This window comes from Strix aluco, chromosome 2 (genome assembly GCF_031877795.1).
Source record: "Strix aluco isolate bStrAlu1 chromosome 2, bStrAlu1.hap1, whole genome shotgun sequence".
Taxonomy (NCBI): Eukaryota; Metazoa; Chordata; class Aves; order Strigiformes; family Strigidae; genus Strix; species Strix aluco.
In genome coordinates this window covers 121,855,343-122,143,700 of record NC_133932.1, presented here as the reverse complement: position 1 = coordinate 122,143,700, position 288,358 = coordinate 121,855,343, and the positions used below count along the sequence as shown (strand labels likewise).

The 288,358-nt window shown below is 40.2% G+C and overlaps 1 protein-coding gene across 5 annotated transcripts; it reads right to left on the bottom strand.

Annotated features, from left to right (window-relative positions):
* Nucleotides 1-62,238: 62,238 nt before the first annotated feature.
* On the bottom strand, nt 62,239-208,888 carry PDGFD (platelet derived growth factor D). Of its 5 annotated transcripts, XM_074816178.1 has the most exons (8): nt 208,271-208,888; nt 124,350-124,554; nt 120,130-120,310; nt 95,582-95,641; nt 90,843-91,044; nt 78,915-79,129; nt 76,072-76,120; nt 65,782-65,838 (listed from the first exon to the last, which is right to left on the bottom strand). In XM_074816178.1, exons 1-7 carry the CDS (start codon nt 208,398-208,400, stop codon nt 76,076-76,078), a joined length of 1,038 nt encoding a protein of 345 aa, XP_074672279.1. In that variant the 5' UTR covers nt 208,401-208,888; the 3' UTR covers nt 65,782-65,838; nt 76,072-76,075. The 5 variants fall into 5 exon arrangements, with proteins under 5 accessions (XP_074672274.1, XP_074672275.1, XP_074672278.1 ...); XM_074816173.1 differs by lacking the exon at nt 76,072-76,120 and having other exon boundaries at nt 62,239-65,838; XM_074816174.1 differs by lacking the exon at nt 76,072-76,120 and having other exon boundaries at nt 62,239-65,838; nt 124,350-124,536.
* Between the last annotated feature and the right edge of the window lie 79,470 nt (nt 208,889-288,358).

The following is a 288,358-nucleotide window of genomic DNA, read 5'->3' as shown; positions in this document are numbered from 1 at the left end:
TGTGCTGTTCTGCATGTTTACTTGTATGCAGATTTTGTTATACCAAAGTCCCTTCCAAAGTCCTTCTGGAGCACTGTCAAGGTTTCAGTTCAGAACTACTTACACAGGCAAAATTTGACTTCACCAAGAGATCTCCTTGAGTAAGATGCACTCAGAGTACTTGATTTGCCTCTATTTCTTTCAAGACAAGCAACTCTAAACCAATGTGATTAAGAAGTGCTTACAGAATACATTTAACACTGTAATACAATGTTTTTACACGAAGATATATCTGTGTCTGTGAACAAATACTAGCTGACAACTTGTTCTTCTTCCAGATCTGTGTGCTGAATTTGTACTTCTGATCTGTTAATTTTGCTTCCGCTGTGAGTCACAGAAATACAGTTCATGTTGTAGAAGCCTTAATAGTCACTTGATACTGAGAATAGAGGCCTTCTGCCTTTTCTTCAATCTTCTTGAGCTTTGGCTATAATTTCAGGTTAGTATGTGCCTTGTTTGCTTCTACCGAAACTGTCTATAAAACTCACTTTATGTTAAGTTATATATATATTTATATCAGAAACTGAAAGAGGCAGCCTAAAATCTGAAAGAAGAAACTTTGAAGCCAACATGAGATAAGAGCAGGTTAGACAAAGAGGATCTTTTCATTTTGATGCCTATAACCTGAGAAACTGCAAGGAAATTACAAACCCATATTTCCAAGTCCACACTTACGTGTTCAGCACATTCAGTACTGGCAATGGACTGGAAATAGCAGGTTTTCCAGAGACATGTCTAGAAATCTTTAGCAGAGGGAAACAAGATGAGTAGCATAAAGGATGAGGTCTTGTTCTAGCCTCTGATATTTGGAAGCTCATGTGTCCCACTAAATGTCCTGATAACTCAGTGTTCTTCATAAGTGGCTGATTCCCGGTTGTAGAAACTCCTTATACTAATAAATTCCATACATACGTATTTTATGGGAAACAAAATAACCTTTTTTACCAGCTCTGAATTTCTCACTCTATAAATAGAAGCTGCCTTGTGTCACAAGACAGGGTGAAGAAGCACCTGAAGCTCCTTCGGTATTCCATATAAATCCACTGCCTTTATACATAGGTCCCTGCTGTTGGTGAAGAAGTGAACAGTTTTGGTAAATAGATGCAGGAAATGCTAACTGCAAAGCCAAAGACTCTCCCAAAGTGACTTTCCTTGTTACTAAAATATAACCAAAGCGAATTTTATTCTGATGTGTTTTGTTTACAGTTTTTCTTCTCAACATATCTATCCTGCTGGTAAACATGAATAAAACTATCAAACTGAATTTTCCTTTGTCTCAGTGGGCACAGGTGATGTCTGAAGACTGCAGGTCATCCAGCCAGAGGAGATGTGTACCCTGAAGGTTTTGCATTGCAGACGGACAGTATCACTTTCCTTTCCTTCCCAGGGAAACAGCATAGTATTTCCTCCCCTTGCACAGAGAACAAACAAATGTTCTTTTGCACCTTTTATTCTTATTCATATATTAATTAAAAATTAGTTGAACTTGTTTTACTGGCAGTAACTTCAAGACAGAACATTTTGCTGCCGATAAAACAGCATGGGGAGCACTGGTGGAAATCCCTCCACCCTGCTGTGAGCCTGAGAACTTTCCTTGGCTGGTTCTCTGTGTTAAGACTGACAACTAGTTTTCCAATAAAGGCTAGTTTTAGTCGTAGCGTCTGTAAAGTGAAGCCACAGGACTCCTTTCAGTGAGCCGCTGAGCAGCTTTTACGCATCTTTTCAGATCTGCCACTGCCAACAGGAACTGAGACTAGTAATGACCAAACTTGCTGTCATTCAGACATTACCAGTCCTGTCCCTCCCAGGCACTCTTAATGGTTACTTAGGTGTCATTCAGTTCCAAAGGAACCTATGGCTCATCTATCACTTTAAAATTGCTCAGCTGTTACAATTACACATCTGACTCAGCAGGGACTGTAGCAAAGTCTACAAAGAAAGTTAATGAGCACCAGTAAGGACTAAACAAAATTGACTGCTGGCCACTCAGTGGAAGAGTTTCGCTTTGTGGGGTTAGACACTGGATTCTGGCTACTTCCTATACTAGGGGTGAAAGGCTATGTATGCAACCAGAACAGACCAATGCACTAGGATTGGAATGGATTTTAGTTCCTGAAATCCAGAACTGGATTCCAAGAAAACTTTGCTCATGATCTGCCTAGACTTGCTAAATTTCTTCCTTTGAATCTGCTCCCTAAGCTTTGTAATCACTACACATTTACAAACAGGCAGCCATCATAAGTCCTACCTCCTGCCAGCTATGTTTAGAAAACTGAGGGAACCATTACACCATTCAAATACAATGTGCAAGTGCTTAATATAGGAATGAGTTTGGGCTACTGGACCCTATCTGAAGATATACCTGTCTAGGAGCCCCAAAGAAATAGGGAAATTCAGATACATTCCTGTGTGAAGCAATTTCTATTGCTTAGTATGCGGCTTCTGCTGACTAGCTGGGTTTTGCAGATTATTTTTCTCAGGTATTCTGTATCAACAGCAACCTTTGGATTTCCCATTGATGCCAGTCATCTAAAAGACTTGTTCTTTGATATCCAACTTAGAGGCAAGTAAATCCATGCTGAGGCATGCTCTGAAGTCTATTTCTCTTCCTAAACCAAGTGAGCCAGTACAGCAACAAGAAATGGGCTGGAACCCCTCTTCTTCAGTGGACGAGAAACAGTGGTGTGTAGAATTATGGCAGAATCTCTACTACCTCTGAACCCCTGCACAATTAAAAATATTAGTTAGTCTAATTAAGTGCTTACCTGTGAGACAGCCTATCACTTTGTCTTCCATTCATGTGATGACTTTACTTCAGGAGGATTCTTAAGGTCAGAAAGCCTGAAGAGATAATACTGGAATGGCTGTCTGGCTCACTCATCAGTGGATCTTTCAGGATGACTGAATGAAGGCTTGGAAAATTAAACTTTTCAACAGCTCTTGTTATTAGAAAATGTGAGGATAAAATTAAAACTGAGACTGAAAAAAATGCCTCTTAACTAACTGGAGGTGCACCAAATTAAATTTTATCCATATTGCATGTTGGAAAGTGTCCAAAGTGTTAATGTACATTTTTCAAAATAACTATTGCAGGCAACATTTTAACACTTTTTTCTCATTCATTCTGCTAAGATATTCACCTGGAACTTATTCTTCCAGCCAGTTATAGCACCCTGCCTTGCAGATTGTCAGTACATTTTTTTCTCTGCTAATTTTGTATTGTCCGTCTTTGCTGAAATGTGAAAGAGACCTATCAGCAGAAATAATTATTGTAGCTTTCCTCTCCAACTTCAGAACATAATTATTATTCTTTTGTTTTGTTTGGATGCTATGGAAACTCTTAATTGACTTTTAATTAATAGCCAAGCTAGCTACAACTGAATATTCTTTAACTGGCATATATACCTTTAGGATTTACACACCACCATTAACCCACTTTAAACTGTGCTTGAGCATACTAAGATTATGCAGAGTTATTCACAGAAAGGAAAGCTAAGAAGGGCAAAAGTTGCAGCCATACATTTCCTGGGAACTTATCAAACAGAAACAAAGTCTATTAAAAAAATACCAAGGTTATTCCTTTTCCCGGGCTAATCTGTTGTGCTCTGACAGCTCAAAACTTGAAGGTACGAACACAATTTTGGAACAGAGAACTGCCGTAAGCCATGAATTTGCAAAAGTGGAGCTGGCAGAACAGAGAAGGTGAGCAGACTGGGCTTAGCTTTAGATTCATGTTTTTAGACTACCTTCCTCACTTTCAGTTTCTTATTTAAAAACATATTTGTAGCCATGGAATTTTTGCATGAAAGAACATTACTTTAAAGCTTTGAATAATTTGCATTCTTCTCCCTCTGATCTTTCTGTTGGCTGCTTACAAAGAAAAACATAATAAATTATCACTGGACAAACCAGAAAAAGGCAAGAATGCCAATGCTATATTTTGACATTTATATTATCTCTCTTATATATTTCATCCTTATAACCAGTGATCTCAAATAATTTCAAACATTTTCATATAGACAACCCACAGAACTGTACCCACAAAGCCATTGTTGAAATAGTGCATACAGGAGCTGTCAACCTCTGTTCAGGATAATGGATGCAGCCTTCAGAAAAATTCCTCTGCATATGCCTGTTCCTTCATGCCCTTTTTCTTCAGAAACCCTCAGACATGGGTAAAGCATGGGATGTTTTGTCCATGTGATGAACACTCAACCTGCTATGTGATGGGTTTGGGCTGAAGTACCCGACAAGCTTGATAGAAACAGCTTAGTCACCATGATGTAAAGACCCTGCTTATGGTTAATGGTAATGAAAAGTTTGTGCACCAATAACACGGAGTTACACAACCCCATGCTATTTGTTTTTAAGCTGCAAAATTCAATGCTTTTGAATAGTGTTTGTCACATGCAAACGTTCTCCATTTGTACAGCTACTCAGCCAAAGCAATCTGAATTTTCAAGAGATATTCATGAGAGCTCTACTTATATTAAAAGAAGCTCAACGAATGACTAGCCATTCTTTGTGTTTGTGAACCTCTCCAAGTTGCTCAATGGTCATACAGTGGCTCAGCAGCATGATATAAGACCATGAACTCCACTGCACACACTCCCTATATCCTCTTTTCCTTATCCATACAGCTTCTCTATCACCTATAATTCCTCTGCAACTTCATCGGGGATGATTCCCTTCTGTAGCTTTTCTAAAAAATGAGACTGTATTTTATACATATATATGTATAAAAAATTATATATAAATATAAATACATTACTGTAGCCCAGAATCTCAAATGTGTTTTGGCTCATAAAACTCTTAGGAACTTAATAGAGTCTGGGCAATAATTGTAGAGTGCAATGTAGTATATATAAAACAGATGAGGGAGTTGATCATGCCTTGAAAAGTCTTTCTTCTGACTTTAGAAGTATCTTTTGAACCTTCATGGAAAGGAGACTCAGATGTATTAGCTTTTATGAAATGATCAGAGTTTCTTTGATGGCAACACTTCAGAAATGTTTGTTATTATCAAAAGCGCCTGAATAGCCAGCCTATGCCCGTTATTTTCTACACTATTTTAATTGTTTTCAGCGCATAGGTCAGTTTAATCTGCCAATGAATGATCATTAATATATCTAGATGTGGTGGTTTGACCTTGGCTAAATGCCAGGTACCCACCAAGTCGCTCTATCACTTCCCCCCCCTTCCCCTTTTTTTCTCAACAGGGCAAAGAGGGGAAAGAAAATAAGATAGGAAAAAAAGACCAACCCTTGTGGGTAAAACAAAAGCAGTTTTAATATAAGAAAAGCGAAGCAAAGGTCTGTGCGCGGAAGCAAAAAAGAAACCAGATTTATTCTCTGCTTCCCATGAACAGGCGATGTCGGCCCTTCTCAGGAAGCAGGGCTCCGATACGCGTAGTGGTGGCCTCGGAGGACCAAGGGTGACCCCACCCCCTTCCTCCTTTCTCCCAGCTTTATACTGAGCAGACGTCATATGGTATGGAATATCCCTTTGGTCAGTTCGGGTCAGCTGTCCTGGTTGTGTCCCCTCCCAAGATCTTGCCCACCCCGTCCCACTGTGGGGGGGAAATGTCGGAAAGAGCCTTGGTGCTGTGTAAGCACCACTCAGCAGTAGCCACAACAGCAGTGTGCTATCAACACCCTGCCAGCTCCCAACATAAAACACAGCACCATGAGGGCTGCTACAGGGGAAAACCAATTCTGGTCAGCCAGACCCAGTACACTAGACATGGTCTTTTGGGGTGTGAATTTTGATTTAATGATGTGCTGATTTCACCGGAATTACTCTCAATTTAAACTGGTAAAAAAGGAAATCAGAATGAGCCCAAAGTTCGTATGAAGCAGAGATTCTCTTTTATTTTGATGGGACATGCTTATATATTCATAGGCAAAATTTGCTGTGCAGCAATCATCTGGCATTTTGCAGCTCTCACACTACCTGAATACAGAAAATGAAAAAGAAGTTTCTGCAACTCAAATAGGTCTCATTACTAAGCGATGCATGAATGCTCTCATGTGCACAGTCTGCAGCACCTAAGAGATATAAAAAATTAAGAATGGCATAAAATTAACACAGAGCTTGCTGTTCCTGTATCTCTTAGGATGTAATTTAATGATTAATTCTCCTGAGAATAGATTGTGTCAACTGATCAATGCAAATGAAAACTGTTGACTGGCTAATACCTGCAGTGATGGTTTGAAAGGAGGCTGTGGCTGGAAAGTCTTAAGCATCAGAAGTAAAACTCCTTCACTCAAAGGAAGTTTAGTGTGCCTGTGGAAACTAGGAAACACACTCAGTGCTCACAGGCATCCTCTGCAACCTAGGTTAAGTCAATAGGTTTTGATGGGACATCAACCTGTGTTGAGTGACCTTATATATTCTGTAAACTCTTTCAACCATTATCTCTCATGTGAGAATATAATTTTCTGTACCTGTCCCAATATATCCTCTCTCTACCTTGTTTCTGAGAGGCTGGAAGTGCCACATTAGACTTAAAGCAGGAAATCATAAGGATTTTGGTATGTAAATGTCTTTCACCAATGTGTTGAAAAACATGTAGCAAGTAATTAATTTTTCCTGTCTGAAAATATCTGCATGTTGTTTTCTGTTTGTATTGCACAGTGATGTTTTAAGAATTTCTTCATCAGAAAACTTTCATATACAATGTCATCATTATGCATATTGACTTGAAATCCTTAAAAATGAAACATAGTATTATTTTAAAAAGCCAAAACCAAAACCATAATGCAGCAAAATAAGGAGAGGTTCAGACTTCACATTAGAAAGCATTTCTCCACAGAGAGGGTGGTTAGACACTGGAACAGGCTTCCTAGAGAGATGGTAAATGCCCCAGGCCTGACAGTGTTTAAGAGGCATTCGGATGATGCCTTTAGTAACATGTTTTAATTTTTGGTCAGCCCTGAAGTGGTCAAGCAATTGGACTAGATGATTGTTGTAGGTCTCTTCCAACTGAAATATCTATTCTATTCTATTCTATTCTATTCTATTCTATTCTATTCTATTCTATTCTATTCTATTCTATTCTATTCTATTCTATTCTAAAAATGTCACGCTACTGACCTTGTGCCTCCCACTAATGATTTTATGTAGATCTGAGAGCTCTTGGTGAATCTTCATTAGGAAATTTTCTTGATTAACATTGCATGATTGGTCACTACTGCTCTTGCCCTTTATTAGTTTGTCTCTATCAGCTGGTGCTATTCTGAATCTCCAGCTGATTATCTCTCACTCCATTGTTTTCTATTTCTCTTCTGTGATCTTTACAGTCTTAACTTTCACTCATACCCATTTTGCAATTTTCCTTTTCTTTCACTACATTTATTTCATGGACTGTTACTTGCAGAAATTTTCACATGACTGCATGGATAAAATCTCTCTTGGTTGAAGGTTGCAGTAAGCCATACTCATTCAGAAAGTCTTGTCAGATATCATCAACTTATATATGTCCCATTTTTTCTGAAAACTCTTCCTTGCTTTTAGAACTTTAATAGAACAATGCATTCCTTATTTTTTGCTTAGGAGAATGAGGGATAATTTAAAATTAATTGTAAAGATGGAAGAGAATTGAGACCACAAAATGTAAAAGAGTTTTTGATTGTATATATTCAAAAGGGCAGAAATTAGAGTACAATATGGTATAGTGTAGTGTGGTATACAACTATCTCATGAAAAATCTGTTCTGCTGAGAAATGACATTCAGTTGATGTTAACTTTGTCATAAATATTGAGAATCCTGCTAAATTGGGCAACCTACTGAGAAGCAGAAATAATTGCCTGATGCATACGTTTCCTTTTTTCTACAAGAATATTGTACAAGAATATTTCTACAAGAATATTGCATCATAAGCATTTAGATGTCATCTATGATGGGCTTCTCAGAGGAAATCAAAAGCTACTGCCCTGAGCTCAGTGACCTCTTTAACTGTATCCTGAAAGCTTACTAGACTTTTATATTTGGATACACATAGAAGTCAAGATACAGCTCCCTGAACTCATGGGATAGACAGTACCAACAGCAACACTCTATGGTCCTTTGTGAACTTGGTTGTGTTTTCCAACAGCTGAACACCAGAATGGGATCTTAAATGCCTCTAAGTTTTTCTCAAAGTTACCTCAGCAATATAAACTATGTTGGAATAACCTCTGCCATGTGTGATTATTACTGTTGGATGGGTCACTGCAGGACTTAACACAAAGCTGCATCCAAAAGTCAACCCAAATATTGCCTAACAGCTGCAAAGCAAATGTTGAGGCTAGTTTTGGAAAAAAAAGTTACATGGCAGGAAATCATAAAGAGCTCGTCTGAAGCTGACAGCTGCTGCATCTGCTTCTGAAAATCTTTCCAATAATGATTATATTGAAAAGAACAACAAACTTTATATGATGCTCTCCTCTTGCCCTGATCAAATTCCTAGTTTAAGTGATACAAAAGTTGTTTTGGTTAACAGATGCTTAAATAAGTATAGGTTTTGTTAGGTATTGCAGATGCAATCAGTGGCAAGATGGCTCTTACAGAAATTTCTTGTGAAGTCCAAACCAGTTACTTTGTATAAAAAGTCCATAGTTTTGTGTCCAGGCTGATGAACTGCATGTATAGCCTGACAATAACCATATATGCACAGGTGGAGGCAGCTTCTGGAAAAGCACCGGTTATAGGGAACTGTTGAAGGCCACAAATCAGACTGTGAAGACATATCTCAGTTCTTAGATTTACATGTTCAGTATCTTTGTGTTGATGTGATTGTTAATCAGGTGTGTGATTTGAGAAGCCTGTTGCCATTTTAGACAAGCTAGGACAAATGGGGTTCAGTGTCTTCCTAATAACCTGGAAAGATGGTTAGATATTTGATCCAGGTAGCAACCTCCCAACTACATGACTGCATTACTTCTCTATCTGATTGATGTTGATGAATGTTGTGTCTCTGGACTTTATAAGCTGTAAGTCACATCAAAGACTTTAAGGGAAAGGAGAAACTGACAGTGGCTGGCTTGATCTTCTCTTAGATGTCCTGAGCTGAGTGGTGCTCTTGTGGAAAAGAGAATTCTGGAATCATAATGTCACAGTGGATAAAGTGCAGAAAAACAAGCACCATTTTTACAGCTTGAAAACACCTGGAAGTACACCCCAGACAATATCTAAAGATCTGAGCATTTTTATGAATTTGATGATAACATGTGACATGGTGAGCCAACCTGGATTTCAGAGCATCATGGTAAGACTGTCCTAGCCAAGAAATTTTATTCAGTCTTGAGATCAACAGCTCGGTGGTGGTATATATGGAACAGACCTTTAATAATAACCCACAACAGTTAAAATACAAATTCAGCTCATTATGTGAAGATGCAGAAACTATTATGGAAACTACTTAGTATTATTTTCTAGTACTAAAATCCAGTTTGAGAGTGTTCAAAATCCTTTCTATATTTTCTTGTCTTTCATTAAAACTGTTTTGAGTCCACATTGGCTCTTACACAACACTGACAAGGTTTCCTGAATCTCCAGCTCAGCAGATAGTTTTGATTGTTTCAGCAAGCCACATCAGGCACTCTAAGTAAAACCTGTAAACCTCACTCAGCTTTGAAATTCTTTGTTTCAGTCACTACTAGTAAGTAAAATCATCTGAGGAATTTTTTCAAGAAACGCCTACTTAAAATATATACAGATTATGTGTTTCGGAATCAATTGTGTAAGCTTCATACACATGAATGGATAGCATATTCCCAACCGTTCCCTCCAGCATAGATATTGGCAAGACCTAACCAGTTTATTATATAAGAAAAGTTTCATTTGTGTGTACACATTTGCATTAAGTTTTCTTGCATCATATTGCTAAATATGTTAAGATCCTGCTGTAGTCATAACAAGGTAAAGGTTAGTTTTTGAGAAGCCTTCAAGGTCCATGGAATGTTCTCATATTGCCATTGGTTGTTACTTCACTGACTGTTTCCCGTCAGCTTCAAAATAAACAAAACAAGTTCTCATATTGCACAGACAGGTTGTGGCCACCAAAAAATAATGTTTATATGAATATAGTAAAAAGGTTCATGCCAAAATTTTCTTTTACACTTCCTGACGTGACTGCTCTCTGACAGTGTTGGATGTGTTACATTTATGATCTTATAGCATCCAAAAGCATATTAGATGCTTTCCATGCCCGAGTTCATGGTCTTTCTGATTCCAAGACAAAAAAAGTGGTTCAGCTATCTAAACCTGAGGATTTGAAATAATTCTGCATTGTTGTAAAAAGAACTAGCTGAGGTAATCATCTGATTGCATATGAATTTAGTTTTTCATATAAAACTTTTCTTAGATTTTATTATTGCAAAGATATAACCTCAAGAGTCAAATGTAGTCTAAAATACTCAAGAGATATATTTGTTTCTTCAAAGAATTCCCTCAGAATATGTAAGCTTAAGTCATGCTTTTTAAACACCAGTGTGTTTGAAACTGTTAAGAGAGGATCATACAAAACATTTAGCCTGACTTGCATTTGCCAGAGTGCAGAGGCTTCTGTGTTGTAGGAGAGTTGCCTGAGTTTTCCTACATCATTCATCAGAAGCACAGGAGGGATTCAATTTGCCTAGATGTAGACATCTATACTATTAACAGCTATAGCTGACTTGGTGTCTCTAGTGTGCTCATAATGACTGGAGGGAAATGGTAATCTGTGGTGTGCATCAGCTGGTCCATTCTAGACACCCACACAGGATAAAATCCATCACAGAAATACTAGAGATGTTAATTTTTTCACTGATATGAGAAGAGTCTAAGGCCACTCCATACCTGAATTCAAGATATTGGCATTTACTCAGATGAGTTATTAGTCCCTCCATGTATGTTGTCAGCAGAGAATTTGCTCTACTGCTTAGGGGAGAGCAAAGTGGTACTCAGTATGAGTGTCTCCAGGAGACAGACAAGCCTCCTGCACAGCATATAACAGTGGTCTTTCAGAGTGAGAGATGGATTGGATTTGACTGACGAAGAAGGCTGTGAGAAGGGTTTAGGTTTGAAGAGTGGTTAAGGAAAAGATGAAAATGTCATTTTTAGCTATATGTATGAGAAAACTGTCAGTTAGCCATACTTTTTGCTTGACTTTGAATATTTTTTGTAACCCAAAATAAGGGTAACCATTTTTCAGAGTGCTGTGAGTTGCAATTATCTAATCTGAAATATCTAATTAGTATTTAAGTAAAAGCAGCCTGACATTTTGAAATATGTCAAGCACCTAAGCTCCTTTACAATTCAATGGAACTTGTTAGCTGGAGTCTCTAATAGCCAGGCAAAGGAGAAGTTTTAAGAACTAATTTTAGTCACTGAAGACAGCCTGGGCCACAAGAATCTGTAGCATTTCTAAACTAATGTAGCTATCTGGCATGAGAGATATTAAGTGGCTACAATCAGAACTGATGCAGAAATCTAGGGTTTTCAAAGAGACAGCTTACTGACCTTTTGGCCATGGAAACTATTATTCAGCTATTTCATCATGTATGTGTCTAAGAGCAGAACTAGCAATCCATAAGAACTGTAACCAGGATACAGTGCCTGCAGTATCGTACAGTAACATACTTTAGAAAAAAATCTGATAAATATCAACATTAACCTGAAACATGACAAAAATAATTTAAGAACTTTCCTGGACTAATGCAAAACTTAAAAAATGCAAATGATTTACATCTGTCTTTCATCTGCATTTTGCAGACCCATTGTCTTGCAAGAATCTAGAATAGAATCTTGCACACATCTAGAATGCAGGTTTACTTAATAGATTAGAAGTGTCTCAATGCATCCCTCATAAGCATTTCCACAATAAAGACTGAATCATAAACATGCATTTTATGAGGTTCTTTTTATGAGCTTATATGAGAATTTTTGAATCCCATATGACCAGTGTCCCATTCACAATGAGTACAACGTGTTTTAACATGCCCTCAGGGAGGTGTCTATTTATGGTTCATTAATAAGGGCTATTCTCCAAAGAGCTATCCATTATATAATTATAAAGAACACTAAAAAATGACCTCCCAATTTCTGTGATGGGGTTGTTCAATGTTTTCTGATGGCATGCGAACAGATGAAAACATCTGCGCAGCCCTAGCTTCTTGCCTAATTAGACAGCTCTTGTATATTTGCTTTTTCTTAAACCATGAAAACACATTTTTAAATTACATTATCTTCTTTGTAGTCTGTTGGGTGTAGGGGGGAAATGTAAATTACAGTAGTTAACTGCTTATCTGCAGACATCTAGCATTTGTTCCTCTTTTGCGTGGCTGTGAGTGGCATGCTGGGTGTTGTCTGGGGACCTCAGGATGTAACTGTGCCTGACATATCATTAAGGGGAATAATATGCAGCAGAAACAGCAGCTGAGAGATATAACTGCTTTCTTTTGACATCTGCATCACATCTGAGAAAAGAAGGAGGCATGACAGTCCTGAGGGTGGGCAGGAGCCTGCTTGGGAGGCTCAGCAAGTGGGGCTGCATCTTACCAATCTTCACCAGCAAGAAACACATTTGGCATCTGAAGCATCTACTGAAGCTTTGCTCTGAATCATTGTTTAAAATACCTAGGGCAGCCCTCCTGTCTCAACTGTCTGTGTGACTTTGAGCAAGGTGCTGGTTTTCTTTGCCAGTCTTTGAAATAGTAATGCCAATACATAATTAGCCATCCTACTGTGAAAGGGTGGTTCAGTCTGTAATGGGCTTTGAGCTTCTGGAATAAAAGCTGCCTAGCAAACACAAAATATTATGATGACTCTAAAGTTGAATGGTGTATCAAAACATGTAAGGGAAAGCATGGTGGAGACTGCATAATACCTCCAAATACACATTTCTATTTATGTTTTCCAGAGGTACATATTGCTTTAAAGTTCCTCATACAGGTGGGAGAAACAATGGGATGACCAGATCTTGTGTTATTTCTGCTAGTAGGTGATAGAATTACCCATAAAGGAGAAAGTCTCTCATTTCTTTTTCCTAGTTTTCCTCTGATTTCACAGTGTAGTTCTTAACAATGAAAAATCAACATGAATACCACCATATTGTGTTTTCCTTCTCAGGTCTGCTAAACAAATTCTTAATATTATATCCTTTTCAGATCATCTCATAACATGTGCTACATTGCTCCATAGTAAATGTTATTAAATAGCATTGCAAGCTATGTTCCGAGTCACTGCTGGATAAGGAGGCATTTTTTCATGCTTTTTATTAAACCTTCATATATAAATTAATGTTTAAGGGCTTAATGGATGATTTATAGATATTTCAATAAATAAAAAAATATTATGGACTTCATCAGGTCAATAGTTTGCCACTTATCATGGTACTTATGTACATGATGTACTTAAAACTATCTGGTACATGTACAGCTAGACCTGTAGCATGCTCTTAACATCTATTAATAATTTTAAATCATTTATAAATGTAATAGTTGAATGATGTATTTTTTTAGCACATGAAAAATAGAGATTTCAGTTTTCTTAAAAGGAAAGAACCATTTAGTTCTTGGTTGTGTGTTCAATATGCTCGGCATCTAATTTGATTTGTAGCATCTCTTGGTTTATGATGTGATATTTCCCTGACAGTTTTCTGTTGACAGTGCCAATACTTGCAGTTGCTTGTTCATGTGTGAATACTATTTGATAAGTCTCTATATTTGTATGCTGTCTTTTTGCAGCAGTAAAATAAACCACCATCTTTTTCAGACATGGGTAGAATCAGATCAGAGCTTTTCTTTTCACAGGAAGATAAAGTAAAACACTGAAGGATACTATTGCTGTGTTTTTGGAGCATTGTGAACTGAGCTGATGAGGAAGTAATTAAAGACAGGAAAAACCAATCCCACTGAATCAATCTCATAGAAATTACAGGAATCAGAAAAGCTTTTCATATGTAGAAGTCTGATTTAAAAGCTCTGAGGGGAGAAGGGTAAAAAGAGGCTTTATTTGTGAGCAATGCACAAAATCAATGTATTAGTCTGAACAGGCATTAGCTCCTGGAGCCTGGAAATGGTGATTCACCTCTATTGTGTAGCAAGTGTTTTGGGGAGTTAGATCCTCAAGTCCTTCCAGATTTGTTCACAGAATCTGAACAATAAAGAAGAATTCTATTATGATTGCAAAATATTAAATATTTCCTACTTACATTTCTGTCAGGGTTTAAAGGCCAGCACTGCACCCTTCCAGACTGAAATAGAAGGCAAAAAAAGTGGGACTGACACAGGTTAAAAAAAGAAGTTTCATTCCCTGAACGCTGGAAGTAAATAGAAATGGATAGTGCTACTTATTAAGGATTATGTATAATTCTTCCCTTCAGCATGACTTTTAGGGCCACACACATGATTTGCTGTGAGTCAAAATCAGGCAGCTGCCTCTGAAAGGGAATATTGCCCAACTTGTTCCTAGGCTCAGACAGATTCACACAACCAGAGCTTACTGCTGCTGAGAAAGCCACGTGTCTCATACGTGGGTCTGCAGAGTCCTCTGCAGACACAGGGAGGACAAATGCAGCACTGGCTAACACACAGGGTACGACTGAACTCAGAAGACTGAGAGAGAGAGGAGTTGGGGATGGAAATGGTTTTCAGCGTTTTTCAGTGTATCTAAGCTACGTGTAGGAGTCCACTTCTCCCTAACAGCTTCCGCAGGGAAATAACTGTTACAAAGACACTGCAAGGCTTGCTGCTTCCAGGGTAAAGGTAGAGGAAACTCTGGTATAACAGGAAGCGCAAAAATGTAGCAGATGTCTCTCCCCCTACCTTCTTCCACCACAAGATGACTGTGGATTAAACAGTGATGAAAAAATATTTGTGGGCACAGGAGCTTCATTGACCTGTTAGTACAGTCCCTGATATACTTTTTGTTCATGCCAGTTTATCCTCACCCACACTGTTGTTCAATATGGCACAAGGACAGTTTCCAAAGGGACTGCCTGGATACAGCTACCTAATGTTGGAAACTCTGAGAGTTTTCCCTATAGACACAAGCTAGTCCAGGTCTGTTGGTCTCAGGGCCAAAGAAAGGCCTTGGGCAAATTTAATTCACTGATACCTGTGCACACTCTGTGCTCACCAGGTACATTAATGAGTCAGGTCCTTCCATAACCTCTCAAAGTGGGGAAGATGGAGCAAACTGTCACCTCAGCTCTCCCAGCTTCATGTGGCTTTGGTGATGAGGAGTGTTCTGCACAGCTGCATAACCGGGATCCTCACATGCCTCTTCACGCTATCATTAGGTGTTGCGTTGAGTGAGAGATAAATTTAGTAAAAGATTAATCCCCTTGCATTCTAGCCAGTCCTCAGAGATTAGAGGGGCTAGGGGCAGATGGATTTATCTCTGAATAAGCCAATTACTGCCGTGACTATGCACCAGATGCACGAACAGCCTGTGTGCTGTAGGTCCAGTCACATTCAAAAGGAGCAGTCAGGTTCATGAATAGAACGGTTTATTCTTAGCAACATCTACAGATTCTTTGAGATTGCCAACGATAAATGCACTATACTGCAGAATGGTTATATAGCTCTACAAAAAAACCCCAACTGCAATCACAAGCTCAATTTCCTGGGTAGGCACTTGGCGTAGCCAAGGTCACAAATATTATCAAAAAGCCTCCCTTCTGGTGGCAGTGGGGCGAGAGGAACAAACCCATCGATCTGTCCCTCTGATTTGGTATCGAATTCTCATCCCTCTGAGTTAGGTATGAACTTGGGGTAGTATTTATCCACTATTGTGTCAAGTGTGTATATGTGTGTTGGTGGGACTGTGGTCAAGCCACTGTTCTTCGACCTGTAGCACAAAGCATTTCTTGGCATAACTTCCGAGGAGTTGTGCAAAACATTTATTTTGAAAAGTGGAAGAACGGGACAATGTGGCTTCCACCTCACTTCACATTCCTTCTTGGTGTCATGGCAACACAAACCACCAGATCTTCACCCCGTCCTGTGTCTGCTTTGGGCACCAGGTGTTCAGCAACTGTGGGTTTTGCAGTTTTTCACTGTTTTGTGCTTTCAACACTTCCAACATTTCCACCCTGTGACTACGGTCACACCCACACACTTAAATGCGGTCTCAAATTAAGGTCTCAGGAGCAGGGATGTTGACTGGGACATCCCCTTGTCTAATGGGATATAATTACTAAGCTGAATCATTTTTATGCCAACAGCTTTCATTATAGCTGATTTTACACAAGATATTGCTATGCCTAGGGCAACTATAATCACAACAAACATCAACACATATTGTATGAAACATTGGACCCAACTAGTAACACCAAATCCAAACCAACTAAACACCCTTCAAAGTCAGCTATTACTCATGGCTTCTCGGAGTTTGTGGGTGTCTTTCACCACCTGTCGTATCTCCTCTGGTTGGGTGTTGAGATCCTGCATAACATTAGGGATGTAAACACAACAGTCAGTACTGCAGAGGTTTAGATAGCCACAAAGTCCATTTTGGTGTAACAGCATTAAGTTCAGCTTGTAATTGAGTAGCTTGTAATTGATTAATAAGAAACTGCAGACTAACACTGGTAACATTAGCTAATTTCTCTACTTGATAATTTGCTTAACTGTAATCGCATTTGTGTGGTAGCAGACCCAAATCCCCAAAATCCTTCCATTGTCCAGGCTGTGTGGGTGACTACTCCCGGGTCTTGCCACCCCTCTACATCTTCCCTCAGTCTTATTCTCACCTGTGTCGTGCGAGCCACCCAGTAGGGTTGGATGGGAGTCCTTTTCCATGTGGGGCACAATGCTGGGAGGCCCAAGATGCATTGGAGTTCAGGCAACCCTGTCCATAAAGAGATTTACATATTGCCATGATTACAGGCCCAGATGAAACCGGCCAGAGTGTCACCAGAGGCAACACGGCAATCATTACAAGGTGCAAAATCTGCACTTACTGCTTCATAGACTATGGTATGATTCTGGCACAGACAGCCCATTTTTAGGGTGATGTAAACTGGCCAATAGTATTTAACCCAACCATGTTGTTTCCAAATGGAACAATTTATAATATTTTTGCAAGACCACAATGCTGATTTGTTTGATACTGAGACAAAAGAGAATCTCTGGCCAAATGGTGTAAAACCCTGGAGGCCATCGTCAAACCCAAATCAGGAACAGTAATAGCTATGGTCATTTATTTTGGAGTAATCTTGCCCTTTATTGCACTGTATGCATCAGAAAGTATTTACAGGTTGATTATATTGCAGAATGTTGGTTGCTCATCCCCAAGGTCACAAATTTTGGTTCCAAGTAGAGTTTTCCAACATCTGGGGTACTGGCAACCTGGGAAAACATAAAAGAGGATTGCTCAGTTTCTGTCTAACAGGTGCACATTGGGTTAGAAAGAGAGCATTACCCATCTAGTATTAATTCAATGGATTTTTCCAGAACAATCTTTTGCTTCCCAAGTATAAAGATGTTTTGCAGTTGTTAATACCATTGCTACCATTCCAGTCTGTGGTAGCTTGACTAACACAGGTTGTCCTGTGTAGAAACCCATAGGGTATTCTCCAGGTTTCTTAAGAATTTATGGTGCTACAGTTGTAGCAGTAACACAGAAGGCTTTAATTTTGGGACAGCCATTTCCACTCCATCTATTGTTTAATTGATAGATGGCATTGGAGAGTCGTAAATGCCATCCAGTCTCATGGGTTTTAGCAAATCACTTGACCAGGCCATTTGTTCACTCAGCGATACTGTTGGCCTGGGGATAATATGGATTATGAAATATCCAGTGAATACCTTCTTCTTTTGGCCATTAGGGACTGTTGTTCTTGTCAGTCTCACTGTTAAAACATGAGTCTGTAAGAATCATGAAAGCAAACGAGAGAACAAAGCTCTTGACCATCACCAAACTAACACAATCAATGAAAAGCTGGTGAACAAAATATTTTGTGAAAGATGATATTGAGTGCATTAATTTTGTGAAAGGGGCAATAAAATACAAATTTTTGGAAAGCAGTTCAAAGCCAAGCATACCTGAGGTGGTTCCAGCTGAGGGAAATCAAGGGGAAAAATGCCACACTGTCATGCAAAAATACTGATATAACATTGAAATTACGTAGCTGGGGAAGTGCAGAAGTGAATGCAGCTGTGACATTGATGGGGAACTGTGTGAGAGCACAGTGTTGCAGCAGACATAGAGGATGGAGGTGGACAACACTGTAGCCACTGTTGTCCCCTCCAGCAGAGCCAGAGAGTGGGTAGCAGAGGCAGCTCTCCATGGGAGGACCAGATTACTTCAGTTCACAGATTCATGAGGGCCTTCGTGCATGGACAGGCCTCTAGGCATCTCCAGTTTTGAGATTTGTAAAAACACAAAGGTATAAAGTAAATTTATGTCTAAGGGTGAACAGCACTAAGTGTTCTTACAGTGATTAGTGGGAGGATCTCAATACCAGGGAAACTTGTCACCATTCAGAAGGATCAAGATGGTATTTTTATGCTTAGATTTTCTCTTGATCGACCAGATAGCAAAATCTAACACCCATTAACCCAGTACATGTGTTGGGTTTGTGTGTGATGGGGTTTTGGTAGAGGGGAAGAGGGCTACAGATGTGGCCCTTGTGAGAAGGTTCTCGAAGCTTCCCCGACTCCAAGTTGGACCCACCTCTGGCCAAAGCTGAGCCAATTAGTGATGGTGGCTGCACCTCTGCAATAGCATATTTAAGAAGGGGAACCTGAGAGGAGGAAGAGGAGTTGTGAGGGAAATACCTATGCAAACACTGAGGTCAGCTGAAGAAAGGAGGAGGGGAGGAGGTGTGCCAGAGCAGAGACTCCCCTGCAGCCCATGGTGAGAGGGCAGGCTGTCCCTCTGCAACACATGGATGTCACCCGTGGAGCAGATACCCACCTGTAGCCCATGGAGGATTCCATGCTGGAGCAAGTGTCTGCGCCCAAAGAAGGCCAGGACTCTGAGGAAGCCTGATCTGGAGCAGTCTGTTGCTGGGAAGACTGCAGCCTGTGGGAGGGACCCACCCTGTAGCAGTTCATGATGAGCTGCAGCCCATGGGAAGGACTCATGTCAGAGAAGTTCATGGAGGGCTATTTCTCATGAGAGGGACCCCACGCTGGAGCAGGGGAAGAGTGTGAGGAATCCTCCACCTGAGGAGGAAGGAACAACAGAAAGAACAGGTGATGAATTGACTGCAACCCCCATCCCCAACCCCCTTGAGCTGCTCGAGGGGAGGAGGTAGAGAAATCAGGAGCAAAGATGAGCCCGGAAAAAAGGTAGGGGTGTGGGGATGGTGTTTTTAAGATGTGGTTGTATTTCTCACTGTCCTATTCTGTTTGATTGGTGAATTAGTGATAATGGTGGTGGTGTTCAAATTAAATTGATGTTCTTTTTTCTTCCCAAATCAAGTTTGTCGTTTGCCCATGACCATAATTGATGAGTCACCCCTCCCTGTTCTTGTCTCCATCCAGGAACCTTTTGTTTTATTTTTTCTTCCCCATTCCTGAGGGAGAAGGAGTGAGTGAGCATCTGCGTGGTGCTCAGTTGCCCTCTGGGCTTAAACCATGACATTACAACATGATAAATAAATACCAGTGTACAGGCGTAGTCTAACAAGTAATTTTCCTGCTTGTTTTAAAGTTTCCGTTCTGCTTGTAGATGTGATATTTGGCAAATAAACTTGATAGGATAATCTCATGAAATCAAGTCTATTTAACACAGGATACGTTATAAATGCTAAATAATATTACAAATTATCCGTACTTTACAAGATCATCTACAAGCATGATTTTCCATTGCAATTTGTGCATTTGGACTCCCATAGATCCTTGATCTGGGGATGATCTGGGAACCTTGTAGTATCGTAGCATGACCCATTAAGTAAGTCAAGATCAAGGCCTGTGATAGTTCATTTAAAGGATGCAGTTCTTTTTATCTCTTACAGGGGCCCTAGGTAATTAACTTACATTAGATTCTAAACTCACAGATATCCAGAAACAAGTGATGTGACTCTCAGTACATGTGAAAAAAACAGAGGGTCTCTTCCTAATCAAGGTTATATATAGCTACAACATTTCTTGTTACTTTTGCTGTAAACAGGAATAAAAGCAGACAGTAGTTATTCCCTTCTGTCCTGCAACAAGAGAAGGAGAAAGTATGTGGTAAAAGGGTTTATTTATATAGTCCATGCAAAAAAGACTGACTTGTAGTCTACCACCACTGCCTGAGGTGAGCACTGAGAAAGTCCATAAAATCTAACATAACATTGCTATTGTAATTGCTGTTACTGCAGTAACTTCAAAGAATACCTGCCATTCACCAACATCATACAGTGTCAGGCTCTGTACTAACACAGGCCAAAGGACGATCTTTCCATCATTTTACCATTCAAAAGCAGAATAAAATATTCGTTGTTCTAACACTTGCTGATCCATGCTGATCTGAATTGTGATATGTGAGTGCATCTGAGACAAGCCATCTCTTCACCAATGTGAATACTAGCTGATTCTTAATTTTTAATTTGTCTTTGCTCACTCCTTTCCAGCTCATCTGGCTGTCAATGAGCTGCAAGGCCATTTCTACATGCTGCTGCTGGACCTCTCCATACTCAATCATCTGCACTTTCTTCCATTTTGTTCGTCTTTTTAATGTGTCCTCCTGATCACTCCCCATTCTTCCCAGATAAGTTCCATTCTCTCCACTGAAACAGTTTCTCCAGCATCTGGATGTTTCTGGCATCTGGAAACTGGCAAAAAAAGAGTGCTTTTGCAAATGTCATGTAGTTGCCTCTTATATTATAAAGAATTGCCAACTCTGAAGGCCTTTTGTCAAGATAATCAGTGTTGAGGGAATTTATACTACATGTAATTAGCTGGGTATGTTTTATGGAACTAAGGCTGGGCGCCTGGAACAAGTGCACTAGCAGTGATTCTGCTTCCACTGGAATGGGCACATCTAGTGCTCAAAATTTTATTTACCTAGGAAAAGAACAGGTGTGTAGAAGGATTGAAATTCCAGTGATGTAAAATATGGACAAAAACATTCTGAGTTTGGTTAAGGGGTAACATAACAGTAAACAAAAACAGGTAAACAGAATAGTTTGTGCACACAAAATGTATTGCTTCAAATTAATAACATAGTGCAGACACAGCTGACAATGAGCAGAGCCATGTATTTGTCTTTGTCATAACTGTGCACTGAATACTAAATTAACTCAAAAAACAAAACAAGTTGAGGATGTAGAAAGCTTGTGTCTAGCCATCAGCACAGGACTGCTGGTCTAGAGCCAGAGTAACACAGTAAGAACCTCGAGCTGTGATTCAATCCATTGTCCTGAGCTGCTGCAGTTCTCAGAGAGAAAAATATTACTTTTGTGTGGATCTCTGTGTAAAGACAAAGAAATGCAGTGGAGCGGTAAGTGAAGAAGCTTTGATGCAACAAAATTGTAGCCTGATCCTGCAGTGTTAATTAGAAAAAAGAATTATAAACTCTCCCAAGTATAGATAGATACTAAAAGAAACAATGTCTGATTGCCCTATTTGTTTTCCCTGTTCAGTTCTCACTCTATTCATATTTACATTTAAACAGAGATAAGGTCAAGATAGTTTGCTCACAGACAGTCCTGCCTTACTTCCATTTATGTAAGCAGAATCTGGACCTCTGATGGCAGCAAGGAAGAAACTGTCTGGGGACGAATGATAAAACACAAAGAAAGACTGTGATTTTCCCAAGGTGCAACTAGACTTCATTGGTGAAGAGCTGTGCTCTTGACATAGTGTGGTCAGCTGCTTTCATCTGTGGATTAATCTAACTAGAGGTCAGGGCACAGAGATCAGGTTTCAAAATGCTAACAGTGAAATAAATTAATTTTCTCCCTCATCCTTCAGAAATGAACTGCAACACCCTCAAAAACCTGACCAGATTGGGCAGGATCCTGCCTGGCTCAAGTGCAGTAAACAAGCTTCAGCATGGGTGGTTGTGGGGCAATGAACCAAACATAGCACAGGAATCAAGTGCCTTCCTGTTGTTCAGAAATACTTGAAGTTTTGAGGGTTTTGTTTGGAAAAAAATGAAATAAGCTGAGAAATGTAAGGAGCTTTCTCAGCCTGGTAACAAGCAAAGAATTGGGCAGGTATGAACAAACTGTGTTGGCAGTCAGCTAGGTGCATGGAAGTCAGTTCCTTCAACTCCAGGTGTCCAAAGCATCTTGTTTCAGGTAATTTCAGTTTCCTTTGGCATCATTGTAGAGACAGAGAGGGAGGACCATTCAAAATTGCTCTCTGGATGCACTTGTCTTTTTCCACTGACTATAAAGGAGCTCAGACAACCAGCTTGAACTAGAGACCCAACTCAAGATGCATCAAATTAGGTAAATCTTATCTTTAGTAACACAAAGCATAACATAAGCTTGCTAGTCAAAGTGGTATTATAATTTGTCATCAAAACACAAGTATGGGCAGAACAGGCTTTTTTGATTTGCTGTATTGTTTGTAGAAATGATTCCATCCATATTTACACAGGGATGTATCCCAGAATGAGCCAGTCAGGTAAACAGAAAGGTAGTTTGCAGTATACAGGGAGTGTTCAGTACTTTAACCCTGACTAGTCTAAACTGATTATGCAAGAGATTTAACTAAAAAAAAAAAGAAACCTGAATTTGAGGTAGATCTTGGAGCTCAACAAAAAGAACAATATTAGGCACTATGTCCGAAGATGAAATGTGGTGTATTTATTCACTAAAGAGTAAGGTCCAATTTAGAAACCGTACTTTGAGAAGTGCATTAGCGTGACCCAGGCAGAACTGTTCACGCTTACAAGCCACGCACTGCTCAAACTCTTTGCAGTTGCCTTTATACTTGCACTCTTCTGGGGGCATGCTGCAGGCTCCTTAGGTGTACCCTTTACTGAATTGTCCTGCTTTGAATTATAAAAGCTTTCACAAGCCCTAAGCAGGAGTGTTCTCAAACTACTCAAAGACACAAATGTTTTTTCACCAGTTTCCATCACAATGAACAACACATCCAGTTATTGGCAGCAAGGCAAACTGTAGCTAGCAGAATTTAAATTCAGGGTTTATAATGAAGTGAAGGGAGTCTTAACAGCAGCTCATGGTCCTCAAATTTTGCAGTGTATTCAGCTACATGCAACATACCATCTTTATGTATGAGGTGCCTGACTGAAGCTATGACGGTTGTGGATTCCCCTGTGCTCACCAGAGGGTCGGGGTCACAGAGCAGTGGGGCCACACCAGGCTTGTAGATATCATCAGGACCTCCAGGACTTCTATGTGAGAGTGGATGCATGATAAGCTATCTCTCAATGTCAGCCTGCAATGAGACAGGTCTACCAGTTCAGAAGCAGATTTCCACAGCCACCTGAAGGTTGATCAGCCCAGGCTCCTACAAGCTGCTTAGTGCTCAAAATTAGTGAGTCAGTGCTGTCCTGAGTGGGGATGCTAAAGCCATTGTGCTTATAGTTTACCAGAGATGGTGGAAACTGCTAATTTCTGGAAAAGGAGATCTGAAAAATATATCCTAAATATGAAATCTGTTTTCACATCAGCAACTTTTCCAAAGGGGCCCACAGTACACCCTCTTCACATCCCCTGCACATCACAGAATAGTCTCTCTTTTGTTTCTCCATTTTAAATTCTGAGCTTCTGATACCTATTTTGTAAACCACTTTAAACTCTATCAACAAAATATGCTAGTTAAGATCCAGGTATGATTATTCTCACTGTTATTTTTTAATCCCCCAAGAGGTTTGTTGAAATGACTCTGTAGATTACTTTTGAATGCTTCTGACTTAATTTTCTGGTGTGCACATGTGAATAGAGAGGTGCCAGACATTAACTACAATATTTGTATGATCAAAATTAGCAATCATTGTGCATTAGTTTGTCCCCCCCCTTGAATGTATAAATCAGAAGTTGAGTGGTGAGCACTGGCTGCCATGATGCCAGACATGGGAAGAACAAGTGTAACAAAGATTTACTTAGCATTCCAATACCTAATTAAACGAGGGGTTGGAGAGAATAATGTAACAGCTATGGGGGTGAAAATAAAGTGTTTTACAAGTTTGCCATATTCCAGGGAATAACTCTAGTTCAAAACATTAAAGAGATGCTTTGACTTACAAGCATATGGCATGCTTGTTCAACTTAGAGGTATTAAATCTGCAAAAACTAAGTAAATACTCTGACAGTTTTCTGCTTCCTCTAGAAAGGTGTATCCAGGATTGGACTCAGTTCACAGACAGGTTCTCAGGCTTTACCGAAGACAGAAAATGCAGCAATCAAAGTACCCAATTGATGGAGCTGCCATCACTTCCCTTGGGAGGCTTTTCACAGTCTGGTAGACCTCACTACAAGGAAAATCACACTAAAACATCAGATTGAGATTCATTCTATTTTTCCCTTTTTTTTTTTTCCTCTTTCTCCCCCTCCAAATTAATGCAAAATATTCTTACAATCGTCAACATTGAGGTATAGACACTCGCACTTCTGACACTTAGTTGTCTTTTTCTTGATTTTTGAGCCTTTCAGGTTAAATTATATTCATTTCTAGTGCATTTCGTTTGACAGAATCAATCAGGACCTTAGCTGCTGCAGTGACCAGCTATTACTGCCAACCAGGAAAACCCTTTACCTTCAGTGTAGCATGTGGACTCCTCTGTACAATGCAAGGAGACATATAGGCATGTAAGGAGGGAATTTTCAGAGAAAACAATGAGTTAAACATGATATGGCTAATAGGAAAGGACCCTTCATGAATCCCTACCATTTAAAAGTAGTGGATACCCAGCTGCACTTGACATTCCCAGTCAGTGCATCCTATTTGGCTGCTAGAACTTGATGCAGGTCAACCATTTACCGTGAAGGACCTCAAAGGCTATTGTTAATGTGACGCATAGATGTGGTCTGTGCCCTCCCTCCTTTCCTATCATCTCTGCTGGGGCATACTTGAATACTCTATGGCTCACTCTCTTGCCTATGCTCCCATGTTTCCCTCCAGAGAGAAGGAAAGCAGAGTGTACTTCCCTACTAATCATTGCCTCAAGTCACTGAGCTCTTGGATTGAACCTGCTCCAAGAGATCTACTTGGTTGTGTTTTGTGAGGACAGGAAGGGTACTGACAATGTTTAGCCTCAAATGGGGTCAGTAGTGGGGCACTGAGCCTGTGATGTGAGCTCTGAGCAGCTCAGCAGGGACACATCATTGGTGGGTTGGAACAACTGCATAGACATGAACATAAGCACCTAATGGGTGTTGCTGTCTGTTTAGGCTCTAGGCTACTGTAAAGTTAGGCTGTATCTGAGCAGAGGGCTTGAGGACTGAAATGATGTTTAGACAGTCCAACATGTCTTCAGAGAGACCTGAAACCTATATCTGCTATGGCATGGGTGTTTGGTTCCCAGAACTGAGACAGACTTTCCTAGAGCAGAAAGACAAATATGTCATTTGAGGAAGAAGGGGGATTTATATTGATGCAAGAAATTGAAACGACCTCATTTCATTTTCAAAAGTACTGAAACACAATAGCCAAGTAGGTCCTACAAAGAACTTTGTTGATAGTGTGAAGATTGAATGGCTCTATATGTTTCAGGTTTATTTTTGGACCTGAAGTGGGTTCTGCAGCAAAGCAGCACTGTCTGTGGTCTGTGGTGACACCTGGGCACTGTGAAGCTAGTGGGAAAACTCCAATGACTCCAGAGGGTGAGCAGCCTTGAACGTGGGAGCCAGTGAGGGGCATCAGGTCTGCTGGCTGTCCTGTCTGCTCCTGAATCTATGGCAGTGCTGAGTTACAGGTACTTTGGAAGAATGTGCTAAGCGTAAAACACTCAATTCCTAGGGCAGTATCTTGTAGCCAAGATATCAAGTCATTACTTTTGTCCTTAACCATGGCTTTAGATTCTTTAGATATGTTTATCTCATTATATTGGATATTACATGGATTCTTCAGACACAGAAAAGCCACATCCTCAGCCTTGGACACAAAACAATTTCACATTTCAACCTCTTTTTCACTAGGATTCAGGCAATAATTTGTGTTCTCTTTGGAGGGGAATACATTTTTTCATGGTCCAGAGTACAGTTTTGTCATATGCCTTCTGAGATAAAGAATTTTTGCCTTCCAAACCCCAATGACTCATTACCAAAACCCACAGGAGTGCTATGAAGTTTGCTTCTTTCCATTTAGCATTTAGCATCTGAGTTGGAATGGGAAATACAGAGGATGCGGGGCCCCAGGCCAGCCTGGCACAGTTACTGAAATGCATGTCAAGTACATCAATGCATGTCAACCTGTGCCAGGTTTTGCACAGGTCACGATGCAGTTTGGGAAGTAACACAGCCTTGGTCCTGGTCACCACCTCTCCCAGCATAATTCAATGCATGCTTGTGAAATACCACGGAGTGGATGTCGCTGGCTGGGAGGGAGTGAGAACATGGCAATGGACACAGCTGTTTTCCTCATTCCATGTGCAGAATTTTTTCATTTCTTGTTTACAGCGCCACAAATTGTTCTGTAGTTGGGCCTTTGTTCAGGGTGCAGCTCAGCCTTGAGCTAGGTTTGCTTGTTTGCTTCCGTTCCTGCTCCATTTCCTCCGCCTGCCTCCCAGTGTGACTAACACTGTCTGTGCCGCTTCCCTTGTCTCTGCAGCTTCCCCTCCGTGCTCTGCCACAGACGCAAGCAACTGCTGTACTGTTCCTCTGTGTGCTGCCATGGAGTGACCTGCTCAGCGTGGAGCAGCATGGGAAAGTGTGCTAACAGCTTCATGCTAAAGGTGATCGCTTCATGGTATAGATGCAACAGACCTTTAGTTAAGCAAATTAAAGCTTTGCTGGGCTTTCCTTTTTTTCTCTCACATATATGAGCAAAGCAAGATGCATGTGTGATGAAGAGAAAGAGATCTTGTCAACTGCATTACTGATGTTGTGGTTTAACCATAGCCAGCAAATAAGCCCCACACAGCAGCTCGATCTGTGTCAGGATGGGGAAGAGAATCGGAAGAGCATAAGTGAGAAAACTCGTAGGTTGAAACAAAGGCAGATTAACAGGTAAAGCAAAAACTGCTCATGCCAGTAAAGCAAAACAAGGAATTCATTCACCACATCCCATCAGCAGACAGGTGTCCAGCTATCCCCAGGAAAGCAGGGCTCCATCACGCATAATGGTTACTTGGAAAGACAAACAACATCAGTCCAAACATCCTCCCTTTCCTCCTTCTTCCCCCAGCTTTATATGATAAGCATGATGTCATACAGTATGGGATATCCTTTGGTCAGTTGGGGTCAGCTGTCCCAGCTCTGTCCCCTCCCAGCTTCTTGTGCACACCCAGCCTATTCACTGGTGGGGTGGTATGAGAAGCAGAAAAGGCCTTGACTCTGTGTAAGCATCCCTGTATTTTCAACACTGCTTTCAGGACAAATCCAAAACATAGGCCCATACTAGCTGCTATGAAGAAGATAACTCTATCCCAGCCGAAACTAGAACACCTGAGGTAATTTCTGATGGATTATATGAGTCTGGGAAATGTAAAGTGGCAGCTGTATTCGTTTGATCATTCATATTCCTTTGAAACAGATACGCATTTTCCTTCTTTTACTTTGTCTTATATTTTGCTAGTCTGGGCCAAGCTTTTTGCTCTGCTATAATTGATACGATACATTTTCTTAAATGACAGCTCACTTTGTCATTTCAAGCCTGTTAAGCCTTCTTGCAGCCCAGCTCGGCGCACAGACCTCCACCACAGTGCTCCAGACTCTGCAGCACCTTTGCTGCCTCTGCAGCTGGTGGCAGTCCCTGAGCTTAACTTTGGGTTCATGTGTTTTCACTGCTTCTCAGGAATTGCAGACACCCCCCTTAACACAGGAATGACTTTATGTGCTAATGGATGTCCATGCACTGCAAACATGGACCTTCTGAGCTGACTGGCTTGAGCAAAAAGGCTTGGATTATTTCCCTTGTTTACTACTGCTTGTATTTCATGTCTTTTGCAAGTTAAAGTGAAAACAAACTTGAACTGAATCCCACTGTGGTCAGTGAACAGATTGACGCCTATTTCAGCGGATGTTGGAGGGTGGCCCTGAAACGTACAGCTCCTCAGAGTACTCACCTTGACCAGCTTTGCACGTCAAGTTATTTCACTGACTTCAGGCAAGTATTTAAAAGCTTTGCTGAATATATTCCTGGTTCACAGAGACATGGTTCAAAGATTGTGTGGCAGCAGAGCGATGACAGTTCAAAATTCAGGCAAGCAGTGGGAAAAGCAAGAGTTTTGTTCTTTAACAGCAGTGGATTTAATACAAGTTTTGCCAAGCCTAGTGCATGTTTTGCCATGTGCATGTTTTGCCACGTGCATGTTTTGCCAAAAGAGCATTGTTCAAGAAATCTCTCCCTGTTTTTCTTATTGCTCTGATGTAAATCAAGATGTTGATAGCAATAATTTTCACTCTAGACTGTTCCCTGTATTCTCACAAAGGTGAGCAACACAGTGCTGGTGGAGTGAGGGTTCCCAGGGCCTGGGACTCCAGCTGGGACTCAGAGGACCTGGATCATTTTACAGCTTCATCATGGACATCCTAAGTGGCCTGTGTCAGCTACCACACTCATTTCCTCATTCATAAAATATGGATAGCAATGACTCTCTGTTTTAGAGAATGCTGTCAGGATAAAGCCTTTCAATGATTATGAGACACCATAGGCATGATAGTGACTGGAAGCACATACATAGATAGATGTAACCTGTTGAGAGACTCTGACTGGGAATTGGTCTTGACAAAAATAAATGGGAAGGATCTAATACAGAGAATGGTTTTCTACTGAATTACACTGTAACAAATCTGCTATTATACATATCACCTCAACACACAGCTACATATGTTGTGTAGATCTTTATAGGAATCTTTCTGAATGTACACATTTTCACAATAAACAAGGGAGAGTAATTCAGGATATTGTCCCTGCACAACCTCAGTCATTACTCATTGGAGGAAAGTGAGCAAGGTGAGCATTTCCCCAACTTGTCAGCTTTCTGGGAAGCTGAAGCCATACTACATCTCTGGACAGGGCTGACAGAGGCAGGCTGCTGCCCAGGACAGCTTTTGCACAATACCAGTTGTAACATGCTCCTGCAGTGCTTCTGCTCTGGGAACCCATATGCAGCCATGTCTTGCATGAAAGATGGTGGGAGGAAAGCAGAAGTAATATTGCCATACTGGAAATGTGTGAGAGACAGACGAGGAGCATGAAAAGGCAGGTGTGTGTGTGAGTCTGACCTGAATGTACTTAATAGCAATACATTTATTCTTCTGTGGATCAGAATCATGAAACAAGGTTTTCAACTATGTTAAGTGGTTAGGGACTGCTATTTATTTAGATAAAAGAGGGATCCAACTCTGGCTGTCTCTGTGCTACTGAATGAAATGAGCCAGGGACTGTTCTTTGGCCAGAGGACAGGGGACATGGCATGGTTCATCTCTGCATGGTTAAACTCTCTCCACTGTCAGTATAGGGTGGTCTCACCCATCCATCATTCAATCCATCCATCCATCCATCCATCCATCCATCCATCCACCCACCCACCCATCCTTTCATTGTGAAACGCTTCCTAGCCCTTGCCCTCTCCAAACTGTGCCTGAACATGGTCAGGGAGAGGACTAGCAGGTCTGAGTCAAAACTACTCCAGGGAACGTGCTTGTGACCAAACCCTGGATGGTTGCAGAGCATAGCTTAGGCCTGCACCTCTTTTTTTATTAGTATAGATATATTGGGTAGGTAATTGGTAGAGATGGTTGGTTCTGTATTTGTAGCATGACTCATATAGAAAGGTTGTGGTCACTACATAACTGTAGTGACAAATCTTCATCTCAGTGTAAAATAATAAGTAACAAGAAAGATGGCAGGTGTTTGCCCCCTCCATGGTGTTATTATCTCCTCATATTCCTGTCTGAGATGCAAGATGGATAAAATTCAGTCTTATGATAACAAGCAGTGTATAAAAAATCGTAATGTACAGGTCCTGCAGTTCCTATTTTTATGGAACTGAAACCAGAAACTTCATGAAATTGTAGGAGTATTCCCACTTTTCTATAAGATATACACATTCTTCATTTCTAGCCTAAGTACCAGAGCACTAAGAGATGACATTTTGTGGAACCAAAAGGTATTTCATATCATTTACAGAAAGTTTTATGGCTCCCTCTGAGTCTGGCTTTATTGAACTTGTGATGAGGACACATGACTTTAATACCAAAAAGATGTGAAGGCAAGTTGAAATAATTTTTAAACATCCCTAAACTTTCATAACATAAATATCTGCAGCCTCCTTGGCATGTGCAAAATTAATGAAATGAGCCTATACCAGATGATGCTATGTACTTTACAGCCATGTAATGTTAGTTAGTCAGGAATCGAGTTTCCACTCTATAGACACTATGTAAAACAGACCCTGATAAGACACCTTCTAGTTTAGGCAAGACTGTGCAGACTGCTGACCATATATAACAGATTTCTTATTACTTATTTTATTCCTGTATAGGTCTGTTAAAATGCTCTAGCATGGAGGCACAGGAGCTTAAATAAATACTAGAATGCAAATGAAAATCTGGTTAAAAACTACTTGTATTTTAAACAATGAGGGCACTGTGCTGTAGGAATCTTTTATGTATCCCTCAACAACAGGGATAAGGAACATTTATCCTTATTGATTTTAAATCAGCTGCCACTTTAAATTTAAAAATAAAATTAAAATTCAAATAGTCTTAAAAGTAATGTCTGCCACCCTTTCTGGCCTAAGCCCAATATCTTGCTTGTATGAAGTATGGTTGCCAATTACAAACTGTATAGTGCAATGCAAATTCCTAGTACTGGAACATTACATTGTCCAAGTGTTTTATTCAGGGTGTCAAACAACATGTTAATAATTTACTTAAATGCTAGTACATCCAGTAGTTTTATGATATTATCGTTTAATTTATTCCTTAATTAAATTAAGAAGGTGGGAGAAGAAAAGGGAAAAGGGCAAAGAAGGTGAGATTGGAACATAAATCTAACTAACTCTGCAATGATTTGGGGCTGGAAAGAAAGCATACATCTCACAGTCTACGCTCTTTTTCACAAAGGTAAGTATAAAGATGTATGGTTTACCTAAAAAAAGTAGCATCTAGACAACTCATATGGACAACATGGAGTGAGGGAAAACTTCTGGCTTGCTCTAAAGATCTTCTTCAGGAAAAACTAGTTTTTGAGGTCACAAAGAGAACAGAAAAAACCTGAATAACTTGGAATTAATTAAGAGAAAAGGATAAGAAAATATATAAAAATAACCCCATGTGGACCTCAAGAAAATCAAGATAACCATCCAGACTCTCCTGGAGAAGAGGAGGAAGATACCTCTGCTCCCAGCCCTTCTCAACAGAGCCTCCAGGATGCTGATCCCCCAGATAATGACTGTCAGTGTTATCACCCAGAATAGCACTGTCAGGGGGAGCATAGCACCAAAGAAAAGGAGAAGATACTAAGAAGGTTTTTCTATATATAATATTTAGCAGATATTGAGGCTTTTTTTCATATTAATTTGGGTTGTTAGTGCACAGTGTTCTTACTAAGCTAATAAATGGGGTTTTTAACCTGTGACAACATTACTAATTATAAAATTCTTGTCTTCACATGTGTGGTGTTCTCTCCTCTCTGCCCATAGTAAAATTTTTAGCATAACAGAAATTAAGAGGATAGTCTTCCCATAAGCCGCACGGACTAATTTCAGAAACGGTAAGAAGGGTGAAAAAAAAATACGATGGTGCCAGGAAAAGTTCAATGCACAGAGCGGAATAGAGGATATAGAACTTTAAAACTGAGGGTCTTCTTTGAGCTTGTAACAGTTCTCTACCTAAATATTACAACAAATTAAATTTGTGTAATTATAGAAACTGCCAGGATCAAAGTATAAGGTAAAAGAACTTCCAATGAAAAACAAAAACAACCCCCCCAAAAAAGAGAAGAGGTGAAGTATGTGAAAGTAATTTTATTTTTTATACCTGTGCTATGGACATTTCATTATCTAAACAAGCTCCTAAGACCAAGTGTTTTTTAAAGTCATACTGCCTTATCAAATTGTGGCTTCTCATCTATGACTTAGATTTGTCTTGGATCAATAACTTTTCAGAATTATTCCTTACATTAAAAAGAACATATCTTAGTTCCTAAAAATAGCCTAGCTCTTCAGCAAAGCAACTTAAGACCATAGGGAGCCTATCACTTTTTATATGACCAATTCACACATTGTAATCATTCTGCTTTGCAAGGCTAAGATGTGTTTTATTTCACTCTGGTGGCATTACGTGCTATGATATAAGCTTTAGAGTACAACATTTGAGTTTAAGTAAAAAGCTTTCTTCACTGGATCATTGTAATAAAGTTTTTCTGTAGCTAAATTATGATTCTTCTAGAAGCTTCCTGTTCTATTTTATTACAATAAAAGAATTACTTTCTATTAAAATGAGCTTCAGATAATATGAAAATATGGTTTATTTAGGAGTTCAGCTACAACAGAATGGATTCATTTTCACCAACTTGGTCCCAAACAGTTGGTTTGGCTCTTTAGAAGGCTTATGCATAGGTGAGGTTTGCAGGTACTTCATATCAGTCCTGTAGGTAGAAACACGATATCACAGGAAGTACACTTCCTCTGGAGTAGCATTTTTTACAAAGAATCCTACTTAAACACAAAAGCACATTTTAGGAAATGAATACTTAAGTTACTTTCTTGAGAAGAGTATTTTCAAATCCAGATTTTTTAAAATCAGGATTTCAGTAATGAAAAATAGGGTAAGTTTTCAAAAACACTTAAACACCAGAAAGCTTCCAGTGAAGAATTGATCCACTGTAAATATGTAGCCTTAGGCAAATCATTTAATAGTTTTTGTGTTAAGTTATGTGGTAAGAACCTGGTCCCCATGCACAGAGGAGCCCCCAGGATCACTGGGGGGACCCCAGTTACACCCCAACCAGCTGCTCCTGGGGCATCAAAGGAGAGCAACCAGCCCCCAGAGGCTCATCCCCCATCGTGAAGGACCCCGAGAAACAAGGACAGGAAGGCCCCCAATGACCGTGTCACAGACACAAGCCCCAGCTCGCCCCCCTGGACTGCCCTGAGGAACCTCAGTCACCACGAGCCAGTGGGAGATGGTCCCCATCACCCCACAGACTGAGGGGTCACTGCCACGAGGGTGGGGATCACTATGGCGGGCAGGGGAAGCGTATTTTGGGATTGCATAGGACTTATTATGGGTTGTTTGGGGGGGGGGGGAATGGAGAAAGGGAGGATCAGGGTAGTTTGGGGAGAAGCAAGTGGGAATACAGCAGGATAAGGGGACAAAAGGGGACAGCTGTGTGCAGGATGGGGCTGGTCAGTGCACCTGCCTGGCCTTGCCCTGTGTGTGACCAGCACAGTCTGTCCTGGCCTCTCACTAAACCCCATTTCTAGCCATGTGAGGGGCCCAGTCCTGTGTGCAGGGATGTGTGTGGGGGGGTCTCAGTGAGAGCCCCTAGAGTGGGACCAGGGAGTAGGGGCCCATGTGTCCATGGTGCCAGTGACTGGAGAGACTGAGCTGGCTGCTGGAGGGACCAGAGGGTCCAGATCTGAGAGACTATGGGGTCTGGGGGTCAACGGAGACCACCCTGCATATATGTGTGTGTGTGTGCATGTGTTTGCACAACAGAGACATCTGTACCAGCAGCTGGAGCAGGGCTGCAGTCTTGAGGGCTCATACGTCCAGGTGCCAGCAGCTGGGAAGACTGGGATTCCAGGGCAGCTACTGGACAAACTGAGTGTTTGAGCCCAGCTGCTGGAGGGATCCACCTTGCATGATTGTTTTTCCAAGTAAGGGATCTTCAACCTGAACTGCCAGACAGGAGGACAGGATGAGGCTGTTGATGTTGTTTGTGTTGCTTGGAGTGCTGTGTTTTCTGTCTGTGCTGATCTGTGTGGCCAGCTAGGTATATACATATATATGTATATATGAATATATGTGGTGTATATGTGTGCTCTGTGTGTGTATGCCTTCTGGGAACACTGGTTCAGCCTCACTGCTGACTGGACCTGAGGTATGGAGATGTGTCAAAGACGCTTTTGTTGAGTTGCAGGATTTAGCAACACCCTAACATCACATGTGGCTTCACCTGCCTGTAAACACCAATAACAATGCAGTACTCTGCTCCCGTCACATAAAATCAAAGTTTAAATTAAAGAAGTTGTCCTTAAAAATTTTTTTACTGAGAGCAGAAATCTGGTATTCAGAGGACTCAAACTGGTCTATGATCTGAGCTGAGATGTGAGGCCAGGCAGCTTAGGTGAATAAGGAAATTGCCTGGTTTCCAGGAGCAGGAGCACAGAGCCATTCTCAGTGAAGTCACTGGGAACACCACGTAGATGAGGTGCATCTGCAGGAGGCTGCGCTAGCCATCCTCACACTGAATCATGAGAAAGCTATGGCTATTTGATTCTAGTCTTTTGTATACAAATAGAAAACCCAAGTCATGGTAATTTCCTTATCTGTGTTCTGCTTTTGTTTCATGAGTCAGTGCAAATAATTGTCTTGAGAATGACAGTAATTACTGGAAAACAAAGCTGAAATTCTAGAGGGTGACTGTTGGGTCAAGCACTTTATGCAGCTTTGACATTTATCAAAGACTTTTTTCTATCCTGTACCTTATCTGTACAGATGTGACAACTTCCTCTGCACCAGACAATAGGGAATGATTCCTGGGACTGAAAACACCAGACTTACACAATGACCAGTTTTCAGTTTCTTTTTTCCTTCAGAGAAGAGGGTCATTTTATGTTTCATATTTCTACCCATGTCTTGCAGCCTGAATGGCAACAACATTAATGACATGCGAGATGGATATCTGTGATGGATTACTTCAGCAACAGAGTCACTGTGGGGAGAATACAAACAATCTTCACAGAGAGAGAAAACAAATAGAGCAGGAACCAGTGGACGGCTGGGATGCACCTCTGTAAGAAACCTTTGTCAAGCACCAAAGAGGAGTTCAAGGGGGTCATTTTATACGCACATTTTATGCATTGTTTGGTGCCTGTTCAATGACTTGCCACATCTCTTTTCCAGCAAGGTCAGATTGCAGAAAAAGCTAGCAAAAAGTTACATGTGATATTTGGCGCATGGATTCTGGTTTAATTTAGTAATTTGTGTCTAGCTGGCAGTGGACATTTAGTAATGTGAGAATACGTGTTAAAAATAAAGGTTAGGTGGTTTCCTGTTTCTCTGGGGCTCACAGTGCTGTGGGTATATTGCCCTATCTTTGCATTCCTCAGGTTTCCCGTAGAACACAATGACAATTTTTGTCCCCCACAAAAAGAAAATCCTGACCCTACAGCATCTCTTTGACATTCCATATTCACAGTTACTGCTCCATATCTTTCCCGGCCACTATTTTTCACAGTTGTAACAATATGCTTAGACATGCTGTTTGATTATTCTCTTGTGGTTTGCCTTATTTAATTACAGAGCCTGGAGAAATCCAGGCCCATGTCTTGAAAATTTTGTTCTTCAATCTAAACTATGAACTGAAGCAAGCTGAAGGGGCTGATTGATAGATCCTCCTGAAGACAAATGCTGCAAGGGTCAAGTAAGCAATATATTCAGCTTACTTACAATATCACACATGGGAAAGGCACTCCAACTTTCCATGCAGCACTGAAAAAATGGGACTGTCTTTCCTGCCTCAGGAAGATGCTACATGCTGCTTGAACAAGCAAAGAGATAGAAAAGGTGTGGGGGTGCAGGTCTTCTATGTACTTGGTGACCTTACCATATCATGGTGCAATACTGCAGTGTTCAGACAGTTTTATGCATAGGCAAGGGAGTGCTCAGGAGCCAAGTATCCTCATGTATTCATCACACTTTATATGATGGACTTCAACATTTAGAAGTTAGAGTAATTTACTACCACCCTGCAGGTTTTTGATGCAACATCTTTAAGAATGAAGGCTTTGCTGCAGAACACAGTCCTGTTCACAGTCCTTGCCCTGACTTCCCAGGATCTGCACAACTCATGGGAGAGGGTCACTAAAGCTTCCTCTGCTCTGGCAGCATGGTGTCTGCCTTCTCTCCTGGCATCAGCTACTCAAGCCTAAGAACAATATGCAGATTACACCACCTAGAGTAAAGGTATTTGCATTCACACAAAACAGTGTTACAGGATAAAGGTTTGGGTCCAAAATATCACTCACAAAAAATATGATAGAATACATCAGTGTCAGTCTTTGGGCATTTTTTTTTTTTTTTTCTTTTTCAAAGGGGAATGTGAACTAAATTTCAGCAGTTTCTTTCCTCATGATGACTGCTCATGTCTGCCAGATTTTTGAGAGTTTGGAAGGTTAAAATGGATTAGAGAAAGTGGCATAAGGTTAAACTCCCAATCCTCATCCTGCAGTAGAGTAATGGGGACTAACTGTGCTGAGTACTGCTGACTGTTGCAACTTGAGTAGCTCCATGCGCAGGACTGCATTTTTTAATGCATGCGTGTGCAGTTTGGCAATGGCATGGTGATTTGTTAATTCTGCAGTTTTTTTAGTTGGGGAGTTTCCATGATGATCTCTGTATTTCAGATTAGGAGGGCTCCCCTTTGTGGCCCCTGGCCCACCCCTCCAGCCCCTGCTGCGCTGCCTCCAGCCCCACTCTTTGGTCACACGCACCCTGCAGCCGGGGCAGTGCACACTGCCGGCACAGACGAGGCCTCAGCTACTGAGCTTGCACCGGCACAGCCCGACTCACAGCTGGTTAAGAGCAGGGCAAGCTGAGCAAATGGAAACTGTGATATTCTTGGGTTTTGCTCATCTTTTATGGAGAGGCAGGGGCTGCTTCGCACCAGTGGCTGACAGGGAGGAAGCTTATGTAGTCACAAAATCTTAGCTCATCGTACTGACGTTACAGTGATGGGCACAATCAGATTCATTATTAGATGGTGGTATACGACATTTAGAGACAGAGAGAATATATAGTGACAGTGATTTAGTATCTTGGTGTCCAGATGCATAGTGCTCATTGAAATCAATACCTGTTAGTTATCTCAGCACCTCTGAAGATCCGGGCCAGTGTACTCTAATGCTTCATCAGCTCAGCAAGTGGAGCTTTTACTCTGAAAAACAAGGACAGAGACTCCTGCTGAGTGTCTAATAACGCCTCATTATGCCTGCTGATTTTACATAAAAGGTGCTCAGACCATCTGCAGGTGGACAGCAGCACAAATCTTACAGGAGCTGCCTGGAAAATGCAGTGTTGGTTTTCAGTCCATTGGATGCTGCTGTTTTACATTGACACTGCTTTCATTTCGTCTTATTACAGCAGTGATAAACTGTCAGGCTTATCAGCAAGCTCTCCTCAAAGGTGTGACTTGCATGTGCACTTAAAAATCTCTGTTTTCAATCCTACCCTAAAGTTATCTATCAATCAGCATAAATTTTAATCATTGTTATCTCAAGAGGAAATGCTATACTCCAATTAATTGCTCAAATAATTGTGCTTGGTATGCAATTTGGCTGCTAGTCACAGCTTTTCTTAACTATATGATCGCTGTTGTGGCTCATACTGGAAAATCATGTCATTACCATTTCAAGATAATCAGCATTTACTCAGTGAATTCAGAAGCTGAGCAGGGCAGAGTCGCATACACTGGAGTAACTCTGTGTAACATACTGCATTGCAGCAAGACAGCTAATAACAGTGCAGCAAAGCACATTAGCTGTCAGGCAATACGCTGTGTTGTGGTGAATAGACGAATACAATGTCATATTTTGTAATCATGCATACACTGGGGGATTTTTTAAGAGCTGAGGCATGTTTCTAACAGGGATGCTAATATAATGAGCCGTCAAATGCATTTCTTTCACTGTGGTTATTTGTAAAATATGATCACTGTTATTTGTAGATGTTGGTGAGACAATTCTCTCTCTTAGAGAGCACTGTTTGTCTGATGGCACATCCCATAGGGGACAGAGAATAATGTGACAAGCCTGTTGCAGTAACTATACCCTGGTTTAAAACAAAATCCAGCAGCAAGTGTTATAGAGCCACAATATTTTAGGATAATACCTTTTCTGTGAGGATATTTTCAGTCACACAAACCAGAGTTGGACATATGTTTTCCCAGTGAATTTAAGAAGTTTGGCACTTAAATATCAACAGTGCTTTTGGAATACATGATAATTTCACTGGATAGTTGTCATTGCTGTAATGGTTGTCACTGTTTTGCCTCATAATTGAGGATGCAAGCAGCATAGGAAGTATCAGAGCTAGACCTACTCCTATGAATAAAAAAACTGAAGACACACTACACTTTCCCATCTCTTTGCAGGTGATTCAGAAACTCCCTGTGAACTCGGCTTCCCTTGAGCTGTTCTGGACTTTCCTACTGGCCAGTGCAGAATAACGAGAGTGGCGTAAAGTAAGGTAATGATGGATGCTGAAGTACCCGTGCAGACCTATACACAGTAATTGCAGTTTGCAGCACTCTCCAGACTGAGCTGATCTGCACCTGCACCTTTTGTTTTGCACCATTTCCTCACCCAGCGATGTGTGCCAATCCCAAGAAGTGAAGGTTTTCCCTCCCTAGGGCACGTCATTGCTGCCTTTTAGTAGCTGCAAGTACAAAAGGACTGGTTAATAAATTGCTTTCAGTCAAAAAAACCCTTAGCCTGTCCTTAAAAATCTGTCCTGAACAACTGTCCTTTTACTTTCTACACATGAGCTTCCCAAAGCATCACATACAGTTCATCCAAATCATCTAGGAATGTTCTGCTAGATAAGATTAAATAAAGGATGAACATTGCTTGACTATATAGCTGTACAGTAACACGTGCTTGGTATTACTTGGAAGAAAAATCTGCTAGTTTTCTATGAATACATGGAGAAAAATGATCAAAATACCTTCAGAAATATTAATAAAAGATGCCATTTTTTAAATGAGAAGGGAATTATGTTGCAGATTTTTGGAGATTTTATATTATTGTGGCAAATAGATAAAACAGCTTTCAGAATTTGCACTGAAATTCTGAAACTGCTTTTAAAGAGCTCACATAAACTACACCATGATCCAAAGGAAGAAAATGAGAAAATTTTATCAGGAACAGTGCAGCCAAGGATTAGCAAATTCACAAGGACATAGATAACAAAACCACCCTCATTTATTGTATACAAGAATAACTAACCAAGAAAACCAAGACAGGAAGGTATCTTGCTGTATTATATATACCAATATATTGTTACGTTATATATACAAATTATGTATATATACCAATATTATTACATTTATAATGTATATACAAATTATATTATACAAATTATGTATACCAAATTTCAATGGAAACATACAAAAGAGACAATATTTCCCTGATGGGCTTCGGAATTTACTGCTGACTTAAAAAGGTATTATCATGGAGGGGAATTTCACTGGTCTATAGCTTTTAAACTTTATAATGAAACAAATGAAGCATCAGGCATAGACAGTTTGATCTATTTAAAAGTGGTCTATATGAATGGAAAATGTTAATATTTAATAAAACACAGAGTGACAGCAAACCACAAAGATTTTATTCTATCATTTAATGTTTTTGTCAGAGATAAACACAGGAAACTCCATGTTAAAAGACAGCTTTTTGAGAAAAATAAGGAGTATATGATATCATTTGCCCAAGTTCATAACTTTAAATATAGTGGTTTTTTTTCGCAAGAAATTGGGAATTTTTTATTTCAGGAATACAGATTTGACCTTGCATTCATAACTTGTATGAACATAATGATAGTTTTATTAAGGTGTTTCCATAAGTCAGTTAGGTTTTTTTCAAGCAGATTTTAGGTTATGGGTCATTTGGAAGTGGTTGTCTTCACTATTTCTTCAACTGTGGGACAGTTACAAGCCAACATGATGCTTGTTTCTCTACTGAGAAGAGAGAAGGAGAAATTAATTCCATACAAAGAGCCAGTGCAAATTATTTATACCTGCCATGAATAAATTTAGCATGATTTCCCCAGCAGTATATCTCAAAGTATGATCAGGGAGAAGTTTAAATTTGCTTTTTATTCTATTGCTGCTGTGTGAATTTTTGTAATGGGCTTCTGTAGCATCTTTAAATATTTTGCCTCTAATGCTTTCATTTTGTTAACATGTGAACATATTAATCAAAATATATTCTGTTCCATGTTCAGAAAGTTAATCTTCAGGATTCTAATTGCTGACCAGTTCAAAAATCTGCTGTGAAGTATATGTGTGAGGAAATACTAAGGTAACTAAAATATCTGGAGGTGAACAAACTACCCTTTAATGTTATGGATTTCCTTCAGTGTTGAGCTGTTAAGATCTGTACTCCTTATTTTAGCCTCATAGCATTTTTTTTTTAATTAATCTTTAGGTTTGGAGAGAAAACAATATAGCTCAGCTAGGAAACACCACTTTTCCACCAGTAGTCTTGAACAGTTTTTCACCAAGTAGGTAAAAAAATGAAAAATACTGAGACAACGTTATCTTTCTTCAAAGCCACTCAGACAGCAGAATGGCATCGAAGAAACATTTTTTTGCAGAGGGTGATGGGTTACTGGGATGGCTAGCAGAGATTTTTGTGCTTTTTTGGGGGTCAGTTCTGGCTCAGGTTTAAGCAGCTAATGTTTATCTGGAGCAGAGAATAGTGTGGCTCTATCTTCTCTGTAACCTCACATCAGATAACTGTAGACAGCAATAATGCCTCCTGCTCTCCATTCTCTTCTCCAGGATAAACAGTCCTAGTTCACTCAGCTTCTCCTTCAAGACATAGATCAGCTTTTGGCTCTTTGTTGGACTCACCCCAGTATGTCCATTTCTCTCTTGTGCTGGGGAAAACTCTTCTTACACTAGTAATTCTTAATATCCTTCCCTTCCCTTCCCTTCCCTTCCCTTCCCTTCCCTTCCCTTCCCTTCCCTTCCCTTCCCTTCCCTTCCCTTCCCTTCCCTTCCCTTCCCTTCCCTTCCCTTCCCTTCCCTTCCCTTCCCTTCCCTTCCCTTCCCTTCCCTTCCCTTCCCTTCCCTTCCCTTCCCTTCCCTTCCCTTCCCTTCCCTTCCCTTCCCTTCCCCATAGGCTGAGGCCGCTTGTGATCTGTGGGAACAAAAATCAGCAGAGAACTTATACTTTTTTGCATTTCCCCTCACTTTCAAGAGTTGCAGTCTACAAAACTTAGTCAAAACTATCACACCAATAGATCACAACTAAACATTGGCCGAAGAAGTGAAGGATTTGTGTGTTCAACATCAGTTGATCTCTGATGTCATTGGCCTGAACAGTGAGATTTTCAGCAAATTCAAAATAATCAGCATCGCTGGTTTAAAAAACAAACAAACAAACACCACCACCCCCCCCCCCCCCAAAACAACAACAAATCTCATGCAATTATTTTTGGAAATGGTCCTGGCTTTTACTCTTTTGGTCACAGAGAAAGTAAGTGTGGTTTTGAGTCACTTGGCCATTCTTGTGAATGATGAATTTCTTGTGGTCTTTACACAGAGCCTTGACATGGTTCACTTTCCACCTGCTCTATTTTGAAACAGATGCTGAATCTTACAACAGAAACAATGCATGTCCCCTACCTACTTGTACAAGTTGCTTTTCTGGGCACAGGTATAACAAAGCATCCACAGATTAATGTTCTGTGCTCAGTAAAAGAGTGTTAATCATGATGAACTAATGTGATTTTAATGGGAATGTCATAAGTACCCCTATGCAAATTCTATTTTAATGTAGCAATTAATTGTACTGTGATTTCATCAAATGTGCAACATTACAGCTGGTGCACTGAAATATTGTGACCTTCGATGCAGACCTGTGCTATTGATAGGATCTTCCTACATAAGCCCTGGAAAAAGAGTGGGGGCCAGGTGACTGGGAGGAGGGATGTACAGACCAAATTTGATTCTTTACTCTTGTTGTTTACATAGTAATTAATCCACCTGAAGGAGTCAAAACCAGGTGAGTGGAGTATGACTGGCCAATATTTGTGGTGGAGAAACCTAGTTCATAAACCATTCAAGACAAGAATTCCTCTTTCCTGCAAGGAAAAGGACCTCTGACTCCACTGACCAGCATGACTTACTCCTTTGCATGCACTTATTTCTACTTGCACTTTTTTCCCGTTACTTGTCATATTTCCAAAAGGCAGAGACAGAAGAATAGACCCTGCCATTTTACCAAAAAGAAAATTTCCCTCTGTAGTACTGATGAAACAACTGGCTGCCTTCCCAGAGAGCTAGGACAGTAACAAGGGTACCCCTTGGTATTTGAATGAACAGCAGAGAATTATGTGTTTGGAGAGGTGTTTTGAGGCTGACGTGCTCTTCTGCACACTGCTACTCACAAACCTCTGCTGAAGTGCTCTTCTCACACCTCCCCAACACATGGGTGTGAGAGACAACTTACAAATCTGAGTCACTTGTCTCCCTCGTCTGAGTGGGACGTGGCAATGGGACATCAGTCATAGCACTGCACTGGCCTTCAAAGAAAAGAGAGAGGGCAGAGAGATACTCTTCATAGCTACCGTTAAACACAGACAGTTGTCCTGACTTTGTGCAGAAGTCTCCTCTGTCAAGGGGGAATGGAAAGGCTGGTGCACAAGCAGCAGTCAGGCTACCTCCTGGACATCTTCTGTCCTGTCAGCAGGAATCTGACTTGCCTTCTTGTGGGATACCCCCAGTTATGCTAGGGCTGTGACTTTTTTTGTGAACTTAGGTCTCATTCTGGGGAAGGGAAGGGAAGGGAAGGGAAGGGAAGGGAAGGGAAGGGAAGGGAAGGGAAGGGAAGGGAAGGGAAGGGAAGGGAAGGGAAGGGAAGGGAAGGGAAGGGAAGGGAAGGGAAGGGAAGGGAAGGGAAGGGAAGGGAAGGGAAGGGAAGGGAAGGGAAGGGAAGGGAAGGGAAGGGAAGGGAAGGGAAGGGGAATCAAGAACTAGGGATTCAAACCCACAAAGCCTGAGGAGAAGGAAAAAAAAAAGCTCTCTTCCTCGGCAGCAACCTGAATGACAAGTAGCCTTCCAAAGCAGACCTCTTCTGAGGGGATTTTCAGTGGTCAAAGGTGCTGCTGTGCTGCCTGGGATCAGTTGCACACTTAGACATCGGTTTTCTGGACAGACAGCTCTTCAGCCAGCAGGCAGCTTTGGTTTACCTCTAGAGTAACCATTGCTCATGATTCAGATTGTTCTTTGAAACGTTAATATTTCTGCGGCATCTGTTTTGGGCTGTAGGAACCAGAACTGCACCTAGCAATCTAGGTATGATTGAAAGAGTTTTATTCAAAGACATAGCTTGTTTTGTATTGCTTTCTGAGTAATTCTTAACATTTTTGTCTGCATTTTTAATGTGCAGATTCCCACTTATTAATGTATGTTAGGACAAACTCAAAAGAATTTCGAGTCTCAGGACAGATTCCAAAACAGTTCAGTCTCTGGCATGTCTGAGCTTTAACCTGATTATAGAGTCCCATTGTACCCATTGAACACAATTATCAACAAATGCTTTATTCTGACTTTTATCACAAGGCTTATACATAGATTTTTGTTTGTTTGTTTGTTATGTACGATTTGTGAGCTCAGGCCATGAAGTGTCTTGGAAATATGCAGAGAGCTTGAAAGTGCTTTGAAATTTGGTGGGAAACCAGAATGCAGACTACAGAGCCAGACAGATGTAGCTGCATTAGCATGCATGGCTAAGACACACTACCTGGTTTTGTACTAGCTAGAAGTTCCTACATGCTGAAAGTTCATGCTCATCTTTTGTTATTGTCTAGCAAGGAAGTAACATGGGAATAACTAATGAAAGCGAACTCACTGCTTATCTGAGTGAGACAAAGTTTTCAGGTGAACTCTAGACAGGTAAAACTATAGATGCAATGATGAAATGATGGGGAGTTAAAGAGAACTTCTCCCCTTGGCCAACTTGCTCCATTGGTATTATGGGATTTTTGGTGCAGATGTCTTCATTCATAAGTTAGACTTATCCAAGTACAGGGGCCATAAACATTTGACTGTACTCGATGAAGGATGGGAAGTGTGAGTCATCTGCATATTTCTAGCATCTAACATATTTAATCAGTCTAGTACATTATTTCATCACTAATCACCAAAAGATTTTTTTCTAGTTTCTGAAAAGGATAAGCTCTTATGACTTTGGATATCCATAAGGAGCAGGCTCACCTCAAGGGCAGGCCATTTTCTCTCACTATAACCTGTCTCAGCCATGCTAAGCACTGTGGATAGGTAGAGGAAGAGCATAATAAACATGTCTTCTCTATTACTGATGACTGGTAGAGCCACTGAAGGTTTCTTCATGTCCCCCGCCTTCCTGAATACAGATTGTCATACTTAAAGTATTAGATTCAGTAAGAAAACTGACAGTTGCCTTACTTGGAAATGAGATTAACAGGAGAAATATATTCAGAAGATATCCAGAAAAGACTCCTTTGTTAAGGGTTGGGACTTTGAAGGAGGATATAACGAATCTTTCTACAGTTGTTTTAGTGGTGTGTGCAGAGTATAGAAAAGCAATCACTGTTTGTGAAAAACTTTAAGTCAGAATAATGTTTAAAGGTAGGTTGCAAACAAACGGGACTGATGTTGGCTCATTGTAAAAACACGGGGTGATATTTCTCCAAGGTGGGTAAGAGTTATTTGAACTCTAAGACTTTTCTGGCAGGAAAACAAATTGGTATAAATCAGTTTTATTAATAAAAGTAGGTCAGAATTTACAAGAAATTTTCTAAACATCTAAAGATTGAAGCTTTAGTAGAGGTTTCCAAAGCTCCTCCAACTGGGGAGAGAAACCCAACTCTGTTTAAGGTAGAGTTTGTAAAAGATAATGAGAAGAAACTTATAACATGGGTGAATGTAACATCAAGAGACTAGGCTGAGTGATTCAGGAAGGCCTTATTTGGTTTATATTCTTATAGTCATCATCTTAGCCAGTGCCTTTGGGGCAAGATTTGGCAGCCTACATGGAAAGATTATGAGGAAATTGCTATTTTTCATCCAGTCTATCTTACCTCTTGTTTCTGCTGTTTCATTTCCACTTCTCATCCAAAGTGATACCTGTGACCAGGTTTTGTTGTTCTTGTTTTCAATCAGGATGAACACAGGCAATAAACACCTGAGATAATCCCACAGCTGTTAGCAATTGGATTTCTTATTTTCTTCAGGAAAGCCTTACAGCTACTGAATTGGAATCAGAAATGCATTTGGAAGTCAAGCAGTTTCCTGACTGATGCACATTCCTGTTTTCTAGATGAGACTCCCTTCCCCCAGACAAATGAGATCTGCATGCAACTCATACAAAACTTGAGCTTTCACTTGTGGCTGTTTCCTGCATAATGTTTTCAGAGCAAATTCACTCTGCAGCATAGATCTCGATTACACATTTATTCCAATTGTTAGATGCATTGTCAGGAGGATAATAAGGATAGTGGGGATGGAGAAGATTTATCTGGCTAGGAAAATCACATTGTGTTCAGCCTCCCTGTAGAGCTTTTATTGACTCTGCTGCCAGCAGAGATTAGCGCAATGCAAAACCGTTAAATTCGCAGCCCAGCACTTCCCACTATTTAAGTGGTTCAAATAATTAGCACTTCTCAGCCTCTCCATTTACATCTTTCTTCCAGCTGGCAGACTCATTTTAAAAAATATATCTACATGGATTTGTGTGCCACTTTAACACTTTTGAATTCAAAAGCTTCTACTGGGCAGTGGATCACTTTGGATAAACATCTTACCCAGTGCAACATTTTCAGGAGACTACTAAAGGCATTAAGTTAGAGCTTCTTCACAAAATTACAGAAGCCGCATTTTATACGTAAATTAATTTGCTCATTTATATTCAGTCACATAACTGCTGCATCTACAGTGGTTTACATCATAGGGTAGCATGAGTACAATAAATTGTTTTCCAATTCTCTTTCAATAGAATTTCTTTCTGCTGACAACAGAGACCCTCAAGATATTTAGTCCTATCTTTACTTCAGCACCTGAAAGTATGTACCAATGTCTCAATGTTTGCTATCATCTGTGAGGCAATGCACCCCTTCAGATAGCCTGGTACATAGTACAGGATGGAAAGCACGTGAAGGAAAGATGGGGCTAAATTTCCAAAGTATATTACAGTAATCACGTTCTTGGCTTTATATTGAATGCAAAGGGTTATGTTTCAAGACAGGGGTGTTACTGGAGTAAAGTGCTTCTGTGTGTTCTTGTGTGTTTCATATTGTGTATGAGCAGCACTTCCTCTGCATTCATTTCTACATTGCAATATAAGATTTTTTTTTTGCTATCTTCTTCTTGTCTGACTGAATGACTAGTTTTACAGTAGAACAGGCTCAGAATTTCAAAGGTATGTGGGAAAAATGGTGGTGGAAGGAGTTACACGGTATGTTTAAACTCTCTACCGAAGAGCAAGAATAGCTTTAGACAGTGTGGGACCCTGAGAAAAAATGAGAAATGGGACCCTAAATTATTCTTAAAAATGGAAATACAGCCAGGCCCCCTCTGAAAGCCCATCCATCAGCCAGTTCAACTTCTTTTCCTCCTTTGCATAAGCCCACTTTCCCCAAAAAGCATCAGTATCAAGAACAAAGAGAACAGCACATACTTTGGCTGTATCTTGCAAAGACTTCAGATCCAACACTAAATGCACTGCTAATTCATTATTAGCTTTGATTTATGTATTGCCTCCTGCCAGAATCTTTTGAATCTGATACTTCACTTTAGAGAATTGCCCCCACGAGCTCGAGGGGACAACTTTGCTTAATCTGTTTTGAAACTGCAGGTGACTCCGGGGCGTAAAATGGCAGACATTAATTGGTAGTTATAAACACCACATAGCTGAAGACTAACCCTGTAAAAGTTGCTGTCTTCAAATCCTCTAACCTTGGTATCGTTGTATGCTCCCAGGCAAAAGGTCTTTACACTGGTAGCTGGGGAAAATCAATCTCAATTCCCTAAAGATGGGAGTGCTGTCGCTAAAGGTCACCGAAAGTTAGCAGCTGCTTTGCACTGGGAGTTCTGAAGAGAAGTTTTAAAAAGCAAACATTGGTTTGGTGACTGTATGCAGGTTCAAGTGTTTGTGTTGCTGTTTCAGCTGCGATTAATTTTGGTATCCCCATCTGAGGAGATCTCTCTTTGTATGCTGTCAACTTTACCTTTCCTGAGCTTTTTAATGCCTTTGGGAGTCATTCATAGAGTTGTGCATTTTGTGGGCTCTCATTCTGGAATCTAGGCAATGAAATTGAGGGGGATTGATGTTTGCACTATTTTGGTCCAATAAATTACTGTGTGAAGACTTGGTTAAACTGAAGACTTGAATTTAGTGAGAATTTCTTCTTTTTTTTTTTTTTTTTTTTTTTTTAATTTCAATTGAACCAAATCAGAACAGCCTGGGAAAAAAACCAAGAATAAATAAGCACAACTGACAACTAGGTAGTGCATATGTGTACCACTGTATCTGCATTTGTGCTTCCTGCTGGGTATAATAAGCAGTGATTGAGCTAAATCTTTATGTCTTTGTTGGTCTCTGGATGATTCATATTTTAGAAAAATAAAAAAAAGAAACAACCAAAGGAAGAAAAAACAGTACAGGTGTTTAAACATGGAATTAATGATGAAAAATTCCAGCAGTCCTTACATCTTCGCTAAATCCCTGTATTTCCTTAGTGTCTTTGGCAACTCTTGAAACAGTTTTCCCTCTAGAGTGTGGGCATAATATCAGCTATTTGTCTAATTCATTGTGAATTTGAGGGTTTCATAATAAATATTTGCTTTACATCTTAACTGTTGCAACTCCAGTGTTTTTAACACTCCAAACTGCTCAAGCATACTGTCAACACAATATCTTGAAAACAAAATCTATGCTTGTCTTCTGTTTTTCTTTGGCTGTTTAATTTCTCCTTCAAATTCTGTGAGTTGCACACTAGCAAATTATAACACTGCCCAGATAATCCTGTATCTTCCTCTTCTTCCCAAATTTGTAGTATTACAATTATTAATTTGGATGATGGTTATTTATAATCACTGGTGTCAGTCTTGAATACACAGATTACAGGGTTAAAGGAAAATAGTGGTTAAAATGCAGTAGTGCTCTCCAGGATATTCATAAATCCTTTTCAATATGTGTTTGATGACAAATACTTGAAGGAAGTGTCCTAAGCCCTGCAAATGGTTTTAAATGAGATATTACAGTTTTATGTTTTAATCAGCAGTACCTAATTATTGCTAGCACTAAATGTTTGTCACGACAGACACATTTAAACAAAAAAGCTTGACCGAAATGTTTTTCTAGCCATGCTGGCACTGTGCTTTCTCAGATTTACAATAAATTGTTTGACTAATAGGGTGGGATGTAGTCTTCCAAATATAGGTTTCAAGCTGCCTCCCCAGTAGGGCTTGGGACTCTGTAGAACTTGTTTCACATCTGCTGGTCCCAGCTGGGTGTCTCGGATACTGCAGAGCATCTGAGAAAAGTGCTCCTGAACACCAGTGTTCAGGCAACTGAACTATTCTTGTTATGTGTCTTATCTATCAGTTGATCTGTCCTGGGGGAAGGAAGGTAGAAAAAGAGGAAGAGGATAGGAATCAGTTACCATTTTCATAACTGGTGCAATTTTAAAAGGTTTTGAAATTAGATAACTAACTTCTGAAAATTAAGTTCTTACTCATTCCTACTTTTCCAATGCATTAGAACTACGTGGAAGTCTTAGAGTCACTTAAATGGTTGGGAGGAAGTTCTGGGGTCCTCTTGTCCAACATCTTGCTCAAAGTAAGAGTGCTGCTGACACTAGATGATGGCTGCATAGCTTTACTGAGCTGAGTCCTGAAAGCCTCCGAGGATGGAGATCTGAGAGCCTCTCTGGGCAGTCTGTGCCAGGGCCGCACTGCTCTATTAGTGAAACAGATTTTCCTCCTGTCTAGGCAGAATGTTGCAAACCAGGAGCTGTGATTGTTGCTCCTTGTTACACAACCTATTGTTACCAAGAAGTTTCACTTTACTGCTTCTGTAAGTCTCCTTCAAGCAGATGCTGCCAATGATTAGATTTTCCCTGAGTCTTCTCTTCACCAGACTAAACAAGCTCATCTTCCTCAGCCTTTCCCTATGGGCCGTGAGCTCTAAGTCCCTCACCACCTTGGTAGTTCTTGACTGGACTCTCTCCAGTTCCTCAATATTTTTCTTGAACTAAGGGGGGGCTAAAACTGTACACAGGATTCCTGGTATTGCCTCACCAGTGGTAAATATGAGGGGACCCCACCTTCTTCTCTGCTGATGACAGTCACCCTAAGGTATCCAACAAAGCAATTTGCACTGTTTGCACTGAGAGCACATAGTTGGCTGATGCTCAGACTGGTGACAACAGTAACTCCCTGTCCTTTTAGGCATGGCTGCTACTCAGCCAGTCATTTCCCAGCTTGTACTGGTGGATGGTGTTAGTCCACCTGGGCACAGAGATTTGCACTTCCCATTACTGAACTCCATGTGATTTCTGTTGACCCAGTTCTTAAACCTGTTAGAGTCCTTCTGCACTGAGACTCTATAATGCATTGTCTTACACAGTCCCTTCCTTTTTTCCACCTCCAGTTTAGTGTCATTCACAGATTTGTTACGGTTTTACTTTTTCTCCGCATACAGGTCAATGATGAAGACTCTAAACAAGACTGCCTTAGTACTGACCTCTGGGTAAGGTACCATGTTTACAGTCTTGCAGAGAATTCACCACTGTATCCAGTTTACATTATTTCCCTTTCAATAGTTTGCTTCTTGTTCACAAGTATCAGATTACATTGGTGCTGCGTATTCTTAACCTCAATAGACCTCCTTAAAACAAAATAAAGACAGTTTAGGTATAAGTGCTGGGAACATATGCTTTCCACAGAAAACAGACAGCTGAGTGAACTCAGTAACTTTGAAAGAATAGAGAACACAATAATTTAAATATGGACTTAGCTACTAAATTTTTATAATTAAATGTCATATTATTTATGAAATTTGTGGCTTGCACAGTCTCCAGATAATGCACTCATATCAAGTAAACTTCATCTGTTGCTGTCAAACTTCTCATCTTAATGCCTTGCAGCCATTTAGAAGATCCATTTTTTCTGTACTCATCTCTGTTCTTCATTCTGGTCATTGAAAGAATAAGAGCATCTGCAGACATCAGAGCTACCCCTCCTCCTGTACAGCCATGATGAGAGGACACCTCAGGAGATTATGAAAATGCAGCCTAGAAAGACATGCAGTGCTGTTATCCAAACTATAAAATAAAGAGAGAGCTAATAGTAGTTGAAAGTGCAGATGACAAAAAGAAAAATCTTTACTAAAATCAGAGAAGAAAGGAGTCAGGAGGAATCTTTAGAGGGATGACAAAATTCAGTAAAATACAGCATCCCTATCGAAAATTAAATTAACTTAGCTTCTACTCATATGGGCAAGACTGACTCCATCACAATAAATAAGCCACTTATATAGCTGTCATTTTAGTATCAGAACATGTACACAGCATTTTAATTTCTCATAATTCTTCAGAACAGAATAGAGAGCGTGAATCATTGATATTAACAGGATTTAGGTAGATACCTACTGGTGTTGCATAAAATATACCATATGGGAAGAATAATGGGGTGCATATAAAAACAATACAGCGCAATGACATCAGTAGCATTAACTAACTATAGTGTCTTACTTTTTTTTCAGGGAGTATAAGCAGAAAAGATGTTTCCTATTACTTGAGATCTACTACCCTGAAAACTCCCCTTCTGATCAACATACTTTTGTAATCCTCAGCATCGTTCTGGGGTGGAAGAGCCCTGAGACACTCCTGAGAGCACTCAGATGCCTTTTGGGGCTATGGAACCATGACTTTGGACTTCAGCAGGGAAACAGGATCCTTCACAAGGCAATGCCAGACACTAGCTAAAAATCATAATTTGTTTGAAATACTACTATTTTGTGCAGTTTCCTATTCTGTTTATTACAGAGAATCCCTAGTCTGGGAATTGGACAATTGCCCAATTGATCTCAATGGGAATTTGTGCAGTGAAAAAAAGATAGTTTATGTAATATTGCATATGATGAAGCTCCTTAATGAAATCATGTTTTTACTGGCAATAAAACACATCCCTCCTGTGTGTAGTAAAGTTCTGTAGATTCTATGGAGGGCTCTGGTGTGGGTTGCTCAGATAGTATTTCTTCTCTGGCAAGCTGTTCAGGATCCTGCCTCTAAATCCAAAGTGGTAATGTATACTTTTGGCAACTAATAAGGTGGTTAAAGTTTCTACCTCTTTTAAAGACTGTGTAAAACTCACAGCATATTTCTTCTGACTGCGGAGCTTTATGAATAGTTTTCTGACTGCAGCACAGCTTTACTCAAAGAAAATTTGTTGAGAAATTAACACTATTTACAGTGCAGCCAGCAGGGGTGGCAGGTAACATTTAATTACATATTTAAATGCCTACATGTTTTGCTATGAACACTCAAACAAGAAAAAATATCACATTTTATTAATAACACTAGTGCCCATTCTGGATCTTGTTCTTCCTTGTAGGCGGTATTACTCGGATCACAAAGCTGTAATCAAAAACATATTAAAGCCAGATTGATCATTTTCTGAACAGTTACCTTTTTCAACTAGCTGGATTTTTACAGTTGTTCAAAGTTGTCTCACTATGCTATTTCAATTCCATGCAGTTGCAGAATTTCATGCAGTTGCAGCTCTTTTCTTAGGCACTGGCTTTTTTTTTTTTTTTTTTTTGATACATGTGTCCCTCTCCTTCTAGCCACCTTTCTTCTTTCCCTCCCTTACTTTCTTCCATCCCTCCCTTATTACTTCCTTCCTCCCTCCCTCCCTTTCTTCCTTCTGTAAACAGTAAACAGTAACTTTGAGTTTAGTTAGCTAAAATAATTAATTATTAACATTAACAAATTTGTGATAAAGAATTTACTTTCAAATGCAAGAATATAAAGTTGAACAAGCTCAGTGTTATCCTGTCAGGGAACAGGGTAGTCCTGCCTTCTCCCAGACAGCTTTTCCTACCAGCTCAGAGAGCTGTTTCTGATTTTCTTTTCTTCTTGGTTAATTTTTATCCACATACTTCCATGGTCTAGCTCACTGCATGACTATGAAATGTTAAAAACAGCGGAGGTGAAGCAGAAGAAACTAGTGTCCACTAGAGTGATATCAAAGATACTGGAATTTAGCATTCTGAAGGAAGCACAGTCTGTTCTAAATCAAAGTGACAACATTACCAAACATCATTACCTTGAAGAAATTAACTTAAGCATGCACACACAAACTTTGCTGAATTTCAGTCATAAACAAATCTTTCTGAGATTCAGAGATTGAAGCTGTAGCATCTAGACATGCTCAGTTCCATGAAACCAAATCAGAATGAGCAGCACCCAAATTAACTTGTTTTCCAGCTTATGAGGAATTTTCTTCTCAGCTTCTGGTTTTTGGACCCTTCTATTGCTCTAGCACTTCTCTTTTTCTTTAAATCTATACCTTAAATCTAAAATCTTTTTTACTGCAGAACCTTGATGCTTTATATATTCTGTATATAAATAGAGTATTGTTATTTCTACCTCACTGAGGAACAGTTCTTGCAAGTGGTCTTTCTGGATAATGTTGTTTTCTGTCTCAGAAATTGCACAGGTAATATTATTAAGCTCAATTATGATACTTAATGTATATAATTTAAAAAAAAAGTTTTGAGAAATAAACTATAGCACAAACTGGTTTTAGGGTTTAGAAACAGTCTCTGTTTACTAGATCAAAATAAAATTAATCCAGCGTTTTTCTACAGTTTGAAAGCAGCACTAAATTAAATGCTATCTTCTCTATCATGCTGCCAGTGCTGCTAAGAAATACAGCATTAGAAATAAGATGCCACTGTAACTCTCTTGCACCTTAATTCCTGCAAGGCTTCTAGCATTTGTTTCTCTGCAATCTAGGATATCTTTAGCACAGTAAGAAGCACAGAGAAGATTTTTGAGAGGGCAAAAGCATAATTTACAACATGCTACTTGACCCATTCTTCAACTAATAAGATCAATTCTACCCTCTGTGATACCTGAATGTCATGGGGAGTTAATCATTGCAGCTTTCGGTCTTTACACAGTTCCCATCAGGCTTACTGCACCATGGGTTCCCCCAACCTAATATCTCTTCTCAAATTCATATTGCTCATTCTCTCCATGTTATCCTGCTGAATTATTTCCTTGGGCTTTGTAGTGATTCATCACACACTCCAGTGGGTCCAACACTGAGAAAATTAACATATTATAGGAGTCCACAAAAATTCAAATTTTCAAAGGTGATTTTCAATATCCATTTTGTCCATTAATATGACTGGAAAATTGTAATCAGCTAGGCAGCCTCCAGATAAATAATTTTTTTTTTTTTTCCAATTTTCTGAAACCAGAATCAGAAGTTCTATGTCATTTAAAAAAAAAAAGAAAAAAAATAAATCTTGTGAGTGCTAGCTTTCTGTCATGACATCTGCAATGTCTACAGTTTCCCTGAGTGCTCCGCAGATGAGCCTTTCCCAGCAGTTTTTATTGGCACCCATTGCTCATGAGTGAGCACTGGCCAATGCCAATGAGGTTTGACTGAGCAGGGTCACTGCAGGGACAGTAGGTGTGATCAGGGCTTGAAAATCACCTGCTGTACACAGGTTGGAAATGAATGTGTTTAAAATTCAGCTGGTTTTCTCAGACAAATGGTTTAGGGTGAAATTTTATCTTCATCCTCTCAGGAAAACCTCTACAGAATATAAATATTTGTGGAGAGGGTTTCACAACAGTTTCTAAGTTTCACTATTTCTCCAACTAATATCACACATCAGGAAAGCTGGGGAAACTGAAATCCTGATTTGTAATCATTTTTGAATGCGGGCGCTTAGAATGTTTTTCTAGCTTGTGGTGATATCACATTGAGTCATGTAAATAAATACTCAGTACAAGCTGAAACTTTGGCTTAGGTGAAGCATGGCTGTTCTGAATTGCACAGAGAGGTTTGCCCTGTCATTTCACCAAAGTATCTTTCTTTCATTCAAGATATAATGAAAAATAATGAACAGGACTACAGAAGAAAGAATAACTGTTTCTTTGTGGACCAGAATCAGTTAACTTGTGAATCCAATGAGAAAAATGGAGGTAAAATGAAATCTTGTTTCTGAACACTGCCTGATATGGAGGGACCTGAAAAAAAGTGGAGCAAAACAGTTGTGTTGGATTAGAAGTATTAGAAATAACAATCTGTGAGTTTTGAGCAAGTACCCAGACTACATTTGGGAGCCAGAGTTTTGTTATAGAATGATCTCTAGAAACAATTGTAATGATCCATGCCACGAATGACATGATATACGACATTGTATGCCTGAAAAGAATTAGTACTCTACAAGCATGATAAATCCATCTGCCATCCATCCCAAAGGAAAGAAGAATTCGTGTAGTTTCCTCTCCATTACTTCATCCATTTCAGCTGAATTCCAAACAACGTTCAGGCATGGTAGGTTTCCCGGCCTCTTGTACATTCTCTTGTAATAGTTCTTTTATGGGAACACAGTCTTCCTGTTATTAGTTGGAATGTACTTTATAACTGCCCATTGCTTCAGCCTGTCCTAACACTTCAGAATGAATAGACGGGAAGTTTACATTTTCTGCAGTTTTCATGACTTTTTTGTTATAATACATCCTTCCATTCAGTTGTCACTGGGAAGTGAACGGAGAGTACTGTTTGCCAATAGACACAGGAGAGGTTTTGCAGGGATCTATCATTTATTCTTAGTTTCACCAGATTTTAGCATGAAGTAACAGATGATGTAATCATAGTAGTCAGTATAGTTGGCAAACACTGCCTTGGAATAGGCAGTGTGAATAAACAGCATTGTATCACTCATTTTCTGCAATGAGGAAAATGATTTATTTGCAATGCAATAGTGTGCTTGTGCTTAAATTTACCTTATCATCTACAAAGCAAGCCCGTATCTCTGCATTCTTATAAATGCTATATCAACACCATATTTAACTTACATAGCTGTATTTATCATATTTAAGTTCAAACCTGTGTAACTATATCACGTTAAAACACTGTGTTAGAAGGAAAAGGTGGGGAGTCTTTATATAATCAAGTAGGAACAATAAATCTAGATGACCTTTCTTCAAAGCCCAGGGAGTGGTATGTTTAGTTACCAGTGACTGCTCAGCCCAATTATTCAGCTTTCCATCTACAAATGTGTCTACTGGGACCAGCCTTCAACTTTCAACAAAAGCAAGCCTTAAACTAATCATTCTGTATTACCTTGTATGAGCTGCTCTCCCTGTGAGTCACCAGTCCCTACTCCTTGTGGTACCACTTGATAATTACCTGTATGTATCCGGAACTGAACCTGGGACAGGTCAGCCATAGCACCTGCACTGAACTGGGCTGTTGGACAATCTTGTCAAGGGAGACCTTGTTCCTGTCTGCTCTCCTTCCCTGACCTGGTTTAGATGCTTGTGTTACAGTCAGGGAAGCTGCCCTGCGTGGACCTGTTTCTCCACTGTGACTCTAAGGGGATATAGGCTGGGTCAGAGATGTGCATTTAGTCAGAGGAATCTCCTGCCTTATCAGACATCTCAACATGCTAGGTTTCCAGGCCAAAGACCCAGTTAATTTTCCAGTGCCAATAACTGATAAGTAATGCATAATTGCAATATCAAACTGAAGCAAAAATTTTTGAGGCCAGACTAACCTTCTTGCTGCTTTTAGAGGGAAGAAAGCTCATATTCATCATCTGTGTGTCTTTTCCCATTCTGTCAAGTGAAGGCTGATGTAGTATATATTGGATAACTGGTTTAAGTCTTCCTCTCTGCATAGGTTGTGGCCCAATGAACCCAAGACTAGCTATCACCTTAGATGAAAATGATAGTACTAGAAGGTTTTAAAGGAGTTACAGATCAAGGTGTTGCCCCTTGCGAGTGAAATAAGGTAAGGAGGATGTTCAGACTTTCATGCAGTTCACCATTTCCCTAAGATCTTCAGGCTTTGCTAGTATCTTCAGACAGTAAGACCTCTGGGTCTTCTAACAGATGTCTGAGGTTGACAGCAATGCCTAATTCAAAGACCTTGGCAGAGGTATATGTACCATTTCCTCTTTTCTTATGCACTGAATTTCTGCATCAAAGATATGTTTCTTTGATGTCTGTAGATTTAAACACCCAAAAGACAAAGCATGGCAGTTAGCAATCTTTCAAGACTTGTGCAGAAGAAGCAAAACTGCAAAATTCATGAAAAGAAATTCAGCTGAAGAGTTTCAACTATGACTAACAACCTTCAGCAACTGCGTTAACACTGAGCAGAGATCTTAAAATTTCCTGTGTGAGCAATGGAAGCCTGGAAGAGGAAGACTGGGACAAAAATGAGACGGTCTTGCATAGTACTTGATTTAAAAGCCTTCAGTGATCTTCAAAGAAAGAAAATTTAACTGTAGTGTAAGAATAATCTTTCTTTTTGCCTGCTGAAGAATTTTATCTTGATGGAGTAGGATTTAAATTTTTTCCTGATGTTTTTCAACTTGGAGTTATGAAAAAGCTTGTATACATATATATGAGAAAAAATTATATGTAATATATATTTTATTTATATATATGCATGCATGGCCATATTTATACATACACAGATATATTAGCAAGATGCATTTGATCAGAGAATTGTTTCCAGTTTGGATTAAATAGAGGAGGAGCAACTGCTTGGAACCAAATGCAGCTAAAGAAATTACACAGAAAACTTTCTGAGACTAGAAAAAAACCCGACAACTTCAGTGTAATATATCATACACTATTTTACAGCAAGTTTCTCAGTTATTCAGTACCATATGAGGTGGTCTACACTCAGGAAAGTTCATAAAGTCCTTGGCAGTTTTCAAGGACCACCCAGATAATTTGGTTTTCCTGGAATGTGCAGTCTTCATGAGTTTTCTCCAAGTTAAAGGCCTTAGCGTGTTCTTTTTAAATTTCCAGCATTTATAATTTATTTTATGCTGCACCCACATAATCATATAGTTTACATAGTTTTTAATAGAGAGAAAATAACAATATTGTGTGTCAGCCTTCACTTTGATAAGCTAAACAAATGTCAGGTTGTTTCTTTGGTCAAACCTATTGTAGAGTGTCTATTTGTATGCCCCTGAAGACCATTGTCACCGTGTATCAAACGCTGTAGTTTAGAGGATCATAATGCAGTGGAAAAGGAAGAAGGTATCAATGGGAGTAACAGTTCACTTAGCAGATGCCTCACATAGTTTATAGGTTATCACTTTGCCAACTTATAGCCACTGTTGATCGTTCAGCAGGGTCTTACATGAATATACAACATTGTATTTTGGAGTCTAAAAATAATTTTTTTTCTTTAAACACATGCCAGGAACAAGAAAACTCCCTCAGCACATATACAAGTCATTCTAAATATGGTTTGGTTTTGTTGTTTGTTTTGGGTATTTTTTTGTTTTCTCTTTTTTTTTTAATGCAGACATTTGCATGTCCATGTAAGCTCTTCTCTGTGTAAGGAGTACTCTTTGGTCTTTGGTTTTTCAATAAGCACTGCTGTGAAGGGCAAAGAACAACAATTTGGTATTTGATGAAAGTTGCATATCTTGTTAAAATGTTTGTCAGAAAAAAGAACTTAAATACTCAGATAAACCAAAAACCACTCGGTGCTGTCCAGAGCTCAGTGCAATCAGCTAGTGGTATACAATGCAAGGACTAGTTTTCATTTTTTCCTTGAATTAGCTCTATGTAGAAGGACTTTTTTAAGGGATACTTCCATTCTGATTATTAAAATCGTTGACTTAACCTGCATTGTTCAATCCTGAAGATTTTAGGTATGCAGTAGCTGCATTTCTCAGTGAAACTAATTTGCTTACTTTTTCTTGTTGGGGTCTTAATTTGGACCAAGTGTCTTCATTTTAATTGAAAAAACCAATTAGTCTTCTTCATGGAAGCCTACATGACTTATCTTCATTTAATAATCAGTTGTGTAATTGGTGTTCAGATACAGTTTAACTGGAAAAATTGCAGCATTTTGCCTATGTGGGGTTATTTGAATACTGAAACTTCAGCTTCCTATAAAGCAATCGATTCCTTGAGGGCACACAAATCCTTGCCTGACCTTTTGAAATAAATTAGCAACAGAATCCAAGGGTTGGTATTTTGATGTAAAGGTTGCAATGAATGCCATCTGTCGGGTAACAGAATGGTTTAATGAAGGCCTCTTTTACATCAGGTGCTCTCTGAGTTCAGGAGGAAGCTCTGGGGGCTGTGCTGCAGCCCAGCCTGTATATTCCAGTAAAGCTGGACAATTTGCCTTCCTATGACTTAATGAGAAAATCTATCTGGATGATCCAAAATACTGCAGTCTCCAATCTTTTCACAATTTATGAAAAATTCCCCTGTGATGGCTTGCTAAATGGTGTTAGGAGCTGCAGAGTCTGATGGAGGTGAGGCTGCTGTAGCTCCTTGCACCCACGTCCAGCCAGCAGTAGGGCTGAGCACATGTTCCCACAGACACGTGCAGGTGGGTCTTAGTCAACCCCCAGACCCCACAGTCTCTTGGGCAGTTGGCCTGGACCATCTGATCCCTCCAGCAGCCAACTCAGTCTTTCCAGTCACTGACACCATGGACACATGGGCCTCCAGCGCCTGGTCCCATCCCAGGGGCTCTCACTGAATCCCCCACACATACACATCTCTGCACACAGGAAAGAGCCCCTCACCTGGGAAAATGGCTAGAAATGGGGTTTAGTGAGAGGCCAGGACAGACTGAGCTGGTCACACACAGGGCAAGGCCAGGCAGGTGCATTGACCAGCCCCATCCTGCACACAGCTGTCCCCTTTTGTTCCCTTATCCTGTTGTTTTCTCACTCGCTTCTCCCCAAACTACTTTGATCCTCCCTTTCCCTATCCCTTCTGGAACATCTCGTAAGTCCTGTGCAACCTTGAAATAACCTTTCCTTGCCCTCCCATGGTGGTCCCCATGCCCCATCAGTGACCATCCCTCAGTCTGTGGGGTGATGGGGATCCTATCCTGTTGGTTCATGATGATGAGTGTCCCCCAGCTTATGGGCTGAGGGTCCCCAGGGCAGGCCAGGGCTGAGGGGGTTGAGGGCTCCATTGGTCTGCTGAGACGACTGGGGCTCCCTCCCATGCTGGTGTGGCCTTCTGCTCCTTCTTGTGTGTGTGGACAAGCCATTAGTCATGTAAGCTAACAAGCTTTGTCTGTGTTATTAATGAACCAGACAGTTACTACACCTTGGGGGAAAAATCATCCTGTAGGGATAGTTTGGTCCTTCTCCTCACACCATCTAAGATACATGGCTCTGTCTGGTCCTTGAATTATCGTACCACTGATACTGTTAGGTAAGTGTAGGACTAGGAGCCGGAAATCCTGCCTGACATGGCAGGGAGAAGATCCTAGTCACCAAGGACTGAAGAGTCTTCCCTGACCCAGAGCCCTCAGTGGAGGTCCAAGTCTTTGCTGGACTTTTCTCTGTCTCTTGTTTTTACACATTTTGTCAAAACAGATGGCTCCTCCTTGCTCTACATAAAGTCTAGCAATAGAGTGGAGACTCCATCCTTGGAGAAACTCAAAACCCAACTGGACGTGACAGAGCAACCTGCCACAGGTGACTCTGCTTTGAGCAGAGGGTTGGACAAGACAATCTCCAGAGGTCCCTTCCCACCTCAGCAAGTCTGTGATTCCTCAATGCATAATAGTTTTTCATTTTTGGGCAGGGACTCCTCTTTCTTCATATACTAGGTACAAGTGGAAATACCGTATTAACAAACCAAATTGATTTGTTTATTTGTTGTTTGGTAAAAGTCTATGACTATGACAGTGGATAGAAAGATTTAACAGAATTGTATTGATACCATCTTCATCTTGGAGAGGCTAAATTGATTTCACACTGATCTGAGAGAGCGCATCTCAGTGCACCCACTACTTGAGATGATATTCTCCAAACTCAAACACAGAACAAAAAGGTTAAGATGTCTGCTCTCATTACTTATCCAATAAAATGCAGTGAGTAAAAGTTAAGGGTTTTTTCTTATGTCATCACCATTTCTTTAAAAATATTGGAAAGGTACCCAGTTCTTTTTATCCTTTTCTCTTCATACTGGCTCTGAAACTGAAATTCTTTCAACTGAAGCAGAAATCCTTTGTCAGCTTGAAATTGGAGCATTTAATACAGTAACTGTTATTACATAACTAATTTCATTTTTGTTAAAGCAAGTCTCTGCCACAGCAACTTTCTATATGTAATACATAAATGACATTTTGAAACTCAGTTTCAAAAATCAGGTTTTAAAAATTCAGTTTTGAAATGTTATTTTTGCTACCTATAAAGGAATTTCAGATCAATTAAGTCAAATCAATTTTAGAAGATAGTCTAAAACCTAAAATACTTCCTTCTTACTATTCATGGCAGAATATTTGCTGTTTTGGAAATCCCATTTCTTGAAGAAGTCTTTGAAAAGAAATTAAAAATTGAATTTATACTTTAAACACTTAAGGCAAATTTTAAAGGCCCATCAATGAACAGCCAAACAAATTATGAATATTATGTATTTCAGCATATTTGACCAAAACTATCAATAAACAAAGTTAAAGTTCCTAGAATGAGAGACAAGAATACTAATTTATGCATTTTCATTAGCTGCTGCACTGGAGTCCCTAGGAGAATAAGTACAAATTAGACATCTGTTGAATTTGCATTACAGCAGTGTGACTGGGCAATGTGCTGCAGAAAAGAGCAAGGTAAGTTTTAAATGAATTTTCCGGGAAGTATTTTTACCGCTGTTGCAGATCTTAAAATCAGCTAGGAGAAGATTCTGCATTCTTGAAAAATGAGAAGAATGTTTAAAAAATACATTATTTTTTTAAAAAAGGTAATGGTGAGTTCCTGAATGACCTCAGGAACCATATATTTTTTTCAGCTGAAGAGACACAGAGTACTTTTCATGTTGCAGATTTATAAAAGCTTTCACTCATGTGAGCACAAGGACAAACTGATAATGTTAGCTAGCCATTATTATATAAGTACATACCAATGCCAGATGGGAGGAGTTTATGCCATCCTTGAACACTTAGCAATTGCTGAGCTTTTGTCTACACAGTGTATTCAGTGTATTTCTGAAGGGCAAAAAATGTCTTCCCCACCCATTAAATACATTCTTGTTCAATGTGCACAAGAGAACTGCTTCCTTTGTTAGGAAATGTCTCTTCTGACTGTCATTTTTTTTTTTTTTTTTTTTTAAAAAGAAGTAACAGGGACCAAACTAAAGGGGATAAATATGCTCACCTGAATGGCTGAATGTTCCAGGTCGGTGGTATTGCCGTACAGAACAAGGCACACATGCATGAGGACAGGCTGCAAAGTTGGGTCCCCAGACTGTATGCTATCTGTATTTCCCTTATCAGACAGGGCATCTAGTTAGTGAGGAATTAATTTGGCAAAAACTTCATGTCCTTATTCAAAGTTCCAATGAAGGCCTAAGGCAGCTTTAGCTTAACACAAGAACCTTAAATTGAAATTTAGTTATCAAAGCTATGAAAGTTATGTTCCAGATGCAACACAACAAAATTTACTTCTGCCAAAGCTGGGGGCAATGCCCAAACTCACAAGGGTAGATTAAATTTCCTCATCTCAAGAGGCTTTAGGTTCCTCCAGCTGCCCTGCACTCAGCAATTGGATGCTTAACTCTGCCCTGGTTCAGGTGAGATAAAGAGCTTCAGCAGGAGCTTCCTTTGACAGTAAGAAGCAGCTTCAGTAGGACAAGTGAGGACATATCTGCTGGAACCAAGCCAAGACCGCGGGGGCCAAGACCAGCATCGAGTCTGGGAGAGTGCCCTAATACATCTATCAGAAATGCTGTGCTGCTGCCATGCTGCTGCTGCTTTGCAAGGAAGCTGTCAGCTCTTCCAGCTCAGGGGTTCAAACTCAATTATCCCAAAATTGCACTTTGGTACTTCCCTGATACTCCTGGGAGTGACTGCTAAAATTCACAAGGACACCTAGCATGTACGCTGTCATGCTGTGGAAATGATTTCCAGTGGAAATGACTTCCAGAAATCACGGGTTCATCTGAATTCTGAATAATCACTCAGAGTATCTTCTTTCAAAAGCAGTATTTATTTTTTCATCAAGATAAGACACATTACATACTGCATAAAGTAAAAAATACTGCTAGGAAAGCGGCATTTAAATGAGATAACAAAAAAATATATATAGATTGCACTTGAGAAAGTAGACTCTATCCCAGAAGAATACAGTAAATACAAAGCTAGCGAGTGGCTTGAAATTAGAAATCTTCTTGAATTTCCTTTGAAAATGTATTTATTTTGGGGGGTTCCAATTCCACCAATAAAAATGAACCAGATTAGGTTTTTTTATAGCTTTTCTTTTTAAGTTAAAGTAATATGTAAACAACATAACAATTATTACATAGACAAAAGAGAAAATAAAGGTATGGCAAAACGTCACTGCAAATTCTGCTAATAAATAAAAAGGAAAAGTTTTGCTGGTATTTGGTTTCACCAGGGTCATTGCAGCTTGGGGCTTGGGTCTTGGGGAGTTTTACTTAGTTTACATGTATGTTATCATCCCCACACTGCAACATAAGGCCCATCCTTGGCTTTCCTGCACTGGCCAGGAGCATGCTGTCTGTGTGGCAAATGGCAGCACGAAGCAGTGAATGGTTCCATTCATCACTAAGTGTCCCATGACTAATACTTTAAATTTTGTGACACATTTAGCCTATATTTAAGAAAGTAAACCCAACATTAAGCAGGAGAATAAACCTTATTATACCAATCTCTTTTTATTTTACAGCTGAATTTTTCTGCTGTACCCTAGCATCCACTGCTGCCTGTATGTAATTCAGTTAGGTAAACTATTAACTGCTCAGTCTTATTTTTAAAATGAGTATTCATATCATCTACCTTTGTGCATCTCACTTAGAGGACCAAATCAAATTTCTGATCTTTCTACATACTCAAGAGAAAGAAAAGCTCCCAAATTGGGTGGTTTCAACCTGCGGGATAAGGCACACTGTGGAAGATCCTCTCTCTTCCATTTGCCTGTAGCAGCAACTCAGGCTCCCAGACAAGGCTGGATCCCCCAAATTAGGAGTCGCAAATATCCCTCCCAACACATGGCTATTGGGGTGGAGACTGGGCGAGCAGGTAGAGGTGCATGGGAGATGCCAGGCACAGTGGATGGCTGGTGCACATTTTCCCCTGGGGGATGGGAATTGAAGGACCACTCAAAGCGCAAAGCCACACGAAACTGATGTTTCCTACAACAAATACTACCTACAGGGCCAGAGTGCTTAGGCATAATTTGGATATAATTCAGTCAGGAATATACATTGGAGTGCACTGTCTCAAAAACAACCAGTACTGCCAAGGTCTCACATGCACATTTCTTCCAAAATTAGATATAAATTATGAAAGGGATGGGTCAATCTTGTTATTAAGCTAGACACAGAAAAAGAATGAAGTCGTCTTTAAACAGTCCTGAACTACGAAGAAGTTGGCAAGCTTTGGTTACAGTGTTGTTCTTTTAATGTGAATTGCTTTGAAAAATGATGAATCACTTCCCAAGTCAACATTCAGGAGCATTTTTAAATAGACATCTGGGAGCCAGAGAGGAAAAATTAATATAAATAACAAAAACCCCACACTTTTTGAATCTCAAAGGTTAAAGTACAGGAAAGAAAGTAACAGAACATTTCTAAGGGATGTTTCAGTAAGGTTTAGCTAAAATTATAAAAGAGCACTTATAAAATACTTGAGCTGATAAAGAGGATAAATCAGAATATTAGGGCACTTTTGTAACAAAACTGTAGATTGCTAAAACATACTGGCTTGAAGGCTCCCAATATTATATTATAGCACATGCCAGTTTCCACTAATTATAATGCACTATTGTCAAACTACCTCACTCTTTCGGGAAGACAGAAACACAAGAGGCAACACAAACACAATGAATCGATGCAGCCTATGTCTGCTATTAAATATAAAAACTCAGCCATTAAATGTGCCGCCCCATTCCCTCTGTTACATTCATGATCAAAACTCCAATTCTTTGCCAGACTTAAATCTGCCTGTATCTTACACTTTTGGAGCAGCATTAAAAAAACCTTAAAGCTAGTTTGGAAGGAAATTTTTTTCCTTTTTTAGCTAGAGCACTTTTATAATATTTTAAAAGGCACAGGAAGCTATGCTGTAGCTTTTAAAGTGCTTATTTTATTATGAGATGGTGCTTAATAATATTCTTCTGGAAGTTAACAAATGATGCACATTTTCTATGACAGACAGACATTGCTTGATGAGTTAATATGTCTCAGCAAAATGCAATCAAAAAGAAATTCACTGTCAACAGTTTAACCATGGCAATACACAGAGCTGAAATGAGACAACTAACCTCAGATAACTAAGATTAATGCATATATGACGAAGTTATAATAATCCATATTTAAATCAACCAAACAAACAAACCCCAAACCAAATAATGATAATTAAACCTCAAGCACAGTTTTGTTTCCCAGTAACAAAACTGCAAAACAAATCAGTATTTTCAACAAACAAGTGCCCTATCTTCATTGCCTGCATGGGGAAACACAGTAGTCCTCGAACTGCAGCGAGGAGGATACAAGGTGAGGGTTGTCTTTCCCTTTTTGTGTAGAGGGGGCTCCTCCTGGGCAACTGTGGGCAGCTCTGGGCAAGGGGCAAGAGTCCAGTCCAGGTCTGTAAAGACCAGAATCGGTCCCAGCCCACAGCAATTTACCTGGGGACCTGGCAGCAGCCCCCTCTTGCAGAAGTGCCTGGGCAATGGCTCCTGTGGAGTCACCATGGCAAAAGTACCAGCCTCCGCAACCTCCTACTGCCACCAGTGTCCCAGCTTATGCAAAGCATCTACTAATTTCAGCACATGATTTGCTCAAGTACAAACAGTGAGATTTGATTTTACTGGTGCAATATTTCATGTGGTGATGGATTTTACTCATTGTATCTCACTCTGTTGGGCTGGAACACTGGGAAGTTCCCTCTCAGAGCGGGAGAAATTATTTTACACTCAATACAAGCTCAAATTCTCTCTTTATTTATACCCACAAAACCCTCCTGACCGTCAGGAGAGCTAAGCAGGTAGAAATGGCAGCAGAATTTGAGTGTAGGAATTGGTGAGTGAGAAACAGAAACACAATGCTATTTTATTGCCAGCTACCACAAATACATACACAACTGGTGTTTAATTTCAGTGGGCATTGTGTGCCTAAGGACTATAAGTGAGCTTTGAAAATCTCAACCCTCAGAATCTAGCTACAGATAACCATAATCCTATATTCTTGGATGCTGATACATAAATCTATGATATACCTGTTTAGCTGCCGTGGCACTAATCAGCACAGCTATGCTGAAACACAGCAATCATTTTTTGCTAATTGCAAAGGCAGGCTAGTAGCAAAGTTCAAATGATTAGTGAGTAAAGGTCCTCAGAGCAATCCTGCTTAAAAGTAAATGTCCGGTAAACTGCAATTAGTGTGTCTTGTTTTTTTCCTTTTATTTATTTATTTTTTATCGGGGAGGTCTTGAACTGCAGACACAATCACAACGCTCATGATGATCCAGCTGTATATCTACTAAGGCCATGTTGTTTCTGGTTCTGCCTTTTCTTCTGGGATGCCCAGCCTCAGGGACAAATTTCAGCACCTGGGAAAATCAACAGAAATGCATGGGTTAGAAAACACTGTTAGAGAATTGAGGATGAGAGTGTTGGGGCCCTGAGGACCCTTAATGGCCCAAACCAGCATTAATTTGGACACATTTTTGCTTTACTTTCAGTTTTTTCTTTCCACTCTGTGACATCCTGCTGTACTGTTTGTGCTGGAGCTTTGACAGATTGGATTATTTCCTTCATCAGGTATCTTTATATTGTGCAGTTTTCTAACCATGTTGAGTTGCTCCTTTGCATGTCAATTATCAAGCATGTTTCCTTTGGCTCATCTTTGCAGTCCCATACATATTTGAATTGCTCTGCCCCTTCTCTGACTTGCATAATATTTCTGCTCTAAAGAACAAGAACATTTTTTTACTCAATGTGAAATTTCTGAAGCACATATCATTAGAACTGGTCCAAAAACTAAATGCCTGTGAGAGGCAGAAGGAGATGAATGGCGTTTGTGCAAAATATGTGCCAGATTCCATTGACTTTCTCTGGAATCTGGCTTTTGTTGGCTTATCTTAAAAATCTCTGCCTCAATTTAAATAATTTCTTAAGAATTTACTGTGAATAATGCGAAAAAAACAAACAAACAAAAGATTATTTCCTAGGGAAGTATACGTCATATAAGAGGCTTCTGAAAAAATTCTATCTCCGCAAGAAAACCCTAAGACCACTAAAAAAGAGGGTTGTACATTATAAAGAAGATGAAAAAGAGGCGATGAATGCAAGTTGTTAACAAAAGAAATCCTATTTGGGCATAAGGAAGGAAATAGAGAATGGTTAAACCCTGGAGCAGGTTGCCCAGAGTGGCTGCAGAAACCTTGAAGACAGTCAGAATTAAGAGGACAAGGCCCTGAGCAACTTAATCTAACTTCAAAATTCTCCCTGCTTTGAATGGGAGATTGGGTTACATGACCCCAGAGTGGCCTTCCAACCCATGTTATTATATGAATTTATGGTTCCCTGAAAATGGTCTGTGGATATGTGGAAAACAGCTATCACATTGCATCCTATCTAATTATCTCTGATAGTGTAAGCATGTAAACCATGGACTCAAAAAAGCTGAGGAAGATGCCTGTTTGCGGAGGCATGCTTTGCAAGCCCACCACTGGAGGCTGAGCTGCTGTGTAAGAGCTTATACCCCCCACTAGCATGGTGGCGCAGGTTGAGGGGAGGAAATCTGTTTTATTTCATTAGTTTGCTGTTGATGGGCCTACAGTAGTTTAAAAAAAGAGATATTAATTTCCAATTCTTGCCCTCAAGCTCAAATACTAGTTTGGATTAGGTACAACAAATGAGTTAAGACAAGAACACTTTGACCCTTCCACAGCATTTTTCTTCCCAAATCTCACAGCACATTGCACAGAAAGATATGCATCATTGTCAAACTTGTATACATTGAGAATCTGAAACTGATTTGGTCAAGGCTCTGCAACACATCAGTAGAAAAACTACCAGTGGCATTACATGGCCCTTTCTCTTTTGAAATCACTTATTTACTGATGGGGATCCAGACACAGATAAAGCAAGGCTGTAGCTCCATAGCTGGCGGGAGGCAGGTGGACCAGTTCTGCTCACTGTGGCCTCAAGCACTTGAGTGCAGAAATCATGCACTGATAAGGTACTAGACCTAACACAGCTCACCTCTTGGCGGGCTGTTGTGACTCAAGCTAGCTTGGTCAAGTGACTGACGGATCAGCTAGATTTATCTTACTTGTTCAAAAAATGGTGAGAAGTCTGCAACTAGCCAAAGCCACTGGTCAAATGGCAAGTGGGACCCAAACACCTTTAGGGTCTCAGCCACAGAAACACCCACACTTCTGCCCTGAATAACAGGTCCCCTAACTAACAGATCATACTGTTACTCAATTAATAATCCTCTTTTTTTTACAAAGTACTTTCTGTACTTTGACGTACCAACACCATATAAGAATTGACATGGTCTCGTGAAGGCGAGGGAATAAGGGGCTGCATACCAGGTCAAGGAAGTACTAGCAGTTTCAAGAGCTAGAAAGTCCCCCAAAGTAAGTGTGAATGACTCACCAAAGGTTAACCATGGATGCTGTGCAGAGCGGGTGGGGAAGGGCAGGCAGATAAGCAGCCTTCAGGATGAGACCATTTGTTCTCTACCATTAATACTTGGAAGGTACAAAGGCCATGGGATGTAACAAAAGTGATAAGCACTGAACACAGTCTATTATTTTGTCCTCCCTTTCAAAATAAAATTTATGTTTAAGCTATGTAATACTAAGAGGAAGAACTGCGCCTAAGCAAGGTACAGACATGCTGCTTTAACATGTTGGGAAAATATAATTACTTTTCCCTGGTAGAAATGCAGAGACATGTCCTTTTTTTCCCTTTTTCTTTTAAAGCAACAAAATTATAATGGATTTGAATTGATTTCAAATGTTGACTGCCTCAATATATGCAATAAATCCTGATGGACACCAAGACAAATCCCTGTCCTGCATTGTCATCTAAAACACAGAGGAACTGAACCCAATCAGGTTGTTGCAATTATCACAGAGCTGAAAATAGACTATATCTTCAAAGATGCTTTTTAAAAGAAAACATACTTTTAAAATCAAGTACAGCTGCTCATGCTGAGCCCATGATAAAATTCTTTATTTAGAGAAGCCTTTCATCAAAATCTGACAAATTCAGATGATTGGCAATTTGCAAGATCATGGGTAGGTAGATCTGCTTTTTTCAATTGAGAGCAAATGAAAGTATGCAACAGGATGAGAGCAAAGATGTGGACTGCATGCAAGCTAACAGACCTCCTGACAGCTTGGGGATTTTCTTTGTGTTTTATATTAAGAAACAGGAGCACAGTATATGGGCTTAGCTGATAACAGTAGAAAAATGAATTGGCAAGCAATTCCCCAGACAAGACAGGAAAGCAGTGTTGAACACAGCTGAAATTACAGAATCATAGAAACATAGAATTGTTTAGGTTGGAAAAGACCTTTAAGATCATTGAGTCCAACCATTAACCTAACACTGCCAAGTCCACCACTAAACCATGTCCCTAAGCACCACATCTACACCTCTTTTAAATACCTCCAGGGATGGTGACTCCACCACTTCCCTGGGCAGCCTATTCCAATGCTTGACAACCCTTTCAGTGAAGAACTTCTTCTTAATATCAAATCTAAACCTCCCCTGGCACAACTTGAGGCCGTTTCCTCTTGTCCTATCACTTCTTACTTGAGAAAAGAGACTGACATCCACCTGGCTACAACCTCCTTTCAGGTAGTTGTAGAGAGTGATAAGGTCTCCCCTCAGACTCCTTTTCTCCAGGCTAAACAACCCCAGTTCCCTCAGCTGCTCCTCATAAGACTTGTGCTCTAGACCCTTCACCAGCTTTGTTGCCCTTCTCTGGACACGCTCCAGCCCCTCAATGTCTTTCTTGTAGTGAGGGGCCCAAAACTGAACACAGTATTTGAGGTGCAGCCTCACCAGTGCTGAACAGAACAGAACAGAATCATCTAGGTTGGAAAAGACCTTGAAGATCATCTAGTCCAACCGTTAATCTAGCACTGACAGTTCCCAATTACACCATATCCCTCAGCGCTATGTCAACCCACCTTTTAAACACCTCCAGGGATGGGGACTCCACCACCTCCCTGGGCAGCCCATTCCAACACTTAACAACCCGTTCTGGAAAGAAATACTTCCTAATATCCAGTCTAAACCTTCCCCGGTGCAACTTGAGGCCATTACCTCTTGCCCTATCGCTTATTACTTGGTTAAAGAGACTCATCCCCAGCTCTCTGCAACCTCCTTTCAGGTAGTTGTAGAGGGCGATGAGGTCTCCCCTCAGCCTCCTCTTCTCCAGACTAAACAACCCCAGTTCCCTCAGCCGCTCCTCGTACGACATGTGCTCCAGACCCTTCACCAGCTTCATTGCTCTTCTCTGGACACACTCGAGTCATTCAATATCTTTTTTGTAGTGAGGGGCCCAAAACTGAACACAGTAATCGAGGTGCGGCCTCACCAGTGCCGAGTACAGGGGTAAGATCACTTCCCTGTCCCTGCTGGCCACACTATTTCTGATGCAAGCCAGGATGCCATTGGCCTTCTTGGCCACCTGGGCACACTGCTGGCTCATGTTCAGTCAGCTGTCAATCAACACCCCCAGATCCCTCTCTGACTGGCAGCTCTCCAGCCACTCCTCCCCAAGCCTGAGTACAGGGGAATGATCACTTCCCTGTCCCTGCTGGCCACACTATTTCTGATACAACCCAGGATGGTATTGGCTTTCTTGGCCACCTGGGCACACTGCTGACTCATATTCAGCTGGCTGTTGACCAACACTCCCAGGTCCTTTTCCACTGGGCAGCTTTCCAGGCACTCTTCCCCAAGCCTGTAGTGTTGCATGGGGTTGTTGCGACCCAAGTGCAGGACCTGGTACTGAGCCTTGTTGAACTTCATACATTTGGCCTTGGCCCATCAATCCAGCCTGCTCAGATCCCTCTGTAGGACTGCTTTAATAGCTGATCATGGAACTGATGTTCAAAGCTCTCTGTCTAGCTTCTATCTAGTAGTTTTTGTTTCAGCTAAATACAAGGAAATTGAAAAGAATCAGGAAGTAAGGCCATTTCCAGTGATCACAGTAGTTGAAAGAAAACTCTTTATTCTGAAAATAGCTGCTGTTTATTCATTACATGGGCAGGTCCTTAAAGGTGAGGAACTACTGAATTAATGAAAACAGTTCAAAGAAATTTTGTTCAGGACACTTTATTGCTCCTTTTTTGATGGGATCAGTAGCTTTAAGAAAATATGGATGTGAGGAAGGTCTGGAATGCTCAAAAGGTTTGTTTTGTGTGGGTAAAATAGAATAACCTTGCAGCTTTCAAATTAAAGGAGCAATGTCTGTCACTACTAATCAAAATGTGGTGCCTCAGCTGTCCAGATCATTGCCTCACAATGAGTACATAACTAGAGCCATATCCCCTGCATCAAATATTGAGTTAATTATCGTCATAAAACTATTAAAGCAATAAAAAAAAATCAAGACAGAGGACTTAGCTTCTGAGCTGGATTTGGTGTTTATAGGTAATACAAAAAAGGGTATCACGGCCTTGTAGCATTTCTTGTGCAGACAGCTCCATAGGAGCACACCAATATGCTGCATGGCATTTTATTTTGTAGATATGCCTGAGCATCTAAGAGGTTTCAAGGTGAGGTGACTGTGGCTACTGCATAATTTGCCTTGGGTGTGGTAGTGAAGGAAATATAAAGAAAATGTTTACATGTGATTCCCTGCCAGGAATCTTGCTCATTGATCATGCACTGACTTTGGATGCCAGCTTCTGAAGGACTCTTTAAATGAGAGAGCAAAGCCATCACAAAAAACAGTATCTGGAAGCTGAAGTCAGAAAAGCTCAAGCTGGAATTAGGGTAGACTTGTTCTAGTCAGGCCAACTCACGACCTAGAGAGCCCTCCAAGGAACTGTGGGGTTTCCAGCCTGTTTAAGGACATCAGAAAACAGCTGCCTTTCCAGAAGGTATACAGTACTAGTCTGGGTCTTGCTTTGGGGGCAATAGGGTGCTCTTCAGTGGCCTGTGGAGCACAGGAGGTCAGGGCTGACAGCGTGGCAGCCCCTCTAATCTCAGCAGATCTGTAAGAGCACTTCATGACCAGGGAATGAGGAGAGCAGAGTGGTGATGACTGCTAGGGAAAGGACCCAGCTGGAGATAACCTGTTCACCCTGACCCATACCCCACATTTCTCCAGTAGAAGCAGCAACAAAGAGGTGACTCCAGAGAACAATTCACCTGAAACACCCACCTCTGGTGGGGCGAGCTCTGATAACTAGGAAAGGAGCCCAAAGGCTGGACTTGCAGCTTTAGATGGGTAGAGCCAGATGAGGTGAACCAGTCCCTCCAGCATTCGCTGATGGTCCTAGCCATGTATAATTTACCTTTGAAGTCAGGCCACATTTAGCCATGACAGTCCATGATGGCTGATTTTAATAAAAAGCAAAGAGTAACAGGAAACCCAGTCAACACTTCCTAAAAATAATTAAAAAAAGGGCTATCCAGTTGCTGATAGTCATTTTTTACTTATTATCATTCACTTTATTTATTAGGAACAATAGTAACATTCTTTGTAAAATTCTTGACCAGTAGTTTAACACCAATAGAAATCTGAAGCTTCACTCAAAAATCAAATCAGGTCTCTTTTTTTTTTTTTTTTTTTTGTTAGTTTTGTTTTGTTATGATTAGCTTAAGAAGACCACAGATAATCAATAACATGACTATGGCTTACCAAATATCTGGTTAGCTTCATATTCCAGTGACAGAAGATGGAGGGTAACTCTGGATGCTATTTTAGATAGTGAAATTTGTACTTTGCAGAACTTATTTTAAAATCCTGCTATGCAGCATTATCTAATCTCCTTCTGCTCATCTAAAAATACCATCATTCTATCACGCAAACCAAATTATATTTGTCTGAGATTCATGAAAGAGGAAGCATCAAAAGTGCAAAACATTCAACACAGATCCAAGTTCTGATACAGACGAAAAATCTTACTCCGCAATTTTTGAAAGTTATCTAATCCAAAGGTCACACACATTTTAGCTGTGCTCTGAGCATAAGAAATCAAGCATTATGGGAATGTGGTTCATAATTTAGCATAAGGACCTTTATTCTAGTAGGAACATAGCCTAAAATAACAACACAGATCCAAAGCTGTATTCTTTCTTACCAGAGATAATAATAGGCTATCAGGAACAAGAAAAAAAGAGTCCGTTTGCTGACCAGTGATAGCATTCAAACTAAGGGATTATTAAATGCAGATGGGATTATTGACTTTATTTTTTTATTTGTATAAATAAGAAACACCTGGTTTTAACACAGCAAACATGGGAAAAAAATTTAATTGGCTTAAAACTCAGGCATCTGAAACAGTCACTAAAGCTATGATGTTTTTGACATACACGACATCAACAAGACCCTCACTTTTGGTGATTTTTTCATGCATTATGGCTCCAGCTACTGCTTTTTTACTACCAGATAGAGGTGCTCCCCCTTCCCAAACTGCCTTTCTGCCCAGACATGTATCACAGGATGTCTCACTTGCTTAACTTTCAGATGTCATCCCAAGAACTTTCATTTTCATCGAGTAAAAAATAAACATTTTTTCTCTTACTGTACCTTTGTGCTGTCTCTGCTCATTCTGTGACCTAGCAGTCATTTCTGACTCATTGTTTCCTTGTATTTGCATTCCAAATAAATCCCATTTCTGCTTCTTGTATAATATTTCTATGCATTAACTCTTTTGTCAGGTTAATTCTGTGCCTTTATTACCATAACAACCTTTTATCTCCTTCATACATGTACTATAAACTCCAGGACATACAACAATCACACCATATTCCGTGAACACTGGTTTGATGATGTTAGCTCTTTTTACTCCCTTTGTTGTATCAGCATCATTTGTATAATTTCTGTCCAATTATCTTATGTTTTCCTGTGTGAAGGCTGTGTGAGAATTGTCTGCTCTCTCAAGTGCCTCCTTAAGGTTTGCTCCTCATTTTTCTGAAAAAAAGAAAGGATAAAAGTCCCCACAACACCAAATTTTATTAGCTACATTTCTTAACTCCAATGCAACAACTCCTCTACCTTAATGAAGTCCCATATCACACTTTTATTTTCTCTCCTGACCCCCTGTTCTTTTCTCCCCAGTAATATTCCCTACTGTCTTGTTTTCCCTTGACAATGTTGGGTCCAGTTAAAGCTTCTTTCTATGCCCCAGTGACTTGTGCAAAGACTTAGTATTGTGTAGGTACTTTGAGGTGCCTTCTACCTCTCTCAGAGTAGCAAGAGGTTATGAAGTAGACACCCTAACACTAACCTAAACCTTGGCATTGAGAATTAATTGCATGTATGTCCTGTGAAGGCACCAGACAATAGGAAACTTGAATGGAGGTATAACGCTTCAAAAAGGGGAGATGGTGGGGGAAAGAAGCACCATGTGGACACTCAAAAATGCATCAGTTATTACAGGAGAGGCAAGTAAGTAGGTAAAAGGTGCAAACAGCTTTCACCAATTTACTTTTTTCCTTATATGTCTTTTAGCTGTGTTGCTCAGCACTGTGTTTGTGGAGGTTTATACACTCCGACAAATTCTGGTTGCTACCTTAAGAGCATTTATTCCTCACGGAAACTCATTTCACATCTCATCAGTTACAGCAATGAGATGGGGAAACCAATTTCTTGTTTCTCTGAGGTATGTGCATGCTGGGCGGATAGCACAGCTGCAGCCCAAGCTGAATTGCATCCTGGCCTGAGTTCCTCCACACCTCCTCCGGGCTGGATGATCTACAGGTTTAGAGCCACCCCCACTCTTTAAAGAGCAGCTCCAGGCATTTCCAAAGAAATGCACTGCAACGGAAAACATTCCTTCATTTCAACTCCCCTTTAGCAAGTTATACAGCAGTAGACGTGAGCATTTGATTAAGGTGTGCTGCATCTATTTCCATGTATTGCTTTGTCTTTTCCTCGCACAGAGCCCTGTGACATAACTCAGTATTGCTTATGGTACTGTCCCTGAGAGGTGTTTAGAGACACTGCCAGCACTTGGCCTGTTTGGTTTGCAGAGTTTGTGACACTATGTGGTAAGTCATGAATATTTGTCCATGAGCTCTGGTCTCAAGCAAACCCAGAAGCTGTGGAAAACCACAGAATATCACAAGACTCCTGCAAAAAAACCCCACCCATAAAACCATCTGTTTACTCAATTTATGAACCCATTTACTTCTGAAAACTCCAGAGTATTTTGGAAAAGTTATGGCAAACTTCCAGGTTATGAAAAAGACCAGAGATCTCATTATTAGCATTTCCCAGGGCAATAAAGAAAAAGATACCCCTTACCATGGCATATTCATTTTCTCATTTTCCTTGCTGTTGCATTACTTCTTACCATTGAACATGATAGGAAAGAGCTGTACAGTCTGTTCAGGGAACTGGAGCAGCATTCACAGCTTGGGGAAATTAAAGGCTACACGTGATAGCTATTAGTCCTGCAATACTAGGAGGGAGCGCTTGGTGATGAGTACAGTGTGAGGCTTTGAATAGGAACTAAGGGGAAACTAAAAAACATTAAGAGCATAAGGAGAAGATAACCTTGAAAACTCTCTGGACTAGAAGCCTCTCTCTCAGCAAACACTCTGGACATTAGTGTCCCCACAGCTGCGGGCATGCTGTTACTCCAGCACTACAAGGCACTGGCTACAAAGACAAAAAGGAGCCTATTGCTTCTGGAAAATCTGCCTGCCTGTCTTTCTCACCCAGAAATACTGGGTAACTCAGAAATACCAGACAACTTTTAAGTAATTTCCAGTCGCATTTTTACTGCTGAGGACAAGCAGGATAAATAGCTCTGGTGGGTCCAGGAGCTCAGTAGATGAAGCTTCAGGATAGCAGTTAGCAAAATCAGCCTGGCAAGCTGTCTGGGGTCTGCAGGGTTCAGTTTCAACTGCTACAAACACCTTCTTTGCTCCACTACCTTATACTTCCTTTGGGTGCCTTTTGAAAGTAAATCAAAGTAATTGAGACTTGTGTTTGAATCTGGTCTACGTTCTCCTGCAGCAGAAAGCAGAGATTTTTAACCAAATTAACAGTGCTGGGGATTTCATAAAGTGTGAAGCTCTGTCCTTTGTTACGCTACTAAATGCTTTTTGGTTAAGGGTAGTGGGTTTCAATTTGGCTTCAAAAAGACTAAACCAGCTCCATGGTTCCAAAACTGGCATGTTGAGAGGCCCCTCCTCAGTGCCTGTACTGCCAGGCATTTAAATTAGAGTTAAATGTCTAAGGAGAATACCAAATAAAACTGATTAGCTGTGCATGGCTAATAATAATAATAAAGTGGAAAATATTTTGCACTAACATTAAGGGACATATCTTTAGTATGTCATATGTGAATTTATCTGCATGACTTCCACTCATGTTAATGGGAGCCACTTGGCTAAATTTCTGCTCAGTGAGCTGTTAATTCATCCCGAAGGGATTAAGTTTAAATTTAAACTTACAAAAAGCCATTTAATGTTAAATCTGAAACAGTGTCTTGAATTCATATGGTTTTCAGAGAACAAAGGAATAGTGAAATAAATTAGCAGTGATATATTAGTGTGAATATTGAATTTCCTGCATTTAGTGATTAATTTGGGGCAGTCATAAATTGTGACATCCTGGTTCTGACCAATACCTGGTTAGTGTGATATTCTGGTGTCCCAGCATGAGATGCTCCCAAACATCTGATAAAAAAAAAGTGCTTGATAATATGTTTTATAATCAGCATTTTTCTTCTAGCTACTGTCAATAGTTGGTTTAAGTTCTGATACAGATGTGACCCAGTTTATATTTTACTTCTAGTTCTCACAGAATCCTTCTGAATTATGCACCACTCATATTTAAGGGTTGAAATTCCATATAGATTTACTGTGCAAAAAACCAAATTCCTTTTTATAATTATAGAATAGTTCCCTTTCAATATCTTTCTTGTTTTTTTCTTAAAGAAAAGATTATTTAGGAAGACCTAATTTTCCTTTAGGTACTATTCACTATTTTCTGTATTTCACGGTATTCTCTCTTATTCCCAGTTTTTTCTAAATGGAAGTATCCAAAACTTTACTTACAAATTTTTTTGATGTGTCCTGTATCTCTCCTGATGTATGTTTCTGTTTCTATACATCTTTTCTACTCCTGCCTGTATCCTTCTAAGTACCAGTGGTCAAAACCCAGTATAAGTACCCCACCAATTCATCCAGGTCATAATATTTGCTGTGTTATTACTTGTTCACCTTGATTTCTGCAGAAGGCTGTCACTTGTTTTTCTCCTATCACCACTGCACTAAATAACTGTTTTCCATAAGCTCTTCACAGTGATTCCTTACTTGACCTTTAGTCCATTTCCCACCTCTCGTTTCTCCCTCCTCCCCTCACACACTTAGAGTTATATGAATAAATAGTTGAGACTACTCATCCTAATGCTTGCTGCTTTTCTAAACTGCATTTATAAGTAGTTACACAGGCCTTCTGAAATCCCTCACAGCCTTCTCTGCTGTTAAAGTATGTTATCTCCTGTGCTAGCTGTCATTTTTTCCACTTTTCTTTTCACCTCCCTCCAGATTGATCATACAGAAAATACCACTTAATCCGTGTGCTGGGGGCACCCACAAATATCCACTTCATATGTAGTTGCTCAACTCTTCTACCTCTTTGCTCTTTCTCTCTTAACCAGCTTCTAATCCATGTCTGATCTTGTCTGGTCAACTGTTTGCTCCCTGAAGGAGGTGTCAGGTCTTTTAGCATTCTTGTACAATGTTGTGGTGCTGTATAAATATTTATTCATACATAAGGCATTCTGAGTTCATTTTATCAGTTCATAGTCATCTAGGTGTTTTATACCTATTGAATTTTTTTTCCAATTAACTTTTCTACCACTGAGATAAGGCTTTCCGCTCTGTAATTACCAGGGTCATCCCCTGCATCTTGTTTAAAATTAGATAAAATATTAACTATTCTCTAGTCCTAGCTGATGTGGAGTATGCTGTATGCTGCAGTTAATTGTGAGAAAAAATCTCTTACCTTGGAAAAGAGTAACCACACTGCTCACAGCACCGCAAAGGTCTGACCTTCAACACCCTTCTGCTATTGCAGCCCTAAGGTCTCCCAAGTTAATGCCTTTATGGTATGAGCCCACATCACATCCAGATTTAAAGTCCATAAAGTTTATTTTCACTTGAGACTTAAGCCAGGTGGTAAATCAGGCTCTTATAAGAGATGTGTGTCAGAAATTAAGTCAGCATGCAGCTACCTACTTTCAGACAATTGAAAGGATAATACCAAGTAACCTTTCTAGATATGTTCACTTTAGTGAACATTGCTCATGTCTGGTTTTGAAAATACTGACTTAGAGGCAAGAATATAGAATGCTTTTTCCTTGTTTTTCTCTCTAAATGTGCTTTGAATGGATTAAAAATAAATATAACGGACTTTGTTTTTATGCAAAAATTTTGCCTTCCTACAAAAATTGCTGAGTGGGGAAAAAGATAAGGCTGAAAGATTCAGCTACTAATAAATCTGGAAGGGAAGAGAGTTTACAAGTGACTTAATTGTTATTTTCAAGCATGGTCATAAGTTTAAAAGATATAGCACAAACCAAAAGGAAGTGCAGTCAAATGTCTCAAGGAACACATATCTCTGTGTTACTAAAAAGAATATTTCCAGTGGTATATACATTCATGTTGTATCAGTCCTTTTCTGGGAAAAATCAATCCAACATAAGCCTCATTCTTGCAACAAAGTTCACTAGGATGCTGTGGTAGCATCCACAGAGAGAGGTAGTAAATGGTCTCTCCAACTTCTTCTAAATTAACTTAGCCATAAATACCTGTTAACACCCCTTTCTAATACATATATAACCACTCTCCTCATTCACCACTTCCAAATGCAAATCTCTGGGCAATGTTGTGCCATTAAAGACATTAAAATTAAACTTATTTAAAATCAGGCCTTTCTGCAGGTTGACTGTGTGGGTGTGTGTGTCTCTATGGCTTTCTGCAGTGGAAGGTATGAACACTCCTCCATGAGGTACCAAGCTGGTATCTTAGCATGGACAACAAGACCAATGCCATTACCTAAGTCTAGGCTCCACTCTAAGTCTACCTGAACCTGTCTGGAAGCCTAAGCAGATCCTTCACCTCAGGAAGAGTGGTGAACTCAGGGGGCATTCACTTAAACTCTCTGGTCTCTCTCAAATTATCGATAGCATCTTTGCCTATGACACTTCATTACGGTCAGTGATTTTTGCCCATTGATTTTTGCACTGCAGATCCAACATGATAATCAATATAAGCATGATAATAAAACATGATAATGACAGTGTAACGTGATATAGCGTAATGATAATTATAATATAGCATGATACAGCATGATCAGTATAACATGATAATCAATATAAGCAGCGTACACGGCTCTGAGAAAAGCCTTCAGAATCCATGTAAGCAATAAATATCCAAAAGTACCAAAGAAAAGGAATGAAAATACCTCATGATATTTTTTCACTGTTTTCCCTGACATGCACGTGCAGGATTTCCAGTTCGAAGTCCCGCAGCCACAGTTTCCTCCACAGCGCTGGACAAGGAGGCAGCGGGGGAAGAAAACTACATTTGTCAGCTTCAGTTCCTCCCTTAAATTGACAGAGTAGTTTCTCGGAGTGCAACTGTAACGTTTGACATCATCATTCAACCTGTCCAGGTCAACTGCAATGCATAAGAACTTCCATTAGTAAGGTTTGAGTGGGAGATTCCTCTGGTTTATACTGCTCTCCAGGTAGTCAATAACACAAAGTGATGTGACACTGGTTGGAAAATATATGAAGTATAGCAGTGATTTCTGAACAGATAAACTTAAACCCACCAGTTTTAAATCATTACAGATGGCCGTCTAGGATCTAATCCTGGTTCCACTGACTCCCATAGCAGAGTTCACACTGACTATAAAGGTAAAGGGAAGGCTTACAGTAAAATACTGGCCTGAAAGCTGAAGACTGGTTATTTTATTTGCTTTGTTACTGATCTGTTAGATCCTTGGGTAATAGAGTCCACCACTGCTACTCTCTTCCCTCCTCTGCTTATACCTGGCTTACTTAGATGATGAGGTCATTTTGTTATTACAGGTTTAACTCCTTTTGCCTAACTGCAGACATACAAAAGGCAAACACTTTAATCAAGGCTCTTCCTGTGGTCAGTAGAGAAACATCTTTGGAGACTGATTCATCCCTTCCCCACAAGGGCATTTAGGACAGGTGGCATGACTTGCTTTCTCAAGTTGCCTGTCTGTGTTGTTTATGGATAGAGTCTAGATAACTCTTTTAGATGGAGAAATCAATCTAAGCAATATTAATTTCAGCTGGTAAATGCTACTATAATAGGCATAGCAATAATTACAATTAAAACTAATGAGCTTCACTGAATACCAGTAGTTGGTTGATGTTTAAATGCCTGGTATCTCTGTGAGATGTGTCATGTAAACAAGTAGTAAAGCCAACCATAAAAATAACTTACAGACTACCAACTGTGAGTTTAAGTGCTGTTTCTAGCTTTAGCTTGTAAAGCTAAAACAAAACAAAAAAACCCTTCCATAAATACATTTCCCTCAATTGTAACACAGATAAAAGTAGCAAATTTAATGAGTTTTATTTCTATAGAAGTTTCCTGATTTTTTTCCCCTCCTTTTATGCTTTCTTCTTTCCCTTCTTTCCTTTATGCTTCCTTCTTCCACCAACTAAGTGTTCAAAAGCTCAGTAATTCATTCAGGACTGGAGGAGATGTGAACTTGTGTTGAGTTCCCACCCCAAACAGTATTTGCTAATAGAAATATCAACAGCAAAATAGGAACAGCTCAAATGAGAGTTGAGATAATGGTGTAGTGTTTGTGAACATGGGCATGTTTATTAATAGCTCAACACCATCTCTGGTCCTGAATGGACCTATGCTTGTGCTTTACTATAAAGATGTGAAAACCTCCAACAAAGACACTTCATACCTTCTTTGACTCAGTCCTTGTCAACATCACAAAGCTGTGGAAAAAACGGTGATTTGGAAATATGAACCTTTACATTCTGGCCTGGAGATATTCACAAGGCAGATATGCAAGAGGCAAGGGTACATAACTGTCACGACTGCTATTATAGAAAATCGTAGCAGCTTCACTTTCTGGCAAGGTGTTATCTCAGTCAATGGGAATTTAGCAGATAAATTGTGATTTTATAGCAATTGTGATACATCTCACCATGAAATCTCAGTGGTTCTCTCCAGAGAGCTAGCATCTCTCCAAAAGAGGTATAGATCATCCTCCTGATATAAGCACAAAATCAATGGGGCTACTGGTATACTCATGCACTGGGAGAAAAATACACTCCAGATGTTCACAGACAGGACTTAGAAGACCAAAGAATATTGATTTCTTTGTTTTAACAGATGATATTTTCTTTTCCGCTGTCATTCTCCAAAGCCACCTCTTCTCAATGCAGGTTCTCAGGCTAATTCTTCTCACAGGGAAGTGTTCCCCACTCCTCTAAACGTTCTCATCAGGACCTTTGCCATCAGCTTTGCAAGCAAAGAGGTATCTGGCTACTATTCACTTCAGCAGATTGATGTGAAGGAAAAATTAACTAAAGGAAGAAGAGGGCTGAAAATATTCTGCTTTCATGATTAATGAGATTTCTTAAGAGGAAAACCTGGATCATCCACACTCTGGCACTGCAGCAATGTAGGGGGAATGGATACTGATATGAGCAGGCTCCTATTGGGACAGGCTGGCCGTGGACTAGGATGGCATTTGCTGATGGTGCATCTCTAGACAGAGTTAGAATAAAATGCTCAAAGGCTAAATTCAGATGTAATTCAGCTGTAATTCAGCTGAGGTAACATAGGAAACAAGGCTTCCAGTAACAAACTGGTCATTAAAGAGGACCCTGACTCAGGTCTCATGAACTGACATCTGTGTCCCAGAGAAGGTGTCCAAGGGACTGAACAAAATTTGCTCTATCACAGATTACATTTCCCCTCAGGCTCAACAGTCCTCTTCCCTGCATTGAGCTGATACCTATTATCACTGCTGCGTTATCAACACAGAAATGAGTTTTTGTAACGAGACTGGCAGAGAGGGAAAGCACCAGCATTTAAAGGACTGGGAGGGGGGGGGGGGGGGGCTTTCCTGCAGAGAGCATATTATATCCATCACAGTGTTACACATATTAGCTTCAGTACTTAAGCTGCTCAATTTAAATGGCAAGGGGTGACCTAGCAAAGTGCTTTCACTGGAGGGAAGGCTTTGCTCACTAGCCTTCAAAAGCCTAGTTTTGATGACTTTCAGAAGTCTTTGCAGAATCTCTTAGGCTGTAGCTGAGTCAGTACTGTGGAGAGCTGTTGACTTGTTTGAAGCATAGGGGGGAATAGCCAGATAATTAAGACAATTTTTTTCTCTATGCAGTATGAAGGAATCAGCTGTTTTCAGTGAGGGCTCAAAACCTTCTCTGGATGCATTCTTCAGGAATTCTGAAAACAACCAGTAGCAAAACACATTTTATTTAGTGTATCTTTCTATGATGAAGTATATTTGAAAAAACTTATGGAAAACTTTCCAATGGAAAATTGCATTAATTCTCCGTGGTATCATACTTAAGGCATTCTGATGCTGAGTTATTAGCAGTTTTCAGGACCCCAAATCTCAGAGTTCTAAGTTAAGATGTGAATTCTCTGCACTTTGCCGTATCTCAGGTATCAGAGTCCAGGTTGAAATGGACAAATACAATAGCAGAAAGGTCTTATTTTAGTGATGCTGAAATAATGAAAATAAATAACTTAAAGCAGAGAAGGAAAGACTAACTAAAGGGTTTAAGAGATACACAAGTGATCGTCCATAAAAATTCATGTGGCAGTAAACACCTACGCTCTTTTTGACTCTGCTCTACAGAAATGCAGTGCTTGGTGGGATAAGTTGGACAGCGCAATGTCTTCTGTGAACAGCGCATACTGTACTCTGTGAACAGTGCATACTGACATGCAAGAATTTGCTTTAAACCATGGTTTGCAGCCCCCTAACAAAAGAACACATTTTGCTCTGAACAACTCTCTCTGCTGAAAGCTTCGATATGCATTTTTCCCTGTCTTGGGATTGTTTTACTGTCTGGAGCCAGTCCATTTCCTCATCCATATAACAATGATATTTTACAGTACAGTCAGTTTCATGCATCACTTCACTGCTGTGACTAAAATGTAACCAAGCCTTGGCGTGACTGGTGTGAAATCCTGCTGCTTTACTTATCAAGGACTGAAACCACTGGAGTCCTTAATTTAAAACTAGAACTAAAAGGTTCTGTAGACTGGATGCAAATAACTTCAAAGTATTATTACAGAATGTCTGCAACAGATTCAATTTAAAGGCAAGGCATACATAAAAAGATGTAGTGGAGCAGTAATCTGGATACTTGGGGTACAGTGTCCCCTCCTTCCCCTTAAATCCTGTGCTTAAATCCATCCTCATTTCACATAGCACTATGGCATGTGCTTACCTTGAAACATTGATCTTAAATCAGAGGCAAGCACTGAAATCAGTGGCTGCAGCTAATACCATGTCTTATTCAGAACGGACAGCCTTAAAGATTGGAGAGAAAAACATGTGCTGCTGGTCAATGATTAATTGTAACAAGTCAGGAGGTCTGTTAGGGATTCTTTTAACACTTTATCTGTTTCAAATTCATACATGTCCCTAAAATTACCATATCTGAACATTTACCTGTTTTTCATACATTAGCCACAGACCAGAGCTGAGATGTAAGAGATGGTAGCCACATTGCCAAGGTATTCCTAAAACACATATCAAGGCCATCTACAGGCAAGGCAAGAGGGATTGAGGCAGGTGCAGAGCAGTCAGCTTAACCTCAGCCCACAGTAAAATTAAGGGGTAAATCCTCCTGGAAGCAATGTCCAGGCACATGAAAGATGAGGGTGACTGGGAACAGACAGAATAGATTTACCAAGGGCAAATTCTGATGAACCAACCTGAGACTCTGCTATGATGAGACAACCATCTTGCTGGATGAGGTTAAAGCAGCAGAGGCATCTGCTGATTTTTGATAGTGATCCATAGCATCCTTGCAGCAAACTGTCGAGATATAATGGGATAGGCGGACTACAAATTCAGTAGATAACCGGAAAGTCCAAGAGTCTTGAGCAAAATAGTCAGCAATTCCAAGTACAACCGGTGACTGGTTACTAGCAGTGTTCCCCAGGGGGTAATGTTGGGGTCAATACTGCTAAAGATCTTCACTAATGATCTGAAGAATGGAATGATGTGAACCCTCAGCACGTTTTCCAGTGACATCACATTAGGGAAATTTGTCCACGTGCTGCAGGACTGTCTTTCAGAAGGACCTCAGCAGGCTGGAGAAATATGCTGACAAGAACCTCATGAGGCTCAGTGATGACAAATGGAAATTCCTGTGCCTGACATGAAATAAACCCATGCATCAGTCCAGACTGGGGACACACTGGCTAAGCAGAAGCTTTCCAGAAAAAGCCTTGGCATCCTGGTAGACAGCAGGTTGAACATGAGTCAGCTGTTTGCCTTGCAGTGACAGAGGCTGCACACTGAGCTGCATTAGGAAGAATGTGGCAGCAGGTTGAGGGAGATGAATAGTCCCCTTCATTCAGCTCTCATGAACCTCCATCTGGAGTACTGTGTCCAGTTTTTAGCTCCCTTCAGCAGAAGGATGAACAAACTAGGAGTTCAGTGAAGGGTGACCATGGTGGTTAAGGTTCTTGTTCAAAACAGTCACAGTGAGGCTGAGGGAACCAGATTTGTTTAGTCTGGAAAGAAGACTAAAGGGGGTTCTAATAACCATCTCCAGCTATCAAAATGGGGCTACAGGAAGGATGGAGCCATTCTCTTCTTGGATGTGCACAGCAAAAACACAAGGTGCAAAAATCACAAGTTGCAGCAAGGGACATTTCAGTGAGCTCTAAAGAAAAACTAATCACCATGAGGGTGGTCAAACACTGGGACAACTTATCCAAAAGCTTGTGGAATTGCTCTAGTTGGAAATATTGAAAACATAACTAGAGAAGGCCCAAAGTAACCTGATTTAACTTTGAGGTTGGTCCTGCACTGAGCAGAGGTTTGGAAGAGATGATCCACAGAGTGCATTTGTAACCAATATATTCTATTGATCTACGATTGATACTAAACTGCCACGATGCCTATATGTCTGCTGTACTTCCTGAAAGGGTATTGACATCACTATCCATATGGACAGATAAGGCTTAAAAGGATGATTTTGGTCTGTTATGAAGGCAATCTGTTATGAAGGCAATATGGATGTGTGGAACCAGATTTCAGCATGACATTCAGCATCAAACTATGTTGATGACAGGCCACGTTAAGAAGCATCTGTATGTAGACAAACTATAAGGCCTAGGTCCTCAAGGATATTAAAATACCTAACTCTTACTGAAGGGACTTGCCCACATTATTCAGGGAATGGGTGCAGAGACTTCCCAGCTACTGAACATCCTCCCCTGGTTGTCAAGCAGAATTCTACATGTCCTTGGGTCTCCTGCCAAAGGTATGCAAACCAGTGCCAATTCTGCTAAAATTTCTAAATCTTGTGCTCTTTTTGGCGGCTGAAGACATGTACTCATGAACTTGTTAGCTTGCCCCTGTTCATGTTTTGTGCATCAGCAAGGGATGGAACTGCAGTGTGATTGAAGTACTGTGTGTCAAGTGGGGATCCAGAGCTCAGTTCTAGTTTGACTCTCATCCCTTTTCATGTGTGGCTTACAGTTTATAACAAAGGTTGTTGTGCTGCTGTTTTAATTCTCACTAGGCTTAAAAAAAATCCTCCTGTAGAGCATGGAATTTCTCAGACCTATGAATATATTGAACCCCTTCCCCCCAGCATTCATGCTCTGCTAGCATAAAGGTGTATGCCAGGGCTGTGTCAGGAAGAGTAGAGGTACTGTAGAAGCAGTCAAAGACATTCAGAGCAGTGCTGTAGCTGACTGAAGCTATGGTGTGGCTGAACTGAGTTGGAAAATGCAGTCCCATACATATGCTAAACAGTCACATCTTCCACTGATGAAACCACCTAAATGCACTGACACTGATGAAATTACTCTTCTCCATACCAAATATTGACCAAACCCTGTGGCTTTTAGTCCTCAGTGAAAACCTCAACCATATGGTTGATGGTTTTCACTGTTTCACTGCACATGCTTAATGATACCACAATAAGCACTTTGTTAAATATACCTGAAAACTCTGGGAGCTGTCCAAGTCTTTCTCGTGGGAGCTGAGGAGAAGATGTTGCAATATGGATTTACTACAGAATCACAATGCTAAGACAAACCTCCTCAATACAGCAACTATTATTTTAGAGGAATGAGAGATCAGAATTTCAGTGGGATTATAATTGTTCACATGAAACAAGGTTCACAATATATAGGCCTGTTATAGACTGGCAAACCAGCTGGGGTATGGGTCAAGTAGCAAAAGCAAGCCAAACTATCAGTGGCGTAAATGCACATACCTTCACTGGAATCAATGGAACTGAACAGCTTATTCCAGTGATAAATAATATGCTGCAAGTTTCACTAGAATTTTAAAAAATGGTTTAATAAAAAAAGATTTCACTGCAGTGACCAACAAAAATGTCATGTAAAGCATGAAGAAAAACCTAGTTTGCCACAGAGTGAGAAGAGTATGGATGTAGATCTGAATTAGATTGTGAAATGAATGAATGTGTGTAGTTTGCATGCAACAGACAACTTGGTTTCCAACTGAAGAAGGGTAGAAGAAATATAACTTTTTTTAAGCACAGGGAATACTTTAAATTAGCAGCTATTTGACAAGGTATTCCATCTACTTGGAATATTCACATTTGCTGTGAAGGAGAGGGCATTCAGCAGTTGTGATGCCTGCACTCCCTGTCTGGTGCACTGAAACTTGCTGGCAGCCATCCCAGAACCTTTCAAGGAAGAGTACATGGATGTTTGCAGTATTTTACTGGCCACTGTTTGCAAACCCCTGATAAATTACATTCCTGAGTTAAAATTTTACCTTCTTGCTAGACCACTGTAAGTGGTGGCAACTAAAAACTATTATTAAGGACAGAGAGAAACTTGCCTGATCTTGGGAACCTGTTTGGCAATGGACAGCAGAAACATTCCATGAAGACTTGTGGTCTCATCTCGCTACTCCCCTTCTAGAGAGCAGTGTGGCTATGGCAGCAAGTGTTTATTTATTTAACTTGTAAAGCTGTCATTGCAGACAGGTGTTGCTGCAAAAATGTCCCACCTGATTAATTTCTTCTGATAGCCAAAGGTTTCTTGCATATTATTTCCAAAAAAGAAAATGAGCTCAGAGGCGTATGTAGTCTTGTTAATTACCCAAATGTATGTAAATGTGTTCCTGCTTCCTAGATTTATTTGTGAAAAAAACCCCAACACCATTCCTTTTTAAAGATGACCCCTTTCTCTAGGTACCATCCCCTAGACATCTGGATCTACTTCTATGATGAGAAACAGTGAACTTTCTCTTTCTCCTTTCTTTCCTCATTTTTACACAAGACATTTCACAGGCAGAGGTCTTTTTTAAACTATAAAGCCTTTTACAATGGGATGTAAAACTTCAAAGTGAACAACAAAAGATGAATGCAAACAAGCATGTGGAAAAAGTTAAATAATGTCTAATTGATGGTTGGAACTGTTTACAACAGTATCTCTGAGGAGCTCTTCTACTATGATCAAGCAGATACATTGATGCTTTCAAATATTTAAACTGTAGGATGAAGAGGTTTCCTTCAAACACGTCTGGATGCTCTTTATGACTCCCTAAAAGAATAGAAACCTATTTGTCTGGAAATTCAACATAATTGTAGAATATGGCTGTTTTCTTTTTTATTTCTACTTGTGTTCTTGCTAAGAGCAGTATTAAATAACCCAGTAGTCAGTGATATCCTTTTAGAGATGCTTTATATTTGTAATAGACAAATTACTATGACACTAAGGTCAGTTACAACATATTACTGCAATGCAAAAGTAATTATTTTAAAGGATATACTTTATTCGGTATGACCTGCTTTTTCCCTAAGAGTCTGGGATAAGTTTAAGGTTGAATATTCATACTTTCAGAGTTTCTAAAACGTTGCAATGGCTAGCGAATCCTTTTGAATATATTTACAACTGCTGGCAAAGGTTATTTGAAACACCTTGTCATATTTTCATAGAGGAGGTGTACACTGTAGTTTATAGCTTATACAAGGCCTCTCATTTAAGGATTTTGAAAATGTGAATGTGTGTCTTCCCCTTTCTTTTTTGTCCTTCTCTGCCAGTCTGGGTTTCACTGTGATTCTATAGTTACCTTTTACTGGAGTGATTAACAGCAAATCCCACGGAACATACGCAGAATTAGATTTCAAACTTCATGTGGTTATTAGTGAGACACACCTGATACCAGTATCTCACTTCAACAGCATAAATGAAAAGGAATGCATTTAACTTAATAGAGTTGCATCAGTGTTGTAGAGGTGTGAGATCAGATTTTGTAGATGGAATGGAGTTATCATACATATAGATTTAATCAACACACTCTTCTTCTTTAGGTTTCTTGCAGGAGGTATCCAGGGAGGGATTGACCTGTATATGTGTATATCGATGTGTATAAATACATGATGGGAGGGAGTAAAGATGGAGACAGTCTTCTTTGAAAGGACAAGAGGTACTAGACTCAAATTGTAACATAGGAAAACCTATTTAAATGTTAAAATCCCCCAATATTTATCACATAACCCCATTATCAGAACTGGTATTCAGCAACACCACATCTTAAGCTCAATTTTGTGGCACAATTTGGTATGGGAAGAGAGTTGGATAGGAGCAAAATCATTAGTCATTCATTTACACCATTTATATGACTTGTTCTGAAAATGCTGTGAAAGATAGGCAGAGATTACATCAAATTGTTCTTGTCTGCCTCAGGGCTGTTCTAGCTAAGGATAAAAAATAAAACCCAAGCTGAAAGCAGAAAGAGATAGATATCTGAAATAAATGACGATATAATCTATTGCTCTCTTTGCTGCAAGGTTATCCTAATGCCTATAAACATTCCTCAGAGATCCACAGTGTCTGTGTTTAAAAGCCACCAAGCATTTCTAATTTAAGGACTTGTTAAAGCTATTCCATACTCCTGACATCATCCAAGAACAAGCCTTTAATCTTGTCAGAAGTTTATGACTAAATAAAAATTCTTAAGAGAAATTTTTTAAGGATTTGATTATGGTGAGGTACTTCTGTCCAGAGGGCTGCTAACAATCAGGGAATTTGGCCTTTAGTTTGAAGACAAAAGAAAAACTGTTATAAAACCTTTTTCTTATTCCTATAACTAAAACAACAACAAAAATTCCTATTAAAATAAATCAAGTGTTAAAATAATGACTATTTTATGTTTTTTACAGTGCTTTGTTATGCAAGAAGCTGAATGACATTTATATTAAATGGATAAACCTTTATATATCTGAATTTTCCTACCACTACCAGATCCAATTGATACCTCTAGTCTACATGATCAACATCAATAAAGCAGAAAATGATATTTTATATGTCTATACGGTCATTTAAATATACGGGGAACTAGGCCAAATATGATCTGAGAATCAAATGAAATCTGGAGAGCAGAACCAGTACAGGATCCAGGTTTCTAATCAGCTTCTATTAAAATCAAAACAGACCCTTTATTTCTTCAGTATACATGTCTATCAGTGCCAAATCCATTCTGGGAATAAGGGATGCACAGATCATGTTTCACAGACCCCTAAATGTGATCAAACTGATCTCAGAAATGATGCAGTTAGGTGACAGTTTTCACAAAACATGGGTTGTTGTGGTTGCCTGAAATTTCTGACATGCCAGTATAGAACAAAGTAAAGGGGTTCAGTTTTCACTCTATGGGTGCTCAGGCCTTTATGGCAGATTCCTTTGAAGTGCTGAGCCGAAAAACAGAGATGGCCAGTAAGTCTGGGAAACTACACCAAGTTGGCTGTGCATCTACTAATACACTGTATGTGCCTGAAGTCATTCTCCTGTACAAAGGCCAACAACCATGGGACAGCCCACATTCCTACCATTTATCTCTTACTCTCCAAGACAAGGTGACCACGTGCAAACTACCTACTAGGAATGGCAGCTGACTCTGCCAACTCCTGGTTCATGCTCAGAAATAACCTGGGAGAATAACACTTGGCTTAGGCCAAAACTAAGCAGAGACCAGGGTGACAATTTAGCAACATGGTGATTGGACTTCAGGGCCTGGGAACGCTCCTCAACACTATTTTCCCTAATAGAGATGCAGCCTATACATCCCTTTTAAGATCAAAGCCTCATCATTTGATGGTGAGTAAGTTACAAATACAGAATTAAAATACTTTCTCCCTGCTCAGCACATGCTTAATGTAGGGCGGAGGGGATTTGAGATGTAAATAAATGGTGGATTGCACAGAATCAGAACTGTCATTCGGGCATTACGATTTTAAAGTTCTAAAGAAGAATGCATATGAATACATAACTTGGAAATGGAAGACAATATTAACAAGAGACCTCAGATAAAATATTTCACTCCAGATCTTCTGTGAAAACTACAGCAACTGTCATCTTTGAGAACCCTAACAGACCTCCTAGATCTGTACCTGCACATAAAGGGCAATTTCATCAGGCTCTTCAGTGCATAGTTACCCGAGAGCACCACTGTCTCTTCTAAATAGCGTTTCTTTATCATTATGGGTTTGTACTGCTAGCTTAACATCCATTTACTTTACCATTTGGTGGATGATTTGAACTACCAGGAGGAAACACGAAACATAACCCAGAAATGTGTGCTTTGCTCATTTACAGACAAAGATGTTAAACCATAATAACGTTCCCCGCCAACATAATGAAAAACAGTGAGATGTTCACATCCTAAAAAAACAGCTGCACATACAGGTGTCTGCACCAGATGCTTCCCTAAGCACAATGTGATAAAAGTGATTATTCCTCACTCAACAGAGAACAATCCCTAAGCAGGGTATTTAAAGAAGGATGATAGTGCAGGTAATTAGGAGCCCCATGCCTTACACACAAACAATGTTTAAGAGGGTGAAGCTAAGAACCATCTGTCCTTTACACACGGGCCTAGGTTTTTATTTTTGAATTCATCATAACAATGGCAGTTATCAGTCTGATTTCTCAGGCAAGATTCTACTCAGAAAAATATTAGGGATTAAATGACTTATCCCTGGTTTTAACAGGTGGTACCTTCCCTGTGACTCCAACAGGAACACAGGGACCAGAATCTAATACCTGACCAATGGACATTCTATGAGGAGTGAAGGAATATCCTGATCTTGCCCCAAAGTATGTATATAGTGTCGTTTCCTACCTTTGGACTTCCTGTCATGGTAGCTCCTGCCTCGATAATGGTGGCCACTGTCTGTGTACAAATTCTCGAGATCTTCTTGCCACGAGTCTGGGTTAAAGTGTTTGAGCAGATCCTCCACCGTGTCAAATGCAGCAATGGTCTGATCCAGTGCTTCTGCTGTGAGCGTAGGGTCAGTCACTGATGGAGAGGGATAGGATACCCCCTAAGAGTGACATACATCTCAGTGTACTTGGAATAAATTACAGCACCACTTAAAACAATTGAAAACAGTTACTGAGGAACTTGTCTCATTATTGACTGAAACAGCTACTTTGGGCCATCTTCTGAAGTTCTTAGCTGGGCCAGGCTCTTTTATGCTTATATTTTCCTTTTGCAAGCAGAAGAGACACCACAAAACTCCCAAGTAAATCCTGGAGGAGATGCAATGTGTGGAAGCAGTGCCACTGCTGGACTGCCAACATGCACACCCACTCCTCAAAGGGGACGATGGTTTGCACATATACAAAGATGTAACGGAAATGTCTTTTGAAACCACTGTGATGGCCATGACCACAGATCAGAGGTGCCTTGTAGTGCTGGGGTGGTGCCTTCAGATCTCCACCAGCTCTGTCAGTACATCCATAATAGGCATATCAGAAACCACAGCACAGAAAGACAAAGACAACAAGTCCACTAGACTTTCTTTCCCTGGTCAATTTGGACAACAAATTTGTCTTGGTTTAAGACTTGAAAAGATGGCCCTTTATTCCCAAGAATTAAATGTATTATGAAACACCAATGAATGCTAATTCTCCCACCCTTTTACCAAACATACAAGTTACTAAGCAAATGAGAAAAAACATGATATTTGGATCTCAGCAATGTAACAATGAATATTGGGATTACCAACATAGTCATATCCTCACAACTGTATCATAATACCACATGAAATATTACTTCCCACTAGGAAGGGCAAAGTACCATTCTCTGAGCATATTTGGTTTCCACTGAACTTGTGGCACAACATGACTTTGACAGAAAGATTGTAGCAATTTCATTTTTACTGGAGACGACTTTAAAAATGTTTAATAATTGTTATTTAGAATCACAATACTCACTACCCTGGTATCACTTTTTCCCTTGTCCAAGCACAAAGCCGGATAGTATGTGTAAAATATGTGCAAGAAAAACTATAAATGCAGATCTGTTACTTTCTGAAGGACCACAATCAAAATACCTGATTTTGTCCAACAAGAAGCACAATATATCACAAGAGTTGTTGGGAGTTTGGTCTTATAAGTTAAAACATCGGGGGAAAAACCCTAGAAACCCTCTTCTCTCACACAAACCCAGCTCTGAAGTAATGTAGCAGAAATATACCATTTAAAATTAATGACTCCCCAAAATAATGTTTTTGCTTCATCTCCCAAGTAAATGCATATGTTAAAGTATTAATCTTTATGATTAACTTCACTCAGTTGGGTAGTAATTGAAAGGTCAATTCATTTGAGTAAAGTTACTCACTTGTTTGCAGGACTGTGTCCTTCAATGCTTATAAAAATAGTTTCAAAGTATATGTGTCTTCTAAAATAAAACATTTGTCTTTAATGGTGAGTTATATCACAAAAGTAACAATCTTTGATATTTTACTGCATATGTTTGCTAAAAGTACAGACAGTCCAAATTATTAAAAAGGAGAAAGAGAAGAAATAGAAAACATTACAATAGGGTGGTCAAGAAAGCATAGCTGCGCTTTACTGCTTATCACCAAGAAGCACAAGAAGTTTCAGAGGGCCCAGTTGTGACTGCAGTGCCTCTACAATGCAGTGCTAAATAAGACACAGTGCAGATGGCTGCAAAAATTCATGACTCACTAAAAGAGAAGGCATACCTCAAAGCATCCCTCCTGACTTCTAAGTGGCTTGGAATAGAGATCGTCAGAGAGACAGAAGCCCCAGGAGTTGAAAAGCTCATGCCAGCAAAGTGAACACAGCATTATTATCTAAAACAATGCTGCAGGAGAGATTGTGCTGTGGGCAGGCATCATGCAGTGTGCTAACACTGTCTTTGAGGTTACAAAAGAAAAAAGCACACAAATGCTACTTGCTTACTGAAGAGAGCTCTGTGGAGCTCATGGCTCATCTGTGACTGAAGCCCAACAGAAAAATGTCAGTCCCCGACTGCCTTTCAAAAGTGGGGGAGATGATGCAAGGATGCTGAAGAAACAGCAACATAAAAACCAGACCATAAGTGTGTGGTTTAGACGATGCAAGAGTTTTTTTCACATGTTCAACTGTGCATTTCATTACAGAAATGCAGGTCAGGCTGTGAATTTGCAGGGCATTTCAAACTCATACAGGCAGCAGGGATTCCCCATTTTATTTTCATATAAAAGCTCCTACTCAAAAGATTTAAGCAACCTCGTTCACACAGAGGAGAAAGCTTAACTTTTTCTCAGTGACAGCCAAGTCAAAAGGAATTATTTCAACAGCTCAGATAACCTATTGGCAGTGACATCATGTGACAGGCCCAAAAGCAACTTCAAAGCTGCCAACCCAACTGCCTCTCTTTTGTCCTGCCAAGAACGAGGCACTAGTTTTAGAAGAGCTTGTGCTAGTCATAATCTGGTTTCTGAGATCATATCCAAAGAGAGGTCAAGAGGAAGAGTGAAATGCAAGAATCAATGAAGAGCAAAGATTTTACACATTATGTATCTCTTCTACATTTCTGAAAAGCACTGAATGCTTTTTAATTTCATGGGACACAAAGGTGTCTTTTTTTGTCAGTGCTCGTATACTTTATTTCTGTTCCTACATTCTTTCCTATTTTCTATCTGTATGTGAAGCTGACAGGCAGTTCAATGTGCACCACAGTTGTTTGATGGTCATAGCATTACTTCACAAATAATGGAAACTAACTTAATAAGGAGTGATTTTTTTTCCTTCTTTTTTGTGGATTTGCGATGCTGGGTTAAGGGCAGAAATATTGGGTTTTGCTTTCTGAGACAAAAAACCACCAAAATATGACTCTGTGATATGACTTCAGACAAGGAAGAAAGAATTTGCTCGGTCTCAAATTTTCATTCTGAGAATTGTAATGTACCTAGATCCTAAAATGAGTCTTTGGGTTGCCTGTGGGTTTGAGGGGAAAAACTTAGCTCTGCCATGCTATCAGAATATCCTCAGGGAGTATCAGTAGAACAGTATGACACCTTGCCAGCAACTAGAAGGTCTGAGTTTGTACTTCTGCCCCTCAGGCCTACAGCAGAATCCATGAAAAATTCAGATGTTAGACGTTTTCCATGGTGCCTTTGGGAAAAATTACTCAATGTCTCTACTTTATTTTCCCTGAGGATAAGAAAGGGCTAGTGGGTGTAATGCAGTCCCAGTGGAAGAAGGTATGTTCTATTAGAGAAGGGATGGCATGGGAAAAACAGTGAAACTGGAGTTTTGCTTCTGGTTTAGCTGTAGGCTTCCATGTGACCTTGGCCACCAGCTTGCTACCTGTAATATTTGTACTGAACTTCCCTACCTGTAACATACTAACAACTTTTCAGAAACAAATAGATGTGAAAGATAAATACAGGTTTTTTTCAATATGAAAAGAATACTGGATTATTGTTTGGTGTATTGTGCATCTTATAATGTTAAAGATAACTAACATGGCATTTACCATGTACTTGATCTCATTTTCATCGTTACCTGATGAGGGAGCCCTAGGCTTACATTTTCAAACGTCAGTTTACCATATTTTTAAACAAAATATTCTATCACATAGATTTTTTTTCCAACCCTATATTAGAATGAAAAATGGGGTTTATGTCTTTCAGTAAAACAGTGTTTTAGCATCTCCTGCTTGTCACATTCACTAGATCTCAGCCCTGCTAGCATTACTACTCAGGACATTCAGCACAATTAGTTCAAGGCCATCAATGCATCATATCATGAAGGACAAGTGTCATTTGCAAACTCAAGAGTAAACATGGGTGAGATTAGCTTCTAATTGGCTTCCTCTTCTAATTTTAGCAATACAGAATTTTGTCTCTACTTGCTGCCTTGCTTGGACACTAATCAGTAGAATGTGTTTTAAGAGGAGTTTACAAGAGCTGTGACATGATGCTGACCAGCACAGAAGAGGACTGCCTGTATTATGAATTCTGACGCTACATTGTCATTCCTCAGTATTTAACCTGGGAAATGAAAGAGGGGACAGATTTTTGGCCAGTGACACAAATCAAACATAAGAAAGAGAAAAATAAAATTTTACACTGGATTACTCGTTCTCCTTTTTTTTTTTTTTTTCTTTTTTTCCCAAAGTTGCATTTCACTGCTGAATATGGAGGCTTCAGATAGAACACTGTATTTCAAACACTTTAAAAAAGTCTTCGTACTGACAGTGAAAAGTTAGATCCATTTTCCTGCCAGCCTGTTTTAAGTACAGTCTTTGATTTAGGTCAAGACATTCTGCGAATGAAAATTATAAGGAGTTTATATCTTGTATTTTCATCTTGGCAGGATGAGTTTGAAAGCAAGGGTTTCCCAATGACTATCTCATGTGGTAACAACAGCTGATGGCATATCCTGAATCTTTTCTTCTTAAAAACACACTGGTTGACTCCCCAGTATGAGTTGGATAAACGGTTATTTCATCCTCTGCCAAAGGTGAATACATGGTTCGTCTGTGCAGGTGCCATTTTAGTGAGTTGGATTCAAGCCATCCTATCTATCCATCCACGAGCAAAATAGTAACAAATTACTTACTGAGACAGAGCTTGTGACTGACTCCCAGTTGGTTTCTGAGGCTGCATGCTGGAAATCATCCTAAGGGGAAAAACCCACAGGAAAAATCACCATTAAGGCAATGTCCTAAATTAACTGCAGAACCTAAAAAATGTCTCAGCATTCAACATCTGTCATCTTTTTTCAACCCTCTTTAATGCAAGAGGCCCTACCATGTGTCATTTCTAAATAATGCTACTTCCATTCAGGTTTCTCCCTTTTCATTATATTTATTTATATTTTACACGTATATATATATTATTATTTGTAAACTAGCTCCTTTTGAGCTTGCTGGAGCAAGAATAGATATTATTATTATTATTATTTGTAATATGATATATGCTGCTTTGCATATCAAGACCTAATCTGGTCAAGGCCATTACATTTATCTTCTAACATAAATATTAAACACCACCTCTGTATGTCTACAATCAAATGCTGTTCCCCAAACCGATCCATTCGAGAAAGAATGTGGACATGCTAACACCCTGGTACTACTTAGCCAAGGTGAGAAGCAGGGTAATCTAATCCGTTTGCAATGTAGTCCTAACATGGCTGTACTGTTTTTGGTGCTTGTGCTGAACAGGACTCACTCATCTGTGCAAAGCACTGAATGGCACTATATGTCCTGTACAACAAAGAACACAGCCACTGTACATTAACATTGGAAGTGTCATTGCACAAATCCTCTGGGTATCTATGATTAATCTGGGCACAGGGATGAGATACATCTCATCTACCTTTGGACATCTACAAAACAAACATCTAAGCTAGTCACTTTTCTTTCCATTTACAGTCAACTAAAACTAGCATTTTTAGGGTGCAAATCATCTGATCTAATTTAGAAGCTTAATTTAGGATGACATTGCATCCAAAAAATGCTTTTTTCTCTCCATTGTCTATAAAGGGAGCCTGTGAGGACTAGATTAGATACAGATGTCAAAATTGTAGATACTGACATGTGGTTACCTGAATCCCAATCCACTTGTCTGACCAGTGATGGGCAATCATTATTTAAATAATAAAGAAATAGTTTCTGTTATCTTTTGGCAGTCTTATTCATTTCCAACTGGAATAATTAAACCATGAAAAATGGAAAAAAAGGCAGCATTACAGAATGGTTACTAAACTCACACATGTAGTGAATAGCTAATGATCAGCGTGAATGGGCAGGTAAGGAAAGTGGACTGAAGAGACAGCATACCAAGATTTTAATTTCTAATAACAGAATTTACAATGAAAAGATTTAAAGAAGATGGATCAATGCCTAAGCTCACCATTTTACAGTGACTCAGTATCTGCTATGCATTTTTTAAGTTGGCAACTGAAAGGAAAAATGGAAGAGCAGCTGCTCAGCTGATGCTCTCTAGACTCAATGCTGCATTGGACCATACATATTCTTAGGAATGGAAAACAGAAAATTGATCACATAATCTGCTAATTCGTCAGTAAAATCCTCCTTCACTCAGGAAGGAACAGAGCTGCTTTCAGATCCACACTCAATATACATGGTATTTTAATGCTTTTCATTTGCTATAGAAAAGTATTCAAATTATCTCAGAAGTCACAAGATAGTTTATTCAATATTGTTACTGTTTCTTCTTCCTTAAAATGTTCCTTTCTCTCAAATTTGAGCCAGCAAAACTGTACTGATTTCTTCGGTACATAAGATTAGTAGAAGTTAAGAAACCCCATCACACTATAGTGTCACTATGTGACCACTGAAACTTCAGGCCCTTACAATGTTAATAATTATAGGAATACAAAAGCAAAACATTACTGGTGAAATTCTTAATGCAGATTTTTTTAAATTAACAGTAAAGAGATCTGCAAATGCTATGATCAGGTCATAAATAATTCAGGATCAGTGGGCTACCTTGGCCACATTCTCTACGCATTTGGTTGCCCAGTTATTGACAAGCCATGATCTAAATTACATAAAAATGGATTTTAAAAGCTCATGGATCCTCTGGTAACAGTTGCCAGTTGCAAAACTTGGAAATCATTTCCTCTCTGTCATTAGCTTCCATTTAGCACTTCCAGAAAAAAGTGGCATTGAGTTCTGAAGCATTATTTTAAAACAGGAACAATCTGCCTCATTGAATGTTTGGAGAAGACCGCAGACAAGGAATAATTTTGTGTTCAAAGTGACGGTCCCCTTGTGTTATCTAATTGTAGATATCAAAACTGTTTCTTTAGTCTATGATTCTTTGAGATGGTTGATGCCAGGGAACCCCTCCAAAACCCTGAGATAGACATGTGTACCACCTGCTTCTTGGATCTCAAACCTGATGACTGCACATTTTGACTCTGATTATATTTCATCTACATAAACTATTCACAACTATATGGCTTTGTTCCACCATCACTCAAGGCAGCTGCAGTCATTCTTGGCTTCTCGGAGCTTTCAACCTCTGCAGTTTGAAGATTATTATCTACAGCTTCTGCTTGCAGCTATTTCAAGTAATAATATCAAAGTGGTTCTCATCATTACAAAACCCTCTCTTACTTTCTCACCATTGTCCCTTGCAGAACCTGAAGGACAAATCTATTTTCAGTGCTATCTATTTTACTCATACTACCTTCTTTACATGAATTTGCATATGATCGCTTGGCTATTGTTTTCTTCATTACTTACAATGACATTAAAACTTCTGGTTAAAACATAAAAAAAATATATCTTTTTCAACTGAATACTGGAAAAACAAGGTGGCAATAATTTGGCTACATCACCCTGACAACAGTGTTTTTATTTTCATAAGTGTGTCATGGTAACGTAACAACATTACATGAGACTTCAGGAAAGCATTGCATTAACTGTTTTACAAGCAGCAAAAATATAGGCAAAACAGGGCTACCAATCACCTTCTGATAGCAGGTACTTTTATTGAAGAAAAATGACTTCCATACCTCAACTTCCAAAATTACACCTCAGCAAGACAAATCCTGAGTCAGTGCTTAGAGTTAAATATGTATGGACATTGATATATTGTTCTTGGCTGTGTTTCAGACAAAGATAAGCTTCTCTCTCTCCTTTGCAGACTGACTTCATCTATAGTCTATCTCCCACCACTGATCTCCAATAAGTGACAAAAGTCACGGGGAATAGTCTTTGTTTCACCTAGGGCTTTCACACATGGAGATCATGAGGCAAAATCACTGCTATCAAGGACATATGAGACTGCAGAGCCAGACAGCACTGGTTGCTGAGGATGATTTGCATCCTGGGGTCCACGACCTGCAGCAGCACAGGCCTGCTGGGCTTAAGCCATGGGGTTTGGTAAGGCCAGTAGAAACAGGGAGACATCAGAAAGACACCAGGGATGAGGCTGGGAAACTCGCCAGTTTGAGAAGCATGTTGTCCGTGACTTATGTTGCTGTACCACAGATATGGCAAAACACGTGAGTCCTCCCTGCCATGCTGAATTACTGCCTCAAATTAAAAGCAAGAAACACTTTCTAACATTTCTGTGATTCTTCATTTTTTACATATTCAGCACTGTAGGCCAGCCTTTTGTCATTTAGGTGCTTGACATCTATGAGGCCTGATCCCTGGGACAGGCAATAACCGCCACAGGACAGGCAGCTCTGTCCAGTGAAAAGAAGCAGCCCCACACCTCTGTAAACTCCTCTCTAAACTCTTTCTCCTAATCTGCAGGTCTGTGGGGTGATTGAATTATGTTTGGTAAAATATTGCTTATCTGCCAGAACAACTATCAACTGTGGCTAGTAAAAGCTGAGATGATGCTCTCTGCTTCAAGGAGTGGGAAAGGTTCACAAAATAGTTGTGGTTAAGAAAAGCCCAGACAGCATCCTACACTGATATTTAGGGCCTACTGGTTTAATGACATCCTCTCCTGAAGGAGCAACCTCCTCTGTTGTGACCTTGTCATGGGAGTGGGAGAGAAGTGAGGGGGGGAAAGGTAAAAATGCAGGCATGTTCTTGGGGCAAGTAAACATGAGAAAGAGGAAGAAAGAAACAAGCTAAGGAAAAATTAACACAGAGAAGCTGAAAGTGTTGGGCTTTGTCTGTGCTCACCTCATTTGTGGTATTTAGACTCCATAGCTATAAACTATATAAAAGAGAAGCAGTTTCTAGAAATTTGCAGAAGAACAGGGCTAAGGGATTTACTGAGGCACAAAGCAGATTCTGCAAAACCAAATCAGAGGTTAAATGAGGCATGTTCAAAGAGGTCCAGTACAGAAGCAAAAAGAAGTCGGGATCTCTCACTGAAACATAAGAATTAGGGACTAGGACAGTGGGAAGGTCTCTAAGGAAAACCCAGGGTAAATTACAACTCGAAGAAAAAGATATTCAGTTATCCTAACATTTAAATTAATAAAAGGAAACTCAATGATAGCTATTTTTGAACAATAGTCAACATGTATCTATTGCATTCAGAGCTGTTTGCAGACGGGTAGCTGATAAGCAGATAAACTTGTAGTTAGTAATAATAAATAATAAGAATCTGGAAACAAGGTTGGGTTTGTTTTTTTTTTTTTTTTCCTCTATAAAAGCAATAGCACCAATATTTTCTCTGGTCATTGAATTTATACACATTACATTTTATATACAAAGTGACAGGTATTTCAAGCAAATAAACCCCAAACTCAGAACACACTGTGTAACAGCAACAGTGGAAGGTAAGTAAGAGGCAAAAGAAAAGTCATAGTTCCATTCAAAAAAATGCTGTGATAAATACTCAAGTTTGTACACTTCCACTGATTAATTATAATTTCTCATGTAGCATTTTAGTACACTCCAATTTCTATTCTTAAAGATAAATAAAAGCATAGAGATGTACACTTTGAAATATCTTTTTCTTTTACCATATTCTCAATCCATCACATTGCTATGTTTCATTTTTATATCAGAATGATATTTATTACCACTTCTCCTAAGGATGCTGAAAGATACCTATTTTCCTAAGGATGCTGAAAGATACCTATTTTCCTACAGCAGGCTATTCACTAGGAAGTCAGAGGCTGCATTTTTCTTACCTACAGTAATGGTCAAACCGCTGCTCTGTTCAGTTCTGGTGACCAAGCTTTAAAATAAAAGATGCCAAATTTGGAAAGCATGCAACAATGATTATCCGTCATCTGAAAATCATGCCTTGCAATGAAACACTAAATGAAGACCACTGTCTTCAAGGTTAGAGGTAACTTAACCTTGTCTCTCCAGATAATAACCTGTAGTTAGCTACAAGAGGCCGTTACCAATGTCAACATGCTCTTTCATCTAGCAGTGCAAGCATTTAACGAAATCAGGTAGCTGTAATCTGAAGGCAGTAATATTCAAACTGGGAGTATGAGCAAATTTTACCACCGAGGGCAACTACTACTAGAACAGGTAAGGAATGAACAAATAACTTGAACCATATTGAATTTTCTTTTCTATTTTTTGGTGCAATCCCATAAAGGCAGGCCATCCATGACATCACTATTTTAAAGTCAGTAACAAAAGTTCAGACTGTCATCAAAGTGTCTGATACCAAATGTGATAGTACGATTCTTGCCCTTTAAAAAAAGACATAAATTGAGTTTCTGAAGCCCAGTTGCAACTATATATCAGTAGTTACAACTTTATCAGTTATGACTAAGTTAATACTAGTGCAAAATGACATATAAGATTGCTCTTGATTTGATCTTACACATTTACTAGCTATAAATAAGCGGGAAGCACAAGATACTTAAAATTTCAAAAGTTTAAGGCTGTAATACTGATTTAGGTTAACTGAAGTTTGATCATTTATTTATGAAAAGTTGAAGTAAAACAGAAGCATAAAAATATATTTAATAACAGTTATGTTTGGTCAATACTTCTCTTCATCCTTCACCTAGTTTTGGTATTAGGCACTGCTGGGTGCATATTATGAGTGCCCAAGACATTGACATTTAAATGATCTCTCTAAAAGGTCAGATAATGCTTGCTCAAATGAGACAATAGCTATGCCTTTGAAAAATCAGATGTCATCTAACACTTCACTGTGCATGAGCACCCCACCACAAGAGACTGCACAGGACTTTGCTGCCATGCTGTGAAAATTGTGCATTTCCTTTAATTTTTCTATTTATCGGAGAGGCCTGTCCTTATATTTCCATGTACAAGGGATTTCGTTTGTACTAGCTACTCTGGTGCATACTGCAGTCAAGCAATTGTAAACAAAATATAAATCAACTAACATTCATTTTAAATACTCTGCAATCTCTCCTTTGCCGTTTTTACCTGAATAGCAAATTTTACTTCTGCAATTAAACACTGGGAAACAAAACTTGAAAGTCTCTTCCAGGTTGTCACTTCCAAAGCCCTCAGATTGGTTGGCGATTTCCAAGCTAAATTTATCTTTATTGCACTTATGTAAGTGCCAGCTTTGTCCTTTTCTTCTTCTCCCAAGTTTGCTTCCTGCAGTACTTCTGAAAAGATGCTGTATCTGCTCTCAGCATCCATTTTAGTACACTAAACAAGCCAAGTTGTCTTGGCCCTCAGTAAGAAATGTCCTCTCTTCCCCTGACTGTCCTGTAGCTGTTCTCTGAACACAGTCCAAGAAAGATGTGTTTGCTCTGTACTGTTGGGACCAGAACTGTACAAAGTATTCCAGAAAAGATGCAACTACTGCCTCACATGTCTTATGCCTAATACACCAGAAATTTTCTTCTCCCCTCTTTGCTAACCATTTAACAGCAAATGTTTTTCTTATTAATCTCTACATGAGTGACCTCTTTGCTCTTTTTGGGCTGTTGCATTTCACTGCAAATCAATTCTCTGGTGCTCAAGGTTACCCAGTTCTCTCTGATACTCTGAATTTCCCATTCATGAGCAATGCACTTCAGCTCTGTGTGTGCTGCAAAAGTCATTAAAATGCTACCCTGACAGGCTGTGCTCTGGTCCCTAAAAAAAACCCTGAAAATAAACCCAATCAGAAGGCCATAAGAGTACTCCCTTTAGCATTACAGCACACTGTCTCCCGTCTGACTGCCTCGTGGCTCTTTTATTAATTGCCATCTCCTCCAGTGTAAGTGATTTGTTTCCTGCGTGGCACTGGGTGAGATGCTCCTCTGATGTCCAATTAGGTTTGCTATACAGCATTTCCTTCTTCTCCAGACTATCCTCCAGTTTGTCATGAGCTCCTTTGATAAAAAAGATGTGGAGTTTTTTTTAGTTTCCTGTATCTTTAACCACCTTCTCTGCTGACAGTAAGCTTTCTAGGTCAGACTACTGAGCATGAGTTGCCCTGGCCACTCTCCTGCCATTGATGTTATAGACTGCCACTGCATTTGCTGTTTCCACGTGAGCCCTGGATCACCTTATCGCTACCCAGGGATGCAAGCAGGTGCATTAAGCTAAGACTAAGGCTGCACCCTGCTCCCTTTATATTACTATTGTATGGAAAGGGAGACTTGCTTTCAGCAGTCACTCTTCATGTCTTAGGGTTTACAGTGCCCATCTCTTGGCACTGACAGTGAAGGGTGCTGAAGGTAACCGGGCTCCTTGCTCACCTTGGTTCAGTATCTAAGCATACCTGGGCCACAGTGCCAGCTTTTTGCAGAGCTTGCTGGTCCCCTGTGATGCCACATGCCACCTCTGCCAGGATGGTGGGGAGTGGACATCAAGAGGAGTCCTGGTCAGCACGATGCTGCACATCAAAATGGTGTCGGGGAGTTGCCAGGTGGAAAAGCGCTTGGGAGGAGTGACCCCAGGAGCCAAAAACTTGCTCCCAGGTCAGAGTCCAGTGTCCTTGAGAGCACTCTGGTGAACTTCTGCCATGTTGACTGACAGGCTTTTGGAAGCAGCCTCCCTGGTAATAGGCCAATCTGTCCTGAATAAAACTGAAAAAGCTGACACTTCACTTGCTTGGCAGTGTCCAGGTGGGCAAAAAAGTCTTTTGGAGTTAACAGAAGGCAGTGACAGCTGGTTACTTCAGGTCCTCCTTCTTGGTGTGACTCATACCAATAATGGGAATGTACTGAGAGGCCCCATTACTCGGGGTAGAAGGAAAACTATTAATGAAAGAAAACCTCCTAGGAGCTAATTATTAATTTTCTGTCTTCTTTCCACTTAGGTTTCTATCTATTATAGATTTAAGCATGCTCTATAATTAGTGGAAAATAATAATTAACAAATACAGCCTAATTTTCTTTAATATTCCAAGTTTTCTGTTGTTCTAGTAGGAGGATCTGTTACGTTCTCTGACATGCATACTCACGTTTTCAGACGTGATTTGGGAGAAACACAGGCGGTATAATAATAATAATGAAAAACTCTAATGGAGCTAAGCAAATTTAATTCCAAAGCTGAGGACACAGTGTAAAAAGGTACTGGTAAGGGACATTAGCTGTCCTAGCAGCAATCCCAGCCTATTGATTTTTTGTGAAAGATCCATTTGTTTTTGAGCTCTCTCCCAGAGGATGCCATTTAATTCTGCAGTAAGCATGCAGAAGGAGCATGTGTTATGTTTCACAGATAATGCAGAGCAAAACAATTTGTTCAACCTCCTCCGTTGACTGTAAGGCATTGTGTTTTCTAGGACAACAAAAAGGGACTGCTATACAAACCTTCTATGATGATAACAATAATCACAAAAATAGCAAGAACGCACAATCTCTGAAGAGCACAAGAACTGTTTTCTCTTAGCTTTTCCAGGTTTTTGATGGGATCGAAAGCAGCTGATTTATTGCAAACAGCATGGGATACTGCTTATTGGGAATTTCTTTTAACTTGAGTTTCATCAAGCTGCTAGAGTAAGGAAAAGAAAACTACTCAGACTGGACTTCCAGCCCCAGATCTGTTCCTAAAAAAATGCCACTGCTGTTAAAGCTAACTACTAGTACCTTAGAACAGTCACACTTCTCATTTCTCCTATGCATTATTCTTACAAGCATCAATTATAAGTAACCCTATGAATGAAGACTAGGTAAAAAGAAAGTATCTTACATTTGCCACATTTTTGTAAACAATCTGACTAAACCATGTCATCAGTTTTGGGATCAGCTTACCAAAAGCCAGCTTGGGAACTCCTTCTAAACACCAAACTGAGACCACTATCTCAGGACCAGGAAGGTGTGTACTGGGTCAGAATTAGTGTGTGACACGTTTTATTTAAATTCTGACTAAATATAATCATAACCAAATAGACTAAGGATGGCTGTAGAACTATAATAGGCTAAACAGTTTTCAAGCCATGGAAATCAAGAGGAACAGGTTATTTCAGTTTTATACTAATGACCTGGAAAATGTCACAGAAGTTGAAGCTGGGAAAAAAAAAAGTTGGAAAAAAAGAAAGAAAAAAAATTGTGAACACCCTTTAATACAAAGAAATATGTTGGGACTACCAGAGGTCAGAAGCAGGGTAAGGAAAGAAAAATAAGCTTTCATTTAGAAGAATGTAAATGGAGAAAAAGGTACAAGCCACAAACTATTTGATGGCACACATGGACTCAAAAAGGAACTTGTGCCAAGAGACTGGGCTGAGCAAAGAAGAAAAACATGAAACTAATCTGGAACGTGACATGGTGGCACAGCATGCAGAATGGTTTATGCCTGCACACACAGAGTCTCCTCCAGGGCATGGGGAGATGCTTTCCCCATTCCAAGGGGATACCACACCACCACAAATCACCACCTCCCAGGGGACCACAGGCAGAGGTGGGGGCCTCTCTTCACTGGTGGGGGTGTGTGAGCATCTGCATGTCTTCATCACCTTCCCACGAGTGCAGAACAGGGTCGTACTCAGAAGAGAGCAAGGTCTGTGGGTGCAAGTGGCTTCTATGGATACTGAACATGGGTGTTCTCCAGACAACAGGCATAGCCAGTTATTTTTAAACTACTTGGGTAAACTACTTGATTGTCAGTATCAATAAGAATTGCAAGAGGTAGCTTCATACCCCATCTATGAAGATGCCATGGTGGCACCAAACCCATGCCATCCTGGCCTCACAGTGCTGGTCTGTTCAGGCCAGGTTTTTAGGCTGTCCAACTCCATCAGCAATGAAAACTTACAGGGAGAAAACACAGGGAGAATGCTCTTGCATGTTCTGTCAGAAAGACTTTGCTCCGTGGTTCAGAATCTCCAAGTCGTTCCCGAACACCAGACAGCATTTTTAATGTACCAAACCTACAAACTGATGACTTTTTACTGCTGGTTTTAATACAGCCCTCCTGGACACCCTGTCCATCTTTGTTCAGGATGACAAACCCTCCTGGACAGTTGCTGCAGTTCTCTGCTTTTAATCTATTTCTTAACGCACCTGGAAAATGTACCTGAACCAGAACTGAGCTAGCAATGCCAGCACACAAAGTTGCTGCTAAGGTGGGAAAGCAGAGTGCTTACTTTCACATGTTTCTGATGGAGATAAATTACATATATAGGGAGAAGTGTATCCTATTTTCTGCTGCCTTATATTACCTGCCCCGACTGCTCTTTTTTTTTTCCCTTCAGAGTTTAATAAGACTGTATAAACTCATGCATATGCAGAAAAGGGGCGGAAAGCCTGAATAAGAATATGACTGATATATCCAGGCCTTTCACTAACCATGAGCATAAGAAAGCACATAGGACCTTATGTTCATCATGCCTGCCTAGAGGACAGGCAGCTCAGACCTAATATGGACATGTAGTACAATGCACATGTTGAAATAAGGATTTCATTTCCAGTCAGACGCAAAAGTTTCACCTCATCTGTAAAAACAGCAATTGCTTTCTGTTTGGTTTAGGTACCCATACCTACACAGTATTCCCAATTTCTGTTCACTTCTAGAGAAAGCAAAGTTTTCAGCAGCCTATATTTCCATCACTAGCAGCCTCTTCAGTATGCAACACAAACCATATGGAGCAGTCAGACTACCTGTCCTCGTAGCATCCAGGTTCTTCCAGACATTTTTTTGTTTCAAGTTTATTGACCAGACCTTGGTGTGAGATAAATTTTTGTGGCCCAAAGGTGGTTGTTTTACCCTGCCTTAAAGCAGTTGAAAAATTAGATTCATTCTTTCTAGGCTGTTTTCCCAAGTTTAACGGTTTGTTTGTTCTTTTTATTTTTTTTCTCAAAGATAAGATTCTCTTTTAAAATTACTCGTAATTCTGCAAACATTGAACCCCAGGGCTCACAGATGCCATTAACTGTCATGCACAGTGCTGCCAAGCAGTGACAACAAAATGAAAGAAAAGACCGACCTCCATGGAAGAAATTTTGGGCTACATCTGTATTAGTAAATAAAATGAGGTAGAGATTGATCAGATATGGTATGACTCATGTCCTAGGACATAACTATTACCCTGTAAAACACAGTGGCCACAACAAACTGCATATTGGAAACAGTCTGAGGCCCATGCTGGCCCCAAACTAGCTGTGCTAAAAATGTGAGAGCGTAAACAACCCTGTGCCTATGTTTTGGCTCACATCCAGCCTGTTTAATAGTCTTTACTGACAATGTGGGATACATAGACTTCTTTATTAGAGGGTCTGATCCTGCAAGAGCTTGTATTTATGTTTCATTATATGATTGACGGTTGGACAACAATGGTGCCTACAATCAAGAGCATGCAATGAGACAACACAGTGCCCAATTCCTACAGCCCGAGGGAAACTTCCATTACAGAATATTTTTTACTACACATCACCTAAGAATACATCAGGACACAAATATTGATTAAAAGGAAGCATTTTTATGGATGTCAAGATCAGAAGTATCATTAAAAGAAAAGGCTTCTGCAGCTTAAGAAAAGAAGGGAACTTGCAACAATTTGTACAATTAAAATATTTCCCCAAACAAACATATTAAAATGAAAAAAACCCTGTTGTCAAAGGTCACAGAAAAATTGAATGTTACTTGATTCTGCTGAAAATGATCTGCAACAAGATACAAAAATTCCACAGATCTAAAAATTATTTTTAGCTTTCAGTGTTGCAGATGTTGCAAAATCTGACCCTGTGTAGTTACAGTCTCAGACCTTCTCTAATTAAGCACTGACTGGTCATCAAACTGACAACGGAGGAAAACAGAACTGCATTTTTCTTGGTATTACAAGAGATTGGAAATGTGATAGATTTTTTTTGGCATGGCATGTATGTTCAAAATCAGTTCAACATGGAGAGAAATGTGTGGGTTGAAAAACAGAGAAGGGGTTGTTAGCAAAGGATTATGGTAACAACACAGGCATTGGGTTTGAGGAGGTGTTCAGTTCAGTAACACAAAGCTCAGCACCAGGCAGGGGCTTATTTTATGGAACAGTGTCATTTAGTCAAAAATTTTCTAGTAAGATTTATCTTATCGAGTCTAAAGTGACAGGAACCCTGCAACTAATAAAAGATGTGTGTGTGAATATGCATGTGTAAGGGAAAAACAGAAACACTCTGTGACGTATCTGTCATCTGTGTTATTATGAAGACATGCATGGGCTTTATCAAGTACTCAGAGCAAAACAGAAGGTCATAAATTTAAGAAAGATGTATGCATAGAAAATCAGATTTATACAGTGCCATGACTGACTTTGGAAATGTGGTATATAGCATGAAGGTCATTGAAGCTAGAAGCAACGTGCTGAGCACAATGTGTCAGCCTGCAAGCACACCAGCTTCTCCAGCATGAAGGAAGGACCTTACCAGAAGACCTGTGACTAGAACTGCAGAGTCAGAATAAGACTAAGAATTGTTAAAAGGAAGTGTAGAGATCCCAAGAGTTCCAGTTATGATGTTGCCCAAGGAGGAGGGGAGGGATGAGAATAGCTACCAGCCTTCTCCCACCCACTAAACCAGTTGCAAGCGGCTCAGCGTGATCTGAAGCCAATTTTTACTGTTTCATCTTCCTGGTTTGGAATCTGGGATTGCTGTTCTCCATTTTGCAATCATACAATTTCTTAAACTAGAGAGGACCTCAGGTAAGTCTGGCAGGCACAAAAAAAGCAAGCATCCAAATAGAAGAGCGTAGCAGACAAACCTCTTTTTTCATCATTCTCAGTTTGGCCATGCAGCCCACCCCTCTGGCACAGTGTCCCAGAGTACAAGCAGGAACAACACCAGCGTGCCTCTGTAGCATCTTTTAGAAGTTAATCTTGTGGCATTTTACAAAGGCTCGTTGTGCCTGTCTTTGGGGTGGGAAGACCTGAGGCTGTGAGAAGGTGTCAGGGCAAGCCGTGGTGGAGCCTGGCCAGGAGTCATGGCTTCGAGGCCAGCACCCTCCCTGAGGCCATGATGCTGCATCCAAACCCACAGGCAATGCAACAGCAGGCACAGCCATCTTCACTGACGACATGGAAAAATCACAAATATTATCACAACCCAGCAAGGGGACAATTCACCCTAGAAAAATGCAAACTAATGTGTTCCTAAATTACATGCTGAGCAGAAGGAGGAACCTGGGAAACTAGGGAGCTCAAAGATGGACTGAGCTGACAAACACATTAAAAGACACATTCCCAGCGTTAGGGCAGTCAAGCTGGCCACCACCATAGAGACCTGCCTAAGCAGGGTACCATGGCAAGTGATACTCCACCCATAAGACAGCCCTGGTGATGCTTGAACCGCCAGATTCACTTCCCTTCACTACCACTGAGACATTGTAAAAGGTTGGGAAAATCTGAGGGAATTTTGAAAAGGACATCAAAAACTGAGGGGATTGGATAGGCTGAATTTTTGGGAAAGATTAAAAGCTAAATATGGACATCGATGCTTGAATAAGCAATAAGCAAAGAAGTGTGAGAGCACTCTGCAAATATCTGAAGGAGATAGACACCCACGACAAAGAGAACAGACTATCATAAATTAGGAAGGAGTATAATTGCAGGCAACGGTATGGCATTAAAACCAGGAAAATTAAAACTGATTATCAAAGAAAAAATGTCTTTCCAACAGTGATTTATTGGTCCATGGTTTAGTCTCCCATGAGGTATGCTCCTATGCTTGTTATATTTAAAAATTATACTAGATGAACAACCAATGAATTTACGATACAGAAAATTCTTGTCCTTAGAGAAAAATGGGCTGAATGACCTCATATCTTTAAATTATCAGATTGTAGGTTTGGCTGCATTACACATTACTGAACAAAAAAAAAAAAGCCTACAACCTCCCCTACATTTAGACTCAGAAATCTTAAAACAATCAGTATCATTTGATCCAGGCCTGTAAGTATTTTCCAGCAGTTACAGTTGTTGCAACAAACAAGGCAAACATTTATTCTGTAAGCAATTAAACATGCCTTATACACAATGCATTTTTTCCCCCAGCTTGCCAAGAATGACAAACTCACATTGAACAGTGCTAAGGTTGAAACAGACCCTGCAACCCAAACTTGGGCTAGAACAGTACAAGAGCAGGATTGTGCTGCCAGGCTTTGTAAGATAACAACACATAGTCAAATAAATAGTATTTGTGGAATACAAAATATGAAGTTGAGCCTAGGAGTCCACCTCTCCACAAGACTGTGAAGACATGCAATTCTTGTTTTGATTTAAAAGACAACTTGCAACCAACACCTGCTGTGATGGGTTTTCACAAGTTCCTCAGTGCAGGTTGGAAGTCTAGCATGTTTCAATTCACCAGTCACTTCCTCTGGAAGTCTGTCAGAAGAAAATTCTGAAAGGAGACTGACTTCCTACTCTTCTCCAACACAGTTGGCACACATTAAAGTTAAGCTGCACCTTCAGCTTTTGTGGAAAATCTAGAGCAGAGACTGCTCAACAGGGACAGGGCCTGGGAAGAACAGGTCATTTCCTCCTCCCTTGTGGCCATGGTGGTAGGAGGGACCAGCCTTGCCACACTGCAGCACCAGGAGTTAACTAACACCTCTTTGCAGCATTGTAATACATCCTTAGTGACTAATTAACCTTTCTACAGAATCAAACATGGCAACTCTGTTCTCCCTACAAATCTGTCATCTATAATTAGATTTCTATAAATCATCCTCCAGAGTCACCAAACCAAAATAAAAGGTAAGTTCTTCATATATTATCATAATTTCACATGCTAACATTCTTCAGATGTTGCTAAAGTGGAATTAAAGGACAGAATATGGATTTACAGAGACAGCATTACATCCTCAAGACAACGATCTAAAATAGTCCCACTTTTCAAACAAATAATGAGATAGACCGGTTAATGAGTGTTGTTAAAAAAGTCTGACAGCATAAACTCACTTCATGTTCATAGACACTGATGTGTGGTTTAAGGTAAACTTACATGAGAACGGTTGGTTTTAATCTTCCTCTTCAGTGTAGACACAGAGAGGTCCACACATCTACCAGCAGCACTGATGTGGTGGGCATGTCCTGTTTGCCACTGTATTTCCCATCTCTCCTGCTGCCCTCCTAATGGTCAACCCTAAGCAGACAAATTAGCTACAAGGTCTTTCCATGTCTTCTAACAGGAGCTGCTATTGGTTTGTCCCTATTGCAGTGTCGAAATATCATGTCCAAGCTATTGATATTTTCTGTTTGGTTACACAGAAATGGGAAACAAAGTCAGGGAACAGGATGGCCTTTGCCCTCTCCCAGGTTATGCTCGTTATGGCACAGAAAATATACCCTTTCGTTTCACGCATTACAATTTGCAGTGCTGGATCCATCCTAACTTTCTGCTACCTATACATGTTTAATGTTAATTAAGAGTATTTCTTTTTGGATACCCCGAAAAAGCTGTCCAACGTACTTGGTAAGTAGCATTAATGATTTTAAAACTGGCAAGCTCTAAAAAAAGCCTGAAATATTAAATCCTTTTTAAAACTAATTGATTTGCTCAGAGTAGTTTTAATACAAAATATCCTGAATATCCTCCATCCATTCTTTAACCACCACTCATTCACAAGACTTCCAAACTGTTAGGAATCAATTTATTTCTCTAATTATCAATGGTTACTTAAGATTTTTCCAACAAATTTGGGGATGTGTTTCATTTCCCACTTGTCCAATAGCACAATTTTGCCACTGACCAGTAATCCATAACTCTAGCTCACTGGAAGTCTATTTGTAGTGTACTCTGTGTTTTTATTTACCAGAGATTTCTTGACTCTAACTGATATTTGAAGAACAGTGAAAAGATTAGCTTTCATATAGATTTTTTTTATGTATCCAGCTATTTTAGGACTAGAAACTGATTATGAACCTGGAAGTAGCATGGACATACAAGCTGAAGGAACAAACAACTCACCATGAATTTCACACATCCCCTCACTAAGCCAAGTACAGTGGCCAGTTGCTATGAGATTGGGGTTCCCTTCATTCATTTAATTAAAAAAACAAAGTCACTATTCTGCCAGTATTGCACATTTCCCAACAACTGCAACATTCCTGTGGCCCTTATCTGCTATTCCTACACGTTATGTAGTTGCTTGATCTTATTAGTAATATGGTTGCATGCTTCTTGGAATTTGCATCTTCCAATTTGTTTCTGCTTGTGTTTTGCAAGAAATCCTGTTGATGCTGAATAAGGCTTTTGAGCTTCTACAAAGAATAAACTATGATTTTTTTTGTCTAACAGGGGTAACCTTCTTGTACTGCACATGGTGGTCTTTTTCTGCTTTTGTCTTTGTATCTCTAACTTACCTTGGAAAAGAAGGAACTTCCTCTGGGTCACTGATATCCTCAGGAATTCTTAAAACAGGTAAGTACTGCCAGCAGGAAATGCAGTCCTTCAAAATCTAAAGCCGTACTAAATGAACAATGCCTCCAAGTCTTGTTGGAGTCAACTATTTGGGACAGGATACTGGATTTTAAAATAACATGCTTGTGTTTGTATAACTCCTTGAAGATGTTAAGTGTTACATTTTCTTGTCCTTGGCCACTGCCACGAGTTTGGTGAATTCTCAAACTGTGCATAACAAACTACTGGATTAAAGACATAGCATTTTCAACAGGAATTGGATATCAACAGGATTGCTGTTATGTTAAGACAGATTGATGACAATGTCCTGCAAAGGAGCCACACTTTAACTGAGCTGTCAACAAATCAGGGATAGAGGAGAGCAAATGTTCAAACAAAAAAACTGCCAGGCACACATACTTGCAGCTGGGAAAACACAGACACTAAGGTCTATTTTCCCTTCTGATTAAAACAATTGTTTTATCAGTTGAAGTCTGACAGCTTCCAGAAGCTTCTATGTGCTTACCGGGTCCTGCTGCTTCTGGTTTTGGTATCTTCCTTGCCAGAAGGTCTGCATTTGCCTGGCCATAACTCAACTCCTCACCCATGTTCCCAGATGACTCTTTTCACTTTTGAAACATCCCCAAACCCAGCCCTACTGCTCCTCAAGTTCACAGTCAGAGGTTTTGTTGACAGAGGCTGGTGTAGTGAAAGAGCCCTGCTTTTGTCTTGCTTTGTGGCCGATACACATCTGCCCTCCCTCCTCTCCTAGACCCAGTCTTTCCTATTTCAGGTCCAATGCCTGTTTAAAATCTCCAATTCATTTGCCTCTTTTCCTTCCTAACCATGCTGACACAACTCCTCTGGTTTACACAAATCCCTCCTTCCCTTCATTCCCTTGTTAAAAATGTTTCCTTAATTGCCACTCACCCCTCTCAGTCCAACTGAAACTGCTTTCATGTTCCTGTAATGAACAAGTGACACATTGACATCTCCCTGGTAAAGAGGTAAGGCTTCTTCTTCCTCATCTTTCATGATGTGTTTGATAAGCTTGATATTGTCAGTCACACACTCTCTGTCCTTTGGTTTTTTATTTTTTCCTTTCAGCTTTCAAGAATCTTTGCTTATTTGGGACTTCTTCTGGCTCTTCTGACCATTGTGTTTTGGTATTTCTGCTGCTTTCTTTCTCTCGGTGGACTTGACTCTTCCACGTGTATGCCTGCCTTACCCACAATTATTTCTGAACTTGGACTATACATAACTCTTCTCCCTTGTCTCTGCTGCTGCTGCTGTTCATTGCCGTTCCTGGACGATCCTCTATCAGTCCTTCCCTCTAGTACTTGTAGCAACCTCTGACGCCAAGCTCGTAGGTGATTCCTCTTCTCCCTGAAACCTAATTTTGTTCACCACTCTCTTACCAGTGTCATCTCTGACTTACAAATGCCTTTAGAAATTAGGACACAAGACAGGGAGATTCCTAATGAAATTTATAGTTCAGAGAGTCACATAGTAGAAGTATTGGGATCAATCTTTGTGTCTGAGACAACAAGAGTAAACATGGAAGGGGCATCAGACCTTTAGAAGTGACCTGCCAAGAGAAGGACTACATTATACCACAATCCAGGGAAACCTGGGAGTAGATGCAGTCTGGGAAAACTGAAGTGTGGGGACAGGTCAGGTCATAGCTTTGGCTGAAGTCCCCAGCCTCCCTCTGACTCAGACGCTGCCTTCAGCTGGTGGGGTCTCGGGCTTGGAAACCTGCAAGGTTTTCCACCAGAGGAGATGGGGTGGGTGAGACTTAGGAGTTAGGCAGTAAAGGTTTGGGGTTTTGGAAGGTGTGATAAGATGTTGGAGGGAGAAATAGCTGTTGGTTAGATGCAAACATTGAAATGAATCTTTTAATTAGGAACTTCGGCTGCCCCTGGAGCGGCCAACGATGTCTGTGAAACCACTTGTCCAGGCATGCCTTCTCAACCCAAGTATGCTGTTTTCTTATTGCCGACCTACCTGACCCCCAGTTTTGCTTCTTTTGTATTCTTCACTATCTTTTGTTCTGCTCTGAGTGCTGGGAAAACTGGAACATTGTTGCCTACCACACTGCTTGACTTGTTTACCACACTACCTTCCCTTCTTCATCAAACCCTGATGAAGGACAGGTTAGGTCCTGTAAGGTGAATTAAGCATCAGATTAAGACTTGCTAGATTCTCAGGAACCTTCATTAAATGGAAAGCATTTCTCCTCCCTATACAAAACTACTCTGAGATGCTCCACATCTCAAGATGCAGAGGCACAATCTCTCTTCTTAACATGCTGTCATTTTATGTTGCTTTTTAAAACATTATAACACCTTCCAAACTAAAAAAAAAAAAAAAAAAAAGAAAGAAAATGTGCATAAATAACCTCTTAAATCCTCTACTTATGTAAAGTTGGAGAAGGAATGTTAAAGATTTTGAGCAAGTTTCATCTAATTAGAAAGGACTTAATTACTTCTCTTGTGAAAGATGAACCTCTGGCTGATAATTTTATGACGATGGTATGCCTTGAGCAAAACACAGAAAATACTTTTCTGCCAGAACTTAAGAAAATAGAACTTTCATCATATAGATACAGAGTTTTGCCCGAGTTGTATTCATAAAAAATCTTTGCTGTCTAGCATAGACAGGCAATCAAAACTGAAATCAGAGAGAGTAGCAGAAGAACAACTGATAAAGCTTCCACGTGTAAGTTCGTGCTTCTTCATCATGAGATCTATTTCATGTTCAACCACTTTATTAACCAAGACATTCCCCTCCACCCCATTCCTCTCCTTTTGTACCCCTAGCAATTTACTGGGATTCTTTCTGTGGATTATCTAAAAGCAGGGAAGGTATTCATGCACCATTATCATGCCTGTTGTCACATGAGATATATTATATGAGTTTTCAAGCAGAATATTTTGTCTTGGAGACAGAAATGAAATGTCTGTTCTGTGAAACAAGTGACAAGCTAAAACAGAAGCACAGTAGCAAAGACTCACGCAGCTTCCAGGTTGGATTCAGCCGTGTGGCCAGTGATAAAGAATTAATCATCCTTTATGGTCTTTATGAATCTGTATTCATACTGGTGGCTCAATCTTTTTTCATCATGTTAACTCTTACAAGGGAGTTTATTTATTGACTTATTTAAAAAAACCCTTCAGCCTCGTGCTGCACTACTTGTGCAAACAAATCTGGTAAAATACAGAGAGCCAGTCGCTTAATTCAGAATGACTGTCTGTGAGTACAAGTATCAGGATCAAGTTCTTACTCTGACCATTTTCTGATTGTGCTTTGAATTTTTGGTGTTTTCTTGCGAAATTATCAGGCAAGTATCAAAGAGTTTTACTATTTGAACTAACTTTGGTCAGTACTTTTTGCATGGCAAAAAGTAATGAAATTTTATTAGACAGACTGTGGTGTCTTACACCACTTTGTGACCAATGTTTTTTTCTTTAATCATATAAGTGGTGACCTATATACTGGGTGTTTAGCAGAAAGCTACTTCTCTGAAAAATTCCACATGATGGATCAAAACCCAAAGTTCCCCCCCACCTCCATTCCATTAATTTCTTTATGGTTTCTTCATTTTAAAAATGTCATTTCAAACAAGCAAAAATTACTCATGATCTAACACACTGATACGTATTCTGACACAGAAGTTTATCGTGGGACAAATACACTTATGTTCTACTGTTTAGCACCACATTTCCACCACTGTTGGTTTACAATTCCCAAATAAGTAAAGATTGCTCTTAATGCCATGTTTCTTAGTCATGAATTATATTATAAATAAAAGAATGGTAAAAGCACAAATATATGTGTATATATGTAAAAATATGTATATGTAAATATATTTTTTTAACCTTACATCTTTGTATATATATGCATGTTTATACATATACATATGTTCCTAGCTTTTTTGTAGCCCTTGTTTCCAATAATGATTTTAGTCAAAGTTCCAAAATATGGATTTCATTTAGGATTAGCAAAAAAAAATTAGTAAGGCAATAACAATTTACTGTTATATAACAAGTATGTGCCTTTTAGAATAAACTTAAAATAATGTTTTTAATTAGCAAATGGAATCCAACATTTTCTAGTTGTCTCATTAAAATGAAATTAGATGCAGGATTGAGAATTTTAATTCAAAACATTCACCTCTATTGTTGGAACACATTCCTGAATGAGTTCCTAGATTACTTTAGTAAATGTCCATGCTAATGTACTTGTAAAACTTGGGGTCCAAGCCTGTTAACATTCTCTTCCAGAATTAGGACATCAGAAGAATTTCACTTCAGAAGAAAAAAGGGGATTGTATAAAATTACTTCAATCAAGCAAAGATTATTTCCATGTGTAACAGTGTAACTTAATTTACATTCCTGCATCACAAAACAACTGACGCAGTATTTTTAGTAATTACTGAATACTCACTTGCTACACACAAGATCCCTCAGTTGAGGTAACTGCACTGCAAGCAGTGGCAGAATGGAATTTTACATTTGTGGCAACGTGAAATATTCACATCACCTACTTTAAGGTGTGCAATTCAGTGGCCTTTCTCATGACAGTGCCCTCTAGCAACTGTGTAAGTAAAGATTACTTATCTTCTTCTGTATCACATATTACTACAGTGTTTGTTGTGAAGCACTATGTCCTTAGAGTAGGAAATTATATAATGTGTGAGAAAAAAGACTGGAATACCTCAGTGCCTTCTATACTGCAAATTAATGTTTCTAAGGCAACTCAATCAAGAAAAGCAAAGAAAAAAAATGAGAAATAAGCACTTTAAGTGGTAATGGAAGGGAGGAATTTCAAACAAATTTGCAGCTAAGTGAGGTTTATGCCTAATAGCTGTCCAGGGCTTGCTCCAGACCATTTTTGATCTAGGTCTGTGAAGCTTGAAGGAAAAGACAATTTTTAAAGAGTTTCAAGGGAGACATTTCTCTATGTATCCAACCCAGGCTAAGACAACAAACTGCACAGCTATAACTGGGGGCTTTGAATGTGAAGTGTCTGTAGACACCAGCCACCAGCTGTGAATACTTATCTACTTCTGCACCGTCACAGACAGCACGGAGTAGGAATGACTTTTTCCAGCCACGTTAGGACACTTTTGACTCTTATTCAACTTAGGATAAGCAGTGGGGCACACTCAGATCACTAACAAGCTCCTGGAGTCCTGTCCACCTTGGAGCTCCCACCCCCGGAAGTCCTACAGCTTCATGGGGAAAGAGCAGATCAGGGACAGGCAACAGGCAGCAGCATGTTGGATCTGCCCCTTCCCTCCAAAGCTGCCCTCACTGCTCCTCTCGAGCTTTCCTAGTCCCTCAGACCCACAGAGGCGAGAGCAGAGGCAGAGGTGCCAAGAGGCAGAGGATGCAAGGAGAGGAGGAGGAAGATGGAGGGAACCAGACTCGGTAAGCAAAAGTTGCTAAATGTTGTGCTTAGATGGTCAAATTTTATTTCACAGAATTGGTCCCTTGCCCATTGTCCCTTATCTTATACTGGGACATTTAATTACTCCCACACATCTGTATGGCTTTCAACCTTGTCCTGTTAAAGATCATCCTTGTGGTTTTTTCAGTCTTAATTTTCCAGAGTCACTTTGAATTCTAATCCCACTGTCTTGACTGACTGAGCACCTTCATCTTAAATGGGTTGATTACTTTGCATGCCTTGTTTTACAAGGGCAAACATGATTTTCATGGATACAAGTCTGATTTATGTCTTCTTTAGAAAAAGAATCCCTTTTTGCTTCTCTAAATGGTACTGAAATGTGAAGTTAATGCAAAAACACAAGTACATGGAGATAATGAAGTATGTTTCTGCCAAGCTCTGCAGTGCCTCATTTGTGCCTCATGCAGAGTGCTGAACTAAGTAAAAACTTGATCTGCATCAAATGAAGTGAACTTAACTGACTTCCTTGAAGATTCGTAAATGAGAAGGCCAGAGAGCAGAGCTGTGAGGCTGTTTGGCTGCATGTGTAACAGGGAGAAATTCACCCAGCCATTCTGGCACCACGCTCAGGAGATGCAGCTAATCAATAAACTCCAGTGAACTCTCCAAATCTCTTACTTCAGTATTCTCTGGAAAATTATCAGCCAGAATCTGGTATACAAATAAACAACTGCCATGCAGATCCATACTCCGAATATGAGAAACAAGGGAGTTAAAGATTTGCTTGTATCTTGTGCTCCATTTTCCAAGAGAGCCCCCAGAAGTAGCCTTGTCTTGAGGAAGGTTACAAAGGAAAGAAAAAAAGTTGTAGAGGTCTTTCATTTAATCTGATACAAAATACCATATGTTTTTGCATGCTTCATTAATGCTCCCCGGTTTGCCACCTAGAAACGCACAATGAGTTCAACCTTCAGGGGTCAGCAGTGCTCAGCATATCTATGAAAGGAGCTCTAAGAGACTGTGGGGACTACTGAATAAGAGCTGACTGCTGAATATTAATCCTGCAGTTTTAGGTTGGATGGTTTGGAATCTGAAGACTGGCTAAATACATATCATCCCCCATCCTGTAAATGCCACTAATCACCTGTACAGTTCTCTTCTCAGAAATAAAATAGCATTTCATTCAGAGGGTGCCTTGGAGAGTATTCTTTGAAAAGATTTGCTAGACTGTAAAATTCTCTGTTTACTCATAGTTTTGAAATTAGATAAATACAGTACCCTTTATTGAGCTTTCTAGTACAAAAAGTCCTGTGTTTTGAGTGATAACATTCATTTTTAGAAAGCCTAATACTATCAGACTAGCTGTACGTGGTCTGGAATAAAGCTTGCTAAATGCAGCAGAGTTTTTGTGGCTGCACTGAAATATGAGCAGTGTAAAGAGAGGCTGCTTCACTGTCTCATTTTTATGCCCAGTGGTCTTTTGTAGACTGTTCTGCCTAAATTTTAGATTTAGTAGATTACCTTCAAATTAGAGTAAATTAGAGCTCAGGATTTACCCACAGTGCAATGCCTTACTCCACTAGAAGCCTAACAATTTAAATGCAAGGGAGCACAATCTTTATAGCCTTAGAGTTGTCTTGTCAATGTGCTATTTATGGACTCTTTTTAGCATACATAGGCATACATGCATGCAAAGCTGAAAGGTTGAAGTGAAATGACTCAAACAGTGGATCTCTCCTGCAGCATTAACATTACTGCTATTCCAGGCTTTCTTATTTGTGTTAAATAACAGTGGACTGGATAAAAAGGGAATAAGAAGTGTGATGGATATGAAAATACAATGATGATAGTATAATGAATTAATGCTTACCATTTCCTGAGTGTTTGCAAAATCTGTCCCTTTCAAGCTACACTTGTACCAAGACCATTATAATACTAATCAGGACAATACAAAGCAATACATATTTCTATCAAAATCTACTTAGAGCAATGAGCATTCCTGCTCCCTAAAGACAAAACCAAAATAAAAAAAGAGGAGGATTTCATCTCAATGAAACAATAGTGCCACTGCATATCCAAAGAAGGATGTTCACACATGGTTAAAAATACAGACTGAGCCTTAGCACATTGTCTTGCATGTAGAATAAACTACTCTGCATCTAACTCAGAATCACAGCCGTGACCCCTCAAGGTATCTTTAGTTGACCTCAAATGAACATAAAAAAGAAGTTCATAGAGCAGCCATTTCTTTACTATTTCTGCAGCATCTGTCAAGGCACCGGCAGTGCAGCCTCAGTGTAGAAAGTGTTAGTGCTTCTGAAACATGTTATTAGTGTAAATCTTGGCCTGCACTTGACTTTATACTTAATGACAGGATGTCAAAAATACTCTGATCTGTATTAATGTAGTTTCTGGAATGAAAACACTTTCCATCAATTATGTTTTGATCCAATGCAGTTAGCTACACCATCCAGTCTTCAAATAATGATGCTCTTTTACACTGTCATCTGTTTCTCACCCATGAGACAGCTAGGTGACTTACCACAAGGGTGTAACAGATCTTGAATCCAGGTTTAGCCACAAAGTAGTCATCGGATTTGAAGGTTATCTTTATCTGATTTGTTCTTGATGTTATTCTTGGAGGTACTTCCTTGTGTCCACACCACCGTCCTCGTATAACTGTGCTGGTCTCTGATACATCTTCCACTTCCACAAAGTCATACCTGGGAACCAGTGTGAAGGATTATTTTTTGTTAACTGTGGTTACAGAAGATGGCTGCACATAGACAGGAGCACAAAGACAACTGTCCCATTATCCACTGCAAAACATCAGACTAAATATACAAATGGTGGGCATGCTCATGTAGCACAAAATACACTAAGCTGCAAGCTACTGCCTGAGTGCTCAAATGGCTGATTTTTGGGCTCCTGGAACATGACAGACAGTATTTTCTGCCATATTAAAATAGCAATGAGAGGCACTTGCATGTGCTTAGTACACAATAAGCACATGCATTGCATTTCATGTGGTGGATAAATAGAGACCTCATAAAATATTATTTTATTTGTATTGATTATTATTTAAGGCAAGCTGCCCAAGCTGAGCAGATGCAAGCACTTGTGCACTTTCTGGTGTTCCCCCAAATCCCTGCAGCAGCAGCCACTGGCTTCTGCCTGCTGCGCCTGTGGGAGGGCTGGAGCCGGGCTGCCACTGTGCCAGGAGCAAAGGGAGATGCTGGAGGGACACAGGGCAGTGGATGCTGCTGAAAGGTGCTTTTTAGCACCTTCTTTGTAGGTGGCACGGTGCTCCTGCTAGATGGTTTGGAAAGACTCATTCAAGCTTTCACACAGAAAAGGGCAGGCTGGCACTCTGCATGTCACAATGGGGACTCCGCTGTTTGTGTGGGTGCTGTCACCAGGGGAAAAGCAACAGCACATATTGCCCTGCGCAAGGTCACGCTTTGGCCAGGCACCTGTGCCATAGTCATGGTGCCCTGAGTCCAAAGAACACTCTGCCAGGAGCAGCAGACACTAAACCCCAGGGATGAGAGGACACAGTGACAGCACTCACTGTCACAGTCTGAGTATTTGCTTGCTTGGGTCATTTATCGAGTTCATTTATTGAGCTGGAGAATAAGAAAGGCAGAGAAAAAATTCCTGATCTCACTCCATCTATGAGAAAAACAGCGCTTGATACCTGTGGAGACAGAATTAGGGCCCGCACATTGTGGCCGGCAAGGAAGAGGTGGTGACAAGAGGGACAAGTTGAGTGCAGGCAGTGAGAGATGGAGAGTGCTGCCATCCTCACAGTACAGTTAAGCTTTAAAACTTTGGAGGTCTTTACCAGGAAAGGTTTTTATTATCAAGCATGTCCTCCCTCCAAAGAGGGAGTTCAAGATTGATAACTGATTCTTACTAGTAATGTGTTCCTCCCCACCCCCAGGTCTGTGGGCCAAGCACCCACCTCCCTGACCACTTGTGGGAGCAGAATAGCTCTGTAAATAACAGACCTGCTTTTCTTTTTCTGCTGAGAGCCCATGTGAAAAAAACGCAAGTACTATGTGGCTTGAGAATATCAGCACTGCTGCTTTTATAGACACCCAACCCCCAATTGCACAGAACAGAAAATAACAGATTTGCTATAACCAAATCACTTAAATCTGCCCAAACTCTGCTGAAACATACATTTTTTGTAACACAACAAAGTTTAGTTCCAGACAGAGGTAAATTTGTCTCTGGCTCTCTCCACTGTCCTCTGCTCCGTCATGGTGATGGACATGGTAGCCGGGCAGAGCTCCGTGCTGCTGCACGAGCACCCACCACTGCCCCCAGGCAGCATAACAGCCAGTGAACACTTACAGTAACATAAGGCATTGCAGAGTTTTCAGCATAACATAACCTTGTAGGTTTTACAATTTAGGGAAGTTGTCCTGACTGTCCTCCCCACTTTTTAAGGCCAGGAGCCAGACTAGCTGTTAGCAAAAATGGGGCAAATCCATGGGCTTTCAGAGATTACTTCTGCTTTCAACAGCAGAGGCTTTGCTTCAACAATCATGAAACTAGGTGCAATCTCAGTTGTTTCTGTGCATCCAAGGAGCCTCAGAGGCTGGGTAATTTAATTGCTTTTCAGAATCATCTCTTATCAAGTGCCTGTGGAAATGCTAACGGCACTTCTAGAAAATTCTGTACAACCTTGAATATTTCCCCTCCTTCTGAAACAGCTCTGCTAAAGTATACTTTTCATTCCTCAGCCTGAATGAATTTCGATCAGTTTAGTCTTAATAGTATGCAAATTACAATAATTAGCATTAATGAAAAATTGAATGAAAACACTAGGAAGTTTCTGGGAAAAAAAGCGTAAAGTCACAAGCAAGTACAAAAGGAAGGTAAGGTGCAGAGGTCCTGAATTACTTGTCCAATATGCACAGCATTCAAGCACATGCTCAGCTCTCAGCATTCATTTCAATTAAAACATTCCTGGCTGTCTTTCTAAAGCACCACTGCAGTGACTGTCAGGGCCTGAAGTTGCAGAAAGGACCTAGTTTTGAAAAACATATTGAGCATTAGCAAAAAGTCTAACTATGCACACAGTACCTAACAGGCTTAAAGACATCACGAGCTGTCGGCCCGAGAAATTCCTCACTCTGGAAGTAATACTACGCAAATACACGTCTTCCAGGAATGCCAGGGAAAGCCTTATTGCAGAAAAGAATGTGATATTTCTCCAGCTTCTATAGACATTACGGATGATGGAAGGTCTTTGCTTCTCTCTGCATCCTAAATTAGCTGCTCTGGAAAAAGCAGGCGAATTGTCTTCCAAGACGGTCCCCAAACTCATAATGCCAGTAACAGCTTGACTTCCCCTCATCATGCCACCACCTTTAATGGCTCTTGACAGAGAATACTTCATCCTTTTTTCCACAGTAAATTAGCCCTCCATTTCAAAGTTGCAATGCTTTAAGGTCAGCCACAGTTTATCCACTATGTAAATATTAACAGGCCACTTCTGTATGCATTGGGCTCTCAATCTGGGAAAGCGTTTGTGGTGCTAGGAGGTAACTGTCATTACTGACTCTGCTGCTGATCTTGGACCAACAGTACCAGAGAAGAGCAGCAGCTGCCAAGACCATCAAAGCACAGGGAAGGAGAACCAGTTTCAGGCTGCATTCTTTTATTACTAAATGGAAAGCAAACCTGCACGAATGGTTCTCTCTTATTGGTAACACAGAAAATTAACAAAGCAAAACAAGAAAAAAAAATCCACCCTGTAAAACCCTGCAGAGATGCCAAACTCTATAAATGCAAATTAATTGACAAAGAAGATAAGATAAGCAGAGACTGGGTGTGCAGAAATCCTAACAACCCAGTTCTCTGCATAGATAAGGTGTAAGTAACAACATGATCAGGCAGAGAGCTGGAAGCTGAGACTTGACATCACAGCACTCTGCCTTTCTGAGCACACAGAAATCCTGAGCCTGATCTCTCCCGCAGAACAGATAGCTGAATAAAAGAAATATAAACAAAAAACTCTGTGGATTTATACTGTTTTAGTGAATGTTGGCAAGATTCTCCTCTGTGCTCTGCTAATGCAAAGCAGTTTATCCACCTGGGTTAATCAGCCAGATCAACTGAGCTTATGGTCACTTTTGCTTAAAAGGGAAAACCCAAGCAACTGGGATATAGTAGAGTATACTTTGTTAGATATATCAGTATGCAGAGCATACTGATGTTTGTGGACCTGTATTTAAAGGTTTTAAAAGAAACTGTACCCGTGAAGAGTAACAATAAAGACAAACAAATAATTGAAAAACAGTTACATTTTTCAATGCATTTTTATCTGTTCCTCACACCCCAGTATAACATGTACCTACTCACTCACACCTCCCAGAACCTTCCACCTACTAAAAAAGATGATTTTTGCCTGCTGAAACATGACAGAGGTGATAGAGGACAAAATCCTATTAAAGTAGTACCTGAGTTGTTAGGTAGCTGGATTTGAGTGTAGAACTGCCTTGTGCTTAAAATATGATAGTGCTAAAACCTGCCAAAACTGCTTGAAGTCCAGGACAGCTCAACTTATTTATAAACTCAAAGACCAATTTGGGTTGGAAGTGACCCTTGGAGGTCTGTCCTCCAAGCAGGGCCATCCCAGACCCGGCCAGAGATACCATGTTTTGGTTTGCAGTCTCATGCCAGTGGTCACATCTTTAAGCTCGAAGGTGGTATTAAGGAGTCCTTTACAAACTTTCACTTGCCACTCACCTGCAGATATCATTTTCAGGCTCCTCCAGTCCAAACTGATTATCAAAAGCCAGCTGGATCCTGGTGCTCTCTGGGGAGTGGAGCCGCCATGTCAGCAGGAGGTTCCTGGGGTAACTGCTGGGGAAGCGAGGACTGTGGACGCAGCCATTCCCTGCCACGCTGATGGTCTCTTCTTTTCGGTACAAGTCTGTGAGGTGATTGCTCTCTGTTAGTAGTCACAACTTGTAGAAATTAGTATGTTGTTCCAGTTACAGGAAGGCAAAAAACACAACAATTTATAACACAGCACAAATTATTTGCTTTTAAAGTCTATAAAAAGTTGGGTCTAGGAGCAGTTATTATGAAATAAGAAGTACAGTGTATTTTCTCTTAATTCAACCCCCTATAAACAATAAGAACAACAGTACTCAATTATATAGACTCTTTATTTTACGATATATATCATTACTTTTACATTGATATCGATTATATAATTTCATTCTCACTGTTTTGGTTTTAATTTAAACTTTAATAAAAGCTGCAAGCTTGAGAACAATGAAGTGAGACAGAGAGATGTAAAAAGGTAGACAGCCCTGCTTCCCAAATTTGGTGCTCTGGGGAGAGATGCCCTCTGAACAAAAGCAGCAATAAAAGGCTGCAGAAAAGCGCATGGAGGTGAGTCTGAGTTTGTTGTGCTTAAATATTTCCTCCCAGAAGCATGTGTTAGGTCACATTTTGATTTTATTTATATGGTGTGAATCACTTGCTGTCTGTGGATCATTAACACAAATAGCTACTCCATGCTTACACCGATGTAACTGAAGTCTGAAACTGTCCCACCAACCATCTTATTGAGCAACTTCAAGACAAGTAACCAAGTCTTTACTTATTTAAAATTCCACAACTTCTGCCTGAGCAAATACTCAATTGTTCCTAAAGTTTACTTATACTGAGGTAAAGCCTCATCTGCTGTAAATCCCTGGCTCCAAGAATAACAGGAACTGTGGCAAGACTCAGCTCTCTAAAAGTCAAAATGTCTTCTAAGTTGCACCATGCATTTGCATTGTCCAGCTGTTACTGATACTGGAATTTGGCTCCCAGCATCGAAGAACTGCAAGCAACTATTTTTTTGTGCATTGACAACTTTAGTGTGGTAAAATTTCAAGGACCAGCAGGCTCCAAGGCAAGACGCAGATCGCGGCAGGTTTCCTGCCTAGACTCCATGAGGACAGGGAGGTCCAGCAGCACATCCAGCAGCCCCCAGCAAAAGTCCTGTGGAAGCTGTGCTGTCTTGTGGAGCCACTTGCATGTGGGCAAGCTGAGCCCCTTCTCAACATAGCCAGTGGAAGATACACCCGAACAGGTACTGAGTCAGTCACCCAACTGCACTGACCAAATTTCTACTTATTATAGGAACTTGGACACTTGCTTTCATGGGAACGCCTGAACTCCAGTGTCCTAATCTTAAACTGAACATCACCTCCAGTACTCTGCTGAATGCCAAGTCAACCTCCAGTTCCACTACAAGCAACAGAAATATAAAAATGATGCCTTCTCCTGAATTTGGCTACTGAGGAAGAGCAAATGGGGGGAATATGAACACCGGAAACACAAAACCAAAATAAGCAACCAGCCACAGCCATCTATCACACAGAGTGATCAAAGTTTTCTCTCTTAAAATTAAATCTAATGTTTGAAGCTTAATAAGCTCTTTATATAAAAGAAATATATTTGTTTCATAAATGCTTGTGGAAGACAGGAAACCAGAGAAATGGTACAAACTTCATGGTAAGCACATCTATATTTCAGGTTGCTTTTCACTGGTTCCTGGTTGTAAATACCAGGATGCACGTAGCTGTAAGCAAAGCATGGTTGTGTGTCAACAGTTCATTGTACCCTTCTGACAGGGTAATAATTCTAGCTTCCAAAGAACCTGAAACTTAGAAGATAAAAGTCTAGGTTTCCTGTAAAAAGTATCTCCAAAGATCTATTGTTACATCTTTCTAAGATGCTTTCATTCAAGATGAAATGTTCTCACACCAGGCCTGAGCCACCCTTTCTAAGCAAATACAGTCCTGACTCCACAGCTCACAAAGTGCAGAACGAGCCAGTTTTGTTTTGTTCTATTCTGTTTTGACCAAACAATTTGCATTGGAGAAGTGACAATTCAGTGAAAATAAAGACCACCCACCTATTGGTTTTGTTGTAATTTTCGTCAGGAACATCTGCACTCAAGTTGTTTTCTATTTTATTTTATTCTATTTTTTCTCTGAAAAAAAGAAAAATAAAGACACCTCCTTTTTTTCCCCCCTAATCTGGAATGAAACAAAATGTCCAGCCAACACTACTGAGTTCCTACTGAAATGCTGAGGACCTTTGGACTCTGAAAAAACCCAGTACACCCAAGAGGACAACATATTTCACAGGACTATGTCCAAAATGTCCAAGAAAAGGGATAAAAATAAAGCAGTTTTGATGAAAGTAAATTCTGCACTTTTGAATGAACCAACCATTCCCTAAGTCAGAACAAAAGCTACTGCAGTAAAACATGGCATAACTCATCCTATACGTGAGAGTACTTTGCTCTTCTTTTTTAGACAGCAAACCCTTGCCATTTTCCCACTGTCAGCACTCATTTCACTGCGTGGTTCAATGTGGTTGATGCTTTTGAGGGAAGGTTCCCTTTGCCAAGCCAGTCCTAGTACAGGCTTTACTCTGGAGTTGTCAACTGCTGAGATTAGTGCCCTAGGGACAGTATCTTTTAAATATGCTCATGTATATACACCCAAACAAAAAAATCTACGCAATTTACTCAGCACACAAGCTGAGAAAGTATGTTACCAGTGTTCTGGTACTCCAAGAAGATATGCTCTGCCACAGCTTTTCATTTAACTTAAAACTCTGAATCCCACACACCAGGGTGCTCTGCCAGCAAGTCAGTCATAGCTGACCAACATCAGTGCTGAAATGTAGGGCTGGTGCAGCTCTGCAGTATCCAAGTTGAACAGGTAAATGAAGAAATAAAGCTGCACATATTAAAAAGATTAAAAATCAAAGCACAGTGACTTGTTATTTCTATCATAGCATTTCTATAAAGCCATTATAGAGGAAAGGCTGGAGAGAAGCATGGGGAGACAATGCTCAGAGAGTAAAATAGGGGGTATAAAAATATTACAGTATGAAGATATGCCTTTTCCACAAAGGAAGAAAGTATGTCTGATGAGAATGGCTGTAAATACTGTTCCTATAACTCACATGGGATGAAATGCAAAGACACTCAGAGCCTTCACTTAACACTGGAATAGACTCTTCAGGAGCTCTGAAACATCTAGATTCCCTCTCACCTGTCTCCCCACACACTAAATTACAACCTGAAGTGGTGTAGTCAGGACTGGAACCAAAAGCACTAGAGTTTCTATGGGAATTTTCAGTGTGATTTTGCAGAGTTAACTGGTTTAGATAGACCTGTGAACACAGTCAACCCAAAGTCGGTCTCTGGAGGTTGGCCCCTAACAAATCATCAAGTATCTGGGAAACAGCTTGAGGAGATGTGAGCAACTCCTGTACTTCTTGTAGCAACTAAGGTGTGAGACTAAAATGACAAGACCATTTCCAAGCAGGCAAGCATTGTCCTCATCAGATACACTGGGGAAACTTGTGGAAACCAGACACTGACCATGGGGAAAGTCAGGAAAAAAAACACTTGAGAAAAGATGTAGGCAAAGGAAAAGGCAGTGCCTCTTCCAAGGCACTGAACTGTCTCATGCTGCAATGCAATACAATGCAGTATTATACAGTGTCCTGAATGTCACATACTAACTGTATTCCATAATGCTTTATAGGAGTAAATAAAAGATGACAGTGGGTAATACACTGCCTGTCACATTTACTAAAAAGCATATAAAATCACTTCACAATGAATAAAAGTGGGTGTTAAGTCATAAGGCAAAAAGGCCATTTAAGCAATACACAGAAGGAGGATATTCTAGATGGCAGGAGCTACAAAGAGGTCCTTTCACTGGGGGAGGGAAACTATCTTATAAGGAAGATGAGTGGGAAGGAAGCTGGGAGACATCCTTCACAGTGAGGCAATTTGCTGCAGAGTCTGAACTGACTGGGAAGCAGCTTGCTCTATTTTATTTATCTGAACTAATCTCTCATTTAATTCTTTCCCAACCACTAATTTTAAACATAATGGTATACACGACAGTCCAGCTGTCCAAGTTAGAGGAGTTCCCATTTAAGTGCTCAAAGCAGCTGCATTTTCAGAAGTGCTTGCCTTCCTCCCCCTGCATGGAGGACAGCTGGGTGTCAAACTGGGAACTGGGAAGTTCAGCTCAAGATTTAGAAAACTGTGCTGGTCTCAAGACTTTCCCCACCATGGGTGCCCAGCACATCCAGTGTTTCTCCTTCCCAGCTAGAGCATGTTCTCCTAATGCCATGCTGCACGAGCAGCAAAATTCAGAAACACAAATTTCATCTTGCATTTGCTCTGGATGCCTGCATTTCCTTTCAAGATTTAGCAATGTATCGACACATTCTTGTTAAAGCTACTCCCAGTCATGACATACCTAGTACAGAAATAAGTTTGCTTTTATTATCATAATTTAACAGACAAGCAATTCCTCCAATAAAATTAAAAAAAAAAACAAAAACAAAACCCAAGAGGCAATTAGCTAATAGCTACTCTGATATCTGTTCTTGGATATCCATTGAGCAAGAAGAATCTGTGAGTGTCAAGTCCTTCAGAAAGAAGAATAATTCAGAGAATGACCTTGTCTAAGGACCTAACCAATAATATGGAATATTTAGTTCCACTTTTTTAAAGTTTCTGAAATTTTAGCCTCCCTTCCTACGGTGGTGTCCTGTGTATATGTTTGCTTCTGTTTTTCTTCCCCTTGTAGAAGTGGTTGGCCAACCTCAACAACTTTGATACAGTGGTAGAGGCTGAAAAGACACCATATTATGACACGTTTTATAACAAGACATATACCCCCTTAGATCCCATGGAATGTAACCTGATGAGTTCATCCTCTGCCACAGCTGAGGAGAGAGCTGCTGGAAACCATCTGAAGTTCATTTTACCACTTCTGAAACTATTTGTTATTTCAGGAAAGGACCTTGGGAATTTGCATGTGGGAGTTTTCCAGATATAACCCTCCTCCCCCACAGCTACTCTTTTTGAAACAAATACAGTGGTCAATGGTTTGCCACCAGTTTTTAAACAAATGAGATAACCTTCGGGGAGAATAATAGCTCTTCAGTTCCTTCAGTTGAAAATTAGCCTGATCTAAATAGCTGAATCCAGAGAGGAAGAAGCAAAGAACAGTAAAACATTTTTGAATCCAGGCCATAAATTAGTTCATCTCGGGGACAGGCATGCCAAGCAAGCTGTATTTATGGCAGCCTGTTCAGATATTCATTGCTTTTTTTTTTTTTTTAAATTTCTCCACCCTTCTGCAATAAGGAGAAACTTTATTTGTTATCCGTAAGATTCTGCATAAATCAGAGGAATAGATGACAGAGTTCATGGTCAAAATAGTGTGTTCCATATCTGATCATAGCTTGTTGGGAAGATATAAAATTATAAAGTTATTTGTTAAAAATGGTATTTTTTTTTTAGTGAATATAAACAATAAAATGAATCCTAGTCAGTGAACACAACACCACAGTTCTGCTCTCTAATGAAGAAAATAATACTATGTTAGTCACTGTCTTAGACAGTACCTGTCTTAGACATCTGTCCTTTTAAAGACAGTGTTAAGCCTAACACTCCTGCTCCCACCACGATTCACCAGCAGTTCTCCAAGAAGGCAGACCAAGGAAGAGAAAGTGTCAGGATCTCCAGTAATGAAACAGGAATAGCACAACGCTGGCCAGGCTAAAAATTCTAAATTCTCTCTTATTGGAAGCACTAAGCTGAGAAAACAGTCATTCAGGTATAAAGATGAATATGAAAGAGTATTATACTGGGCCAGTGGATCCAGTCCAAAGCATTATTTCAGGTTGCTTTCTGCTTTACAGAACTTCAATAGTCCCGTTTATTTCAAGGGGAAATAGACTACAGGCTACCTTATAGTTAAGCTTATACTTAAGGAATTTGCTGGATCAAGACCCAAATAAGAGACCAGCATTTTAACGACACCCTATGTGTTCCTTGCCACCCAGCAACTGAGCTATTAAGAAGTGGACTTAAACCCCACTGGAGTTGATGAAAGACTCTTCATTTGGTTGGCTTGCCACTGAACTTCAAAGAAGCAGCTCCAGGTACCTGCTCCCTCTCTTATCAACAGGACCTTTCCTTTTATCAGGAGCATGAAAGATACTCCGGGCATCACCAGAGTTCACATCCAAAGCATGACCCATTCTGTCATTAAGGCAATATCAAAAGATGCTGTGTGCATGTTTATCCACATTCAGACCTCACGTGCACTCACTCAGCTCTCTCTGAGTCCCTGAGCTGTGTGGAGATCTTAGCTAGAAGATGTTTTATGTCTGTATAGGATATATCAAAGAAATGAAAAATTGAGCTGTAGTTGAAAGAAGAAAAATTAGCCAGTGCAGAATACCAGTTCAGAAGGTATCAGAAAATAAAAAAAATCCCAGCCTTCTAAAATTCAATTCAGAGCCATTGAGCATTTTATTACAGAATGGTGAATAGTCTGCCTGTGCTTCTGTGCAGAGCAACCCCACGAGTCTTGGCATTACACAGTCAATCTATGGTTGAACAGGACCTCAGCAAAGACCACTCATGAGAATATTAAGTGGGCAAATGATAAGGAAGTCCAGGCATATAATTCATAGAGACAGCCTGTTACAATGTTTCTTATTATAATAAGCATTACTTTATTTGTATTTAATAATATTATTTGTATTGTGGAATAGTCACCATCATAACTGCATTTTGGTGGGATGAAGGCTGTGACTCTCCTTTGTTGTCTTTGGTAGGTGCCTTCCTCAAACTTCCACAGATGAATACCAAGAAAAAAATTCCGTATTTATTTTTATGGGGATATCAAACTCTGTAATGTTTCCTTTTTGCAGTGACTTGTATTACTTGCTTTTATTTGACTTCTTGATAGAGAGTTTGTTCTACTGAAAGAACATGCTGAATGTCTTATATTAAAGCAAATGTGTCTATAGAAAAGTAACATATGTTAGACTTATATAAAAAACTTTGTTAACTGCTATTCTTTCATTGGTCGTAGTGTTGCAATGCATCTCTCTGTTGGACTCTTAAACCAACAGCAAACTGAATATATTTTTCTCTTGGGATTCCATAATTAAGTATGAAAAAGGAAAATGTGTATATCAAGAATGTGTAGCTTTAATGATGTGGAGTAAGACTAATGCAAATAACCCCATGATCATGAGAATAAAAATACATAAAACCTTGAGAAATTGTGAGAAAAAATAAAGAGGGAAATGACTCTCCTGATGCTGCAAAGAGCTTAAAGGAAACCTGATAACTGAAGCAGCAGTGAGCACTGATACCTCCATGAGAAGGATGGTATAAACCAAACTTGTGTAGTGCCTCAGACAAGACGATGCCAGTTATAGACACAATTGCTATTAAGCATGAATATGAATACCAGACTTTGGCTCACACAGTTTTGCAAGGAACTAGAGTATTGCGGACTTAGGCACTCCAAATTTTCCTGTTTAGGCAGTGGCTTCAAGTAAGCAGACCTTTGTGGGGAGCTTCCTTCAAATCCTCCTGGTGCAATGAAAATACACTCTTTTTTCATTTTCCTTTCATTATTTTTCAAATTTTTATGACCAAGAAAGGACTTTTTGCCTCAGAAGTCTGGCATGGCTCAAGTCTTAAAAGATAATTTGTTTTAAGATGTTTTAGAAACTGTTTCTGTCAAGCACTCCTAAGACTCACTAAGATGTGGAATTTCCTTAAAGAAAGAAAAATGTCGATAAAAGGAAAGAGAAAATCCAGTCAAAGGGGAAAGGCTTCTCCTGTTAAACATATCATAGCAGATAGACAAGCAATTACTGAGTGTAAGGCTGTACGTTAGAACATTAGGCAATAAAAGGAGAAGTTGTTTCAAAAGACAAATCAAGGCAATTTTCTTTTTTAATGTAAGTTTCCTTACCCTCTATGTCAGTACTGAAAATCTGAAATCTCTGGAAGGGAGTGAAAGGTCACTTCTTATAATGGAAAGTCTGGCAACAGTATTCTAGCAGACAACATTTCCTTGGACTGAGTCTGCCATGGGCATGCTTTTGGTCTCTTAGGGTCCGTATATCGACTGATTGCACAAAGATAAAACTTGTGGGGATATTTCAGTCCCTTTAAGGCAGGTGTGTTAAAGTTCTAAGTACCTTAAAGTTACCTAGATCTTTTTTTAAAAAAACAACATAGGCAGATCTCACTATATTAAAATATGATTTGATGGTAGTCCTTTCCTTTTTCTGTAGTAGTCTAACAGCTAAATCTCTTCCAAGGAAATAGGAGCCTGTGTTGTTATTCTTCTGTTTGCTTGAGAGAATTCAGACCACTTCTGTCTCCTCTCAAGGGATGAATGGGTTCTGGATGCTGCTTCAAAGATGGGTTCTCCATCTTCCAAGAAACGGTTAGAGGTAAAATGCAGGAGCAGTTCTTGGAGCATGGACCAGAACCCAAGACTTAGCCACAAAGTAAAGATCTAGCAGTTTTTCTACTTTCTACTCCAGAGCATGCCATCCTGGGTCTCTGACAGTTTAATTCAGAGCACACCACAGCTCCCTTTTTGTCCCCATGCCCAGTTTTCTTCTGGAAACCACAGCACTGGGGTAAAGAGGGCAGTAGACAATGAGGTCTTTTCCAGCATGGAGGCGGAACACAAGTAGGGCCACAGGGACAGCTTTCCATCATTTAGATAAAACCCATGTGTTGAGAAATATTTCCCCAGTCTGGAAAGCAATTTAAGTTGTACATACTGAAAATACTGAGTACTTTAAGTGCAGAGGATCTTTCCTGTAAGTGCTTAGGATTTTCTCTGAAGGTTTGGCATCAGAATGCTGCAGAGCTGTCATGTGGATAGATACTGTAATTTAACAAAGTTTCCAGGCACATTCATAAAATTCCCGGCTGTGGCCTTCTTTTATTGTTATAATCTTGCACCAAAGGATCATCTAGAGATTTCCTTAGTCCTGCACCAAAGAATGAAACTATATGTGGTGAAAGAGCATGAGAGTTCATTCACTGCCAATATATAGGGACCAGTGGCTGGGAAGATGATGCTGGCGTACATCAGCAGAACCCACAAGCTCAAGAGCTGCTGTGTCACATGCAGCAACAATCTCTCACACCAGCACAGCCACATCCTGATCACTGTAAGCTGAAACCAAAATTGGAAATGGAGTTGGCTGCAAAGGCTTGATTTACACATCACAGCTTCCCAAGTCCTTTCTGGAAAAACAGCTGTTTGGCTGGTTACCAAGAGGAAGTGATGGGAAACATTCCTTCTAAGCTGTGTGGGGGTGTTTGACAAAAAAAGAAGAGCCTAAGAAGTTGTGGAGCTAAGACACCATTCAGGCTCAACTCATACTGCTGCCCCATGCAGTCCCTGCTGCAGCCATCCCGCCCGCACTCAGCCCCAGCGGTACAGGGCTTCGTGTGTGACTGGCTGGTCACAGCTCTGCAGGGAGGGTAAGGATGTCAAGTAATAAGAATCATGTCATTTTTAGTCCAACTGTGGAATTTACCAGTGGTACTTAGTTGAGCCATCTAGTGCAAAACTTTGTTCTCTTACTGTTTCATCATTGTAGCGTCCAACACTGGAGGGGCAACGTAAAGTGTAAGGTAATGTAAATTAAAAAAAAATGTAAAAAAAGCAGTGTAAAGACACACATAGATAAAGGTAATTCCAAGGTCAGAAGTTCTCTGTACTACATTGGATATCTCATTGGTTTTGCTCCTGTCTATGTGAACCTAACGTGTTTATTGTGAATTTTGTGGTGGTTGGAGATTTTGATCAACGTTGTGTTATGCACTATGAACACAAAGTGAGACACAACCTCTCCTCTGAAAAGTTTACAGTTCTCAGGATAAAGGATGGAAGAACCAGAAAGTCTGGAGAAACATTTATATCATTCAGCAAATCAGTGGTGGGACAAAGAATCAAATCTATCTCTCCAGATTTCTATTCCAAAGCCCTCACTGGGAAATGCCCTTAGAAAACTAGGTTTTGTTCTTTACCCAGAAGCTCCCTAAATGGGATGGGAAAACTACAAAGAAGAATAATAATTTTTTAAAAATTCAGTAGGTTGTTTTCTCCTTTTCTAGCAAATTGGATTGCAATAAAATGAAGATATGCACATAGGTTTTCTTCCTGAAGGTGAAAGGTGAAGGAAAATGAAAGGTTTTCATTTCACCCATTAAATAAATTTCAACTTACACACTTTCAGCTGAAAAATGTGTTATCAGAGCAGGACTGGGATCTTCTGCTGCACATGTTCCCAAACCTTTTGTAACACATTTCCCTACTTATAGGTTTGTTAAGTTAGAGCCACAACAGATACTGCATGAGCAGATGAAAACACACTGAAACCTGCGTGGAGGAAACAATATTCAGGACTCTGCTAAGACTCCATGGGGAGCTGACATTATATATCTTCATGTTCTGAATAGGGCTGAGCATACTGTTGGCAAATCAAGAATTAAATAATCCTTCACTTTCATGGGCCTTCAATGAACTCTCACTTTTAAACGGAAAACTGGAGTCCCCCATGTAATCACACTGGAGGCAAAGCCAAACTTCAAAGTTGTCCTTTGACTGTGGATTCAGTGAAATGTTTGACAGAAGAAGAATTGAGCAGTTACAATGATAAATTCAGCCAGCTTTGGCTCCGGATCTCACCAGCAGGAACACGAAGCAGCACATTTCACTCCTCCAGCTTTCAGAAGACACATGAGACAACATACCATTAACCAGCAGACAGCATCAGCACCCCCCCACCTTAAAGCTTCCAGAGAAACATGGTGAACTAACCAAACTCAGTTTGCCCCTACTTTGCTGAAAGCCTAATGCTGTGGAGAAATGCCTGTAGGTGTCAGAGCAGAGGATTTAAGGGAGAAATCTCAGGCTGTGCCTTACTTGACCTGGACTGCATACCAGAAAAGCAGAGAAGCACACAATGGTGGTATGCATGTGGCTGGACTTTGATGCTTGGTGCAGGCATGACAGGAGTAGGTGCCTGGGAGCATGCGGGATCCAGCATGTGGAGACCAAGGCTTGCAGCCTGCGGGTAGCCCTATGGTGAGAAGCTCCACCCTCCATCTGTGTTGTCTGCGGAAGTCATAGAATCATCTAGGTTGGAAAAGACCTTGAAGATCATCTAGTCCAAACATTAACCTAACACTGACTGTTCTTAACTACACCATTTCCCTAAGCACTATGTCAACCCGAAAGTCAAAGGAGACTATTTCACTGCTGTCTCACCTCCGCTCTGTGATGGTATTGATGTTGCATATCTAGATGAACGTCACACACTGAGGTCCTGTCCACTAGAAAGGCACAGCTGTGTGTTGACCACTTAACACAGATCTGAGCAGCTGTTTGGCTGGAGAGGAGCCTGATAAGAGGCTTATGTGACTGAGATCAAAAGGGTGAGAAAGTCCAATAAACACAGTATTCTCACATCATTTCATACTGTGAACACTCTGCATCAGAGCTATTGATTGGAGACAGGGACATACCGCCCCGTTTCCTAGAAAAACCTTTTTCCACACTAATGCTTGAAATGCAGAAGGCTACCTTGGCACTCTTTGGACTACCCAAACAAGTGACTTTCTACTCAGTTAGCTCTGCATATTTTCATGGCATCTAAGATTATAGTCCAGTAAGACAAAAAATTTAGCATCAGTCCATCTCCATTTATAACAAGAACAGAATATATGATGCCAGGATTTTTTTATTAGCTTCAGCAACCTTGAGCCAGATATTACAAGGTATGGCACCAAGAAAAGAAAAATAAATTCACCATAGCACTGCCTAAAACTGTGCTTTGGTCAGTTTCCAGAAAAAATGAAGAATAAATGTCCCTTTATTGCATTTAAAGATCAGAAAGTAACAGTTACAAGCCACTTCACTCTTGCCAGGTTGAACCCTTGCCCAAAAGAGGAAAAATATTAAAGTTCATGTGTTTGACACAAGAAAGAAAAGCAAAAATTTGAGCTTGGCAAAACAGATATGAAAACAGGATTTATGAGAAATTTGGTGTCAAAATTGTATTTTTCTGGTTTCTATTTGTTGGAAAGAATTCCAGAGACCTTTTTTTTCATTGTTTGTTTGCACTTCCAACCTGTTTCAGTCATTTCTGCTGCGTTTATCTCAGTCTTTGCTATGGAAACCATGGAAGAATAGTCCATCAAAGGATAAAATCTTAAACCTTTCTTGATTTAGAGACTTCAGAAGTCCTACTTTACAGCAGACACTCAAGAGTACTCAACAAGATGGAATGGAAACAACCATTTTTGGGTTCCCTAGGGTGAAATGTTCTGGAGTTTTTTTATAGCTTAGACTGTAATTAAGAAAATACCACAACTATGACCTTGAATACCTTCTAGTATAAACTACAATTAAATAACTGACATTTTTGGTAAATAACAGCTGCACTGTGTGTTACTAAAATCAGTTGTGAGTAGTGCAAGTAGTGTTTTATTTAGGCAGCTCTGCACTACTATCTTATCAGTTGCTGGCCTCTGTATTGATTTACTTGACTTAAAGTAAGGAGGGTTTTTTTGCATTCTCAGAGTGCTCCTCATCTCACAACAGCTCCATCTTTCTCAGACCTTCACTTCTGATTTGTTACTAAAACAAACTTCCTACATCGTAAACCTCATGAGCTGTTATGAACACTGATTCGCTCCATGCTCAGTCATTTGTTCTCTCGGCTCACAGCTGAAGCTGGGCAGCTGCAAGGACCAGTGAGATGCTGGACTCGGCTATGGTGGGAGGGGAGGAGAGCAGATGCCAGCTCAGGGAAGCTGCAAGAGCACTGGGGGAATTGCACCCAGACATTTCACCCCACCTCCTTCCCACACACCAGATTTGCCAACCCAGTCCTCGCCCTTTCAGTGCAGATGTGGTGAAGATGTGGGGCAGTGTTTCAGAGCCGTCGCCCTTGCTGCGCTCCCCCAGAGCATCATGGGCTACAGATAGGATGGAGAGTGCTATGGCACAGGCTGCCCACATTTACGCTCCCTCTCCAAATTACAGGTCCGTACGTACTTTTAAAATCTGCACTGACATGAGCAAACACTACCAAGATTTGTGCCGCAAATATTTGGCAAGGAGAAGGCGGTTCTCCCTCCCTCCCTGCCTGCCCAGGAGCAGCAAGTTCAGTGCTGGCATGCACTGGCAGAAGGTGTTGGCATTCCCAAAAAGCAACAGGAAAACCTGAAATCCCAGCAGACCTGCAGGTTACAGCCTGCCTTGTAAACAGCTGCAAAGTAAAGGCCATGAGTTTTCCTGATTCATTCACTTTAATTAAGGGACTGGTAATCCCCCACCTGCCAATTCAAGTCTACCCATATACACATTTACTTGGTTATTTCATACATAAAACTTTAAATAAAATGCCTTTCTTTTTCGTTCCTACTTTTTAATAGATGCAGAGAACCATTCTGTCAAGGAAGAAACTAATGCTCCACTAAACCCATCTCAATGGACAATTCATTTCTTCAATGCATCATTTAAGTAATAAAGAAAGAATAAACATAAAATTCTCCTAAGAAATAAAATGAAAACACCCTTAAAAAACACTTGTCTGAGGCATATTAGGATGTTAATAAACTCAGATCAGACATTTACAGACAAAGATCGCTAGCTAAAACCATTTTCATAAAGAAGTAAGACAACCTGGAACCAGATCATTTGCTTGTGTAAATCAGCAGCTTCCTTACAGTGATCACGGCTATTTACACCAGCTGAGGATCTGACCAGAGCAGCACATGAAAAGGGGAAGAGAAAACTCTTAAGAGCAGGATGTAGAATCTGAAAAGCAGCAGGAGCAGTAAATGCCTGGTGCAGAGATGCACTGAACTCATGAGAAATTGAACTAAATCAGCTCTTAGTGGTATCAGGGAAAATTCAAGGTGTGCCTCTCTGACCTATTAATTACAGTTGAAGAAATAATGGACAGTTTTCATTCACAGGTTGAATTGGGGAGGGGAAGATTCCTATTTATATCAACATGGGATGAATTGTTTGATCCAAAGGAAAACATTTAATTTTCATGTATTTCTAAACAAATACTAAAAGACAATAGATCAATTTTGTTGTTGTTGTTATTTATGATTTATCTTCTGGACACAAAAGTAGCTGCATTCAGCCAAACTTGTTAATTTCATTCCCTACTTTTCACATTTTTAGTGGGGTTATAATTTGCTGGGGTCTGTAAGGCACTCTTGAAAGTCTCACCCACGTGCACTCTCATGTGACTCAAGAGGACATCAGTTCATCAACAGGTGCAAATCAGTATTGTTCAGATGATTAAAGTGGAGCCGGTCTGCCTTATGGTCCTGGAGCTGGGGCTGCGCAGCGAGCATGCAGTGACGCCAGCTGCTCTTCAGCTGGTAGGAGCAAGACCTCTGAGCTCCCTGCCATTACCAGAGAGCAAAGGAAAACACTCAGCCCTTTACCAGAATGCAATGATCAATGCCCTCACCCAGGCAATAATTCCTGTTATGTATTTTCTTTTCCTGATCACACCTTTTGAATAAAATTTTCACTACTTCATACAGAGCAGATGTTGAAGTAAGAGTCTGACATTAAAATGTACAGGTTATCATTTATAAAATTACTCAAATTCTATACCATTTGTGAATTTTATAAAACTAATGTAATCCCTTTAACATTGTGTTATTGACATAAACATGTACTTTGTTTCATGCCCTTAATTCAAAATTCACCTAAATAGCAGATTCCTGGGCATGGTATTTGACTTGGGTGCTTTTTTTTCCTCCCTTTCTTGAATCATCTCAATATTTCCATATGGCCATAAAAAGACTGCTTGTAAGAAGCAAGTCCTGAAAGAAATGCCAACTAGTCATTAAAAGCCTAAGAATAAATTAGATATGTGCTGAGTTCTTCACATTCTCCAAATACTGGTTGCTGTTCATGTCAAGATGTAGAATTATCAATCTTTGTGTCCTATAACAATTAGTCAAGAAATCCAAGGGCATAAGGAGTCAGCTCAGGAAAAAGCTTGGATAAGCTGGTGCCAAGAAAGTACATTGGCAACAGCACTTTGTTAAAGGGAATATTAAAGGACAAAAAAGTCAAGTGAACTGCAGGCTTGAAACAAGATAAACAATGAAAAGAGAAATTCAAAAATTGGAGATTTATTTTCAAAATTGGAGATTTTGAGAATGGATGTTGGGATTCATTATTTTCTCCCCCCAAAAGACAAGCACTCACAGGCTGGACCAACTACTAGAGAAGGAAAGAGTTTGCAGAGGACAACTTTCTACCAGAACATAATGCATGGCTGATTATGAGGAAGCCTGCAGACTGTATTTTCTCTCAGAAACTAAAGGAGCAAGAGGCAAAGACTGCCAAGGCATTTGATGCTACCATAAATATCTAAGGTTAGTGGAAGGACGTTAAAGGTAGTATTACTCTCCAAATTCAACAGTGGCAGATAAGAGAAGGGAGTTTTCTTGGTTGCTGGAAAAGAAAAGGGACATGTTAGAGCTACAGATTATTAGCATCATTGTAATAGCAGCAATATTGTTAATATCCAGTAATTCCTGCAGACTAAGGCCAAGGCTCTGTTATGGTAGGTGTTGACAAATATAATGGGAAACAGACTGTAGTCCTAGGAGGTTACATATTAAATAGATATCACCAAGGGAATCTAAATTATCTTGGGATTCAGACAAAATTTACAATTCAGACGGATTGGACACTGGATTGTTTTATCAGGAGAATCAATACATTTGTCATTACTCATATTCTTTATACCCCAGAGCATGGCTAGATCCAAAAATACCACTTGGGCATCGTATTTATACTACAGTTCTGGCAGAATTGTATTTCTGAACTCCACCGGCACACTCTGTAAAACTTCTGCCTCTATTCTTAGGTGCCTGGGAGCCTGGGAGCACCGCACCTTCCACGGGGCCTGATCCTCCACGTTCTGCCACAGCCCACACCCAGTAGGTCCCAAACACAGACCGACTGGACACATATTACTCCTGATGCTGTGTTTGTAAGAGTTAATAGGTACTTTCTGGCAGATTACATCAGCTTTTCATCAGGCATGCCATGGAGCACTGCATACTGTGAAAGAAGTCAAAATGTTGATAGTCTGAATTTCTGTGCATGCAGAATTATACATTCACAGCTATTTTTTGAGAATCTGCATACACAGCTAAGACACTTCTGCATGCATGCCTCTGGTGATTTTTTTTTCCCCTAAATGAGTACATCGATAATTAAATTATAATAGTTTTCTACATAGCTTTCTTAATGTTTAGACTGATTGATAGAAGAATATGTTTTACTCCCATTACTTGAAAAAGCTCTCTTACTGAAAGTAAATAGTGATTAAAGAAACCATAAACATTGCTTCGTTCAGAATGAAAGCTACTTGAGCTACTTCTAGAAACTACAGAAAGAAGCGACACAAAAAGGGTGCTGTTATTGAACAGAATCTGCTCACGGCACAAGTATTTTTTAAGTGTCTTCATACTTTTGCAGGAAGTAGTATGATTAACAGAATAGGCCTGATCTCAGTATGTTTTATTATCCCTCTCATTGCCATTGCCAGCATGAAATAAAGAAACCAAGCAGACAGAAACTGAAAAACCTCAAACCACAATCAAGTTGCATTTGGTTATTATGAAAGGCTCCCTTGTTATAGTATCTTTTATTCTAGATCCTGCTTGTCATTAAAAAGGGAATTGATTATTACAGAAGACACCCAGGGGCTTAAGCACATTCCGAACGAAAAATAGAAATCTGGAGAGAAATGCCCCCACTGTTCTTGCCAAGCAGAATTAGGGGGCAATGGTATTTGTGGATGTTCATGTAACCTGTCTCTTAGGACATGATCTTATTCTCCTTGAAGCTGCATTAGTTTCATCAGCAACAGGGTTGGGCTCAATTTTTCATTCATGCTGGATTTTGTTTCTATGTTTCTTTTCTCCCCATCCCTTTTTCATGGTTGGGAAAGATGTAAACCATACAAATAGATGGGATTTTGCTACGCTAGTCAACATGTCGATCAATCACATCATATGCTGCTTAAGCCATCCTTCCCTTCCCTCCCCTCCTTCCACAAATACACAAAGAAAACCACCAGACTGTTTGCATATCATTGATCACGATGATAGGTAACACATTTCTCAATTTGCTCCCCCCTTCAAACACATACAGGTCTACACAAGGTTTTTGCACCTAACTTAACCACAGACACCCAATGCTCAGAAAAACAACCCTGGTGCCAGCTTCCGCTGTGCACTTTAAGATAAAGTACATGAGTGACCACAACTCCTTGGAAGTCTGCCTCTGGAGTTGGCAAAGAAGCAAGCCACAACTGCCTGGGGACACCTTCAGTGACGAGATGTCTCTTTATAACATGGCTGTTGCTCTTGAAATGTATTATGGCAGCGACTTGTAGTCCTCAGGATTCAAGGCGTTTCCTGAGCTAGGGACCATATGGTTATGCAAAACTCTTCGGCAAAAGCTGTGGTGATGACAACAGACAGGGTAGGAAAAGAAGTGGAGAAGGAGCACAAAAACCAGATCACTGCAACAATGGTAAGTGATAGGAGAATATGTAAAAAGTAACAGTCACTTCACATTCAGATTCATTACTAATTATGTCTAGTGTTTGGCAGTAGAAAAACACTATGTGGTCTGAGGGTAGGAAAGGAAGTTTGCAAGAAAAGGTAAAATATTTTAATTAGATTAGCTGAACTAGCTTAAAAAATCAAAACGCCTTTGGGCACAAAGTATTTTCATCGGTTCTCTCTTTCTTTGTGGCTGAGTCCCATTGGTGAGGTTTAGAAGTGGATTTTTCAAGGCCTCACTCTTTCTTATGAGGGACTCAGGACTGCAGGAAGGGCAGATGAAATACACTCTCCAGACTACTGGGACCAGAGCTGGTCTCCCAGAATTGAACACCTTGATGAAAATGGGTAAGGGCCAAAACACTCCTGACTTAAACAGTGGGCTTCCTTCCTGCATGCAAATGAGACATTGGGGCTGGACCTCATTTTTTAAGGAAAACCATAAATAGAATCATACCTACTTTATTCCAAGCCCTTTTTAGCAGTAATTAACACACATAGATTGCAAAGCTCTTCTAGCAGCTGTGATGTTGCTGTTCTGTAAAGATGCTTAGGAAAGACATGACACTGCTCCCTGCCTTAAAAGCTGGTCATAAAAGCAGGCATTAATTCCAAATTGCATTCAAAGCACATGGGGGAGCAAAATCAATGTTTGGCCAAACAGATCAAGGAAAACAACTCCTTGGCAAAGTAACTGTTTTTCATACTCCTATGTGCCCAGTTCAGATGCTACGGAAGTCAATGCAGAAACTCCCTTGAGGTTTTGATAGAATCAAAAAACGATGCCAAAAAAGAAATCAAATACAAATCCAAAACCTTGACTGTGAAGTACATTTAAAATGCAAGCAATATACACCTCATATTCTCTGGACCCAGTTTTTTAGTGTGAAAATGTGCACAAGGTCCCTTCAGATGGCATACATATTAGCAAGAGAATTTTGCCAACCATCAAGAATTGAACGGAATTATCACTTCTGTTTAATGTTGTCTGAAAGAGCTGTAGCATCTAATATTTAAACATCAAAGGAGTTGAACATATCCCAGCAAAACTATTAGTCTTTAAAGGCAGAAGAACGCTAGCATGTTCAATAAACTGAGAGATTGAAGATTTCTCTGTATTATCTTACTATTGTTCAATAATCTGTGTCCATTCAGAGGTAGCAGCACATGCTTAAGATGCTGAAAAAACCCCCATATTCCAGCAGTGGCAACAGTGTGTATGCAATTGACTTTTGTCTTTGATTCCTTTGAAGGAAAAAGGCTGAAAAATGGAGCTGTGTTTATGGCAAAATCAGTACAAAAGTAGTTGGAGAAAGGGAGGGAGAAAAAATGCTAAAGCTTTTCTTATAAAGTGACATCTGAACTTGAATATAAAAATTCAATTATTATTCATAAAGTTGTGTTTTAAATAGACCTTTTCATCAAACCCATAAAGAAACAACTCCACCATTAATCATCAATCACTTGTATTTCACCATTTTTTCCATTTTTGTGGAGGGATTACCACTAGAAAGTGGTTGCTGAAAACCTACATTAATCTCTGGAAATGCTTTTCTTTAAAAAACTGGCAAAGCTTTCCTTTTTTAAAAAATACATAAAATACAGGCAAAGAAATGAAAGAAAAGAGAAGTAGCGGACAGAACTCATATTATCAAAAATTACTGATGATGTATAAGCATTACACACAATATAAGAGCAAGGACTTGCTGTTCTTCAGGATGCAATGTTTTATGCAATACTCATTCATTCCCGCTAGGGAGAAACCATGGGCAATGTTATTTTTGTCTTCTTAACTCCATGACCAAAATGTGAAAATCATATGCATAGCATTGTGTTACGTGTATTTGCATTCTGAGACTGGATTCAAATGATAGAGAGCATTTTTCTGATAACAATCATGCTCTTCTGCAACATTTCTGATGACCTTTTCCATGTCTGGGTATTGCAATTATATTAGAGAAAGAGACTCAGAACTGACTAGGGACTCAGACCTCAAGATCCAAACCTGAATGCACTGTCTCCCAGATGGTTTGCTTCAGCAAAGCTTTTGCATAATACTAAATTTCCAGAAATAATAGTTAACAATTGTGATTAAAAATTTTTTTTTGACAATCAACCAAAATTATGGAGTAATAAGATAAATGATTTCCCAAAGAGAAAGGATTTCTGTAGAGAACAACTTAGTGGCAAACAAAACTTAGACAAGTATTGTTTGCCTGCATTTTATACGCATCACTGATGCAAAAGCTGGTGAATGCTACTGTGGAAAGGAAACTGGATAAGGAATGGAGAGTAAACGAGACTTACTGTTCATGTCTCTTAGTTTGTCTTAAAGGTGCTAACACACACTACAGTAACACCTAGACAGGTCTCGGGGGGACACAGGACTATCTTCATTCAGAAGTCCGTGGCTGAAGACAGAATAAAATAGCTTGAGGAAAAGAAGTAAAGTTTGGGATCCCCTCTTCTCAAACCTCACTGAACAGGTGTTTTCAGAGCAGTTTTGAGATAAGAGACAGAATTTAGCTACCTAATAAATAAATTAATCAATAACCTAATCATGTCCAAATCCATGATCAACAGGTCATACTCACAACATCATTTAAAAAAAAAAAAAAAAAGGAAATAAAACCAAAAATGGGGACAAGGGATAGATCTTGATATATATACAAGAATCAACAAATACATTATTGTCAGACAAACAGTTCACAGATGATAAAACCAGAAAGGAGCATCATGAACATACATTATATCTTGCAGCAGGATACAGGCTATAGCCCCAAACCAAAATGTATTAGGTTAGAAACAACAGTTCTGTGAACAGCAGAACAAATGAAGATTGGTTTCCTACTGTCTCTTGCTTGCTCAACTTCTGAGCTGAATTATACTGAGATACTCTGTTATCTCTGCCTTTCTCCTTACAAACTTTACCCCACAGTGGGGTAAGGCAGTGCCCCATAGACCACTCCAGCAAACAGGTCCTTAAGATGTTATGTCTGCAGCATTTAACTGAACTGTTCAAGATCATGCAGTAAGAGAGTGGCAGAATGGGTAGAATAACCCAACATGAACAGCAAGCATCTATCCTTCAGCCAGGGCAAGAGCTCATGGTGAGCATTTTCAAAGGTCAGCCCCACAGTCAGACTGAGTGTATTAGTAAGAGGGATCAAGGAGATCTGTGGGAACCAGATGATGCCAAAATTGCCTTTTCTAAATCTTAAATCTGAAGATCAGAAGATAACTTATAAAATGTGTATACCTATATATACATGTATCTATATCCACATATATTTGTGGTAACCTATGTATGGGAATACCTATGTATGGGAAAGAGGTATGGCTCTTTGGCTACTTACAGGGAAATATTAATAACTAAACACAGAGGCATCTCCCAGCTTGACTCCAGAAGCAATATGGAGTGTATGTTCATGAATCAGATTTATTCTAGATGCCTCTAGGGATAATGAGCAAAACTAATTAAAATGACACCAAAAAAAGTAATGGCATTCTTTCTCCATTAAATTCAAGCACGAATTTAATTCTCTAAATGCTGTGTCAAAGCTACATTCTGAGAAAGACTAGTAGCTCTTGTTGGCTGAATAGGATGCAAGCAGATCTCAGGGACTGTACATGGTATTTAAACTAGCAATCTTTCAAATCAGCAAAATACTGAATGGAAAAGGAATGAGGAGAAAGGAGTTCCCAGCTGCACTAATTTGTAACCTTGTCTTTTCCCAGAAATTATTATTCTATAGCAAAGCGGTCAACATCTTTCCTTCAGCTTCATTCAGGGTGACAGCATGACAGCATATTTATGCATTTGACAGATATGACAATCATTACTTGTCACCATTCATTATGGATCCCAACCACATTTCCCACACCATGCTTCAAAAGTACACACATAACGAAAAGCAGAAGAATAGATGAGCAATTATATCAATTTATTCCACTGTGAATCCTAACCGTTGGAAGGAGCATGTTTGTCAATGCTTGTTCAGTTAATGGAAAAGGTCGATGTGTATAGAAGAAGCAGTTCTTAACACAGTATTATCTAATCTTTCTGTCACAGGTACTTTTAATGTACCCTTCACACGGAACCTACCTTTAGAAAAATGGAAGGGTCAACTTAACATAACAAGGCAATTGTAGTATCAGGTAAAGAAGGATCGTTAGAACAAATAATCTAACTACCAGTTTTGTTGGCAACATTGTAAAGCTTTGTGCAATCTAGAAAATGTCTTAAAACAGAAGTAGTAGCAGCAGACATGCAATAAAGATGTCCATTAATATAAGGGGAGGAAGGTTTTGTTTGGGGTTTTTTTGAGAGGGTTTTTTTTCTCCAAACCCTCCATTTTAAATGAATAAAGCAAAAATTGCCAAATGAGAAGACAGATATGTACAGTCCAGTTACAGGGGAGATGATAGTTTTCTGTTACCCTACAAAAGAATTATTCCAGGGACCTTGCAGTATTTTTCATTCGCAGCAGCACCTTGACTTTATAATGTGAGTCAGAGAAAACTGCTATGGGACCCAGCAGCTACTCCTTGAGAGTCTGAAGACATTCAGATCATGCTTAGTGAGGATTATAGCATGGAAAATATTTTTATTTTAAATAGATTTTTTCATAAGTTTGTATTCAATAAGCAGCACTTTTGACCTTGAGAGGCAGCTGTTCATAGGTCTTCACCTATCCTCAGGCAGAGACTGAGGTGAAGGGAGTTCCTGCCATTTGAAAAAGGGATCTGAAGTCCCTCAACAGCACTTGGTGCAACTGCTCACATCTCTGAAGTTACATGTGGACCTAAAGGCCTGGAAAAAGACAAGTGTTACTGTATTCTCTTTGTTTTCTAACAAGCATGAATAATATATGCAAATTCACTCCCTCCCCTCTCAGAATTATCTGTCCTAGAAGAGATAAGGTTGTGTGCATTTGGTTGTCAAAAACAAAGTAATGGGCTCTACCGTAATTGTAGCTTGTGCCCTGTGCAAGGGCTGTGTGTAGCTCTGCCAGCCCTGTGATGGACCCAGCAATGACGGCACTCTGCCACGCATGATTCATTTGGTTTGCTCTAGGTCCTGAGGTTCAGAGCCCAGGTCAGGACGCTAATCTAACAAAGCTGTCTTGGTGGAAGTATGTGGTCCTGCACGCCCATGTCCACACACACACAAAGCAAGTAAGACTCCACAGTGGAACTGAAGTGTTGGCTTCAGGTCAGGGAGCTCTGATATATCATAGTCAGCACAAAAATTGCAGCTTTAAGTGTTATTCAGAGCTACAACACAAGAAAAAGATTTTCCAAGGTAAGAAATACCTCAAAGAAGAGGATTCGTTTTCCTGATTTCAGGAACAAATACGACCTTCATGGAAGCCCTGTTTTGTTCCAAAGGTAGAACTCAAATAAAAATTACTTTCAGTTTTATTACTCATGTAAGTCCTTTAGAGGTGTCTTAAAACCACATAAGACAATCATTTATTTTAAAAGGCCGTGCTCATGGTTTTCAAGGGCGAGAGTCTGAAATTCCTTGCTTGCCTGCTTTCTCTTGTTCAAGAATAAACCTTCAGAGTCCAAGCTCCTTACCGATGTGACAGCAACAAACCTTGTACAAGTGTCACATTTCTGAGGACTGAAAACATTGATATTCTGCAATACTAAACAGGAAGAAAACCGATTAAATCGCCAAACCTGACCCTGTCACAATGCTTACATACTTCTCTGCATATTTTTTCACGTAACCCAACAGCAGCCATTAAGAAACTGTCACTGCCAGGCAGTGAGACATCAAAGCTTTGCCAAATACTCCAAACTGGGGATAATTCATTTCAATTAATAGCTGACAAATGCTGAGCTTCACTGTATCCAGTGAAGTCAGATATCTATGACAAAAGAGGTACAGATATGGAGAAAATGAAACGGGCAGTCCCTTCATTTACTGGAGTTCTGTTACCCTATTTCTGGCCTATAGTGTTGGCAGCATTTTCTCACTCTAGATCCTATATTTGTTATGCTGTGCATAAGCTGTATTGATTCTCTCTGGATAACAGGATACAGACTGTCACAACCATCTGTGCAGCTGAAATGCAGCCTCAGCTGTCATCTCTACCTGTATCATATGGACTTGTGCACCATTCATATCCATCCTGAAACCTCCTGCAGATGTCATTTCTCAGGCCTATGCCATTGACCATATCACCTCATCTATATGTCATTACAGACCTGCTCTGCTCTACCGCATCAAATATAAGGTGCTTGTCCTGACTTCCAAAACCTGTATAATTTACTATGGCTCACTCATAACTTCTTATGTGCTATCAAACGGTGATGACTGTAGTGGTAAACTATGACCTATGATCTGCAGTCCATGATCACCATAGTTAGTCTGCAATCTAACTGTCAAAGATGCATCTTCCCATCGGCAGCTGAGGAACTCACTTATGCTTCATTACGCTTTTCTGCACGTAACGCCTATGAAAAATTTACAACGGCCAGGTCAGTCCAGCTGCCGGTTATTCTGCTAATTTGTTTTAGAACAATAGAATCAAGAATGGTTTGTGTTGGAAGGGATCTTTAAACATTATCTATTCCAACCTCCCTGCCATGCAGACATCTCTCATTAGATCAGGTTGCTCAAAGCCCTGTCCAGCCTGGCCTTGAACATTTCCAGTGATGGGACATCGACAACTTCTCTGGGAAATCCGTTTCAGCATCTCACCACCCTCATCATAGGAAATTTCTTCCTTACATGCAGTCAGAACTTCTCCTCTTCCAATTTAAAATCATTACCCCTTGACCTGTCACTACAGACCCTGGTAAAAAGTCTCCGTCTTTCTTATAAGCCATCTTTATATATTGAAAGGCTGCAGCAAGGTCACCCCAGAGCCTTCTCCAGGCTGAACAACCCCAATTCTCTCAGTTTTTCTTCACAGGAGAGGTATTCCAGTCAGAGCCCTCATCTGGCCTCACTCCAACAGGTCCATGTCTTTCTCGTGCTGGGGACCCCAGAGCTGAACCTGAACTCCAGGTGGGGTCTCACAGGAGCAGAGTAGAGGGGCAGAATCACCTCCCTCGACATACTGGCTATGCTTCTTTTTATGCAGCCCAGGACATGGTTGGCTTTCTGGGGTGCAAGTGCACACTGCTGGCTCATGTCCAATTTTTTATCCACCAGTATCGCTAAGTCCTTCTTTGCAGGGCTGCTCTCAACAGTCTGTAAATTTAGCCTGCCACTGCTTGTGTTGGACTGCATCTGGTCAGGGTAACCTCCTCTTCTTTTTCATTCATGCAGCACTCAGGACAAAGATGCCCAACTGTATTGATGGCAAAGAGTAAGATTGTTTTTTCTTTGGAGAATGTGACCTAAATGAATTCAAGACTGGGATGTGAACATGCTGAAGGGGGTAATGTCTTTTGATTTTTAGCTGCCTAAAAGTAAGGCATCTTACTAAAGCGGTCACATAGGCTCCATTTACATTCAGTGGATTCAGAATTAATTAAGACATTTATCTGCTGGCAGGAACAGCTGAATTGTCTCACTTTAACATGACCATCGTTTGATATGGTAACGCCCACCTTGGAGTAGGAGGCAGCAGGAGAAGGCACAGGGCTGTTGGTTTCTCTAGCTTCTCTCTGGGGACTCTGGGGACCACTCACCCCAATCCACTGAGCACCTGCTCACACCTGAGCAAGGTCCAACAACCTGCGTAACTTCCTAACTTCCATCCCCTATGCCACATCTGTGTACCTCAACTAAGACCATAACAGGATCTGCTTTCACCAAGAGGGCTGAGGATCTTGGGGACTGCTGCCACAAGTTTTATCCAGCTATTGGAATTTAACATCACCTATATAATGACAGAAAGTTGGATTTAAGGAAAAACAGATCAGCCTCCTGGTCTGCGTGCCCTGCTGTCAATACACTGCCCTCACTGGAATAACATGTGCTTCTCACACAGTGAGATGCTTAATGCAAAGTGAATGCTTTGCATTAAGTTTTAGTGAGAGGCAGAGAGCTAAACTGGTGTGGGAGTACTTTGGTCCCTCCTAACTGGGGGAGTGGGGTGGGGGAATTAAAAAAAGATTCACTATTCTTTTTCTTCTGGACAAGACCATGTTTCGCCTTTTTTTCTTCCCTTCAGCTATCTCAAAATCAGAAACACAGCACTCATGTGCCTCCAACAGACTTGACATCAGCTGTTACAGGATGCAAGACTTGACAACACTGACAAGTTTACTCGATTTTGTAGGAATGTGTTGTTTCTGCCTCCTTTTCAGAAACCAGAAGGTTTGACTGCTTGTTCTCACCTATTAGCACAAGCTTGGATTTTGCAGGTATTTATTTCTCCTTGTTCCAGTTTAAGAGGCTAAAAAGAGTAGGACTTGATTTTTTTTTTTCCCTTGTCACCATTTGGTGCTGCTGTGGGACCACAACAACCCTTGGCTCTTTGGCCTTTTTTTAATAAGGATAAATGCAACTGCCAGCCCCCATGCCATGTGATCACCCTTTATGTAAGAAAAAACACCATCTGCATACATTTCAATCTCATGAGACAAAGTTCATCTAAAATCTCTCCAAGGGTGTGTATCAGACTTAACTCACCCTCAAACATCCAGCTGTATATAAAGTCACTAAGCACTTAACACAGATCAGAAACAGACCTAAACAGGGCACACACAAAAAGGACTGCCACCATTAGTGGCCACTGTTGGCAGGGCTTAATGGCAGGAGTCTGATTTCCAACTTCATGCTGCCAGTTTGGGGTATTCTGAGCACTACAACTCAGGATTCAGGAATCTGTGAGGAGAGAACCAGAGACCCCCAATACTGTAGCAGCCAATGATGCATGAGTGCACGCTCCAGTTCACATGCCAAAGATAACATACCTGACATGAGCAGCACATCACCCACTGCTTTGAGATGGAGGAGCAGAGTGCAGGGCTCCCTCCTGAGCAGTCCCTTCCTCCTGGTGCACACTCGTAAACATGGTGCCTCCCTTACACAAATCAGTAATCCCCTACACTGCTCAGTCAGCAGCGATGTCATGGAAAGCACATGCAGCCCTGTGTTCCCATGGAAGCCCTGGAGCCACCACAGGGGAAGTCTTCTTCAGCCTCAACCAGGAGATGCTCCACGTGGCTGCACCTACAGGAGCTCCGGGGAGTATCCACTGATCATGGACACACACAGCTTTTTTCTTGGATAAGTGTAGGAGTGGCACATCAAAAAAACACTTTCTAATCAGAAATTCAGCCCCTCATCCCCGCCACCAACCATCTCCTGACAAATTTCAGGTCTCCATCAAAGTACAGAGGAGTTATAGATACTCAAAGAAAGTCACCACATTTATCAAGAGTAGAATACAAACATTTTCTTCCCCTGTTTTATTCCCAGAAATGCCTGAAATTTTCTGATCATCATTTTCCCAAAGAAAATAATTAAAATAATATGGCTTAGGGCAGATATCCATGTTGGGAAAACTCATCCCAAGCTGTCAAAGTGTAGCACAGTCATTAATCTAAAAAAAAAAAAAAAATAGAAAAGAGGAGGAAATGTAAGAAATGTTATTTCTAAGGGTCCTCAATGGGACTGTGAGTGGAGCTGAGCTGAGCTGATCCTTCCTCCCAGAAGACATCCCACCACACAGTCGGTGGTGAGTCAGGCCATCCCTGGAGTGTGGTGAGTGGCAGCTGCCACTGCTCCTTGCTGGGGGCACGGTGGTCAGCATGTGAGCTCTCACTCCAAGCACAGAATTACAAGGATAAACTCCAGGCCATGGTATTGAATCAAGTCTAGATTTAAAGGCAGATGGACATGATTAATAATCCTACAGATTTTTTTTTTTAACACCACTATAAATGTTTCTCGAGGAGCTTCCCTGATCCATCTCTACCATGGACCCCCTCTGCTTTGGTGTGACACAAGGGTTTATCAGCGCTCCTCCAAGAAAAGTGCATAACTGTGTCATGGCTCATCTCCAGTAATACAGCCAGACCCTGAAAGACTCACAATAAAATCCTTATCTCTCACAGTAGACTGTTTTTTTCCCTCAACCTTTCTTGATCCCTCTCATCCTTCTCTATACCCATAAACACATGACTTTGAGACGACTTCCACATACTACTGAGTGTAATCTTTTATAAAATATACACATTATATGAATTACACCTGAAAAATAATCTCACAAAATACATTACCTGAGTTTTGTTTTTAAAAAATAAAACCAACATGAAATGCTTATCACATTATGACATTCCAATTTCTCTGATTAAAACTGGTTAAAATGTGCACATACACACACACACACACAGAGAAAAGAGAAGGTAATGCAGATACTCTGAGAAGAGAAATCTTTAACTGAAAACTGCCTTCACATATCACTTCCTGCAAGGATATAGTTCTTCATTACTACCTAACTATATTACTAACTAATATACTTCAGCCTCAACTTATTCTGTGTTTTTGAAATTCTTCAGTCACTGATGCCTTTGCCCTAGAAGGTCAATCATTTAAGAAGACAACATTTTGCCTTTTTAGAGCACTATATATCATGTGAAGTGTTGAAGAACTTCACTGAAAACCCTTGACGAAACATTCCTCTGAAAAAACAAAAATCGATAAAATCTTTGAAGTGTTGTTCTGAAGTACAACTGGCTCATTTTGTGATGTGTCAGCATAAAACTGACTTCTGAGCAATTTTTACAGAAAGAAATAAGTAGGAATTGTCTTATTTAAAATGGAGGCCACAATAAAATCAATAGAAAACTTATACTATCTTTTAGGTAAATGCTTTGAGAGGCTAATTAAAACAAACAAATGCAGTAAACATTTAAAAAAAATTAATGACAGAGCCAAATGCTTGAATTCAGTGAGGTATGTGTTCAACATCTACCTGGAATTTTGGATGGGGGAAGGAGGGATTTGAGCTCTCAGTTCCCATGATCCTGCCAATTTTCTTAGAAAGAGCATTGAAGAGGTCTGCTGGTAGTGCCTGCAGTCCCACTGATACTCCTGTGGTCCCACTGACACTGGTGCGGCTCAGGAAGAACACACGCATCCCACAGGAGAGGGAACACCCAAGCCCACAGCAGTCTGCTGCAGCAGACAGAAGCCTGTCTGTGCTTAATTAATTTCAGTTTTTAATAGCATCCATCATTATCCTTTATTGTACTCAAACCCAGCAGGGCTCATGCCCACACCACATTCATCAGTTTGTACAAAAGGCAACAAGTTTTAGCTTCCATCCTTGCAAATGTACACCGTGTACCTGCCACAGACCCACTTTGCACCAACAACCCCCTTATGTATTTATTCTACCCTTTGCTAGAGTGCTGCTGTATCTATGGAATTGTAAAATCCCAATTAATCCTAATCAATGATTAATAACCACGAAGCCCACGCAGACTGCTAGAGTATTTCACAGAAACACCGAATGATAACACTACCTAATTGGGTTGCCAAAGACTTTGTCATTCTTTGTTAAATAAAAATTGCTAAGTTACAGTGTGCAATGAAAGGTGTACAGCTCACCACTTCTCTTCAGATGTTCAGCAATATCTTTCCCTGTTTATCATGGGGCTTATGGGATACTCATAAGCATCAAAGTAATGTTTTAACTGCTTCAAATATCACATTTTCATGCTGCATTGGTAAGAAATGGTTTCGACTTAACGTGATCTTTTTTATGCATGTCACTGCTTTAATACATTTTCACACAGTTTGGTTTTTTTTTTTTTTCCTAATACCATAATTTTTTATGTGTTAAAACATCTTTGTGAGATTGCTATTCAAAAGGCATTCCTTGGAGGGAAGGTTAGAAGCAGTTAGAAGAGGAGACTGTTGTGCCATTTTTTCCTGGCATCCAGCAAGAGGAGAACAAAACAAATACTCAGACCACTTCTCAGGGACCATGGGAAATGCTCACAACATTCCTGAGAAGTACAGAGCACTGCCCTGTCCTTGTCTTGCAGCTCCTGCCTCTGAAGCTGCCTGATGAAGAGCTGCTTCTACTTCCCATTTTATGTGCCACATCTTGTTTCATTTTGAAACATAATTCAGTATCACTCCCACACTGCAATGCTCAGTGCAACCTCAGAATTAAATTATTTGCAGTATGTAAACACGCTGGCAGCACTGATGTGCCTGCGTTACACCAGGCGTCGGACGGAACACAAAACGTCCCTCACTCAAACCAGACTCACATCATTCTGACCTTCAGGCAAACATTAATGTCAGGAACTATTAACTTTGTTAAGTTCATTAGGTATTGAGTGTTTTTCTTGGAAATATTTGTAATCTTGTGTTGTATAATGTTATGCTCGGGATTATAAGATTTTCATAATGGTGTGGAATCAGACTTTGAACAACATTATTACAAAACCAGAGCAGCTTATTTATATTTCCTTAATTTTGAGACAAACAGTTGCAAATAATAGAGAAGAAACAGATGGGCAATCACAGTAAACAGAAGCAGATACAGTCCCTGTTTAAACTGTTGCTGACTCCTGTCAGCAGATCACCACTTGAGCAAAAAATGAGACAACATCCCACTCTTCCTTGAGGTATGGGATTTCATGCAACCAGATGAAATGACAGGAATTATGCCAATATTAACACAAAGTCTCAATGTTTTAAATTACAAACATCATTTCATGACTACTGCAATAGTACAGGGCTAATTTGTAAAACACAAGATCTTGCTAGGTCATGCAGGTGACTTTCAACGCCTTCTAAATGATCTTTAAATGTCTAATCTTTTAATGATCTTTAAATGCCTTTTAAAACCTTCTGCAACATTAAGGGTCCTGGCACAGTTAATGGGCAACAGCTATTCTGAAATAATGTGAAAGACCTCTCAACATCTCTGTTACAGCTCATTCATAATAATAGGCTCCAGACTACACCAACAATTTTTTTACCTCAGAGCAGTTCTTAAAATATTCAAAATAATCAGTTTGATTACTCTCCAGCTATATATATGTGTGGGTGATATATGGGATCTCAGTGTCTTTCACCCTTTTTCATACTCCTGAGAGGAAAAAAACAGGTTGATGTCTTCATTAATATTTTGCAGGCCACTAATACATGCTACGAAATGCAGCCTCAACTGAGAGAGGAATAAACAAACTTTCTGAGCCACTAGCAATTAGTTTTGAAAGATCGTGTAGATCTGGTGACCTCCTGCAGAAACAGCAAAAAAACCATGTGTTCTCTGTCTTTCAGAATAGTGATAACAATTACCTGAAAAGCAAAGCAATGTGCCTCTGGCCCTTCCACAGGCAGGCCAGACAAGGCCCTAGTCCTCTACTTTACCCACAGGGTAAAAATACCACGTGGATGTCACTCTGAAGGAGCATCAAAAGAGGAGAAAATCACTAAACTACTTGTGGGACAGTGACCAAACTGTGATATGTAAGAACAGCAGCCTTCTGCCTCTCGACTGCTTTCAGGAAAACAACAAAGAACCTGAAAGTTCATTTGCAATGTAGAAAAACACATCCAAGGGGACAATACTATTTCCTCAAGTGAAGTGCTCCATATGAGATGCCTGACTTTGTTTTTAACCCATTTAATCATTTACAAAGAAAGACTACCCACAATATACCTAACTAAAATTTTACCTAATCGGGTGACAGAAATCAGCAAGTCTGTCACTGCAAAACATATGTTAGGCATAGTTGGCAACTCCTCTGCTTATAAATCTGACACCAGCTTTTATGAGCCCTTGCTGAAGTCATGGTGATGAGGTTGTTACTTCATAACTGAATAATGCAGTTTTATGGCTTGTAAATTCCCTGCTGAATGGTTTGACGTGAACTTGTGGAAAATAGAGGGAGGCAGAATGGCTGTAGAGGAAGATTGCTGCAGAAATCTGCCATCCCCACTGCCCAGAGGCAACTCCACACTCTCTCTTACTAAAGGCTGAGTCTGCGGCTTCAAAAGGTGTTAGATTTGAAAAATGTTTCACGATACATGACAAAAATCTTGAAATATGTTTTGCCTCTGTTTTCTGCATTGGTTTGAACATAGGAAGAGAGGATTCAGAGGCTGTGCTAACCACATTTAGTTCATCAAATAACATTTTGCTCTCCAAAGTTATTTCAGTAGACCTGAAGTTGCTGCAGGTCAGATCTCGGTCTCTGGAATTTCTTGGATTGTAGAAGCACGCTATTCCACAGAGTTTATGTTCGTAATAGGAGACAAGGGTCCTGGAAGAAAATAGTAGCAGAAAAACTAAAATTATTTCTAAAAAAAAGATAGAGGAGAGAAAAAGAAATCACAATACAGCACTGCAGCATAGCAATGCATGAACTTGAATGAAGTGTTAGAGCAGAAGAGGGAGAATTCACAGAGAAACACAGCAATGAAGACTACAAAGTATGAAAGATTAAACTGTATTTCAATGCTACATGCTAACCCCTAGGGTATTTCAGGGTATACATATTGTCAGATAGTGTGCCTAAACAAGACTCTGGAGAAAGCTATTTCTGTCAATTAAAGGCAGATTTTTCTGTCACCAGAGCTGAAGTGGTCATTTTATTCCCTGCCAAACTACAGATTGCTTTGAAAGAAAAAAGGTTTATTTTTTATTATGATGACTTTAAACCAGTTACAGCTTTCTAACAAAACAGATGTGGGACAGCAGAAGTGGAGTAAAGTTCACTGGATCGACTCTAAAGGAAATAATTGCGAGACAATACGCTATTCTGGAACTCTAAGTCAGTGCAGAAATGCTAACAGCTTTAATGTGGACTGCCCCTTCCTTCCCAACAGCACGATCTGCTGACAAATGTAGGCACTGTTGAATTGTATTTGCTTGCTCCTGGAAGGCACCAATGCCATACGTGCTGCTGTGATGCTAAGAATTTTAATGCTGCCCTATCACAAGAAGAAACAAACACCGTGATCCTTATCATGATGGTGTCCTGCCCCTCCCTCCCGTAATTTTCCTCACCTTTTTCATTTCCTGCAGTCAAACTGAATACCTGCAAACGAAGAAAAGCAGTCTTCCTTTTCTATTTTCCATTATATTGTTGGGTATACCCCATATATTATATAGAATACTTATTCACTGTGTAATCAGAGTACTTATTCACAGTCAACACTCCAGTCACCAGAGCTCAAGGGAACATATTTGAGCTATCTTTAAATTAGCTATCTCAGTACTGATACCAGGGTAGCTATCATAACACAGAGCACGGCACAGCATGCCGAATATTGCAGCTGCTTGAAAGTTACCACAGGTATTTCTAAGAGAGCTGCAATCTCAGCAGCATTAGAAATGAGGGGCTCTCCTTTTGCGTATTTATTGTAACTATCACAAGTCAGAAATGAAGAAGGGAGGATAACAGAGAAAGAGAATGAGGGATGAAAACAAACACGAATCAGCTGCAGGAAGAAATCAAGCCGGCTCACCTCAATCCCTTATTCAGGTTATTAAGTAGCATTATTTAACAAATTACCAAGTAAAACAATCTTTTTGGCCTACATCCGCTCAACCTGAAGTCAAGGGGTAAAAAAATAAAAAAAAAGCAAAATGAATGCAATGAGGCTATCAGCTAGAAAGACTTCCAAGGGCTTAAAACTACATAGATATGATGACAAACACTAGGAATTCTAGAAAGTCATTACTTTGACTAAAGCTCAGGACTCTGAAAGAAGCTAAATTTGCAGTTGTGTAATGGACTTTTACACATTTGCTGAAATTTTCTCACAGGAAAGCGAGAAAGCATATGCTTACTTTTAGGTGAGAGAGGGATATAGTCCTGGTCAGTAGGATGGATGGATAGGGGGAGATCCTCAGGTATGATGCACAAGCAACATCTAACATTCCTATTTATTTCTTCAAGATAAGGACATTTCCAAGTAATTATTGCTGGGAAATTGCCCACATCAGGCATCATGTACACAACAGAAAGAAGATCATCAAAAGGACAACACAACTTACAAAACAAACTTTGAACTCTCTCGCTGGTCAGCACTGGGTAACTTAAACCATTATCTAAGCAACCCAAAGTTCTGGATCAGAGATCTTCACACAAGAGAGTATACATAGATAGATGAGCTGTCAGTCAGTTCTTTCTCCTCCTGTTTTGAGACTTAATGATCTATCTACACAGCTTAAAGAAACATTCCTACTGATGCATTTTCAGTATTTCACACACTTAATCTTCATTTTCACCCAGATGGTTTGCTTAGTTTGGTAATTTATATGATCAACATATTATGAAGCCAAGAATTACCAGAATATATTACAAAAGATCTGGAAGACTTGAACAATAATTATACTGAAAACAGTTGTTTGAATTATAACCCAAAACTTGCATAAAGCCCCAAAACTTGTGTAAACCTATAGTAAACTGAGCCCTCTTCTCTTATTTCAGTGGATTACTGCATGTCAGAGGTCTTGTACAACCCAAGTAGAGATATGGAATAAAAATGAGCCCAGAAGACAAAGTCTATCAGAAAAGATTTAGTTTACAAAAGAAATAGTGCTATAAATACCCATGAAAAACATTCCTGGCAAGTACTCACCAGAGGGAGTGCCACAGATCTAGAAAGAGATACTAAAGATGAATGCTGAAGTTTAATTTTCTAAGAGATATCAGATTTTTAGTCTCTGTAGCCTCTAGAGACAGAAAGTGAATTTGATCATGTAAAAAGACTGTGATCAAAAGCTTGGGTAGTCATAAAAATGCTCTGGGGAAAGGGATGATATTGAATAACACAAACGTTTAGTGTTGTACTATGGTCTGCACAGCTTCTTATCAATAAAAAATTTACTTACCTGAACATATCTTGGGGCATATATTGTTCCCAGCTTCACCAAGGCCACTCAACTAAGATCAACGAGTTCAGACAGATGCAGAAAAAGGCAGGATTATGTTATTTAGTGTAACTCATCATTTAGGAACCATGCTAACAACATCCACTTGCAGTAAAAGAAATATATGGAAATATCTAAATAGGCTGTTACTGGTTAACTTTTCACATAAAATTATCTTTCCCTTTTGGAGAAATTAGTCTTTTTCAAACTAAGGCAACATATTCATGGGTGACTATCTATGTCCTCAGAGAACAGTAACATTAGAAATAATTATGAGCCATCTTAATTAATTAAAGCTGTTTTTCTACCCACTTAAGTTTTTAATCTATTGCTGCACTAGTCAACTGAGAATTGATACACTGACAGTGAGGAACTGATTGTATCACCACCGGCATTTTCTGGAAAAGCTAAGAGCCAAACACTGGCTCATCCTTGAGAAAGAATGCAGCTCTAAGAAACAAAGTGGAACTAAACCTGGTAAAAGCAGTATCAGACGCAAGACTTAAGGCATTTCTGTACTGATCAGGGATGTGCAGGCTGGGGGCAGCCTTGGCTGCAGGACCATGAAATGGTGGAGGTCAGTTTTCTGAGAGGATAGAACAAGGCAAACAGTAAGATCACAGCTGGACTTCAGGAGAACAGACTTCGGCCTGTTTGGGGATCTGCTTGGAAGAACCCCATGGGATACTGTCTTGGAGCAAAAAGGGGTCCAAGAGCTGGTTGATTTTCAAAGATCACCTCCTCCAAGCTCAAGATTAGTCCATCCCTAAAAGTAGGAAGTCAAGCACAGCTGGCAAACAGCCTTCATGGATGAATAAGGATCTGTTGACTGAACTGAAAAAGGAAGTGTACAAGAGGTAAAAGCACGTACTGGAGAAATGTAGAAACAGTCTGAGCATGCAGGGATGGGGCTGGGAAAACCAAAGCCCATCTGGAGTTTAATCTGCTGAGGGATGTGACAGTCAATTACAAGAGCTTCCACAACTACATCCACAGCAAAAGGAAGACTAGGGAAAATGCAAGCCTGCTGCTGAATGGGAATGGGGACCTGCTGACAAAGGACATGGAAACAACTGACGCATTAATTGCATTTGGTATTGACAAATGAAGTATAGACTCAATAAGTGGGCAGTGAGTTGGACTGAAAACTGTCAGGCTTGCAGGGCTGTGGTCAGTGGCATGAAATCCAGTTGGAAGGCCAGTCACTAGTGGTACACCCCTTAGGTTGATAATGGGACCTACTAAATACTGTTTAGTATCCTCATTATTTACCTGGATAATGGGACAGAGTGCACCCCCAGCAAGTTTAAGGATCATACAAAATTGGCAGGAGTGGCTGATATACCAGATGGATGTGCTACCATTCAGAGGGACCTCAAGAGGATGGAAAAGCAGACTGACAGGGACCTCATGAAGTTCAACAAAGGGAAATGACAAGTCCTGCACCTGGGAAGGAATAACCCCAAGCACCAGGACAGGCTGGGATCAAACAGATGGGAAGCAGCTCTGCAGAGAAGGACCTGGGGGTCCTGGTGAACACCAAGCTGAACATAAGCCAGCAATGTGTCCCTGTGGCAAAGAAGGCCAACAGCCTCCTGGGCTTTATCAGGCAGGGAATTGCCAGCAGGTGAAGGGAGGCAATCCTTCCCCTCTGCTCAGTCCTGGTGAGATACATCTGGAGTGCTGTGTCCAGTGCTGGGCTCCCCAGTACAAGCAAGACATGGACATAATGGAGATAGTTCAGCAAAGGGCCACACAGGTGATTATGGTCTCAAAGTATCTGTCATATGAGGAGAGGCTGTGAGAGCTGGGACTGTTCAGCCTGGAGAAGAAATGGCTCTCGGGGATCTTATCTATGTATATAAATACCCGATGGGGATGTAAAGAAGATAGAGACAGAGTCTTTTCAGTGGTGCACAGTCAAGGAGATAATGGGCACAAACTGAAATGCATGGAATTTCATTTAAACATCATAAAAAAACATTTTTACTCTCAAGGATGTCCAAATGCTAGAAAGGATTGCCCACAGAAATTGTGAAGTTTTATCCTTAGAGATATTCAAAATGCAACTGGAGACAGCCCTGGGCAATCTGCTCTAGTTGACCCTGCTTTGAGCGGGGGGTTTGGACTAGATGATTTCCAGAGGTGCCTTCTGACCTCAACTATTCTGTGATTGTGTGACTCTGTGATTCTGCTTTTCCTAGTATCCTGATAATTGATTTCCTACAGTGTGAAAGTACACAGCATTTTAAGAGCACAACAGAAAAAACGCATACATGGTTGCATATACAAAAGCAGTCTACACAAGTAGAGTAGCAGATGCCTTTACAGGCATGCAATACTGTGCATTTCTGACTGTGCAGAAGTTGTACCACAAGCTCTGTTCTTTCGCCAAGAGAATTGACCCAATTCCCTACATAGTGGAAAAGCAGTTATCCCTTATTCATCATTTTTCAAAGGAGAAGAATAAAAGAGTGATGTGCATGCTGCATGGATCAGGAATGTTGGGAAGCAAAGCACCAGCGAGCAAACCACATCTGTAATCCTGGTATATCATTTTACACTGTTCATGGCTGGAATGTGCTAAAGCAGCATGGCCCAACTGGCAGCCGGCGAGTCAAACCCAGTGCCTCCATTCAGTCTGCTGCCTTTTCCCTGGGCAGCACAAAGAATGGCTGGCTGAGCAGCCAAATACCTCCTCCCGCACTGGCTCATGGCCCTCTGGGCTCTGCTGGCTAGCTCTGAGGGAGCAGATGGGAAAAGGCTGTTATTTCTGGAGGAGGGAGGGAATAACCTTTGGTTGCCAGTGGGGTGAGAAGCCTACCTAAGGGGGGAAAAGGTGGGAGTGGGTTGCTGCTGCCCTGGGATGGTGGGGAAGGCAGCTGCTTGTGTAAGGAGGGTGAAGATAGGCAGATGCTGTTAGAAGAGCAGGTGGTGTTTAAGGTGGAGGGACAGGCGATAGCCCTCTCTGAGGTAACACAGAATGGATCCAGCTGCCAAGACCGCTCTGCACAAGTGCATCTCCACAAATCCGTCCTAACAGCATTAGTGATGAAATGCCTTGTTTCTAATATCGCAGTCCTCTGCTACCTAATTCCTCATCTTCCCCCTGAGGCAAGAGCGTGCTGCCTCCTCCCCAGGTGCGATGGATGCCCATCGTTGCTGGTACACACACAGCTGCAGCCACCCTGAAGTGCAACCACACATGCAGGAGGCTGCACAGATGGAGCTACCAATCTAGAAAGCCTCTTCCAAACCTGTATGTTCCTTCCTTATGTACTCTCTTCTTTGACATGATATTGTTTAAGTGCCACCAGTGCTTTAACTGAATCCTGTAAAATAGAAAGAATCCTATAAATGGGAAGAAGAGGCATTAATTAACTTTTTGTCTACCAATAGACTGCTAATAACTTTTACTGTCAGTCTCCTGTCCTCTCAAGTCAGTTTTTCAGGTTAATTTTACTTTACTATGATGTTCTTTATCTATGCAAAATTATGATGTAGTTTTTCAGATATATACAACTATGCCTATATGCATAGATAAATGCAATATGAGACACAAGAGACACGGCATCAGAATTTATCTTAAAATGTAGTTAGTAACTTGACTGACCCAAAAGAGAACATGTCGGATACTGACAATCGCTGCAAAATGTATTTGATGCACAGATTCTATGCACTCACTGTACCATAACTGCACACACGTATAGAAACTACTGTGCTAGCCTTACCACTCCTAGACTGGGTAGTACTCTGGCTGAATGCATAATATTGTTTCCAAAACAAATGGAAACTCCAGGTCCTAAATGCAGCTTGCTTATAAGACAGGCTCACAAAGCTAATTCCCCACTGAGTTTGAAGTGAGGTGCCCATCTGCTCTTCTCAACTGGAGATATATTTCCACAATGATAAGCAGCTGCTTGAAAAACTTTGAGACACAGTAACTTAGAACAATATAAATGAAGACAAGCTATATCAGGGAAGTAACTTCAAAAACTGTGCATTTCTGATAACAAACCAAAAGGCCTGCCTGAGGTGTAAATACCCTCTCCAGCTAGTGGCCCATTAGTACCCCTAATTCCCTAGGATCCACAGCTCCAGGGAGTATTTTCTACCCCGCGGGGAAATTATACATCTCTAAATGCTGCAAGATGCTAGACAGATGGGGAATTAAGGCCACACACTAAAGACATTGAGCTCTTTGTGGCTATCTGTCTTGTTTGGCAGGACAACTGGTATGGCAGACAGGCTGATGCGGCTTCAGCTGTCAGTAAGGGGAGAGTCCACGCAGGAGGTGTCTGCAAACAGCTGGGAAACCTCCCCACACTTTCTACCCCATGATAAGCCAGCAATAAAACAATACTTTGTAAACCAAGTAAGTACCCAGATTTAGTGTGGACTTTCCTTCCAGTGACCCCTGCAGCGCTGTACAACGATGGGAAAGTACACAGTGTTCACTTTACATGGGGGAAAGTGGCAGCACATCTAATGGCAGTGATGGAAATGAAATCCAAAGCGGCAACCCCTGGCTCCATTGTAATGTAAGAAATTTTACCACTAATGTCACTGAAGCCAAATTTAACTCAGATCTGCTGACTCCTGTACAATTCTTTTCAGCCTCTTTTTTGCCAAATTTGCTTTGGTTTTTTTGTTTTTTTTTTTTAGGGTGTGGGAAGAGCTATTCACTAGGATTCCTCCTAGCAATGCCCATCTCTGTTACAAACACACTCACTACATATCAGGGAAACAAAGATCAGTTCTGCAATTTTGAGTTCAGGAGTCCTAAGGTGGATGTAGAAAAAGATGAATCTAAGAAAAGTAACCTGAAATTTAGAACAATAACCTGCAAAATTGATTAACTGCTTTTGCTTGTATTTGAACTGGCAACGTGTGTAGGTAGCAATACAACCTTTCTCCTTGATATCCTCTGAACACACTATCTCCCAGATCCACTGGGATCAATTCTAGGAGCACAAAGATAATTCAATGCCCATAATCATTCAGGTTGAGGCCTCTGAGGTGAGACAAATGGTAATGTCAGCATCACTACATGTTGAGCATAATGCAGCACCACTCCCATTATTTTCAGTCTTATAAAAAATTCATTACTTTTTCCTATCCTATCACTAACTTCTGCTGGAAGTCCTCTCCCATGGCCGACTCTCTGACCTCATCTTTGACCCCTTTCAAAATCTGCTCACAGCTTTCTGTTCTCTGACCCCATTGTGTTAAAGATTCTGCCTTCATGTTTCTATATAGCACTGTCCCAGTCATGGCACAGCCCCGAGCCCTCCTTCAGCCCTGTGGACTCCCATGCCTCTCCACTGGCACTTTGATCTTTCCTGGAGTCATTATGCTGGTTCAGCAATACTTCACTCGGGCAAAACATTCACAAAAAGGCTGTGGGACTATCACTTGAATAAGGACTTTGCAAAAAGCCCCAGATTTGGCTCATTGAGGCTATACACTTCTGGAGGAAATCAGTTCATAGATTCAGGTAAGGCACCAAGACACTAAACCTGGTATGTGGATAAAAGGTATTTTTTGAATTAATGTCACAGAGGGACACTGACTTCTCTTGTCACCATAACCAACCAGCACATGCTCTCTTCTTACTCCAAACACAAAACCCAAACAAAAAAACTCAACCCAACCAAACCTAACCCAATCAAACCAAACCCATGACAGGCCAGAAACTGTTCTCAAAGGCATCTGTGCACCCAAAGGTACCATCGTGACTTTAAGCAACACAGAGCCACATCATACCAGCTGCAGCTAATTAATTTCAGAGGACCACACTGGTTTTAAGAGGGTGGTAGGGAACAATTCTTACAGAAGGCAGCTCCACTCCATCCCTGGCCAGTGCTTGGGGCAGGGCCATCACTCATCCCCACTGGGAAAAGCAGCAGTGTTCACCACCACCTCTTGTCATGGGCAGAGGAGTAACCAACTCAGTTTGGCTGATGCAAGGATGCACATGTGACAATGGCTTGATCTGGTCAGCCTGCATCCAGCATCATACACCACCAAATACCGTGGGCATGCTACTGTTTAAAAGACACAATGAGGAAACATGCTTTTCAGTGATAGATGGCTCTAAACAAGTTCATGCATAAAATTAGAAGCAATCTGTAGAACTGTAATTTCTATTCTCGCATGGAATTGAAAGGAGGATTATTATTATAACAGCAATTGCTAGGGTTGCTATATCAAAAGGTCAACCTGCAATTTCATTACCTCCACCCCTCAATACATACGTAACAAAGACCAATCCAGTCACATTTCAAGAGCTTGTAACTCCTCCAGACATGTCATGTAGTACACAAATGAGCCCAGAAGCACTCACTTGCCATACTAAAACTAGAAGGTCTGTTTGTAGGTATATTTGAAATTGAGGAGGTCTAATAAATCCTGGGTACACTTTTATGTCTGCTTGTTTCACACACATCAGCAAAACAGCTTTTACTTTTTCTTATTGAGAAATTTTGCACCCTATTAACCTTCTCTCTATTGTATCAGGAACATGAGCACAGCAACATTATTGTCCTGTGCAGGAACCACAGACTCGACTCGTGACTGGGGACTGATCCTTCTCTTTGATGCTTTCAGTCTCAGTACCTTTGCAGAATGTAACCAACTTACAAACCACATTCCTACGGGATTAAAATGTGTATTGCTACCATCAGTAAAAGGTGAAGCACCTTAATGAAACAAACTTTAAGCTGGCATTGTCCCTTTAACTAGCGAAAGCTTATTCTGAAATAAAGGCCATAATATCTGTTTGTTTCAAGACATTTTTAAAATTGCTAAATGTTTTGTGATTGTGATCGGGGAAAACTGAATTACCTTCTTTCATATAACAGCTTCACCTTCTAAAAAATATAATCAATGAGGAAATGATATAGTAGTTCAATATGATGCTCAGCTACAATGCCCCACAATAATATCAGTGAAATTTTGGGTGATGAACACTGTAATATTGAACATTATATGAGAATGAAGAAAAAAATGGGGGAATCTTCAGTGCATTAAAAGCAATTACCAACTAAACTAAGATCAATGACATGACAAACTACAATACAACAATGCTTTTGTTTGCTTGAACTGCTTCATCTGCTCTCAAGCTTCAAACAGAAACCTAACTTAGAGCTTCTGAATTTCATGACCTTCTACTACAATTTTCTTAGTTCACACCACAACCTTGCAGATAAATATATCAGTCAAATTACTTTGATGACATAAAACTAGTCTGGACATATTGCAATGCATTCTGTTACACAGCAACAATACACCAGAGATCAGGCACTGAGATTATCTCAACCTAAAATGTACATTTACTCTCAATACCAAACACAGTATTTGTTTTTAAAGGATTGTTGTATTTATGCCATTATACAAAACTACAGGAAAATAAATCTTAACTTTCTCGTTAGAAAATCTGACATCAAATAAAGCATGGAGGCCTGGTAAAAAGACTAATTTTGGTGGATTCAACAAATATTTTGGCAGGAAAAACTAGGAGCTGGCCCGAAAAAAATTGCTTCATCTGAGGCTTCCTACAAGCCAAACTGAATGACATTTGCTATTAATTCAATCCTAAGAAACTTGTCCCTGATGAGGTTTTCTAGTCTCAGAATTTTGGCTCACCCTGCCTTTGTACCAGCAGTGCTCCATATTCTCAGCAGAGAAGACAAAAATCACCCTGCTCCAGAAGAAAGAAAACATGTTAGCGGGTGTATAGGAGTGGCCTTTAAAAAACTGACTGTGGATATTGAGAAAAAAACACACCAATTTCAGAGTAAATTGATCTATACAAAAACCCTTTTAGTAAATTAAGAATCAGATAAAATAAGAGAATCCTAACCCAAGGATATGACTGCCTCCAAGCTACTTGCTGTACAACCCAGCTGGACTCAACTTTTTCAAAGGACAAAGTCCCATCATCTCCAAATCCACCCAAAAGCTGAATATCAAATTACGTGTTTAATGCATTTTATAACACTATCTGTGCAGGAACATGTTTCACATAAGAGCAACAACTGAATAAGAACATCATGACCTGAAATTTCAGTCCCAATGGGTTTTTATAAAGATGTATCCATGGTATTCCTGTGCTCAGCACTACCATAGTATTGTAAAATCTTTAACACATGTATACCCACAGAACTCCTGTAAGGCAAGGGAGTATTGCAACAGAAGTTTCAGGTCTGTGCTACAAGAGGTATGTTACCACATCAGATGGCATTGTTTTATACTAATGAGAGAAGACAATCCTCCAACAGTCACCAAAATATCTCTCATTATTAACATTGTATACAGAATTAGTCAATAAGGACTGGAATGGAAGTTGTAGAGGAAGCAGGGGTTTAAATGTTCTTTTCCAAGCAGCCATCAGACTCTTCTTCCACTCTTCTTACTCAGACCTAATATTTACCACCTTCAAACCTCCTCTGTGCTTTATCTGCCATCTGCATAGGACTTAACAGCAATCTGCTATTACAGAACTAGTGCTGGCCTGATTTCCCCATAATTATCATTTTAAGATGAGAAGGAGGAACTCATATCAGGAATTTAAGCCTCCTGAAGTTTTTGATGAGGAAGGAGAAAGAACTCACAGGAAATTAATATGGAAACATATTTTGATTTCCAGTCTGCGTCTGGCATCTTTTGTTTTATAATGACTGAATCTACATTACAAGAGAACAAAAAGGTCTCACTAAAAAGGTTTACAGTCTACTGCCAAAATGCTGAGATGGTACTTTGTCTGAAGTGTCAAAAGCTATGGCAAAAGCTAGTTCATTTTTTTTTAAAAAAAAAGTCCACATTTGAATAGCATGGTTGTATGTTAAGGATAAAAGAAAAATGTATTGTGGTTGAAGTCTGGCATGTGTTTGGGAATGTAAAACAGAACACTCTTGCAGAGGAGACGTTGGCAGAGTCTCAGTTGTAACACACAAGTTATTTCCACTATAATATAATGCAGATATTTCAAATATTTCAAACATTTAGAATTTTTGTACAATCACAATGATTTTGAAAATTCACTGCATTAGTGCACTCTGTTTACGGGGCTGGCGGAGAGGAGGTTCATCCGTCATGGGGCAGGGGGATGCCTCCGCTCAGGGCAGTGACACAGTTCTAGCACACATTTTTACATGCAGCTGTAGAATTTCAGACTCCAATAAGAGAGTCAATTTTTATTACCCTATGTCTAATACAGCTTTGCCTTAAAAAGAAGATCAGTGTGTATTTATAAACTTTAACTCCTCTTTTCCTTGTGATAAAAACAAGTTAGGTTTCTTTTTTTCAAATAAGTGGGAAATATTTCTTTCTATAAAATATCATGTAAATAAATTGCCTTCTAAATGTGTAAATTCCACAAATTAGGTACTAAGTACCCTGGGCTTTTGTTTCAGAATAACAGTTTTGAACAGTAGGTGGAATTTCTTCTTGGGCACAGTTAACCATTAAAGTAACATTAACTTTTACTACAAAAATAGTAAGGCACTTATGAGTATTTCCTACGTAAAAATGGGACAAAAAAATCTTGAAGCAAACAAAACTTAATAACATCTCTCCCTATCCCTATTAACAGACTAAATTACAAATAAAACCATTTCATTATTTAATTCCTTAAACAATGAAAATCTTACTGGGGTTCAAAAAAGGAAACTGAATATATCTAACATTAGTTCACTTAGCACGATGAAATGCAAAGGAAACCTGTTTATCTACCTCTGGAACCAGCAGCTCTTAAATATGGCTGAGCTTTGTTTTCTCTCTGTGCAAGGAAGTATCTAAATCACTGCTCTACACCACCCACACTGCCACTCTCATGCCCTTGCCAGAACACAGCTTTATTCTTGCCATTTCACAAAGAATCAAGGCTCAACCTCAGCCCTATGAAATCAAGCTGAAGTTTCCCTTGCTGCCACCAGAGCACCAGAAATACCCAGTGGATGGTTCCCTCCACCTACCAGAGATATCACTTCTAGGACTGGATAAACCACCTTACAGAGGAGCATAGCTCTTTCCATTGTCTGTGGAGAAAGATTACAGAAGTTTTCCTAAGGTTAGATGCTTAATTTTAAGATCTCTAGGGCCAGATGGATCCCAGTCTGACCAGAAAAGACATCTGGCACCCATCACAAAGGAGCCCCGAAGCACAGCAGCCACCTAGGGCTGGCTGGCGGAAGTCCTGGGACAGTCACTGCACCATCTTTCCACGGGGAATGGACCATCCCTATGGAAGCATTTACAGCTGCGACTTCTTAGAAACAGAGGTGGTTCAGCGACAACTCCATAACTACTTAAGGGAAGCCGTGGAAGGAGGTGGGGTAAAACAGACACTCAAAAAGGGTGTGCATGGTCCTCAAAAGTGACCCTTACACCTCGAGTGAGTTTCACCCTTCCCTGCTTATCCAAAATCACTTTGCTGTGTCTCTTCTCTGCAATCTCTTTCCTCTCCCAACTGCTGATGTGAAAGATGTCTGAACAACGGACTGTGACCCACTTGATCCACTCTGCTACCAACACCAGTATTTTTGTACTGTAGGTAGCAGTAATGGACGTCAATGGCACCAATATAATCCTGCAGCTTCCTCTGTTGTTTTCTCCAAATAACCTTAATTCACATAATGTCAGTGAGGCCACTCCCTTACAACAGGAGTTGCTTACATGAATAAAGGTCACTTACTTGACCCCAAATGTGAAAGAAGAGGCCTATAAGACTAGCACAGCTATTCCAGCCATCTCAGGCTGTGAGAGCCCTATGACCAGGTTCTTAGAGGACTGGAACGTGCCTTCCATCAGCACCAACTTTCCTATATCTGAATATATACATATTAGCTCTATATATTCAACCAAGAAGAAAAACCAGAGACATTCTATTTGCTCTAACTATTCAACGAGATGTGAAAAATCTCTCATTTCATGAACATAATGAAAAAGTCGTAATGTATATTCTTCTGAGAACAAGATGTGGTTGTTCATAGAGCTTTTGCGTGGTCTGGCAGCCCTTTCTGCCTATGGACAGGCTGTAATTGCTGCCTCTCAGCTAGAGTGAACCTCCAGCCTGGTGCTTGACCTTGTGGTCACCCCCACTTTCATCTTTTATATTGGTTTAGCAGACAAGGCAGCTTTATAAAATCTGTGCCTAACAAATTTTGGCAAAGTAACACAACTCAATACTGTTTTGCTTTCAACAGGCTTCTCATAACTCTGGCCATTTCCGTAGTTTCACTCACTGCAACTATCCGGTATCATCCAGGGATCGAAACGTGCAAGTGGTACACTGCTTTTAAAAAAATTTCCAAAAAACCTCCTTCAGGCCAAAGGAAATTCACCCCCCTGCCCTTGAGCTCAGCTGTCCTCATTCTCAGTCTCTCTGGGCTTGACTCTGGAGGCAGAGATTGGCTCCATGTGTTAGAGGAGAAGCTGCCAGCTCCCAGTGAGGCTCAGGTCTGGCACACACCCCAGGAGAGACCTCAGCAGCAGGTGTGATGGCTGGGATGTATGACAGAGGTGGAAAGGTTGGAGCTTCCAGATCAACCAGGATGAGAAAGCTGGCAGTTCTGTGGCTAAACAAGATTTGACACAGATATTTGACACATATATTTACTGTTTGCTCATAGGTCTGGAAACAGAAAGATCATCAATAAAGTTTCTCAACAAGAAAAGCCACAATGAAATCAACATAGTGACAGAGAGGAATGCAGGGTCTTGGGAAGATCCAGGATTTATAAGTAACAAATTCCAGAAAAAGACAGCAAAGCTGACACTTGGTTGCTGATGCCTTCTGATCAGGAGGACTGAACTGTCTTGTTTGTGTCATGCAACTACCACTGACACAAAACTCTCCCTGAGGGGAATGGACCACTCCTACCCTCTTCCCACTTGGAATCCAAGATAGGTACCAGCTTGAACCCACACAGCGAATTTTCTCTCCTCTCTCCTCCAAAGAAGTAGAAAATATATACATGTTACATGACCCAAGGTGAGGTTCATCCAAGTATAGTGATCTAAAGCAGACGTTATCTCTGTCACCTCAAGGTTTTTTCTGTAGCCAGCAAAGACAGGCTGCCTGGCAAAGGAGTTCACCCTCCATGCATCTTAGAATGGGATACAATTACTTTAAAATGAACAAAGTTGGATGACATAAATTCCCACCAGAATGTGCCATTTTTCACATACCTTCTTTCCCACACAACTTCAAGACAATTACAAGGAGCAAAACAAAACTAAAATAAAAATGGTCTGCACTAGTTCAGGGAATCCCTGGCTTCAGCTGAGGTCAGGAATTCCTGTAGCAGTGAATGGGAACTCGCACTCTGAATTTCATGATGGGGTCTGTGGTGGGGGATGTGACAATGCTACTGAATTCCTGGCTTGTGTCATTCCTGTGTCAGGGGATTGCTCTCCTTGCCCCACTGCAGCATGTTTGTGGCACTTCTATGCTGACAGAGGAGCATATGCAGACTGTGTCAGGGATGAGAATCAGCTGCTATAACTTCCTGCATTCAAATGCTAGAAGGCAGCCGTCTTCAGCTCTTTTGTACCAAGCAAAGCAATGGAGATGAGAGCCAGAGGGGAAATGCGGTACTTTAGGAGCTTCTTATAGCCTCACTCCTCTGCTCCCTTGATCCTCATTAAATGTTTGCTCAATCCATCAAATTTATTCAGCTATTGTTTTTCCAGCTCAGCTGTTTTGCAGGGACTCTGACAACACAACCATTCCTGATGAACATCTGGGATCCCCAGCAACGTATTGCAGAAGAAAGAATGACACATAGTGCAAAACAGAAGAGGAAGAAATGGCAGAAGACATGGGGAGATCCAGACTGTAGACCACAAGACAGAGAAACTCTCTTTTCCGTGCCCATGAATGAAGAAGAAAGGCTAAAAAGCTACCTTGAACGAGTACTACCCTGCAGACTACTTTGTACAATACATACAGTTTCAAAGGAGTAATTTTCACGTTCCATAACAAAAAGTGAGTTGGAGTTGCTACAGAATCCCTGAAACAGAACAATTTTAAAGCCTCATAAAGGTTGGCTGAAGTTACTTGTGGATATTGCAAATAATGCAGGAGATAGTAATGTGGACACACATGGGGCAGAGAGCCAGGAATACCCGATTTCTATCTACTGCCCTCCTAATCTCATCCTAGGAAAGTCTCCAATGAAGACCAGATCTAAATAAAAAAGTCTAACTGATAAAAAAAAAGATCACTGGCAAGTGAATGGGTGCTTAGGGATCTCATGCCTCTGTACAAGTTTCATCTGTCTGTGGCCTAAGAACTAGAAACTGATGGGCCTTGGCTCTCCAGGATGCTTCTTGGCCGACTACAGGTGAGAAAAGATCAATTAAGAAAAGACCAAATAGAACCTAATCACTAGTTGTTTAAATTATGCTACTGCATTTGAATGCATCTGTCTCTAATAAACCTATTTAAAGTCAAATTGAAAACAATTATATCTATTAAAACATAAAATATTAATGCTGTTTTACTTACACTGAATAATTGAAACAGTACATGCTTGTTGTCAAAGTTTTAAAACAAGTCAAATATCCAAAATGGTTTATTAGTAACAAGTTAAATGAAAGCCCATGGTTAAGCACCTAGAATAAGAAGTGCTAAAACAGATTCTGAGAGCACTAGTCTCTTCTGCAAATACAGATAATGTATCTTTCTTGACAGTTTATTTGAATATTTTTGGTTCACTGAGTAATTCATTCCAAGTTGAAACCAACTAAGAGTTGAGGGAAAAAAAAAAACAAACCAAAAAGCTTCAGAGACAGCTTGCTTTCTAATTTCATCTTTTGAATAAAAGCACAGGGTGAGAGGATGAGCACTGCAGTTCTAAAACCTTGAAAGCAGTTATCAAAAATAACCGATCAAGTCACTAATTACAAAATTCTTTTATTTAACTAATCACTTTATTCTAAATGATAAAACTTGCAGAAAAAATATTGAAGGGGAAAATATATCCCACATATACAAGGTAGTTCTGACTCTTTAACAATGTTTTAAGAATGCTGCTTTTGAACATTTTTCAGTAAATCTGATGTTTTGTCCTTATGCAAGATGGGACTTGAACAACTAAGAGAAAATTATTATTATTCAGAAAGAGCTGCATTATTCTTTTCTGCTTGTTTGTTTTATTAAAACATATAGATCAAGAATCTCAGTGAACCTGGTGTTTCTGGTTTGCAAAAGAGATTCTAACTGCAAGTTGCCACTTGACAACTTGTAGAAGTGGAGGGCTTTGCTCACAGAGCAAAACTGCTGTTTGGGAAGGTGCCTTGTATGAAGAGAGGGTAACTGCAGCACAACCATACAGCTGGGACAATTTCTGTTTAACACCTTTATTGATGATCTTGATAAGGACATGTAAGTCCTTACATCAGTAAGTTCACAGATGACACCAAGTTAAGCGGAAGTGTCGATCTGCATGAAGATAGGGAGGCACTACAGAGAGACTTGGATAGTTTGGATCTGTGGGCCAACGTCAACGGGATGAGTTTCAACAAGGCCAAGTGCCAGGTCCTGCACTTGGACCACAACAACCCCATGCATCGCTACAGGCTTGGGGAGGTGTGGCTGGAGAGCTGTGTGGAAGAAAAGGGTCTGGGGGTTCTAATTGACAAGCAGCTGAACATGAGCTGGCAGTGTGCCCAGGTGGCCAAGAAAGCCAACAGCGTCCTGGCTTGTATTAGAAATAGTGTGACCAGCAGAAGTAGGGAGGTGATAGTCCCCCTGTACTCTGCACTGGTGAGGCCACACCTGGAGTATTGTGTCCAGTTTTGGGCACCTCAATACGAGAGTGATATTGAGGGGTTGGAGTGAGTGCAGAGGAGGGCAACGAAGCTGGTGAAGGGCCTGGAGAACAAATCCTATGAGGAGAGATTGAGGGAGCTGGGACTGTTCACTTTGAGGAAGAGAAGGCTGAGGGGAGACCTCATCACTCTCTACACCTACCTGAAAGGACATTGTAGAGAGGTTGGTGCTGGTTACTTCTCACAGGTGATTAGTGACAGAACAAGAGGGAATGGTTTTAAACTCCAACAGGGGAGGTTCAGACTGGACATGAGGAAAAAAATTTTCACAGAAAGAGTGGTTAGACAGTGGAATAGGCTGCCCAGGGAGGTGGTGGAGTCACCATCCCTGGATGTGTTTAAGGGTTGTTTAGATGAGATGCTGGGGGATATGGTGTAGGGGAGAACTTTGAGATTAGGGCTGATGGTTGGACTCGATGATCCCAAGGGTCTTTTCCAACATGAATGATTCTGTGATTCTGTGATTCTCTCCTTAGTCCTCGAGCAGGGAGAGCTAAGTGCAGAGACCACAGATCAAGCTGCATTTGACCAACAGAGTCCTGGCAAGGGGCAGAGGCCACAGCTCTGCACTGCAAATACGTGAGGAGCAGGTTTAGCTATTGCAAAGTGTAAGCCAAGAGTCAGCTCTATAGACTTCATGCTCAACAGATGAGCGTAGTACTCCTGACATCAAAGCCCTGCTTTGCCACCAACCTGAACTCTAGCAAAGTCTCAGGCTTTCTATGACCTGCACACTGGCTGGGAGATTTTTACCTTGATTTTTCCTTCTGAAGTGTCGGGAGCAATGTTTCCTTACCTTCCTTGCAGCCATGCAAGAAAAGTGATCTAGCTGATGTCTGGGAGGCACATCTGACTACAGAAAATGCCATATACTTAAATGAGGTGACTGGAAAGTTAGTACTAAAATCAACAGGAAAAGAAGGCAGGAGGAGGTGTTCAAGACTGCTTCATGCTCTCTTAGAAGCAGATTCAAATCTGTAAATGATCACTACAACTAAAATAAAAAAGAACATGAGGAAAGTCAGTGTGAAGAACTCCTCTTTTAGAGATCAGGTTACTGCAATATTTGCTTTCTGTTAAAATTCTTCAAGCTGTAAATTTAAAATATCACAGGTCCTTTATTACTCTGAGAAGACAAATTTATGCTGCTTGATTTGTATCCAGAAGAAAAAAAGAAAGAAAAAGATTCACATGACACTCAGTTATGCAGTCATTTTTTTAGCTCTGCTGTATTACTGCACAAGAGAGATAAAGCACCATCACTGGGGAAGCTTTGAATGCTGCGATGTAGCTAACAGCCTCCTGGGTGCATCTCCTTGAACAGAGCTGCATTTCACTTGCTGCACCAGCTTTCTCTGAACGTTGTGCTGGAAATGAAGGGCTGGCAGACTCCCTCACTGGAGTGCCTGGCTGCTATCTGCATGATTCAGTGTCTGGAGGTACTCTAAAGTGTTTTCTTCAAAGATGACACTTCATAAAAACTTCAATATATAAATGAAGTTTGATCATGTCAAATGTCGTTTGAGCACAAGAAAAAGACTACTGTTGTGACAGACAGAAAGTCTGCCTGAATTGCATGGTTTGGCACTAGAAAATCCTGACCCCTTTCTGTACTGCAGGGAAAGAAACAAAGAAACAGCAGCGAGAGTTACTGCTGTCAGTGGTGGGACACAAATGCTCAAACAAGGCTGGAATGCTTTATTTCCACTAGTGTAAAATGGAAATTACTCAGGGCCTTACCTGTATAAACAACCTTCTGTACTTCAGTGCTTCATGACAAAAAAGTAAAAGGTTTTACTCCACAGCATACAACTACAGCAAGATTTTGCTGTTCCTGAGATGCTGGAGAGAGGAGTGGTGCCCACACAGCCCACCACTTCCCACGCACTTGGGTACCCACCTCAGTTTTAGTGTTCAGGAGGACGAGTGGTTCATCTCACCCCCCCGGCTCCTGGTGCAGAGAGAGTCACGACCCCAAAACTGGTCACTTTGGGCAGTCCCAACCCCTCCCTGCCTCCCCACGCTGCCTCTGCAGGGGACCGGTACCTGGCAGAGCGGGGTACCCAGTAAGGACCCACTCACTGCTCTCATGAGCTGGAGCATCACGATGGCTGCAGTGGTAGCCATGTGTCGCAGGAGGTCTGAACTCAAGGGACCTTAATTAATACACAGGTCCTCAACAAGGAAACAGAAGCTGCTGAAGCATCTTGGCTTCCCAAGGCGAAGATGGAGTTAGCTGTTTTATTTATCTTGTTTGCTTCTTCCAGGGTGGCCCTGTGTGTCTTGAGCACAAGGAGTTTTACAGACACAAACAACATTCCTGGGCTTTTGCTGCTATTTCTGGTGGGTGTGGAGCCATCCCTCACCAACACCAGAGCTGCTCCTCCCCGCTGGGAGCTTGACAAAGCAATATCTCCCGAGGCCAAGCTCTGTCCCACGACAAGATCATGAATTATCTCATTAAGAGTCATCATCTTAAGGCAGAATTTAGTCTTTGGGGTAGGGAAAAAGTTACTGGGAGAGATGCCATGAGATAGCACCATGGATAATCACTGCACCATAACAAAAACACTACAAAGCAAGCCAAGCTGTAGCAGAGCAGTCCTACAGAACAGGTATTCCACATCTAGGATTTATAGAAATGTTAGGAGTTCACGAGAAATTACTCTAAAAAGCCACAGGATTTATTAGATGGTGCTAAACTTTCCATTAGCGTTTTGACCTATCCCATATAAAATACAACAGGTATGCAGCTTTTTAGTGTAGAGACGTTCCAAATAGAACATATATTTTTTTCTTATTTTCTATTAAAAGTTACATGAGTTTTCAGCAGGCATTTTATGCCTATAGAGCTTATTTGAGATCCTCATCTGTTAGCCCAGTGGTGGTCCAAAACCACTTGAAAGGTCTCATGATGACATTTTTCCCTCCACTGTTAGATCCTTTCAAAAGGTAAAACATTCTTCACGAATGGCTGGCTAGCTGCCCAGCACAGTAAAGAGATGAAGCACCTGCCACCTCTCCTCCTACTTCTACAAGGAGGAGAGAAAAGGGAAATCATCTATCCTGAAAAGCACAAGCTGAGCCACAGAGATATTGTGTATAGCTGCTATGGAAAGGCATGGGGGAAGGTCTCCAATGAACAGTCAAGAGGAATCAGGAAAAATGTCATCCTCAGACAAAAGGAAACTCCGCCTAGAAAGTAAACAACAAGGAAAGACCTTGAAAATTTGCTTTTAGTGCTCTTGAGCAATTTGAAGCAATGTTGGCAGACCTGGGAAGACACTGTCCTGCAGAGACAATGCTGCTGCATTTGCAAGGTTCCTGTCCTGCTGGAGGGACCCATTACCGCACAAGGATGTGCACCAGCTCCGTGGGATGCACCAAAGTCACAGTGTCTTTGTCTTTAACAAAGAACGCAGATTCCTCCCCACTTCCTTCTTTCTTGGAGGCTAAGGGTCCAGCATTAAAACACACTACCAGACACACACACCATAATCTGGTATTAAAAAGAAACAATAGAAACCATTCAGATCTCAATGGATACTAATCCTCACCTTGTGTACTATCGCTATCCACCATAAAAAGTACAATTGGTTGTGTATTAAAGATTGTTTACATGTGACTTTAATTTTCTCTTTTTTAATTAGCAGGAGTAATAGGTTTAGGGGGTTTAATTAAAACTAACTGAAACAACTGTCTGATGGTTTTAAGAATTAAACGCTTTTCAATTCCTAGGCTGAAAAGGTTTGTTTGCAACACAGAGGTTGTGGGGAAGGTCAGACACTTCACTGAACACACTCTCTTTCCAGAAAGTGAGCAAAAGTGCCACTGACAGCTTTTTCTGCCAAAAGAAAGCAAGCCAAGCAATGGTTGGATTGAGGGTAAAATGAAAAGGATATTCCTTTACTTTCCTTTAGCCAGTGAACCTCATTTAGAGAGGCCAGTCACTCCAGTCGTGCTGTTTGTCTCACAAGAGGCAGAAGGATGGTTACCATGTGCACAAGCACAGCCAGGCACCCCAAGCCCCACTCTCCAACACCTCATACCCTCTGCACAGGGACAGGATGGAAGTCACATCACAGGGAAGAAAATGGATATTGTGGAATACAAGCAGAATGCTTACAGACAGGAAAATCAAATAGTTTCCATACAGCATGTAATTACCTCGTGGAGCTCACTGTTACAGGATATGGAAGAGGCTAACAGTTTAAATGAGTTCAAAAAAGGATTAGACATTTATAAAGGATGGATTCATCACAAGCTGTAAAATATGATGGTTTGGATGCAAACTATGGCTCAGCAAGTCTCTATAGTATTGATTACTGAAAGTTGGAAGACTGTAGCAGAGAAAATGTCTCTAGATTTCCTCTGATTTTTATAATCCTTCGTCTGACCCTTGTGTTATTGCAGTCTTTGCGCAACTGAAAATAACCTCTCTGCGTGCAAGACACTACAGCAGGAAAACCATGAACTACTTTGCATTAGGCACTGACTCCCTTTATGGCCTTGAGCAAGGTATTTGGCCTCTGTTCTCTTTCTGTAGTCACCAACTTGCAAGCAGTTTGAGGGCAACTAATTAGCTAATGTAATATATGTCTTAAACATGAAATATGCTACATATCATCAATTAGTCTCATTTAACAAACCCAAAAGAAAAGTTATTTATTAAAAACCCTATTTCTTTATGAACTTTACAAAGAGGTAGCTGTTACCTTCCAGCACAGCAACCTGACATTTAAAAAAAAAAATCTCTGTATTAAAATGCCATATTAAAACAGTACATCCTGAGGGTGAGATGGAATAACTGATGACATAGCCAATTCTACTCAGCGTTTACATAGCACTAGCTTCAAAGTCACGATTGAAGTTTACATGGATACAAGCCAGGTGTCACAAACTTCCAGAGATGAGATAGTACATATGCAGTATCTTCCAGATGGATCTCATCTCAGAGACTGAAGAATGTGGACATGACTATATGATGGTCTGCAGCAATGGCAGCTCATGGAAACAACTGCATTATCTTTAAACTACCTAAATCTGGATAGCTGTAGCAGTACAGGTGCAGCAGCACAAAGCTTAGGATGAACTAACCACCAAAGTATTTACGCAGCTCCTTGGGCAAGCTTACCCAGCTATCCTGAGCTCTATACTTACAGTGGTGGCAATGCATAATCAAGGTAGTCCAAAATTACATTTGGTATATACAAATGCAGTCCTTGCAGTCAAGGAGAAATGGGCTTACTAGCTGAGATAAGCCATCCGAAGCTACCTACCCAGTCTAAATTAAATGTCTGGGTTTCCTCTCTAGTCAAAAGAGCTGGAATGACCAAGCAGAGACCCAAAGCTGATGCTGTATGTGTAATAATCAATAGCCAGTTCCAGACACCAGATTTTCTGGGCATCAGATGTGAACTACATTTGTACCTCCATCCTTCATTCAGGTTGTCTGCTGTTTTAATTGAATAAAGTAATAAAACTATCACTCTACTATGTAAAAAGCCTTAATGTGGCTGCCAACAGGGCAAATTAAGAGACAAAAGAACCAGTAGTTTATCACATGGTTTATTGCTGAGAAAAACAGTGCGCTCAAGCTATTATCACTATTATGCTACAAGTTATAACAGGAAATCAATAAGGGTAAGACAAAGAAACGTTCACATTCATCCCTGAGGCACTGAAATCTCCCCTCCTTTATGCAAAAGGAAAGAAGAGAATTGAACGGCTGCAGTGTCATTGAATAACATCAAAAGGCACATCTATTACTTGCAGAACAAGCGTTGCCGCAGCAGCCATTTAGTGAACATCAAGTATTTTAAACCAAACCTACCTTCAGTGAATTTCCTAGCACAGAAATGTAGGACTGTAGGAAATGGGGTGTAGAAGCAAATCCTCTGCCAGCAGAGATCCCCCCAGCCCTGAGATGGCTGGAGCTGGCATCTCAAGCTGCCGACAGATTCTAACGTACATCTCCTGTACAACTGCATGTAAAGGAGCGCCCCTCCGCTCCTGCTCTGCTCCCGATGCTGCTTTTCTCTCGCCAAGCCCAGATGCGGCACAGGCTGTTCCTCCCTCCCCAGCTCATTGCCTCCTGACCTCCAGGACCTTCTGCCGAACGTTACCACTTGCTATTATCATTAGTACTTGAAAAGAAATATATCTGTGCTACAGAATGGTAGCAGACCAGCAACTAAGTCAGACAACTCTAAATGAAAGGTCAGTTCGTTCTCCTTGGGGAAAAAAAAAATACAAAGAATGACTTTTATGCAACTGTGTTGCATCCATTGACATTGCAGTGTAGCTCTTCTGAGGAAGTGAAGAGAAATACAGGAGTGGGTGAGAAATGGACACAAAGAACGAATGGATGAGGATGGTGAAAACAAGGGCAGAGATAAACTGAATGGAGTAACAGGAAAACATAAACTAGACAGAGCTGGAAGAAAAAAAACAACAAAAACAAAAACAAAAACAAACCCCAAAAAACAGCATGATGATGATGCTATTAAGTAAAAAAAGGCTCCAGCTGCTGAAACTCCAGATATGAGGGTTGTTCTTACTTTTCATCATATGCTTTCCAAAAACATTTCTGTTTATTTGCTTAGTTATTATTAGCACTTCTTTATGCTTTATCAATAAAAAGGATCATTAATTTATTTGCTTTGACTCATAAATTAGTCCAACCTATTTATAGTGCATAAGAATAAAGAAAATAGAACTGGCTCATTTTTTCCCGAGACATCTATAATATTTCTAAGATCAGCTTTTGTATAAACACGTAATATTAAAAAAAATCCATAAGGTTGAAGTCTAAGCATTATATTGACATGCTCTTTGTCCCTTGCTTTGCTCCTATATTTCAGTATCTACATGACAACATCAGAACAGAAGGGAACTGGCCAGTTAACATTTCTCAACTGATGCATCTGATTAATGAAATGACAGTAATGGATTATTGAAAAGTGATGATGGTGTTTTGTTTTTTTTCCCCCTCCATTATTCATTCAGCTTAATGCTGTTGTTTTTACAAGTAGGAATACATAAAAAATGACACTGGACTTTTTCAAACTGTCTCAAAATATTTCTAAAATACACACAACATATACAGAATAATTTAATGTTATTACAGAAAGAAAACATTATAGTTCTTCAGGATTACTTCACTTTTTATTTAACCTCAAGTAAGCAGTGCACCAAATTCAGTTAGATAAATTTTATTTGACAATACCCATCTCTCATATTCTTATCTACTGCCACACAAAAATTATTATCTATTTGAGGAAGTTGCAAGACTGCACAACCAGGAGCTACAATTTTTAAAGGAAAAAGACAGTGAGGTCATTCATGATCACATGTTCTTGAGTCCCTTCATTCCACTGTGCAGCCTCTGACACCACTCATATTAACCCACTTTTGCGCATGATTTTCTCTGACATGTGCTGTGCAAGAGTTAAGGCACCAGAGTCACTTCTGCTAAATTACAAGGAAAGACTAATTTAATCTAGGTTATTAAAATTATTTGGGTGGGGGGAAGCAGGCTCTCAGTAAATTTTTTTTATTCCAATCTCTTTGTTATTTCTCATCCATCCCCTACTCTTTGTCCTTTCAAAAACTTTTCTATCGTATATTAAATATATTAACTTCTCCCTAGCAATAAGACACAAACAGAGAAATTGGCAGTTTATGGTAGCTTTCAGCTTTTCCATGTTGTCCTCCATCTCGGCCATTTCTGGTCCCAGTTGTGCAATATTAGCATGTGCTACAAGCTCTTCAGAGCAACACATGACCTAGCATATTAATTTACAAAGAGACAAATTAAATCAAAAAAGTAATGTAAACTAATATATTCTCCGTAGGGACTAGGGCAAGTAAAATAAGGAAAAGAAGGATGAAGACAGATCAAGGAAATGTCCTAACCAAAGTTTTTAATTTAATGGAAATTAAGAAACAGCTAGCATGCTCTGAAATGCTAATAGTTAGGGGGATGCAGACTTCTGTTGCGCAAAACCAGTCCCATGGGAGAGTCAGAAAGTTAGCCAAAAAACCCAGGAAAACAGAGGGGACTAACATTACCTCACCTTAACATCAGTTTGAGGTGAGGTAAAGCCTTTTCAGGATAAGAATGTCATTGTTCATTGCCTACAGACAGTACCCAGATGACCAGCTTCACATACACACTGCTTAAATCATTGAGTGAGATGAATCCAAAGGTGTTACCAAGTCTGCTTCATTTCAGTGGGACATTCTTCAATGAGGACAAAAAAAAAAATAGCTGTAAGAAGGCTTCAGGGAACATCTGCGCATGTATGTGCCTTTGAACCCTCTGCAACTCTGTGTTCTACTGAATCTCCGTGTAAACAAGATGATATCACTTTCTATTTTTCATCCATTCTGGCACACTATTTCATCAGCATTTCTCCTGTAATCACTAACTGACAACACATGCTAGCATTCTCCAGCAAAATATTTAACATTGCACACAGAGAGATCTCTGCCAAAGTTTCAGTGTGTCACTGGCACGTTAGGCAACGCTGGAAATATTCTCCCACCAGGAAGCTTGCCACCTCCACAATCTAGTCTTTTCTTTTTTCCCAAGAAACTATTTGATATTTACTCTTTACAAAATCTGCAGAAGTCTCAAGATTTCTGGAGTATTATCTTGATCTTTGAAAGCGTCACTAAAACCATTAATAGATTAATACAATTTCCAGTTAAGTTCACGGTGTACTTTTTCCAGAATGACACCCTATACTCTACCACAACCCCAAGCTTCTGTTAAGCAAGAGCTAACGGCTCACAGAGTGGTTGAATGTGGGGCTAACCATGACTCATGAAGCCACACCAAATCTGAAGGACAACCACGCTGGAGAGGTTCTATGCAGATACTTCCCAAACCAAACTTAAAGAGCTCTGTTCATGAGATGAGGCAAAAAAACCCTGACATTACACATAAAATCATGTCCTCCAGAGCCCCTGGCTTAAACAACTGTAGATCTGCTGCTGTCCCACAGCAATCCAGGTTTCTGGGGACTGATAAGCATGAATCATAAGGGTCCACACTTCCAAAGTTTTATGTGAGACTCTCCAGCAGTAAGGAGGACAGAGGGGAGAAGAAGTTGGAGGGAACACAACACAGCTTAGCAGGTGGAAGACAGAAGATAAAGGTCCCCTTCTACCAGCTGGAAAATAGCTAATTCCACAGTTCTCCCAAATGAAAAGGAACAGACCCAGCAAAGCAGCAGGGGGAGAAATTTTATTCATAATAACAACCTTCACTGGAGGGTCTGTCACAAACTGTTTGTAAAAAATAAACTGTTCATAAAGAGGATGTCTCAAACAACTTGAGTGGGACACCCTGTGGGGGAGAAGCAGAGAGAGCTCTGCGGAGGTGGGGCAGCAGGGTGTTTCTCTCCCCCTCCCTCCTGTTGTTGCCCAGAGAGAGAACTTGCCTAACTGTGCAGGTACAAGCCAGAGAAAATGAGAACCTTCTGGAACAACCTATTGTGCCTGCATAAGAAAGAGACAACACCCCACGTGTGTCTTTGTCAACTCACCACCTACAGACCCAGCTTGCTACTCTACAACAATGCCAGATCCAAGGGTGGTGATTCCCCTTTTCCTATCCTCTCTTTCTCTTTTCTCCTTTGTCTTTCCTCTTTCTGCTCTCTCTCTCTTTCTTACATATATTCATGCATATAGGTCTTGTAGGAATTGCGATCAGTTGATCGTTGATAGGTTGTTAGGAAAATAGTCTCACCGCCAAAGTCTCTTTATTCAATGGTGGATGGTTATCATTGCCAAATTGTCTCCATTCACTCACTAAAGTTATCAATTAATAAAGTTATCAGCACAATTGTTCCCCTGAGTCATTGTCATGACTTGACCCACCCTGCGGCTCTGCTGAGCAGAGACCAGCTCTTCCACTGGCATGTGGGCTCTCAGGGAATTCACAAGATTCAACCCTCTCGTAACTCACTGCGTGGGCTGAGACAAGGTCCAAGATATAAAGCAAAGTATGTACTTCTGGCAAAGCAGCTGTGTTATGACCATGCAGGTCATAAGCCACTCTGAGTCTGGAAATCATCCTGGAATATACCTCACATAGGTATAGCAGGGCTATTTGACTTCATGTCACATCTTATTTTGACGTTTAGTAATAAAATACAAAGTTATCTTGAAAAATCTGAATTCTAGTCAGTCTCATAGATGACAAAACTATAAAACTGACCTAAAGAACACGTTTGTCTTACTGCCTTAAAAACCTGGGAGTAGTCTTTCACACTAGAGCAAATTCACATATTGGAAATTTTCTTAGCCAGTACACATCTTCAGTTCCCATTGCCATCATTGCAAATATTTATATTTGAGTCATAGCAAGCAGTTCAGTACAGTTCAGACAACTCTAGACAAATTCAAACTGAAAATGAGATCAAATTAAACTTTGAACCAGTGGAATAACTTAACAATGGATTCTAGCAAGTTTAAGTGTTTAAAAATAGGATTTTAAGGTAACGAAACAAAAATTCACTCTAAACTTAATCAGAAATGTGTCACTGCAATGAAGTAGTCATTTGGTGATATATTACAGTCTGCTTAATGAAGAATGCCAGAATAAATCTAGCAGTTTCTTCTGGTCTAAAACTTGCTTACAAGTTCTGCAGGAACTCCTCTCGCAGAATAACTACCCTGAGATAAAAAACCTGCATTTGTCCGTATTGTAAGTCCATACAATGGCATTATTTGAAAGGCCACTGTCAGTATTACAACTCTAATGTATCAGTCCATTACTTTGTAGCACCCTACTTCTGCTGAAATCATTCCAGCTACCATGGCAGAAACAAGAGAAAGGTCTTGAAGACTCAAAAAATGGAGCCTTTGTTCAGAGCTGAGAGAGATGGTGAGATCAGTCTTTCAACTCAACATCCACAAGGTGACCAGCAACCACAATGGAGTGTAAATAGGCTTTAGTATAAGAGAAAGATTCCTCAAAGTCTTTCCACCCTAAAAAAGTATTCATGTTTCTTTATTGTACTGTTTATGTTAGCCTTATTAATTCTTAAATCACAACGCCCCTCTCCATAGAAAAAAAAACAACCAAAGATTTACAATACCAAATATTGGCCACATTTCACCCTGCAGTGATGTGAAATGTTTACCGAAAGCCCCCTTAGCTCTAGTTGCTGGCATATAGCTGCACACTCTGTGATCTCCTGAGTATGAAGATTTGACAGTGCATCTTGAAAGCAGATTTTCACCTTTAGGCAACCGGTTCACGCAACTTTTGCAGTCAGACCTTTGTTTACAGTGTACATGCATGGGCACAAAAAAGCTTAATGCTATTGAAGTCAAAGGGATGGAAGTACATGCTTGAGTGTTGTCTTGATTCAGGGCCAAAAAGTAACGCTCTTAAAAAAAAGAGGTTCAAAAACGGGTGTTGGAAGGTGGGACACACTCTGATGGAGAATTCTTCTAAGTATTTAATACACAGTAAATCATAAGAGTCAAATCCCCTTGCCCATTTTCTTCCACTTAAGACAACATAAAATCCAAGGTGTAAAGCTTTAGAGCTCTGACACTTAGCCACTTCAATGGGTTGTACATACCTGGTATTTCTAGAATATCAACATTATCTCCACTTTCTGCAAAGAACCATGGTAAAGAGACCGAGCTAGTACTTTATACAGGCATGAGACTGGCCTTTAAATTGTTTCCACATAAATTCTTTAGTCATATATATTTTTTGTCAAACTAACTTAGTATTTTAAGCAGGTGAGACTTGCACTTGGTGAGTTATAATTTAATAATTATACTAAGCTTGAAGCATGCATAATAACATTCTATGCAAAGGGATCTTATATCAAGTCAGCACATTTACAGGCTAACAGAGGTGGTTTCCCATGTGAACACACTAAGTCTACATGTCTGCTTGTCAATCCCCACTACTGGATTTTTAACCTTCAAGCTAATTCAACTAATACGAGATCGGAAGAGAGGCTGCAAGATACAGTATTTCTACAAGTTAAGAGAAACAGGAGACTAGCTAGAAAAAGGGACTCTGTCAATGACACCACTCAGAAAAAGGCTGCAGAATGGGAGCGCCCTTATCAGACATCACGGAATCCATACTGGCTATCACCATAAAGACTGAGAACCTTTAAGAAACCAATCTTTGTTGGTTCACTGCTCACAAAACAATTTATTGTCGCTCAGAAAAGCATTATAATAACTTAGCACCCAAAAACTAATTTATCTGTCCTCTCTATTAGTTTTCAACCACTCTGAATGCACTGCTACTGCTTGTACAGCAGTATAGCATTCATGTGCTAAAACTGGAGACCAGTGTTCTAGTTCTGCATTCTAGAAGGGAACAGGAAACAGAACGACTCAGAACATCTTCCTATTAGCAAGGGTCAGTTTATCAGTATGTAATGTGATCATTTTCTATGAATACACCAAGGAGTTAATTCCAAAGAAAGAGAACCACCCAAGCTAGAGGACAGAGTTCTGAGAGCAAACAGATATAAACTTGGCACAGCCAAATCATGTCCAGATTATAGGAAGGTTGGTAAACAGCTTTGTTACAGCCCCTGGGTAGTACCAGCAGTAGCACTGAATACACTATTTTTAAGATGGAGCTCACTTGACCTGTATACAGGGACTTGGACTGAGGCAGCCCTTCTAACTGAAATATAAGCTATATAAGGACAGAGGTGAAGCACCAGCACATATTTTACACTGAATAAAATATGTGAATTTTAGCAAAGGATTTCACAGAAAATGTGAAGAGCAGTAAATTATGTTAGGAATATTGCCTAGCAGGAAGACAGATATAGCTCTGTTAATGGGCAAAGATTCAGGCCTCAGAAAAATATGCTGATTTAGCAGAACATAGCATACAAAAAAAAGGCATGAGAAGTGTAAGACATACTGTGGGTAGGTAGTAGCTACCCCTACTGAAGGCTAGAAAGGGGAATGAGCTGCACAGAGAAATGGACAAAAATAGTTTAGTTGAAGAATGGGAGAGAACAGTCAAGTTGAGAAGACTCCAGTCACAAGGCAAAAAAAGCTCCTGAAAGTGGACTACTGCTTAGAGTAGAGAGACCACAGGCTTGCAAAATGTAAAGGACACTGAGTAATCTACTCCCAGGATTAAACATGTTTACATTTGTTGCTATATCTGAGCCACAATTCTCAGCATTTTCTAAGATCAACTCACTTAAGGAGAAGAAAGCCATCTAACAGTTGTGAACCTCATGAAGACGTCAAGTGCAAAGATGGAGAGATGCAAGAATATAAATGAGGAACTCATCTTTATTTTTGATGCCTGTTAAAAGCCTTCAAGGTGCAGACTAAAATTAAGATATGAAATGCTATTATTATCTTTGGTTCCTTCATTCCGAACCAGCCTTTCCCCCAGTGGACTGCTATTAGGACCAAGAGAGGATTGATGCCAAGATCCTTTGGTACAGAGCACATCCAAGTGAGTTATTTTAGTGTGTCAACAGATAATAATCAGAGGAGAGGACAAACAGCCACTGCTTGTCCAAATCATTATCCACAGCATATTCTACACATCAGACTTCGCTTTTCTGTTTAATCTAAGTTCAGTAATAAGAGCCAAGAAGGAACACTTGTGATTGTTGGTTTGTATGTGTTGGCAGGAACTGCTGGAACAAGCCAAATCAGTCATTCAGTTCGCTATCTTTCTTCTGATAGTACTTGTGTGAAGTTCCTCAGAGGGCAACTTAAAATATTAGGTAAGAAACCATCTTTTTGATTATAGATTTTTTAAATTCTATTTGGATTCATAGCCTTAGAAACATTCAGTTAATTTAATGATAGTTTCTATTCAATTTCATTCAGGGCCAAGTTCTGCACATTGGAAACAATGGTAGCAATGTCGTTATCTTCCAGGGCACATGGTCGAATACAGAAGTGTCAGCATTGCTCAAAACTTATGAAACCATTTGTCTCATATTAGATGCAATCAGATACCCTATAGAAATAGTCTGAATCAGGCCTTCTACCACCCGAACTTTTGCAAGTGAATTTATTGTGTAAATAAATCCTTACAAGACCTCTATAGAAACACTATTTTTCAGTTAAATTGGGTTCCATCATCCATTCCCAAAGAGGAACAAAGAAAGAATCCCACCTTAGTTTTTCTGTACTGTTATACACACTCTCACTTCTGCATTTCTATTCACTAGCTCCTCCATCACTTTTTGTGCAGTTTGTTTACCCAAGTAAGAGATGCCTCAAAGCTGTAAGACAAAGAAGTAAGACTTAAAGTCTGGACATGTCTGTATTTCCTCAGGTTTCGATTTTTGGTGTATCTGAATCTAAAGCTTTTCAAGCTTAACTTTGAAAAGACAGTTAATGAATAATTATACCATTTAAACTACAAGTTATTTGTGGGGACAAAAGTCCAAGCCTGCAAATACCTTAACACCAGCATTTGAAAGGAAATAATGTAAAGGGCTAAATAAGAATGGGCTGGGAACTTTTCTTGAAAACGATGAAATAGGGCACACTGAGCTATGATGTTTTATTTGTGTTGTAAATGCAGTATATGTGAACCAGAAACAGTATTTGAATGTCCAGAAAATACTCAGTTTCTAGTTGCAATTGTTTTGGATTCAGAGCCATTGCACAATGCTAAACAAACCTTATAGACTCATGGTGTTTCTACCGAGATATAAATCTCACTCTATCCAAAATGGGATTTACTTTTCTACTTCTCCGATGCAGTCTGTCATCTATGACATGTTATGCATATGTTCTTCTTTCAGATGGGAATTACACATTAACTACCTTTACTGGCAAGTTTAGATATGCACACCTTATGTCCATTCTTAATGGCACAGAATCTCTCCATGCTCTTGCATTCACTAACTTTTTTTGACTGTTGTCATTTTCAAGAAGAGACACTCCTTTTCTCTCCTTTTTCAATAAGAGAAATTCCCTACTTCCTATGACTCTGACTTTCTTTCTTTCTGTGTTTAAATTCTACTATCTGGAATACTCACAACTCTCTGAGAAATAAAAATATGACTGGATGGGGATTTCTGAAAGCTCTCAATACTCTATTCCCATTGAAGTCACTGCTAGCTTTATCCCACACTCCAGTGGGATGAGAGCTCAGGCAACACTGAGGCCTAATTTCATGTTGTAGTGCTTCCATAAACAGACTTCTATGTATAGACAAAATCTATTTTTTAATACTTAAGCTCTCAGTAACAACACTGGTGTGAATTTGCTCTATGCCTATTTTCCCATTTGTGAGCTTCCCTAATAACTATTGAACCTGTTGGATAAATTGAGGATAAAAGCCTCAAAAGTATATCAGTTCTGTTAGTTTTCTGAAGACAGGCAGGAAAGCGGAGGGAAGAGAGACTGTATTAATGCCTCCCTGGGAGCAGGGAAGCAGCATGAGCCTCATCCTCATTGGTAGGCAGGCAATCCAGAGGGAGAACATTACTGTATGCCTTAACACTGGGAAAAGTTTCAAATGCAGCTCACATTTCACAGTGCAGCCTACCAATGAGGTACAAAGCCTTAAGAGATTAGCTTGCATTTCTTCTGCTATCCAAAGAACTACATTTTATTTGAATTCAATATATTAAATAAAGTTTAGGCCTTAACACAGTAAGATTTAGACATTTTATATCTGCACTTATATATGTTTATTTTAAGCAAGAAAATACATTTTAAAACAAATTCTAAATACATGTGGGATTATTTACTTTTTCTTTGCTTTTATATCTGCTTATCAACAAGGGAAAATGGTATCTTATAACATGTGAGTGGTAGACAGCCACCAAATATGTCCCATTACACAGTCTGAGGTTCAGGAACACATGCAGAAATCAGTGACTACATGCGCTACAGCTGCAGGTCCAGGGAGGAGATCTGCAGGCACAAGTGTCTCTGTCAGCATTATGTCTGAGTGGGTTCGGTCAGGGTGAGGGAAGAGAGGGAAAGGCGAAAGCAGCTTCAGCTGAGCAGTGAGACAAACACAACTGCAAACATTCAGAAGGTAGAGAGGTAATGGGCTCAAAAAGTGTACATTCATGTTTGCACTTACACATTCATACAACCAGCTCACACCCAAAGGTATCTTCCCAGGAACACTAACACAAGATTAATGATGTTCTTTCAAGTTGGGGAGTCGGCACTCAACCAACCCCTTTTCCCTCCAGTACTTAAAACTCTGCAGCAACCTCTGGCTCAACTTTTGTGACTGTGTACCTTCAACCAGGCATTGCTGAGTGCTGCTTCTTTACAAGCAGTGATTTCAGACCCTGCCAGAAACCTCTGACAAATTCATTCCCCATGAGTCAGAGCCTAGTGCCATTATGAGGTCTAAAACAGCTGGCAGGGGTCATACATATTAATCTCAGTTGACCTCTGTATATATAAAAAATTGCTAACACAAGATCTTGCACAAATATATGCTGCTCTAAGTCTATTTAATATCTGCCTGTGATCCTGAAAAAGAGAAGGGAAGCCAAATCTAATCCTAAACATTCTCTTATTCCAACAGTATTGTCAACCCTCCACATTTTATCCCAAAAGCAGTGGTACCAAACGTTATTCTTGAAGCTCGCATTCCCACTGGTATGACTGGTACCACTGGTGCCACTGGTATCCCACTGGACATACTAGTATCACTTGATAGTCAGAAATCACTTGTTCATCACTAAAGATGCAACATTTTGAAGAGATAAAGAAGACTCAACTCACATTCCTCAGTGATAAAAACTGGAATATTTTTAGGTACTTCTCTGAGCTTGCTGTGCTAGTGACCTAGTTGCCCTAGACTTGCTCTGTACTGAGTGCGAAAAGAAGGCACACGCAGAAGATAATTCATCCCACCTGAAGACAGACATCTAAAACAAATGGGATGAACAGTTCTCTGCAGGTGCCTTTCTCTCCCCCTCAATTATAAGAGAAGCTTTAACAATATGTCCCATCTTTCAAACCACCAATGTTTGGTAAAATTAACTTTTTTTCTCTATGAGTTACATTTCTGCCTCATTTAAACACACAGTATGGCAGACTGAATCTAAATGTAAATGTATAAAAATCCCTTAAGCACAAGGCAGACACGTACACACATACATAGAGGTATGTTCTCTCTCTCTTTCTCCTCCCCGCCCCCAACCGCCCCCTCTATTTTTCAAAGGCCTCCAGCCAGGACCTGAGATAAAGCAACTGACTTCATGACATATTTTCTGATCTACTGTGGAGTTGGGAAGATGGATTGATTCACATCTGAGATTTCAGCTGGGATTTAAAGCTACTAGTAGGAAACCTAGCTTTGTATCTTTAACTTCAATCTGAGTTTTCATTTTTACTTTTCAGGCTTGTTTTTTTTAAAAGAATATTTAAAGATACAATAATTAAGAACACATTTATCTGCAATTAAATATAACTTAGCACAAGATCCAGTAATTCTTTCTGCTCCCTAGGAAGATGTGCTATGCCTAATAATATTCAAAGCTACGTTGTCTCACCATACATTTATTGCACATCCTGAATTTTATGATTTTTTAACATGTCAGAGAACATATTCATAATAATGAAAATGATTGTTTAGACTGTGATTTGCATCAAGCTGCATTTGGATAGAGATCAGGATTTAATTAAAATGTGCATACCGCAGCATTTTAAATAGCTCTTAGTTAAATAAAATTACCTTAATTGTGTTGAAAGCATCAGAAAAAGAAGTACCATAACATGTTTTTCATTCAAGTCTGACTTAGTGAATAAAGGAAATACTGCCTATTAATGAACTCCCATTGCTCCTATTCACACAATAGCAATCATATTTCTGAAATGATTCATGGGCCCCAAAAGAAAATGAAGCTAAAATTTAAATCTTTTTGAAAGCATCTGTGCAGGTATGTTCCTATTTGTATTTTGTATGTTTTTTTCTGCAATGCTGACTTCATACACTTGTAGTTGTTTTTTATTTATGGTCTGAAAGAGAAAAAGAATCATTCTGTTTGTGTTCTGGTTTTTTGGGGGAATTTTGTAAGCCCAAACTGATTTCTCAATTTTGAGTGAACTAAACAGAATGAAGAAAGAATATTCACTGTACACTTGCCAGGCAAATTGAAACCAGGAATAATGAAAGCAAAATTTCTGTACAGCAGCAATTGAAGTCTCAGATTTTGAAAAAAATGCCAACACCAGCACTCAATCTATTGTAAATATAGAAAATACAGGTATTTAATGAACTACATTCCACTGTGATATGGTTGCAAAACTTGAGCTGACCTCAAGAGATAAAAACAGTTCTTCAATTCCATACATAATTAAGAAAACAGAAATATTTCAAGTAATAGAATTTGAAAGAGCTCAATGAAACAGCATTTTGCAGGTATCCATATAATGTGTTATATCTTGCAATGTATTATATTTTGCTCACATCTTCAAATAAGCTGTCATGATTTCAAATGGGTTTCTTTTTCAATCTAGAAAGCATGCATTTTTGACTAATAATGTTTTTATTACACAATTGAGCTTTATATTTAAGAAAAAATACTATATTTAATATAAAAAAAAAATTGTAGAGTTTCTGAAGATTTGTGTAGAATAGACTCCAGAGCATAGCAGCCCTACCAGCATTTGGTTTGCAATGCCATAGATGTAAACAATGCAAAAAGTAAATAGACCTTCACAATCCTATTAATTTCATCATCTTATGACATCAATTCTTCAAAACAACAGAGGATTAGAAAGATTTTCACTGAAATATAAAACATTATTAGATCTGAGAACAACACATTTATTACTGTAGTTTAAAAGTTTTATGTCCAGACAGCTCCAAACCTGTAGAAGTAAAAAAGTATGACCTGCTTTTCTATGTCTATTGGAACAATAAAAAGTCCTGTAGAGAGTTTGTATAGAAGGCTGGAGAGCCTGTTAACAAAACTGTATCATTCGGACACCCGAATTTGGAGTTAGGTCCCACTCAAAGATGAGCATCAGCTTAGATCCCATGTACGCTACCAGGGATAGTCGAACTAAATAAATTTATAACACTTTGCCCTTATTGGAGGGAAATCCTAACTATAAGTGACACAGGAACCTTCTCACTGGCTCATTTGGTCCATAGCAAGGATTCTTTTCAAAACAGAGGCAAATAGAAAAGGATTATTCTGAAATTATCCTGGCAGGAAGAGCCAAAGGAGTGAAACACAAATGTTACAGCATAGAGGCTGCATACTATCTTTATAATGTTCTGTGGAAACGCAGATATTTACACTAGAATCAAGTGATACCGCATGGCAGTATCTTTCCAAAGATAGACTAGCTGTTACACACACGAGTACATGTACGTACAGAATCACACAGACCAGGAACCACCATTTCTCTCTTAGAAAAATAGGATGTGGAATAAGGTTACAGAATATGGTTAAGGTCTCAAAACTAGATCCTTGAGAGCACTGGAAACCAGAAATCTCTCCAAAGAAGCCCTAAGACCTCTACTTAACACCCCCATCAGTGGCAGCATTTGCAGTAGAGGATTTCTCCACGGACAGAGCAACCAAAGCTGTCCGAGGTGTATTCACTACATTTTAGTTTAGAAGCTGCCAGAATAATCACAGGGAGAGACAGTAACCAGTAGATGATAATACAGCTTATAAAAGAATAACTCATAATTTACACGCTTAAAGTTAGATGGTATCAGCTGCTGCCCCAGTGTTGACTGAGTGATCCTGACGGATTTATGAGACACAATGCTAGAAACTCTTTTCTCTCCAGATTCCTCAAGCATATGTTTCTTTGCATACAGGATGGTCTCCAGCCACCAGATCTAGAGAAAAGCACACATGAAGACGCTGCCTCTCATGTTTACTGTAGTAGTCCTTTCTCCTCTGACAGCCACAAGGGAGAAAAGCCATAATTGTTTTATACATAGTTCAATCAGTTCTACTCCTCTTTTCTACTAAAAGTCAAATATGGATCCATAGATTATGAATGTAACAATACCTGTTAATACTGGAAACATGGACCACACTCAAACCACAGTGGCACTAACAGCTTCATTACAATTCGATTCCTCTCAGCAAAGATGTCTAAGTCAGAGTAGAGCAACTACTCAGTGTAGTGTGGAAATTAGGTGCTAATTAAGTTATCTGAATACCTGAACTTTTGCGACACAAAAGCTGTAAAATAGATTAGCATTTTATTTACCAGTCATTAGTGTGAGGTGAACAGCAGCTGAAATCGCACTACGTTAATAAGGTCACAATTACAGTAAATTATTTTTGTACAAACTGAGCACACTCACTATTTAAAAATGCCAGTCTTGGGAACAAGGTGAAGACAGGATCTACACCCAGTGTCCATCTTCCACGGGAAGTGAAAATGGCATGCATTAACACAAATGACACAAAAGTTATATATGCTTCACGAGGTGCATGTGGACTGTCTCTCCCATGTGGCTCAGTGAGGAATACAGAGACTGAACACATCACCTGTTTCTCTTAGCAAAAGCTGCAGTACCACATGGAGGAACTGCAAAAAGTTGAATTTGGTGATATATCAGGTTGTTTGCTGGCACAGGGCTAAGCTGTGATTTCAGTCCTTCAGGCAGAGCGGAGGAGGCAGAAGGGAGCCCTGTCCGGAACACACTGAAACAAGGGGATGCCCTTCCATGTCCATCAGCGGGACACGGAGCAGGTACTTCAGCAGGGAGTAAGGAGTCTTAACATACTATCCAACTTCTTCCAGCCTCTCTGCCTTAGTAATTTTTTTACGATACTCTTTCTATTGTACCGTGTTTGTACATCCGAGGGGAAGATTAACTGGGATACCAAGGCAGGGCTGCCTTACGGGACTGGGGAATTAGCAGGCTTCCCCATTATCCCTCTGACACTCATTACATGACTGGTAGTGCACATGCTCAACTTGCATGACTCTACCCTTTGGTCCTGCTATGTCTGGCCCTTTAATGAATCTAGCAAAAAGAAAGATAACATTTTTAGCTCTTCTGTTTTACTCTGTACTTTTAACAAGGCTGTGTAGTCAATTCTACTTCGTACGTAATGTGATTTTGAATTTCATTTTAAAAATATGTTTCAGGTTAATCCTACACGTTCAGTCATCTGGCAATTTTTTTTTTTTTTTGTCCTGGAAAGCACTGAAATGAAAATGGCTCTGCTGCTAAAATATTTTTTTCTTCCTTTCTTTATGGTTGCTTTCCTTTGTCTTATTGTAAGAGCAAATATTTTGCAGAAGGTTTGTGAGGGCAGTGCTTTGTTTTTAATATAGTAAATGTGGGGATTTGACAGGTACTAGAACCCTTCAGTTTCCAGTATTGTCAGTCTATTCTCAACTTTGTTTTTCTGGGCCTCAGATGTCAATATCAGAAAGTCAAAATTTATCAACTTCTTAACAGAAATGGTGCATATGTGCAGGAGAAAAATGGACATTCCATGTGAAATCATTCAGCAACCATTATGGGTATAAATTCATTATTAGTATCTATCATAAGAAAGCACAGTGTATCTTGGATGTGGCATGTAGTTTTCTTATAGAAGTTCAGCTAACTCCCTTGTGTGAGCTCCCTGAGTTTCTTCTAGCAGGCCCACTCATGCTCTCTGAAAAGCTGTGCCAGCTGCTGCTGCATGGGTGGAAACCTCTATCAAAACCAATTTACATAACTGCCTGGATTCACGTGCTGGCATTGGATCCTCTATTTTATCTAGTAATTTTAAGAAATTTTAAATTGGCAAAAACATCAAGCCAACAAAATAATGATAATACTGTGAAGTCCATGCTTTTTTGTCTCTTAAGTATAGGCTTTTTATTAGCCACAGTAACTGTAAAATAAATATAAAAAATCAACAATACTGATTTATAATAAATAAGCAAAGGAAATGTTGGTCTCCTGCCCATGGAAATAGAAGGGAAGCAGAAGCCACATTAGGTGACCAGGCTGGCTAGCCTCTTTGGAAAGAAACAAGGCACCTCTGGGTATTTATGTTCTGGTTTGGCTAATAATCTTTGAAGGCCTTTTTGAAAATTCAGTGCTAGAAATTAATTGTCAAAACTACAGTGATGTGTACTTAAATCTGCAATCACTTCATTGCAAAAGCATATATAGAAATATATTTTGCCTCTCTCCTGATAAGAAAAACAGGTGACACTTTTTTTCCTCAGTTAATATTTTGACTAATGGCTTGCCTAAATAAGCTGAAAAGCAATCTGCCTGATCTAAGGCTTGACTTTAGGTCCTGCAAGAATTGATGGTGGCACCAAAAATCGCAGTAGCATCAGGAAACGACATTGTCATTGTAGGGCTGCAGAGAGAAATCCTGAGACAAGATCCTTGTACAAAAGGCAGCACCCGAAAGCCTTGAAAAATATCCTTGCACGTATTAAAAAAGCCTTTAAAGTCGTTCTTCAAGAAAATAAACTGAACTGACATATCAAGTCACTATGATTTCTTCTTCATGGCCTTCCTCTATTTCCTTATGCACTAGGTGAAACCAAACCCAAGGAACGTGCAAAGAAACAAAACCAGGATAATAGCTTTCCCTGTTTTGTTCTGGGATTTCTTTAGAGGGAAGAGTTCTATTTAACTCCCACGCCACCAGAGTTATTTTCATGCAAGCATGTGAGAGCTAAGATATTTGGTTTTTATTCGGGACATCACACTGTTGTTTTGTATGATTCTCTGTTCCACCAAAACAGCTATCGACATGCCCTGTTATTTTACCTCAGTATGTCATACAGCTCTGAGCCTGCAAAACCAGTGCCAACTCTGAGCAGGAAAGTGGACAGGAGGTGGGCAGGACAGGCAGCAAGGCCACAGCATTTTAAGGACAGCTGCACCCTGATAAAGATCTCCAGTCTTTGCCCACGTGTAATGACTGCTGTGGGTGGCAATTCTGCCTCTCCAAGCTGCTGGGGCTTGACCCCTACAGTGAAACACAAGATATTACCGTATCGTATTCCTGCTCACAGAAAAACGTTGTCAAATGCATGAACACTGCCCAGCAAAGGCTTACTACATGTGCTGTGACTGATTACGGGACTGGGGAATTAGCAGGCTGAACAGCCACACTCATCCACTTCTCATCCTCCTCTGCGTGCCACTGTGGGAACGACGCAGGTCCAGGACTGGTCCTCAGATGTGCACTAGAGTATGGCATGAAGTTCCTCTGTGGTGCAAACAAGTTTATTTTCTGGAGTGATGTTTGTTTCCATGTTGTCATATGGCCAAGTTAATTACTCATTTCTTGAAGTCTGGTGGGAGGCAGGCGGTACGTATGGAGATGGGGGTGTAACATCAAAACCTGGTGCTGCCATGCAGGTCCAAGGACAGACCCAAGACACCTCGGCATTACTCAGGGGTGCTGTAAATGTGGGGTTGTCACTGTGTCTTCTCAGAGGCACCACTCAAGAGTGTACTGTACAGTAAACATGGTGTGCATCATCAGAGCACTGACTCTAGAGGTTCACATTTGCACATACTAATTATGTAAAAGCAGATCAATATACACTAGGAGCAGCCAGATCATTACTAAATGATGGAAGAATTTTGCCTCTTAGAAGAAGAGGTTAACTTTGGCTACCACATTCCAGGATCTAATGAATGATGGGATAGGTTGAGAAATGAATACCATGTCATTAAGCTCTCCTGGATCACAAGGGTTAATTACAAACAAAAATAAAACTAAGTCTACCCAGGCAGAGAACTGTTCTCTGCCATTATGAGGATAGAAGGAGCAAAGAATATCATTCTGCTTCTCACAACTACATAGTCATCCTACTCTGCCAGAACTACAGTGATATATGCAGACACAGGGGTTTGGGAGCCCCAGGTCCCACCCTATGGACAACAATGAAGCAAGCCATCATCCCCTTGTGCTGACTTCCAAACATTCAGCAACCTAACACAACAACATGAAGGCAATTTACAGCAGCAAGGGAACAGGCCTACAACCTGATTCAGGAAAAGAAACAGTACTGTAACTTTGGGGCTTTCTATCGATTTCTAAGCAGCAAATTCTCTGCAGGCTTCTGTGATGAGGTCTTAAACCCTTTTACTGACATCTGGATGTGTTAGTGAAATCACTCCTATCAGTGTTTATGCCTGCTGAGACATCGTGATTAAGAAGCTGTGTTGGTCCATTTCCACACAGAATCTCAAGGCATTATTACCAGCTACTTGCTGTTTTCATGCAACACTACTGTCACTGGTTTGCTAAAGCAAAGGATTTATCTTTCAAGCAAATTCCTGGTTGAAAAATTAAGGCTACAACAGTACATAAAGGGTTTCCAAATTCCACAGTAGTTCTGGTAATCAACATTCTGTGTACCTATTTTTATTCCTTCTCTTTAACCGGCCTGGGTCTCTGCTTTATCCTTAATCCACTTTTATTATGAGTCACATCAGATTAGAAATACATTCAACTATGAGAAAAATCTTCTACAACTGATCCAAGAAGAAACAATAACAAAACCCCACGCATATTACACTTGGAGCCTCTTTAAAACTAAAAAAGAAACAGAAACAATGTAAGACAGTGAAAAATACTGACAGGTTTCCTTAAGGTCTTATTTAGAAACGTACTGCAGCTGAAGTCTCCTGTAGGATATCCTGTGGGTGACACATAAGATTGTTAGTATAGGAGAAAAAGCAGCCGGACACAATGAACCCGCGAGGCTTTGTTCTGCACTTTTGCTACGCAATCTGTAACTACATCAGTTACACCTTCACCTCTTGTCAGTGCAAAGGATTTGGTTTTTTTTCAGTGCATGGACACTAACTGACTATCTTAACTATGAATAGTGTAAAGCTTACCTACATAAGCCCCTCACTACAAGACACTGAGATGCCGGAGCATGTCCAGAGAAGGGCAACGAAGTTGGTGAAGGGTCCAGAGAACAAGTCCTATGAGGAGCGGCTGAGGGAAATGGGGGTGTTTAGCCTGGAAAAAAGGAGGCTCAGGGGAAACCTTATCACTCTCTGCAGCTACCTGAAAGGAGGTTGTTGTGAGGTGGGTATTGGCCTCTTCCCAAGTAACAAGTGACAGGATAAGAGGAAACGGCCTCAAATTGCACTAGGGGAAGTTTAGATTGGATATTAGGAAAAATTTATTCACTGAAAGGGTTGTCAAGCTTTGGAACAGGCTGTCCAGGGAAGTGGTTGAGTCACCACTCCTGGAGGTATTTAAAAGACGTAAAGACGTGGCACTTAGGGACATGCTTTAGTGGTGGACTTGGCAGTGTTCAGTCAGCAGTTGGACTTGATGATCTTAAAGGTCTTTTCCAACCTAAATGATTCCACGGTTCTATGATTCTATAAAAAACTCATCACTGAATTCCTAAGCATTTTCTTTTATCCTGTATTAATTAATGTAAAATGTGAGCCAGACCCTGCTGCAGTAAGAGCTGATGGATGTTTTGCATTGATTTCAGTGCAATGAAGGTCAAGACAGCTATTTTTCAAGTTTTTCATGGACCTAGTGTTTAATAAATATTTTTACAGAGTTTAGCATCTTCATGACCCAGTGCACAGCAGGACTAAAATACATTGGCAGGAAGTTCGTACAGAAGGTAAAAGTGTGTCCTCCTGCACCATCTCCAAACACGCAGAGCTCTGACTGCTAAAGCAGATATATGGGATGCTGGGTTTCACAGCGTGGGACAGAGATCAAAAACGAAGCATGAAACTAAAGATTACTGAAGTACAATAGGAAGTTCGAGATCATGTAGGATTTATTCACTACCAAAAATATTAGAGCCAAACCCAAACTCCCAAAAGAAAATCTGGCCAGTTTGACACTGTAAACAGGACATTTCCTTAGCTTTGTAAACAGGAGATTGATTTGAAACAAACTGCCAAGTAACCTAACATAATCCGGTATTTTAGCCAAGAGATCCTCACCAGAAGCAGTGATATAAGTGGTCTCTTTTTATCCAAAATGTGGTATAATGTAATCAACCTCATAAATATAATAGGATTTTTGGAGCAGTTCTTGAATATAGCTTGAATCAACTAACTAAAAGGACTACTGCTACATTTTCCTGCATTAGTGGGCAAATTCTTATTACAGAGAATGCCAACACAGAGCCTTCATGGTATTTCCTAGGACTCATTTAATATCCTAGTGTCAAATCCCTGCAGGTCAACAAAAGCCAGAGTAGGCAGGCGCAGACAGCCCTTCTCTAGGGTTGGGAACATGCTATGAACATTGAGAGCTAACTCAAGGTTTCTCAGCTTGGTAGGCAAAACTGAACGTTGCTACACAAGAAGTGGAGGAGTAAGGCAAGGAGAAGGGACACAGCTGGGCCCAGAGATGTTGGAGAACCAGACTTCTTGTTCCTGCTACTGCTACGTGTGCATAAAGGGGGTGAGAGTGGGAAAGAGGGAGAGCAGGACAGAAGACACGGGGAAGGCAACCGCTGCTTCTGAGGCAGGATGTGTTCCACCCATCGCCACCCCTCTGTCAGCTGCAGTAGGTGCCATTACAGAATGTTTAAGGTTGGAAGACATTTCTGGAGGTCATCATTATTGCTTAGGAGGCAACAAGGAGCTGGACATTTTGAAGCCTTTTGGACTCTGATATCGCAGACAGCTGCCTACTTTTCCTGTGCTCAGAGCCAGTCCTGTAAGGTATTTTATTTGCTGTTAAAGAGATCAGTCTGTAATTAGCTGCAGATATATTTTAATGTAAGCAAGACTAACCATATGAAAGGACTGGAGCATAAAATATATAAACTTCTGCTGCACCTTTTGTATATATACTATTATTAGAGGTATGAAATGAAAGCCATTCCTTGTCCTTCTAATTTACTCTTCCCCAAAGGAGTTTCTTGCTGTATAAATAATAAACATTTTGTAGATCTGTTCCTTTTAATATTTACACTCAGGCTAAAGAAGGAGTGCCAGATATGTAATGTAGTGAATTTATATATTATTTTGTTAAAAGAATTTCTGCCTTCCATAATCCTCTTCCCTGTAAGTTCCTTTTTACTTAATAAAAATTCTAATAACATGTAAATTACTTTCAGAACTTCCACTCACAACCTGGAAAACCGACAAACACTTTCAAACATAACGGTTGCTTTCAACCCAAATTCCATAAATTATATAGCTAACAACATCATGTAAAGATCTTAACTACCTCAAATACTTAGGCTCAAATATTTGTCTAACAGTTCACTGTTCAACTAGGACTTCAAAAAGTTACATTAAACCTGGGGAGGGTATTCTAAAAAAAAATTCCCTGGGTACAATACTTTTATGATTTTAATGCTCATTTGGAACCAATTATATTAAGTGTACTTATTTCCCTGTGCTTATGTCCTCTGATTTATGTATTATATATGTGCATATATAATATCCTATACTAGATAATATGTAAAAGAACTATATATATTTATTCTGCGCATGCATGTACATAATATTCATGCCTATGATACGTATGCTTTTTTAAAATTTTATTTTAACAGAATATTTGACAAATACATTTGACAAAAACATAGTGACAAAGGATGAGGAAAAGGCTGAGGTACTTAATTCCATCTTTGCCTCAGTCTTTAATAGTAAGACCAGTTGTTCTCTAGGTACCCAGCCCCCTGAGCTGGAAGTCAGGGATGAGGAGCAGAATGAAGTCCCCCATAATCCAAGGGGAAATGGTTAGCAACCTGCTACACCACTTAGACACACACAGTTCCATGGAGCCAGATGGGATCCACCCAACGGTACTGAAGGAGCTGGAAGAAGTGCTCACCAAGCCACATCCCATCATTTATCAGCAGTCCTGGCTAAGCATGGAGGTCCCAGTTGACTGGAAGTTAGAAAATGTGACGCCCATCTACAAGAAGGGCTGGAAGGAGGATCCAGGGAACTACAGACCTGTCAGTCTGACCTCAGTGCAGGGGAAGGTTATGGAGCAGATCATCTTCAGTGCCAACACACAGCACATACAAGACAACCAGGTGATTGGGCCCAGTCAGCATGGGTTTATGAAAGGCAGGTCCTGCTTGACAAACCTGATCTCCTGCTGTGACAAGGTAACTCGCTTAGTGGATGAGAGAAAGGCTGTGGATGTTGTCTATCTACACTTTAGTAAAGCTTTTGAAACCGTTTCCCACAGCATTCTCCTGGAGAAACCGGCTGCTCATGGCTTGGACAGGCATACTCTTCACTGGCTAAAAAAAATGCCTGAATGGCCAGGCCCAAAGAGTGGTGGTGAACAGAGTTAAATCCAGTTGGCAGCTGGTCACAAGTGGTGTTCCCCAGGGACCAGTATTACGGCCAGTTCTGTTTAGTATCTTTATCAGTGATCTGGACAAGGGGATCGAGTGCACCCTAAGTAACTTTGAAGATGACACCAATTTGGGCAGGAGTGTTGATCTACTTGAGTGTAGGAAGGTTCTCCAGAAGGATCTGGACAGGTTGGATCAATGGGCCGAGGCCAATTGTATGAGGTTCAACAACGCTCAGTGCCAGGTCCTGTACTTGGGTCACAACAACCCCATGAAACACTACAGGCTTGGGGAACAGTGGCTGGAAAGCTGCCTGGCGGGAAAGGACCCATGGGTGTTGGTCGACAGCCAGGTGAATATGAGCCAGCAGTGTGCCCAGGTGGCCAAGAAGGCAAATAGCATCAGAAATAGTGTTAACCAGCAGGACTAGTGAAGTGATTGTCCCCCTGTACTCGGCACTGGTGAGGCCGCACCTCTAATACTGTGTTCAGTTTTGGACCCCTCACTACAAGAAAGACATTGAGGGGCTGGAGTGTGTCCAGAGAAGGACAACGAAGCTGGTGAAGGGTCCAGAGCACAAGTCTTATGAGGAGCGGCTGAGGGAACTGGGGGTTGTTTAGCCTGGAGAAAAGAAGGCTCAGGGGAAACCTTATCACTCTCTACAGCTACCTGAAAGGAGGTTGTTGTGAGGTGGGTATTGGCCTCTTCCCAAGTAACAAGTGACAGGACAAGAGGAAACGGCCTCAAATTGCACTAGGGGAAGTTTAGATTGGTTATTAGGAAAAAATTATTCACTGAAAGGGTTGTCAAGCGTTGGAACAGGCTGTCCAGGGAAGTGGTTGAATCACTATCCCTGAAGGTGCTTAAAAGAGGTGTAGATGTGGTGCTTAAGGACATGGTTGAGTGGTGGGCTTGGCAGTGTTAGATTAACATTTAGTCTCAATGATCTTAAAGGTCTTTTCCAACCTAAATGATTCTATGATTATAATTTTGTAAATACTTGTACTCTTGCTTCATTGTAAGATATAGTCAGTTTTATCATCATCTCACTTACATATAAGGTATTTGAGCTTAGTTATCACAGAATCCTGTAGGACTGAGCCTCTTGATTTCAATGGAATATTAAAGATGCTCAAAGTTAGGGACTTCAAGAATGTTACTGCACTAATGATTCCCCGTGAGTTTCCTATTTATGCCTATTCCTAGGTGTTTTCTAAAACACAACCTCTCTGTGGGATCACGGTGAAAAAAACACATTATTTTAGAATCTTCAGCAGTGCTCAGCTACTAAGAATCAAAGCAGTACAATTATCAAGTTTTGTCTGTAAGCATTTTAAGAATTAGGTGGCCTAATTAAGTTTCACAGAAATATATTTTTCAAAAAAGAAACAAGAAGTGTTGGGAGACTGGCTGGAGAGTTTATAGTGATTTCCACTACATGATATACATTTGCCTGATAAAACATGTTTCAAAGTTCCTTTAGAGAATTTCTCCATGCTGCTTGCTGCTGAGTCAGGGTTGGAATTTTCATGTAATATCCTTTGATACTTCAGTCCAAACAGTTAATTACACAGATAAGAGACATCATCATGGTTAAACAATTGTAGAGCGAAGTGCATTACTACAGGTAAATTACTACTTCTTTTTTTTTTTAGTCTGATGAAGTCTGAAACACACTTTTTTTTTTTTTTTTTTTACAAAATCTACAAAAGCAATCAGGAAAATAAAGCTTATAAAAACAAACTTATTTTAGCTATTTTCCGGTTGACACAATTTCACGTCACCAGGGTCCTTTAAAAAAACATGTATACAAGCCTCTTATAAAAGAACTCGAGAAGTGCATTCCAAAATTGAGGTTCCTATACCACTACTGATAAAAGAGCCATTTCAAAGTGCTGTGAAAAAAACCCCATTTATATGTTTTCCCAAGAGCAGACAGTTAACACCTATTTGGTGAGAGAATATTGCCCAAAAAATCAAATGCTTTTCCCTGTGCTTAGGCACAGGCCAATACAGGGAAGGGGAGGGCAGAGTTAATGGCACACATCCCTTTGGACAAGCCATCAAAGAGCCGAAAGCTGTTGCCATTTCTCCAGAATGGTAAAGTACAGTTTTCTTTGTATTTTTGGTGGTGCACAAGCAAAGCAAAATTTGGAAATTCCTAGTTTATTTGCTTCATAATGAAAACCACAAAAGCCCAGGATCTTATCACAAGTCATCTGATGTTATGGTTTCAAATCCACATCAAAAGATACTGATTCCATGGCTTTCAGTTGTTTACATGCTGAAATGATTTGACACTATGCTGTCTGTTCTATTCTGCCTTTTCTTTAAACTTTGGATTTTGACATTTACAATATGTATAGTGATGCTTAGTCTGAGTGTACAGACTAGGCATACTTTCCTAGATTGAGCATTCATACAGATGTTTGTTCAGTAACAGATAAGTACAAGCAATTGATGTTTCAGTTAGACACCACACAGTAAATAATATTACTTAGCATTTTTCATCTCCACTTCTCATCTCCAAGTACACATAAACAACCAAAATAGCAGAAACAAAATACCAGACTTCTTGTAATTAGGCAGTATTACCTGTATACAGCAAACCAGGAAACTGAGGCAAAGAGAACAATGGAAGCATCTGGAAGCTCTCTCTGTGTGTTATTCCGACGAACTTCAAAGGACTTAACAGGTAACGGCATTAGTAAACACTTTAAGTGAATACCACTGAATCTGCTATAAATGTGGCTGGCATCTCCAGGACACTTTAAAAAATTGATTAGTGCTGCACTGGACAGCTGAGTCATCAATGCCTGTCCTTCCACTGGGACAAGAAGATGTCTTGTAAGCAGGTTATTTATATTCTTAATATCTTCAGCAGGAAGTACAGTCTGGTTAGGTTTGGTAGTCATTAAAAGGCACTTTTTTTTGTATCTGCTGCCCTTCATCTATAGATTTCTTCCTTCCCAGAGCAACCTCAGTCTTAAGTAAGAGCAATTACAAACAGGCCAACCTCTTTTAGCCTAAAAGAAGACTCAAATTGCACACAGTGCAAAGGTTTGTTTTGGCCGGAAGCAAGACCAAGCCTCCATATTAAAGCTCTGTGGGTGCAGTATCACTAGTTTATCCTGCCTGGAGCTTAACAGAAAACTGCAATCCAAAGGATTGTTTTCTTTTTTAATAAAATGTGCAGGTGTTCTTGGACTTGCCAAGATATTTTTTTTGAAGAGCTGAACAGACCTTGCTTCTTTTTCAGTATCTCTCTTAATTCCACAACATAATAATCATGATCATCAGCCCAGGACCATAATATTAAATTAGTTTTTATCCCTGCTGTGCATTTTGAGAGAGACTGTTGGAACATATTACCCCAGTGTATTGTATGCTCTTAGATCCTCTTCTGTATTGTCATGCCTGCAAATATTTACAAAGTAAAAAATACTGTTTGTCTCACTCAGCAATGCAACCCACATGTCTTTAATGCTATTCCATATCAGCGCTTCATACCAAAACAAGACACAAACACCACTGAAAATTATAAAAGACAGAAATACATTTAGTGGCCTACAGCCAACTATGGTCTAAACACTTTGCTTGTAAGCTCGTCACATGCATGCAACATTTGGAATACAGCTCATAACCCTTGGCTGCACAAATACAGACCCTTAGTCAACAAACTCAAGCAACAGTTTGGTTCATTTTAGTAAAATCTGGGCAATCAGCAGCTCATCTGCTTTAGATATTGTGACCCAATACCCAGCTCCACTGGCCATACCAGAACACACCACCCTTTGCAGAGAAAAAGCAAAAAGATTCCAAAGCACAGAGAGAGAGCAAGGCTGCAGTGTGCTAGCATCCGCATGAGGTCTTCCTAAACGTATGCTACCTCCTCGGGACATGGATAACATCTGCTAAAGGACTGCAGAGGTGTCTGACTTCAGTGTGGGTGCATTTCACTATGTCCGTAGGCAGCAGGCCTCACTAGCATACAGACCAGGGAGGGTCGAAGGTAGCATGTAATTTCATATAGATCTGCTGCATTCAAACAGCCCCAGTACCAGTCCACCCCAGTACCCAGAAAGTTCAGCCACTACAAATTGTGGAAGATAATTTTAAACGTACGAAGCTTAATCACAACGTTAAATGATTACAGCTAGGAAAAGAGCGATTAGCTAATCATTTCACACAGGCTTGTTCTCTTCATCACTCCAAGAAGCAACTTCACCACAAGAAGTCGTCTTCTGCAGAGTAAAGCACCTGTCCCACTGCCAGTAAGTTGAAAACTTTTCTTGTATTAGAGGTTACTGATTTCTTCACTGACTTTACAGTGAAGACCAGAGTAAAACACATTTTGAAGTTCTAAGTAAATCACTGCAGTGTTCCATGAAAAAGCTTGTTTGGAGTTTGACTTGGAAGGAAGCTTGCTTAGCTTAGCTCAGAGATGGTCTCAGTTCTTCTATGAAGTTTAAGATGGCAGGCTAACAAGTCATGAAGCTTGATAAAATACACAATAGTTTTAAAGGATGAAACAGAAATAATGGATGTATGCTTTTATTACAAACACATACATTTTTATTAGATTAAATTTGACTTCTGAGGCAGAAGGAACTGCTGTTCCCAGACTTGCTATGTCAGTTCTAAGACAAAGCCTCTCCACCTTTTCTATGCCTTTTGTCAGTGACTACAAAAGGCATACAAAAGATTACTAAGTTCATGACTACAAAAGGCATACAAAAGATTACTAAGTTCAGTATGGCTCCAAAGCTGAAACAAAAACATCTTCCTAATCAACTGTATACCCATTACACACATTGTACACATGCTGAAAAATAAACACTGACAAATACAGAGTACAATCTTGGAAATGGCTCAAGTGACTGGGTTTTTGAAAAGGGTTTATGAAATATATAAATTCTGGCAACTGGAAGACGTTAACTTGAAGACTGAACTTAACTCTGTTCTTTTTCAGGAGAACATCTTGCATTTTGCTCTGCAATAAGGTACGCTGCAACATGCAAAAGCAGGTCCTCCCACATGAAGCTGGAACACAACAGGCTGCTCCCCAACCAGAGGATCATTGTCCTTCCCAAACCAAAAGACCTGGTGTTCTTTCATCATGAACAAGTGGATTTCAAAGGTGACTTTCAGTGGTGCTGTTTTTACGCAGCCTCCACATTCGTTCACCTTGAGGCCACGCACATGGCCACGCTGCCAGCTCCCTTGAGGCACTGATGTCCCATGCAGCTGCGCTGTAGACCCTCGACAGCACCTCAGCTGTCAAGGATATCCTCTGCCGGTGGCTCACAGCGGGAGACACGCCAGAGTTCAAACACGAAGGCTGAAACCACCCTTCCTACCAGGCGGGCAGTGTCCGCAGCCGCCCTCCTTGGTGCTCACCATCACTGGGCATCCTACTCCTGCCAGCGGTGTGGTGGGCACAAGGGACGGGGCTAGTCCTCGCAGCGCACTGCCCCGGGCGAACACCCAGCCCTGGACCCGGACCCTCCCGCCAAGGTGGCCCTCGGGCACCCCGACAGCCATGACAGGAGCCCACAGCGGTGACAGGCCGCAGCGGGGCCGGGAGCGGAGCCGCGCTCCCGCGAAGCACCCCTGAGGCCACGGCGGCGCCGCCCGCGCCCCCTCCCTCGTCCGCCGCCCCGGAGGGCTCCGCCGCGGCCCCGCTCCGGCCGCAGCCGTCACGAACTCGCCGCCCTCCCCGCACTGCCCCCGGCGTCGGCACATCAAAGGGACGCAGTGGGGACGGGGCCCGCGGGTGTCGAAGGGCGCCGGGCGGGGCCCTCGGCGGCAGCCGGGATCGGACACCCCGCGGTGTCAGGGGCGAGGTGCCGCCCGCAGCCCGAGGGGGACGCTGGGGGCGCCGCCGCCAACCGCCGGCTCCCAGGAAACCTCCTCGAAGTTGTCCCGAGAAGTTTGGGTCCGCCCGGAGGAGCAACCGCCGGGCAGAGCCGCCCCCTCAGCCCACCCCTCCCTCTCTCCCTCCCTCCACCTGGCCACACGCTCCCGGGCCGACCCCCACCGGCCTCCGGGGACCGGGCCCCCCGCGCCCCGGCTGAGCCCGCCGGCCTCCCAGGGACGGGACCCCCGCCCGGACAGACCCCTGGCGGCCCCTGGGGACGCGGCTCCCGCTCCCGAGGAAGGGGGGACAGCAGCCGTCGGGCCGGGCTCGGGGCTTCCTCTGCAAATGCAGCCCTTGGGAATAAAGAAGACAGAGGGACACTTACCATCGCGCCTGATATTCGAGGAGCGCAAGGCTTTTATAGATCCGCTCTGGGCAGGGGCAGTGGTGCCCTGACGGCTGCAAAAGTTCGCACAGACGACAGCGTAGAGGAGGAGGAGGATGAGCAGTTGCATTGGGATCCGCTGAGAACGGGACCGTGTCTCTGCAAAGAAACCCGGCTCTCCCCACCAAGGGTGCTTCCCTTTCGCGCGCTCTCTCCCCCTTCCCGCACTTTTTGCTTGTTCTTATTGTTGCGGGTTGCTTGTGTGTTTGGTGGAGTTGTATAAAGGGGAAAAAAAAAAGAAAAAAAAAAGGCACAAAAAAACCCCAACAACAAAAAACCCCACACCACCCGAAACAGCAGCCACAGCTCCGCGTTACTCTCCGAGCTGCCCCCAAACTTCCTGCCCGCTGAACTTTCTGCCGCCTCTCTGACGGTGCCGAACTCGGCCAAGGTGAGAAGTCCCCGGGCCGGGACCGCCGCCCCCTCCCCTCGGCCGGCACCGCCGTGCCCCGCGCTGGAGGCGGGGGCCGCTGCAGCCCGCTCCCCTGCGCCCGCCGCTCAGCTCCGCGTCCCGCTGCCGCGCTGCGCCCGCCGCCTCGCGCCGCCCCCGCGCGCCGCTCCGCGCCGCTCCGCTCGGCAGGAGCCGCCGCTGGGGTCTGGAGCGGCGGGAGCGCCCCGCGCTCCGCGGCGGGGGCCGGCGACGGGGCGGGGGGGGGGCGGCCCGGGGGAAGGGGGCGGCCCGGGGGCAGGGAGGGAGGCGGGTGGGAGCGGCCGGCGCGGGGAGGAAGGGAGCGGTGCCCGGGCCCTCCCCGAGCTACCGGCCGCGCCGGCTCCAGCCCGGCCAGAAAGTGGCGGGAGGGGTGGTGCGAGGCGGGGGCCGGCCCCGGTGCGCAGCGAGTCTGCCCTGCCGGGCCCGCGGGGCTCCCCGCGGGTGGGCCCGCTGGGAGCCGTGTGCCAGGGGCTCCCCGCCAGCAAAGACGCCGCGCACCCAAGTGTCCCGTCCCCCTCGGGCCCGCAGTGGCCACGGCACGGTTATGCGTCGGGCTGGAGGGACTCAAATCACCGAGTGGCACCCGGGCGGGTGATGAGACTTGGTGGAATAACTGGTGAGAACACACCGGCTGAAGAAAACCCGCAGTTCTCCCTGGGAGAAATATATGGGCTCTTCTGTCATGCCAAGCGCTGGCCAAAGCTCTCATAAAAAGTTAATTCCCACTAATTTAGACCCTCATTAAATCCGGTCTGGTATTAAAAGATTGTATTACTGCCTGGAAGAGTTCAGGTCTAAACCAAAGGTATGTGAGGATTGACATCAGATTTCTGTTTTAATACTCCCTTCCATTAGCTGCAATAAAAATAATCAAGTGAAGACATTGAAAAAACAGTCAGGTTTTAACAGTTCTCTGATAAATTCTTACCTACTCAGTTTATTTCATAAGACATTTCATATAGTCTTAGCCAGTCTAACAAATTGTAACGTGCTGCCAGACCTTTAACAACATGAAACAACACCTCACTAGTAGAAGACCATCAGTACACTGCTGTAACGGGAATATTGGATGAGTCCTGCTGCACTCAAGAGGACTGCCTCTGGCTGTATGAAACATTTTCTCCAAGAGCATGTTAGGATGACAATGACTGAAACATCTTGTATGTCTTAAGGAAGCAGTAGGGTGCAATTCTGTTATGCATAATTCATGGTTCTTTATCCCTTTCATGTTCCCCCAAACTGACAGTGAACCTAATCCTGCTCCCATGTGGTAGATAATGGAAAGGCTCCAACAGTGTTTCATTTGTGAGCAGATGTGCCTACATTTTAGGTGCCCGTTTCAGGGGGGAAACTGGGCAAACGGAAGATGGCCAATCCAACCATCCTGCTAGAAGCAGAAAGTCAAATAGAGGACATACAAGAAATGAAAATAGGGGGAGCTCTGAAGATGTCTTCTGTTCATCCAGTCAGTGAGTCTGCCTCTTTCCAATTACTTTACAAGGAACTGGCAGAAAACGTCAATGGGATCCCAGCTACCTAGCTCTCTTCTGAGTGCGGGTACCTTTTAAGATGAAAGGAGGTGGTCAATACCCTGACCTTCACCACAACTCCTTGGTGAAGTCTTCCCTTTCTCAGTGCCTTCAGGCCCTCGTTCTCTCTTAGACTGAGGGAGCTAGAACCAGTAATTGCTTCCCCTTGGTGGTATGCAGTGGCCATTCTAAGGCAGTGGAGGAAGAAGAGAAGGAAGGACAAATTATCTTTCACCCAGAAGGCAGACAAAAGGTGTTTTGACAGTATCTGAGCAGCTATATAATTCAGTCAGGAAAGGGCACTGTTTCCAAAGCTGTTACTCTTTCTGTACCCAGTTTTACCTGTCTAAATTTTCTTGTATAAAATTGATACCTCTTCCCAAGAGCTGGGTCTGGAGCTGTGCTGTCTTTCTGGCTCCAGGCCTTCGTGGCTTCACAGGTCCAGCTTTGACACAAGAATGGAACAGGCTTTCACCTAAAACACTCCACAGCTGTTTGGCTGATATGCTCCCTGCCTTGATACAGGCTAGAAGTTTAAACTTCCTCAAGCTGACCAGGGCACAGAACTGAGGTTTTCTCAGCATTTCTTTTTTCTTTTAAAAAGAATACATACTGCTGTGGCACATAAGATGAAATTCCTGTTTCTGCAGCAGCAGTACTTGTTGCTTAGAGAACTCTCAAGCACAACAGCATGGGGCTTCATAAATTAGACAGTGATGAAAACAGGCAAGTGGATTCCACCACCAATGGCTTTGATATATATCAAGAGGAACTGTGTATAACTCCTATCATATGCTCACGGTACATTTCTGTTCCTCCCTGTGCAAAGCATGGGATGCTGCCATCTTTGTTCTAAAGCCAAAAATATTTTTGTAGCAGAAGGGACAAGTCTTTTTCTCAGGTCAGAAAACAGCCAGGAAATATTACTGTGGGGTTCCAAACGGAAGCCTAGCTCTATCAATTATGAGATATTTATTTTAGCCCCAGTATCAAAAAATCCCAGATTTTTCCATTTGATGTACAGGTGTACAGAAAGATTTTGGGGTAGAGCAGCAAGACAGATGAGCATTGGGAGACCTTTGTAGAAAAAGGCCTGCTTTTCAATGGCTGCTGCTACAGCTTCTCAATTCACTTTAAAAAAGCACTAAACCCACTACAAACCAAAATACTATCTATAATAAGGTGTCACAGAAACACATGTCAAAGGGTGAGAAGTTTGGATTATGCTCAGACAGTTTTTTGATCAGATCACTGGATCTTCACTTTCTGAAGATCATGCTAGTACATTGGCTAATCTGTATTCTAAGGGTTTGTGATAATTTAAAGCATCAGGTGATTTCTGTATGAAGACCAGCAAATCATGGTTACTGCATAAAAGGACATACTAATGTATAAGTGTGATGACCTAGGTAATTACAAATCTGTCAGCCTGACTGAGATCCTGATAAAATAATGTTAACAGTTGATATCAGACTCAATTAATACAAATTAAAAGGAAAATAACATAATTAATGCTAATCAACCTGGAAAATCTTATGCTAACTTGGAGATCTGGTTGACAGAATAGCATCAAATTATAGCTTTCATAAGGCATTTCACTTGGTATCACACAATTTAAATCTTATGAAATGAAAGTCATGCATACTAAATGTTTTCAAAACTCATTAAATAACAGGTTTAAAAATGTTTACTAAAAAGGGAAACATTATTAAATGGATTCTTTGCAAGAGAATGCCACATAGGCTAACTTTTGCTTCTGCAAAATTTTCTGGGAAAAATGCAGTCATTATGATACTTGCAGATGACAAAAGCATCAGTGGAGTTATAGGCTGATTTATAGTAATGGTGTTATATGTAGATAGACGTGTAGATACTGGGTAGAACTGTAAAGCTGAGCCCTGGCATAGCTTATGCTTTAAAATAGCCAATGGCAGCACTACCTAGTGCCTGTGGCATCCATCTCACTTCATTTTAGTCTTCTGAAAGTGTGTGGTGTAAGGTACTCACACAGGTTCTCACTGATCACGGAGAGAATTGGATACCCATCAGAGGGCACTCTAGCTCAGCAGTTTTAGGCAGTTGTGCTGGGATGGGATAAACTGTTTTTTGGAAGGTCCAGTTTCTCTTCACTGACTATGGAGAGAGCATAGGGAACAAATACATTTATAGTTACTGGATAAAGTAGTTAATCCTAGAAAGCACTGATGCAGAAAAAATTATGGGAGTGGATTATCAAGGAAGTCAATGGGCTGTAGCCCTCTCTTGTCATTTATTGGCTGGGAGATGCTCCAGTGTCACACAGTTTGTCCATGGAGCACAGATGTGCTGTGTTTCCACCCCTTAGAACATTGGAAATACGGTGATTAAGTAGCAAAACCCAACGTCTTTGTGTGTTATCACTGGGGTCCTTGGCTATTTTTTTAAAGAGGGGAATATCAATTAGAATAGGGGCATTATGCTTTCTTCTGTTTTTATCAGACTGCTGCATCAAGTTCCTGTAAATATAGTCTAAAAAAGGATCATAATAAAGTGAAAAACACTGAGAGGAAAACCACAGGATTGGTTAGAGGTTGAGAAACATGCCATTCAGGGAAAAGCTTAAAAATCATGAACCATTTAGCTTGTCAAGTAGAAAATCAGAGGGGTCACACCTACCTCCCATAGGTAGAATATTGATTCTAATAGGCTATTCTGTCTAGTGGACAGTGACATATCAAGGTGAAATGTGGAGTTAGACAAATTAAGATTAGAAGTAAAAGGCATATTTTTCAGTGTAGAAAGCTATGGAAGTATCAGAGTTGTATGTTCTTCATCACTCAACATTTGAAAGGCAAGATTTGATGAATTTTCCTAAAACCAGTCAGGTGGTTTTGAGCTGTACTTAGGAACTTGTGGGGTCTGTTGATCTCTTTTAAAAGGTCTGTAAAGGTGACAGAGAAAAGCATGTTCATATGTACTGTACTACAAGCCCCAGATGAAATTTCTAAGTGGTTCTGCAGTTTATTGGAAAATGACAACTAAAATATGTACCTTCAGGGATAAATTCAGGGCAGCACTGTGATTTCTGTTATACAGGAGGGAAGGCAAGTGACGGCAATGACCCCATCCCCCAGTTTATAATCTGTGAATGATTTGAGAATGGGCAGAGGTGCATGGAGTAGGATGGAGAAATGTCTCACAATTGATAAAATGTGCATCTTATGTAAATGAATGTAAACATGATGACAGACCAAAAGAATGCAAGGAAAAGGTAGACCAAAGCCATTATATGTCTGGAATTAGAAAATAGGGGCAGAGTCATGTGTTGCTAAGAAAATCACAATAGCCCACAGGCACCAAGACACTGAGAAGAGAAATGCAGCACGGTGATCCATGGCACAGATTTACTCTCTGAGCTACGGGCAGCAGTTCAACGACATACAAAGAAAATTCCCAGTGAACCTGATCACTTTAGGTGTTGAGATTATCAAACACAAGCCCAAGCACTGCTGCCTGGTTTCACTACAAACTTGGCATTGATTCATGGGAAATCATGTTAAAACACTCTGAATATTAGATCTGGGCCACAGACCTGCAACTGGTGCTGCTGTTTGTCCTCCTCCAGCAGCCAGCTGTGCATGCTCGCTTGTCTCACCCATTCTTGAGAACAGCTGCAGGCAGCTTTGATTTATCCAGTCTTTCGGCTTTCCCTCTTGTGTCTGCACTGCTACAGGATGCTGTACCCTTCTCCCTTTCAATGTACACCTGCTTCCTTTCCCAACTCTTAAATGACTTTTGCTGGCTGTGTGTAACTTTTGGCTCGTTCTCCACCGCAAGTGTTAAGAGACAAATATTGCCCCACTGACGCCCACATAGGGAGGGAGAGAAAAAGGATGTCCCAAGCTGAACAATTTCATCTGTTACATTTTGAGAAACTGCTATATCACTCAGACTCTCCCACTGGTACCTAGTGAGGGGGCCAATTGACATGTAGGGTGCATGCAATATTCAGAGTCATGCTTTCAAAAACTGAATATAAACCACAATGAAAAAATAAATGTTACCCTCCTGAGGTTAAGTAGGATTTCTTTTCCTCTATTAATATCAGTAGAACTAGCATGTAGATTTAAATTCAGGTTTAAAAATAATGGACTATGCTTTCTCATAAGTTTTTCTTAATAAGAAGATAATACTTTCAAAAAGACTGCATTTCTTTTGTAACCCAGTTCCCAGGTTCATAGATTTAAAGGATAGGAGAGACCTTTCTGACATAATATAGTTTGACTTCTTGCATAAATAAGCCAAAGCGTTTTACTGTCTGACCTCCTGCTTTGATTTTTCAAGAATTAGCATGGTGTCTTTTAGAAAAAAAGATCAAAACTTGATTTTAAAAGAGGAGGAAACTCAACTTCACAGTATCTTGAGACAGAGAATCCCCCACCATAAATGTGAAGTAGTTCAAGTGATTAATGACTATTTTTAAAGATTTGGTTGGGTTTTTTCTCTCTGGATCTTGTACTGTGTAGGAACAGTGGCAGTTTCTCAGGATCCTCTGCTTGGTCTTTTAAAATATTTGGATACAAGTAATATGAACCTGCTGTTCTGGACTTCGCAAAACAGCTGTCCTCAAACCACAGTAACTTCTACCTAACCACTCTTCTTATTTCTGTGATCAATTCCTTTGCACCTGTCAGAATGAGGTCAGATATTTTTTGCCTTGGGTATAATATATTTGAGTTAGAAAACTGTCACCTAGAACTTTAGAGAAATTCTAGGAATCTTTTATTACTGGTAGCATGAGATCTCTAGGACTGGGTGTTTCAGACTGAAATTTCTCATGATAATTCATGCTTTCTGTCTTCACATTGTAGATATTGCTTAAGAAATAAAGCATCCAGTTTTAGTAAGACAGTATGGTGTAGGTTCCTCTGTGTGTAATCCTGCCCAGACATTCCCTCTGGACTACTCTGTGTTCTCTCCTCTGGAATGGGAAGCATTATCTTTCTCTTGCTTCAGCATTTCCTTCTCTAGCACATTTTCAGCATGGGAATGCTCTCAAGTTCTGTAAATTATTATTTTGTGAACAACTTAGAGCATACCATCTGAGCAATGTTGTAAAGACTGAAATGCACCTCGATGCTGAACCCTCAGAGCAGTAACTTGTGTCTTGGCACCACAAAGATGGCACAGGAACTTGTCATCTACTGTTTTGCAGTTTGTGCTCGGTTGAGAAAATATATAAGATATCAAATGTCTGTCTTTGTTGATTAAAGATTCCTCCTCAGTTTCTCGAGAGTTGAAGTTCTGAGCAACCATCATACATGTGTGTCCTCTACAAAGTCGTCATTCAGCCATCTAGATCATCAGAAGTTTATTGTAATATTTTCAGGATTTTATAAGGACTGAACCTTCTACTTATGTAAAATTTTTCCTTATCCTCCTGACTTCCATCCTCCTGACTTACAGCTTGCCTTTCATCCTTTTCTTCAGTTTTACAGAACACCACTTACTCATCTTGTTGACAGTGTTTCAAAACTGCTGAGCCAAGGCTCCAGGATTTTTTTTTTCTTTCCTTCATGGGTAATTTCATTCATTTTTGAGGTCTGGGTGAACATGTGCAATAGAGATACTTACTAAATCTGATTCTCCCAAAACCTCAGCCTTTGTTTTTTTTATTCTTTTTTCCCACTCAAGAATTTTCCAACACCATTTTACAAATAAGGAAATTTCTGGCTTGCAGTAAGAAATGTACCATGCACAGTGGAGAACCACTTTTCCATTGATGACCATCTTAGTACTGTGCATGGTTTCGTGCTTAGAAAGCAAAATTGTCATGCTTCCTCTTGACATGCCTATATTTCACAGATACAGAAAAATGAGGCCTTTTCAGTCATTTCTGAATCAATAAGTGGGCACCATTAAATGAACAAATACAGAACATAAGGGTCAGAAATTCAAAACTCTGAGGCTCAAAACTCTGCCTCCTGGAGCTTGTATCATAGAATTATAGAATGGTTTGGGTTGGAAGGGGTGTTCGAAGATCATCTATTCCAACACCCCTGACATAGGCAGGGACATTTTTCACTAGAACAAGTTGATCAAAGCCCCATCCAAACTGACTTTCAACATTTGCAATGATGGGCCATCCACAACTTCTCTGGGAACCTGTTCCAGTGTCTCACCAGCCTTACTGTAAAAAATGTCTTTTTTACGTCCAATACAAACGTACCCTCTACTGTCTTTCTGATAAGCCCCCTTTATATATTGAAGGGTCACAATAAGGTCTCCCCAGAGCCTTCTTTTCTCCAGGCTAAACAACCCCAATTCTCTCAACCTTTCTTCACAGGAGAGGTGTTCCAGCCCTCTAACCATTTTCAGAGCCCTCCTCTGGACCCACACGAGCAGGTCCATGTCTTTCTTGTACTGGGGGCCCCAGAGCTGGACACAGCACTCCAAGTGGGGTCTCATGAGAGCAGAGTTGAGGGGGCAAATCACCTCCCTCGACCTGCTGGCTGCACTTCTCATGCAGCCCAGGATACAGTTGGCTTTCTGGGTTGTGAGCGCACATTGCTGGGTCATGTCCATCTTTTTGTCCACCAATACCCCCAAGTCCTTCTCTGCAGGACTGCTCTCAATCCATTCGTCCCTCCAGTATGTCTTGATACTGGAGATTACCCTGACCCAGGTGCAGGACCTCGCACTCAGCCTTGTATATCTTAAAATGTACTCTGTGTTTACAGTTAATATTTTTCAGGGAAGGTAATTTTACATCAGAACGAAAATAGAACCCATATACAACAGAGTACAATATATAAGCGACCAGATTTTCAAATGGAGTTGAGTTGTAAGTATTGGAGAAAGCACATTAAGCATATTTAAATATGTGCAGTGTGTAAATCATCTTGTTAAGAAAAAATTGTTTTCAATCTGCTTTAGATGGCAACACATGAGAGTCTTCAGCTTATCTTAGGGGCAGAAGTGAGAATGATTTATCTTTGGTTCCAAATTAGTGGGAATACATTCAGGCTGCCCAACTCTTTCTTCAGATCACGTTGTCATACAGAGGAGTTGAGTTCACAGTTTTATGCACACAACACATTAACATAAACTAGTTAACCACCTGGCATTGGTTAAGCAGAATTTATGCTGATATTGTGCTAATGACCTTGCACTATCATTAGACTAAATCAGTCTCCTGGGGGAGAATCCAACAAAGCATACTGACTCAATGCATTTCTAGGAAGTAGCATGTATAGTAAAATATATTTTGTCATTTATCTAGTTCCATTTTCATTCAGAATTACTTTCTAAATTAAATACTGAAGCTTCTCCAGAGGCCTCTGGAATGGCAGAATGAGATAAAAACAGACAAACAAAAGAAAGGTATGTGCACACCTACAGTCATCGTGGGCATTTTAAAGTATAGGTGTACTGTATTAACAAGTGTAGGAATAATCTGCTCTAAACACACTTAGAAAACAGAACTTAGAAGGGTAAGCAAAACTTAGAATGCTAAATCTGATGTAGACACCATAGGCTCTCTTTACAGTTTGTGAGATAAACAGATACCACCAAAGGGTGCTTAATCTAACAGGTCATTTTCATAATTATTTTAGGAAGTGTTGAGTTCCCCTTGCCCTTCCCCCACTTCCAATGGCTTTCTCTTTCCCCAGTGATTGTAAGACAAATATGGGTGATCAGCACAGACTTAGATGTCTAACATAAGGAAACGTTAAGGAAACTCTACCTTGACTTTAGTAAGGCCTTTGACACTGTTTCCCACAGTATTCTCCTGGTGAAATTGACTGCTCATGGCTTGGGTGGGCACACGCTTCACTGGGTAAAAAACTGGCTGGATGGCCGGGCCCAAAGAGTTGTGGTGAACGGAGTTAAATCCAGTTGGCGACCGGTCACGAGTGGTGTCCCCCAGGGCTCGGTTTTGGGGCCACTCCTGTTTAACATCTTTATTGATGATCTAGATGAAGGGATTGAGTGCACGCTCAGTAAGTTTGCAGATGACACCAAGTTGGGTGGGAGTGTTGATTGGCTCAGGGGTAGGGAGGCTCTGCAGAGGGATCTGGACAGGCTGGAGCGATGGTCTAAGGCCAACTGCGTGAGCTTCAGTAAGGCCAAATGCCGGGTGCTGCACTTGGGTCACAACAACCCCCAGCAGCGCTACAGGCTTGGGGAGGAGTGGCTGGAGAGCTGCCAGTCAGAGAGGGACCTGGGGGTGTTGATTGACAGCCGGCTGAACATGAGCCAGCAGTGTGCCCAGGTGGCCAAGAAGGCCAATGGCATCCTGGCTTGTATCAGAAATAGCGTGGCCAGCAGGGACAGGGAAGTGATCTTACCCCTGTACGGGGTGCTGGTGAGGCTGCACCTCGATTACTCTGTTCAGTTTTGGGCCCCTCACCTCAAAAAGGACATTGAATTACTCAAGTGTGTCCAGAGAAGGGCAACGAAGCTGGTGCAGGGTCTGGAGGACAGGTCTTATGAGGAGTGGCTGAGGGAACTGAGGGTGTTTAGTCTGGAGGTGTCTGAGCGGAGACCTCATCGCCCTCTACAACTCCCTGAAAGGAGGTTGCAGAGAGCTGGGGATGAGTCTCTTTAACCAAGTAATAAGAGATAGGACAAGAGGTAATGGCCTCAAGCTGCACCAGGGAAGGTTTAGACTGGATATCAGGAAGTATTTCTTTACAGAATGTGTTGTTAGGTGTTGGAATGGGCTGCCCAGGGAGGTGGTGGAGTCCCCATCCCTGGAGGTGTTTAAGAGTTGGCTTGACATAGCGCTGAGGGATCTGGTGTAGTTGAGAATGGTCAGTGTTAGGTTAATGGCTGGACTAGATGATCTTCAAGGTCTTTTCCAACCTAGATGATTCTGTGATTCTGTGATAAATTAGGGCAGATGAATTTCAGCCTGAACAATCGCAGCAATCAGGAGTTAGAAAATCTCAGGAATAAAATGCTTTGTGAATCTTAATTCAGCCTCCTTTTATATATGTAGGACATATACTTTAATTATTAGGTGAGCAAACTAGTTTTTTTAGAGGATTCAGTACACATAAGGGAAGAGATGAATCATGATTTTACAGTACAAAGGGAGATAGTCTGTAGAACCTTTATTTCATTTGTTGCAGAGTTGAAAGTTATGAAGTGAGTGGGGCAAGAGGTTGATGGAAAAGAAAACTGGATCCCTAAGGCAGTTGAGTGCCATGAAAGGGTTTCTACACCCGCCTGTTTGTGTTGCTACACAGATGACGTAAACCAGATTTCTCACAGCTGGTCTCTAGTGCTATGTTTCTCATTTTCTGGATGCCCAGCTGGAGACAGTAGGGTCTGACTTGAAGAAGTGCAGAGCACGCATAACTATATTTGAAGTTAACAGAAGTTGTTTCTTGAATATGTGCAGTGCTATATAATGCCAAGCATTATAAATCTTAGTATGTAAAACTAGTGGAAACTCTTTACCTTAATCTTTCTTCACTCCAATTCAATTTGAAAAAGGGGATGATGACATACTTCACTATACACTGTAGTACCCAAATTGAATGCCTGTATATATTCTGCCAAATAAGCTCCTGCATCTAACTGTAGATATGTCTGTAACACAGACAAAAATCTGTAGTTTTTGAACAGGGTTCATGTATTTTAGATGTCTATCTAAGAATAAGCTGAGTTGCACCCTGTAAGTACCTGTTTCTTTTTTTGGTGACCCTAAGGAAAGCCCAGAGAGACTAGTTCAGGTGTAAGCATCAGGGCTGCAGATATCTGAAGGCAGGGCAGGTGAATCCTGCCTTCTGTGATGACATGCATTTTGGGCACTGAATGAAGCAGATACTATATAAGAAAAAGTAATCTCCAGCCGTGTTATTTGTTAGTTGGCTTCATAATAGATATGCACAAGGGACCAAATTAAGGTTGCACAGAAAGCCTTTTGAAAACTTAGTATGGCCATCTTAACAGCAGTATAATAGTTATTCTCTGCAAATGAAAAGGCATCAGTCTGAGCAGACACTTGGAATGTTGCATTTCAGTTCAAACAGTTAAAGTTTGAAAAGAGTCTTATAGTAGGAAAGGAGGGCAATTTAATAATAGGTGGTTTTACCAGCTCTCCCTGAGAAACTTCCAGCCTTTCTTGGTTCTGTGTCAGGCAACAGAGCTTGTATGTCAGCCCTGTAAGCCTGTGCACATCTCAGCTCTAGTCCTTTGTTCAGTATTCCTTTGGAGTTAGTTAGGACGTTGCATTTTCAAAAGTTTTTACAAAAAAGGCCCAATCATCGGAGCCTTTCTCTGGAAGCTAGCTAGGTGTTTGTAACATTCTCACTGTAGAGATTGTGAAATCATTGTTTAAAATTATTTGTCTAATGTCACATCACACAAAATTATCAAGTAACAAATGACAGTCCAAGTCAGTGTTTAACTCATTAGGCTAAAGCGTCTAACAAAATTTTCTCTCTGATTCTTCCTGGAAAGCTGCGCTGTACCATTGCATGTAGGGCAATGACTTTGCATGCCAATGTTACAGACTTGTGTAGAAGGAAAAGGACCTTGACTAAGCACTTAAAACTGTGTGCCATATTGTCACTTAAAACATCTCAGGGATTTCAGTGTCTGGCAGAAATTGATTGTACCGCTTGAGTCACGGTTCCTCAAACACAGTTTACATTAAAATTACAAGGCAACCTTTCATGTGTCCTCCTGATGTAAGTCTTGGGGATATTGTATGAGCAACAAGAAGTCTTTCAGTCTCATCAGACAGCATTAGCTACCATTGCCTTTACATCCTATCTTCCTTTCATCTGCACCTTCCTTGCCTGGAATATGCCCTGGATGATGGAAGTCAGCAGGACCAGGCATTAGAGGCTTTGCTGAAGGCTCACTCTGGCTGTATCACAATGGAAACTTTCATTAAGCAGGAGTAGATCATGTGAGCTTCTTATTAGCCATTATGAACACACTGAACAGTGTATGAGAATTTGGTGACCTTCCTAGGCAGGGCATTAACATCTAACATATTGGAAATGGGCTTTGGAGACATGAATTCTAAGCCTGACTTGATTTAGTTTACTGCAGGACACCAGAAAACTGATTTAGACCTGTATTTCCAAAATTGCCTACTAATTCTGGAAACCTGATTTTCAGAAGAGTACATCATCTGCAGCCACAGTGGATATCCAGACATTACAATTGTAAGTCTATTGCAGTTGCAAATTTACTTGGAAAAGGAGAGGAGAAATGGACCATGAACTTTTTAGTCATTCCATTAACACTGACCAATTCAGCACATGATTAAGCATATTTGCATTACTACCATTCCCCACCCTCAGTTTAAATAAGGACTGTGGGACTACTCACTGTTAGAAAGATGTTTTAGACAGATCTGCTATTTGTATGGCTATACCAGCAGCTGCCCTATATCAAAAGTCAGTGGAGGTGGGAATTAATTGTATTTAGCAATCTAACATTTGAATCTACCCTGTGCAAAACTGCATGGCCGAAAAGTGACATGCCACACAGTGACTGCTATACACAGAGAGCTAGGTTAGACGGAGCACATCATGGTGGTGGTGCAAATCTAAGACACCAAGCAAAAACTCAAATAAAGAAACCTACAGACATTTACCTCTGAAAGAAATATCCTTGTTTAAAACTTCAGGACTACAGAATCTGCTGGTCTGGTCTTCAGTCAGTTGTCAAAGTGAACTAATCTGGAACAAAATCAGCTGAGTCACTGAGATCTGAAAAGAACAATTTGTAGAGGGCAAAACGTTGGGGCTCTTTCTCGAATAAAAAGAGATGAAAGAGGTTTACTGCAGATTTTACAAAGGCTTTTGAAGAGTGTTTTCTGATCAAACCTCACAGTTTTAACAGATAAGGAATTTATTTAAGTAATTGAAAATAGTGGTGTTTCCGTAAGATTCTGTATTGGAAGTTATGTGTTTATCTTGACTGTATTCTTACAGCTGACACTTTTACCTATCCACACAGTACTGGTTATTTACTGTTTGTTAGAGTAATTTGCTGTACACACCTGCACACACACACACTGTCTTCTAATATATTTGTAGAAGAGAGAGACCCTATTTTATGCTCATCATCAGATCTAGTCAGTGATGAAAAGGAACTCAGTTCCGGTAACCTAGCTCTGTGACTGTGAGGTAGGTAGCCAATCTATGATTTACAGTCTGACCATTTTTGTATCACATATTCTTAGTGTTTTCATAAACAAAATGAGGATAATAACTCTCTACAGAAGGCGTAATGCATTCTTCTAAATTCCGTTGCAAGAAGGCGCAGAAGAAAAAGCAAATGAACAGTAAGGGGCAATTTCTGCTTGCCTGACAATTCCCTTCTAAGTCTGTAACACTTTAAATAGTGTAAACAGAGATTTAGATTAAAAATGAGAATCATTACTCTTATGTTAGACATTTGAGAAGTACAAAGAAAAAATTGAATTCAAGGAAGATGTGCTTTCTTAGCTTGGAATTCGGTCCATCATTGCAGTGGAAGGAGCTATGGTTTAAAGAACTGAATGAAGAATGTTAGTTTGTTATTCATAAAAGTTGAACAGTATACGATTTTAATAGCTTTACTTCCTGTCAATTGATGTGTATTTTCAGATACAGTCTCAATGCGATTGCCAGCCATCAGCTGTAGTCCAAGTAAGTAATTATTAGCTGTAGCCCAAGTAACCAGTTATTAATGTATGTTGAACTACCACGTGCAGCATTTATGGGTTACTTTACCTTCATCACAAGTTTTAAGATACCCAAGGTGATAATTTTTCCTTTCCTGAGGAAGTGATGGAAATAGCCTTGGGTTTATTTACAACCAGAACTGATTTATGAGCAGGAGTTTTATTTGTAGTTTTTTGTTAGTCTCCATTAAATGTTATTGATTTTAAAAAATGGAAATCCATCATGTTAGACATACCTGGTTTGGTAAGAATATCTCAAAGTTTGAGCAGATTAAGCTCTTGGGAGCTTATACCGATTTATATCTTTTCAGGAGTACTGAACCTCAAGTGACAGTCTACCTGGTTGCAGGATGAGGTGTCTCAATATGCTCTACACCCACTGAATTACTGTCTTAGGTACAGTCTATAATCAGTAATTTGAGATCCTGTGTAGGTCATACAGAGGTGTCAAAGTGAAATCACAATACATTTGTGCCTTCCTTTGATTTATAGTTAACATTGCCTTCATTTTCCTTCTACCTCCCCAAATTCACATTTTCTTCCTTTTTTTTTGTAGCTAGTCTTGAACTTTGTTATCCACATCTTAGGCTTTCTGAAGGCAAGTATGCTGTAGTAATCTTCCATAATTGATTTGGGATGTCTGCCAGTCTCTTCTATTATTCCGTGCTGATATCTTTATATGACTGGCTTTTATCCAAATGCTGTCATCTTTTGCATTCTCTTTATCCTTTTGCTCTTTTTGTGCTGAGAGACCATATTCTTAGCCTTTGAGTGTTGCCCCTTCATTCCTCACGTTTGCAGTGTAAAAGGTACAAAGGACAAACATTCCAAATATTGAGGTCTTCATGCTTGGCCTTTCTGATATTTCCTCTACTCCTTTTGGTTAAGGCAGTTGTTGCATGGCATTCATCTACTTAATAAGATGACATTTAAAGGTTTGATCCCTTTTATTCCCATTTAGTACTTTAGTGAACTTATTTTTAGTGCCTTAATTTTTTCTCGGTATTTTACTTTGTATTTTCCACTCTATATTTGATTCATTAAAGGATGTGATTCAGAATCAGAACACTGTGCCATCATCATGTTCCCATAAAGCTTTTTGATTTCTGTAAAGAATGTTGTAAAAAAGATGAATTTATAATGACTTTTAATGTAATTGAAAAGCAACTTGGTTTTATACTGGGGATTGTTATGTTTTTGTCTTCATTATAAGGCTCATAATGTATATCACTTCTTAGAGATTAAAGGAAAAAAGCTATCCCTAGACAACTGAAAATTCCTGTGTTGTGGTTATATTTGATTGCCTTTACACGGTCCAGCTCTTCCTTCATGTGTCATCTGCTGCAAAATGAGCTCTGCTTTAAAAAACATAGAAGAAAAATAGTTATTTTATATCTTGCTATAAATTATCAGCAGTGATCTACAGAGGAAGAAATATAAAATTCAATTTAATTATGGACCAAGACAAAATCACATATAACTGATTTCCTCAGTATATATTTTGTTAGTATTTAATCCAAACCTCAACTGAACCAAAGGATTTTTTTTTTTCTCATTTCAGTGGTCTGTCAATCAGGCCATTAATCCTTGAATAATAGAGCAGCCATATTCAACACAGTGCATTACCATTTCCTTAGCCAAAATTGTGTGGCTAATTCACAAACTACTGTAGTAATAGGCCCCTATGTCAGGTTAACATCAATAAATTAAAGAACAGGGCCTTGAAAACATTCATAGAATTGTAGAAACATAGAATGGTTTGGGTTCAAAGGGACCTTAAAGATTATCGAGTTCCAACCCCCTGCCATGGGCAGGGACACCTTCCACTAGACCAGGTTGCTCAAAGCCCCGTCCAACCTGGCCTTGAACACTGCCAGGGAGGGGGCAGCCACAACTGCTCTGGGCAACCTGTTCCAGTGTCTCACCACCCTCACAGTGAAGAATTTCTTCCTTACATCTAATCTAAATCTACCCTATTTCAGTTTAAAGCCATTACCCTTTGTCCTGTCACTACATGCCCTTGTGAAAAGTCCCTTCCCATCTTTCCTGTAGCCCCCTTTAAGTACTGGAAGGCTGCTATAAGGTTTCCCTGGAGCCTTCTCTTCTTCAGGCTCTCTCAGCCTGTCTTCATAGGAGAGTGCTTCAGCCCTCTGATCATCTTCATGGCCCTCCTTTGGATCCAGTCCATGCTTTGTTTTTGTGGATTTATCTGATCAGCTAGATGCCTATCGCTAACTTAATGAAGGCCTTGTAGCCATTTTGTCTTCAGTTCATGAAATCATCGGTGATTCATCCTCTATTACTCTAAGACCTAATCTTTTTGCATATGGAAAAGCTTTCAGGGATAAACCCAGCTGGACCCTAGCTGTTCAAGTGAATGGAAAAAGACAGTTTATTATATTCTTTTTGTAATCAAGATTATGAATTTGGTGTCTATGTTTTTAGGATTGTAAGTACTGGAGAACATCTGTATAGAAGTTGGAGATCTGATTCTATCAACTATAAGGGTTATCTGAATGCTTTAGAGATGACACCAGCTGGGTGCATTTCAGAAGTATTAGATTTCCTCTGGGATCATTATGCAAATATTTATATCTACAGATAACACATTAACTGTCTATAGTTATTTTTTATTAGTACTAAAAATAGTAGTGAATTATCATGCCTTTAGTATATTTTATGTAATATACTTTGTGGAACTGATGCAATTACAATCAGTAATATCTACTTATAGTCCCCATCTAAAATAGTACCTGAGCCATTTTCAAAGTATGTTAATCTCCATAATACCTCTGTTAGACATTATTAATTGTAACCTGCCATTGTTTTACAGATGGAGAACTGGAAAACATAGGGTTTTTATACACTGTTTTGAAAGCAGATTCACCAGCTGACCATGTTATTCACAGGGATTGATGCAAGGGCCAGGTTTAGACTAAGCCAGCTGCTGCACACAGTAGGAAAATCTCTAATACCTCTGCATTGTAAAGGCACTGTTATCTGCAGTGACAGCAGATCCACCTCAGCAGCCTGTCTCTGACCATTTTCATATTCCTTGACTGCCTTTTCAGTGACATCACAGGACTAATATCATGCATGCAAGAGAAGCCAAAATTCTTCTTAGATGGGGCTGTTTTACCATTAACAAGGGAAAGTGGGATTTTTAATCAGTCCTCATTCTTGTTGTTTACAAGAACAAAGTAGATACCTGGAACCAGGTCTCCACAGTATATGATCATGTGTCATTGCTGTGACCAGGCAGCTCAGGTTCCGTATAGATGCGATCCCTAAGACTAGGTAACTTGCCTTGTATCACACAGGGAATATGTGATAAAGTAGGGAATTAAATTCTCTGTTTCCATACCCCACAGTAATACTGTAGCTATTGGGCCTTCTATCCTATAACTGACAAGTTATTTTTGCCAGTTAGTGTTCACAAAATTATTAGAAGGCAAGAGATGATTATCCTGTGTACACAGGTATTAACACCTGAACCCAAAGGCTGCAGTGTTTAACTAATGCAGATCATAGATTTGAATTTTCTGTTCAATTTGAAATTCAAGACATAACATCACAGAAGATCAAATCTTTGCAAGGTCTATCCAAATGACTCAGTAGGCTATTTTGCCATCTTGTCCTATAATTAAGTATATCAAGTAGTAATTAACAAGGGTACTTTAAATCCTTGATTTAATGTTCTTTTAAAATAGATACAAGGTAAATGGAACCCTGGACAATCTATCTGGTTTTCTCTTCTCTAGCATTTCAAAGGCACCTAGAAATTTGGCTTCTAAGTACTACTAAGCAGATTTAGACCCAAAGGGCATGAGATACATAAAAATTAGTCCGGCTGTAAGAGAAAATGGAAAGGGCAGATTGACAGCATTACATCAGAGAAGACAGTCTGTTCAGCATAAAAGAAGAATAGAGTATGATACTAGGTTGGACTATCTCTTAAAACTCTTAGACTTAAAATGACTTTATTAAGCTACTTTCTCTCTCATGCTTGTAACATTATTATGTACAGAAGAAGAATATAATGCTCTTGTGTATAATTTCACCTGTCCCCAACCTGTAGATGCCTAATCTCATGCTCTGGGGAGAATTTTCACAGTTTGACTCCAAATTCACAGGACTTTCAGAGATGCCAGAGCAAGCGTAGCTGCAGACATGTGAACAATAAAGCTGATAGTGAAAAAAGTAGATAGCAAAGTGGATTACCAGTATAACTCATTTCCACAAAATGTACTGGATCTATGAATTCAGGAGCAAAGAGAAAACACTGGATGATTCATGAGTAATGAGAATATCCAAGTTTAAAACAGAATTTAAACTAAACCCAAACCACAAGAGCAAGCAATTAAATGGAATTACTCAGGGTATATTCCCACAGAATGATGGGGAGAAGAGAATATCACTGTGTTAAATTGTTTCATGCCTATAGGAGAAAGGTGAGGCAGTATGATCAGGAGATGGTGCTCATTGTGTAAGTGAGAGGTAAGAACTATTGTGGCGTGAAATAAATCTTTCGTACTTACATAGCAGCAAGTATTACAACTACAGCCTTTTATCTGCTATGCATGGAGCTTTAGACAAAACCTAATCCTAATTATACTGTGATTCTTTCCTGTGGTAATTTCTAGTATGTATAAGTGTGAAATACTCTTTGTCAAAAATATTCTTAATCTCTTTATACTGATTGGGAAATATGAAGTAAGATGAAACTAATTACATAATGGAAAAGGGTGCCTAAGTCTAGTAATCAGACTGGAAGTTATGAAATCTGCAGTGTGTTCCAGTTTTAGTTACAGTGAATTGATACCTAGTTTTGGGACTTTGGGATTACATTTACTTCTGCCCTTATTTGTGTCTGAATTGAGCAAATAGTGAAACAGTTTGAACTGCAGCAAAGAATATTAAATGTATTGGCATGCTTCCATACTCAGAAGAAAAGCCATTAATAAATACCAAAGTGGGAACTTTTCCCACCATGACAATTTCTTAAAAATTATGACCTATACTGTGGCCAGCAAAACTAGGGAAGGGATCATCACCCTGTGCTTGGCACTGGTGAGGCTGCACCTCAAATACTGTGTTCAGTTTTGGGCCCCTCACTACAAGAAAGACATTGAGGGGCTGGAGTGTGTCCAGAGAAGGGCAACGAAGCTGGTGGAGGGTCCAGAGCACAAGTCTTATGAGGAGCAGCTGAGCGAACTGGGGTTGTTTAGCCTGGAGAAAAGGAGGCTCAGGGATGACCTCATCACTCTCTACAACTACCTGAAAGGAGGTTGTAGCAAGGCGGGTGTCAGTCTCTTTTCCCAAATAACAAGTGACAGGAGGAGAGTAAACAACATCAAGTTGTGCCAGGGGGGGTTTAGATTGGATATTAAGGAAATATTTCTTCACTGAAAGGGTTATCAAGCATTGGAAGAGGCTGCCCAGGGAAGTGGTGGAGTCACCATCCCTGGAGGTATTTAAAAGAGGTGTAGATGTGGTGCTTAGGGACATGGTTTAGTGGTGGACTTGGCAGTGTTAGGTTAATGGTTGGACTCAATGATCTTAAAGGTCTTTTCCAACCTAAACAATTCTATGATTCTATGATTTTTGACTGATAAGGCACAGAGCAGCAGCATGATCCACCAGAAAGCCTTCAAAGTTTAATTTATAGTATCATCTCAAGCTTTTCCCACAAGCACAGAAAGAGGCTGTCATTACAAGCTCTGTAAGACCCACTGAGCATAAATGTCATTTTTTTCGCACAACATAGCTTCTACATTTTTTTTTTCCATGAAGAAATTTGCTGTGCACTTAGTTTTTTATTCAGGATTTAAAAGGGTGATGAATTTGGCTCTCTTTTGAGTCAAAGATGCCTGAGTAGTTCATGAATCAATTTATCTGCTGTTAGTATGCAAAACTGAAATGAAACTTCTTTGAAGATAGGGTAGGCATCCAACAAAACAGGGGAAAAGGTCTTCAGAAGATCAGTTAGATGCCCTGAAACAGGATAAAAAACTTAGGGGTTGGAACTAGTCTTTGAGAAAATATATCTGTTCAGAAGTAGCTCAGATTTAATATCAAATGGGATGTATAGTGAGAAGTAGAACAATGTAAGAAACTAAAAATTAATTGTTGTTCATGAAGTAGACACTCCTTACTCATTCCTTCTATACAGTTTAGCATGACTGGGGTTTTTTTGGAAATGACATTGCCACACTTAGCAAAACCATCAGAGTCCCAGTCTCGGATAGTATATATGCAAGTATCTAAATTTAAATACACATATAGTGCAGAGGACAGATTTTTAAAGGTATTTGGGCACCTAATTCTTAGCCTTGTGTGTTCTAATACCTTTCCTAATCAAGTCACATTAATCTATCAAGCACTTGCTATCCTAAGATAGGAATCTACTTTGCAAATATTATTTACTAAATTCTCAGGGCCCTGTGAGTTAGACAGACTTCAGGACAGCCAGTTTAAAGATGGGTACATGCAAGTTCAAAGGTGCTAAATGGATGATAAGACACATCAGTAGAACTGTGTCAAGTACCTAGCAGACTTAAATTCTAGTCTTCTGCATTCAACATTTCTTTATAAAGTTGCCTGTATGTCATATAAAGCCCCAACAACGTGCAATTTAATAGTTTCTTGTGCTCTCCCTGAGATTCAGGACATGGATGGTCTCCTAAAAGTCAAGACAAATGATGTATAAATAGTTGCAGTCTCAGTTGTTAAGTTTTTCCAAAACTCATCTTGCTGTTAGAGTTTTTTGCAACTTGTTGGGGTTATTTTTCAGTCTTTTATGCAATCATTAGGTAATCTTTATTCTTAGAGAATATGGAGCTGTCCTATGAAGCTTTCTTTCCTTTATGGATGACAGCAGGAAGACACTGCCAAAGGTTAGACATGGCAAAATTCACTTTATTCACAACAAAGTAGACATAGGAAAGATAATAAAATCTGTTTCTATTTGAAGCTTTATAACAGATATTATAAATTACCTCAATTGCAATGTGTCTTACCATTGAATGCTAAATGGCATTTATACTAGTATATATTCTTCAAGATGCATAAGACAGTTTTACAGTACAAATTTTGAAACTTTCTGCATAGGCAGAGGAAAGCCAAATGTAGTTTGTAGAAGGAATTCATACACATTGCTCAACTAACATTAGCTCTGGGGCTGTAGTAGCTTGCATCCCATCAAGTGATATCCAAGTCACCTTAGTTTTCTCACTACGTATCCACTCAAGGGAGGCAAAAATTCTGCAACTCTGCAAGCTGTACAGTTGTAAAGGATTGTATGTAAAGGCCCTTCTTCATCTTTCCTACTTTTCCAGCTATACTATTTGGACTAATAAAAAGTGCTGCCATTATTTACAGACTTTCCTGTGCCGATGTTCTCAGGTGACTGTGATTACATTACCACTGGGCGCTCTTCTGTAACACTTTGATACAGCGTACCTTGAATATGGTGAAGATAATGAGGCCCTGAATCTGAAAAATGTCTTGAGCTGAACTGAACCCCCTTACAAGCCCAGCTTTAGGCACCCACTTAACTACTTTGCTGAATGGGAATGCTGATGAGCCACAATGGCATGAGAAAGGGAAACATTACTAAAAGGTTTTAATAGCGCTTTGGTCTGTGCCCCAACCCCTCAGAACATTGTAACACCAATGATGTAAACCAGTATAAAAAATCCCAGACAAAACAAAAAACCCAGAAAACAATTGAGGGCAAAAGTAAATGAAGAAAAAAAATCATTTTGACCAATGTTTACTAAGAAAAATGTTAAAAAATATGTATAAATAAATACTTCCTCTTCTTCAGATATATATGGTACTGTTATGTGAAAAGAAAGTATGGATTTTAATATTCACCATGACAGCTTATAATGCCACAGTGTGTTTTTTCATTGTAGCTTGCAAGGTGTTATTATTTTATGTCACTGTAAGTATGCAAAGCCATTTAGACAGTGGCATGTAAAAAGCCATGTTTCAGTGGACTTTCAAACTATTTTTCAAACTTTATCATTGTTTGTTCTTAGAGATTGGACCAGGTGATTTGTCTATTCGAGTTATTTTGTCAGTTTCTTACCCATTGGATTTAGGATGCTGAGTATTAAATGGGAATCATCAAAATTCATGAATTATACTGAATATTTTTCTACCTGTCTTGTTTGAGCATCAACAAATAGCACTAACTTAAACCAAAGTGGCAGGCAATAAGTTAGCTAGAGGTTTGCTGTCTGCAATTGACTAAGAACAGGAAACAGTAAATTTTAAGAGGTTGAACTAATATAATTGTCTTAAAGAGTATGAAGGTTTTGAAAATGTATTTAGAGTGCTGTACAAAAAAAAAAAAAAAAAAAGCTGCAGTGACTAAAAATGGATTATTTGCAAAGAGCTAAGTCAACTCCAAATTCCTCTGAACATCTACCAGGTGCTCTTTTAAATGTGCCAAGTGTATCTCTCTGCTCTTTCCCTTTTTCTATAGATTTTTGACAAAAATTGTTTTGTGGTAAAAAGTGATAACTTCTATTTTTTCATGGTTGAATGATGCCACTGTCAAGATCCAAGCTTTTGGGCTGCCTCACTGCTGTTAGAAACCCATCCCTCTTGTCATTTTTTATGAATTGCATCAGGTCAGTACTGTACCTCATGCACAATTTTTGGCAATTGGTTTCAAGGGCTTCTGGTGGAATATCTAAGAGAAGAACATGATTACTTATTTTTTAGGTGGAACTTATATATGGGAATATTAATACTCAAATCTATGAAATATTCAGACACCCAGGGCTGGGTGGTATTTAGACATTCAGGTGCAGAAATTCAGACCTTAATCCTATCTCTCTTAACATTAAGTTTAGGCAGATCCTTTGTGTTCTCGTCCTGGGCAAGACCAGACATGTCAATTTTTTATGAGAGCTGAAAGGTTTGGCTTCTGACTCATTAAGAAACCCTTTCCAGAGCGCAGGCATTCCCACAGTCCATACTCATAAGTGGCCCAGTGGCCCAACCCAGTAGGGGTGCCTTTAGCTTATCTCCAGAGGACTTACAGAATCATGCACAGCATCAAACCCAATGATCACTGTATTCATACAACAGAATTTAAGAAGAGTAAGTCTTAGTTTTCTTTTGTGCAACAGCATGGTGGTTAAAACATTTCCCAGAAACATATCAAATGCAGGTCATAACAAATTTTATCCATTGACTTTGCTATATTTAGAAAGGTATCCCATTCCCTCTAAAATAAAAAAAATAAAACAAAAAAGAAAAGACAGGACTTCAAAAATAAAGATGTTGGTTTTGTAATTACTTGAATAATTTTGCATTATCATGCTGTACAAGCAAAAGAACAAGGATTTTATCAGAAAGGAAAAGTTATCAAGGAAAGTGAAGAAGAGAAGTATTTTAAATAGTGGAAAGTGTTTTACAGAACATTTTCTTCATTGCCACTGATGCAGAAAGGGGAGACAAAGCCTGTACTATCATCTCTTCAAATCCAGACTTCCAGTGAGGACAAAACCCCACCCTTTTCCAGGTGGTAATCAGGTGATGCGTAGTATTTTGCAGATACATAACCTTTCTATTTAACCAATATATATTACAAAATTATGAAAAAAGATGAAAAATGAAGGCAAATAAATATCTAAGTTCAGTAATTTATTTTATAGGCTTTTTAAATTGAAATATCACTATAGCTTGTTACTAACTGTCAAATTTTTTCACTGTCATCATGTTCATCTATCTAATTTGCTCTCTTGTTAAGCATAATCACTAGCAGAGCAGTGATAGCAATACAACATTTTCTCTGCAGCCCAGTACCTGCCAAGTCCTGCACCTGGGGTGGGGCAACCCCCAGTATCAATAACGGTTGGGGCGGATGAATGGATTGAGAGCAGCCCTGCAGAGAGGGACTTCGGGGTACTGGTGGATGAGAAATTGGACATGAGCCAACAATGTGCACTCACAGCCCAGAAAGCCAACCGTATCCTGGGCTGCATCAAGAGGAGTGTGGCCAACAGGTCAAGGGAGGTGATTCTCCACCCCTACACTTTGTTCTCATGAGACTCCACCTGAAGTACTGTGTTCAGCTCTGGGGTGCACAGTACAGGAAAGACACAGACCTGTTAGAGCTGGTCCAGAGGTGAGCCCTGAAAATGTTCAGAAGGCTGGAACACTTTTCCTATGAAGAAAGGCTGAGAGAGTTGTGGTTGTTTAGCCTGGAGAAAAGAAGGCTCTGGGGAGACCTTATTGTGGCCCTTCGACATGTAAAGGGAGCTTATAAGAAAGATGGAAAGAGGCTTTTTACCAGGGCCTGTAGTGACGGGACAAGGGACCTTCAATTTTAAACTGAAAGAGGATAGGTTTGGATTAGATGTAAAAAAGAAATTTTTTATGGTAAGGGTGGTGAGACACTGGAACAGGTTCCCAGAGAAGTTGTGGATGGCCCATCATTGCAAATGTTGAAAGTCAGTTTAGATGGGGCTTTGATCAACCTGTTTTAGTGAAAAATGTCCCTGCTTATGTCAGGGATGTTGGAGTAGATAATCTTCAAACATCCCTTCCAACCCAAACCATTTTATGATTCTTTAGCTCCCAAAGCTGCAACTTGCCCCACTGACAGAGTTAGCATTGGTGCATCTCTTCTATACACCTGGGAGTAGACGGGGCAATAGAGGCTGGAGGAGTCTGCTGAAGAGGTGTGAGGTTCGCCTCAGCACTCAGTTGACCTCATGCTCTTAACAGCTCAGCAGCACAGAAATGGCAGTGATGAAGAAGCTGCTCTGGATGTCACACAAATTTTTTTAATTATTTGGAGCATATGTGGTATGATTCAGTTATCTAAATGTATGTAAGATTGGAGATGTTCAATCCATTGGTGCTGACTGGTAACACTAAGGACTTGTAGAAGAGCTGTGCCCTTCATCAGTAGCATCTGAAGGCCTAGCAGGGTACCAAAGTCATTTCAAATGGCACCAGATACCTACTTCTAGAAAAGGGAATCCATGCCTACTGCTTTGCTAAGACACCACTGTATATCACAAATTCTAGGGCAAAACATCCAATCAGTAATTTTTAAGCAATTTTAAATCACAAAGTTACTTTCTTTAATCACATTTACCCTCATAATAAAATTAAAAACTCCTGAAAATTCTTAATTGTCACAATACCCACTTAAACTATTTTCTAGCAAATCTCATAGAAGTTTCACTCTGTTTATTGATGCACACTGAGCTTCAAGGGATTTTTTTAAGAACCAATATTTTCCCATGGATCACATTGTTATATGTATTTTGGATCTTGTTTGTATTATTATTAGCTGCGTAACTTGTTGGGAATAACTGACAGAGGATCTCAGTATTTAAAATGCAGTGTTTTAGGGTACTTTGGGTACACAGTCCTGAAAAACCAATGGAGAAATAAACTAATCCTCTTATATCCACTGAAATAATTCCTTCTTTTGATTAACGTGATATATGTTTCATAGCAAACATTTTCTTTCTTCTCTATAAATCAAAAATTACATTGACTTAAGAGGAGCAAGACATGGTTTTAGCTTTCATTAAGAATATCAATTTAATCTGTTCTATTCACTGGAAAACAGACATAAATTTCAGGAGAATTCACATCCAAAGAAGAAGGAAAAAAGCCTTTCTTTGACTGTAACACCACCCATTACTGAATCATATCCTGAGTAGACTGTATTCCATAGAGCAGGTGGAAAAAAGAATATTTGAAAGGTAAGTATTTGATCATTGCCTCTGAGAGCTGACAGCCTTTCTGAAAGCATAATTAATAATGCAGTGGTCTTCTTTGTACCATTGGCTTTGTGATCCAGTGCACAAAAGACGCAGAGAAAAGATATGCAGGGTGGAACAAAAGGCACAAAGTTCACAGGTATCAGTTTAGAGTTAGAAAATGGAAAAAGACATCAGAAAAATATTCTTAAACTATGAGGAAAATAATGGGATGGTACTATTTCCTAGGAAAGCAACGTCATCTCAAATGCAGTGTGGAATTTGGTCGAGTGGACTTTCTGTTGGATTATTACAGACATTAAAAAGAAGGATTAGACTCATAAATGAAACCTGGGAATAACACATAATCAAATGGTAACAAATGGTTTTCTGAAGAGCTGGAGTCTACCAGCGTTCTTTTACATGGTTGGACTTTTTTCCTTAGTTTTTGATAACTGTGCTAGAGAATTGATTCTTATATGGGATCTTTTTCTACTATATGACCTTTCTAAGCCTTAGCAGTAAGAAAGAGCGGATCAGGTAATAAAAATCAGTTATGTATGAAAAGAAGTTTTGCACTGAAATAAGTGGAGCTGTGCTAGTTTACTTCAACAGGTTCTAGCTCTAGGAAGCCAATATTGCATGTAGGAAAAAAAGGTGTGATTTGGCAATGCCTAAGCCTGCAAGTAAATGGAATCACTGAAACGTAATACCGTAATACATGCAACAGTGAAAGCCCTTGGATGTCCTGAAGCATTAAGCACACAGCTTTAATCACATGCATGATTGCTTTGTGGAATCAGAAAGAGAGCCATGGTGATGACCTAGCACAGTAGATATTCCATTAATTAAAACTCACAAGCAAAAGTAAGAGCTGAAGTGTTGTTGCAGGTACTAATAGCAGCAATGAAAAACGTACCCAGTTGTCTTTGTGTGGTAAATACATTACCTTCGGTGTCCTAATTACTTTCTAGTACAAAATTATTCATTGTTCATGACCTGCATAAAACAGTCAAAGGGTAAAATAATTGTTTATGCCAGATACATGCTATTTAATTATCCAACTCTGTGATTAAAACTAATCAATGCATTCCCAAATGGTACTTTTCAGTGAAATTCTAAAGATCAAGGAAAAACTTACGCATAATACTTCCGTTATATTAACACAAATATCAAAATTGCTCAAGATAAAAGTTTTCTCAGGGGAAATACATCATACAACACAAGAGTTAATGGACTAATAATTATGAAATTCTACCAAAATATTTAAAGCTGCAGTGATAAAGTAGTTAGGTGGAACAAGTCTTCAAACTCAGCCATCAGGAAGAGGATTATTTAAGTCTATGAAATACTGAAAAAATACAGAATAATGGGAGATGAAGCTCTCAGTCACTGTTTAGATAAGTCATTACACTAAGACCAATTACAGTCCTTCAAATCTAACTCTTAAGAAACAAGGCAATATCAACCACAAAACAGCTTGCATAACAGGAATGTAACTTCTATTTCAGTTAGATCATCCTTGTACTTGCTCACAACTGAAATATATGAAATAATAGAGTCTATCACATCCATTTGACCCAACAGTCAATGACTTCACTTCAAGCATCAATTTTAGTTTTAATTTAATTTTGTCTTACTTGATCTTCCAGTCACTGGGTTTCTCTATTTCTTTTTTTTCAGATTCTGCATATTGTAATTTTCATATTACTTCTTACTTTTTTTTTTTTTTTTAACATAAATACACTGAGTTTCTTCTTTTACTGTAATGCAGGTTTTCATAACATTCTTGTGACCTCTGATACCTTTCAATTTTCCAGCATATGTTTTTAAATGAAGACATTAGCAGTCTTTCACAAGTAGTCTTGTCATCTCCAGACAGAGAGGGAAAATCACCTTCTTATTTGCTACTGTCTTGCTTAAAGAGACAAAGTTTAGGTTTACCCAGTTAGCTGCTGCAGCTCTATTTTGGGATTACACATTTAGTTGATGACTGATGTTTTTTTCCAAAGACACTTCATCTTCCTGAGGATAGGAAGATGCCCTTTTATAATAATTCCATCCAATAATAACTTCATTTCAGTATGATATATGGTCTTTGCTTCTACTTTCAAACAAACATCTGGAATGAGACAGCAATGTATATGACTCTGGCCTTTACAGTAGTGGCCGGAGCATCTTCCTCACCCTAACAAATTATAGGCATGGCATTTAAAGAAAGCGGTATGCAGTCATAATTTTGAGAAATCCTTCCCAAGTTATCTGGGAATAGTTTCCTTATCTTCTCTGATGTGTCTGTGTGGAAACCCTTCCTCTTGCCTGGATCATTGCAGCCCAGTGCACCTGTCTCCATAGGGAACATCCAAATGAAGGCTTGCAAAGTCCTCCATCTGTTATCATTTGACAGGCAGTTCTACCACAAAATTCTCAGGTAGATGCTTTTCTACTAAAGTCAAAGTGTTGAAGATTTCACAATGTCTTCCACTAAGAGCTCTTCTCTATACATCTTACATTTGTTCTCCAGACAGCATATTCATAAATGAGCTGGAAAAGAGAGTGAGCTCTGAGGTGATAAAGTCTGATGATGATATGAAATTATTCAAAATAAAAAAGACAGGAGATCACTATGAAGAACTACATATGGAACTTATGAGACTGACTAGGCAATAAAATGAAAGATGAAATTCAGTGTAGATAAATGTCAAGTGATGCATGTGAGGAGAAAGACACTCAGCTTCATGTGTAAAATGATGGGCTCTGAGGTGACCATTAATGTTACACAAGTGAGACTTGAGGTTATGAGAAATAGATCAGTGGAAAAAATGTGCTCTGTACCTGCCAGATGGCAAAATGAACAACCAGCCAGCCAAAAAAACCCAACAGATCAAATCCTGGGACTTATTAGGAAATTATTTGAGAACAAAACAGAAAACAAAACTATGTCAGTGTATAAATTCATGGGTCACTCTCGTGCTGAATCCACAGAGCATCCAGCGCACAGAGGGTTCCTGTCTGCACCACACAGTTTCCCTTTGTGCAGAAACCAGAACTCTGAGGAAACAAAAATATGCCCTGATACAGGGTCAGCTTGAAAATTAATCATGCTGAGAACCATAATCTGGAAACACCACTGCGTAAAGTAATATAGCCTTTGTTTCAATTCTCTAGCAAGAAGAAGCTGAAGCACATATCTGTTTGCACAGGAATACTTAGAAAAATCCTAGATTAGATATGTGTATTCCCATACAAAAGAGGAAAAATTTTTCGGGGAATGAGCAATATATTTGCCTAGCAGTGTGTATAGGCATATGTATATATATAGCTAAAAGCAGACAAGCTTTCAGAGGGACAAACCTTTCTCTAGGAGGAACACGGCAAGCATCAAGCAAAATTCCAGCTAGGAACTATGGATATTGATATAATTTGTATACCAGAGAAAAAACAGTCTGTGTGAAAGGAAAGGCTGGTTGGCATATGTGGAACAGAGGGGAGAAGTGACAGGAAAATTGTAAAGGGCTATGAACCAATGTCTCTATTCAGTCTGTGGCTGAAGTAGTTATGAATTTCAGTTGCCAGGTTCATATTTTCCATATATTTTGTAGATCTCCATTGAAGATCAATACTCAGACATAGTAATTGATGGAAAAGAAAGGATCTGCAAAGGCCTATATCTGATTAGGAACCTGCCTATGGAAAGCAAGAATGTGATTTCCCCTCCTCCAAAGAGGGGTGTGTGTATTAAACTATACCCTTCTTCTCCAAGGATTTAGGAAACTTTTTCCACACTGAAGAAAAGGACTTAAAATCTTAAAACATCTTCTGAAGTTAAGTGCCTTACTCAAACTTCTCTCACAAAACATGGCTGAAGAACTGCTCAACATACTTTTATTCAATGATTATGAGATTATTGTACTCATCCGGCATGTGTAAAACACTTCCAGCTTCAGTTTATTCCTCCACATAAGGGAATTGTAACAGTGGCTTACCTATGTAGATTAGAGGTATCCCTGGATGGGGCACTCAACCAGCGGCTTTAGTGAAGCTGCTTCACTTTGTGTGAGATAGGCAGGTAAGTTCTGGGCAAGGCCTGGAATGTCCATGGGTTTTGCCTAGTGGTAACAAAGCTCAAATATTGATAGAAGGGCTGGAGTTTTATTTTGTTACTGAAAGAGTTATTACAATATGAACAGTAATCCAGATCTTTATGATAGGTACAGCTCTAACCTTTCCCTTACAGATTCTGGGACATTTTTTTACTTTGTATGAGACTAGGTTCAGAATGTATGTCCTCAAAATCTTCCATATCTGCCAGGTCAAATGCTTACATTGAGATGAGCAGAAGGACTCCTAGATTGAGCATCTGAGAAAGCATAGGCTTTCTCTAAAACTATTGCTTAAGACTTTTCAAGACTAAATTAATTCTGGCCATGGCAGCAGTGAAATCTACATCTTCTGAGAAGAAGCTAAACAATTATGTACAATTTTGTATTAAAATTTCTGAATGGGTCTCCATAGGGATGTGGTCATCTCCCATGTGCTCAAAGACAGGCCAAGTTAGCACTGACATGCTGGACCCCAGAGCTGAACACAGTACTCCAGGTGGAGTCTCACAAGAGCAAAGGGGGAGAATCACCTCCCTTGACCTGCTGGCCACACTTCTCTTGATGTAGCCCAGGATACAGTTGGCTTTCTGGTCTGCAAGAGCACATTCTTGGCTTATGTCCAATTTTTTATCCACCAATGTCCCCAGTACGGACCCTTGAGGGATACCTCTTGTTACTGGATTCCTGAAAAAAATGGCAAGATTTGTAAGGGATATGAAATACCTTAATTATGATCAGAAACTATGTGAATGCTGAGTTAGAAGAGCTGTTAATGAAAGACTGAGCACTTGCAATAAGTACTGTGAAAACACAAAATAATTAATGTATCTTGAAACCTCAGTGATGGCCACTGGATCCAACTGTGAGATGGCAGAAGAGCCATTCTGAGACATTACAGCTGCATAAAAATGCTCGCTGATTCCATCAGCTGATTCCAGTCACTTCCCTAGTAGAAGCTTAGCCTTTTGTATAATGAAGTAACTTGACTTCTGGTTTGCTTTTGTTCCTCAAAATTTGCTCTCCAGTTTGCCTTTACAAAGAAGACATCATCAGAAAGAGCACATCCCAATAACTCAAAAAACCCTGACCAAATAACAAATGACTTCCAGTGGGATGGTTTTCTTAGGATTGCTGTTCTTTCAGGTAGAACTGCTTACTTTAAAAGTCAGTGATAGTGCTCTAGCAAGAAGTATGACTAATGAATTAGTCAAACTGCCAACAACTAAACAAATAAATAAATTCAAAATATCCATTTCAGATGTTTTCAGTAATGCTGAAAAACTAACAAAGATATTACTCTGAAATTAAATACTAAAGAGTAAGATAAAATACAATGGTTCTGTGGTCAGTTATGCTTTCTCAGGCATTAATATAGATCAAAAGACAAAACAATATTATTTCTATAGTAAAATGAATCTAGTTGTGTCTTTCTAAAAAATATTTCCACTGGAAGCTAAGATGCCAGAACTAATCAGTTGCGTTCTCTCCTCTCCATCTCACCTGACCCTCATCACTTATGTTTTTACAATGCCACTGAATAAACAGTTTGCTCTGAAGAAATGGAAATGAAAGTCACAGGAGTCAGCTTTCCTCTTCCAGTCCTTATAACCATAAAGCTGATTTCTACACAATATATGAATCTGGAAATACTGTTGAAATCAGTGAACATATAAAAAAGAGGTCACGATATCTATAGATTTATTTAACCAAAATTGTTGACTGGAGAATTCTGATTCGTTAGAACATTGCAGTCACTTTACAGAAGCATAGTTATTCATGGTGCCAGATAACACACAAGCAGCAGCAACAGCAGGATTAATTCCTTACTGGAAACTGGGACACTGGAACATACCACTGGCTGTTAGTCAGATATTTCTTTTGCTATATAGCAGTGCCCTTTCAGGACACTACTTATATTAAAACCAGGTGAAAAACTTTCAGAAGTATTCCAGTGGCACAGATTAATTGCTAGAGAATAAGAAATAATATTTGGATGACACTTACTAATGCAATGAATTAGCATTATGCTGTCTTGTTTTTCCCCTTAGTAAGTCAGAACCTTCTGGCAGGAAAAAGTAAGAAACTGAATGGAAGAGAGTTTAATTATCCCAAAAGAGTTTAATGAATAGAGGGAGAATACAGTCTTTCTGATTGCCTATATACTTCTGGCCTGCAGTGATGTGCCAACTCACTAGGGAATAAAGTGGAATATTGAATAATAGGGAACTAGACACTAGAAAAGTAGAAATTATTAACTATTTCTATTGCTAGAATCTTTTCATTGACTGTCTTACAATATCCTACAAAGGGGCAAGGGTATGAAAAAGGAATGACTCTAAATTCTTCCTTGGTTTACATATTACCTGTCTTCACACCTTTCTTTCTCACTTGATGTTATCTATCTGTTCCCCTTTCCTGTGTTCCTTACCAGCATTTTTGGTGTCTTCAAACTCCATATCAAGGTCTACTACCAAACATATCTGCCAACATCCTCTCATAAGCCTGTGTGAAATGAGTTGTAAGTAATCAGTCACAAAGTGTTTGTAATGATGGTGAAGAGGACTATTTTGTGCTACTGATGCTGTATTTTAATTAAATGGTAAGAACTTAATTGGAAATCTTGGTAAATGTCTTACTCCAGGACAGAAGGCTTTATCACCTTATGGGTTTCACATACCTTTTCTAAATCCTATCACATGGTGTTTTTCCTGAAGGGAAGCAATAAGTATGGGGAGTGGGAAGACAAGAAATTTTTGTGATCCATATCAACCTGCACCCAAGTAGGGTGCAGTAGAAAAGGGGATTTCTGTAAAGTGGGAGTGATATTATTTCACATACACCATCTATTAATGTCTTTTGTATTTAGCTTAAAAGCTGCTTGGCATAAGACTTTCTTTTGCCAGAGGTTACAGACCATGACTACTAGTCTGATGTTCCTGTGCAAAGGAACAGATGCCAGTCAGGAGGGAAGAAGACTCTGCAGGGACCTTTCTGCCAAGATACATGGGAAAGGTGGGAACAAATAAGACCTGCACCATGCAGAGTAACGTACTTTGTGCCATGTAAAGGGAAGTAGGGATCTTGAACTTGCTTGGTGCCTGAAGAATAATATATTATACATACAGGAGAAAAAAAATGTTTGACATGTGTAAGTGTCATGGTTTAAGCCCAGAGGGCAACTGAGCACCACACAGATGCTCGATCACTCCTCCCCCACGGTGGGATAGGGAGGAGTAAATATAACAAAAACCTTCAGGATCAAGACAAGGACAGGGAGGGATGACTCACCCATTATGGTCATGGGCAAAAGACAGACTTGATTTGGGAAAAAAGAAAACCCATCAATTTAATTTGAACACTACTACCACTAATTTACCAGTCAAAACAGAGTAAGATACTGAAAAATGCAACCACATCTTAAAAACACCTTCCCCCCACCCCTCCCTTCCTCCTGGGCTCAGCTTTGCTCCTGATTTCTCTATCTCCTCCACTGGAGCAGTGCAGGGGGCAGGGGATGAGAGTTGCGATCAGTTCATCACCCGTTGTTTCTGCCACTCCTTCCTCCTCAGGTGGAGGAGTCCTCGCACTCTTCCTGTGCTTCAGTGTGGGGTCCCTCTCATGGGAGACAGTTCTCCATGAACTTCTCCAACATGAGTCATTTCCTCAGGCTACTCCACCGTGGGTGTCTTCCGTGGGGTGCAGTCCCAACAACAGGGTGTTCCAGCATAAGCTTCCTTCAGAGTCATGGCCTTCCTTGGGCACGGCTACCTGCTTTGAAGTGGGCTCTTCCATGGCCTGCAGGTGGGCATCTGCTCCACTGGTGAACTCCATGGGCTGCAGGGGCACAGCCTGCCCTGTCACCATGGTCTGCAGGGCAGTCTCTGCTCTGTTGCACCTCCCCCTCCTCCTCCTCCTTCTTCCCTGACCTTGGTGCTTGCATAGGTATTTCTCTCACTCTTCCATCTCCTCTGTAGGTTCCCCTTCTTAAATATATTATCACAGAGGTTCAGCCACCGTCGCTAGTTAGCTTGGCCTTGGCCAGAGGTGAGTCTGACTTGGAGCCGGGGGAGCTTCAAGAAGCGTCTTACAGGAGCCCTGTAGTCCCCTCCCCTGCTACCAAAACCCCCACCACACACAAACCCAACACAGAAATTTGGATTTGGATAATCTAAATAATGATATCTGAAAAGAGATCATAGAAAAAAAGTCAAATTTTCTGGGACCAAAGGTACTCGGTAAAAACCACTGACACACATCTTACCTTTTCTGTTAAATCTCTGTACATGGAATCTGGCTTCAAAACCCTGGGGAAGGTTCCTGGAAATTTCTCTTAAGACAAGGACATGATCACAGGAGAACAGTAGATTTGGCAAGTCTGAGAAGCAATCTATTGCTTATTTTTGTTGACCTTTGCATTCACCTTACTGCTGTGTGAAAGCACATATTTTCAGAATAAAGCAGAGAGGAAATCTGTTCATATTAAAGTCCTGATATGTTCCCTTCCTGCTCAGATTTTATCCTAACAAAAGGTGTTGCATCATGGTACAAGAACCCAGGGGAGCTATAAATATGGTACTGATGTATTTTTACTGTCTAGGACTTTTGTATTATGTTAGGGCAGAATACAAAATGATAAATTACAAAAAAAAAAAAAAAAAAGGCTTTTGAGGCTACAGTTTAAAACTCATTGCCTCTGCCTTTTCAGCTTAGTTGCTGAGGAGAGGGGCTCCAAAGAGGAGAATAGCAGCGGGAGAACCTTCTGAAAGCGTCAAAAAACCCGCAGCAAAACCACAAGACGAGAAGGCAGAAGTCCAGGGAAGTGGGAATGCCTCAAGCTGCCTCCCTCCTGAGCGGGAAGAGTGAGCTGCTAATGAGGGCAGTGGGGACTCAGAGTGGGCAGAGCCTGGAGTGACGACGCCAGGGTGACAACACCCCTCACGTACAAGAGCACCCCCCAGGGAGGGTGACGAACAGGACAGGCAAACAGGGTGTGGCGCGTCAGAAGGGTGAGGTGCGTCAGTTCGAGCAGGCAGGGCGAGTGGACAAGGCATAGTACATCTCCTGGCTCTAGAACTTATCTGAGCTAGTTGTCATCTTGTCATCCTCCACAAGTAGACTGAACTATGGTCTTCACTCAGGTCAAAACCACCACCAGAAAGAACGTGGCGACCCAGAAGGAGCTGCCACGCAAACATGCAGCCACCCAGGTCCAGGGCTGCAGGGAGTGCCTGAGCCTGTCAGTTCTGCCAGAGGGCACCAGTGACAGCACCTGTGTGCACTGCGATCAGCTGGATGACCTGCTCAGCCTGGTGGTGGAACTCAAAGAAGAGGTTGAAAGATTAAGAAGTATTAGGGAGTGCTAAAGGGAAATTTATTGGTGAAGCAGCACCTTAGGACCCCTGAAGCAAAAGGAGCAAATGGAGGCTCCAAAAGAGGCAGGCAATCCCTCACCCTCTTGCTACCAGGCAGAAGGAGGGGACCTAAGAGATGGGGGAGACTGGAAACAGGTCCCTGCTCAGGGAGGCAGAAAAATACCCTCCTGACCTCCCTCACCTTCCATGGTGTCCCTTCACAACAGATATGGGGCCCTGGAACTTGTGAATGAGGCAGAGAAGGATGAAGAAAATGAGTCAAACAAGGAGGAAGATGAATGTACACCAAGGCTGGGTCACTCTAGACCAGATATTAAAACCAATTCTAAAAAGAACCCCAGACAGGTCATTGTAGTGGGTGACTCCATTCTGAGGGGTGTCGAAGGCCCAATATGCAGACCAGACCTTCTTCATAGGGAAGTCTGCTGCCTCCCTGGGGCCTGGGAAAAGGTCCTCACAGTAAAACTCCTCACTCTAGTGAGACCCAAGGACTACTACCCTCTCTTGGTTTTTCAGGTAAGTAATGACAATATGACCAGAAGTCCTAAATCAATGAAGAGAGATTTCAGAGCCTTGGGGAAACTGGTTAAGGGCTCGGGGGCACAAATAGTGTTCTCCTCCATCCCTTCAGTTGCAGGGATGGATGAGGAAGATTACAGAAGTCAAGTGGCTCCAAGACTGGTGTTACCAGCAGGGCTTTGGATTTTTCAGTCATGGGTTATTATACAGGACACCAGAACTTTTGGCATGAGATGGGATGCATGTCTCAGAGGGGGAAAAGGATCTTGGGGCAGGAGTTAGCTGGGCTCATTGACAGAGCTTTAAACTAGATTCGAAGGGGGAAGGGGACAAAACTGGAACTCCCAGACATAAACCCCAGGGTAGATTACCAGCATTTGTGGACTGGTGTGTCAGCGACAACCCTCACACTGCCATCTCAGTGGAGGCAAGGGATGGAGACATGCAGCACAATAAAGATGCAAGGGATATTGATGGATCAGTAACCATGGTAACACCTGTGAAAGCTCAGGCCAGACTTAGGACCTATAAATGCAAAAAGGCACTGGGGACATCAGCCCATCTGAAATGCATCTATACCAGTGCACAGAGCACGAGTAACAAACAGAAGGAACTTGAAACCATGATGCAACAGATGTAGTGGCTATCACAGAAACATGGTGGGATGTCTCCCATGACTGGAGTGCACCAGCTGATAGCTACAAGCTCTTTAGAAGGGATAAACAAGGAAGGAGAGGCAGTGGGGTGGTGCTGTATGTTAGGGACTGTTATGATTGCTTTGAGTACAAGTGTAGTGAAGACAGGGTGGAGTGTCTTTGCGTTAGAATCGGGGGAAGGCCAACAAGGCATATGTCGTAGTGAGAGTCTACTATAGGCCACCCAACCAGGACAGAGGGGTGGATGAAATATTCTATAGGCTCTTAGGAGAAATCTCACGATCGCTTGACCTTGTTCTTGTGGGAGACTTTAACCTCTCAGACATCTGCTGGAAATAAACCACAGTAGAGTGGGACCAGTCCTGGAGATTCCTGGAATGTGTGGAAGATAACTTCCTGACACAGCTGGTGAGTGAACAGACCAGAGAAGGTGCCCTGCTGGATCTCCTCTTTGTGAACAGAGAACTGGGGTGGTTTAGTCTGGAGAAGAGGAGTCTGAGGGGAGACCTCATCACCCTCTACAACTACCTGAAAGGAGGTTGCAGAGAACTGGGGATGAGTCTCTTTAACCAAGTAACAAGTGATAGGACAAGAGATAATGGCCTCAAGTTGCACCAGGGAAGGTTTAGACTAGATATTAGGAAGTATTTCTTTACAGAACGAGTTGTTAGGCGTTGGAATGGGCTGCCCAGGGAGGTGGTGGAGTCCCCATCCCTGGAGGTGTTTAAGAGTAGGGTTGACATAGCGCTGAGGGATATGGTGTAGTTGAGAATGGTCAGTGTGAGGTTAATGGTTGGACTAGATGATTTTGAAGGTCTTTTCCAACCTAGATGATTCTGTGATTCTTTGTTTCTGTTTTTATGCATTATCCAATAAATGTCTCATACAGACTTCATAAATAGCCCTGGTGACACCCAGAACTTCCCCTTCATGTTTAAGTGTGTGAAACATTAGTCTACAGGATCAAGGCTTTGAGAAGTGCAAAAGTTCATGCAGTGAGGGAACAAAACTTGCACCACAACCACCAGACTGTAATGCTAAAGAGTCATCATTTCTCCTTAGGACTGGCTACGTTACATGCCTGTTACAGTCACTGGAGAGGAACAGGAACATTTGATGTTGCTATTCATCTTAATTGAAGGAGTCATCTGCTGTAGAAGTACTGATCACTCTTCACTGACTCAATTGTCTACATATCTAAGGAGACAGACATCCCTATAAATATATCTGTAGTGTAATTTCCTGTGGTGAAAGAAGACAAATACCGCTCCCTAAAAATTTTGTTGGTACACAAATGTTACAAAAATAAAGTTGGTATGAGATGAGTGATAAACACAGTCTTAGGAGACTTGCAAAACCAGGCCTTAATATTCTCAGGCTGGGCATCCCAAATTTGAAGACACTTTTAACTTTTTGTGCCTAAAGTTCCCATCTATCCCTGGGACTTACCTTGGAAGGTGGTTATAAAGTCTGTAAAGTTGTATAATTTTGACAATCATCACAGAAATACCATGGAAGAAAATATGTACACTAGCTTTGGATCAGGACAAGAGTACAATGCAAAAAACCCAATTTGTAGGGCTGTGCACTGAACAACATTTTCTTATTGTTCTTTAACTGAATACAATCCATCCTGTGCAGTGACTGCCAATATGACAGTCATCCTGTTTTCAGGATTTACTAAAAGATAGGAATTCTGTAATAAGTGATTAAAAATCCATTCATAATTATAACTTGTGAGATGAAATTCCCTACTTAGCAGAACACAGGGTCATCGCTAGTGCTAAAGTACAAAAGCAAACCAGCATTTCTAGGAGTGGGTTCATCCCATTCTCACACAGTTCTGAAACAGTTCAGATGATTGCAGCCACCAGAGCAGAGAATCAAGTCTCTCATGGTGTCTGTCAGCAACATATTGTTTACAACCAAATGTAGAAGTCTTAAGTGTAGGAAAGTGTTTAAAAAGCCTAAACACTTAGGTAGAACCATATTTCTGACTCCCCAAGACATAGAGCTGCCATATATGACACAGGATCTATGGGAGGCCTCTGAAGTGGCCCCTTGGGATCAGGACAGACACCTTAAGATAACTGAAGTGCACTGCAGACCTCACTTAAAGCACATGAATTAATCTGTACAGAGAGTGTTCAGTTCCCAACAGATAAATACCCAGTGCCATTTGGGAGGTCTTCGAGACCCCCAGGCAGAGCAGACCAGCATGGTGTCGCATTTACACCAGCCCTGCCCTGTCCCAGTGCAGCAGCTACAGGCCAGGTGAGGCTCCTCGCAGCACCTGAAGTGACACTGTGGAGCCTGTTTCCAGACACCTGAACCCTGCTCTGTGCAGCCGGGTGTGAGCTAACTGTCCATGCACAGAGCCAGCGGACTTCCAGGTGTGACAACTGTGATTGAAATAAGTATTTAGTGCAATGTGAGATGCCCTCGTGCATCCTTCCTGTCTGATCTAGAGGCATACATTTTTCCCAGGTCCCATGTCCTATCTGCCAGTTTCATGTATATCCATAGGATATTAGGCTGTCAGACAGTGCAAGTGGCACTAGGTCAGTATGTTAAACATCTGAACTGCTCCCCGGTGTTCAGGCATCACATTTATTTGTGTGCACCCTCATGCTGAGATAAACCTCACTCTGCCCCGGCGCTGACAGTAAGGAGGAGGCCCAGGGGATGTGGGGTGGGACAGGATGGTGAGGGGCCACAGGTGTCCACAGCCCCAGGTCAAGAGGCTGTCCCCACACAGACAGGAGTGATCATGGGATCTCTGTGTTGGCCATTTTCCCCATGGGCCTGAGTTGTGGGGTTTGTCCATCCTAATGCATTTAACAAGGCTGAAGAGCAACAGCCCTTTTTCCCTGGGCAGCCGAGGGCTGGGCCTTCCATCGGTTCTGGAACCCCTGGTGATGTGGTGGCCATGTCACAGCAGGCAGAGCATTGGTGGTGGCCTTGTCACAGGAGGTTTGTGACATGGCCGTCCAGGAGGGAGGCACAGGCAGGGAAGCAGGGGTTGCCTGTGACATGACAGATGGTGGCTGCTCCTCCTTTGTCTTCCAGAGCCAGAGGCTCACACAAGGACAGGACCAGACCGTGGCACCTGGCACAAGGACAGGACCAGAACATGACCTCAGCCACACACCCAGAGAGATTTGCTAACTTCTACAAGGATGCTGAGACAAAGTTAAGGAATCAAGACTCTGGCAGAGCCCTGGGCAGGGGTTGCCCATTATGAGCCAGGGTGGCTGCTCCCTTTGTTGGTTGATATTATCCTGCCTTTTGCAGCTGCAGGCTCAGACAGGGACAGGACCAGACCTTGGTGCTCTCCAGTCCTCAGCCACACAGCGGGAGATATTTGCTACCTTCTACAAGCACACCAACAAAAAGTTAAGGAATCAGAAATGACACCAGCTCTTGGCACACACCTAGTGATGCAGTGGCACTGTCAGAGTGGGCGGTTGACTGGTGGTGGCCCACGCCACCATGGGATGGGTGTCTTCGGGCTGCCAGGGAGATGTGGGACTGACAGCCTTGGCCTGAAGCTGGCAGAGCCCTGGGCAGGGGTTGCCCATGGTGAGCCAGGGCAGCTGTTTCCTTTGTTTGTTGATATTATCCTGCCTTTTGTAGCCACAGGACCAGACAGGGACAGGACAAGACCATGGTGCACTCCTGTCCCCTCCCTCCACAGCCACTCAGCCAGAGATGTCTTCAGCTTTCAACAAAGCCATTGACCTAAGGACAAGGAAGCACACACAGCCCCAGTCTGCATCACGCCATGGTCCCACAGGCAGCTGGAGGCTCCCCACAGCCATGGACAAGGGAAGCTCTGTGCCACCCACCCTCTCTGTCTGAAACTCACCTTGAAATAAAATGTTTTGTTTCATGAACCATTAGCTGGTTCTTCTGCTTTGTGTGGTCTTTTGAGGGAAATCTCCTCAGCCTTTTCCTTATTGTCCTTACTACACTGAATGTCTAGATCTTTATATATGTCTATAGATAATAATATAGACTTGTTTATATATGGTCATATGGAAAGTGTACCTGTATCTTCCTTATGAGAAGGAAGTGAAGTGCCAGTCAGAGGCTGCTCTGAGATCATGTGGGTATGACACTTTCAAAACATGGAAAACAGCCAATCCCAGAGCAGTGTGAATGCACGTGGGGTGTGAGGCAAAAGCCATGTCCTTGGGTCAGTGGGATGAGGCAGGAGGCAGAGGTCAGCCTGTGGTACATGGGCTCCACGCAGACCTCACCACGAGGTCATTTGTTGTCAAGTGCACAGCTGGGATGTTCTGTGATCTGTCTCTGGGAAGTTTCACCTCAGGCCATCAAAGGGAAACATTTCACTGTCTTACCTGTTTTCTCCTAGAAAACATCCATTAGTCATGGAATTCCCTATAGATTCACTTAAAGATGCATATTTCTGCTACTCTGATTTTATTGTTTGAAATATTTTATATTGCATCAAATCCAGAACAGAATTTACTAGAGATTTTTCCAATAATTCATTATAAAGATTTTTTAAAAAACCCTGAAATTCTCAGAAAACCATACTTCCGCAAGCCATGGCAGAATCTAAGTTTTGCCAAAGTATGTAAGCCAATTTTTTATGATTCAGATCTCTCTGGGGTAAACTTATGTCACGAGATCTGGCACAACGCTCTTAATTCCTGCATAGTGGAATATCATTTGCGGTCTTTCGATGATTCTTTTTATTGTTATTTGAATCAATGAGATTTCTAATCAGATAGTACAATGCAAGTAATGTACAGGAATAGAATACTGTCTAGATGAGACTCAGAGCCCTAAACTAATTGGCAATTTAACATCTACAGTGTTGTTTCCAATCCTTCTGCTTTGATTTTTTGAGGCAGACCTCTCCCAGAAATGTCAATGCATATAAAGGAAGTGCATAAAAGTCATGTTTTGCAAAGCCAGGTGTGGCATCCTCATGTTACTGAGAATTTGTTGAGAAAAGATACTGGTTTAACATAGGAATGTTATTATAAAAAGATCTGTCATGGTAAATATTAGTCATGTTGCAACACATACCACTTGGAGGTGTTGAAGTAACACTAGGACAGGTGCAGTGTAGGCCTCAGTGGATTAGACTCGTCTATGCTAAATGGAAAGCTGCCTTTCTCCAGTCTGTCACCCAAGGACAAAAAGAATGCAAAGGAAAGAGTTTTGAATTCACTTGAAACAAAGTCCTTGCTCAGAGTTGAAACCTGATTCAAATCCCATAAAACTCAGGGTTGAGGCACCTCTCATGAGTGACGAGTTACTGACCTGTGATGCATAAGGTATCCAAACCACTCAAATCATATTTTGACTCAACTGAATTACTTTTTAAAAACCATGAAATCAGGTCACTCAATCACATTAGGAGCACCTGATCACTCAGTTTCAATTATCTGGTATGGTCTGCAGAGTTATGTCTTGCATTTCTGTGGTACCAAGCTGGGTTTTTTCAGTTCTTGTGTGATATCTGAATATATTTTCCCTTACTGCCAATCAATATTTTCATATTTTACTATCTTACTTGTCCTAAATATAGTAGGTGTGCATGTCTTCTTCACAGGCCATTGAGTATAAGTCAAATGATAAACTCTGAAGTTTTTTTTTTTTTTTCACAAAACTTTTCAGTGGACCACATCTTTTATGACTTAGCGTAGTACAAAAGCTCATTTTTGTGAGATGTGCTAGAGACCCTGAATGTATTGCATTATGCATCTGTTAGAAGGATTGGTAAAGCAGCATGGAATGGACCAACCAGTTGTTAGAGGTGATACTCACCTCATCTCTTTTCAGCACATACGATGCAAATTTCTCACCTTCTGAAGTAGGCTTCCTTTTTAGCCAGAGGAGAGAAATAAGTGCTTTTAGGGATCATTTGTTTGACCTGCTTCAGACATTGATTGAGGATGAAATGAATCATATTTTAGAGGGCTTTTTTTCTCTACTATGAAGTGAGTCTTGGGCATAACCTGACTATGAACCCAGAAGGGTAAAGTTCAGTGAAATTAATCCCGTCGTAGCAGACTGTGAGCGTTATAAAGGACCCTACGTCACACATGCTTAAGCCATCTTTAGTTATTCTATCTGTGTTTCTGTTGTAGTTCAGACTAACACTTGGTCTGTTTTATGTTGAACTAGAGCTGATCTTACTGAAAGCCACTGACCACTGCAAAACACTTAACTCCATTAAAAGAAGAGGCTGTTCAGAATTTGCTGTGATTGCCCTGCATATGCAGTCTTCAAAAAGTGATGCAGAATACTTGTGTGGTTTCTCCACAGGCTGCTGTGTGGATATGTGCTCCATCATGGTCCTCCATGGCCTGAAGGGGAATCTCCACTCCAGTGTTTGGAGAACCTCCTACACCACCTTCTTCTCTGATCCTGCTCTTCATAGGGTTCTTTCTCACACTTTTTCTCCCCACACCAGGATGAGGTGTTTTGCCCTTTCTTAAACATGTTTTCCCAGAGGCTTCACCATCTTGGCTGAGGGGCTCAGCTGTGCTCTTCAACGGGTCTGTTGGAGCTGGCTGGAACCAGCTCTCTATAGCACTGCCCTGGCCTCTCCTCAGAGAGGTTCCTGCAGCACCCCGGCTGCCAACACCTTGTTATGTAAACTTAATACATTATTTTATTACCAGTATCTTTTTTTTTTTTTTTTTTTTTTTTAGGATGTAGCTATGGGAAAGACAGGAAGTCTCGTTTACCTTGTCATGGCTGCTGCTCTCTGAATTAGATGAAGTCACAGGTGGGAGAGGTTCTTCCCTGAGAGCAACTGAGCACGGTCAGGGGACCATCCTCAGTTAGCACAAGTTGAGGGAGCCCTGGGAAGGTGTTTTCCTTCTTCAGGCAATATAACAGAGAGCTTGCAGAGGTGACAAACATAAAGCTGGACCTCAGATATAATAGGAAGAAAGACATATTCTCTGTAGGTTTGGAAGATGACTGACTGTGTGAGTTGTTGCAAGTGAGGAAGCTGCTGAGCTGAGAGAAGCCTGTTGGAAAGGATGTTATTGATGAGAGGTAAGGGTTGTTTATATCCCCTCTATTCTTGTACTGTTTTATCTAGTCACTCTGAGTTTTGCTATTGTAAAAGATGTGTTGTTGTAAGGCCTGGCTTTTAAGGCCTGAAGCCTTTTAGAGACTTTGTTTTACAGAAAGGTGAGGGACTGCTCTGTCTCGAAGCTTTGGTGATGACGATGTAGTTCCCCTTTGCAATATTTCTTTGTGTGCAGGTATTAGTTAATAGGGATCTTCATAGGGGGTTTACCCACAGCAGAAGGCACTCCAATAAAGAGTAATTTAGGGAACTTGCGTCAGGATGGACCAAACCCCTTGTTTTCTGGTGTTCACAGCTATGTAATGTGCCTGTGGTAACTCTGAAAGTTACTGACATGACAAACTAAAATTAGGGAACTCCTTGGTATGTTTTAAGTGTCACTCCTGAACTAATTTAGCTTTTGAAGAGAAGGCAAAGAGTCAATACTGTGACATCTCAGTGGAAATTAGATACCAGTCATTTTGTCTTCCTGGAAGCATATGATTGATTTTAGGATTTGCTGTGCTAGACAAGTACTGCTGTTGTCAATTGTCTCATACCTTAATGTGAAGGTATGGGACATTTGACACAGTTGAAGTTCCTGCACTCAGGAGGACATTTTCTATGTGGTACTGGGTATTCAGTAAGTGATCCACAGCAAGGAAAGACCTGACCTCCCTGTGGGCTTTCTCCCAGGCTGAGGAAGCAGGATGGTTCCAGCCAAGGATGAGCCTGTGATTTTCTTCCTCTCCTACACCTGTGGAACAAAGGTGTTGCTGTGCTAGCTCTTGCTGAAGAAATGAATGAGGTTTAGTCAGCTCCAGCAGGCATCTGCTTCTCAAAAACATGACCTAGTCTCAAATAGTTTTGCCTCTCTTGCCAAAGTGTTTAAAATAACTTCTCAGGATTTAATCAGTAAATAAACCAGTTATCAGTAAAATAAAGGAGTTATTTTGAAAGTCAGAGTTCTCACTGTAATAATGTTCAAGTCTGTAGAAATTTTTCTTGTTGCCCTTGATGTCCCTGGCCAGATTTAATTCTGTTGGGGCTTTGGCTTTCCTAACCCGATCCCTGGTTTATTGGACAGTTTTTCTGTATTTCTCCCAGGCTACTTGTCCTTGCTTCCATCCTCTGTAGGCTTCCTTTTTGTGTTTGAGCTTGTCCAGGAAGTCCTTGTTCATCCATGCAGGCCTTCTGGCTTTCTTACTTGATTTTTCTCTTTGTTGGGATGCATCACTCTTGAGCTTAGAGGAGGTGATCCTTGAATAACTTTTAGGCCCCTTTTCTCTCCAGGGCTTTATCCCATGACAATTCTGCCAGGCATATCCCTGAAGAGGACAAAGTCAGCTCTCCTGAAATCCAGGGTAGTGAGCTTGTGGTGCACCCTCCTTGCTGCCCTAAGAGTCTTGAACTCCACCATTTCATGGTCACTGCAGCCAAGGCTGCCCTTGAGCTTCACACTCCCCACCAGCCCCTCCTTGTTGGTGAGAACAAGGTCCAGCATAGCACCTCTCCTCGCTGGCTCCTCTATCACTTGCAGAAGGAAGTTACCATCAACGCATTCCAGGAATCTCCTGGCTTGCTTATGTCCTGCAGTGTTGTCCCTCCAACAGATATCAGAGTGATTGAAGTCCCCAGTGAGGACCAGGGTTTGTGAATGTGAGGCTGTTCCTATCTGACTGTAGAGGGCCTCATCTGCTCAGATTAAGATGTGGCTTATGGGACATCTTCAACAGGAAAATATTTACTATGTCAGTTGGGCTGCCTTATAAAAGTGAGAGAATTCATGGGAAAGCTAATGGATGACTTTAAGGGCAGTATCTCTCTTCACTGTGTTAAAAATAGTTTATATATTTGAGGCGTAAGTTAAGGAACAGTTCACATATTTCCTTGCTGTACAGTTTTTGGGTAAGATTTTTCAAAAGCTAATAGGAAGATAGTTTAAATTGAAACTATGTGAAACTTAGGCATCTTAGTTTCTTTTGGAAAATTCACTTATGCAGGTTTTTGCTTATTCAAAACTTATACTGTCATGGTGTCATTTTATTCCTATCATTCAAGAAAGAGGAAAGGGAAAGATGTCAGTTCTTGGGAGACCTACAGGAAGATTTTCTGCTCTGGATGTTTTTGCCTTTAGGTGGCACCATTAGAAGTTTTTTACAACGTTTTCTGTTCTTCTTATGAATGCATGCTATTATTAACATCCCTCACCATGGTCAATGTGCCCCTACATGCTTCATCTGTGTGCAAATGTATGAAGTCTGGATTACTTTAGTCTTAGCAGTGACCCAGCATGTAAAGAGTCACTAAGAAAGTTATCTGACAAAGTCAAAACTGGAAAGTGTGAGTGTGCTTGAGTTGACATGACTGAAACTTCTCCACAAAATGAGAGTCTCAATTTAAAATTAATCTGTGATGAAGGTAGGTTCCCATTTGTTTTTATTATCTCTCTGAATGACATTGTATGGTCCTCAAGGGCACCGTGTCTTTTTTTTTTTTTTTTTTTTTTAACTGTAGAGTATCATCTACTACTGGTGTATTCTTTACAAAAGTGAAGCACAAGTTCAAGGAACTGAGAAGGAGATTGACTAACATATGTAAATTGATCACAGAATAAAATGTGAATAAGAAGAAAATTATGGTAGGAGTCATTGAGGGAAATACTTTAGCATAGACAGCAAAATTTTTTTTACTAAACCAGCATATCTTTTAACCCAGTAAAACAAGAGCTTAGAGGATTTGGGAGTGCTGTATATAAATATATTGTGGGAGGAGGAGAAGGAACCAAAAATGATCCTCAAATATGAAAAGGGTTTTCTGACGTTTGTAATAGGAGGGGCTACATCTGATGACCTGAGTTCTTTTCAGGCTTGGGAAAGACCTGGAAAGTAACTAAGCTGTTTTTGCCTTTAGACTTTGAAACTTTCCTAGGGCAAGGGCCTGTCTTTATATTCAAGTAGGACACATCTCAGAGCCCTGTATCAGTTCTTCACTGGATTGAACATCAACACTGTATGCATTTCGATTGCCAGCAGTAGTTCTGAATACAGGCAATGTAGGTAGTAGCTTACAGCAGTTGCTGGTCATGGGCGGGATAACAGCCAAGGCACAACTGTTTACTTAACTTGTGCCAGAGCTATGAAAATCAGGTTAACCACGTTCCTTTTCCCACTGTTGGAAAGGCCTTGGAGTTGTAATGCTTCCTGAAAGGAGAAGTTTCTGGCATTACTGTATCCATCTGCTTCTCCACATCCAAAGCAGTGAGTCTGGTTCTCCAGGTTTCTGTCCTTGACTATGTCTCAGCTTCACCCCTTCGTCTTGTTCTCCTTCCCTTGCTACTCTGACCCTTGTTTGGCTCCAATCTTTTGTCTTCAGAGAAAATGCCAAAATTAATTTAGTTGCTGCCAAGAAGCTTTTAGCCAATGCTGCCAGAGAAGAAAAGCCTCATGTTGTACAGTGTGGCACATGCCTGAAGCCTTTTGCTGTTTGATTTCAGCAGAAACACTTACTCTCAAGTATTTGTCAAGTGACGAGTTCCACAGAACAGTCCTGATTCAAGAAACTGGCTGGTAGTGGAGCAGTTGCCCAGTCTTAGGGGGCCACACAAACAAACCTCCAGGCTTTCAAGATGTAGGACAGCAACATTCAGGATGATTTGTCCTTTCTCCACATAAGTTCCTGTAATGAGAGAGCATGATTTCTGCTTTGGTGTGATGTAGTGGTGCAAGGCAACCTTCACTGAGCCTGCTAGTAAGCTCCAGGGTTTGTGTTTACTTGTAGCTAATCTGTTCTTATTGATGCACAGTTACCGCATCCCATACACAAGTCACATGTGTGCACACATGTGTATCACATTTGTACACAGTCAGGCCACATTTACTTGCCAATTATCTTTTTTCACATATATTAGGGCATTTGTCTAATAAACTTACAAAAATGCAACATGATAGGAAGAAATGTTTTTAGGAAATAAAATACAGTGGTTTTATACCTGGAAATCTTTTATATTGAAACAGGAAGCAATCTGAAGTATGAAGTATTCAGATATGTTTCCAATATAGTAATCTGAATCCACTTTTTTAAAGGCTGAGGAAAGTCAAGGTCAAGCTGTCTAACCGCCATGTGAGGTGTTTTATTGATAACTCATTCCTTGAGCTTTATACTACAACTGAATTGAATTATATGCTCAGACTTTCTCTGTGATCTATTTTATGCTTTAGCACCCCAAATATATGTGTCTTTTGGGTTGGGTTACCCCCCTTGCCCCCCCTAATTTATTATGGCTTCATTTGTTGCAGAGCTGATGTAGTGATAAATTGATTATGTGCTGTGGTGATATGGCATCCTTGTCTCTCTCCTGCTCTAAAACAATGAGTCATAACTCTTTATCAGAAAAAACCTTGTAAAGAATTTAAAAATGGATGTTTGAGGCCATTAGCATCAACAAACTCTGTTTCTGTTTCTTTGTTGCTGGCAGCTCGGTTTTTTTAATTGTTACTTGTCAGTACAAAAATACAAATTAATCTCTTCAAATATTTTTGGATGCTGGATGTCTCTAAAAATTATTGATAAGACACACACGGTATGAGTATGATGCTAATCAATCCAGTACAACCAAGTATGGTAATTACTATCCAGCAGCTAAAATTAATATATTATCTAGATATGGACACAAAAAGAATTCTCAATCTCAAAAAACAGCCATCAATTGTATTCTTTTAGTCTAGAGAAGTTAAAATAGAGGGGATATGTGATACTCTTATATATGGAAAATATTGCATCAAAGAGGTTGGAAATAAATGGTTCACAGTGGACTTGTGCAGAAGAAAATGAATGGGCAGAAACAGCAATATGAGAGATTTAGTTTAAGAAACAGAAAATGTTTTTAATGGTGAGGGAAGTTGAGCACTGAAATAGATTGCTTGAAGAAGCTGTGAAATCTCCATCACTGGGGTTTTTAAAAACAGGATAAATAAACATTGATCAGGAGTGATTTAGGCAGAAATGATTGTGCCCAGCGACAGGAGGATGGACTACATGACCTCCCTTTGGGAGTTATGTCATTATATGTCCCTTTACTGAGGGACTCAGAGGAGTCCAGGAACTGTGTGAGTATGGAGAATGATTGTTCCTAGTAATAGTCTTATCAGTATAGTTGCAGTTTGTATTAATGGTGCCTTTACTTTGGAAGATCTCTGCAGAAGTCTATGACAGAATTTCTGGTATTTCATAAACACTTTGAAAAGGGAGCACAACAATTTGTACAAGAAACTAATCAGAATATTTTGGCCAAAAAGTTTGAAGAGTTTATGCTCTTTTGTATTTATTTATAAAAGCTGTACTTATTCTCTCCCTTTCTGTAAGAATTTCAGTGATGAGGCTCATCAAGCACTTCAAAAGCACTTTAGGTGTGATCTGAAGCTTGTTGATGACAGTAGAAATTTTTCTATTGCCTTCTTAATAGGCTTCACATCAGGCTTTTTGTGTGCTGTTCATACAGTGACTCCCATTTTTTTACTAGGAATAAACACCCAGCATGACAAATACGGCTTTTACCTTGGTCAAAGGAAGTTTCTTCCAATTCTACAGTCAGCTGCATGTGTGAACACTGTGTTCCTGGGCTGTGTCTAGAAAAGCTGTGATATATCTGTTGAGCCTTAGTGACTGCAAGAGACTTTGACTATGCCTGTTAAGAAATCATGATACATCTTATGAAAAGACAAATTGTGTTATCAAAATACTGTCAACCACACAGAAAAGCATCAAAATCCCTTATCTCATTTATTTAAATGCATTTCAGACTGAATTTAATTATGCCAGTTTTACCCAGACATATTTCAGAGCACGTTGACCTCTGCCTGGCATAGGCAAGTCTTAAAAAGCACAAAAAGGATTTTAGAAACTTGACTGCAGTTGAACCTATTAACATTTGTTATATTGAGACCTAAGATGTCCAGATTAGGAGTTTGCAAACATGTGAGTTGAAAAAGCTTTGTTTCATGTTTTAAAGTTGTTACACAAATGAACACTCATTTTCTCTCTCTCCCTCTCCGCCCTGGCCCTGCCCCATGCCTCTGCTCCCATTATGTGGGTCTTTCCACCACCCTCTCATCCCCTGAAAATGCAGGTTTTATTTGAATTTTATAAACTAGGAATACCTGCTCTATCTGCATTATTATAAAAAAGCATAAGTAAGAATTACAATAGGATGAAATACCAGTGTCCAGACATAACACCAGTGTAACTCAATGGTGCTTTGGCAGGAATATTGGAGAACTATGAGAATAATTATCATTGAAGAAGGAATAAACATAATGAATTTGGACGTAGATGGTTTCAGACTCTGTCTAGCACTTTTAATGTTCCTCTACAGTCCAGTCCAGTTGTTTTTATCTCTTTAGATTCCTTCTGTGAAAAGCAGGCAAATTTGACAGAATTACATACTTCCTATTAGCAGTCTCGCCCAAAGCCACATTTGTCTCATATGTCCTGGCTCTGATAGTGAGTGGGTGAGTGATGATGCTTTGAAACTTGGCTGGCTGCTCTTCAGCAAAATCCAGGGGTGTTTGCAGGAAGGAAACCCCGGGATGAAAACTGCCTGTTGGTTACTGAGGGCACAGTCCTCAGTGTTACTGGTCACAGCTTGAAGGTTCAAGAGCTCCTTCCCTCAGGGAGCTCTGATGATGCCTGTTGCCAGAGCTCTGATTGTCTGTCTCCTTGTGGCTTGCTCTTGAGGAAAACTGAACACCTGTGCTCACCGTTAAATTCAAATTTCAAACAGTTTGCAGGACTTAAGCAGGTGATGACAGGATGTTACTCATGGTTTCAAAACAGTGACAAGGATACACCTTCACAGGAGGATCGAGATCAGTGATGCAGGGAAGAGGCAAGAACCAGAGGCTGTAAGAGAAAGCCTTCATTTAATGGTTTGTGTTTCTGACCACAAAAGCAGGGTGTGGCTGGGACAAACTGCCACGAGGAGTGGTGGGTTCTTCACCTTTTTGGACATTAAGAGTCTGGATACTTTCTTGATGGGTAAATAATTGGAAGAAGAATTATAGGAAGTGTTATAGAGGATGTTGGATTAGGTGATCATACAGTTTGTTCTGGCTTTAACTCCATCCACATGTAATGACTTCATTTACTGCATGACACTGGAGTCTGCTTGTCACGTGCTTCTGATAAACATCTAATGATTTTTTGTAATTTGGAGTATTTTCTGTATTGTGTCAATACATCAAATACAGACCCAGCCTCTTCAGCAACAGTCCAAATAGGTGAGGTGGGTGAGTAAATGGAGGTGTCTGGGCTTGAAGCAGCTGTGGGTCTCCTTTTAGTCCATTTGCTGGAATCACAGAAAAACTGCTTTAGACTTTCTAAACCATCTCAAAAGTAATATAAGGGTCAGGATTTCTTTCTTCATGGGGATGGGGGGGGGGGGGGGGGGCAGGGAAAGGGTCTCAATGCTTAAATTTCAATAAAAGCTAGTTTTGCAGTTACAAGTGTGTTCTTACTAGTTAATCTTGACTTTTCTTAGCTGCAGTCTGAGCATAGTGCATATAGATTTATGCTTGACAAACAGCTGATATTATTAGTCTTTATGCCATTCATTTATGGAGTTGCACTGTTACCAGCTCGCCATATTTGTCTTTATTTTAGACAGGTTACACCTAGCTTACTTTTCTTTTCTCTCTCTATCCCATTTTTCAAGATTTTTTTGGCATTCTTTTCCTAAAATTTTTGGTAGCTTGTGAAGTCAAGGAGCAAGAATAGCATATGAGCCATTGCTTAATGACGAGCAGGTAGTGAAATAATTTATCATTGTTGCAGTCACACTGAAAGTAAATTCTTCCAACAGTAAGGCCAGCTAGAGTGAAATACACTTAAATAGTCCCTTGATACTCATCAGAACTATATTCAGCTTCTAAATACTGGGAAGGCTGTACCTCAATATCTAGTAACATGTGTGTCAAAAAAAGTGGCCAGTTGGTTTAACAAAATTAGCTACGGTATTAAACCACAGCCAGTTGTCTCCCCTCATAGGTTTCTCCTTAGCTTTATAACAACTTAGACATCCAGCTGTAACCGAATTTTTTTAAACTTTTTTCCCTGAAGTCTATACTATGATGTAGGATGCTTTTAAAACAAATGTTCTTTGAATGATTCAGTCAGCTCCAGTTACTGATAAGAAGTGGATGAAATTCCTGCTTGCTTTGTAGAAAATATTTCTGCAGAAACCAAGAAACAGAAGGTGTTTCTTCCTACAAAGTAGTCTTGTTTGTCCCTTACCAAAAAAAAAAATGCTTTGGCACCTGCTCCAAGCATAAAACAGGCTGTGCTATAAAATTATAGATAGTATTGAGAAGTTAAACATCCAGTTACTTCTGATGAGTGCCTGCAATGAGTTGCACTCAGGTAGTTTGGGACTGACATGGTATGCTCATCATCCAGTCAAAACCATTCCTATTTTGAACACTCTTAATTTGCTACTCAGAGTAGTTTATTGGACATGATTTTACAGAGAACTTTGAGTAATGACTGGACCACTGCAAAAACCATGATCTGCTAAGGGATAATTTGTGATCTGTTTATGGGAGAATACCGTGTGTAATACATGAAAGTGATCTACGTAACGGTCACACTCAATTTTCCTATTTGGTATGTGTTTTGTTACTTTGCTACAGTGATACAGACAAGCTAGAATGGCAATAGCAGGAAACATACAGATGCTTCTGTTCTGCATAGGTCTGCAGAGCTTACCTAATTTTATGTCAGCTACAGGCAGCAGGAGATCACTAAATTATTTTTCAGTGTTTTTCCAAATGTCTCAGAAAGAGGCTGCTAATGTTTTGCAGGCCCTTTAGAGAATTCATCTTTGTGGTCCAGGTAGCTTCTCTGGTACCACAAAGGAAGTGCTGTTTTATTGGGTTCCAGCAGTGCAGAGAGCAGACAACATCCCATTGTTTCCTGTTGCTGTCACTTGCCGCAGAGTAACGGTGCTGACAGGTTACTGCAGAGAGCATTGGTAAGCCTATTTGATTTTCAGTTTTCTTATACTATGTGCAGCATGGCTGGGTATCCTGAACCATTGTGTACATTGTGAATAATTCCAGTCAGTCTCAGAGATGGGCTAGAATGTAAAGGTCCATCTCAAAGGATGAGATGTAGCTGAATCAGCAATGATTGCAATTGAGAAAGGAGGTTTCAGTGCATATGACTTGATGTGGGATGCTGCGACCTGGAGGCTGGTTTTTCACTGGCTGTTGATAAATATGTCTGCTGAGGTCACCAAGGGCACAAACAGGTATTAGCACAAAGAGAGGGCAGGAGACCAAAACTCCCTTTCCTCTGCTGAAAGTGAGAGAGCATTCCACCTTTATCTCTGCAGAGGATTCAGTTGTCTCACTGCACACTGCTGTAGTTGCTGAGGGCGCACACATTCCCCTTGTTTCACTCTTGGACTGTATAACCTATCTGAGCTTCATGTTTGCACTAGAGAGATTTTTCTCTATGGTGGCTAAGATTCAGGTTACAGAGTCTGAGCACCAGCTTCACCACCCAAGTCTACCAGGTGTCACTTGATGACCCAGGCTTTTCTGATTCTGCCAAAGCAGGCCTCCCTCTGTCCATGCGTATTGTCTGGCAGATGCACAGCAGATGCCTCTTACAAGCTGCCATTGTGATGGGTCACTGCTATTAACATTTGCTTCTCTGCCCCATCTTTGACCTTATGTTACTGTGCACTTTTAAGACTGTAATCATGTCAAAAGACTGATGTAATTGCAGGGCAAAACAGTGGAAAGAATGGGGTCAGAGTGAAAGTTTTTATTCCAGTATAAATATCTGAAATAACACAGGCACTCCCAAGTCTTGACAACGCATTTCTCTTTGCATGTACATTTGCTTTTCTTTTTCATAAAATGTGCTCTGTTCCCAAATTCCCACTTCTGTCATGGAAGTGTTAGAATTGGATGAGCTACATGTTAACCTCTTGGAAGATTAGTGATCCTCTAACACAGGTTTTAATAGCTCATTAGTGTATAAGAAAGTGTTGCTGGACTGATGGGACATAAACATGATTCATATTCAAAAATAACATATTGCTCTGAGTTCATTTGCTAACTCCCTCTGGGTAAAAGGGCAGAGTGCAGCCGTTAAAAGGTAGAAACCAAGAAAATACAGACTCGTGCTTCTGACCTGAGTGATATGCAGGCAAACTCTCATCACTGAATGAGGTCAGATTGTTTTACAAGTGTAAGTGGGTGCACCTCTGTGTGATTAAGCAGCTCTACTCAGATTTACAGAAGCCAAGAATCTAACCCCAAATGTTTTAATAGTTTGGTACATAGTTGGGAGACTAGAAATCTACCGTTCATCATTTAGTTTTATTGAACATTTGAACCATCCATGTTTTCTGATGTCCCCAGCTCACACTGAAACCCCAAAGGAAAAAAACTTGGAAGTAATAAAAACAGTATCTAGTCTAAAAATGCAGTGTTGGAGATGGGTTTTAATTTCAACTGTGTATATATGACTCAAAAGTCCCTTTGGCAGAGGTATGGATGTAGCTGCTTTGAAGACTAACTTGTCTGTAACCACTGACTATCCACCAAGAGTTGGTGTAAAACAGTTTGGCATTGCTCTCTGCTGAGAGCTAGCTGAGTAACCTGATTACTTGTCTAATGCATTTTTTTCATCTCTTTTATTAATTTTGTCACTGTTTGACTCCAGAACCCACCTAGTAACATTTGCTCTGGGACTTTGGAGGAGGTATTCATAGATTCGGTACCTCCTTTGAAACAACTGGGGAAAAAAAAAGGATGCCCTGCAGGGCTCAGCTCTAAGTGCCTCTGAAGTGGGAATAGGCTCATGTTATCACTGTGCTAGCAAGATACACTTAAGAATATTCCTGTCTTGCAGGTACTTAGTAGCATTAATTTAATTTCAGTAATAATTCATTCAGGAGTAATTAACTTCATTTTTGGCTAATCAATATGCTTCAGTTTAGAAATTACTGATTTGGGGTTATTTACCTGAATTTGGGCCAGTGGCCTTGATTAAATAGTTCTTCCCTGATTTTTAGTGCAGTGATTCATTCAGGAAGAGTTTTTCCAAAACTGGTAAGTATCTTAAAATTAAATAATTCTGCCCGGTCAGTAATGGCAGATCATGATGAAGGCTCAACAATTCTTTACCTCTCCTAGTGAAGCTACATATATGCACATATCCTCTCCACACGTCTTGTGACTTTTTTATTTACATTGAAGATTTGTCCATTAAAAAATTATTTCTAATTGATAGTACTGCCCTTTTATGTAGTTACATTGTTTCCTTTTTTCCTTTCTACTGGTCTTCTGATACAAATTTCAAGCATCCTATCTGTAACTCTGTTTCACGTTTCTCCCTCAAGGTGGATTACAGATGTAATCAATAAGTTAGTGGTGTGTTACGAACTTTTCATTAATCTCTAAAGACTGACCTAACTTACTCATCCGAAGCAGTTTTGAAAAATGAAATATGTTTAACTGATGCAAAAAGTCTTCCTGAATTCCTAGCCAGTCTGAAATAATATTTTTTCCTCTCTTGTTCATTTCAAGAGGTGTTAAGGATCAGTAATGACACAGATGGCAGTTAAATAACTGGTCCTTTAATAAAAAGAAGAGGACATGATAGGGAAAAACTTCTCTTGAGAATTTGCAATAGGATGCAGGATGACACATGAAAAGGCAATGAAAGGAGTAGGCAGTGTATTTATCTGACCAAATACATATTTCTTATACAGTTGTTTACACCTAAGCTGGTTGTTGAAACTCCTTTTCTAGTCAGTGGAGAGAAACAGGAGTTTCTGAGATTTAGCTTGTCTCGTCCTAAAGTGGACAACTAAAATAGATCAGATAAACTGCACCCTAAAAAATGTCCTTTTCTGTGTGTTTACAGGGAGAGCCTTGAGTGACTAGCTCCACAGCAGACATCCACTGAGGTGTCCCACCTCATAAGTCTTGATGTCACCTGCCTTATCTTTAAAGCAGTGGCTGTGATGCAGTGAAGGTGTTTTGTTTCAAATTCATCCAAGTGGATGTGGCTCTAGTGAGGGTGTCCCTTGCACTGAGCTGATGCAGTGACATCTGATTTACGGCTGTATGGCGAGGTGTCCCATGGTGGTATTGGAACCTCAGTGATATTTCTTGATCAGGTAGCTCAGGTAGCTGCCTGAAATTAAGTGGGATAAATGCCAGTCCAAGGTGTTCAGTGTGTCTGTTTGTCTCCCCCAGTTTCATGAGGAATACTGAGGAGTCTTGTTTTTGTGCTCTGATATGGAACAAAAAAATGTTTTTTACAGGATCAGGAGAGAACTGGCTAGGCCTGACTTTTGTTAAATGAGGAATCATTTTTCAACTACTTGAGGGGATACCCGTAAGTAAGAATAACATTAGTCTATTGTAATATTCCTATAACTCCAAACAGTTATTTTTTTCGTATGATTGCATAGTGTTATTATTATACAATTTTCTGTTTCCTCTCCTTTTCTCCTTTTTACTATCCTCCCCCTTGCTATCAATCCCTGCAGACTTTTTTTTTTTTTCCTTCTAAAATACTGAATGCATATGTGTTTTAAAGTCTACTAATTGTTGTCTGGAGACATAACAAATAAAGATGGTTTCCAAATGGAATTTCCAAGTACATTAACATAATGATGATATTGTGCCTACATTTATTTCCCAAACAGTTGTGTTCCCTCCAACAGCAAGTTGTGTAGATAAAGAAAGCTTATAGTAGATAGCTGAAATTAAATTTTTCTGTAAGAAGTTCGGACTCTGCTAGAAAATGTAGTCCTAAACAGAATGGTGGAGACACTGCTGTAATTGATTACTCTGGTGTTAGTCTAGGAGATCAAGCTGACTGCACTGTGTAATTAATATATTGTAATGAATGCACTGGATGATATCACTTAATAGGAGGAACTTGTACTAACCATCATTATCAATACTGCATGCTTTTTCAATTTCAGATTGTGGTTAACTGATTTGACATTAAATTCCCCTTTACTTTTGCCCTGCACTGCAGAGATGAATTGTTTTGTGGCCAGAGATCAACAGAATATCGATCTACAAGCCAAATCGCTCTACCCACCTTTTACATGCCTTTTTGCTTACTACATGGCAGAGTAAATTAAAAAGATCTGCTACTGCAAGCTTCTATTTCAATATAAATCTATCCTTTTATCTTAAGCTCTTTATCACAGTTTTAACAGTGAATTCTGCTCACTCTGTTATTCCTGTCTGTTCAGATTCACCAGTTCTAGGATCCTTCATGCCAGACAGTATCTGCTTCAGTAGGATCAGAATAATTTAGCAGCTTTGAAAATGCTACTGTCATTTATTCTGAGTCAGCTGTCTTAGAAGGACCAGGAAAGGCCAAAGTAGTTTGCATTTATTGGCAAACTATTGCTTGTGTTAGTACTGACTTTTATTTTCACTGCAAAGATGAGAAAGTAAACATTATTTTGGAAACTTTAGTCAACAGAGATTGTTGAAGAAGTTTTTCCTTATTTAGAAAAGAAAAAACCAAATGTTAATATCAGAATTCCATATTCATCAAAAAAAGGCTAATGTGTTAAAAGGCTGGAATTCATAAAGTGGAAAAATGAAAGGTCGTAAGTACTATCCTCAATATAGTTTGTGGACAAAGTTGGTCACTATATGCATATATTTACCTAATCGAAATATACTGCATTTCAAGAACACAGGAACAAGGAGGTACTAGCATAAAAAGCTATCCAACAGTAGCCATCTCAGGAGACATACAAGATCTGTCTTTAAGTCAGAAGAGTGACAGATCCAAGCATGAATCCAGAAAGATCCAGTGCTTTGCCAAGGAGGTTTGGGAAACCGGCCCTACCTCTGCTTAGAGAATAAGAACTTGTGATTAGATCCACAGCAGACTTCAGCCAATGGCAGATGTCACCAGGCAGAATCAATATGATTCTCAGATTTGTGCACGCATGTTCCTTTGCAATTGCTGCAGGAAAGGATGGGAAATAAAAACAAGTATTCTGTTGAGAAATCTGAAGTCTTTTTACAGAAATGATGGAAAAGTTCAAATTTGGTGACTAAATAACTGCACCACCCATCCAGAAATAGAAGAATAGGCAAAATGAAGACAATTTCTGCTGTACAGTGTATACAGTGTACAGTGGAAGGGATTGAAACACCAGTGCCCATTGATTTTAATAGAATTGTATCTGACTTGCATTTCCAGAAATAATGAGTTTCAACCCCACTTGCTCATGAAATGTAATAAAATGAATGATATGAAGAGGACTTGGTTATTTAGAAGTATATCAGTTAAAGCTGTCACAAACTTTAAAAGTTTCTAAATTCTGAAGCATGAGATCTAGTTTAAGAGTTTAACCAATCTTGGCGTATAAAAATGAGGTGTGATATGGCAGATAACCCTCACTACTTTTTCAGCTTTTGCTGGATGTTCTTTTAGAATGTATACTGATGCATGGCAATTTTTTATATAAAAGTGTGATGGAAAGATATTGTTTCTGCTTATCGGTGCTCAGGATGGGTATAAACCACCTTAACAAGTCTTCACAGATGTTGCTTCAATTAATGTGTATTAGAAAGAATAGTTTTGGTGCTGATTTTGACTGCAGAGGTGATTAGTAAAACCTTTTAAAAAATATTTTTAGCAGGACAGATTATAGATGGAAATGCTGTATTTTATAATGGTTTTGAGGATCTACATTTCCATAACTCTGTATTAACTTTGAAAAAAAATTTGTTTTGGATATATGCTTTCAGACAAGTTAGTTAAAAAGTCCACTGGTGTTGAAGTAGTCTGGAGTTAATATAAGAAAAGACCTAGTAAGCAAAAATGATTTGACCAATGTTTGAATATAGTAACATGTTGAACTTGGTGAAAAAGTTTTCGAAATCTTGATCAACAGTTATTTTGATTTCCTTTCTACTAGTGGTTGTGCTTTTAGGAGAAGAGACATTGAATAATTGCTCTGTCTCATTTAAATATCTCAAGCATCTAGTAGCTGTCTTTCCCCTCACCCTACATCAAGGTTGTCTTGTAGGTAGAAGAGAGACGTTTTATTCTCTGCTAAAAGAAGAAAAGCTTTTAAGGTCTTTAGTGCACTCCTGCAATGGACTACAATTTTTAAATTTCCAGTATTGTCAAGTCTTATGACTTTTATATATTATTGGGTGTTTTTAATCATCCTAACATTTAATATTATCTTTGGAGTCTGAGCTCTGGGAATCAGGGACCTATATGAAAATTCTGTCTTGTACCAGGGGAAGTTTTCTTTGCTGGGGAGTTGGTGTTTAAAGTGTGATCCCTAACAGCTCCATGGAGCTCAAAGAGCGATTTAAAGCAACTTCTTCACTGTTATTTTTAAGGTCTCTGTAAGAAGAGAGGAGAAACAGAAAGCAGAGTCAAGCTTGATCATTTAAGAATAAATGCTGAGTTTCGACATGTTCAGTCAGGAAATAACTGCTCTTTCCACTATCTCTGCCTTCTCTGTGGGATCTGTCTGGTGGACAGCAAAGATATCTTCTAGAGGCAGTAAAAACAACACCATAGGAAAAGTCTAGTCTTGAGGTCTGAGATTCTCACTTGCATCAAAGAAGCTGACCCTAGAAGGAAATGGGTAACATGAGATCCTCCAACACCAACAAGGCCATCTCCCACTTTCTGGAGTATGAGGAAAGAGGCCAGTGACCAGAACAGACAGATCTATGCTTACTATGTCTAGTAGTACTTTAGGATAGTTTCTTTATAAAAAGTCAACTTATGCATGTAAAATGGTTTCTTTAATGTTGACTTCACCAGGATGAACAAGTGTTAGTTCCAGTAACTTTGTTTTCCTGCAAAACTGTAGGCAGCAGAAAGGGGCACTATGTCATCTCAGTGACATTTTTATAATCATTAGCGTTTCAACTTGAAATTCTCAATAGCTGCAGAGAGGCTCAGTTGCTGAAATAAATGTGTCCGCAATACTGATTAGAAACTGAAAAGATTAGCTTGATGTCTCTGATGTTATTGCTTGCTGAAATGAAAAGGAAAAAATGTTCAAAGGCCCAGACATAATGTACCTGACTTCCCCAGACCTATCAAAGGGTTAGCATCAATAACCAAGTAATGGCTGCTTTATAGTTTGAATTTTCTGACCCAATGTTTTCAAAAGGCTAATAAAAAGCCACACTGCTGAGAGGAAATTTTACGTTGGGATGATTGTAAAAATAAAATAGTAATGATAAAGCAATTTGTGTTGGTCCAAGAGTGGAAGTTAAACCTGTAACTATGACACTCTTGAAGAGAGAGCTGGAAAAAAAAAGGTCCATGTTTGCATGTGCATGGCTAAGCATGCTACAAAGCGACATTTGTATAAGAATGAAATTTAAAAATTGTTTTTGTTAAACATCTGCTCTTCATGGAAAATGTCCCCTTTCACTCTACAGGAGGGCCTTAGCCACTGTCAAAGTCTAGACTGTTTGAAATGGACATTTTAAAGATGCTGACTGCAATGTCATTTTGGGTGCAAATTGGAGTTCTCATAACATATTAAACTTCATGCAGGCTACATCTTAGTCCTGCAAATACTTGTTCAACTGTTTAATTTTTATGTATGGAATCAGTGGAGTTAGATTTCTTAAAAACAGCTTGTGTGTGGTGATATACTGCTATGTTACTAGTGGCTATAGCAGCTTTACTTTAAATACAGCATTGTTAAAATTAACTTGATCTTTGTACTTGCTTCAAGTTTCCCCAATATGGACAATAAATCTTAGGGAAGGGAAACAAATTATGTTAGTTATACTGCATCTTAAATAATTTGTATTTTCTCACTATTTTAGGGGCAATACGTGCACACAAGTATAAAGAACATCTGATAGAAAAGGGATTTTCTTTCTCAGATGTAATAAATACATTCCTTCCCTTTTTGTCTGAATCTTTTCATCTAGAAAACAGAGCACAGGAAAGCAGTTACATTATGCACACTTCTCTAAAATCAAGCTTCTGCAGCTCTGTCAGATAATACCATCAGCACCTCTGGAGCTTGTACTTAGCCTTTCAGATTATAAAAGATCATACTGGGACTCCTTCATATCTCATTGGGCTCGGAGAAGCTGTGCCAAAAGTTGAATGATCAGAAATCATTTCTTCAGCTATAACAATGTGGGTTGTAAAGACTGTGGCGTCTCTGAGTTATTATCCCCCATTCTACACTCAGAAACCAGGTCACATACTGCCTGCTGTACCCTTTTTCCCCTGTATTTCGGACGACATCCCAAAGACTTATTTTCCCTTCGTAAATGTAGTCCATGGGATACTCAAGTGCACTTATTCAGGTAATAGTCTGACAGGACAAATAATGTGGAGGAGAGTAATGGGAAGAGAAATGTTTTAACCCTTCCCTTCATGAAGCGGATTTTTTCCCCTCTTGTTGAATAATAATATTCTTATATGTATAGGTCACTTTTATCTAGTTGTGTACTCTTGTACCTATTATAGTAGAACTGAGAAGTGACACATGCCTTTGCAGGGCCAGCAGTGGTGGTGCAGCCAAGTGTCTTCTGCTAGTCCAAGTTCTACACCGCCTTTCTAGGTGGCTTCTCTCAAACACTGATGAGAGTTAGACTCTCCACTTTCCTTGTAGGTCCAGGTTTTACTTTTCCATTACACTAGTTACCTTTTTTCTCCATTTTTTTCCTGGCTTGTAATCTCAGTGCATCAGGGAAACTTCATTTAGATTTATACGCTTCATCGAGACAGAGGCTTTGTATGCCAGGTTTTCTGACCTCATAGAAGAAATAAAACCCCTCAGTCATAATGGAAGATTACAGAACACCAGTGTTTATTCTTAAAATTGTGGCATGTGTGATTTAGTCATAATTAATGTGTTACGTATATTCCAGTGTCTTTATGTGCCTTTTGTCAGCTCTATTAGGTAGACAAAGGCCCCTGTTATCTGGTAGCCAAGGTCATCCTGTATTGAATGACAAAATAAACTCGGGTATCAAGTCTGCTGAAAACTTTGGATAGTTTTCATTGAGAATCACAATATCTGTTACAGTGGGCTAAATTTCTGGTTTGATTTGAATTCATTGAAGTTATATCTAACCACAGTGGCACAGCATATAAGATGAAAATGGTGTAAGATGGTTATTGTAAAGTATTTAGAAATACTTTCTCCCACACATTTACTCTTCAGCCTAAAACTCTCTGAATAAAATCTTCCCTTACTTTTTTTTTTTGCCCCTCCAGTGATTAACTCTTGACTTCAATGCCCCTACTCCACCCCATGCAGAGAATTTGAAAATATCTGTTGGGTGAGATATGGGCTTCTATCATGAAAAAAATTGGGTTTGCTACATTAGTATGAAAGAGCAGAAAGGCATGCTGAGAAGCTATATTTGAGATATAAGCCCGGTGGCATTTTTCAGTCATGCCGTAACACCCACAGGGGGATTGTTTCTCCACAAGTTCAGCTGAGCTCAGCTGACTTTCGCCTCCAGTACCTCAGCCATCTGCAGCCATACCTTTTTTGGAAATATGTGCCCCCTCCTCCCCAAAAGATGAAAACCATGGCAGAATGGTAACAATTTAAAACTGAAAGCACAAAGGCTATATATTCAACTGTCAAGAAGCTGTGTGTTTTTCAGTGAGGTCATTGCTCACATGATTTGCTTCACTGTGAAATTGTAATAGAGAAAAGACACAGTTTATTTTTACACAGGTTGACATTTTTACCAAGTTTGAGCTTGTCTAGCTATGGTATCAGTAAAACTTTACTGAAAGTCTTTGTTTTCCTTTGCTTTGTTTTCCTAAGAACTTGGACAAAGCATTCCTAAACGCTTTGTCAAAAAAAAAAAAAAACCAAACCCAAACCCAAACAGTTCTGCTCCCCTCCAGTTTTTTGACAACAAAGGCCAAAATTTATTCCCTCCTTTCTTTATATGATCACATAGGATCTGGATGCTTCACAGTGCCTGTTCTTTCTGCTGCCCTGTGAGTTACAGTAGTACTGTTATTCCTGTGTTATTTTAGATGGAGAGCTGAGGTAAGATGATTTCAGTGTTGTACAGCAGATCTCAAGAAGGAACTGGGCTTCTCCAGCAATGCTGAGGTGAGGGCCCTCAGTGAAGGGAGTTGCTTCTCTCCTGAGGGAACCAGACCTTTCTTTGGCAGAGCTTTACCTTGTGGCCCTCAAACCAGGGTATAAATGCAATGGGGTTCAAACTTTCCATCTTAAACTCATGAGTCTGAAGTCCTGCCTGTGCATCTTTTCCTCCATTTTGTGTTTACTGAGTTTAACTTTGGAACAACTTACGTGTGATGGATGCCTGATATAGAAAACAGGCAGCAGTGGCTGTAAATTGATGGGACAGATATGGAAAACAGATTCTTCTCTCTCTTTCTCATCCTTTCAGGAGGCCACTTGGTTATTAAAGGCTGGTAGACCTGTTGTCTTTTCTACCAGCAAATATGGCAGGCATAACTCCTTTGGGAGGAGGTTTGGAAAAAATAAAATAAAAATAATTTTTTCAGTAGTAACCCCACATTACGGAATTGTACCTAGTCACACATCTGCTCTTGTTGTTTTACTGCAGACCACAGGTGGTTCTCAGTGTGCATGTTGAAAAAGGTGTGACTCCTGCCTAAGGCAATTGTTTCCAGCCTCTGCTCATAACCAATGTGCTGCCTGTAAGATCTCCCAATTTTGTTGTAGCTGTGGGAAGTTACAGCTGAAGCTGATAGGGAGAGCAAAGCATGATGGTAGTGTGTCTGGTGTTGTTACACCAGGGTCAAAGTAACTCAAGGATTGCTGATCGGAGTCATTCATATGGACCCACATACCATTTTGTCTAATAGCTGATGACTTCATTGTCCCTCTCATATTTAATGCCACCATTCCTCTGTAGGAATGTTGTACATACAGGGACTGAAGCACAGAGACATGTGCAGGTAATACTAAATAAACAAGCCAGAAAATTATTTGAAGCACTGGGACCCTGATCAGCTGTACTGCTTAATTGTTTGCTCTTTCCATGGCCCAGTTTTGTAGTTTTTCAACCACCTTGCTTCTAGATAAATAGAGAAGGCTGGCCCTAAGCAATGTTCAGGTGAGCTCGTTAGAACCATTGGCCTCAGGGTCTTTGGTCTGAGTCAGTGTCTGGACATTTTCAGCTGGGCACAAGATACGGACAGAGAGATTAAGTGATTTGCCTTATCTGAATCTGTGGCAGAGCAGAGCTGGATGCTGGCCTCTGACCTCTGAGAGAAGCGCACCAACTAGCAGGCTACAGTTTTTCCTCCACACTCTGCATGAACATCGTGAGTGGTCATCACATTATGCACTAATGAGTCTATTTAGTCATTTATAATAATAGTAATAACACCAGTGCAATGTAATTCAATGCCAGAGGAACCTTGTCTTGTTGAATTTTTTAGATTTCCTATAGACATAACCATGCTTTCCTCTGACTTTGGAAGAAAAAATAACACTGCATGTCCTACTGCAATTTAAATAATAATTTTAAGAAAAGAGTTTTATTTTGAATGTTTGGAAGCGTTTGCAAAGATGCATCTTTAAAGAAAACATGACAGGCAACTGTGACTCTGCATGGACAGTACCTCAGTGGGTTGAATAATTCCTTAATTTTTTATATTACTCCACTTAAATGAAAAATCAGCCTGTGCTATTGATGTCTTTGTAGAAAATTCAGTATAGTGGCAAGGACAATGGCTGAAAAGAGAGATTTTCAGCCTAAAGAAGAGAAGACTCCAGGGAGGCCTTATAGCAGCCTTCCAGTACTTAAAGGGGGCCTACAGGAAAGATGAGGAAGTACTCTGTATGAGGAAAGGTAGTGATAGGATGAGGGGTAATGGTTTTAAACTGAAAGAGGGCAGAATTAGATTAGATTTAAGGAAGAAGGTCTTTAATCTGAGGGTGGTGAGACACTGGAACAGATTGCCCAGAGAAGTTGTGGGTGCCCCCTCCCTGGCAGTGTTCAAGGACAGGTTGGACAGAGCTTTGAGCAACGTGATCTAGTGGAAGGTGTCCCTGCCCATGGCGGGGGGTGGGGAGGGGTGGGGATGTGTGGAACTAGATGATCTTTAATGTCCCTTCCAACCCAAACCATTCTATGATTTTAAGGCCTGGTTTCCTGTCTTTACAGGGGTACAGTAATGAGTTCCTATGTGGTACCAGCTACTGCATAAAGGTGAAAAAATCCAAAGTACTGAAAAGAAACACTATATTTCTTTTTAATACGTTTTTATTTTCATGTCTGAGAAAATCAAACAAAGATATTTAATGTGACGTAGAGTATGTAATTCCTACACGTGTTCATGAGCAAAGCAAGAGAGAAGCATCATTCTTTACTAAATTTATGCTTTCCATCACTCAAGGCTGAAAGTAAGCTTTCAGTTTGTTTGTAAACCAGTTTGTTATGCTTTACATTAAGTATATCTGTTGCTTCAGTTCTTTCTTTCATTAGTTTATCCATCTGGCCAACCTAAAAAGAAGAGCTCTATTCAAGCCCCTAGACTTCTAGGGATAGCTGAATGACTTCTAGACAGCTCCTTGGTTCCTCAGTGTCCTCTTTGTTCATTCTCTGATGTACATCTAGCCTCAAAAATCAGTAAATCAAAAGAAGCCTGCAACAAATGTAAATGTTTCATCTTTGTTTCTCTGCTATTTCTTACCCTGTCTTCTTATGCTTTTTTTTTTTTTTCCTGTGGGAACTAGGTAACATTCTTTCACTTTTTGCTGTCAAAAATCCCATTCCAATCTTATTCTTGCATTCAGAAACAGGTCTACTTCTTTTTCTTCCAGAGAGAAAACAGAAGCTGTTGTAATATATGCTACAACTTTTCTCAACATTTGTTGCTATCTGATCACTCTGATAATATCTGGGATTATTAACTGCATATGTCTTTTTAGAACACCTGGTTTTAAGGGTCTGGAACACAAAGGTACAATTCTTGGCCATCATCCTTCCAGCTGTATGCAAGAATATCCTGCTTCACTAATCCTAAAATAGAAAAAAAGCAAATACTCAGTGAAGCATTTTCAAGTCATTCATTACAAGTTTGAGAACATTTTTTACCCAAATATGTGAAAACATATCACATCAGAACTGTTTCTGTTCTATCTGAACAAGACACTACAGTTAACTGCGGGATAACAGATACAATGCTTTAATCTCTTGAAATGTGAATGTGTGAGTGTCCTGTACACTCTTAAAGAGTGAAAAATACCTGGTGAATAATGTCATAAGTAGGAATCTGGCTGTGAATTGACAGTGTGTGAGCAGAGGGAATCAAAATCCTTCCTATAAACTGTTGACTATTATTCCTTCTATCTGTGTGATGGCCACTTCTTCTGATGTTCTGGTGTGAAAATATTGTCAGGAATAGGGTATTACAAGTAGTATTCTGAGTACAGGAAACCAAAGAATCTTGGCTTCATGCAGATTTGTATCCCATGGCCAATTGATTTTGGTGTCTAAGAAAATGTGAGATTCAAGTGAAGTTTTCCCATGGTTAGTATGCTGGGGGAAGGGGGAGGGAGAAGGAGGAACTTCATCCCCTTTACGTTCTCCAGCATCTATCACATCTTTAGCTCATACGGCACCATAGTGTTTAATTGGGATGTTTATAGGCTTGCTATCTTCTGCTTCATCATCTGCATGATTCTCTGATTGATTACTGCTACAAGTGTTGTATATACGGATATTTTTAAGATGTCTACCTTGCCTTGAAATATGGTTGAAACTAGCCAGTGACCTGAAAAACTATTGGGGTGAAAGGGACAAACACACAAATGCAGACAATGCAATTACATAAGTATAGGTCCTCCAGAGGGGCTTACCTGATGTGGTAGTCAGTGTTGCAACACTGAAGATGTAGTGGCCTGGGTTCAAGAAAACTGAAGTACAGTGAATGGGGACAGGTGGATGCTGAAGAATGGGGCTTGCAACAGTGGATAGACTAAGCAAGGAATGGCTTAACTAGCAAATAGGGAGTGCCAAAGAGAAAGCTGTATGCAATAAACCACCTTTCTCCTGGATTTCCATGCTACTGCAACCAGGAGCATGAGTGCAAAACATCTTCTGTTCTGCACACAGTAAGGGAGAAAAAGTTGATGCCTGCTTTTTGCAGAAGAGCTTTGCAGTTAAGAGTATTCTCTGGCCATCAGTATGTAGGCTTGATTCCTGCATTTCCTGGATGGAATCAGATCTCCAACTTCACAGCAGAGGGTCAAGCTAAATCTTTGTGCCGAGGTGAGGAGAGTCCTAGGCTAACTTTGGAACCAGATACCTACATTATTCAGCTGGGAAGCTCTCTCGCACTCTTTGCAAAAGATCTGTCAGCTTGGTTTCTGTCAGCTGTTGCCTGTCTTCAGCAGCAGAACTTCAAGCACCTTCAGAAAGCTTAGTTTCCTGATAAGCTATATACAAATAAGCAGTGTATGTAGGAGACATGAGAAAAGTCATCAAGCTTTCTTGCACATAAGCCCTTAATGCCTGCGCTTTGGACAACTTCCTGCTTCTTTAGATTGCATGCTAGTTTTCTGCAAAACATTTTATGTAGTGAATGAGACTGAAGGAAGAAAAAAGTGACTATGCTTAGTCTCTTTGAAGAACAAAAACTGTATCAGGCGAGTTTTCATGTGTAAGAAAAAGAAACAGAAGCCTAATTCTTCATCTGTAAAACTGAACAGATTCAAAAGGAAACATATTGGCAAAAGATTTTAAAAAGCTAGAGACATTAGAAGATGCACTGAAATTATTAAATTAGCTAAAATCATGCATCTTTTAAGGGTTCAATTGCTGATAAAAATATAAATTTTGTAAGTGTCCTGCCTGTATGTTTACCACTCCCCTTTTCTTGCGCTATTTCTCCTTGAGGCTTCAGGCCATTTTATTTTTCTTACTCACTACTTTAGCTCTAATGGGACATAGCGAGAGAGTTTCTAGGGAACACGATTCCACTGCAAAGAACATCTACAATTAGAAGAACTTGCAGCCAGCTGAGCCCATGCCACTTAAAGTTAAGGCCTACATATGCAGTTAGATATCTGTCATTATGTCACTCATGAAGACTAAACATCAAGAAATATTGTCCAAAGTCACAGAATTGAAAGCAGAGTACAACCCATGTCTCCTAGATCTAAGTCCCATTTACTAATTGTAGTGTGAGCCAAAATTCAATATGTTACATATCAGGTTTAGTTAACCTAGTTGGTAGTTACAGTTAAATATAAGATAGTGAACACAAAATTTTTTTGGCCAAACTCTGTAAAGGACTGTACAAGCATTGAATACTGCACAACAAATGTTTGGCCACCCCTAAGAATACAATTAATATTGTAGATGTTAAGCACAGACAATATACACATTCAGTGTATTACATATCTAGATAGTAAAGAAAATAGTATCTGCCTATTGGATGGTCATGGAAATCTTTTCATAATTCTGCCTTCGGACAGAAAAATAACATCAGTATTAAAAACGTTAAGACAACATTTACTTTAGCTTCTTAGCTTTGAAAAGTATTGCTCCCGAAAAACCCCAGTGTTTATAAAGATGATGAAAGACCACATCTTCATAGGGCTTCCATGAAATCTGAAGCGTTTATTCTGTCAAATCTATAGAACTAGTGTGGTATGTCTTTGATGTGGGATCTTAAGAAGACTATCTAAAGGGAAATAATTTTGATGGTCCAGTCTAATCTTTGAGTTATTAGCGTCTATTGTGATGGGGTTTGCTGAGAACAGTGGTGTGTTAAGAACTGGGCTAAAACCATCAACTAATTTTTGAAGTTTTGTATCCAGCTTTCAAGTGGTCATAACTTACTGATGTTCCTATCTTGGTTGAGTTTGAGCTGGTCATTGAAAAACAAAAAGTTATTAGTCACCCACCTAAAAATTCCTAGGAAAGATATGATGCCTCACACTCTACTGCATGATAAATTGAGCCTGAAAAGTCCCTACCTTCAACTTTAAAAAGACATACAGGGATTCACAGAGACAATTGAAGAACTGAACGACTTAACAGTGAGGATGAGGATGGATCAACAGGGCAACAACAGAACATGCACTGGTTATCATGTGGTCTTCCCACTCCCAGCAGTCTTTCAAAAGTTTGATAGAGTACTCAAGTGAGTTCAGATCTCTCTAGCACATTATATATACAGTTTAGATTGTTTCCATGTGGCTGTTACCACTTTGTATTTTAGAGTTATTGTTGTCATCTTTAAACTTCATCAAGCAAAGAATGAAAACAGAAAGCTGCTGACACTGCGTCATGTGTGTTGGTACTGCATCCAGACCTATTTGAAACCTGGTGCTAAAAAGGTGTCTAAAACCAATCAGGAGTGAATCTTCCCTACAAGATTGTTTTGTGCCATAGCAAACTGACATCATGCATAAAATTGTTAGTGATGTTTTGTGGTGCATTTTTAATGAGGAGTTCATTCCTTGAATAAATCTACACCTAAGCAATTGTGTGATTTCCACAAATATGATCATGAGTCATCTGATTCATGGGAACTAGGCTTACAACAGTGTCAGGGATGGAGAGAATATGAATGGATATAACCTGGTTATCAGTTTCTCCTAAATATTTTTATGGGCTGACTGATCATTCAGAAAGCTAGAGATGAATTTGCCAGTGTGACCATCTTTTGGGCAAAAAAATCTGCCCCAACATGCACACTGCCTAATAGGACCTTGTACAAATAGATTTTTCATTTCTTATTGATAGCAATTCCAGGGCATCTTGGAACAACACATGCTAACTGTATAAGTAAATAAAATAAAATTTGATTTTTTTTCTCTTCAGAAGCCAAGTTAATTGAGATTCAGAGATGATTCCTACTGTATATGTGGTGGTTTGACCTTGGCTAAATGCCAGGTACCCACCAAGTCGCTCTATCACTTTCCCCCCCCTTCCCCCACAGTTTATTACACCACAATAATTACATTCATTTTTCATACTAAAGTACTTTTCCTTTGTACATACCCATGGGTAGTGCAGTCTGGTAAGTGCAGAATTGGTAAGCTTTAGTATCTTCTGTATATGAGCTTTGACTCAAGAGGAAGCATGCAAAGAAAGGCCAGACTTAAAATAATTTATTTTCCATTAAAAACAAAGCGATAACAGGCGATCCTTTGTGGATTATTAGTAGTTGTGTGATGAAATGTGATATTCAGCAGTATGTAAAATAAGACTGGACTGGAAAGTGTGAGGTTTACAATACTGAACCTGTAGTACGAAGTGCTCAGAAATGGCACTTCATCCCTCAAGTGCTGAAGTAAATCAGGTATAACTCCACTGAAATCAACTCAACAAAGTTGGAGTATTTTAGGGGAAAAATGAAACTATGGCATTAATGTAGGTGTTTCACACTGATTCAGAAGGACAGGATGAATCTCTGTTCCTCATATTCTTTTGGGTCCATAACGAATCTGCCAGGGATGTCTGATGGGGTTTGTACAGAGACGGTAGGTGGAACAAGGCCTTAATGTAGTGATTAAACTTACTATTTATTTTGTTCCCTGTAACTGGATAGATTTAACCTGACATAGTCATTTAAAAGCTCTGCGGTCTGAAGTTTCATAGTCTTTCTGTAGTTATCGTAAACAGAGAAGGATATCCAGGGGACAATTTTTTCAGTTTCTCAGATATCTTCTGCTCAAATGGGATGAGCTACCTCCAGTAAGTTGCTGTCGCTGTATCTGCATACTGCAAGTGTTCCCATTTTCTCAGGCCTAGTGCTTCCTCTGGCTGTCCCCTAGCACCATACGAGGTGAGAAATGTGTGCACGACTTGCCCTGTGTCCCAGATCCATGATGAAGGATCCAGGAACTGCAGCTCACCTCAAGTCCTTGATATGGCTTATCAGAATTCTAGGACCAGGCAGTGGGCTACTGGGTCACTCAGCAGTTCAGTCTAGGTGTAATCTACATCCCGGCCACTGATTGTCAACAGCATGTTGATGAGTAGCTTTGCCAAGGTGCTTGACTTTATGCAGATGGGGAACATTAATCTGACTTCACTTTAACCACCTAAAAGTTTGAAGTTTTTAGGTAGGTGTATGTATGCATTATGAGTCTGGATGTGTGATACCAGAGCTGTGAAATGTGATCTGTATTTGAGGAAGTATCCCTGTTTAGGAGTGTTTAAGCAACTTTTTAAGATTAGCTTTATCTGCCAAACAGTTAAGCCTGTGCTTATTAAAGTAAGGAAGGACTACATGATTTGGCCTGCAAGTAGCAGTGTGGTTAGAATTTTTTAGCTGCAGTAAACAACAGTACCATGGCTTCATGACTCCAGAGAATAATCCTGAAAGCAAATTCTCCCCTGCTGCTCCAGAATTATTAACTAATTATTCTTCTATAATTTGGCTAAGGCAAGACCTAAAGTGTTTTCTTGAGCGCCTCCAACTCAGACACTGCATAGCAAGATGGTATAAAGGATCAATAATGCAAACCTAACTTTCCTGTGCTGTCAGTGTTGAACATTCAAGGGTTTCAGAGGAGCCCCTGTCTATTCAGGGGATTTCTTCAGATAAGTAAAAGGAAGTGATAGTAGTACAGTAGTGTCTGGACTCTAATGTTCTGGAGTGTGACCACATGTGGCTGTACATAGGCTTTTCTGTCTATCTCTGGGCTTCAGTGAAGGCCTAGTTTAAACTAGATTCAGTCCAAAGATTGGAAATCAGAGGCCACGTCTGGTCCTGACTGGTGCCACAGGAGATGGGGTAAAGACTGCAATAGGCAAGCTGTGACACTGTCAATAACAAGGCCTTGGTTCAAGCACTATCCCAAGGCTGTCAATCTGTGCAATTTAGCATAGACCCCTTTATAGTCTGGGCCTGTGCCTACTAGGAATCTTCCAGACAGAGGCCACGAATGGTCTTAGAGTTAGCAAGGGCCAGGGATCACCTGCAATAAGCAAATTGGCTGTGGCCACCCCATTTTGGGGAGTAAAGAGTGAAGAGTAATGCTGCACATACACAATCATTACGTCTCAAGAGAGCCTTCAGAAGGGAGTTTAATGTTGTGTATGATAAGTGATGCAGCCACCAACAGGTAGGCTTTTGGGTCACCTTTTCTTGAAGTAAGATATCTAAATGCCACTCATGCTTGCATTCTACATGCTGGATTACATACTCTGCAGCTTTCCCTGGAGACCAATACTTAGCCCTTTATAAAGCCATTACAGAAATGTGTTTATAGGCATAAGTAACTGATGGCATCATTGCCTTTCTGCACTGATGTGTGATTGTACCCATAAAATAGACAACTGATATTGAAATGAGTGATCTGCACGAGAAGAAAAACTGTGTCTGTAATTATTCCAAATCACAAACTCTTGCACAAATGGGAGATCTGGTTTTAAAATTCTTGTTTAAGGTAGGTATTTTTCCAGCTTGGCATTTCTATTGCACAGTATGAAGTACAGTTAGTAGTTTATTGTTTGCTTATAAATGGTTATAAGATACTGAAAGCTTGTTAGAGTTACACCCTATAAATCATAACACAGAATATATTCTGTAAATGATTAAGAAACTTGGAACTAATATTAATAATTTATTGCTTGCATCAAGAATGTGGTTTGCTAGAAAGTATTAGTTCATCCATACAGCAGTGTAAGGCATTGATATTTTAATTCACATCCATAGTATCATTCCAGTTAAATGAATAACATTGAGATGCTGAAAAAATAAATCACCATCTATCAAATAAAAAGTATCAAATCCTAAAGATACAACAGTAAATAGCTCACCAGTGCCCAAAAGTAGGATAGTTAACTGCAAAGCTGGAATGACATCTCTAAAATAAAAAGGGCATTTTATTAACTTTGCAGAAGCTGATCTTATTATTGATAACCCATCCTAAAGAATGATTTAATGGGATTTAGCTAATATCATAAAATGTTTTTATAGCACGTGAAAAAAACAGTCTAATCCATATCCAGACGAAAGAAAGGATGGGAAGGAGAAAAACACTAAAACAAAGCAATATTTTGTATTTCTTGTATCAGCCTTATTTTTAGATGGATTCTTCCTCTGTAATGTCCAGGAACGGAAGTGTTTTTACAGTATGAATTCAGGGGTCATAAGACTTGTTTTGTTCAAAGACCTTGAGCCCAAAGGCCAGAGATTTAAAACCTTGCTTTTTCACATAAAGTTCAAGTTCACGATCTTTATTTTCAAAACCCTGGCCAGCTCTACCAAATTGAAACTTCTTACCTTACATCCTTTCCCTTATCTTCAGGTACCTGAGAACTATTTGTTTCAGTCTAACCTTGTTCTGTAGGCTCCCTCTCTGAGCAGTGGACAGATGTCTCCAGAATACGATTTACTCCACTGTAAATGTTTCTGTTAATAAATGACTTTCAGAAGGTGTTTTGCCCTTTCCCATACCTTTCATCCACCACAGATTCTACCAGAAGCCTCTCAGTTCATATACAAGCATCTTGTGATGTTTAGGGTGCCCTAGTACACCAAACAGCCTTGGCTGCCAACTGGGGGTGCAGGTCTTCTGTAGCTTTGTTAGCATATCTGCAAACCCTGCGCAAATGGCTCTGTTACCTTAGGGTGTCTTAGATGACTGTAACTGCCTTCCTGTGGGTCACTGACTTGTGTCATAGATCTCAGCTGGTTATAATGGGAGCTGAGATATTTAACCTGCAGTGTCTCAGTTGCTGTATCTTTACCTGGTGCTGACTCTCATCCAAACAGCCCTTCTTCGCAGGCACTGGCCTAGGTAATACATGGAAAATAAATATACCCTTTCAAAAATAGTTTGTATATCACCAAGGTGTCATTCTTTCAGTTATACTCATAGTTAATGTCTCTGGATGACAGAGGGTGTTGGGTCTTGCAACTGATCTTGGTTAACCTTTCTAAATTATTTTGTTTTTAACAAAATTGGTACAGAAATATGGAGATATTCTTTACTGATTCCATAAAGGTGATAATCATGGTGAATATAAAATATTTGTGGATGGATTTGTTGGAAGATTGGAGTAACGAAAATGGGAAGAAATGTCATAGAACGAGGGGAAAGTACAACAGAAAAGTAGGACTAGAAAGTATTTTTAGTGGGGGGAGGTAGGAGATGTAGTCCACTGTCTCATCTAAGAAAGATGGACCTTGACATATGCTCATTTAGTTCATTCTTAAACAACTTCTCCCTTTCCTCCTTGCAGTTTATTTCAGTATTTCATTGTCTTTACCAAGGGAAAAATGTCTTAAATCATCCTTGAATTTTTCTTGATACAATTTTAACCCCATATCCGTTCTACTAGCTGTTGTTAGCATAAAAGACTATTCCCTTCTCTGTTTTGCAACAATCCGTTGTTATCAGGTACTGCCTCGATCTTCTCTTTAGACCAAAAAATTTAATTTTTTTTCATTCTTCCTGATTTGGTAGAGTTTTCCTGTCCTCTCATCATTCTTGTCATTCTCCCTTGGACTTTCTTAATTTGAAATGTTTTGCTCAAAACTGGTCCCAGTGTTGAAACTGCCTCAGCATGAAAGGATTTCTTCACATCATGTGTATTGTTGTCCTTTCTGCATGTCCTGGGGGGATGTTGCTTTTTTCACAAGTGTGGCACTGTTGACTCGTGTCCAGCTGTCATCTGCTGTAACTTCAGACCCTTCTCTGAAGATGTGTTTCCTAACCAGTTGTTTTCTATTCTGTATTTAAGTGAATTAATCCTGAACAAGTGTAGAACTTGGCCCTTGTCCCCCTTTGAATTTCATTCATTATTTCTACTCCACATGTCCAGTTTGTCAAAATTACTTTGAATTCTTATCCTGTCTTCCGGTATATTTGCAGTCATTCCCACTTTCACATTTCTTGCAAATTTTATAAGCATAAACTCTATTCCATGATTTATGTCATGAAACAAAACATAAACCCAGAACCAGGTGAAACTTCATGGTAGACATCCTTCCATTTGATTACTGGTAACTATTTTCGAGATATGGTTAAAAAAAACCAGACTATGATATTTTAATCTAGATCATGTGTGCATAATTGATTGTGAATGTATCATTTGAACTACCTGGAGTCAAAATTCTTAAACAATAGATAGCTCATGTCTAGACTTGAATACCTGCTATCTGTATATTCTTGCTTTTAGAAGACAATTAGACAGATTTAACACAATGTGTTTTTGACAAATACATGATGGCCATTTTTCATCTATTTTTCTAGCTGTTTGCCAGTATCTAGGTTAATTATTACATAATTTGTTGGGTATTTAAGTTAAAATGATCAGTGTATAGTTCATCATCTCTTCTTTTGTTCCTTATTTTAAAATCAGCACTATATTTGGTCTTTCTTCTACATTCCTAGTACTTCACTGTCTTTTCCCATTGTCAGTTCTCAGACATAATCATTAACAGCTCTGAGATTGCTTCAGCCATTTCTTTAGACATCTAGAATTAATTTGATCAGACTAAATGAATTTGGATTTAATACAAAATTTTAGTAGCTGGGTGTTGTTGGGAGCAGTAGATCTCAGAAGATGATAACCAGGATGAGTCTGTATCCGTAAGTGACAACACTACAAAAATGCAATTGTGCATCTAGAACAGGTTTGGTTCTGTTGTTCTGCAGAGACAGGGAAGTGTTAAAACCGTCACTGCCCTCAAAGCCTCCTATGCAGTTCTCTTCATTCATAGAGCCATGCACAGGAAAGAGTTACTGGTATGATCAGGGGAATGGAACATCTGTCTAACAAGAGTTTATGACTGTAGCTTCTTTTTCCTAGCAAAATAAAGGTAGAAGGAGGACAGGTTGCTTGTAGGAGTCTGGGCCGTGCTGGAGGGAAGTTAGTGCAGGCAGAAGAATGCAAGGACGAAGACAAGGCCAGCAAAATAAGGCTGGCAAAAACACACAAGATAGCAGATAAGTGAGAAACACCTGTGGTCAGCAAAAGCACACAAGTCTGAGCAAAACAGGGTATGAGATAAGGGAGTTTTTGGCAAGTTTTGGGCTTTACGTGCTAATTGCAATTAACCAATGCAAATGCTTGTAGAGGCACGTGAACAGCGCGTGTAGATAACCTGTCGCCTATTAGAAGACAGATGAGTGCATGTATGGAACTTAGTAGAATATAAATGTAACCAGGATTGGGAAATAAAGGTGGATGATCTGATCATCATATTGGTGTTGTGTTTTTCCTGTTCCCACATGGAGAAGTAAGGACCCTGGCTAATGGTGACCCCGACAGTTGCTGTTGATACTATAACTGTAATAATTAAGACAGTTATAAGACAGCGCAGAGGTTTTGCATTCATGGGTCACCATGTTTATAGCTAATACTTCTGTTACAATAGCTGCTTTTGATTAGCCAGAGGTGGAAATTTATGGATTTTGCTATCTTGATTGTTTGAGCCTACAGTTCGGAAGATCCTTGATTGACAACTCTGACTGAACCAACAAGTTGTAGAAAGTCCATCCCCACCCAATTACAAAAAAAAAAAAAGAAGAGAGAGAATGAGGGAGAAAGTGGAATATCCTTTGAAGTCTGTTCTCCTTACAAGCAGTCAGGATAATTAATGTAAGTGATGTGCAGCACATTTATCTACATTATAAGACATGGGTGGCCGAGGAGAAGAGATCATGTATTGCTCTGTATTACATAAACTGCCAAGCAGATTAATGATTCTTGGAAAAATAATGATCAGAAAAATGATAAAGATTTTTCTTTCCTATAAAGACAGATACAGACAGTTTAACCTGCTACAATGCCAAACAGACAGGAACATCTGTTTGTGCTGGTTTGACTGGCAATGGTTTTAGAGACACCAGGTGCCAGGATTATGTACCACTAAAAGATCTGCTTTTTAAGCCCTCAAGTTCTATGCTGGCAAACATCCAGAGGGATCAAACTGAACGATAAATTTACTATGACATAAGTGGCGTGATTTGTTTAAACTGAAGATGCGAGACGTTCCATGGCTGCTATGACAGCAAAGAATTCTATTTCCCTAATTATGGACTAGAGTTTTCTCTCCCAAGTAGCTCAACACTGCTGTTAAAAGCAACTTACTCTCACCATGACAAGAGTTGTCATGTTGCGTTAATAAGTCTCCGAATAAAGAATGGCCTGTCAAAATTTAGAAAAGATGGCTGAATAGTTTAAATAGTCATTTGCTTAATTCAGTATATCTTGACAAAGTATTTTCCAAGAATAAGATTATATTCTTGCTAATCAGTAGAAGAACATGGAGGTACAGTCTTAGTTCATTTAACTCCTTTGGGATCAGGAATCAAAATTCACAGTGTTTATGGCTAGTGAGGTACTGTTGGGCTATACTGTCTGTGTTGATGGCTAGCACTTGAAAACCACAATTCGTAGTGTGCCAGTGTTGTTCCAGTTTCCCCCTCTTTTGCTGTGATGTAGCTGTGAGCTATTAAACCAAATTCTCTAGAAAGTAGTACAGAGAAACAATCTTGCTTGGGGGAGAGCCATTGTTTTCAATCTGCCTCTACTAAGATGTCTAGAGGATACTTTGAAGCACTGAATATCTCTGTACCAGAGAGGTTTTCTCGAATTAGCAGGTCTTCAGTGGAGTTCTACCTAATTGATTAAATGACTAGGATAAATGATTTATGAGAAAAGATTAAAATAACTTTATATGTATTGCTTGGTTAAATTACAATTACTCTTTCTTTAATAACGATCTACAAGTATTATTTGAGGAGCATATGTTCCTAGGAAGGAGATGAATTGTTCACTGTTATCCAGGGACCTATAACTAGAATTACAGCTGCAAGAATGATACAAAACCAATCACCGAGATGATATTTGCTATCCCTTTAGTCACTTAAAATTAAGATTCATGCAAAACCAATTTCCTTGACAAGCAAGTTCATAGAATATTCACATCTGAGTATTCTTATACACAGAGCATACCGTTTGTGTGTCTAGATACTCTCCTTGTACCGGCAACAGCTAAAAATCGACTTAAAAAACCCTCTGGATTCAAAATCATCCATTGCAGAGACAGAAGCAATAGCAAATGGCTAGGCAGACACAGCGAGTAGCCAGCTATGAGTAAATGGTATTCAAAGCAGTAATCAATGAATGCTTAGGGAAAGGTCATCAGCAAATGCTAATAGCCTAAGGAAGCTTCATCTTTAGCCAAGAACCAGGGGAAACACTGCCAGACAGACTAGTCCAGGAGGCAGAAACTGTCACGCTCTCAATTGCTCTCAATTGAGTAACTTGGGGTTTTATCTCCCTAGAGTCTTTTGGCCAGTGATATTCTCTTCAGGCTACAGTTAGACTTTATGAACACCCCACTCTACTGTCTGAAACAGGCTTGTTAAAAACATTCCTCACACAACTGTACAAAGAGAGCTCTCTCAAAAGCTGCAGTCATAGACTAACTTATCCACTGGAAACATCTGTCAGGATTCATTCAAATATGACTGCTGCTCAAATTTATCTCTTCTTTCTCTTAGTTTTGTTCTGTGGTTTTGTTGTGGTTTGTTTGGTTTGGTTTGTTTGGGTTTTTTTTTAAACTAAATGGATTGATTATGTTTTTGATAAGTGATGCTAGGAAATTCAAGCCATTTGGAGTAGGTGGGATTTGATACATGGTCTCCTGGTAGAGTGCATTGCAGATTTTTTTCTCAAGCCAGTTTTACTGCTGAAGTACAGGACAAATGAAAATAAATTATTTTTTCTCCTTTTTATCCTTCTTTTAGTGGTGTCTCAGCTATGAAGGAGTAGAGGTGGAGGGCTGCAGGGCAACTAGCAAAGGTTCCTCTGGGTGGTAATGGACAGTTGGAAGCAGCACTGAACTTTGTTTTCCTGTGGACTTTCCAGGGTAGTTAGAGGACATAGGCCAAGGAACGGACATCGTGAAGATGGAAGAGAAAAGAGTCAGAGCACAGTCAGCCCTGTGATTCTTGCAAGGGCATTTATTTGTCCTTGTACAATCAAACTGTTCCTAATGCCAGGCAGTTTTTGTCACCTGTATGCCCCACCTCATTTGAAAGTGTTTTGACATATATAGATGTGTGCCTCATCTATAGCTATAGATATATACACACATGCACCTCACCAACAACATATGGATCCCTTTACTATTTCTGATTCAGGAGTGCTTCAGAAAGATTTAATCACATGTTCCTCTTTAAGACATGTAACTGCTTTTCTGAAATGGGCCAGAAGGCTTAAAATGAGGGGGAATTATCAGAGCCCTTTCCTATTAAAAAAACAGCCATTGTATAGTGAAGTGATCATTACCGCCAGACCCAGGGATAACAGCTTGGAACCCTATTTAAATCTAATAGAATATAATAAGATCCAAGATTTGGTATCCTTATATGAAAAATAGTTTTTCACTGTTAATGGATTTTTCACTGTTTTTTACAGGCAGATACTTCAGTGTAAAATGCCAGAGGAGGCAAGATGCAGCTGCTTTGATGCAGTTTCTTGAGTTATAAGTACCCTGAATTTTACACTGCGATAAATAGCTAATATGAGTTTGAGTGTGTTTTACAGTGAGATGGGAAGTTTATAGAGATATAACCATTGTCTTTATTTTAGACCTTTCTGGGAGATGAAAGGAACCTTAATAAGAATGCAGAATAAGAATCTATACCCACTTCAAAGCTCTTTTATACTGCAAAAGTGGCGATTAGTGACGTTTGTGCAAATGGCAATCAGACCCATGTGGTTTTGAACAGTTTTTTGATGTGTGGAGAACATCTTAGTAGAATTATGCTGTATGGAATAGCTGCAACTGCATTACTTTTTGTAAAGTTAAATATGGAAAATAGGGGGGGTTTAACTGTAATTTTATCTAGTCTCTGTGCAACTTTATCAACTTTATAAAACACGTCCAAAAGAGTGGGTAAGGGAGCTGATTCT

Bases quoted from the DNA above. Each gene is read 5' to 3' on its own strand.
- PDGFD (XM_074816173.1), bottom strand. From the start codon at position 208,400: ATGCAACTGCTCATCCTCCTCCTCCTCTACGCTGTCGTCTGTGCGAAC. The intron at 124,555-208,270 runs GTAAGTGTCCCT...GACTACTAACAG, and splicing joins CTCGAATATCAGGCGCGATG to AGAGCAATCACCTCACAGAC. The intron at 120,311-124,349 runs GTGAGTGGCAAG...ACTGGTTCCCAG, and splicing joins CCTGAAAATGATATCTGCAG to GTATGACTTTGTGGAAGTGG.